The sequence below is a fragment of the Acomys minous genome (genome assembly GCF_964271855.1).
Source record: "Acomys minous genome assembly, chromosome: 10".
NCBI lineage: Eukaryota > Metazoa > Chordata > Mammalia > Rodentia > Muridae > Acomys > Acomys minous.
The window spans coordinates 47,546,572-47,831,948 of NC_140491.1; the positions used below are offsets into that span (position 1 = coordinate 47,546,572).

The following is a 285,377-nucleotide window of genomic DNA, read 5'->3' on the forward strand; positions in this document are numbered from 1 at the left end:
GAGGCAGAGGCAGGTGGATATCTGAGTTAGAGGTTAACCTGGTATACACATCGAGTTCTAGGTCAGCCAGGACTACAAAGAGACTCTGTCTCAGACAAAACAAAACAAAACAAGAACAAAAACAGAAACAATCATAGAATATTTTTTTTTTCGGGAACGGAAACCGACGAAAAGTAGCCATGCTATTATGTTAGCAAACAGTAACGAGTGGATTGGTGCTAAGGGAGAACAGAACTCGTTCTATTTATTTTTCTGCGACGCATTTACCAAATTCTAGGCTAATACAAGACTGTCTAGGGCTTTCGCTCACAGGGTGATATACTCCAGAGGCTCACCCTCACTTGCTGGACACCCAGAGACAAATCGCTACGGCTCCCTAAACTCCAGCTCGCAGCTGCGCGCCCAAGTGACACGCTCGCGGGACCCCGCCCCCGCGAGCCGCCCGCTCGGCACACGCACTCCCCTCCTAAATCTGCGCCGCCCCGGTTCCGCCTCGCGCGGGGCAGGTGTCGACGGGCGCCCACGCGCGTTTCTATTCGCTCCGGCTGCCCGCCCCGGAGTGGAAGGGCGGGAGGACCCCGTTTCCGCCTCCCTTGCCTTCTGGATCCGTTTCAGCGCCGTGCTCCCACCGATCGGGCCTGGCCGACCCCGCTGGGTTGCCTGAGGCTCCCGGAGCGGCGGTCTGCGCGTGCGCGCCGCCAGGGACTGTGGATCCGCGGTCGTGCGCGGGCGCGTGAGAAAGATCCCGGTTGCGCACGGTCAGTTACTGTGTTGTGGCTCTGATTTCTGCTAGGCGAGGGCCTGAGCACCGGGGACGTGCCTGACACTGCAGGTGTCACACACAATGCTCTCTGCCCTGCGGTGGGCTCCTCCCCAGACTGTCATATAACTCCCGAGCTTAGGGGTTGTCAGCTCTGTAAGTATATATCCGCTTTTATATGCTTTCTGGGCAAAAGTGTTATTAAATATATTTCCGAATACGCGTAGGCGCTGAGCACAAATACATCTACATGTCTGGAAAGCTGCATTTCTAGTAGTACTTAGGTGGTTTTGATGAGTGTCGCGGTGTAGACTCACCCTGAAAGTGCACACCCCAAGTTGAACTCTGTCTGCTTCCCTTCACCCAAGACATGGGCAGTCTCTACGACCAAGTAATGAGAAACTTATCAGAATGGCACAAAATCGGTGTAATTGAGCGTAGCCAACATCTTCAAAGTGAAATAGGATAAAATACACAGTATCAGCGTATCAGGCCGGTGGTGGCACATGCCTTTAATCCCAGCACTTGGGAGGCAGAGGCAGGCGGATCTCTGTGAGTTGGAAGCCAGCCTGGGCTACAGAGCAAGTTCCAGGACAGTCAGAGCTATTACACAGAGAAACTCTGTTCCAAAAAAACCAAACAAAAGCAAAAACAGAATCAGTGTTTCTCATACAGTAAAGAATCAGCATGGTTCTGTTACTGTGTATGTAAGTGATATATATGTATCTATTTTGCATATATATACATATATACACACATATACATATATGTATATTTCAGACTGATATACTTAACAGGGCATGCTAATGCAGTTATTCCAGGAGCAAAGGTGTTCCAACGTCAGACTGAGCGACATAGTGAGTTTGAGGCCAGCCTAAATTCCAGAGTAAGACTACGTCTTTAAAAGAAAATCCCCAAAAGGAAAATTTAAAACAAATTGGAGGAGTTGAGGAAATAGCTCAGTAAATAAGAATGCTTGGTCGGGTTTGGTGGTGTAGGCCTTTAATCCCAGCACTAGGGAGGCAGAGGCAGGCAGATCATTGTGAGTTCAAGGCTAGCCTGGTCTATAAAGTGAGTCCAGGATAGCCAAGGCTACACAGAGAAACCCTGTCTCAAAAAACAAACAAACAAACAAAAAAGAATGCTTGCTGTACAGGCATGAGAACCTGGGTTCGTGAGCATCCACGTAAAAAGTGGAGCTCGGAGAAACCGTGTCTTTGGGGGTAGAGTTGAGTGGAGCTTGGCTGTTGGTGTCTCTAACCCCAGCACTGGGGAGTGAGGGTGACCAGAACCCTGGAGCTGGCTTAACCTAGACAATGAACTCCCAGTTAAGTGAGAGAGCTTTTCTGAAAGGCAGTGAGATAGAAAGCAGTAGCCAGAGACATTCTCTGTCATGTTGTGCACCACATAAATACAAACCCTGCCCAAGACAAAAAAAAAAAAAAAAAAAGGGATACATTTAGGGCTCTCTGACCCCTGTGGTCTATAGGGGTACATTCAGCGCTCTCTAATCCCTCGGGATCTAGTGTCCGTGAGCTTTACTTCCTTCCCTTTAGCTCCACTATCAAGAATTTCTGGGGCTGGAGAGATGGCTCAGAGGTTAAGAGCACTGACTGCTTTCCCAAAGGTTCTGAGTTCTATACCCAACAACCACATGGTGGCTCACAACCATCTGTACTGTGATCTGATGCTCTCTTTTGCTGGTAAAGCACTCATACACAATAAATAAATCTTTAAAAAACAAACAAACAAACAACAAAAACGTAGAAGAGCCAGGCATGATGGTGCACACCTTTAGTCCTAGCACTTAGGAGGCAGAAGCAGGTATCTGAATTTGAGGCCAGCCTGGTCTATATAGCACCAACCAGTGCTATATTGTGAGATCTTGTTTCCAAAAACAAACAAACAAACAAACAGGCAAGCAAAAAACAACAATAGCTTACCCCACCCCCATCCCAGAGAGAGAGGGGGCATACATACACACATACACACACACATACATACACACACACACACACACACACACACACACACACACACACACACACCTTGGGTCACCTTGCAGAGAATAAGAGACTTTGGAACCTGCAGGCCATATCACACCCTTCTCCTCAAGAGATCTATATTGATGATGGGGCTGAAAGAGGGTTAGAATCTGTCAGAGCCAGAAGTAATAGATAACTTCAAGGAAAGAGCTTTTTCTAGACACATCAGGGCAAATGCATGTATGAACTCAGACTGTGACAGCATGCCGAAGATGCACACAAGTTCAAGTCAGATAGAATCTGAGTGCTGAGAAGAAGTACACAAACTCCCACCCACCCCCTAGCCAAGAAGCTATTTGGAAGTGAAGGCTGCTGGGAGAGGAAAAACCAGTTTCCTTCAGTGGAGTGACACTGGGCATTTCATCCATATTCCAGAGTAGGCATTCAATACAAACTGGACTTCATATATTTGTTTTGTTTTGTTTTGTTTTTAAAGAAAAAGACCATGGGGCTAGAGAGATGGGTCAATGGTTAAAAGCACAGTTTGCTCTTCCAGAGGTCCTGAGTTCAATTCCCAGCAACCACATGGTGGCTCACAACCATCTATAGTGTGATCTGATGCCCTCTTCTGGCATGCAGGTGTACATGCAGATAGCATACTCATACATAAAATAAATAATAAACCCTTTTATTTGTTTGTTTGTTTGTATGTTTTTGAGACAGGCTTTCTCACCACGCCCCCTCTTTTTCTTTCCTTTTTTCTTTTTTTTTAAAAAAGATTTATTTATTATTATGTATACAGTGCTCTGCCTGCATGTACACCTGCAGGCCAGAAGAAGGCATCAGATCACATTATAGATGGTTGTGAGCCACCATGTGGTTGCTGGGAATTGAACTCAGGACCTTTGGAAGAGCAGCCAGTGCTCTTAACCTCTGAGCCATCTCTCCAGCCCCCGTTTTTTCTTTTTTTATAAATAAATCTTTAAAGAAAAAGACCATCAAGTTGGATGTGTAGGGTGTAGGAAGGTAGGCTCTTGAGAGAAGGGAAAGAGTATGGTCAAAATACAGTGTATTCTCAAAGAATAAATAAAAACATTATTAAAAAAGATTAGCTCATTCTTTGTAATCTAAGGACTTGGGAGGTAGGGGCCAGAGGATAAGTGTGTTCAAGGGCAGTTAGAGCTACATAGTGAGACTCTACCTAATAAAACAAAACCCTGGAGTAAAAATAAATAAACAAATGTTAGTTCATGGGGCATGGTGGCACACACCTTTAATCCCAGCACTTGGGAGGCAGAGGCAGGGGCATCGCTGTGAAATTGAGACCAGCTTGGTCTACAAAGCAAGTCCAGGACAGCCAAGGCTAACACAGAGAGACCTTGTCTCGAAAACAAAAAAAAAAACCAAAAAAAAAAAAAAAAAAGAAAAGAAAAAAGAAAAAAGAAAGTTAGTTCATGGCCAGCCATCCTTTGTTATTTAACCCCCTGCACATGTCTTGGAACAAATGACTTCAAATTTTATGTAATTGTTCATATTTCTGTTTAAGAATATATCTCAGTGCAGCTGAGTGATAATGGTAATTACTCCTGGTGGTGGCTTTATTTTATTTTATTTCTTTATTTATTTTTGTTTTGTTTTTTTCAAGACAGGGTCTCTCTGTGTTAGGCTTGGCTGTCCATGACTCACTTTGTAGACCAGGCTGTAGACCTGGCTTTATTAATGACTGATTTTCTCTTTTTAATGATTATTTTTATTTTTATGTCCATCGGTGTTTTGCCTGCCTGTGTGTCTGTATGAGGATCTTTGATCCCCTGGGACTGGGGTTACAGACAGTTGTGAGCTGCCATGTAGGTGCTAGGATTTGAACCTGGGTCCTCTGGAAGAGCAGCTAGTGCTCTTACCTACGAAGCCGTTTCTTCAGTCCCTATTGACTGATTTTTCAAAATCTTCCACAGAGGCTTTTTTCTTTATTTTTCCCCCTTTTTTAGTTTTTAGTTTGTTCGTTTTGTTTTTCAAGACAGGGTCTCTCTGTGTAGCCTTGGCTGTCCTGGACTCACTTTGTAGACGAGGCTGGCCTCAATCTCACAATCCACCTGCCTCTGCCTCCCTAGTGCTGAGATTAAATGTGTGCGCCACCACGCCCAGCTCTCCTTTGTAGTTTTTTAATACAGTGTTTTTCTGTAGACCAGGCTAGCCTCGAACTCATAGAGATCTTCCCACCTTTGTCTCTCAAGTGCTGAAATTAAAGGTGAATGCTACAACTGCCCAGTCTGAGACTTTGATTTTTTTTTTCATAAGCCAGGAAAAAAAAACTTTGCACTGTGAAATAATATTAGATATATAGATACACTGCAGAAATAATACTTTTTAAAAAGGCTAGGCATAGGCTGGAGAGATAGCCTAGTGGTTAAGAGCACCTGTTACTCTTACAGAAGACCCAGGATCCATTCCCAGCACCTCCATGTGGCTCACAAAGTATATATAACTCCAATTCCAGGAGAAGAGACACAGTGACCAAGGCAGCTCTTATAAGAGAAAGCATTTAACTGGGACTTGCTTACAATTTCGGAGGTTTAGTCCATGTTCATCATGGTGGTGAGTGTGGCAGCATGCAGGCATGCATGGTTCTGAAGAAGCAGCTGAGCGTTCTAGATACACGTCTGCAGGCAGCAGGAAGAGAGAGACACGGACTGAGCCTGGCTTGGGTTTTTGAAACTTGAAAGCCCATCCCCCAGTGGCACACTTCCTCCAACAAGACTACACTGCCTAATCGGTAAAGTAGCGCCACTCCCTGATGACTAGCATCCAAATATATGAGCCTATGGGGGTCGTTCTTAGTCACCGTCACACCAGTGGTTGCTTTGTGTTCATTATGCTATCAATACAGATTCTACTTTATTTCTCACTTTCTCACTTTAGCTTAGTTATAGCCTCCTTGACTTATAGTCTTCCTGTAAATCGCATATATGTGGAATAAAGGGAGCCAGGTGTGGTGGCGCACTCCTTTATGCGCAGCACTCGGGAGGCAGAGGCAGGCAGAGCTCTGTGAGTTCAAGTCCAGCCTGGTCTACAGAGTGAGCTCCAGGTCAGCCAGGGCTACACAGAGAGACCCTGTCTCAACAAACAAAACAAAACAAACAAAAGATTGGAATAAAAGGGCGGAAGTGACGACTCAGTAGTTAGGTGCTTGATGTTGCTGGTTTGAGGACAGGAATTCAGATCCCAGGCCACATGCCAAGTGAGTATTGCAGGCTGGCCAAGGAGACGAGCCATACTGGCCCAAGCGCTGGCTTTGATTGAGAGACCATTTCCTTGAATAAAAGTAATTGATGATGATGATGATGATCATTTCCAACGTCAAGTTTACACACACACACACACACACACACACACACACTCACAAGCATGTACACATGTATATGCCCATCCATGCATACACGCAAGAAAAAATATTGTAAAGACAGGAGGTGCAATTGCGTTTGGCGAGATTACCAAGGTAAATAGGATGATCTGGCATATGTTACCACTGAAACTGAATCTTGTGAGTTTAGTGTTATTTGATAAATTCTGATACTGTAGAAAGATACGTGTTTGTGTTTCTGGCATAGAATGCTCACAACACTCATTATATAGTGGAAGATGATCTTGAACTATTCCTCTCGCCCCCAACAGGGTTTCTCTGTGTAGCCCTGGCTGTCTTGGACTCACATTGTAGACCAGGCTGGCCTTGAACTCAGAGATCCACCTGCCTCTGCCTCCCTGAGTGCTGCAATTACAGGTCTTTGCTATTATACCCAGTTTTCCCCATTTGTAAGCTTTTTGTATTTCTGTAAATGTTTTTGTATGTGTGTCTAATTGCCTTGTTAGAACTTTTAGTCCTGTTCTGTAGTACTAAACCACTATAGAAGTGATTAAAATAGGTTTCCTTCTCTTTCCCTCCCTCCCTCCCTCTCTCCCTCCCTCCCTCTCTCCCTCCCTCCCTTCCTTCGTTTTTGTTACTTTCCCTTTTCATTTCTCTTTTCTTCTTCCCCTTTCTCCCCACCCCCATTTCCTCTTTTGTTTTGAAGCTCAGACTTGCCTGAAATTCGCTAAGTATTGCCCTGGCTGCTCATGAACTCATAGTTTTCCTGCCTCCGCTTCCTGAGTGCTGGGATCACTGCTGGAAAACACCACTTAGTTCTGGAGACCTAACCCAGGCTCTCAAGCTAGGCAGGCAGCCTGCCAACCGAGTGTGTCCCCAGCATGGTATAGAATCCCTTTAATATGCTGTTGGATTCAATTTGCTAGATTTTCTTCTTTCTTCTTTTAAACGATTTTCACTGTGTCGCTCAGGCTGGCCTCAAATTTAGGATCCTCTGCCTTCTGACTGCTAAGATTACAAGCAAGCCACTATTGAAGAGAGGGTGGGAATGGGGAGAGAGAGATTGAGATTGAACCCAGAGACTCACATATGGTAGGTATTCCCAGCCCACATTGATTTATTTAGTTTAAAATATGTGTATGTCTCTGTGGGGATGTGCACAAATGCAGGTACCCATGTAGGCCAGAAGGTGGCAGCGATCCCCTAGATCTGTAGTTAGAGGTCTTTGCGGGCCCTGTAATATAGGTGTACTGGAAAAACCTGTTCTAGCTGTGGTGTGGCTCAGCCCTAGCAGACACCTTTAATCCAAGTGCTTTCTGTACCAGGATTAAATAAAGTCAACCACAGGTCAAGAGGTGGAGCAAGTAGCCAGTTGACAGGAAGTGGACCAAGGGGAAAACCAGAGTAAGTAAGAGGAAGCATGGAGGATGGCTAGAGAAATGCACAGAAGTGGAAAGGATGGGCATTCAGTTTGAAGGGGTTTTTGTTTTTGTTTTTTAATTTTATGTCCATTGGTGTTTTGCCTTCAAGTATGTCTGTATGAGGGTGTCAGATCCCCTGGAACTGGAGTTACAGACAGTTGTGAGCTGCCATGTGGGTGCTGGGAATTGAACCCAGGCCTCTGGGAGAGCAGCCAGTGATCTTAACTGCTCAGCCATCTCTCCAGCCCCCATTGAAGGCTTTGTTTTGTTTTGTTTTTAATACAGTGTGGAAAAGGAGAAGGGGCTTTTTCCTTCTGGGACATTGGCTGAGTATGAAGGTCAGCTGGGTGCTTTCTCTGCCTCTCTGAGCTAGTAGGCTTTTACTCTGCATGTGGCTCTTGAGTCTTTATTGGTAAAATCTAAGGTTTGAGGTTTTGTTTAAAAACAATAGTAGAGGCCGGGCGTGTTGGCGCATGCCTTTAATCCCAGCACTTGGGAGGCAGAGGCAGGCGGATCGATGTGAGTTCAAGGCCAGCCTGGTCCAGGACAGCCAAGGCTACACAGAGAAACCCTGTCTCAAAATAAATAAATAAATAAATAAATAAATAAATAAATAAATACAACAGTAGAAGCTGGGCGTGGTGGCGCATGCCTTTAATCCCAGCCCTCGGGAGGCAGAGGCAGAGGCAGGCAGGTTGCTGTGAGTTGCAGGTCAGCTTGGTCAACAAAGGGAGTCCAGAACAGCCAGGACTACACAGAGAGACCCTGTCCTGAAAACCAAAACCAAATCAAAACAAAACAAAACAAAACAAAAAACAGTAGGAGCCGGGTATGGTGGCTCATGATTTGGGGTGTCCAAAGAGGCCAGAGGCATTGGATCTTGAAAGAGCTGGTGTTGTTTGAGGCTGCTGCAAGCCGCCTGACATGGGTGCTGGAAACTGAACTCAGGTCCTCTGCTCTTAACTGAGCCATCTCCAGCCCTAGGAAACAACTCTGGGGGCTGGTAATGGAGTTCAGTTGGTAGAATCTTGAGCTAGCACACATAAGACCCTAATCAACCCCTAGCAACACATAAATCTGTTGTGGTGGCACATGCTTGTGACCCCAGCACTGGGGAAGTGGAGGCCGGAAGATCAGAAGTTCAGTCATTCTTGACTTAGAGCAAGTTGGTAGGACCAGATGATTAAACAAACAAACAAACAAACAAACCAAAAGGCCCTAAAGAGTTGGCTCTATGGTTAAGAGCATTGCTGCTCTTGCAGAGGACCCAGGTTCAAGTCCCCGCACCCACATGGCAGCTCACAGCTGTAATTCCAGCCCCAGGGGAATCCAATGTCCTCTTTTGATTTCTTTAGGTATAGAGCATGCATGTGGTGCACATACATACATGCAGGAATGCACTCATACACGTAAAACAATAAAAAAATTTGTTTTTGTTTTTGTTTTTCAAGACAGGGTTTCTCTGTGTAGCCTTGGCTGTCCTGGACTCGCATTGTAGATCAGGCTGTCCTCGAACTCATAGCTCCGCCTGCCTCTGCCTCCCGAGTGCTGGGATTAAAGGCATGTGCCACCACACCCGGCTGGTCCAATGCTTGTTTGACCCATCGGCTTAAAGATTTTACCTTAAAAACAAACAAACAAACAAACAAACCCCAAAAATAACATAGTTGAAACCCTAAAACAGCCGGGAGTGGTGGCGCACGCCTATAATCCCAGCACTTGGGAGGCGGAGACAGGTTGATTGCTATGAGTCTTGTTGTTGTTTTTGGTTTTTCAAGACAGGGTCTCTCTGTGTAGCCTTGGCTGTCCTGGACTCACTTTGTAGACCAGGCTGGCTTCGAACTCTGCCTGCCTCTGTCTCCCGAGTGCTGGGATTAAAGGCCTGTGCCACCACACCCAGTTTAGGTAATGGGTTTTTAATTGACAGGTGCTGGGATTAAAGGTGTGCGCCACCACGCCCGGCGTGAGAAACCCTGTCTTGAAATACCAAAACAAAAAACAAAAATTAAGAAAACAAAACAAAACAAAACACTCCAAAACCCCATTGCCTATGGCTGAGGCAGGAAATAAGTGGGACTTCCGGGAGGCAGAAGGGATTCTGGGAGAGAGCTTGGTGTGTGGGATTCACTGGCAAGATGTGAGGAGAATGAAAGCACATATCTGAGCTCAGGTAACCAACCTCACAGAATATAAAGTAGTATAAATGGATTGTTTTAAGTTATAAGCTAGTCAGAGAAAAGCCTAGCTGTTTTTTTGTTTGTGTTTTTGTTTTTTGAGACAAGGTTTCTCTGTGTAGCCTTGGCTGTCCTGGACTCACTTTATAGACCAGGCTGGCCTCGAACTCACAGCGATCCACCTGCCTCTGCCTCCCAAGTGCTGGGACTACAGGCGTGTGCGACCACGCCCAGCGAGAAACGCCTAGCTGTATGGTTTAGGAATTTGTATAATATTTAATGAGTCTCATGAGTTGTTATTTTGGGATCTAGGGTGGGAGAAAAAAAATCTCATTCTACAACAACAGTTAAAAGCTTTTAGTGGTTTGAATGAAAGCTGCCCTCATGGGCTCATGTTTTAGTTAAGCTTGGTCTCAATTGGTAGAACCAGTTGGGAAGGGGTGGGAAGTGTGGCCTTGTTGGAATACGTCTGTCACTGGGTGTGGCCTTTGAGGTTTCAATAGACCACACCATTCCCAGTCTCTGCCTCACTGCTGTAGAGGACCCAGCACTCATGTGGTACCGCACCCAGTTCCAGAGAATCAGATGCATTCTGACTTCCAACAGGTGTGATACAATTACATACATGCAGGCAAAACACCCATACACCCTTAAAAGACAAAAACAAAAACTTAAAAATAATGTGAGAAGCTTAAAAAAAAAAAAAGAAAAAGATAAGAAGACACCATAGAGAATGCCTGTTCCCTCCTCATCCTTCCATTCATAAGGGCAAAAGGCTCTATGAGGACACAAGAATCAACTTTCTTTTTTAAAAAAAGTATTCATTTATTTATTGCATATTATTTATACAGTATTTTGCCTGTATGTGTGCCTGCATGCCAGTAGAGGGCACCAGATCTCATGATCTCATTATAGATGGTTGTGAGCCACCATGTAGTTGCTGGGAATTGAACTTAGGACCTTTGGAAGAGCAATCAGTGCTCTTAACCGCTGAGCCATATCTCCAGCCCTCAAGAATCAACTTTCTAATCAGAAAACAATCACAACAGTTCAGTAGCCTGTGTTGGTTCAAACTTCAAGGGGCCGACAGCACAATTTGGTAAAAACTGTCATGATGATAATTCAATGCCACATGCACAACAGAGCAGACATAGATCTCTTTAAGGAATAGAGATGGGACTGCATCGAGACTCCTTGTAAAGTAAATAAAGACTGAGGAGGGACCCAATGCCGGGAAAGGCCTCTGCACACACAGTGCAGACAGTGTAAAAATCACCAGGCCAGGAAGCACATCCGATTCAGCCTGGCCTGGAACTCACAGAGATGTCTGCTGCTGCTTCCTGGGTGCTGGAACTAAAGGCATGCACTCCCTCCTGCCCCCAGTCCTCTAGTGGCCATCACTACAGCCTTGAATAAAGCCAATTATGACTTCCCACCCCTCAACTTCCTAGCCTCTTTCCCCTGGATTTGTACTTTGTGTCTTATACCTTGCCATTGCTGTACATATCAGCTTTCCTTTGTAGATCTTTAGATGCCTTCTGAACTAATTGATAGCTTTTGTTTTTTTTTTGAAGAGGACAAGAAGGCCCAGAAAGCATTGAGTGGTTTCTAGGCTGGAAAAGAGAACCTGCACCAAATGAACATTCATTTATTTAGTCCTCACAGAGAAGAAGGGAATGAGGACCCACGGCCCTGGAGAGATTCTGTCTTGTCTCTCCCCCCCCCCCCATAGCCTTGGCTGCCCTAGACTCACTTTGTAAACCAGGCTGGCCTCGAACTCACAGCGATCCAACAGCCTCTGCCTCCCGAGTGCTGGGATTAAAGGGAGAGGTTCTGTCTTATCTGCCAACTATAACTAGTAAATTGGTGAAGTTCAGGTTCCAGCCTAGATATTCTGGCAACTGAGCATAGGGTTTAATTATCTCTTTGGTATTTAATATTCTTAGTGGTGAAAATAATACTAATACTTAATTTTGGGTCCTGGGCCACATGGTGGCGCATACTTTTAATCTCAGCATTGTGGAGGCAGACACGAGCAGATGGAACTCCATAAATTCGAGGCCATCTTGGTCTACACAGTGAGTTCTTGGCAGTGGTACACACTGGGAACCTGTCTAAATAAGAATAAGAGAGAGAAAGAACATGAAGTGAGGAAGGAGGAGCGGAACTGGGAGGGGTAAGAATATGACTAAAATGTAAGAAAATTTAAAAATGTCGGGTGTGGTGGCGCACGCCTGGAATCCCAGCACTCTGGGAGGCAGAGGTGGGCGGATCGCTGATTTCGAGGCCAGTCTGGTCTACACAGTCAGTCCCGGACAGACGGAGCTATACAGAGGAACCCTGTCTCGAAAAACAAAATGAAAAACAACTTAATGTGATAACACAAAAATGCCACCAGGAGCGGTTTGCATTGCATAGTCCAAGAGTTTTTAATTAGGTATTTTCTCTTAAAAGAGACTGGAACCAAGGCTCAAAAGTTTACATGTCCACGTATTCATAGATTGTAGCTGATGCTAGGAAAGCCCACCACCGCACAAGTTCTAAACTCTTTATTTCTAGGTAAAACAATGTGAAGGGTAGCCAGCTCAGAGGCCAACCTTTCCACCCAGACACCGCAGCTAACTAGTAGCAGGAAAGACATGGCTTTCCTTTACCACAGCAATAACATTTTACACACCAGAGGTAGAGAAGGTGCTTTTCTTACTAAAATTAACATCAGAATGCGGCTGGTTAGGTCTTGCAGCCAAGTCAGTGACCCCAGGGCAGGTCTTGCTCTGCAGGTGAGTTCCAGCCTCCAGGCAGCGGGCTGGGCTCGCGGCAGCTGTGGCGAGTCCTCCTGGCCCGGGGTGTCCTCTCCCTCGCCCCAGGCGCCCGCCTGCCCTGCACCGGGAGCTCGGCCCACGGCGCCCGACGCCCTAGCGGAGCGGGCGGGGGCGGCCTGCAGGCCCCTCCCCGGCGCCCAGCGGCAGCCGCGCCGCGCAAGCAGCGGAGGAGGCGGGAGCGCCCAGGCCGCTGCGCTCATGGCGTCGCCGGGGTGAGTGAGGCGCTTCGGCTCCGCGGGGGGCGCCTGTTGGGCGAGGGGCTGGCTGAGCTAGCTGTGCGAGTCCGCAACCTGGTGCCCCCTCGGCTTCAGGCGACCCCGGGTGACTCTGTCCCGCCTGGTGCCTGGCCACGACCCGCAGCCTCCCCCGCCGACCTTGGGCGGTCGTGGCCGGGCCAGGGTCTCCCGGTAGGGCCGCGGGTAGGACCAGCCGGGACAGCGCGGATCGTGGCCAGGGAGCCGGGGAGCCAGATCCTGTAGCAGGGCAGGAGGACGCGGCGGGAGAGGACTCGGGGTCCTAGGTCTCAGGCTGAGGCCGCAGAGCGGCTTAGCAGGCCTGACGTGTGTTTCTGGCGTTTGGACTTGCTTGCGTTGGAAGTTGATGCTTGGGGTTCACTGCCGTTAGGGCAGCCCTAGGATGTCCCACAATGTCAGGCCAAGGGGGACTCAGCTGGACTGGACCCTTGTCCAGAGTCAGAAAGCGGATCCGGAATCCGAGGCCCTGCCAGTGTTTGGGTGGGGGGAGCTTCTGTGGGATGGCTACACTTGTTCTGGTGTTAGCTCTTTCCTAGCGTGTTCTCTCTCTCTTAAGTAATGTTCTTTCCCAGGAAAACATAGTGACACATATAGTTTGTATTTTTGCTCGTTTTCTCAGCAGTTTCTTACTTTCATTTGATTTGGTTTTTTACTACTTATGAGATCTGAAATGACATAATTAGACTAATGCTTTTATGTCACAGAGAGGAAAATGGGTCTCAAGGTCATAGCTTTAGTTGGTAAACGTCTTTTTTGACTGCGCTCCATCAGAGGATATTAGACCCAGCAGGACTGGGTCTGTCTTTGCGGTTAGAGGGCTTACAGGTGCAGGAGGACTTTTGGGGGGGGAGCAAGTAGAAGTTATGCTCCCGCAAAGGCGGTCTCCCCTGCGCTGTGCAGTGGCTTGCCTCTGGTCAGTGGTCTGAATGAAGGTGAATGAAGCAATCTGAACTTGATCCATGGCTGCAGGCAGCACCCAGGTCATGGCACTTTCCACCTGCCGAATGCCTGTCTAGGCTCGACGGTGAGCAGGCACTTCTGGAACCAGGCCTTTCGCACTGGCAGCTGGGTATCCAGTACTTTGATCTCATAAGGGGAATAAACAGGGACCCATCCTGGGAAGGCCAGGCTGATGGGCCCCGAGGTTCAAGGTCCCTCTGCATTCTTGCCCTGCCTGTTAGGGCCTCTTGGAAGCCGCCATGAAAGTGGTTGAGCCTTTTGGTGGCTGCTATTACGCTTGTAAGAAATCATAACACACTCTGTGTCTTAGCTTTGCAGGCACGGGTCAGAGGAGGGCCTCCTATTGGATTAACAGTTCTCTAGGCCAGTAATGCCTGAACCACGGTCTGTACAGTAGGTGAATTTAATATTTGTGGTTCTAGTTTGAGTGACCCAGTTAATTTGGGGTGTATAGTAATCTCCTAAGGGGTGTCTAATAACAAAACTGATAGGGAGAAAACTGTCTCACATGCTTGCTTACTTTGATACGCATGCACTTAGTGACTGCTGTTCGCATCCCTAGATATATTCCCAAGTATCCTGGCTTGTGGGCTTCTCTGGTAGGTGAGGGAAATGCCTCCTGGGATTCCTCCCCTGTCACTCAGCTAGCTGCCTCCTGCCTGGTTTTTATTTTATTTTATTTATTTTTCAAGCTAGGGCCTGGCTAATGTAGCCATGGCTGACCTGGGCCCTTAAACTAACAGAGATGGACCTGCCTCCAGCTGTTGTCATTAGGTGAGCTAGAGGACAAATGCAGAGCGATATATGGCCGAAGTGGAGCGAGCGAGGCTGGAGGGCGTGTCTCTAAACCCGATGCTAAGTGGCAGTCTCGGAGATAGGATGATAGAGCTAGGGAGGAAATAAAAACTCTTAACCTGTTCTGAGGACCTCACAGATGTGCGAAGCATGCTGTCAAAGAAAAGATGTGTTTGAGGAATGACCCATAGTCCACGGTGTCTTGAACTAAGTGGGATGCTGACCAGTAGAGGAGGCAGGGACTGTGGGCTCTTGGCCTGCCGCTGAAGGGCTCTGCCAGTCAGCTCACTACAGCTCTGGAAGAGCCCTGGTGACAGCCATGCGGAAGGGGAGGGGGAGGGGAGGGGAGACAGCACAGAGCTCACCTACCAGGTCTCACTGCTGTCCCGGCAGCCTAGTCAAACGCCCTTTCAGTTCAGGCGGCAGCACCACGTAAGCTAGGCCTGGTGGCTAAGGCCTGCAACTCTAGCACTCTAAAGTAGAGGCAGGAGGATCAGAAGGTCAAGTTCATCCTCTTAGAAGAGGTCAGCTTGGAATCCAGGAGAACCTGTCTTAAAATAAAGATGAACGTTGGACTTTTAACAGTGCATACGCGTGCCTCCTGCCCGAAGGAATGGTAGGTAGCTCTCTGCGGCCTTCCTCTCTCCAGGTCTTTCTTTACCCCTGTGGAGGTCCCACCCGCCTACATCTTGCTGCCTTGACAGGGGACGTCTCTTAGATGGGTGGGGTCTCCTCGGGCTCTGGAGTCCATCTCTGATCAACACACATCTTCTGCATTGTCATGCCTGCTTCTGTGGGCTTAGCTGGCGACTCGCTATTCACACACAGGTTTCTAGGGGTCTTTGTGTTCCTTGACGTTGTGTGCAGTGTGGTAGGTACTGTCCTGGAAGTGAAACCTTGCTGTTGTTGGGATCAAGACTAGGTATGACGATGCGGCCCAGGCAGACCTGGAGTTTATGATCCAGCTCAGCCTCTGGAATGCTGGGATTACTGCCCTTCACCCTGCACTCTACTCACTGTATTTTGGAAAGTAGTCTCACTCTTAACAATATTGCAGCCACCCAGTCTGAATTCCCTGATTCTCCCCCTCTTCCTCCTCCCCCTCTTCCTCCTCCTCCTCCTCTTCCTCCTCTTCCTCTTCCTCTTCCTCTTCCTCCTCCTCCTCCTCCTCCTCCTCCTCCTTCTTCTTCTCCTTTTGTTTTTTGAGACAGGGTTTCTCTTTGTAGCCTTGCCTGTCCTGGACTCACATTGTAGACCAGGCTGACCTCGAAATCACAGCGATCCACCTGCCTCTGCCTCTTGAGTGCTAGGATTAAAGGCGTGCGCCACCACGCCCGGCAACTCCCTGATTCATAAAAGCTTCCTTTTATAGATATTGTTTATTTGTGTGTGTGTGTGTGTGTGTGTGTGTGTGTGTGTGTGTGTGTGTGTTGGGGCAGGGTGTGTTCTTTTCTCCCACCTCTATATAAGTTCTGGAATTGAACAAGTTAGCACACAAACATCCTTTACAAGAGCGTCTCCCCTTAAAATACTAGTGTCAGCTTCCCTGTTATCTTGAGACGGTTTCTTTCAAGACAGCCAGCAAATGTCTGAAACTGTGGCTAATGTCAAGCTATTTGAAATAGGGCCTCGTGTAGGCTGGGCTGGCCTCAGACTCACTGTGTTACTGAGGATGGCCCTGAAGTCCTGATTCTCCTGCCTCTACCTCCCAAGTTCTAGGATTACAGACATGCACTACTGCAGCCAGCTAATACAGCAAGCCTTTGAAAAATGTTCTTTTTAGGTTCATTTATGTGTATAATGTTTTGCCTGCGTGTATGTACGTCTACCACATGCATGCCTAACAAGTCTGAAGAGAGCTTCAGATCCCCTACAACTAGAGTTACAGACAGTTGTGGTGCTGAGACTTGAATCCGGGTCTTCTGTAAGAGCAGTAAATGCTCTTAACTCGTAACCCCTGAGCCATCTCCCCAGCTCCTAGCAAATTTCTCGTATACAGTGTTTTACTATATATATACTCACTTGTATGATAATGTTTAATTTGTAAATTAACAACTAGTAATAAAAATAGAACATTCATAAAATTTACTGTAATAACAGTTTGTAATTGGGGCCATTAGTAAAATAAGAGTCACTTGAACACCAGCTGTTGATACTGTGACAGTTGACCTGGTAACCAGGAAGATTTTTAAGTGACTAACAGGTTGGTGACATACACCACAGATATGCTAGCAAAGGGGATGATTCATGTCCTGGGTGTGACTGGACTGGAAGCAGGAGACTTTTATACTGTTAAGAACAGTATGAACTTTGGAACTTAGCGTTTATTTATTTATTTATATTTTTAGTCTACAGTTAGCCACAAAAGTGAACTATAGGGGGTGTGTGTGTTGTATTTTGTGGAGTCTGTTACACTTAAACAGCCTTACAGATGAAATCAGATGTCTCCTTGTACCTCATTTGGGTTTGTGTTCGTTGCTGTTTTATTTTGTTTTGTTTTTTGGAGCGACGTTCTGGGGATCAAACCCAAGAAAGCTAAGTAAGCCCTCTATCTCTGAAGTATATCTTACTGAGGTGTCTTTTTACTTTTTTATTATTTACTTATTTATTTCTTTGTTTATTTATAATTTTTATTGAGACAGGGGCTCACAACTGGTCCAGGCTAGCCTTGAACTCACTCTGTAGCTTAGGCAGGCCTTGAACTTGTGATCTCCCTGTTATCAGCTCTGGATTATCTAGGAATGCAGGCCTTTGCTACCCAGGCCTTCCTTTCAGTCTGTACATAGAAGCCTAAGAGTGGTCGTATTGTCAGACTGTTCTGCACCTGCTTCATTTGGCCAACAATTCATCTTTTCCCCCTTTCTCTTCAAGAAAGGGTTTCTCTGTGTAGCTCTTGCTATCCTGGAGCTCACTCTACAGATCAAGCTATCCCTGAGCTCAGAAATTCTCCCCTGCCTCTTCTAGGACTAAAGGCACGAGCCATCACGCCTGGCTAACAATAGGTCTTGAAACTCTTTCTATGACCAAAAGAAATAGATACCTAAATTTTGATAGTTATGTCAAATTCTGTGTTATAGTATTCAGTTAATTTTGTCTGTGGTAATACTGCCCATCTGTTCCCCAGAGATGCAGATACAAAGAACTGGCCTTTCTGCCAAACTGTGGTGACACATCTCTAATCCCAGCACTCTGGATACAGAAGCAGGTGGATCTCTGAGAGTTTGAGGCCAGACTGGTCTACAACGTGAGTTCCAAGCTAATCAGGGCCACACATTGAGACCTTATTCCTCCCCCAAAAGGTTTGGCTTTCCTGCTTGGAGATCTTGGCCATTTTAAAATTGCTACCACCACAGTATTCTGTAGATGGCACTTTTTTCCTCTTGTTGTTGATTCCGAGTTCCTTATATACCTCCACAAATATGATAAGCCTCCCCAGGAAGTAGGAAGCCTCTTCCATGGCCCCTTGTGTTTCCTCAGTAATATCCAGACCCGGATTGTCCAATCTGGTTTGTAACCTTGAATCTAAGCACCCACGCCCCACAGTAACACTTGATTTGCATGAAAGGGAATTCCTACTCAGCGTTTGGTTTGGGATGAGACTGTCATACACGCTGGGAAGGAAACTGTTCAGGCTGAGGGAGAAGAAAAGGATGTACATGTCAGAGGTGGCAAGTTGGAGAGGATGAGGCGCCATGGCTGCGTGGGGCTGGGATGAGGAAACCTGGTACAGGCAGGAATGTGGCATCAGGGTCGGGGGAGTGAGCAGTAGATAGGACCCAAGGCTGGTGCCTGGGAAGGAGGGAACCTACTAACTAAGTAGGGGTTTTTTTCCCCACCCCCCCCCTTCCTAAAAGATGTATTTATTTATTTTACATATGAGTGCTCTGCATGCACACCTGTAGGCCAGAAGAGGGCATCAGATCCCAGTTTGGATGGTTGTGAGCCACCATGTGGTTGCTAGGATCGAACTCGGGACTTCTGGAAGAGCAGCCAGTGCTCTTAATGATGAGCCATCTCTCCAACTCTTCTCTGTCTGTTTTTTATTTTTAAATATTTATTGTATAAATGTTTGCCTGGCATTGCACCATAGGGAGGTCGGAAGAGAGCGTTAGATCCCCCGCAACTGGAGTTAAGTGGTTGCAGGCTGCCCCATGCTCTTAGCCAGCGAGCCGTCCCTTCAGCTCCCTCTGCCTCCCCTATTTCTCCCTTTTTCTTCCTCTCCCTTGTCATTTCTCTGCTCCTGCTGTCTTCCCTCCTCTCATCCTTACTGTCACCTCGGTTCTCGTCTTGCTCACTGAGGATTGCACCTCAACTGGAAAACTTGTGTCTACTTCCGCTCTCTCCCCCAGGACATCCCCACTCCTCAGAATTTTCAGCAGCAGAAAGCAGTTGCCCTAACATTTGCTGGACACTAAAAAGTACCTGAGGCTTTATTTTAGTCTTTTGCCCTTCCTGTCTAGAAAGCTAGTCAGCCCAGCCTCTGTGAGAGTGGAAGGGCTTGCTTTGCCTGCTGGGGTCTGGCCTGGTCTGACTGGGCCAGATACTGAGGATTGGGGAAAGAGGAGAGACACAAAGATTTACCATGCATTGGGGGGAAATCCAGCAGGGACACCTTGTTGCACAGGCGCTGCCATGACCTCTGACCTCTGCGTAAGGAGCGGGGTTGGTTGCACCTTCAGCACCTGGGCTTTGCACTGGCTCCATGAATCTGTCGAGGGTAGTGTAGGCTGGGGTGTTCTCGTCATCAGGCCTGCTGTTGACCTCTCTGTGCCTAGAAACAAACCAGACTGTCTGAGTCAGGGACTTTCCAGTCCAGGGAGTGTTCTTAAATTTAGATCCGGCCCACTTCCAACAGTGTTTCATCAGGCCCTGTTCTAGTCTTTTATTCATTCATTTATTTTTGGTTTTTTTTTGAGACAGGGTTTCTCAGTGTAGCCTTGGATGACCTGGACCTGCTTTGTAGACCAGGCTGGCCTCGAACTCACAGCGATCCGACTACCTCTGCCTCCCTGTGCCACCACGCCCAGCTGTTCTAGTCTTTTGACTGCCAACTAATCTTCATAGCAAGCTATGCAGTGCGTGCTATTACTGTTCCCTTCCCACAGATAAGGAAATCAGGCCTACCAAAGCGTTAAAGTAAAACTTGGTCCAAAATGTGTGTGTGTGTGTGTGTGTGTGTGTGTGTGTGTGTGTGGTCTGTTGCATGTGGAGGCCCATGGTTGATGATGACTGTCTTTCTTCAGTTGTTCTTTACTTTTATTTTTTGAGACAAGATCTTTCACTGAACCTTAACTTCATCCATTCATCTAGGCCGGGCAGTGGACTTCAGGATCTGCCTATTTCAGCCTCTCACTTCCCTCCAAGGCCAGAGTTTCAGGCATGCGCCTAGTGGACAGGCTAAAGAGACAGCTCCACTCAAGTTGATTGAGTTCATTCCAGGAACATGGGTGATTCAAAAGCAGCTGTGTCACTGAGAGACCCACCACAGCACGCGAGGCGATTCATGAAGCTGCACCCCTGCAGCACCCTGCACAGTTTGCATGCGGCTCCATGGCTACTGCTTTTATCTTTATTTATTTTGTGTTTCTGTATGTATATATGCATGTATGCATATGTGTATGTGTGTGGTGGTGGGAGGGTGCATGCCACAGGGCACAGGTAGAGGCCCGAGGACAACTTGTGGGAGTCACCTCTCTCCTTCTGCTATATGAGTCCGAGGGATGGAGCTCAGGCCACATCATGCTTGATAGCAAGCACCGTTATGTGCGGAGCCATCTCATTTGCCCTTTATCTTACTTACTTAGTATGTGTGTTCGTGTTTGTGTGGTGTGTACACGTGTGTGTGGAGACCAGCTGTCCATGTTGGATGTCTCTTTAATCACTTAATTTTTAATTTGTTAATTTTTTTTCTATTTTTAAAAGAGATTTATTTATTTATTATTATGTATACAGTGCTCTGCCTGCATGTACACCTGTAGGTCAGAAGAGGGCATCAGATCACATTATGGATGGTTGTGAGCCACCATGTGGTTGCTGGGAATTGAACTCAGGACCTCTGGAAGAGCGGTCAGTACTTATAACCACTGAGCCATCTCTCCAGCCCTTAATTTTTTGTTTTAGTTTTTAATCATGAGATATTATGTATGGTAGAGCATGGGTTTGTGCACGAGTACAGCGCCCAAAGAGGCTAGAAAAGCAGGGTCCCCTGGTTCTGAAGTTAGTTGTGAGCTACCCATGCTCTAGAAGAGTGTATAAGGTTTTCACTCGGAGCCATCTCTCCAGCCCTCTTACTCACTTTTTGCTGCCTCTTACTAAGTTGGGGTACCTATCTAACTGAGCCTGGTGCACTTGGATTGTGCTAGGCTGCTTAGCCAGTGCACCCAGGGACCTGCCCGTCTCTGCTCCCAAAGTGCAGCAGTTACAGATGTGTGTGCATCGCAGGTGTGCCTCATTTTCACCCCGATGCGGGGGCTCCTCATGCTTGCGTGGCAGGTACTTTACTGGCTGAGCCATCTTGGGGCTGCAGCTTAGTGCTTTTGTAGCTTGGGGAGAGCCCTTGGGCTTTCTGCGTCTTGTGAGCGTCCCGTCCCTCCAGGAGGGACTGTCTCAATCTAGAGGAAATAAGACACACGGATGACTGCACCAGCCCTAGCTTACTTAGATCCTGTCATACGCTGAGTAATATCCTCCCAATGCGCTGTGCTGAAGCCGGAGCCACTGTGAACCTGACTTTGGAAATGGAATCCTTGTAGCTGTGATTAGTTAAAATAAAGTCTTACACAGGGTTAGCGTGGGCTCCTGGGTAGTATGGCCAGTGTTTTTATATGAAGCGGAGAAAAATAAAACACATGGAGAGAAAGCTGTGAAGATTGAGGTGGATGAGGTGACCCAGCTGTGGAGCCACTCATACACTGTGCTAGTCCCCTGTGGCTGGTGTCACAGCGCGTTACTGTTATGTGATAGACTTTTCCTGGGGAGAGGCAACACACATGGGAGTCCCATTGGATGGCCCTGTGAGTTTTGTTGGGGTTACTTATAGAGTATAGGTGAGAGATTACTTCTAGGAGCAGAAATGACTCAGACAGCTGCATCACCAAAGTTCATCTAAGCATGGTGACAGCTCTGCACAGGGCCAGGAGGCTCAACAGGAAGCTGGGCTGCTCCCTCCTTCTTCCATGCTGCTGGACTTGTCTAGGAACCTTCTGCGCAGCTTGACTCCTCCAGAGTGACTCTCAGCAGTCGGCTGTTTGCTCTTGGGAGGGAGGAGCCAAGTGAATCCGGTCAGGTTCAGGGACATCTTGTAGCTATTTTGAGTTGTTTATTTTCTGTCTTAAGGGAGCTTTTCTGAAAGATGGGTCACCAGTCCACCTGGCCCCAGAGGATCCTCCTTTTATTTTCCTTTTACAACCAATGTCTTAAGAAGTTTACCTCCAATATGGGAGGTTTCAGTCTGGCAGGGAAACTGCTCTACAGCAACTACGGAGAGGTGCCTGGAAGATGTTTATTCTCACCGTTATGGAGGCTTTAAAGCTCTGATGGACGCTGACAGCTGACTTTTCTGTGTCACTGCAGTATCCACCCGGTTGGCATGTGCTGTCCTTCATGTGTGTCCAGTTTCCCTCTTTTCTTTTTTTGTTTATTGTTTTGTTTTTGCTGCTGCTGTTGTTGTTTGAGACAGGGTTTCTCTGTGTAGCCTTGGCTGTCCTGGACTCACTTTATACACCAGGATGGCCTTGAACTCACAGCGATCCACCTGCCTCTGCCTCCTGAGTGCTGGGATTAAAGGCGTGCACCACCACCGCCCAGCTGGTTTCCTTCTGTTCATAAGGAGACTTCTCCCTGTAGTAAAGCCCTACTGTACCCCATCATGACTTACTCATCTTCTGGCTTTTGTTTTTGTCTTTGAGTCAAAATCTTACTCTCTAGCTCAGACTGGCTTTGAACTCATTAGGTAGTTCAGTTTGGCATCAAACTTAGCCTTCTGCTTCAGCATCCCAGGAGCTTGGATTACAGGCGTGAACCACCTTACCTGGCCATGACCTCATCTTAATTTAGCTAATTAGACTTGTAAGGATCCTGTTTCCAAGTAGAATCACATAGTCCAACCCACAATATATCCAGAGGGTTTTAAAACATTTATGTCTCATAAAGTGAGGCTTTGAGGAGGGAGGAAATTTCTTGGCATATTGTTTTGGTTTAGGATAAGAGTCCTCAGTTAGCACCAAAGGAGAAGAGGAACCTTGGACTATCTTCCTTTTTTTTTTTTCTTTTCTTTTTTCATTTTTTGTTTCTTTAAGACAGGGTTTCTCTGTGTAGCCTTGGCTGTCCTGGACTCACTTTGTAGACCAGGCTGGTTTTGAACTCACAGTAATATACCTGCCTTTGCCACCACGCCCGGCCACCTTGGACTTTCTTATCACTTTCTGGAAATGTAGGACATAAGGGGAAGGGAACTTTAAAAAATGGAGGTGTTCTTTATTATCCATAGCAGTTAGTAAACTACGGTGATTACAGTTGTCAGTGGTTCACCTCTTTTGTGCCACTGCTGGTTGAATGGTACACGTCCTCACCTGTGCTCACTGTAGGTTGAGTGAGTGGTGTGTCTGTGCTCACTGTAGGTTGAGTGAGTGGTGTGCCTGTGCTCACTGTAGGTTGAGTGAGTGGTGTGTCTGTGCTCACTGTAGGTTGAGTGAGTGGTGTGCCTGTGCTCACTGTAGGTTGAGTGAGTGGTGTGCCTGTGCTCACTGTAGGTTGAGTGAGTGGTGTGCCTGTGCTCACTGTAGGTTGAGTGAGTGGTGTGTCTGTGCTCACTGTAGGTTGAGTGAGTGGTGTGTCTGTGCTCACTGTAGGTTGAGTGAGTGGTGTGTCTGTGCTCACTGTAGGTTGAGTGAGTGGTGTGCCTGTGCTCACTGTAGGTTGAGTGAGTGGTGTGCCTGTGCTCACTGTAGGTTGAGTGAGTGGTGTGTCTGTGCTCACTGTAGGTTGAGTGAGTGGTGTGTCTGTGCTCACTGTAGGTTGAGTGAGTGGTGTGTCTGTGCTCACTGTAGGTTGAGTGAGTGGTGTGCCTGTGCTCACTGTAGGTTGAGTGAGTGGTGTGCCTGTGCTCACTGTAGGTTGAGTGAGTGGTGTGTCTGTGCTCACTGTAGGTTGAGTGAGTGGTGTGCCTGTGCTCACTGTAGGTTGAGTGAGTGGTGTGTCTGTGCTCACTGTAGGTTGAGTGAGTGGTGTGCCTGTGCTCACTGTAGGTTGAGTGAGTGGTGTGCCTGTGCTCACTGTAGGTTGAGTGAGTGGTGTGCCTGTGCTCACTGTAGGTTGAGTGAGTGGTGTGCCTGTGCTCACTGTAGGTTGAGTGAGTGGTGTGTCTGTGCTCACTGTAGGTTGAGTGAGTGGTGTGTCTGTGCTCACTGTAGGTTGAGTGAGTGGTGTGTCTGTGCTCACTGTAGGTTGAGTGAGTGGTGTGCCTGTGGTCACTGTAGGCTGAGTGGTGTGTCTGTGCTCACTGTAGGTTGAGTGAGTGGTGTGCCTGTGCTCACTGCGCGTTGAGTGGTGTGTCTGTGATCACCTGTACTTGTCAACTCTCAGCACCACAAAGGAAAAAAAAAAGAAACAAAAAGCAAAAAAACTCTGCAAAATAATCACAAACAGAAAATGTGCTAGAAAGAAACTAACTCATGTGTGGGTCCAATCATGGCTGGTGCTATGAGCAGCTCTCCGCCCACCTCTCTGAGCACTGCTTTCCATCTTGTAGTGTGGATCCAGGAGCTACATAAGCACCAATCACAGCTGTTGACTTTCTCACAGATCCTGAGATAGCAGATTAGGCTCTAGAGATTTGGTTTCTGGTGGGGCTTTTCTGTCTACAGGGGGAGAGTGACCTCCTCTTAGAGGTCACTAGTCCCATCACTTGAAGGCCTCAGTTTACTTGTAGCCTTGTTTGATCTCAGGTCGAAATATACTTTGGGTGAGGACTTCAATGTAAGAGTTTGGAGTGACACCACCAGTCTGTTAAACTGTTAGAAGGCATCACGTGTTTAGTGAAGCCATGCATTAGAAGGTACTAACTACAAGCCTGGCTCTGCCTCCAGTTAAACCTGCTGTTTGAGGAGCAGTGATGGGCCATAAGCCTTGTTTTGACATCTCGTTTGACATGGTTTGCAAGCAAGAGTGAAGTACATAACTTGCCAACACACTTGCTTTTCTTTCTTTTTGTTTTTCGAGACAGGGTTTCTCTGTAAACAGCTCTGGCTGTCCTGGAACTCCCTCTGTAGTCCAGGCTGGCCTCGAACTCACAGAGATCCACCTGCCTCTGCCTCCCAAGTGCTGAGATAAAAAGCATGTGCCACCCCCGCCTGGCCATGATTGTGAGGCCATCCTTTGACTGCTGCTTGCTTACGGTTTCCTTATGTGGAATAGGAAGGGGTGGAGCCAGCCAGGCGTGGTGGCACACACCTTTAATCCCTGCACTCAATCACTGTGAGTTTGAAGCCAGCCTGGTCTACAAAGCGAGTCCAGGACAGCCAAGGCTATCACAGAGAAACCTTGTCTCAAAAAACAAAGCAAAACAAAAACAAAAACAAAAAGAAAGGGGTGGAGTAAAATTCCTGTCCTTTAAAAAAATATTTTTTATTAATTTATTCATATTCCATCTCAATTGTTATCCCATCCCTTGTATCCTCCCATTCCTCCCTCCCTCCCATTTTCCTCTTACTCCCTTCCCCTATGACTGTGAGGGGGACCTCCTCCCCCTGTATATGCTCATAGGGTATCAAGTCTCTTCTTGGTAGCCTGCTGTCCTTCCTCTGAGTGCCACCAGGCCTCCCCATCCAGGGGACATGGTCAAATATGGGACACTAGAGTTCCTGTGAAAGTCAGACCCCACTCTCCACTCAACTGTGAAGAATGTCCTGTCCATTGGGTAGATCTGGGTAGGGGCTCGAAGTTTACTGCATGTATTGTCCTTGGCTGGTGCCATAGTTTGAGCAGGACCCCTGGGCCCAGATCTGCCCGTCATAATGATCTACTTGTAGATTTCTAGGACCCTCTGGGTCCTTCTATTTACCCTTTTTTTCTTTTTTAAAAAAATATATTTATTATGTATATAAATTCTGCCTGTATGTGTGCCTTCCCACCAGAAGAGGGCAGTAGATCTTATTATAGATGGTTGTGAGCCACCATGTGGTTGCTGGGAATTGAACTCAGGACCTCTGGAAGAGCAGAAAGTGCTCCTAACCCCTGAGCCATCTTTCCAGCCCCCTTTTTTGGTTTTTCAAGACAGGGTTTCTGTGTGTAGCCTTGGCTGTCCTGGACTCCCTTTGTAGGCCAGGCTGGCCTCGAACTCACAGTGATCTGCCTGCCTCTGCCTCCCGAGTACTGGGTTAAAGGTGTGTGTCACCACGACCGGCCAAATTCCTGTCTTGAGTCCTAGCCAGAATATATGTTCTAGGGAGGAGTGTCCAGCCTTGGAACATGGCTGGACCAATGTCCTGAGCTGTAGAAACCTGTTGTCTGGCTTATTGTGGCCTGGGATCCCCTAGCAGTGTTCTTGGACCCCTGAGCCAAGGCTGTAGCTTCTGTTCTGAGGAACTATGTTCAGCCAGACACACTTCTTTTTTGTTTTATTTATTTAGTGTTTATATGTGTGTGTGTGTGTGTGTGTGCACATGAGTGCCTGTGTACTTGTGTGTACACCTGATTGCACACAGGCATGTGGAAGTCAGAGGGCAGGTTGGTTCTCCCTTCCATCATGTGGATGGCAGGCTCGGCAGCTGGTGCCTCCCCTTGCTGAGCCCCTCGATGACCTGATCACAGCATCACTGTACCCTATTCCTTTCCCTCTGAGGCAGGGCCTCTCTGTGTAGTCCTGCTCGCAAACCTTGCACACGCTGCACGCATGCTCTCCGCGGAGCTCCTGAGCTGCAGCCCCACCAGACTCTTCTGCCAGCTCAGGGCCTCTTTTGTAATTTAATAATCGCATTCTTGAGAGCTTTTCTAATACCTTCCAAAATTATATTGGTTTAAGGCTTTCAGCATAGTGAACGCTGAGCTACCACATATATTCAGTTTGCTGGGGAGAGCAAGTTTCTTGCTTCCTGCAGCTTCCCCTCAAGCGCCCTTTTTATCTGTTTCCTAAGAAATAAGACACTCTGTTACAGAACTACAGCACAGTTAGTGTGGATTGGGCCCACATTTCCTTTTTATTCCACCTCACAGTTTCTTCTTCAGGATATAATCTAGGGCCAGCTGTTGTGTTTGGGTTTCTGGAATGTTCCATTTGTCTGATGACGTGGACATCTGAAGTACTGAAGTACTTTATCTCTTGCCTTCTGGTATAATGTCATTCTTTTCGGTTTGTTATGATGGCCCAGTTTTACCTTTTTTTTTTTTTTTTTTTTTTTCAGACAGGGCTTCTCTGTGTAGCCTTGGCCATCCTGGACTCACTTTGTAGACCAGGCTGGTCTCGAACTCACAAGATCCTCCTGCCTCTGCCTCCTGAGCGCTAAGATTAAAGGCGTGCACCACCACTGCCCGGCCCTCAGTTTTGCCTTCTTGAACAAACAAAACACTGCAGGCTGTTAGGTCCTCACTAACAGGTGAGGTACACACTAAGGGATCAGCTCAGAAAGTGTCACCTGAGCTCTGGTGTAATTGATGGTTTTTCCTCCCTGGCACTTGGGGAGACTGAGCAAGTAGCTCATTAGCACTTGTTAACCTTTTACTTGACCCCACTTTGACTTCAATAGATGAAAGATGGTATTACTCTTTGTTGTTGGTTTGTTTTCGAGACAAGATTTCTCTGTGTAGTCCTGCCTGTCCTGGAACTCACTCTATAGACTAGGCTGGCTTTGAACTCAGAGCTCAGCCTGCCTCTTCCTGCCTCTGCCTCCAACGTTCAGGGCTTAAATAAGGTATGAGCCACCACGCCTGGCTTGGTGGCACTGTTCATGTTGTAACCCCTGCTCTTGTCGTATTCTTTTGTGAGCTATTTATTTATTTATTTATTTTATTTTATTTTTTGGTTTTTCGAGACAGGGTCTCTGTGTAGCCTTGGCTGTCCGAGACTCACTTTGTAGACCAGGCTGGCCTTGAACTCACAGCGATCCGCCTGCCTCTGCCTCCCAAGTGCTGGGATTAAAGGAGTGCGCCACCACTGCCCAGCCTTTGTGAGCTATTTATTACCTATATGGACAAATAATTTTTTTCAGCTTTTTTTTTTTTTTAAAGTTTTTCGAGACAGGGGTTTCTCTGTGTATGCTTGCCTGTCCTGGACTCTCTTTGTAGACCAGGCTGGCCTCGAACTCACAGCAATCCGCCTGCCTCTGCCTCCCGAGCGCTGGGATTAAAGGCGCACACCACTGTGCTAGCTCAGCTTTTTTCTTTCCTTTTCATTGTTGTTGGTTTTGAGACAGGTCTCACTATGAGGCCCCAGGTGAACTCACAATGATCTGCCTGCCTCTGCCTCCTGAGTGCTGGGATTGGAAGCATGTGCCACCACTCCTGGATTGTTTCTTTTCAATATTTATTTGTACATATCAGTGTTTTGCCTGCATGTGTGTGTTCTGGGCACCATGTGTGTCTGGTGTCAGAATAGAGCCCCTGGAGTTGGATCTGTGCATAATTGTGAATCGTCATGTGGGTGCTGGGACAGAACCTAATCCCTCTGCAAAAGCGTCAAGTGCTCCTCCCTACTGAGCCGCCTCTCCGGCCCTCAGTGGGTTTAATTTCCATATCTCATTTTCCCCCCTGCTTTTATTACCCCAGCTTTGGCCAGTGGGAGTCCCTTGTGCTGCCACACGAATCCAGAGACATTCCCCAGGACTTTGCAGAGAGCGTCCTCACTGTCTAAGCCCAGACGCTCACGTCTCTCTTCTCTCCCTCTCGGTCCTGGGGTTAGCCAGCATCTCCAAGGACCCTTAGCTCCCTTAACATGGGATGATATTAAAGGTGTTGGGTGTTCACATTGCTTACTGCTCTGTCTTTGCTTGCTGGCTCATTCAGTAAACACAGGAAATAGACATGTACACACATGTACACACACATGCATATGAATGCAGAGGTCACAGTTTACCGCAGTTGTGTGTTCATCTTCCAGTCATAGCCCTTACCCTCAGATTCGCTTACTTTCTTTAAAAAAAAAAAGTGTGTGTGTGTGTGTGTGTGTGTGCGTGCGTGTGTACACTCTTATCCCACAGTGCACTTGTAGAGGCCAAAAGCACAGCTTTTTAGGAGTTGTCTTTTGCAATGGGAGTCTCTTCTCTACTCTTGCTGTCCTCTTATCATAGACTGGCTGGCCTTAATTTCCCGTCTTTGCCTTCTCTCTCTCTCTCTCTCTCTCTCTCTCTCTCTCTCTCTCTCTCTCTCTCTCTCTCTCTCTCTCTCTCCAGGGTTTCTCTGTGTAGCCTTGGCTGTCCTGGACTCACTTTGTAGACAAGATCCCTTGAGTTTGTACCTCAACAACACACGCATGCAGTGAAAACAAACACACAAGAGTGCCTCTTTTTGCCGGCACTATTTGTTTTTTGGTTTTTTTGAGACGGGGTTTCTCTGTGTCCAGAACTTGCTCTGTAGATCAGGCTGTCCTCGAATTCACAGAGATCCACCTGCCTCTGCATCCTGAGTGCTGGGATTACAGGCGTGGACCACCACCGGCCTGCCCACTATTTGTTTTATACAGGGACTTATTATGTCCAGCAGGCTGGCCTAGAAATGGAGATATTCCTGCCTCAACCTCAGTGCTGGGGTTACAGGTGTGCGCTACCACACATAGTGAATGTGTTCTGTGTCCCCTCAGTCTATCTCTAAACATACACAATTTATCTTATTTACAATATATCACTCTGTAACTTACTCCCTACTGATTTGTGTACCTTTATGTCGGTCCATAATAGCTCACTGAAGAATGCTCTGCTCATAAAAAGAAGCCTGTAGAACATTTTGTGCTGGTTGTAGCATAGGACTGTAATTCCCTGTTACTGTACTTTGATTTTAGAAGGTATAGAGTTTTTGCTATTGAATATCAAGCTCACATCAACATCTTTGTAACTAAATCTTATTTTTTTTCCTTAGGATAGAAGTGGAATTACTGGTCAAAGGGTATGTATGTTGTTGTGTGTTTGTGAGTGGCCAGCAGCTGTGTGAATGGGGGTGTTTCCAGGCTAGGGTGTCTCCATAGGGCGGTACGTTGGAGCCATAGAGGGCACTTGAGGTGCACAGATGCCTGGGATTAGCCCCCCGAGGGTCTGGCTTCATGGATCCAGGATGAACCCAGAGTCTATAGCTTCTAAAGACTTTATTCTTTTAAGTGTGTGTGTGGGGGGGGGGGTGCTGAGAACTGACGCCAGGTCTTGTTGAAGAGCAGCGTGTGCTCCTTACCACCGAGCCACTTGAGCAGCCTGCGGTCATAGTTTTTAAAGCTCCCTGAGAGATTTTATAATGCAGCCAGTTGGATTGGGTAAAAATTGTAGTAAATTATTTTAATGATATTTCTTTTTTTTCTGAAATAATTTCAGGCATTCAGATCTGGGAGAAGTGGCCACAGAAGTAAAGCCTTCGGACAGCCGAGCATCCGTGGCGACCGCAGGTACAGTGGATGCGGGCCTTTCTGAAATAGATAGGTGTCTTCTGCCTGCTGGGATTCTGGATTCTATATTCTTTTCTGGATTCTGTATTTCTTTATATATTCTGGAGATTGTGGACTTTGAAACTAACTTAAGGCTTTTCTTTTTCTTTCTATAAAAAAGATTACTATTTCTTAGTTTCTTTTGTTAAAAAGCTGTAAGTTGTATAAATACTAGACCTTTATCAGAGATGTAGATGCATAATATGCAAAAATGTCGTCTCACCTCCCCCTGCCCTGTGTGTGCATATGTGTATGTGTGTGTGTGTATTTTGTTGTTGTTGTGGCAACTCAAACTCAGGGACTCAAAGCATAGTAGTAAGTACTGTACCATTGAGCTTCATCTCCAGGTCTGTGTTTTTGTTGTTTTTTGTTTGCTTTTGTTATTTTTTTTTTTTAATTATGTTATGAATACAGTGTTCTACCTGCATGCACACCTGCAGCCCAGAAGAGGACACTTGATCTCATTATTGATGGCTGTGAGCCACCATGTGGTTGCTGGGAATTGAACTCCGGACCTCGGCAACAGCAGTCAGTGCTCTTAACCGCTGAGCCATCTCTCCAGTCCTCTTGTTTGCTTTTGTTATTGTTTTTTTTATTTTTTTATTTTATTTATTTATTTATTTTTTTTTGAGAGAGGGTTTCTCGGTGTAGCCTTGGCCGTCTTGGACTCACTTTGTAGACCAGGCTGGCCTCGAACTCACAGTGATCCACCTGCCTCTGCCTCCCGAGTGCTGGGATTAAAGGCATGCGCCACCACACCCGGCTTTGTTATTTTTTTTTTTAAAGATAAGCTCTCAGTAAATAACTCTTGAGTGGCTTGGAACTTCCCCTGCTGGTCAGGCTTGCTGCAGACTCACAGAGTCTTCCCTGTTTTGCTTCTGAGTGCTGAGGTTAAAGGTCCGGGCCGTTGTGCTGCCTGATACCACCCTTTTGATACGGTCCTTTGATACACAGTGAAACTTCCTTCGCTTTTGTCAACTATGTTTTTAGTATCACATCTAAGAAAGGTTATGAAGATTTACTTACATGTCTTCTAAGAGTTTTGTGATTTTAGGCCTTACATTAGATTGCCTATTTTAAGTTAATTTGTCGGGTGTGGTGTGAGGCAGTGGACCACCTTTGGTCTGTACTCTCAGCAGTACTAACAGTCGCGAAGTGTAAGGTGATCGATGTTCATTACTGCTCAGTAACAAATGTCCTACATCTCGATGGCAAACTACTGAGTATTTGTTGGGTGCTTTAGTAATCGGAGGGAGAGGTCAATGGTTTCAGTGAAAATGCTTTAGTGCTCCACTTTGAGTCGTCGTCCCCAATCCCCGCCCTCCCCCCCACCCATGGGAACAATTCTTACAGCATGTGAGTTCCATGGTAGAGCCGGGGCCACACACAGCCCTTGTGCCCAGTAAGATCTGGTATGTAGGGCTTATCACTGAGTCACACTCATCCCCTCACCCCCATGCCCTCCCAGGCCTGCACCTTTTTTTTGGTCTGTCTTTTTTTTTTTTATTTAACTTTAATCTATGTACATTGGTGTGAGGATGTCAGATCTTGGAGTTACAGACAGTTGTGAGCTGCCATGTGGGTGCTGGGAATTGAACCCAGGTCCTTCGGAAGAGCAGGCAGTGAGTGCTCTTACTGAGTCTCCTCTCCAGCCCTTTTTTGTTTGTCTTAAAGACATGCTTGTTGAGTTGCCTGTACCTACTGGTCTGAAACTCCATGTAGCCCAGTCAGCCCTTTAACCTGTTCCCTTCCTGATGCGTTGCCTGGGATTGCAGACATGTTCCGTTATACCTTCCTCTGAAAAATTACCATCCCTGTGTAGTGTTACACATCTGTTACCCCAGCTCTCAGGAAGAAGAGGCAAATAGACTTAACCTTGAACTCTGTGAGATCAAGGCCAGCCTAACTTACATAGTAAATTCTAGGGCAACAAGAGCTACATAGACCGTGTCTTAAAAATAAACAAACAAAGGCCAGGCGTGGTGGCGCACGCCTTTAATCCCAGCACTCGGGAGGCAGAGGCAGGTGGATCGCTGTGAGTTCGAGGCCAGCCTGGTCTACAAAGTGAGTCCAGGACAGCCAAGGCTACACAGAGAGACCCTGTCTCGAAACACAAAACAAAATACAACAAACAAACAAAACCAAAAAGTTGTATGTATGAGTGTTTTGCCTGTTTGTATGTCTGTAAACTACACGTGTGCAGTGCCCACAGAAGCCACAGGAGGGCACTGGATCACCTGGAACTGGGGTGACAGATGGTTACGGGCCTCCATGTAGCTGTTGGAAATTGAACCTAGGTCCCCTGCAAGAGCATTAAGTGCTCTTAATCTCTGAGCCGTCTCTCCAGCTCCTGTACTTGGCTCTTATTTTCTTCTTTAGTTATTTTTTTTCTTTTCACACTACATTTTGAATTCTTAGGAAAAATTTCCCCCTAGTATCTTATTTTAACTGTAAGACCTTTAATTGCTGGGCATTGTGGTTTGATTGATGGATTCTTTTGTGTCATTGTCCACATTACCCTGTTTCCAAAGCCTCACCCTCTTGTTTTCTTACCTTCAGAAAACATCATCAGAAAAGACAGTTTAAAATGTTAGGTTAATCCTAGCACTTAGGAGGCAGAGGCAGAGGCAGGTGGATCTCTGTGAGTTCAAGGCCAGCCTGTTCTACAGAGTGAGTTCCAGGACAACCAGGGCTACACAGAGAAACCCTGTCTCAAACAAACAGACAGACAGACAGAGAAACAGGTTTATTTTATTACTTGTAAAGAAATTATAAGGTTGATAGAATAAAAAAATATTAGATCTGTAGCTATATTTCCAGCCTTTGGTTTTTTAAACTTGGTTCATTCCAGAGTCTGAGCTGGAGACATTTGTAGTCCTGAGTATTTGAGCAGTGCTCAGTCTGTAGTGCGGACAGTCACGAGCCGCGCTCAGACTTCTTCACAGAAAGCCTCGGCCTGCTGATGGGGTGAAACGCCGTGTTCTTTCTTTCCAGATTTGGAATGGAGAGAAATGGAAGGAGATGACTGCGGGTTCCACTGTGGAGGTAGAAACTATGGGATGTAGGACAAACCGGGCCGGGGAAGATGAGAGCGTAAATGAAAAGTGGAAAAAACTGGGATTAGATGGTTTTATGTTTTATATTGTTCTGATTGTAAGGAATTACAATTTTGACTTATGTCTTGTCAGTCAAGTGTACATTATTAGATTACTCCCCTTTATTTTTCCTTTGCTTTTTCTCGTAGATGGTACAAACGAGGCTCAGGACAATGACTTCCCAACAGGTACACGTCTTTTATTATTATCATCATTATTATTTTTATTATTATTATTTTGGTTTTTAGAGACAGGGTTTCTCTGGGTAGCCCTGGCTGTTGTAGATTCACTTTGCAGACCAGGCTGACCTTGAACTCACAGCGATCCTCCTGCCTCTGCCTCCTGAATGCTGGGATCAAAGGTGTGCGCCACCACGCTCAGCCACATTTCTCTTTCTTTTTCGGCCTTGTGTTCTATTGGAGGGAGAGTACCGTGTGGGCAGCTGGTTCTCAAGCCCGACTGTGCCAAGTCACACAGTCATTTGACCCTAGTTAGCCTCCTCTTGTCCATTGCCCCTTCATGAACTATTGTGTTCTAAAAACAAAGCTACCGGGCGCTTACTAACTGGAGTAACCAGTGCTTCCTTTAGCTTACCTGCACCGCCACCGTGAGTTAACCAGTTCCTGAAGTGACTCGAAGCCCAGCTATATAGATTAGAAAGTCTAGCAACAGCTTCCTTTGCACACTGGCAGACTTCCACCAGAGCTGCTGAATGGTCCCCAAGGGCCAAGGGCCTGGTAGGGGTACATGTATAGAATGGGGGTGTGCCGGTGCGTATTGCGGTGAGTGTGTGTGTGCGTACGTTTCCCAAGTTGCTTTGATGCTGCTGCTGCTTCAGCAGCAGTGGTTGTGGTATCTCTCTGGCTTTGTTTGGTCATACCAGGGAAACCCAAGTAACAGCTGTGTAGAACCTCTGCCACAGCACAGCCTTCCTGTGTACTTCTTCTCTTATTTATCCTTAGCATTACTTTTACTTGAGGATGGAGGGATGGCTCAGGGTTAAGCGCACTTGTTGCTCCTGCAGAGGACCTGGCTTTGGCTTCCAGCACTCACTTGGTGGCTAATAGCTCTGTTGGTACTCCAGTCCCAGAAGGATGTGGTGCCCTCTTCTGGCCTTTCTGGACACTGCACGTGCATGGGTACATGCGTGTGTGTGTGTGTGTGTGTGTGTGTGTGTGTGTGTGTGTGTGTGTGTGTGTGTACACACAGGCAAAATACCCATACAGTAACATAAAAACAAAACTTTAAAATTATATATATATGAACAGCTACTTCTGGCTATGAACAGAAGTAGTTGTTCAGTCTATGAGGCTGGATGTCCACTGGTCTTCAGCGTAAGTTGGAATTCCAAGAAAGTCAGCTCTAATGCCAGTGAAAAAAATGGGTTTAGCTGGGCTTGGTGGCACATGCCTTTAATCCCAGCAGAGGCTGGCGGATCGTTGTGAGTTCGAGACCAGCCTGGTCTACAAAGTGAGTCCAGGATAGCCAAGACTACACAGATAAACCCTGTTTCGGGAAGGAAAAAAAGAAAGAAAAAAAAAAAAAGAATGGGCTTGCTAGCAAGCAAGGTGAGAGCAAACAGCCATGCTGCAAAAAGATGCCTCCTCCCATGTCCGCATATAGGCGTCCAGCGAAGCTGTGGCCCAAATTGGAGGTGGGTCTTCCCGACTGATGAGTTCTGGATTAAAGGTGTGTCTTTCCACCTCAAAGATCTGGATTAGAAGTGGATCTTCCCATTTCAAATTAAGAAAAAACAAAAAACAAAAAACCAACAAAACCAACCAACCAAACAAACAAACAAAGCCCTTACAGACCTGCCCTCCATTTGTGTGTGTTAATTCCAGATGTCGTGAAGTTGAGAGCCGTCACAGCCACCAGAACCCAAGTAATTAGAGAGAGAGTGACGGTTTGCACATACAGTCTAACAATTCTGAGGCTAGCATGAGCTAAATAAAGAGGCTGTTTTAAAGTAGCAGAGCTTTGCGAGTGTGGCAGTGCACACCTGAGGCAGACGGGTCTGTAATTTTGAGGCCATCCTGGTGTGCATAGATTAAGGATAGCCAGGGCTACATAGTGAGGTCCAGGAGAGCTGGAGCTACAGAGAGCTACCCTGTCTCAACAACAGCAACAACAGAAGACAAAAATAAAACCTAAAATATTAATAATAATTTAAATATATATGTTAATGAATCTTGATATGTAAATAAAGTTGGAGGTGTGGCTTAGTGGTAGAACCTTTGCCTGGCATACAAAAGGCTCCCAGTCTCCGGCAACACAAAGTCCCAATTCACAGCACAACCCTGCATTACTGGTCTTGGATATGTAAAGTGGTGCTGAAATTGTGGTTGTTGCTTTCCTTTGAAAATAGTCTCCAAGAACAGAATCAGACAACCCCGAGTGTGGTTGTATACCCATGGGAATTTCCTGGTGACATTTTTTTCCTCTAGGTTTTGAGGCAGGCTTTTGCTGGGTATTTTATTCTGGTCTTGATTTTACAGCAATCCTCCTGTTTCAACATCCTCCCTCCCCCCCTGCCCCTTATCCCCCACAAGATAGTTTCTCTGTGTAGGCCTGGTTGTCCTGGACTCACTTTGTAGACCAGGCTGGCCTCGAACTCACAGTGATCTGATCTGCCTGCCTCTGCCTCCTCGAGTGCTGGGATTAAAGGTGTGCGCGACTGCACCCGGCTCTGCTTCAGCCCTTTGAGTGCTAGAATTACAGGCATGTTCCGCCTTGACCCTCAGAATCCTGACTGGGCTAGGGAATAAGGGGTGAGAACCTTGTGGCCTGGGCTGAGGCCTGAGAAGTGAGTTTGCGTTCAGCACCAGGTAATGTGTGCTGCTCGTGCTAATTAAAGTCCAGCTCAGACTCAGGTGTTGCAGAGCCTAGAAAAACTAAACATCACTGCATTTACATGAACTCTCTTGATTCTTAAATGTAAGTTTCCCTGTTTTTGCTCTTTCCTTTTTTCTTTTTTCAAGATTTATTTATTTATTTTGAATACAGCATTCTGCCTGCAAGTCAGAAGAGGGCACCAGATCTCATTATAGATGGTTGTGAGCCACCATGTGGTTGCTCACGCGAAAGAACCTCTAGGCCATCTCTCCAGCCCTCTTTTCTTTCTGCTTGGAGAGCGTCTTACAGTGTGATCCTGGGTGGCCAGAAATGCTCTGTAAAGACTCGGCTAATCTTGAATTCTTTTGTTTGTTTGTTTTTTCAGCCTTGGCTGTCCTGGACTCACTTTGTAGACCAGGCTGGCCTTGAACTCACATCGATCGGCCTGCCTCTACCTCCCGAGTGCTGGGATTAAAGGCGTGTGCCACTACTGCCCGGCCTAGTCTTGAATTCTTAAGAGATCTTCTTGCCTCTGCTTCCCTAGTACTGGGATTGAAGGGGTGCATCACCATGCCTGGCTGTAGATGTATTTTTAGTTTTACTTATGTGTATGGGTGTTTATCTCTGGTGGGCATGTGTATGTGAATGCTGCTGCCTGCGAAGGCTTTAGATTCCCTGGAGTTGGAGAGACAAGCAGCGTGAGCCACCTGACAAGGGCACTGAGAACTGGACTTTTGGAAGAGCAGTGTGTGCTTTTAACCACTGAGCCATCTTGCCAGCCCGTTTTCCTTTCTATGCTAATGTCTCATACAGTTTAGGTAGGTGGTGCGGTTGATCCAGCTTTTACCCTCTGCCCCATCGTAGGTCAGCCAGCTTATGATGCTGGGCCCTCAGACCTGCATGCTGCTCTCAGGGAGGTCCTCTCCAGCCCGCTAGGCGTGGCCTCTCCAGCCCTGCTTTGGCCCTGACTTGAGCATGGAGGCTAAACATTTATGTCTCCTTTTTTCCCCCCCTTCCCCCTACAGTGGAGAGAAGCAGGCTTCAGGAAATGCTGTCCTTGTTGGGACTGGAGACATACCAGGCACAGAAGCTCACCCTCCAGGACGCCCTGCAGATCAGCTTTGACAGCATGAAGAACTGGGCTCCTCGGGCTCCCAAGGACCTGCCCTGGCATTTCCTCAGGAAACTGCAGGCCCTCAATGGCGAAGCCAGGAACACCACCATGGTGCTGGACATGCCTGCGGACGCCTGGCCTGCGGAGAAGGGGAGCCAGGCGGAGGAGGAGATGATGTTCTGGGACCCCGCGGAGGACATCTCCGCTGAGGACATCTACTCCTTTTCTGAGCTGCCCATGCCCGACACTCCTGTGAATCCCCTCGACCTCCTCTGCGCCCTCCTCCTGTCATCAGACACCTTCCTGCAGCAGGAGGTCCTGCAGAAGATGTCCCTCTGTCAGTTTGCACTCCCACTTGTCTTGCCCGACTCTGAAAACCACTACCACACCTTTCTGCTCTGGGCCCTGCGGGGCGTTGTGCGGACGTGGTGGTTCCAGCCCCCACGGGGCCTTGGGAGTTTTCGAGAAGACAGTGCGGTCCTGTCCAGGGTGCCCACCTTTGCCTTCGTCCGCATGGACGTCAGCAGCAACTCCAAGTCCCAGCTGCTCAACGCCATCCTCAGCCCGGCTCGCCGGCAGTGGGACTGCTTCTGGCACCGGGACCTCAATTTAGGCACCAATCCTCGAGAGATTGCTGATGGGCTAGTAGAAATCTCCTGGGTTTTCCCCAGTGGTAAGGAGGGCCTGGATATTTTCCCAGAGCCCGTGGCCTTTCTGAACTTGAGAGGTGACATTGGGTCTCACTGGCTGCAGTTCAAGCTCCTGACGGAAGTGTCCTCTGCCGTGTTCATTCTGACCGACAACATCAGTAAGAAGGAGTACAAACTGCTGTGCTCCATGCAGGAGTCGAGCACCAAGTACTACTTCATCCTGAGCCCCTACCGAGGGAAACGGAACACCAACCTGCGCTTCCTGAACCGGCTCACCCCCGTGCTGAAGATCGACCACTCTCACGTCCTGGTGAAGGTCAGCAGCACCGACAGCGACAGCTTCGTGCGGAGGATCCGAGCGATTCTGTGCAGTGTGGCGCGCTCTCCCTGCAGGAGGGTGTCTGTGGAGGACATGGCACACGCAGCGCGCAAGTTAGGCCTCAGGGTCGACGAGGACTTAGAGGAGTGTCAGAAGGCGAAGGACCGGATGGAGAAGATCCTCAGGAAGGTCAAGGACGTGGACGCCTACAAGAGAGATGAGCTGCGTCTGCAGGGGGACCCCGCAAGGAAGGCCGCCCAAGTGGAAAGGGAGTTCTGCCAGCTCCAGGAGCCCCCGGAGAAGCACCGGGCTGAGCTGCGGCGCCGGGTCCTAGAGCTCCGGGTGCAGCAGAACGGCCAGGAGCCCACCCCGGGGGTGCAGGAGTTCATCCTGGGCATAAGCAGCCCCTCCCTGGGCGAGAGGCAGTACTTCCTGAGGTGGATGGAGTGGGGCTTGGCTCGCCTAGGCCAGCCGAGGCCAAGGCAGCCTCCAGAGACCCTTCTCACCCTGAGACCTAAACTGGGCGGGGCCTCAGACTTGACCGAGTCCCTCTGGCCTGAGCCCTTGGGTGTGGAGCACTTCCTTCGGGAGATGGGGCAGTTCTATGAGGCCGAGAGCTGCTTGGTGGAGGCAGGGAGGCTGCCTGCTGGCCAGAGGCGCTTTGCCCACTTCCCAGGCCTAGCTGTGGAACTGCTGCTGGGCGGGCTGCCGCTGGAGCTGGTCGATGGGGCCACTCTGAGCATCCCTGTTCGCTGGGTCACTGGCCTTCTCAAGGAGCTGCACGTCCGCCTAGACAGGAGATCCCGACTAGTGGTTCTCTCTGCCCTGGGAGTGCCGGGCACAGGGAAATCTACACTTCTTAACACCATGTTTGGCCTGAAGTTTGCCACAGGGAGGAGCTGTAGTCCCCGGGGGTCCTTCATGCAGCTCCTCCCTGTAGCTGAGGGCTTCAGCCAGGACCTGGGCTGTGACCAGATCCTGGTAATAGACTCTGGGGGTTTGATCAGCGGGGCCTTGGCCTCTGCTGGAGACAGGTTTGAACTGGAGGCTTCCTTAGCCACGCTGCTGATGGGGCTAAGCAATGTCACTGTGGTCAGTTTAGCGGAAACAAAGGACATTCCGCCAGCTATTCTTCATGCCTTTCTGAGGTTAGAAAAAACGGGGCACATGCCCAACTATCAGTTTGTATACCAGAACCTTCATGACCTGCCTGTCCCCAGCCCCAAGCCGAGAGACAGGAGGCAGCTCCTGGATCCGCCCACCGACCTGAGCAGGGCTTCTCCCCACATGGAGAAGCAGGGCGGGGGCTTCCGGACGCTGGCGGGCCTCGCAGAGAGGCAGCACATCTGGCACATCCCAGCCCTGTGGCACGGAGCGCCACCCATGGCCGCTGTGAGCCTGGCTTACAGCGAGGCCATTTTTGAGTTGAAGAGATGCCTGCTAGAAAACATCAGGAATGGCTTGTCCAACCAAAACAAAAACATCCAGCAGCTCATTGAGCTGCTGCGGAGGCTGTGAATGTTCTATGGGTCAGGCCTCCTGCTGTGGCCTCTTGTGACAGGCCCGCAAGGGCCGTGTCTGGCACCTGGGTGTTGGCTGGTGCTTGCTGTACACCGGAAGGAAGAGCAGTGACAGGCGGGAGTTGAGGGCCTCTTCACAGTGTTAAGAAGCAATCTCGGGCCAGCTCAGAATCCCTGAGACCAATCAGAGGCCCAGGGTGTAGTGACAGAAACAGTAAGTGATCTCTGTTCCTAACCCATGCCGGGGCTCCTGACAGGTGACCCGCGGTCAACTGCTGCTCCTTCATCGGCCCCTGGATTTAGGGAACAACTCCCTTGGTCACCAAAGGGGCTGGCAGACAGGGAGGAGACTTAGCTTCCATTCAATCCACAGGTCCTTTGTGGACCAGCCTTCAAGGTTTTGGTGATGTGGCACCGAAGGGCAAGGCACTGCCATGGCACCGAGCTCACTGCACTGCTGTAGGAAGCGCTCCCTGACCCTGGCCAGGAAGTGCTCCTCAGTTCCTCTTTTGTGCTTCAGCACTTTGTCATATTTCTTCCTCAATACTTCACGGCACATTGTCACTTGTGTGTTTGCTGTCTGCCCCTAGGCTGTGAGCTGCTTGAGGGCAGGGCCTAAGCACCGTACAGCTCTGGGTCCCTAGGACCTGGCACACATAGGCGCTTAATAAATGTTTGTTGAATTAATGAGTTGGATGAATACTCAAATGATAGTAGTGTGCAGGTTCTGCCACCCTCTGCCTTCGTTGTCCTTGTGCCCGAAGAGTGGTCTGGAATCAGGCTGTCACTGGGAAGCAGTGCCGTTATAGTGACTTCAGCACTTTAGTCATTACCGCATTTTGTGGTTGACAGAAGGAACACCCAGACTGTAGTACCTGCACGGCAGGACACGAGAGGACCTGCTGTGCACGCCAAAGTCTTCCCCAACGTGCTGCCATCTCGCTGTAGCAAACTAGCCACTGTTGGAGACAGGGACTTGGTCAGGAACCTTGGGCTCTTACTCTGCTGGTTCTGTAGCTGGGGTCACTCATCACTGAGTTTCAGAGCCCTGCTCCGCCTACATCTCAGGCCTGGGAGTGTCTTCTTAACTGTGCCTTGCTGCTGAGGCTTGGGGGATTCCCTTCATGTTACTAGACTCAGTGAGAGTGCCCTTGTCCCAGGGTGTGATGCCCACTCTGTGACGAACCAGAGGCCCTGTACACTCTTCTGCTGGCCTGGCTGCCTTGTTGTCCCCTGATGACCACTTGGTGATCTGGTGGTAGGTCTGGTCATGTGGCAAGAGGGAAGCAATCCTGAAACTTGGCACACCTGCTGTTTTACTTGGTTTAGGAAAGGAGGATTCTCTGATTCTCAGACCCAGAAACTCTGATCTGCCTAGAAGGTTAAAATAACTTGTAACATGCTGATGCAGTTGGAGATACCATGCCTTTCTTTTCACTTTTTAAAATTTTACTTTTGCCAGCCGGGCTTGGTGTGGTACACACTCAGGAGGCAGACAGGTGGATCTCTGTGTGTTCGAGGCAAGCCTGGTCTACATAGTGAGGACTAAGACAAGCCAGAGCTACATAATCCTGTCTCCAAAACAAAACAATAAAAACAACAAAAAGCAAAACTTTTTTTTTTTAAGCTTTTTCTCCCAGAGCGACAGAAGCTTTCCTGGCACCCTCTTGCACTGAAGGAATTTCACCCAGCGTATTCCTAGCTCCAAGGTCAAGCACAGGAAGTGCTTCTTAGAATTGTTACATGTAGTTCAGTGGGCACAAGCACCTGCAGCAAAGCATGGCCACTTGAGTTTGATGCCTGGAACCAGCTCCATAGACTTGTCCACTGACCTCTACACGTGCCACACATGCTAATAATAAAGCTAGGGTGTTCGCCTTCACGCTCCTTTACTTACAGATTGCTTCATGATCCTACAATCTGAGAAGGAGGCCATGGTCATGACAGCTTAGTGAAAGACCCTTTAGGCTGGGATGGCTGTGCACGGATGGCTGTGTTACCAGCGCTGGAGAGACAGGATCAGTCTGTGCTCTACAGCAGTACAGCCCGTTCCCAGCTCCAACAAGGTGAACGGTTCTTTACATGAGATCTGTCCACGGCCCAGAAAGAAAACTCGATTTGGATTCCTAAGATGAAGCTATAAGCAGAGAGTTTGTAATCTTACACATTTGTAATTTTTTTTTTCAAGGCAGGGTTTCTTTGTGTAGCCTTGAGTATCCTGGACTTGCTTTGTAGGCCACGCTAACCTTGAACTCACAGCGATCGGCCTGCCTCTACCTCCCAAATGCTGGGATTAAAGGTGTGCCCTACCACTGCCTGGCCTCATGTTTGTAATCTTGTAACTTTCATCAGAGCTCCAAAGGGACACTTTATAGGACAGGGTGTGGTGGCACATAACAGAGTGTGGTGGCACATATCTGTATCCTGAGCATTTGGGAAACTGAGGAAAGTGGATAGATAGTTCAAGGCCAGCTTGGGCTACACAGTAATACCCAATCTAAAAACATCTTAGCCACTCAGGAGGCAGAGGCAGGTGGATCCCTGTGAGCCCAACAGCCTGGTCTGCACAATAAGTTATTATATGTGTCCTCATCATCTGTATTACCCATCAAACCTGGACAACAGCAGAGGTTGGGGAGGCCCCTTTGGAAGTAGGAAGTAGGGCATTTTGGAAGGATTCTGTGACTTGAGAGTCAAGCTGAGACCATTGGCCCAGCAGAAGAGAGCAGCCTGAGCTGGGTAACTTCCTGGAAGTAACTTGCATGCTCTCCTGGCCCATTTGAGGGACCTAGGAAGGGGTCCCAGGTCTGCTCTTAGCAATCAGCCTTGTACAGCTGGACCCAGTGTGGTTTCCACTGCTCAGGCAATGGGCTCCTCAGCCCTTGTTTCTGATGCCAGGAGTAAGCATTCTCAGGGCCCCAGGACTGAGGCTAACTGTAGTGTGCCCAGTCTTAGTCCCCTTTTCCCTCCACAGGAGGCTGATTTCTGCCTTAAGCTGTGGGGTTCAGCGGTTGACCTCGCAGGAAATCACTGGGTTCTCGTGTACTGGCCGGATGAGAAGACCAGCAGGAAGCCGTGTACAAAGCGAGCGTCAGCCCTCCCGAGTTGATTTCAGTCAGTTGTAAAGAGATCCAAAGCTGGATTTGATGGTGCATTTGAGACCTCAGAAAAGACAACAGAAGCTGCTGTCTCTACTCAGCCTTCCTGGAGTCCAGTGGTTTTGGAAATACTTGGGTTCTCTGCTGGCTTGTTGCTGTTGGTCAAAGTCACTGCATAGCCCAGGTTTTTTGTTTGTTTGGTCGGGTTTTGTTTTGGTTTGTTTTGGTTTGGTTTTTCGAGACAGGGTTTCTCTGTGTAGCATTGGCTGTCCTAGATGCGCTTTTGTAGACCAGGCTGGCCTGGAACTCAAAGTGATCCGCCTGTCTCTGCCTCCCGAGTGCTGGGATATATAGCCCAGGTTTTTAATTTATTTTATTTTGGTTTTTTGAGACAAGGTTTCTCTATGTAGCCCTGGCTGTCCTGGAACTCACTTTGTAGACCAGGCTGGCCTCGAATTCACAGTGATCCGCCTGCCTCAGCCTCCCAAGTGCTGGGATTAAAGGTGTGCGCCACCACTGCCCGGCATAGCCCAGGTTTTAAACAGTCTTCTAGGTGAGACTTTTGGCTATGCTGGGATAAATAGACCATTTTAAAGACATGTAGACTGCAGCCAGGAGCTTCCTCCACCTGGAGGACCAAGGGCAGCAGGCCTGGGAAAGTGCCAGTCTTTCCCTCAGGAAGGTCTGCAGGTAGAGGGTTAGGGTACTGAGGTACAGTACCCAGGCTACTGAGGTAAGACACTAGCTAGTTGATGGGCTGGATAGACAACTCAGTGGTTAGGAGCACTTCCTGCTGCAGAGGACCTGGTTCTGATGTCCTCTCCTGGACACTAGGCACTAGGCACATATGTGGTACCTATGCCACACGTGCCAACGCGCGCGCACACACCGCCCCTGCTTTCTCACAGGCTGGCTGGGTTCTGAGATCCTAGGCTACTGGTTGTTGCATGGAGAACAAGGACTCACACCAGAGAAAGTTGTACATCCCCCAGCTTGGCACTGGGCCTGGAGGGGTGCCGCCACCGTTCCTGTGGGGCTCACTCCAGGCTGAAGCAGTCACTCAGCCACCCACAGAGGCTGGGCCACTCCCTCGTTATAACATGGGTCTGAACATTCACCCTACCAAAAGTGGCACAGGAACTCTAGACACAGAGCTCGTGCCCCGATCAAGGTCTGAGTTCAGGACTATGTAAATTTGGGGCCTCTGCTGTCCCAGCTGCAAAGCCTGGGAGATCGCACCTTAGTGTGGTGGACGGGAGGGACAGTGCATTAAAACAGGTGCATGCTGTGGAAAAGTTTCCCTTAAGAAGTTTCCACCTGGGGCTGCGGAAATGACCACTTGACTCTTCCAGAGGAAGAGTGCTTGTAACATCCAAACCAGATAGCTCCCTGGCTCCAGGGGATCTTACAGCCTCCTCCGGCCCCCACAGGCACCTGCGCACACCTGCCATACAATCTCAGACACAACCATAAATGTCAAAAATGAAATTGCTACCTGGGCGGGGTGGTGTACACCTTTAACCCGAGCACTCAGGAAGGCAGAGGCAGGTGGGTCCATGTGAGTTCAAAGGTAGCCTGGTCTACAAAGCGAGTCCAGGACCGAAGAAGGCTACACGAAAAACCCTGTCTCATGGGATGTAGTGCCACACGCCTTTAATCCCAGCACTCTGGAGGCAGATGCAGGTGGACCACTGTGAGTTTGAGGCTAGCCTGGTCTACAAAGTGAGTCCAGGACAACCAGGGCTACACAGACCCTGTCCAAAAAGAAGAAGAAGGAGGAGGAGGAGGAGGAGGAGGAGGAGGAGGAGGAGGAGGAAAAGAAAAGAAAAAAACTTGCTGTTTGGGCTGGGGAAATGGCTCCATACGTAATGTGTTGGCTGTGTGTAAAGGTCAGAATTGGGAGGCCTAAAATCTACATAAAGGCCTGTAATTCCATTGCTTGAGGGAGGGGGATGGGCCTGGGTTGATGATGCTCGCCTTTACTCTTAGCCCTTGGGAGGCAGAAGAAGATGGTTTCCGTAGCAAGTTCCAGGTCAGTCAGAGCTGCACTGTCTGTAAAACAACCAGAAAATGAAGACAGGATCCCTGAAGCAAACTGAAGAGCCAGACTAACTGAATTAGTGAGCTCTGCAGAGGCTCGGAGAGAGGCCATGCTTATGTAGATACAGTGGAGTGACCGAGGCAGACCCCCAACATCATGGCTTGAACAGAGAGAACACATCTGATTGTGCTAATGCCTGTCGCTTGGAGGGGAAACAAACTCCAAGCACAGTCTTCATGCCCCCACATGTAGCCAGCCCCACCTGCTGCCACCCGAGCCGAGTGTGTGACTTTGTCACTTCACCTTTATGAGACCCAAGAGTAGCCCAAGGATCTGTTCTTTTCTCTCTGCTTCGGAGGACCAACAAAAGAAAAATAAGCCAAAGAAACAGTAGGATGCCCACCAGCCAGCCAAACCAACCCAGAGGGCATTAAACGTCTCTGTGGGAATACGGTGGGATGGAGCCCACAGCCTCAAACATGTACGGATTCTACCACCAGGCTACACCCACAGCCCCATAGTAACCATTACTGATCCCACTTTACAGATGAGGGAAGCCTGGACACAGGGAGGCTGTCGTTGCTCACCTCACACTGCCAGGGAGTGGGTTCAAGTTTGGATCCAGGAACTTTAGATGTCGCATAACATCTCTCTCCACGTTAGGGAAATATATGTCATTTGTCAAACTATAAAAGTATCACACTTTGAGAAGTGAAGAACACAGCTTAAAAGGATTATTTAGGAAAAAGTAAATGACTTTACATTTGCAAGGGACTGTGGATTTTGAAGAAGGTCACACCCCTGTAAGTCCCTTTATTTACTATTTGGAACAGTTGGAGGCTGTAGTCTTAAAAAAAAAAAAAAGAAAAAAAAAAAGAAAACACTCCCAGCAAGGTCCAGATGAAGAACCCAGAGTCGAGTGGCCTGAAGAGTTTTGACCCTAGAAACAAGGATGGAAGCCAAGAGATGCAGTTGGCCTCCCTGCCTTCCTTCGTTCTATTCCAGCAGGTCTGATTTTTCTCCCTCTGGAAGCATTGGGTACAAACACTATTAGTGGCCATGCACATCCCAAATAGCCAAATGTGGGCACCTTCACAGTTTGGGCTAGCAGAACCAATACAGGCCACTGCACATTAAGTACTTTCTTCTGTTGGTTTTTGAGACAGGGTCCCTATAAGTCAGGATAGCCTGGCCTTGGCTGTCCTTGGACTCAAAGCACTCCTCCTGCCTCAGCCCCTCAAGTGCTAGGATTGTAGGTGTGAGCCACCATGTCTGACTATTAAATGCCTTCTTCCGAACAGCTCTAAGGAGTGGTTACTCTCTTTAAGTTTTGTTTTTGTGTGTAGGCTTCGGCTTTTTCCAAACGTACTTTGTTTGCGGCTCTTTAATGCTTATACCTCCCTTCCAACCCACCTGCCCTAGATAAGAGAGGAAGGAGGTTCATGGGAACAGGAGAAGTAGACCTTTTTGGACTCAGTTCCTGGGAGCGAGTCCCCTGGCATAGTCAGCAGGATTTCAGCAGACCAGCAATTCCACCAAAGTTGCTGCTGGAACCTGGAACAGCAGCTGGAACCTGGAGTCCCGAAGCATTCTCTGGAGCCGTTCTCTCTAGGGAGCATCTCAACGATGAACAGCCAAACAATACCAAAACCTGAAAACCCCCACCTCCACTTTTGGGTTCGTATACACACACACACACACACACACACACACACACACACACACACACACACAGCCTCTCTGAGTCTGCACTAGGATGTTTTTCAGTTGGCAAAAACCAAGCCCCAGCACGAGGTTGTCTTGTAGTGGATAAACATCCACCTGTTCTCTCACAATTCTGTTCCCCATCCCACACTGGGGATCAAAACAAAAACATGTTTATATTCACTACGTGTGTGTGGATGTGTGTCTGTCTGTCTGTCTGTGTGTCAGTGTGAGCTCAAGAATGCATGTGGAGGTCAGAGAACAGCTTTGTGGGAGATAGTATTTGCTACTGTTCTATTAGTACAAAGAGACTACGACCAAAGCAATATTTTTCCCCAGAGCTGAGGACCGAACCCAGGGCCTTGCGCTTGCTAGGCAAGTGCTCTACCATTGAGCTAAATCCCCAACCCCAGCAATTCTTATAAAAGAGAACAAAAGCACTTAATTGGGGGTGGCTTATAGTTTCAGAGGGCAAACAGGGAATGGCTGTGGAGCTTCTGGGGCTGCTATGGGACCCTCTCACTTGTTGAGCCCTTCCACCTGCCCCTCCTCACTTGTTGACGCCTTCACCCCCACCCCCCACCCCTCCACCCCCACCTCCTTTTAGAACAGGTTTCTGTTCTGTAGACCAAGCTGGCCTTGAAATCAGAAATTTGACTGCTTCTGCCTCCTGAGTACTGGGATTACAGGGAGTACAGGAATGCACCACCAAGCCTGGCCGGAAAGGATTCCTTTAAGGTGCTATTTAGAATGCGTTCGCTTTTGAACGTGTCTGTCACTCAATAGATTTTTGTTATAAGAGACAGACTGTAGAGTCCATGTGCTTTCTATAGTACAGTGAGTTCTAAAGTATCCACAGTACTATTAATAATTAATAGTCTTATTAATATTAATAATTCCTGGATATCAATTACATCGCCGTAGCTCTAGTTTGAGCATTCATTAACAGGCCCTACCATACCCTTATAAATTGCCATTTAAAAATTTCTTCCTTGGGGTCGGGCATGGTGGCACACGCCTTTAATCCCAGCATTCGGGAGGCAGAGGCAGGTGGATCGCTGTGAGTTTGAGGCCAGCCTGGACTACAAAGCAAGTCCAGGATAGCCAGGGCTACAGAGAAACCCTGTCTCAAAAAACAAAACAAACAAACAAAAAATTGTTTTTCTTCCTTTTCCTGCTCTACCGCTGAGAAACACTCTTGATATGCTGTCTTTCCCCTTATTTTAAAAGATTAGGAGTACGCCCAGCAACCTCTCTTTTGAGATCTGCTCAGCAGGAAGGCAAAGGATTTTATCCCTCACACAAAGGAGGCTGATGCAGGAATGTTAGCTATTCAAGGCAAGTAAGCTGGCTCAGGTGGGCACCTGAGCGCGGAATGGAAGGGTCTCAGGGCCTGCACGTTTTCTCTTCGATTCTCTGCAGGACACGAAGCCTCTCCTATCACCTGCTTTTTGAGGGTAAAATCCTCACTTTTTGCTTGTTTTGTTTTTCGAGACAGGGTTTCTCTGTGTAATCCTGGTTGTCCCGGAACTTGCTTTGCAGACCAGGCTGGCCTCAAACTCACAGAGATCTGGCTCCGAGTGCTGGGATTAAAGGAGTGCATCATGATGCCTAGCTAAACCTCATGTTTTATATCACCAAATGTTAGCATTTAAAACCCAACACCAGGCTGGGCGGTGGTGGCGCACGCCTTTAATCCCAGCACTCGGAAGGCAGAGGCAGGCGGATCACTGTGAGTTCGAGGCCAGCCTGGTCTACAAAGGGAGTCCAAGACAGCCAAGGCTACACAGAGAAACCCTGTCTCGAACCCCCCCCCCAAAAAAAACAAACAAAACAAAACAAAAACCCAACACCAAGCCTGGCGGTGGTGGTGCGCTCCTTTAATCCTAGTACTCAGGAGGCAGTGGCAGGTAGATTGCTGTGAGTTCGAGGCCAGCCTGGTCTACAAAGCGAGTCCAGGACAGCCAAGGCTACACGGGGAAACCCTGTCTCGCAAAACCAACCAATCAAACAAAAAACCAAAAGACAAAAACAAAACAAAATCCCAACACCATGTCTGACCAAGGAACCAAGGAAATTGCGGGGGACGCCATACACCACGCCCTCTCCCTCACCCTCGCTCCGCCCTCCCCCCCGCCCCGCCTGCTTCCCATTAGTTTCTGCACCTCCCTCTCGCGCCTGCGCATTGACGCGTCCCCGCGCTGCGCCGGCCCAAGATGGCGTCGTCCGTGTCCATCAGAGGGCTAGGGCTGCGGGTGAGTGCGCTGCGGGCGGGAGGGCTGGGCGCGCCGGCCCGGAGTCCGCTCACACCCGGTCTCTCCACAGGTGCTGGCCTGCAGCCTGGAGCTGCCTTGCGCCTGGCGCGCCCTGCACACCTCCGCGGTCTGCGCCAAGGTGAGTGCGGCGGGCGGGTCCGTGGGCTGGGGGCGCCGGGGCCGGGCTGACCCGTGACGGCCCCTTTGCTCCTAGAACCGGGCGGCGCGAGTCCGCGTGGCCAAGGGGGACAAGCCGGTGAGCTACGAGGAGGCGCACGCCCCGCACTACATCGCTCACCGGAAGGGCTGGCTGTCGCTGCACACAGGTGAGGGCGCCTGCGAAGGACCGCCACCCAGTGTGCCTGACACTTGGCACGGGTGACGCGTTTACCTGCTCGAAGAGCAGAACTTTGGGGGTAGGAGGCCGGGCATGATGGCGAACGCATTCGGGCGGCGGATCTCGAGTTTAAGGCCAGCCAAAAACAAATCAAAACAAAACAAAATGAAAAAAACAATAAAAGACATTTAGTTATGGGGCTGGAAAGATGAGTAAAGATGACAGAAGTGCGTGCGGTGCCACTTCAAGCGTGAGAATCCTCCCCAGATCACAGACGAGAACCTGGTGGGGCTGTAAGCACAGCTCCTGGGGTGTGAGGATGGAGGAGGCATGGGGGAGGGGGACGGGGGTCCTTGGGGCCACTGGGTACCCCAGTCTTGAAAGAGCAGCTGTTTGCCAAAAACAAAAAACAAAAAAACATCAGATAAATGGAGAGCGACAGAGAAACACATTGGCTGTTAACCCCCTGGTCTAATGCATATGTCCATCAGTGACATAATGTGTACCCACACACATTACAACGTGACGCCCAGCTTAGGATGGGAAGGAATTTGAATATCCCTCCTAGACCTGGGAGAGCGTGCCCTAAATAATGCAGTATTCGCCAACGCACAGAACGCTCTTCACGGACGAATGTGCTGCAGTCAACATTGCTTCCAGATCCCATACTTCAGGCTTCTGTTTTCCTCTCCTCCATGTATATATATTTTTTTACTTTCATTTCAGTATGAATGGTGTGAGCATGTGCACGCACACACACACACACACACACACAGTTTGAGTCAGTTGTCTGCTACCAGGGATCCCAGGGATCAAGCAAGCGCCCTTACCTGCCGAACCATCTTTAAGAGTCTGGCAGTGCGCCGGGCGTGGTGGCGCACGCCTTTAATCCCAGCACTCGGGAGGCAGAGGCCGGTGGGTCACTGTGAGTTGGAAGCCAGCCTGGTCTACAAAGCGAGTCCAGGAGAGCTAAGAATACACAGAGAAACCCTGTCTCGAAAAAAAAAAAAAAAAAGTCTGGCGGTGTACCACAGGCAGCTCTGGAACTCTCATACTTTGGCCTCATTTTTCTCACTGCTGGGGGTATAGGCACGCTCCATCTCACCAGCCTAGCTGTCTTTTTGTGATACTGGAGTTTCAACCCCCAATAAATAAATCGGCTGTACACGTGTTTGTATACGCATGTTGCTGTGTGAGTGCAGGCGTCCATGCGTAACACTGTTTGTAGAAGTCACGAAGGGCCAGTTGTTGCCTTGGTCTTGTTTGGGTCTCTGTTGTCACCTCTGTGTCACCTGTGTACGCCAGGCTAGTTGTTGTTATGCAAACTTCTGGAGATTTCCTGCTTCTGCTTCCCATCTCATAGGAGCATGGAATTACAGGTGCTCATAGCCCGTCATGACCACCTGTGTGTGAGTTCTGGGGAGCCAAGCTCAGGGCCTCACACCTGTACAGCAGAAGGAACAGCCACTGACCTATCTGCCCAGCCCCTCAGTCCTTGCATATTACAGTGATTAAAATTTGTCAGTAACCTCAAGGTCATTCAAGGTCATTTGGAGAGGTGGGCAGAGCATAGTTCACACCTGAGGTAGAACAAGGTTGTGTTGTAAAGTGTGCCCTTTTGGTAGTCTAGAGCCACATTTCAAACATTACTGTGCCTTGTGTTGGGGATGTGGCACTTTGGCCCTGAAATGCTGTCTAGTGTTTCCGTGAGCTTAAGAAGACTGACGTGCCTTATGGAGAAAACTTTGTTAGATAAACTTCACTTGGGGCGGGGAGGGGGCTGGAGAATGGCTCAGAGGTTAAGAACACTGTGATTCCAAAGGTCCTGAGTTCAATTCCCAGCAACTACATGGTGGCTCACAGCCATCTATAGTGAGATCTGGTGCCCTCTTCTGCCCTGCAGGGTCACATGTGGGCATAGTATTTACTGTACAAATAATAAATAAATCTTAAAAAAAAACAAAAGAAAAAAAAACCCAAAACCCAAGAAACTTCACTTGGGCCTTAATCATGGGAATTCACTGTTGGTGAGTCAACCATATTCATTAGTAGTGCCTTTAATGGTGCAGCTGTGGAGGTCAGAGGGCAGTTTTCAGGAGCCACTTGTCTCTTTGCACCTTGTCTCACCAAGGTGTCTCTCTTGTCTTCTATGGTTTGTACGCAGGCGTTTGACCTTCCTGGGCTGTCCTCCTGTCTCCACCTGTCATCCTACCTAAGCGTGCTGGCCTCACTGGTGTGCGCCAGCGCACCTGGCTTTGTTGGGGGGCAATATGGACTCGAGGGTTTAGTGGGATTACTTCATGGGTAAGAGCAGGGGCCCCCATAGGCAGCTGCAATGTTGGAAGTACATCTGGCTTTGTTTTTGTTTTTTTGAGACGGGGTTTCTCTGTAGCCCTAGCTGCCCTGGACTTGCTTTGTAGTCCAGGCTGGCCTCAAACCCACCGCAGTCTACCTACTTCTGCCTCCTTGAGTACTGGGATTGAAGGCGTACGCCACCATACCCAAACATCTGACTTCTTTTTTTATTTTTTATTTTCGTTGAGACAGGGTTTCTCTGTGTAGCCTTGTCTGTCCTGGACTCACTTTGTAGACCAGGCGAGCCTGGAACTCAGAGAGATCCACCTGCCTCCACCGCCTCCCTCACATCTGGCTTCTTAAGGTATGTTTTGGGGATTGGACTTGGGTCGTTAGATTTTCACAGCCAGCATTTCTCCCTGCTGAGCCATGTTACCATCCCTGTGCCTTGATTTTTAAGATGTTATTCTTACTCCATTAGAAGAGCGGGGTGGCTGGGGTTAAGGGGTAGAGTTGAACGTGCAGTCCTGCTGGGAGCCAGGCCTGGAGTCTGCACAGCTGCCCCTGATGACTCCTCTATGGTGTCCTCTTCAGGTAACCTGGACGGGGAAGATCATGCTGCAGAGAGAACGCTGGAGGATGTTTTCCTTCGGAAGTTTATGCAGGGCACCTTTCCAGGCTGCCTGGCTGACCAGATTGTTCTGAAGCGCCGGGCCAACCAAGTGGACATCTGTGCCCTGGTCCTGAGGCAGCTGCCAGCACACAAATTGTACTTTCTTGTGGGCTACAGTGAGACTCTGTTGTCACACTTTTACAAGTGTCCTGTGCGACTCCACCTTCAAACTGTGCCCTCCAAGGTCGTGTACAAGTACATATAAAGGGTGTTCCTTCTTCCAACAAGCTGTAGCCTTCAAAGGCCCAATAGTGGGAGTAGATCCAGTGCCTTCTCTCAGGATGGAGGCCTCAACCCCCAAGCTGCTGTTGAATAAAGGCCCTCTACTGTTTTGTGCTTCTATGTCTCTTCAAGATTTTATTTTTAATTATATGTGGGTGCGTGTGTCTGTGTGTATGGTGGAAGGCATTGGGTGTTCCTGAAACTGGAGTTAATGTGACTTTTGTAAGTTAATTAAAATATATTTGTGGGTTTCGTTTGTTTGTTTTCTAGACAGGTTTCTCTGTGTAACCCAGGCTGTCCTGGAACTCACAGAGATCCACCTGCCTCTGTCTCCTGAGTGCTGTGATTAAAGGCGTGTACTACCACCGCCTGGCTTAAAAAAGTACTTTCCAAGAAGGGAGTTTGAACATAAGTACCCTGTGTGTGGGCAATCCTGTTCCCAGAAGCCAGGAAGGCTTCAGAGACACCCCAAACAACATGGGGGGGTTTGCCATCACTATTTGTCGCTCCCATAACTAGATCGTAAGATTTTACTGCCTGAGGTGCCATTCAATTTAGATGGAGGGAGTAGAGAAATCCATCCCAAACTGAACAGGAAAGTCCCTCGTGGCCAGCTTACCTGCTACAAAGTGCTTCATGTGCTACTATGAGGAGAAAAGCCATCAATGGGACTAGCACAGGACTCTGTGCTTTAATAATGACCTGCTGGCAAGATGTGCCCCATGGTGCAATAGGATTCTACAGTTACTGAGGTAACCAAGTCCTTAATGGTTGGGTTTGGTGGTTGCTCCACAGGAGGTATTTTATATCTGTCACCATATATAATGCCCCCACCATGGGGGCAAAGACCCCATGACGAGGGAGATCATAGGCCCCGAGAGGGGAGTCTACTGCTCGCAAACTCTACACTTATGTATAAACATGAGATTTATATACTCATACACCTGCAGGTTTATGGTGCTCTCAATTTTAGTCAGAAAAGCATTGCAGTGGGTAGTGGTTAATGCTGAGACTTAACAACTGGCCAAAGTCCTCAGTGTGAATAATAGTGCTCAGCTGTGGGTGGGCCATGCAAGGTTCTGCATAGTTCATGGAAGAAAGGATGGAAAGAAATCAGTAGAAGTGACATCTAGAAAGGAGAGCTGTGAAATGTGACTTCTGGGCACATCAACTCAGCTATGGTTACCTAGACAAGCCCTGCATAAGATCAGGCTGGCACAGTTGCAGGATGGATGGGCGAGGGACCCCTGTTACCCAACTTTCCTAAGGAGTTATTGTTAGTTGATGGCTGCTGAGGGAGAAAAAGTCATGTTTCTTTGGGGACATGGCCAAGTGGATGGGCATACACATTCATGTGCATATGGACAGCTCTAATTGGACTGGGAGTTACTTACTAATCTGAAATAAAAAAAAGAGCCACAGGCTAGGTATGGTGGCACAGGCCTTTAATCCCAGCACTTGGGAGGCAGAGGCAGGTGGATCGCTGTGAGTTCGAGGCCAGCCTGGTCTACAAAGTGAGTCCAGGACAGCCAAGGCCACACAGAGAAACTCTGTCTCGGAAAAACAAAAAACAAAACACCAAATTGGGAGGGAGATGAACTAGGGGGCGTTAGAGTCCAACCTTGGATGACTACAATCAATATACATTATATAGTTATTCATTACACAGGATGTAAGCATCTACCCAGTCCCCTAGCTTTCGTGAGGGTCTTTTATATGGGTTACCAGGTACGTATGCAGATATATGCACATGTGTACATATGGCATGGCAGCTAGATGCCAACGACAGGTGTCATCAATTGCCCTCCATTAAAAAAAAAAAGATTTATTTTACACACATTGGTGTTTAGCCTGCATGTATGTCTGTGTGAGGGTGTCAGATCCCCTGGACCTGGAGTTACAGAGAGCTATGAGCTGCCATGTGGGTGCTGGAATCAAACCCCCGTCCCCTGGAAGAGCAGCTGTGCTCTTAACTGCTGAGCTGTCTCTTCAAACCCCTCTGTTTTCTGAGACAACGCCTCTTAACTGGAATTCAGTGATTTAAAAAAATACAGTATATAATCATACATTATATAATTCTTATATGAATGTGTGAAACTTTCAAATAATTAACAATATTATTTGGAGAGATTGCTCAGCAGTTAGGAGTACTGGCTGTTCTTATGTTCAGTTCCTAGCACCCACATGGTGGCTAACAACCATCTGTTGTATGTAACCTGCTTAAAACTGTAGCTCCTCTGTTAACACCTGCTTTGTCCTTAGCATAACAGGAACCATTTTGATCACAGGGTAAATTTAAGTTCCGGGCTTGAATAGCCTTTTACTTACAATTCATAACTTGTTGAAAGTTCTGCTAAAATTAATGATATATGCTCTACTTAAACAAAACCACAATACCCTGGAAAATCCTCAAGCCCATATCCTAGCTAATCAGCTTAAAATGCTTTGTCTAGCTAACTGGATACAATGTATTCAGATCAAAATTTAGCTAGTCAAAACGATGCAATGTTGTCTTCCTTGCTTCCCACCTGGTTACCTGGTTGTTACCTGGTCACAGTTTTTCTTATAAAAGCCCTGCCTTAGAAACAGTCCAGCTTCACCTGTAGTCCCAACACTCAGGAGGCAGAGGCAGGCAGGTCTTTGTGAGTTCGAGGCCAGTCTGGTCAAAAAGTGAGTCCAGGACAGACAAGGCTACACAGAGAAACCCTGTCTCGAAAAAACAAAACAAAAAAGCCAGGTGTGGTGGGGTGGCAGAGACAAGTGTATCTCTAGAGATAATTAGTCAGCCAACCTAGCCCAATTGATGAGTTCTGGGTGAGAGACTCTGTCTCAAAAAATAAGGTGGAGGGCAACTGAAGCCACTTGACATTGGCCTCTGGCTACCATATCATATGCGCACACGTGTGTATACCTGCACTCATAAAACACACACACACTCACACTGTTAAGGGATTGGGGGAGTTTAGTTATTAGAATTCTCCACTAACATGGCTGGGCTTGAACCGCAATACTACAAAACCAGACGTGGCCCCATACGCCTGTGATTCCAGCATTTGGAACGTGCAAGCAGGAGGATTAGGAGTTCAAGTCACCTCAGCTACACAGTGAGTTTGAAGCAAGCCTCAAAGACATGAGATCCTGTCTCAAAAGAAAACTTAATAATTAACATACAGAACATTATGAACTTACATGCTTTTAGTTAGCGTTTGTAGAACCACCTCTGGTAACAGATACAGTAGTTATGAACAATCATCTGAGTGTTTATCTTGAATCCTTTCTGGCTAAAACCGGGCTGCTTCTGTGATAAGATGTTGAACAATTATCTACAAAACCACTGTGTGGAGGAATGCCTTGAGTGGATGTAGCAGTTGTCAATAAGGCGCTGTTTAGCCAATCAGCTGGGCAGAAGGACAGGATGTGGAAGGCGGGATTTCCATAGGAAGTGAGAGGAGCCTGGAGGGGTTGACAGTTGCGAGTTGACGGTTGGCGGTTGACTGAGGGAGTTGGGGAAGAGAAGTGGCCCGAGGAGGATCAGATTGGCAAGTGCTTGGGATATATGTAGGTTATGAGGATTAAAGTAGTTTATTGTTAGATTAGTAGCAGTTCAGATTCTGCCCAGCATAGTGCTTGCAGCTTTGAATTACATTTCAGTCTCTTTGTGTCAGTTATTGGCTTCCTAGGTCAAACAGATACAATTTATTGTAACACTTGTAATCTGACCATGTTTTCTTGGAGTGCTTTGGAATACTTATTCTTTCTGGAGTAGTTTGTAAACACACACACAAAAGCAAGGTAGCCCACACTGGCTGCTCAATTGCTTTTCCAGCTGACTCACAATCCTGGGGATTAAGACCATGGTCCTAATGCTTAGTATTTGCTTTGTGATGGCTGACTTGGGCTGTCAACATGACTGAACCCGAAATCAACTAAAAGGCACACCTGTGAAGGATTTTCTTGGCCAGATTACTTGAAGCGGGAAGACCTCCCCTAAATGTGGGCAGTTCCTTCCTATGGCAACCCAGAGAGAAGACAGACAAGTAAAACTTCGCTATTTGCCTGTTTGCCTTCACTCTCACTGGCAAGTGCATCTACCATGTTGCTACTGCATTTCTTTACTGGTGTCAGAACCAGTTTCTTCAGGCTTCCAAGGTAGACTGAATACCAGTAGCTCCCAGCAAGTCTCCAGGCCTCTACCCCAGACTGGAACTACTGAGTTGGGTCCTCATGGACTGAGCAACTACTGGATTCTTGGCGTTTCTTGTGTGAGGCAGACATACTGAGCAAGTTAATCCAAGAATCTCCTTCTAACACAGATTTGTTCTATTGGTTCTGTTCCTCTAGAGAACCCTGACTAATAAACACAAGGATGTTTCTCTGAGACTCCTGAATGCTCTCTCGGATGTGTACAGCTAATACTGGTCAGGCACCAAAGCCTGTGGTGCCCCACTGAGCGTTTTCAGTGGAGGAAAACATGGATTTGGAGTCACAATAAACAGATGCAGGAATTCAGAATTCCTTCCTGCTCTCATTAGTTTTTAAACTAAAAGAGTACCCGGAAAGGACCTTAGTGGGCAGACCTTTCATCAGGAAGTTTTGCGATTCAGGACCGCCAATCCATGTGGGCGTCCAGTGCAGGAAGAAGTTCTGGAAGACAGAAGATGAATCACAGCGAGTTTACCTGGGAGGCTGCTGTACAGGCTTACAAGGGAACCACGGCCCTTTATTCTTGCTTTCCTACAAACGAGTCAACAGCTCAGCAGAAAGACAAGCTAAACTGAAAACTGTAAAACAGCTGGTAGTAATAAATAAGGAAGTCCTGATGGAGGGGATGACTTAGTTTCTTGTTGGTTGACTGATTTATTTAAGTGTATGGGTGTTTTGCCTCCATGTTCATCTGGGCACCATTCTACAACCTCTGCCCACAAAGCCAGAAGAGGGTGTTTCATCCCCTGGGACTGGAGTTACAAGTGGTCGCTAGCCATCATGTGGGTGCTGGGAATTAAATCCGGTTCCTCCCGAAGACAGTCAGCGCTCTTAGCCAGTCAGCCCTCTTTCCAGCCCAGAGTTTTTTGTGGTTTTTTTTCCCATAAGAACATAGATATCGCTGGGCATGGTGGCACACACCTTTCATCCCAGCACTCGGGAGGCAGAGGCAGGCGGATTGCTGTGAGTTCGAGGCCAGCCTGGTCTACAAAGCGAGTCCAGGACAGCCAAGGCTACACAGAGAAACCTTGTCTCGAAAAACCACATAAATAAATAAATAAATAAATAATATAGGTACGTATCAGTGTCCACAATACCAAAGATGTTTCCCCTTCCTGCCCCTTTATCAACTGTTGACAATGTATAAATCCCCAGGGTGGCATGGGTGCCCATGAGCCCCTCCCCTTAGGGTGATGACAGCCCCAATCATTGGTTTAAGAGTGTAGCAGCCATGCCAGATTCCACATCTCTCTCTCTCTCTCTCTCTCTCTCTCTCTCTCTCTCTCTCTCTCTCTCTCTCTCCAGGGTTTCTCTGTGTAGCCATGGCTCTTCTGGACTCACTTTGTAGACCAGGCTGGCTTTGAACTCACGGAGATCCATCTGCCTCTGCCTCCTGAGTGCTGGGATGAAAGGTGTGCGCCACCATGCCCGGATTTATTCCAGGACTTTGACAGGGTATAAGCCTCTGCCGACTGCTGCAAAAATCAGCTTCTCTGACCAGGCTGAGAATAGGCTGATCTCTGGGTACAGACAGAAATTTCTAGAAGGCTGCTTAACAATTTGTCCAATTCTGCAATAACTTCTCATACCTAGAAATCCCCCCAACTGCCTTTGATTTCTAATTGTATACTTGATTTTTTTTTTCTAGTTTCAGTCAGGAACCTCAAGAATTTCATGGCCTGTGGCATTGTCCCCAACCCATATACACAGTGGCTCAGGAGTCCCCACGAAGGGCTCTTCAGCTCTTTACAATGACTGACAGACTTAGGTCTTCTTCACAGATGCCGTAGATGCTCTTGTAGAAACCATTTACCATCAGGCCAGGACTTCGCACACTGTATGGATTTGTTGTGAAAATACTGTCAAGGCTTAGTGAGTTTTCGCTTTAAAAATAATTGTAAAATTCTATTTTTTAAATTATGTATATGTTTGTATATGGATAGGTCTTTGAGTGTGAAGGTGCCTACTAGGCCAGAGGTGGCGCGTCCCCTGGATCTGGAGTTGCAGGAAGCAGTTGGGCACCCCGCCCTGGGTCCTTCGCCACAGCGGTATGTGCTCCTGAGAGCTGGGCCCTCCTCACGGTTTGAAGCGTTTCTGAGTCACTAGGATCAGTAGACCCGTCTACGGCCTCCCTGTTTTGGGTTTTTAGCCACGACCTTCTCAAGCGAGGCCCTTAGACCCTCCCACTCTCCCTAGATCTTGTATCCTCCGCACCATCTCATCTGACTCCGCCCCTCCGTCCCTCTTCTCACAATCTCCAAATGAGCTGCCAGGTCGGTTCTGAGTAACCTATAGGTGGCGCTACTGCTCTTCTAGAAAAGCAAATACAGGGAGCTTTTGCAGATCCCTGTTAAGAGAGGTAGGTACTGGTCAATGAATGGGTCCAGAACAAGGCAGTGTTCTGAGTCAATACCTCCTCTCCTGAGCCTGGAGAGCCGGCTCAGGGCTTAAGGGCTCTGACTGCTCAATTTCCAGCACCCACACGGAGGCTCACAACCATCTGTAATTCGCGTTCCAGATCCAGGGGACGAGGTACCCTCTCCTGGCCCCCACCGGCACCAGGCACACAGTCAGTGCCCATACATCCGTGTGGGCCAAACACTCATACTCTAAATTAAAAAAAAACAACAACAACAACAACAACAGGAAACAAGTCATAAAGACAACAGCAACAACAGGGCAAGGTTAAGAACATCGTGTGCTCCTTAAAGGACCCCGGTTCAATTCCCAGCACCCACATGGCAGCTCACAACTGTCTGTAACTTTAGTTCCGGGTGCTCTGACACCCTCAAACCAATGCACATAAAATTAAATAAATTATTTAAAAAGAGAAGAACTGGGTGTGGTGGTGCACACCTTTAATCCCAGCACCCAGGAGGCAGAGGCTGGTGGATCTCTGTGAGTTCGAGGCCAGCCTGGTCTACAAAGTGAGTCCAGGACAGCCAAGGCTACACAGAGAAACCCTGTCTGGAAAAACCAGAAGAAAAAAAAAAGGGAGAAGGTAACATATGAAATTAAAAGCTAAGGAGAGACAAGGACAAGACCTACGTGACAGGTGGGGAGACAGCTTGGCTAATTCCTTGACCAGATAAGGAAGTATTACAAATGATTCCTGATTTATACAAGAAAAGCCATTGCAACTCACCCTCCTTCATTTATTCATTCACGGCTCTGCACATGCCGTCTCACCCTCTGCTCCTTCGTCTCATTGTTTTGCATGGGATGCCAGGATGTAGACCCTGGCAACAACTTCCCTCATGTAGACCTTATGATGTAATGATTGTAACTGTTCAATGGACACGTTGCATTCATTGTTTTGAACTTGCATGCGTATTGTGTAATATTTCAGTGCTCCTTAAAAAGAGAGAATTATATTACTGGTATGAAATATTTATTTTAGAATATGTGTGTGTTCATGGTGTGTGTATCTGTAGGTTTATGCATGTACAAGATGTGCAGTATGTACAAGCGTGTGTGGTGTGTTTATGTGTGTATGGTGTGTTTATCTGTACAGTATGTGTGCACGCATCTGTGTATCTGTGTATGCGTCTGTGTGTGGTATGTATCTATGTATGTGTGTATCTATGTATAGGTGTGAATGTAATGTGTATGTGGTTATCTTTGATCAGTCTCAAAAGGAGAATGCAGCCACATCTTTTTGTTTGTTTTTGAGACAGGGTTTCTCTGTGTAGTCCTGGCTCTCCTGAGACCAGATGGCCTCAGACTCAAAGACCTGGCTGCCTCTGGCTCCCTAGTGTTGTGACTAAAGGCATGTGCCACGCCTTTGCTATAGCCATATTTTCTAATCTATAATCTCTTCTATACTATTTCCATGTTGCTGCGCATGGGAACTCATGTTTGTACCCATCAGGTGTACTTGCTGTATTTGTTGGAGCGCTCTATGTCTCATTGCTGTGTCCGTTGCACCTCTCTTTCTAAACTCTTTCTTCACTTCTCTCCATCTTTCAAACGAAAGCTGCTTTGAAGAATTCACAGTGAGCATAAAAGTCAATAAGACACGTTTGTGTGAGTGCTGTGTGGTTATTCTCACTGGGCCATAGTGACCTCAGAATATGGGGAGCAGGCAGGTGGAGGCACCCACACTACTACACGGTAACTGTTAACTGAAGATGTAGCTAAGCGCATTAGGGTAGAGCTATCAGCCGGTTACACACCATTGTGAATGTAAGGAACAGAATACTGTGCCATGGCAGGGCTTCTTACTGCAGAGATGACAGCAAAGCCCAACTCATGGGCCGCATCTTCTGAAGGGAAGATGCAGAGCCGAGCCAGCACACTGACAACGCCCCATTCAGCCCCACCCTATGGCAAAAACCTCTTTCCGGGAGGAACAGAAGAGAGTGAGCACAGACCTTGAGGCCATGAAGAGAACACCTGCCTGTCGACCCTGCCAGAATTTAAGTTGTCACTGAAACTAGGCCAAGCTTTTGCAACTCCTGATTGATGGTGAGAATTTGGAAAGGATGCTGCATTGTCAGGAGAAATCTGTTTAGACTTTTTATTTTGTTCTAAATAAGCTACAAAGATCATTTCAGCCAATGCACTGTGGTTAGAGAAGTTTTATATAAATAATTTCCCCCGTCTTTCTTTTTAAAAAGATTTATGTATTTAATGTATATGAGTACTTTGTCTGCATGTACCTCTGCACACCAGAAGATGGCACCCAGCAGTTGAGAGCTGCCATGTAGGTGTTGGGAATTGAACTCAGGACCTTTAGAAGACAGTGCATACTCTTAACCACTGAGCCATCTCTCCAACCCTTCCTTCCTTTCTTTTTTCTTTTCTTTTTTTGCTTTTCTTGAGACAGGGTTTCTCAGTGTAGCCTTGGCTGTCCCGGACTCTTTTTGTAGACCAGGCTGGTCTCGAACTCACAGCGATCTACCAGCCTCTGCCTCCCGAGTGCTGGGATTAAAGGCGTGCACCCCATCCCCCCACCAGTGATCTCTCTCTCTCTCTCTCTCTCTCTCTCTCTCTCTCTCTCTCTCTCTCTCTCTCTCTCTCTGTGTGTGTGTGTGTGTGTGTGTGTGTGTGTGTGTAGAGAGCTTTCTTTTGAGACAAGGTTTCTAAAACATCCTTGGCTGGCTGTTCTAGAACTTGCTATATAGACCAGGTGACCTTGAATTTAGAGTTCCATCTGCCTCTGCCTCCCAAGTGCTGGGATTAAAGGCCACCACTACCTCATCTTCCCTTTTTCCTTTTTTAAAAAAGAGTTTATCTTTAATTATGTGTATGCGCTCTCTTGTATGAGCGTGGGTTTTCTGTGTGTTAGAAGACAAGGTTTGTCAGCTTTCAGCTTTCTCTTGTGTGGGATACACATGACCCTCCATGGGGTCTCCACTGTCTGCTGCTGGATACGCCATGATAACCGGCCTGTGTGGTTACAGACATGGCTACTGTGCCTGATTTCCCGTGAGGTCTGGGGACTTGAACTCAGGTCCTCACGCTTGCCAGATAAACACTTTCTCTTACAAGGCGCTATCATCAGTCAGCTGTGGGCACATATGCTTTCATTTCTGTAACAGAAGACGCAGAAGTTGTCTTCGATTACAACCAGGCTCCTCTGACCCGCAGGACTCAGGCCATCCATCCGCACCTTTACCTCACCCACCGCTATCCCTCTGCAGCCGCCTGTTTTTATGATCTACTCTGCTCCACAGATTCAACAAAGATGCCCAGTGTGTAAGAGGCTTGCTGCTCTCCAGAGGGCAGGAGTTTGGTTCCCAGCACCGACACTGAGTTTACACTTGCCTGCTGTTCTAGCTTCAGGGGATCCAATACCTTCTTCTGCCTTTCTGGGGCGCCTGGAGACATGTGGTTGCATTCACACAACACAGACACATAACTAAAGTGTACCGGTTTCCCCAGCAAACTAGTGGGTGGGTCCAGATGTGTCCGCCCTGCAGCTCACCCCCACATCAGCGAAAGACATGCATGCACCTCAACCTAAACAGCACACCTGCTCAAAATATTATGGTTTTTGTTGTTGTTTGTTTCTTCTAAGGTTTTTGTCTGTTTGTTTTGGAAGTTAATGGCAGATCAGGAGCATGAACTGTGTAGCTGACAACGGCTGTTGCACTGTCAATAGGTTGGACGTGCCTGAACTCTACAAAAGGCCAACACTGATATGCTTCAGGCACCTGGAGCTTCCTGGTGAGTGGATGTTCCTAAGGCGTGCCTGCACGGAATGAACTTTTTTCCACGTGGCCCAGTGACTATACTGTTTTAAAGCCACTCCATTATATTAAGGTAGAATTGGGTATTTTGACTGCCTATTTTGAGACATTATCTTATTATTATTATTCATCATTATGGCTCATGGGAAGTTGACTGAGAGCATGAGGGACAAGTCTGACTCCATTTTAGGATCAGAAGCCATCTTGTTTCTGTTTCCCTTACTGTGCTTTGACCTCTACCCTCACAAAACCAGAAGATATTCTACCAAGTAATCTGTTTGTTTGTTTTTTCAAGACAGGGTTTCTCTGTGTAGCCCTGGCTGTCCTGGACTTTCTTTGTAGACCAGGCTGGCCTTGAACTCACAATGATCCACCTGCCTCTGCCTCCTGAGTGCTGGGATTAAAGGCGTGCGCCATTATGTCTGGCTGGAGATGCTCTTTTGACACAGCTCAACAAGAGAGACGGGACCTCCCTAGTTCTCCTTATGCAGCCTTGCTCCCTGAAGAGAGCAAATTTCGGGTTAAAAAAAAAAATGCTCAGGTCCAGGTACGGTGGTACATGCCTTTAATCCCAGCCCTCTGAGACTTACTGCTGAATAAGCTCACCCTTTCTAGCTCTTTCTGAGCTCTGGCTGGCTGGTTCAACTCCTTTGTCTGGCTCAAATCCTCTCCAAGCTGACTGATTCGATCTGGTTTGCCTCACACTAACTTTGGCAATATGTTCTGATCTTCTCGCTCCTTCTCACTCTCCGGCTCGTTCTGTCTTCATCTGTGTCTAGCTGTCCTCTTTTTAACCTGTCTCAGTAAAACTCTCCCAGTAACACTGCCTTTGAATTCCACAAACTGAACGCCATGAACTTAACTCCACTGCACAGCCTCTCAACTCATGCTCAACTGGGCTCCTGAACAGAACTAACCGGAACTCAGAGATCTGCATGTCTCTGTTTCCTGAGTGCTGGGATTAAGGCATGTACCACCACCCACGCTTTTTTTTTTTTTAAACCTGAAACTTGTTCTTGCTTTATGCTGAGCTGGCCTTGAACTCAGAGACCTGCTTGCCTCTGTCTCCTGGGATTAACGGTGTGCCTGTATTCCAGCTGGCTCACACAGACCTAGTCGGTCTTTGGATGTGATCAGATCCAGAGGATCCAAGTTCAATCCCCACCATGCACATCAAATGTTCACAACCAATAGTAACTCTAGCTGAGGGGGATCTGACTTCTGTGGCCTCTGTGAGCATCTGCGCTCTTATGCACATACCCACACATGTGCACATAATGAACAAAATTAAATTTAAAGTCTTTTTTTTTCAAGACAGGGTCTCTCTGTGTAGCCTTGGCTGTCCTGGACTTGCTCTGTAGACCAGGCTGGCCTCAAACTAACAGCGATCCGCCTGTCTCTGCCTCCCGAGTGCTGGGATTAAAGGCATGCGCCACCACCGCCCAGCTAAATTTAAAGTCTTGATGATGCCATAAAATGTTCCTTTAATTTCGTACGTATGGGTTTTTGCTTGCCTTTCTGGCTATGTACTATGTGCAAATAGTGCCCTTGGAGACCAGAAGAGGGATTTGGATCCCTTGAGACTGTAGCTATTGACTGTTGTGAGCTGCCACGTGGATTCTGGGACTTGAACCTGGATCCTACAGAAGAGCAGTAAATGCTGTTGACCACTGAGCAGTCTCTCCATCCCTAATACCTGTATGCTATACATACATTCATCAATAATTACTGTGCTCTTAAGTGTATTTAATTAAAAATAAAACTGAAAACCAATCTAGAAATAGCTTGTATTTTGTAAGTTGCATTGGGACTTAAAAAAAAAAACAAAACCCTTCCTTGAAGTCATTTCAAGTATCTTCACGATTTACCTTAAAACTGGAATAGAGTAAGCATTTGATACCGAGGGATGATTCAGGGTAGCAGTCTCAGGGGGCGGGGGTGGGGGAGGAAATAAACTGGTTTGGTGATCAGAGATGGCCAGCGAAGCTCCTGGGTGCTCCACCCAGGGTGGGGCATGTTCTTTCTGCAGGCCTACGAACCCCTTCACGCTGTCCACGGAGCTATTTTGATAATTTTGTGAATTAGTTTTCCCTCCCCTTGTGTGCTTCTTTCCTGCGTCATATGTATGTCTGTATACAAACTAGAAAACCTGTTCATGACAGGTACCCTTCAATAGGTGACACCAAAGATCCCGATCCAGGACCGGCTGCCCCGTGTCAGAACAGGCTAGACAAAGAGATTGCCATTCCTGTCCCTTGCCATTCAAGGAAGAGTCCCCAAATAGCTACACACGTTAAAACTTCTATTTAATAGAATGGAGAAGAGCAGTTAGGTAAGAATATAAACGCCTTATTTAAGAAGCTTTAGAACACTAATCTAAAAGACTAATGGCCGCAGAGACCCAAACTGAAAAGGGGAAGAAACAAGAGCCTCCCTGAACATCACTTCAAGTGCACATTCATCTTCTGAGGTCTGGTACCCATCAACGCATGGCAGAGACGAAGCAACGAGCTTCGCTACTTCCTTGGGCTCGCTTTGGCTTGCTCCCCCAGCTCCGTTCTCAGCGGCTGCGTCATGCCTCTCTCTTCACCACAGCCGTGCTTGTATTTTGGCGCTCCCCCTTCGTGGAGACTTGGCCGAGACCCCCTCGGGGCTAGCTGAGATTCCATGTTTTTAATTCTGAGGTCCATCTGGCTTATCGAGGTAGCATCGTTGGCGTCTCTTAAATTCTCCCTGCTGTCTTGATCTCTCGCTTGGGTCTAAAGCAAAAAGCACAAGATCCCAAAATAATCAACCCTCAGACAATTACTTTGGTCTTCTAAGTATGTTAAATAAGATGCTGGGAATACAATTTTTTATTTCTAGTGCCGACTGTGTTACATTTAAACCATAAAGCCAGGCATGGTGGCACATGGAAGGCAGGTGATCTCCAAACTCAAGCCAGTCTGGTCTATATAATGAACTCCTGTCTCAAACAAAACAAAAACCTGATTAAAAACATTTTTTAAAAAGCACCACCTTTGAATGGTGCTGAAGGTTGAACCCAGGGCCCTGTGTTTGCCACCTCAGCTCTTAGCCACTCTCAACCTAGTCCCATGTAATTTTCTAACTCACAGAACAAAAGAACCAATTAAAAAATGTAACTGGGGGCTGGAGAAATGGCTCAGAGGTTAAGAGCACTGGCTGTTCTTCCAGAGGTCCTGAATTCAATTCCCAGCAACCACATGGTGGCTCACAACCATCTATGATAAGATCTGGTGCCCTCTTCTGGCCTGCTGGCCTGTGTAAACAATACTTTTTTTTCGTTTTTGTTTTTTTGAGACAGGGTTTCCCTGTGTAGCCTTGGCTGTCCTAGTCTTGCTTTGTAGACCAGGCTGGCCTCGAACTCACAGTGATCTGCCTGCCTCTGCCTCCCGAGTGCTAGGATTAAAGGCGAGAAGCACCACACCCGGCAAAAAAAAAATTTTTTTTTAAATGTAATTTAAGAAATAGTGAAGACACTCGGAAGGCAGAGAGGCAGGTGGATCGCTGTGAGTTCGAGACCAGCCTGGTATACAAAGCGAGTCCAGGACAGCTAAGGCTACACAGAGAGACCCTGCTTGAAAAACCAAAAACAAAAAACAAAAAAAAAAAAAGAAGAAGAATATATTTTAACTTTAATATAGAAATTTCTCTTCTCAATTGTCTTAAAATGCGAAAGATAGTCTAATTAAAATATTGCGGAAGTTCAGTCTGTTTGTGTGTGTCAACTTGATTGATACCAGCCTAGAACCTATCTGAGCTGAAGGAACCTCCCTGAGGAGTTAATTACCTCCACTAGATTAGCCTGTGGGCAAGTACATAAGGCATTCCCTTGGTTAGTGATGGATGTGGAGGACCCAGCCCACTGTGGGTGGTGCCGCCCCGCCCCCAGGCAGGTGGTCCTGTGCTGAGCGCACCACGAGGAATCCGAGGAATCCGAGGAATCCAGCCAGTAAGCACTGCTCCTTCCCTGCCTCTGCTTCACCACATTCCGCCCTGCTTGATTTGAGTTCCTGCTTCCGCATTTCTCAGTGATGGCCTGTGAGCAGGACGTGAAAGCCTTTTATAAACACTTCCCTCTTGTCCTAGGGTTGCTATTGCTATGGTGAAACGCCATGACCAAACACAAGCTGTGGAGGAAAGGATTTGTTGGGCTTGTCATAGTACATCACTGAAGGAAACCAGGATAGGAACTCAAGCAAGGCAGGAACCGGGAGGCAGGAGCTGATGCAGAGGCCATGTAGGGGTGCTGCTTACTGCCTTGCTCCTCATGGCTTGCTCAGCCTGCTTTTATTTTATTTTATTTTATTTTATTTTTTTTAGACAGTTTCACTGTGTTGCCGTGGCTGTCCTGGACTCAGTTCATAGATTAGGCTGGCCTCGAACTCACAGTGATTCGCCTGCCTCTGCCTCTGCCTCCTGAGTGCTGGGATTAAAGGTGTGCGCCACCATGCCCAGCTCAGCCTGCTTTCTTATAGAACCCAGGACCACCAGCCCAGGCATAGCACCACTCACCATGGGGTGGGCTCTCTCCCACCACTAATTAAAGCCAGATCTTATGGAAGCATTAAATGGAGGCTCCCTCCTGTCTCAGATCACTTTAGCTCCTTTCAAGGTGATCTAAAACTATCCAGCTCATCTCCCTTAGTTATTTTTGGTGTTTTATTTCAGCAATACAAGAGCAAACCAGAATAATATACACTGAGAACTTTAAAGAAACACACGACGCTCAGAAATCTACCAAGCCAACTGCTACTGGCAGAAGAGGAAATACAAGGGATGTTACCATTGTGCTGGAATGCATTTAAAGCACGTTACAGATTAACTTAAAAAGCTTTCTGCAAACTGCCTGCTCTCCTCGTCTCTCCCGCGTTTGGTCCATCCTCACGCCACGTACCGCGTTCTCTCGCACCCACGCCACGTACCGCGCTCTCGTGCACCCACGCCATGTACCGCGTTCTCGTGCACCCACGCCATGTACCGCGTTCTCTCGCACCCACGCCACGTACCGCGCTCTCGCGCACCCACGCCACGTGCCGTGTTCTCGCGCACCCACGCCACGTACCGCGTTCTCGCGCACCCAGCTTTTGAAGCGGAGCACTTCTTCCTCCAGGTTCCTCTGGTTCTCGAGGAGGCGTCCGCACTTTTTTTGTTCTGTTTTTATTGCTATTAGCTCCTGCTCGATAAACTGAAGTTTTACAACCATGTGTAGATATTTGTAATAGGTAGTTTCCCAGTTTTCCTTCAGACTGTGGAACTGTGTGAATAAATAATATGGTTTCACGGTGAAGGACAGAACAGGAGACTAGTCTAGCACAAAGCTGATAGACAAGTGACGCCGGTTCGGCTGTAAGAAGGTAGAGTTACGCTCTATAGCAGGCTACTAGACTATTAGAATTATGGCAAAGTCATGCTCCTTACACGCATCATCTTCGTCACTCACTGATACCGGAACCACAGCTGTCGTTTTCCAGTCCTACCCTCGTCTCTCCTTAGTAAATAACATGGCGGTAAGTCACACACGGCGGAAGTCTCTGGCTCTTCCTCCCCTCTTTCTTTCTTTCTTTCTTTCCTTCCTTCCTTCCTTCTTTCTTTCTTTCTTTCTTTCTTTCTTTCTTTCTTTCTTTCTTTCTTTCTTTCTTTCTTGGTTTCTCGAGACAGGGTTTCTCTGTGTAGCCTTGACTGCCCTGGACTCACTTTGTAGTCCAGGCTGGCCTCAAACTCCCAGCAATCTGCCTGCCTCTGCCTCCTGAGTGCTGGGATTCCTCCCCACTTTAAGTGCCTGTAATTCCTAAGCAAGCTTAGGTTTTCAGCTACTTTAACCTGCATTGATGAGTGGCCTTGCCCACAAAAGACCTTGAACATGGGTATCTAATGAACGGGTGTTATAAGCATGGATTCTGAAGTCATGTTTTCCTCTGAACTGCAAATATTTTAATTTGAACTGTATTCTAAAAAATGATTCCAGGCAACAAGCAGTGGAATATGGAAGTCAGTCTAGTGACTTTTTTTGTTTGTTTGTTTTGTTTTTTTGTTTTTGCTTTATTGAGACAGGGTTTCTCTGTGTAGCCTTGGCTGTCCTGGACTCACTTTGTAGTAGACCAGGCTGGCCTCGAACTCACAGAGATCTGTCTCCCTAAGTGCTGGGATTACAGGTGTGGGTCACCGTGCCCAGCTGACATAATGTTTTCTTTAAAAACAAAAATGTTCTGATTCAAGAGTATTGCCTTGTAATCTTTTAATTCATTCCACAAAATACACCAGCATATTAATCAATGATAACGATAAAATTTAGTTGGCTGAGTTAGAATGACTTCTCTTTAGTATAATGATGGTCTGTGATGGTGGTTTTAAAACACGGCCTACACATTCTACCATGAAGCACGCTCCTGAATGTGAGTATGTTTTGGTAACTAGCTTCTTGTTTTGATTTTTTTTTTTCGAGATAGGGTTTCTCTATGTATCCTAGGATGTCCTGGACTCACTTTTGTAGACCAGGCTGGCCTCGAACTCACAGCTATCCGCCTGCCTCTGCCTCCCGAGTGCTGGGTTAAAGGCGTGCACCACCACGCCCGGCTTGTTTTGATTTTTTAAAGACAGGTTCTCACTATGTATTTCTCACTGGCCTGGAACTCCTTATGTAGACCAGCCTGACCTCGAACTCAGAGATCCGTTTGCCTCTGCCTCCTGAGCAGTCTGATATGCTTGCACATGATTTCTCTAGGGGAGCAACACTTAGGCTATGGCAGTGCTCCTAACTCTCACTGATGTTGCCTGGACACTGCAGGATAGTTAGCGGCTGCACTCTGGCCATGAACTTCCTCTGCAGGGCTGACCTACTGCCCTGTGAGTCTTGGGTTATGCTGTGTATCTCCAGTGGTTTAGGTGCGGGGAGGTAAGTATGAGAGACTGCGGTATCTGAGAATGAGGCTCGGGCTGCGAAGAGGAGCAGCGTGGGTTCCAGCACCGGCACTGTGCGACCTCTTCCTCCAAGCTGACACTCCTTGCTGGAGGGAGAAAGAGGCCCACAGGGCCCAGGAAGCTGGGAACGCCCCCAGGCTTGGGAAAGTCATGGGGTTATATGGCTGGCGAGGCCTTTGCTGGGGTTTTGAAGGCAGCAGTCGCTGGGCACAGGGCTGCTGCTGTCAAGCTGCCGAGAACTCCTGGGATGCAGTTTTCGTCAGTCATCATTCATGCTGAGGATGGCCTTTGGGTGATGCTGCTGATTTGAGTTGCCCATGCTCCTGACAGTTACAACCGACTCATCAGGCTCGGGTGGACTCTTCTTCTTCCTCTTCCTCCTCCTCCTCCTTTTTCTCGTCTCTCTCTCTCTCTCTCTCTCTCTCTCTCTCTCTCTCTCTCTCTCTCTTTCTGGGATTTCTATTATGTAACTATGCCTGTCCTTGAACTCACTATGTAGATCAGGCTGATCTCAAACTCACAGAGAGCTGCCTGAGTCTGCTTCCTGAGAGCTGAGATTAAAGGCTTGCACCACCATGCCCAGCGCTGGTCAGTCACTGATACCCTATCCCCCCAGAAAAACCCACACACCACCACGTCAAAAGCTAACCTAACTGCTGACGGTAAGATGCCTACTAGTTTAATTTCCAGTGAGAAGCTGACGTTACGCCCCCTTTCTGAGTTGATTAAAAACACTGATGTGGTTGTATGTGAGCTTAAATGAACTGATAAAATTTAAATGCTGTCCATAGCGAACTAGGTCAGCAGTGCTATGACCAAGATTTGAGGACGCGAGAGCAAAGAGGGAAGGAGTAACAGGGAGAGGAGCTAGGTCAGACTCTGGACCTTTCAGTGGAGAAGAGAGAAAGAAACAGCTGTCTTTGAAGGCCAGCTCTTACCTCGCCATGGATTCAGCAAGACATAATCTGGCCACTTTAGCCCTCACTGCCTAAGGTGCTTCCCACGCCACGTGGGGCGCCCTGAGAGCAAGGGGACTGCAGGGCAGGGAGGGGGGGTAGGGGTAGGGGACAACCTCCCAGCTGCTGGAAGGCCCAAGCTTTTGACAATCATAGCCCCAAGTGGGATCACGTTGGGAAAAGTAACAGCTGCTGTCATAGCAACTGGAGCTGCTCATAGCATTTTGATTGGCCCCCGTTTCTAACCGTATTCGCCTGCCAATCAGGGCTCAGGGCCCGGAAATCCTGGGGCGGCTGGGACAGAGGGCTTGAGAGCTCCATGGTGAAGAGAGAACTGGCTCCCACTGCGTCCTGCACAGAGCTCTCTTGACCAAAGCCTTCCAGACTGCCCTGCTGCTGCTCTGGTGAACTGCAGGCTTGCTCTGCGAGAGACTGCTCCTGGCTGGCTAAGAGCCTTCTGGCTGTGTAGCACAGTCACTTGGATGGCACCCTGAAGCCTGCTGGGGGCTTAGAGCTGGCACACTACCAATCTCTCTCTCTTCAACATTTTTGGTTTGTTTTTGTTTTTGTTTTTCCGAGACAGGGTTTCTCTGTGTAGCCTTGACTGTCCTGGACTCCCTTTGTAGATCAGGATGGCCTCGAACTCACAGTGATCCACCTGCCTCTGCCTTCTGAGTGCTAGGATTAAAGGCGTGCACCACCACGCCTGGTTATTTTCCCATTCTAATTGTTATCCCCTCATGGCAAAAAAAAAAAAAAAAAAAAAAAGCTCCTTATTTTTCCTTGGCTGTCTTTTCAGCAGGGAAGGTGACAAGAGCCCAGGTGGGGAGACTGATGTTCCTTCAGGAAAGAGAAAGTCTATACAGGAATCCTACCACAGCAACTTGACACAGAAGACAACTGGCAATAAGCTGCATATTGCTGGAGAAAAAAAATCTCACTGGAGAAATCGATTTGATTTGGTCCTGGCTTACAGAACCTCCCAAAGCAAACGCCCATGTTTATGATCAGTTAGATCTCAACAAATGCTGCAAAATCATTCTTAAGAGTAATTTTTTTTTTTCAACCAGAAATGATTCTGGGGCTGGAGAGAGGGCTCAGGAGTTAAGAGCATTGGCTGCTCTTCAAGAGGCTCTGTGTTCAATTCCCAGCAACCACATGGTGGCTCACAACCATCTATAATGTGATCTAATGCCCTCTTCTGGCATGTAGGTGTACATGCAGGCAGAACATTGTATACATAATAAATAAAATCTTTTTTTTTTTTAAAAAGAGAGAAACAATTCTGGGGCAACTAGTTCTTCACATGTGAAAAAACAAGTGTGAGTGACCACCAAGCATCACAAATGAAATTCACACTAAAGTAGGAAATGAGACATGCAAATTCTAAGAAAAGACATGGGCAGATCTCATCATGACTGCATTAGGCAAAACTTTGTGTTGGAACATTAAAGCACAAATAGTTGAATTGACTCCATCTACAAAAAGTGCCAGCACTCTTCAGAGATCCCGTTAGGGAGTGCAAGGGTAAGCTGGGTAGAAGAAAGAAATGCTGGAAAGTTCTTGTGCCTGGTAAAGATTTCATGTCCACGATGCACAGAGGACTTCTACAAACACCAGGGAGAAGTTAACCCAATTCAAAACTGGAAAGACAATCTAGTTAGACCTTTCTCTAAAGGACGTATACTAACGACCAACAGGTCCGCGGAGACACTTGTGCTCCGTTAGGGGAACACAAACAGAAACTCGGGTGACCTACCCACCCCTTCATGAAAACTTGGTATTGTTAAAAAGATGGAAATGTGGGGGCTCACATCTTTAATCTTAGCCTCCCCCTGCCCCAGAGGCAGAGGCAGAGGCAGAGGCAGAGGCAGATGGATTTCTGCAAGTTTGAAACCCTGTCTCAAACAGACAAACAAAATATAAGATGGAGGAGCGTTGGCTCGGAAGTGGGGAAGTTATAGCGCCCCTTCAGGACTGGAGGACTGAAGACTGCGGCTGCTGGAGAAGGCGCACACACAGGTGCTGGCGGCTCCTGAGAACAGCAAAGTAAGTGCTGTCGTGTGACTCAGCCCCGCCACTGCTCAGAAACCAGCCAGGAGAAATAGAGGCTGCTTCGCGCAGAGCTTGGGCCTGCGCTGCCAGAGCAGCACCTGTCATCAAAGTTCAAAGTGGGAACAACCCAGAGGCCCAACGATTGGTGAGCGTATCAATAAAGCGTACGGCTTATCCATATACCAGGACACCAGGAGATGAAGTACTCACAGGTTTCAGAACAGGCTGAACCAGGGAAGAATTACACTCAGGAGCAGGAGCCAGACTCAGAGGCAGCGAGAACGCAGACTGAGAGTCCAGACAAACTGTTCAGACAGACATCTTGCCAGCCATTAAGTGTACCTGGTTCTTATGTCTCAGAATGAAAGAGCAATCACTAAGAGGTTTAGGACAGATTTAGATGATGAAAATACTTGAAAATTGCCGGGCGGTGGTGGCGCACGCCTTTAACCCCAGCCCTTGGGAGGCAGAGGCAGGTGGATCTCTGTGAGTTCGAGGGAGTCCAGGGTAGCCAAGGCTACACAGAGAGACCCTGTCTCAAAAACAAACAAATAAACTAACTAACAAACCTCAAAAATTGAGATGATATTTGCGCATGTGTAAATATAATCTGAGTTACTGAATTGCAATGTGTACTTCCACTGACTGGCTTTCGCAGTCTCTCAACTACATCCAGATGGCGCTGTTAGTGACACTTACGAGTTGGACATTCTGATGGTGCGGTGTTTGTTGTGGAGTCATCTGCCAGCATTAAGAGGAGCTAGAGAAGGGCCTCAGAGTCCTTGTTGCTCTCCCAGAGGCCCGAGTTTGGTACCAAACATCCACACGGCAGCTCACAACCATTTGTAACTCCAGGCCCGCGGGATCCCATGCCCTGTTCTGAGGGCATTAGGCATACGTGTGGTTCACAGGCATGCACATGGTACACAGACACGATGCAGGCAAAACACTCATACACATAAAGTAAAATAAATAAATCTAGAAAATAAGATGAAGATATAAAGAGAATCAGCATAACGCATTTTCATTAATATCAAGACAGTGAGGGTTTTTGGTTTCTTTTTGTTAATCTTCGCTTTACTGACCAATGAACACATAGCTATATTTTCTCAATGCAAAAAATATTGACTCTACAGATTACTCAACTTACCTCACGCCTTAGCGTGTTAATTGGAGTATGCATATCAAACTGGCTGGGTTTTAAATCTGCAGGACCAGTAAGATCTCTGCTTTCATGTTTATTTAACTTCTTTTTGGTCTCCTCAAAGAGTTTCTTAAATCTGTAAAAATGTACAGACTTGGCATGTGAATGTTTTCAGAGTCAATATTTAAAATTTTAAGTATAATATGCAATATCATACAAAAGGAAGAAAACTATAAAGTATGAAGGTCTCATTGTCTCAACCTAAAGTGAATTGAAAGCATTCTAATGAAATTATAACCTTTAAATACTATTTTGTGTGTATGAGAGTTTTGCCTGCATGCGTGTCTGTGTACCACATGCCTACTTCATGTTCTCGGAGGCCAAAAGAAGGTGTCAAACCTCCAGGACTGGAGTTACAGATGGCTGGGTGCTAGGAATTGAACATGGGTCCTTTAGAAGAGTAGCAAGTGCTCTTAACCGCTGAGCTATCCATCTAGCCTGACATTATAATCTTAATTTTCATATTTTGAAGTTAAAATACAATTACACAATTTCCTCCTTTTCTATCCCCCCCATCCTTCCTATGTACCCCTCCTTCTCAAAGTCATGGTCTCTACTTTTTAAATTGTTGCTTACACATACACACACATTTTGTTGTTGTTTTGAAACAGGGTTTCTCTATATTGCCCTGGCTGTCCTGGAACTAACTCTGTAGACCAGGCTGGCCAGAAACTTGCTGAGATCCACCTAACTCTGCCTCCTGAGTGAGGGGATTAAAGGTATGTGCTACCACCACCTGGCCACATATGTAGTTCTAAATATATAAATACAACTTGCTCAGTCCATATAATCCTATTTCTACTGGATAACCAATTGGAAGGCTCTTCCCTGGGAAAGACTATTTCTTCTATTCTTGGTATTTCTTAGTTGCCTGCATTTTTTTTTTTAAGATTTGTTTATTTATTATGTATACAGCACTCTGCCTGCATGTACACCTGCAGGCCAGAAGAGGGCGCAAGATCTCACCATAGATGGCTGTGAGCCACCACCTGGTTTCTGGGAGTTGAACTCATAACCTTTGGAAGGACAGCCAGTGCCCTTAACCTTTGAGCCATCTCTCCAGCCCCTGCCTGCAGTTTTTTTTTTCTGGAGTCGAAGGCCTCTGAGCTTTTCCCTTCCATGTTTAGTGTGTCTGTTGGTGTCATCCTTGTTCAAGTTTTGCTTAGAGACTTGTTGATGAGACTTCATGGTTGTAGGAGGCACAATCTCACAGCAAGCTTCATGTTCGTCTGTCTCTTACCATCTTTCCACCCCTGCCTTTCTGCCCTGATCTCTGAGCCTTAGGTGCAGGAGCTGCATTAGGATGTGTCAGTTGTCTAACCCTGGGGTTGGGTACCACAAGGTTACTTGTTCTTTGTATCTTGATCAGTTATGGTTTTGTGTGTGTGTGTGTGTGTGTGTGTGTGTGTGTGTGTGTGTGTGTGATTGTCTCTGTTGTTGCAAAGAGACATTTCTTTGAAGAGGTTTAGTAAGTGATGGTTGTAGGTTTTCCTCCAAGATCCATGACTTCACCAGCTCTGTGTGATTGCTTACATTTCCGTGGTGGGCATGGCGTCAGTGGGCCTTAGGAGAACTGTTGGTTACCTCCAACGCATGCATACCACAATTGCACCCTTACGGATCTTGTGCCATGCCGGTTGTTGTAGCTCATAGGCGTCACAGCTGGGTAGGGATACCACTTGTTTTCACCCTTGGAATCTTGCGTAGCACCTTCCGGTACCATAAAAGCCAGGGGGAGGCGTGCAGGCCGGTTGCAGCTCAGGGGCCCCTGGGCCCTGTGTCTGAAGTGCTTGGTGCTTTCAACAATAGGAATTTGCCTCCGACCTCTGGGAGGCAGCTAAGGGCAACATCAGTGGCTTATATTGTTTTTGGAGTGTCTTGGATAACTCTGACCAACAACTCAAAAAGTGGCTTCCCATCGGGGTTTTGTTAAATGGTTTATGGCTCTTGGGTAAAATTATAATCTTAAGTAAATAGTATAGAGAAAAATTTGATGACATATCACAAAAGGAATAAGTATTATAACCACATTTGGATATATCAGAATCATTATTATCCATTTTAGCATGAAACACTGACAAATTACTAAGGATTACTTGTAATTCATAGATTAGGCACCAGAGTGAAGCAGAAAAGAATACATGGATGTCACTGCAAGATCTAAATATACATGTTGACAAATTTACTTGTCTACTCTGGTGCACAAGAAGAAAAGGAAGTGCATGCAAGAAGCCCCCAGGGAGGGCGGGTGTTAGTGCAGATTTGCTTTTTTGGCCTAAAATGTTATTTATCATTGGGAATGCACCGTGGGCTTCTAGAAAGTGTACCCCAGAGTGGAGAGCTGGGACATTCTGAGGGCTTGTTACGGCCGTTCTCCTCTATCCTTCAATCTAGCATTACAGTGTCTTGGATTATTTAAAACCCTGAGTCTGGACATCAAGTGCATGTCTATTTACAAATGTAATACATTATTTTTTCTTTTCTTTTCTTTTTTTAGGTTTTTTGAGACAGGGTCTCTCTGTGTAGCCCTGGGTGTCCAGGCCTTCCTTTGTAGACCAGGGTGGCCTTGAACACAGGGATCCACCTGCCTCTGCCTCCCTGAGTGCTGGGATTAAAGGCATGCGCCACCATGCCCAGCAAGTGTAACACATTCTTGAAAGAACATTCCATTTGTTAACATGCAGGGGCCTCCACTATCTCTTCAAAATTTGTCTTAAATGCCACTCAGTCAGATGTGCCTCTAGGGACGCCTAATTGTTTTTCAGCTTCCGTTTGCTTGCTGCATTTTTTTTTCCATCCTCCCATTCTCAGTTGGCATGTGCATTTGATGAGTTGTGTTTCTTACAGATGATAACGCTGTTGTTTCTCTTACTAAGGCCACTCCGGCTTCAAAGCCATCACACACCTGTCTAGGCAAGATCCCCCACCCCCTCTATCTGTCATAGTGGTTGTTCCCCCAGGAACAACCTTGACAAAGAACCCACGAGCAGCTTGTAGAAGGGCACCCAAAGAGCCTGGCACAGATGTGCTCTGGTGCAGGACAGTGACTGAGCGAGGTGGCTGAGGAGGACCTGGGTTAGGTTCCCAGCCCCCACACAGCAGCTCCCAACCACCTGCAACCGCAATCAGAGTTCCAGGGGATCTGACACCCTCTTCTGGTGGGCACCAGGCATGTGTGTGGTGCACAGACACACATGCTGGCACAACACTCCTACACATAAAATAATCTAGAGAGGTTACAATGAACGTATATAATACCAAGAAGTCATCCCTAAAATACATGCATAGGAGCCATACGGAGTGAACTCAGTAGGTTGTGTTTATAGATACACACACATATATGTAACAATAAAAATTAAAGCACAGCCGGGCATGGTGGCGCACGCCTTTAATCCCAGCACTCCGGAGGCAGAGGCAGGTGGATCGCTGTGAGTTCGAGGCCAGCCTGGTCTACAAAGTGAGTCCAGGACAGCCAAGGCTCCACAGAGAAACCCTGTCTCGAAAAACCAAAAAAAAAAAAAAAAAAAAGGGTGGGGGGATGGATATGGGAGGGAAAATAAAGTAAATATGTCATTCATATATGAAATTCTGAAAAAAACCCCAAATAACAAAAAATTAGTGAAGCTAATTAATGAGTGAAAAGATTTGAAATATTAAAATCTTACCCAGTCAACTCTATCATCAATTCCTCATTTTTATTCATCTGTTTTTCCAAAGTACACTCTAGAGATTGTGTTTGCTGAATGAGATTCTTTGTTTCATCTCCAACCTTTAAGAGATTATAAAATATTTTAAATTATCAAGAGTCTTATTCTTCTTTTATAAAATCATGTCCTATAAGCTTGTGAGTAATATGTATTTGTATAAGTTTGTAACATTACATTTAGAATCATATTAAAAAACCAAAACAAAACTCCTTAGCCAGGTGGTGGCGCAAGCCTTTAATCCCAGCACTCCAGAGGGAGAGGCAGGCGGATCTCTGAGTTCGAGGCCAGCCTGGTCTACATCGAGTTCCAGGCCAGCTGGGAATACACAGAGAAAACCCTGTCTGGAATAAGCAAAAAACAAAAACCAAAACAAAACCAGCTCTCATATACTTATATACTTATCTTTAGTCTTTGAAGAAATTTATTATTTTTTTATTATTTGTTCCTCCCCTCCGTGTGTGTGTGTGTGTGTGTGTGTGTGTGTGTGTGTGTGTGTGAGTGTGTGTGTGCAGGTGCCTGCAGAGGCCAATAGAGGGCGCCAGATCTACCTACTGGAGCTGGAGTTGCAGATGGTGAAGGGCTGAATGGGTATAAAGTGCTGGGAACTGAACCTGGGTCCTCTGCAAGGGCAGCAAGTGCTTTCAACTGCGAAACCCCCTTTCTAGTCCCAAGTTTCTACTCTTAATTATAAATGGAACTTAAAAGCTATCCGTTCTCAAAACTTCACCGAAGGCTTCTGGTAATCAATGTAGAACTCTAGACCAAATAACCGTGGAATGCTCTTAGACTAGTAAGACCTTCCCAGTGATACAGACAGCTGTACACAGCAACTTTATTCACAGTAGGTTTGATGTACAAATAGTCCCTATGCCCATTCATCAGCTAACGGGGAAACAATGTTGTCTAACAAAGCATTATATTATATATCATAATCTATTAAAGGTATTAATAATAACAAAATATATAACATAAAATATTCATTTTATAAGAATCTTGTTTAGTAAACCCTTTTTCTTTTCGAGGCAAGGCTTCTCGGTGTATCCCTGGCTCTCCTAGAACTTGTTGTGTAGACCAGGCTAGCCTTAAAGTCAGATATCCACCTGCCTCTTGCCTCCTGAGTAGTTGGATTAAAGGTGTTCACCATCATGCCTGGTGAATCCTTAATTTTAAAAAATAATTTCTTTCAATTTATGTGCATGTGTGTATGTATGTCATGCATGCACAGGTGCTCACAGAAGTCAGGGGAGATCACCAGCTCCGCTGTGGCTGGATTTGGTGCTTGTGAGCCAGCTGACATAGGAGCTGGAAACAGGAGTCTGGTTCTAAGAACAGAGCGTGCTCTCAGACCCTGAGCCGTCTCTCCAGCTCCTTTTTCAGTTAAGTCTTGCTACCAAAATCCCTAATCTTATCATTTCAACGAGCTTCTATAAAACCAAGAGGATATCCGCTATTGGTTAAAAAAAAAAAGTAGTAGCATTATGAACAACAACAACAACAACAACAACAACAACAACAACACACACACACACACACACACACACACACACACACACCATGTACGCTCACATGTTTTCAGTGATGTAGCCCTGGCTGATCTGACTTGGCTTATTGAGTGCTGGGATTAAACGTGTGTACCTTGGGGGCTGGAGAGATGGCTCAGAGGTTAAGAGCACTGACTGCTCTTCCAGAGGTCCTGAGCTCAGTTCCCAGCACCCACATGGTGGCTCACAACCATCTATAACATGATCTGATGCCCTCTCCTGGCCTGCAGGGGTACATGCAGGCAGAGCACTGTATACATAATAAATAAATATTTAAAAAAAGGTGTGTGCCACCATGCCCAGACCCAGCAGATGTCTTTATCAATGGTACTTTTCATACATCCTAGAATATCCCCATACAACCCCCTTAGAGGGAGGAAGGTTATGAGGATGGCAGAGGAAAAGAGACTCACCAAACCACCACGTAGCAGTCGATTCTGCATCTGCTCAATTTTTGCTGATTGCGCTTTCAGTGTAATTTTTAACTTGGAAAGCTGAGCTTCAAGCCTGAAATGTATTTGGTAATGATTCACATATAGACTTAAAAAACCATTGTCACAATTTCTGAGCTAGCATCTGAAAGAACCATTTCATTTTTAACAATTGAAAAGCAGGTGGTTCGGAATTTTTCATTTTTTTTTTCCTGCCATGTTTTGCGGAAAATGTACACAATAGTGTAAAAAGTTATACATGTATTTTTTGGCTGGGTTTGGGACCACCAAACTTCACATCACACACACAGACCATGGCCTGTCTCACTGTCCCACATCCAAGACTGAAACGATGCATTTCAATGACCATAATGCTAAAGGGGTTTCCTGGCCTCCGGGAGGGGGTAGTCATTACCATAGCTGAGAAAAGTTCTATTCTTTTTACGAAACTCATGGTACTTTGTGTGCTGCTCTGTTTATACCTTCGCAGGATGGCTTGTGTCTTCTGAGAACTCTTGGTTGTCTGTGTGAGTTGATCCCCGGCTCCCTGCAACTAAAGTGAGCAAGGAAAATAAAGCAATGCCATTCAGTCTGCCCTTTACCCATCCTCAAGCCAGGATTCTGTTATAACACGGCTGTGCCCCTTCACCTGGGTGTTGTCTGCAGCCGCAGAGTTAACTGAGCTGCTACAGCAGGACGGCTGTCCCCACTATGCCTAGGATAATGCTGCCTGCCGTCGACAGAACCGTTGAGGTTTACTGTGCTTGGAAGCACATCCTGTTGGATACATGGTTGATAGAACTGGCAACGTGTGGAGATTTGTGTGTCTGAATTTCCTGAAACACCTCAAAACCCATCATTTAAAAAGCTGATTTTATTTATGCATATATAAATGATCACAGGGATATGCCTGTGATGGTAAACACGAACACGGTATTTTAGGTGAAAATTAGATGCTTTAAGAAATGATCTGAGAGACAGTATTTTTTAACTATACTTTGGGACAACTATTTGAATTTAATCTTCCTACTTTGTAGACACCTTTTAGGTATATAATCTCTCTTTTTAAACTCATTAAAATTGAGAAAATTTTTTTCATATAGTTTGATTGTTTTTCTTCTTCCAGATTCTCCCCACTTACCCTACTCACCCAACTTGATGTTCTTCCCCCCTTCCCCCCTCTCCTTAAAACAGACAAAAACAAAAAACCAAGAAACACCTTCTCACAAAAACAGAAATCAAACTAAACAAACTAAGACCAATAAGACACAAAGAAATCAGACAAAGCAAAATTAGATAAAAAGAGAGACTGGATTTTTCACAGCTGCCATGATGGTCTGGATCCCAGCTCAGTCACTTAGGAGTGATGTGAACTTGAGTCAATCAACTTTCCGTACCTTGGTGTCTTCACCCGTACGATGGAGTTAGTAATACAGTGCTCACCACACTGCAGTGTCAGGACCGTTGGACTGGGGAGTACCCAAAAGCAGTATACTAACGCATTGTGGCACATGAGAAACTGTATCCAATATTTGCTCTTAGCATTACTATTTTGAGTATATTTTATGGTCTAATGAAATCTGATACCTTGCACAGCCATTGGGCCAACGAAGGTGGTCCTTTATGTAAGACCAAGGGTGACTCAGGGCGTGTAGAGCTATACCAGACTCTATGGAGGAGAGGACCAGCCAGGTGTGTGTTGATGCTTGGATGGTGTCTGTTCAGGCAGACAGTACTAGATTTCTAAAAGAAAACTAGGAATGGAAACTGCAGTGCTCAACACGAGTCTTGAAAAACTAAACAAATAAAATAAAATAAAATAACAAAAACAAAAACAGAAGAGTGGATGGTGTAAGAACATGTGTCAACAAAGGTGCCGATCAACCACAGTGTCCCAAAAATGATACTGTCAAGTGATGAGGTGCCTGTCGCAAGTTTGCATAACTGCACTCTTTCATGTTTTCACGTGGTGAGTTGGCAAGTAATAACCTTTTGTGTTCTGATCACTTTCTGTTAGTCACATGCGTTTATCTGAAAACACATACAAAATTGACACGATCCGGCTAATATCTGTTAAGCGCTTAGAAATAGAAAACTTTACTCACAGCTGATTTACCTGTCTCAAATCATTCTCCACGGCCGTTACTTCTGTAATCACTGTCCTGATTTCTGGGTGTTGAGTCCGTTCCGCATTCTCATCATATTGCTCCTTTCCCCCTTTTAACTGCGTCTCCTTTTGCTGAGATGTAGGCTCAGCATCTTCTTGCTTCGCATTTTGCCTTAAGGGGAACCTGAAGTGTTAAAACACAGTAGAGCTCATTTTTAGGAAAAGCAGTCATTGTGCTTTCATTATACTAACAAATAATCTTCTTTTTATTTTTTCTCAAGACAGGTTTGTGTGTGTGTGTGTGTGTGTGTGTGTGTGTGTGTGTGTGTGTGTGTGTAGTATTGGCTGTCCTAGACTCACTACGCAGACCAGGCTGACCTCAAGCTCACAGAGCTCCACCTGCCTCTGACTCCTTGAGTGCTGGGAGTACTGTACCCTTGAGTGCATGCCTACTGTACCCACCCAATAATCTTCTTGATTTATTACCCTTCCAAACAATTGAATAAATTGACTTGAAAGAAAATGCCATCACTATTACATATGCCAGATGCGCCCCAAGATGATTCACATCACAGAGGATCACCTCCAGATGCTCACATAGGAGGGGCTGTCTGTAGCCATAATCAAGACCAGAAGGAGGGCTCTGGTGTCTGTTCTCTCTCACTCTCTTCATAACACTTTGATCATATCTCAACATTATTTATTACGTCAGAAACTTGATAGTCTTTTGTGAATAATATATAATCTGATCATTTATTTAATAGTAATGAATTGTTCTTTAACATAGAAATCTGAATTCTATCAGTGAATGAAGGAGACATAGAATAAACAGACCAATGAGCTCTAGCTGCTTTTTATTTCATTTGTGTTAACAAAAGTACAGATGGGGTCTAGCTCATCAGCGGAGGCTTGTCATTGGTGACTGCCTCTGCTGGGTCCCTGGCAATGCAGGGACATAAAGCTTTCTTTAGATCAGGTAAGATGTATTATTGATCCAAGCTTTAAAGAAGATTTCTATGCTTTGAACAAGTAATTGCATATGGATGATGTTTTCAAAATATTTAGAAATTCAGAAACCAAAGTCCCCATGCAGCATTAATTGTAACCAGAAATTATGAAAATGTTCACAAGCTCTCACTGCTAAGTGAGTAACAGGACTCAGCACAGCCACTCAGATTCCTGTGTGAAGGCTATGAATTTATTTATTTAAAATGCTCATCATACCCAAATGAGGTGGTTACACTTTCCCTCACAATTTCACACTCCAAAACCCCCCAAAAACATTCCCTTGAATACCAGACCATAAGTCAGCAATGGAAATATCCCACTGCCTATCTGTAACACAGTATGATGGATTCAAGTGTTTCTTCCAAACTCAACTGTCGTGGGGGCTGGGGACATGGCTCCATGCTCTTGCCAGGACCTGGTTTGGATTGCCAGCACCCATATGGTAGCTCACAGTCACCTGTAACTCTGGGTCCTCCAGGCAATCTGACATCCTCTTCTGGTCTCTGGGGCCTTGGATGCATGTGGCATATAGACATGCATATAGGCAGTTGCACATAAATATAAAACAAAAAAATACAAATACAAATAAAAAAAACCAACTAAAGTATCATGCCTCAAAGTGCAGAACTCGTCCCGTTCCATTTCTTTGTGCTGTTGCCAGGGTTTTATTTTTTTAATTTCTGTCTGTTCTCTCTGCACTCCACTAGCTTTATTTTCCACCTTTTCAAGCTTTCTTGAAAGTAGCTCATAGTAACTATTTTTAAGTTCTATTAGTCTTTCATATGACTGCGTCATATCCCAGAGGATCCACAGGCTACTAGAATCTGTAAGAGAGAAGAGAGCATGGAAAGAAATTATAGGTGAGCACATTTTGTACACAGGGACTACATTTTCAGACTCACCCATTCATACGCCGAACAATAAGCACCATGTGCCTGTAATAAAGAATGCACTGTTAAATTCCACTGGCTAATTGGTTGTCAACTTGACTACATCAGGAATTACTAAAACCCAAATGGCGGGGCACACCTGTGAGAGATTTTTAAAAATTAAATCATTTGAAGTGGGAAGCCCTACTTCTAATCCTAATCTAGACCCAGACGTGGGAAGATCCACCTTTAATCCAGATCTTTTATGAGGGGAAGATCCACCTTTAATCTGGGCTTCACCTTCCGCTGGAAGCCTTTATGAGGGGCATGCAAGGAGGAAGCTCTCCGGCTCATTGCCGCCTTGCTCTGGCTCTCACTGGCGAGTCCTTTCCTTCCCTGGCGTTAGGGCAGACTTCTCTGGCATTCTGGTGTGTACTGAAGACCAGCTCAGACATCCAGCCTCATGGACTGTACAGCTCCTGGATTCTTGCCCCTTTCGTTGGTAGACAGCCATTGTTGGACTAGCTGGGCCACAGCCAGTAAGCCACCCTAATCCATCCCCTTTATTATAAGTATGTTCAGTCTGTAAGTTCTGTTACTCTAGAGAACCCTGACTAAATACACCTTGCTTTTGTTTAGCTTCAAATCTAGGGGAGCAAAGACACAAAATGAGCATTACATGTTCAGATAGAACCATTCAAATATATGAGCCTGTGAGGGCCGTTCTCATCACATTCCATTCCCTGGGCCCCGTGGACTCATGGCAATATCACAGTGCAAAACTCTCCATTGTCTTTCAGAAAAACCCTACCCAACACTGCTGCGTGTGTGTGTGTGTGTGTGTGTGTGTGTGTGTGTGTGTGTGTGTGTGGTGGAAGAGCAGGGAGGAGGGAGAACTGGAGGCTGTCATAAGAACAGGAAGGAAGGGCCAAGCTTTTTATTGTGACTTAAATGTACCCATATTGAAATTCAAAGAGAGGCATATGCACAGAGAGCTAACTTTTTAAAGGTTAAATTTTGCTCAAACACATCCAAATCAACAGGAATTTAACAGCAAAATGGCGGACAAGTAAACTACAGCTTACCCTTGAACAAGGCTGAACAGTGTTGGTCTGTGTATACCTTGTGGTTTTTAAAAAAATTGTTCTGAGCTTTCATATAGTGTGAAAGATTCACAGAACCACATGCCATAGAAATATTGAAGGAACATAAGAAGGATGTCATGAGTGTATAAAATGTACATATAAAACAATGAACAACACACACACAAAACAATGTATAAGACATACATACAAAACAACGTATAAGATACACATACAAAGCAGTCTGTCTTCTAATCTAGTAACGGAGGGAACCACGGCATGCCACAGCAAGCGGTTTATCAGAGCGCTGAACATACTTCTGCTCCCAAGTGGTGAGACCTGAAGTCCAGACAAATAATAAACTAAGGTTATCAAAAGCCCCGTTCTTCCACTGCAATGCTGCGGCAGCCTTTAAATTGCCTCAGCGTTTCCTGCTAGAAGCCCCTGTGTGAGGGCCTCTGCTTAGCCATGCCATGGGATGCCAGCCACCTCAGGACAGCAGCTGTCTCCCAATTGGCGATTGCAATCCAAATGGCTTCTCACAGCTCTCACTCCCCACACAGAATCTGCACTCATTTGTGCTACCACTAAGAATTCCATTCGACAACCGTTCCCTAGGGGCTCCGTTTCAGAAGTCAAAGATGGGTGTAAAATTTGGATTATCAGGGGCTGTCACTCCTGTGCCCACTAAAATGTTATTGAAGAGTCAGTCAATAGCCTCTCAGTGACTGTATAAAATGGACATGAGTGAACAATTCAGGTGAAAGACAGATTGTTTGCCTGAATAAAAAGTAAGCTACAACAACACCCTGAAACAACAGCAGCAGCAATGACGACGACAACAACAACAACAACAACAACAACCACCACCACCACCACCACCACCACCACCACCACCACCACCACTACCACAAGTCTCAGGGCTGGCGAGGTGCTCAGAGGCTCAGTGCATGGCTGATCTTGCAGAAGACTGGACTTGGATTCCCAGCACCCACATGGAGGCTCACAGTCACTTGTAGCTCCAGTTTCGAGGGATCTGACATGCCCTCTTCTGACCTCTGCTGGTACTGCATGCACACGGTGCGCATGCATACTTCCACTCATCCACATATACACATAAAATACATTTTAGGCGTGCAGTTTAATTCCATTTGTGGCAGGGCATTGTGCCCACGAGCTTGCGGCAACTCTGGCTCTCAGCACATGATCACGTTCAGGGTGGCCAACAGCATCAGGGACTGGGGAGGGACACAATTTGTGCATCCAGTGACAGTTTACAAATACAGGACACAAAACTTGACCACAGTGCCCAACGGCATTCACAGACACCATCTGAAAACTCTAAACTCAGTAAGGAGTGGAACAGGCCGTCAGTGGGACACCGTGGAGGACAAGCGTGCTTCACCATATTAGTATACGTGCTAAGATCAGAAGTAAACCGTCATAGGATTATTAAGTCAAGCCAATTTAAACAGTGAGAAATGTGTTCCCTGAGTATAAGCTAAACCAAACTGGAATTTAATGATTAAATTTTAATAAATATTGGCAAAAGTATAAAAAAAAAAAGACAGTTTATTAAAGGAGGCCTAGTGTGTTGTTAGTTGCTATCGCCAGCTTTAGCAGCGAGGACTGACAGCTGGGTGACTGACTTTTCAGGATAGAGACAGAGTGAGTGGGTCAGGGTTGGAGGAGGCAGAGGTCTAAGGTTACAGCAAGAGGAAGCAGACCTCAAATGCCCCTCGCATGGGGCACAGCAGGGGTCCTCAAAGCTCTTTGGCTGGGAGTTTGAAGTGGTTCTCTGCCTAGTATGGTATAGGGGGCATCTCTGTGACCCCAGAACCCCAACACTTCAGCATTCTGTGACTCAGGACTGAGGGATGCAAAAAAGAGGATCCGAATGCAGCAGAGGCCTCCTGTTCACAGAGCCTTTGCACACGCCCCTTCAAGGTGCCTGCTTAGCAGCTGATGGACCCACGGCAAGGACGGGCCAACTCACCACTGCCTGAGGCTGTCACAGACGGCTGACTCCTGCCATTGGCTTCTTCTGTTTCATTTGCTTGGGTTTCTGTCTGTAAAATAGCACTATTTCAAAATCTCCCCCAAAGCTATATAGCCTGTAGCAAATGCACAGAAGTGGTGATTTAAACTTAAATACAATGTGTATGTAGAAATGTAATTCTAGGCCGGGCATGATGGCACATGCCTTTAATCCCAGCACTCGACTCGGGAGGCAGAGGCAGGCGGATCTCTGTGAGTTCAAGGCCAGCCCGTCTACAAAGCAAGTCTAGGACAGCCAAGGCTACACACAGAGAAACTCTGTCTTGAAAAACAAAAAACCAAAAACAAACAAAAAAAGAAGAAACGTAATTCTAGATAGAATTGATTTTGCCAATGAAACCCTGATTAAATCACCTGTTTATTAAAAGTTAATTTTGAGACAAGCTTTCCATATGGAGCCATAACTGGCCTAGAACTTGCTATGAGACCAAGCTGACCTTGAACAAGAGATCTGCCTGCCTCTGGGATTAAAGGTGTGTGCCCTTCTGTCACCTGTTTCTTAATTTCTTTTTCAAAACATATTCTTTTATGAAAGTCTTTTTGCCTTACCTCTATATTTCAGTTGATACTTCATATTGTTTTTGATAATATATCTTAATAAAGTAATGTCTTGTTACTTTCTATTTATCACTAAGGCTCATGTTAACAGTTGCTTGCAGTTCTTTTTTAATTAAAGTGTTTATTATTGTATATAATACACTAAAGCTGCCGTGTTGTGCATGTGGAGTCATTGGACAACTCTGTGGGGTGTGCGCTTTCCTTCCCCCTTTACATGGGTTCCAGCAATCTAACTTGGCCACCTGGAGTTTCGGCAGGCAAGCTTACTCACTGAGTCACCTCACCAGCCCCAGACAGGGGGGGGGAAAAAGTCAACTTAAGCATTCTTTTGGTTTGGTTTGGTTTTTCGAGACAGGGTTTCTCTGTGTAGCCTTGGCTGTCCTGGACTCACTTTGTAGACCATGCCTTTAATCCCAGGACTCAGGAGGCAGAGGCAGGTGGATTGCTATGAGTTCGAAGCCAGCCTGGTCTACAAAGTGAGTCCAGGACAGCCAAGGCTACACAGAGAAACCCTGTCTCAAAAACAAAAACAAAAACAAAACAAAACAAAACAAAACCAAAAAAAAAAAAGTGTGCCCCACACATCCCACTGATTTAAGTATTTATTATAAACATACAAACAAGGCGTGCCTCATCATGTCCTGCTGATGTACGTATTTTTTACAAGTTAGGATTAAGTATAAATTACCTAAACCTCACAGTCTATTGAGAAAGCAGTTATTTCTAGTTATCTGGGTAACAGGAAAAAGGCAGACACTGATGTTTTTCCTTTACTGCTGCTGGGGTGTCAAGTTCCTGTCTTGTTGATGCCAGACTGAAAGGGGAAGTGCGGAGAGGGTAAGCCTGCCAGCGGGGCCTGGAGCTGGTGCAGTGCGGAGAGGGTAAGCCTGCCAGCGGGGCCTGGAGCTGGTGCAGTGCGGAGAGGGTAAGCCTGCCAGCGGGGCCTGGAGCTGGTGCAGTACGGAGAGGGTAAGCCTGCCAGCGGGGCCCGGAGCGGAGAGGGTAAGCCTGCCAGCGGGGCCCGGAGCGGAGAGGGTAAGCCTGCCAGCGGGGCCCGGAGCGGAGAGGGTAAGCCTGCCAGCGGGGCCCGGAGCGGAGAGGGTAAGCCTGCCAGCGGGGCCCGGAGCGGAGAGGCTAAACGTGCCAGCGGGGCCCGGAGCGGAGAGGGTAAGCCTGCCAGCGGGGCCCGGAGCGGAGAGGGTAAACGTGCCAGCGGAGCCCGGAGCGGAGAGGGTAAGCGTGCCAGCGGGGCCCGGAGCGGAGAGGGTAAGCCTGCCAGCGGGGCCCGGAGCGGAGAGGGTAAACGTGCCAGCGGAGCCCGGAGCGGAGAGGGTAAGCCTGCCAGCAGGGCCCGGAGCTGGTGCAGTGCAGCGAGGGTAAACCTGCCAGCGGGGCCTGGAGCTGGTGCAGTGCGGAGAGGGTAAGCCTGCCAGCGGGGCCCAGAGCCGGAGAACGAGCTTTCTAACTGTTTGCCATCCCTGGCTGGTGAATCTCTGGGCATCTGTGTTGGCAGCTGAAGTTTCAACAGGATGGACTTTGGCGTGGGTGGCTACCAACTTTAGGTCTCTTTTGGTTTTCCTCATCCTCTTCATTGCCTTCCTCTCTGTCTCAGCCAATCATGGGCTACAGCCCGGCCACATCCTTGGTCTCGCTGCTTAGCTTGTCCTTCTGTACCCTGGATCCCAGCACCTCTTCATCACCAATCCCTACACCATGGCCCGGGACACTGTAGTGGATGCCCACAGGGTCACCAGATGTAGAAACTGGGTACCGGGCAACCCTTGCCTGACTTTGGGCCTTTGCCAGCCTCGTTCATCTGACTTTGGGAACATTCTCTGCGTCACTATCTCTTCCCCTCCCCGCCCCCCAACCCAGGCTCATGACTCTGCTCACTTTGCATGAGGGTTGTGGGAAGGAGTCTGGGTCATGGACAGCGTCTAGAACGGGTAAGATCTGCTATGTATTTCCTGTCGTGACCTGAAACCACCAGGACCTGAGAATCTGCATCCACTAAACCCCTTCCTCCCTCAGCATCAAACCCTACAGTCTCCGTGCCCTTCAGGGAGACGTGACTTCCTAGGGTTACTCTTTTTGACAGCCTGGCACATAGACTGTCCTTGGCCATTCCTCTGGGTGAAACCTCGTTTTCTCATAGTAAAACAGTGCTGTTTCCGAAGCCTTTCTTGCCACCGCTATCTTTGTCGGACAGACAATGCTCATGTGAGGACTCACAGACCGGACTCCCTACCGGTTACCCACGGCGCCAGGTTGGGGTGGGCAGTACTGGGGATGGGCAGTGGGAGGTTGCAGGTTCACGTCCCCGCTGCTCAGGGTTATGTTGATGCCGAGGGCAGTGTGGCGTCACTTGGCCTGCAGCCCAGGTTCCCCAGAGTTTGCTTTACTCCTACAACCAATCAAACTATGTTTCTGACTGTTCATTTACAGTACCTTGTGCTTTTCTTTAGCTTGCCTCTTTGTCAGCCTTAAAAAAATAAAATAAAATAACATCATTTCAGGCAAATGTTAAAGATATAAAATACAAACACTGTTTATATAAAACCTCCGCACTTGTAATTTACTTCACATGTCAATGATATTTAGAGCACAGTCATTTCCTATAAGGTGGATTTAACTATAAACAGAAGTTAAAGTTAAGGGACAAAGAATAATAGCACTCGTGATAGTTTAATTATGAACTTGACCCAACCTTTTAAATATTTACTTATTTAGTTAAAGTGTATGAGTGTTTTGCCTGCATACACGGCTCCACGTGAGTGTCTGGTGCCCTCAGAGCTGATACTCAACCCTGGGACCTCTTGCAAGAGAAGCCAGCTTTCTCATCTACTGAGCCGCATGTTCATCCCAGGGAAACCCCTCCTCATAGCTGAGCTAGCTTTCTCTGTCTACTGCGCAGCCGGCGCGCCATCCTGGGAGCCCGTTCTTACCCCTGCAGTCTGTGTGATGATGTACCAGACAGTCTGTAAAGGAAAGACGGAGGCAAAGGAAGGGCAAACCACTGCGTGAGTGCATACAGAGAGCCAGCCAAGGCAGAAGGAAACCCCAGAACTTCCGGGGGTTGGGCCACATTGTTTAAATCGTAAATGCCACGTTCCACAACACACTGTGAAAACAGTATTATTATCAAGTGCTGTAACGGGAAACGAATCCATGTTTGTATGCCAATTTGGTTATAATGACAAACGGTAACTTCAGAGTCTGCAGCTAAACAGAAGGCTGAACTCTGCGTGGCATCATAAGCTTGTAAATTCAGTTGTGCAGGAGTCAGTGCAAAGGTCACAGGTTCTAAACCCGGCTGCACTAAGGAGTGATTTCAAGGTTAGTCTGAGTGGCTTAGGCTGTCTGATGGGACGGAGCTCAGTGGCACAGTGCCTGCTTAGGCACGAGGCCCCGGGGCTCAATACCTCCCCCAAAACATGAAGCACATGGATAAATGTGCAGAATTTAGAGAAAAATTAGACTCACTATATAGGCAAACTTGTCATTATATGTCCAATGAAATGAAGTTACATTAAAATAATTCTTTAACATGTCTCTTAATCAGCTTAACTGACTGCCCATCACCCCTTACACACCCGCTCGGCTCTCAGTGCAGAGCAACAGTGCTGTTGGTACTGTGGTACTATGGAAGACCGTTCCGTGCACCGTGACTTTATGAAACAGCTATAATAGTCTCTGCCGTAGTTAACAGTTTACTCAGCTGCTGCGCTCAAAGAAACTGTTCATCTCCAGAATGCATACGACAACCTTTCAACCCAAAAACCTCACACTCACGGGCAACCAACACAGCCATAGCTACTCATGATGATCCTTGAAACACACAGAGGACAGTTAAGTTCTCACTATGCCTCAGCGTCTTAAAACCCTGCGTTATTTGATAACTTTACAAACTATGTATTACAGCCTCATTTTTTAAAAGCCAGTTATGGCATTTAAAAAAAAGATTTATTTATTTATTATTATATATACAGTGCTCTGCCTGTGTGTGCATCTGCAGGCCAGAAGAGGGCATCAGATCACATTATAGATGGTTGTGAGCCACCATGTGGTTGCTGGGACTTGAACTCAGGACCTCTGGAAGAGCAGGCAGTGTTCTTAACCTCTGAGCCATCTCTTCAGCCCCTACAGCCTCATTTTTAACATTTGAGTTTTAAACTGTGTGTGTGTGTATACAAGTGCAAATGACAGTCTACTATTTGTCTGATGTAATGTATCAAGATTGCAAATACGGGCTGGAGAGATGGCTCAGAGGTTAGGAGCACTGGCTGCTCTTCCAGAGGACCTGAGTTCAATTCCCAGCAACTACATGTCGTCTCACGACCATCTATAATGAGATCTGGTGCCCTCGTCTGGTGGGCAGGCACACATGCAGGCAGACCATTGTATACATAATAAATAAATAAATGCAAAATTTCACATACTTTGTCATACAAAAATTCCAATTGCATTCACTGTCTCCTACACTGGACCACTTTCATCCTCATGAAATATATTCTTAAAAAGCTTCATCTTAAAAGAAGAAGAAAAAGAAAAGCTCTGAAATTTCATATCCTTCTTTACTGGTTGTCACCCACTTCTCTGAGGGGGAAAACAATTCTCCAAGGACTTCTCTCTCCTGTGCACCATCCGGCTTCATCGATGGCCAATTACTAAAACTCTGCTTGCCACAGTCACCTGGGTCCGCCAGCAGCACCAGCAGGATACTTGTTATCTTGAACACAGAGGACTCTGTTCTGCTTTTTTTTTTTTCCAGAACAAGTAAGCCACGTTAGCATTCCTTCCCACAGCCAGGCATGGTGGCACACGCCTTTGATCCCAGCACTTGGGAGGCAGAGGCAGGTGGATCTCTGTGAGTTCGAGCCCAGCCTGGTCTACAAAGCAAGTCCAGGACAGGCAAGGTTACATAGAGAAACCCTGTCTCGAAAAACCAACAAAACAAAACAAAAAGGCATTCCTTCCCAGGAAATAGAGACTACGGGGTTTTTACCTTCTCTCAGCCTGATCCAGTTCTGCCAGACGGTGGCTGTCCTCCACCAGCAGGAGACCAGCAGCTTCTGGAGGGGACTTCTCAGGTACTGATGTGCCCACAGGCTCTGGAGGGGACTTCTCAGGTACTGGTGTGCCCACAGGCTCTGGAGGGGACTTCTCAGGTACTGATGTGCCCACAGGCTCTGGAGGGGACTTCTCAGGTACTGGTGTGCCCACAGGCTCTGGAGGGGACTTCTCAGGTGCTGGTGTGCCCACAGGCTCTGGAGGGGACTTCTCAGGTACTGGTGTGCCCACAGGCTCTCGGGGCGCCTGTGTTTCCCTTTCCCCTTTCTTTGCCTCTCTCACACACGAGTCAGGAACACTCCTTTGAAAAATTCAGAAATACCAACATTTACTAGTACATCTGCTGATAAAGGATGAGTAGCAGCTTGGTATGACGTCAGCTCTTCTCCATCCGAATCCATTTACTGGTTGTAAAAACACAGAGTACCAGGTAAGGACGAGGAAAGTCACAGGATTGGGAGTTTGTGGACCGAGAGTTGCATCTGAGCATATGCAAAGCTTTACAGGAGAGATGCAATGAAACAAAACGAGCTCACCAGGCAGCAAGGAGAGAAACTAGCTACGGAGCCTGGAGAGAGGGCTCAGCGCGCAGGAGTACTTGTTGGTTTTGCGCAGGACCCAAGTTTGATTCCCAGCACCAACATGGTGGCGCACAACCATGTGCAACTCCAATTCTCTCTTCCTTCCCACGGGCACTGCACACACGGGGCACACATAAATACACGCAGGAAGAACATCTATTTGTATAAAATGAAATAAACAAAATTTAAAAAACCAAGTCTAGTTATGGGACAGAATGCAATCCCTGAGTTGAGGTGCGAGCCAGCTGGGCATGTGCTCTAAACTTAAATGGGAAAACCTAAATCAAACAGACACACATACCCAGACAGGAGTGCCAACCTAACACGGAATGCTATGTAAAAAGTGGGTACTCACACAGAAATCATATACATGTTAACTTCAATTTAGTTTTAAAATATAATAATTTCAAATATCAAAGCACCTCAAGGCATACACAATGAAGTAAAAAAAAATTGAGATATCTCTGGGGCAAAACCTTAATTTGAAAATATATCAATACACACAGTTCAAATATCACAGTATACTGATTTGTTTTCTTCTTCCTTTTTTTTGGGGGGGGGAGTGTTTCGAGACATGGTCTCTCTGTGTTAGCCTTAGCTGTCCTGGACTTGCTTTGTAGACCAGGCTGGCATCAAACTCACAGCGATCTGCCTGCCTCTGTCTCCCAAGAGCTGGGATTAAAGTCATGCGCCACCACGCCTGGCTTGTTTTCATTTTTTAAATATAAAATAATGACTAATTTGGACCTCTACCTTTTAGGAGAACAGTATCAAAAACCCTAAACCAGCAGCTGAAGAAGAGTAATAAAGTTTAGGACATAAACTAATGAAATGGAGGTGCGAACACTACAAAGAACCAGTGAGACAGAATTGTTTCTTTGAAATGATGAACAATATTGAGAAGCCATTAGGCAAATGTTGTAGAAACAAAAGGAAAACCCAAATTCTTAAAACTAGAGGTGATAAAATGTAACATCACAATAGATACCAACAAAACACAAGACGATCAGCAAATACTTTGGAAAATGTCTGTTGCTGACAACCCAGAAGACACACAAAACCCTTACACATGACCCTACCAACAGCAAGTCGAGACCGTGAACACACCGCTAACCAGTGACGAGCCCCTCGGCAGGCGCTCACCCCAGTCAGCCCAGCTGAGGTGGGGGATATTTAGGGTGTGTCTGAGGTCTGTCCTGATTGCTCGGGAAGCAGTGGATCCAAGGATGAACCCAGGAGTCTCGAGGCTGAGGTCTGGGTTCAGATCTTGGGCCTCATGGCAAAGGAGTGAAACAAGTCAAGTGGGACATCGGCCTAAGGATGCCTGCATTGTGTTTCAGTGAATGGATGAGGGTGGAAGTTTTAGCGACAGCTCTGGCATGCGCTGTAAACATTGCACTTAAATACTGGGAAAAAATACTCGAATGAAAACAAAACAGTGCCTCAGCACTGGGAAGGACAAGGCTAGGCTGAATCCACCACACACAAGCTAACAAACATTCAAATAAGACAAGCACACAGGCCTCACACTCGTCCACAAAGACAAAGTGGAAACTGCTGATGACGCATGCCTGGTATTATTACCTTGAGATCAAGATCAGAAAAAATAAAAACAAGCAAATGAATAAACAATCAAAAGCATCAATTTTCCTGATGAACACAGACACAAAGAAATTCTGAATAAAATCCTTACAAAACAAAATCAACAACATATTAAAGTATCACACACTGTTATCAAGTTAGTTTCATTTCAGCTATGCAAGGATGGCTCAACATACACAAAGCAACAAATGTAACACATCCCAAGATGCCCAGAGGCAGAAAGCGTAGGATGGTCTTGAATAGATGTGGCCCTTTGCCAAAGTTCAACATCCCTGAAGAAACACACATCAATATAATAAAGACTGCATTTGAACAAGCCTATAGCCAACAGTATACAAAATGGGGACATCCATTTCCATTTCCCTATAACCAGCAACCATTTTATTTAACATAATGCTTGAATTTTAGGCAGAATAATGTAGTTAGCCAAAGTCATGCAGGACTACAGACAGGAGTGGGAGAGGTCAAATCATTTCACCTTGCAGAGCAGACCAAGTGATTGTCCACTTAAAAGATTCTTTTTACTCTACCAGAAATCTTTTAGCTAGGAGAACACTTTCAGAAAGTGTCAGGATACAAATCAATGTATAGCAACTAGCAGCTTTTCAATATACCAATAACTAAACATGCTGAAAAAGAAATCAGAAAAACAAAAACAAAAACAAAAAAACAAAAACCAACCAACCAACCAACCAACCAAGCAAACAAACAAACCCACTCTCAACTGTTTCAGAAGATACATATCCTTTCCATGAGGCGAATGACACAGCAAAAGGAAACCAAACACAACAGAAGATAGGGGTGATACAGGCAACAGCCTGCTTTTTATTTGATAGCCTATGATGTCTGTGAGGGACACTGTCCCCTGTCATAGGGTAGCTCTATTTAAGCTTTTAGATATGTGTCTGCGTTGTCAAAGGTCCTGAATGCACACTGCCCCTCCCCACAGCTCTCTTCCCCATTTCACCCTGTTCCACTATCTTAAGCTGTGGAGTGATTTCTCACTGGGAAGGCATATTAATGCCCTAATAGTATTTTGTAGGTCTCATTATTCCTGGGTCAACAATAATAAAATTGTAAAAGGGATGTATTACAACAATAAGATACACACATTTGATATAACCTCAATACAAGTTTTAAGATGCTCTTCGTGGAAAAAAAGGAAGTTGCTTTTTTTGTTTTTTGTTTTTAAGATAGGGAATCAGGAAAGACCCTGGAATAGTCGGAGCCTGGGCAGAAAAGGTGAAGCCAAAGGCATCACAGCAGTTCATTTCAAAGTGTACTAGAGAGCCACAGGAACAGAAAAAAAAAGCATCATACAGACACAACAATGAAGAAAGACAGATACATGGGATAGAATGAAGGACCCAGAATAACCCCTTAGCTACTGGCTCCTGAGTGTTGACAATGGTACCCAAAGCACACGCTGGGGAAGGAGGTGTCTTCAGTGAATAGTGCTGGGACAGTCGGATTTCAACATACAGAGGAAGGAAACTAGAGCCCCATGTTCACTCTCTACAACAGTGTAGTTAAAGTGAATCGGAGCCTTACTGTAAGGCCTGAGAGTCTTGACGAAGGTTTGGAGCAGCTTATGATGTTGCCAATAAGACAGGGGACCAGCAAACACTGTAGCTTCACTTTCTGGCTTAACAATTCATTTTATGCATATGAGGGTTTTGCCTGCATGTTTGTCTGTGAACCACTTGCAGGCCTGGTGAAGGCAAATGCTAGGGTGTTGGGCCCCCTGGAACGGACGTCACAGATAGTTGTGAACTGCTGTGTGGGAACTGAACCTCGGTCCACTGCAGGCGCAGCTTAGTTGCTGAGCTATCTCTTCAGCCCGCAGTTCGTTTCTTTAATGATTACACGCTACAGTATTTTGCAGACATAACACTACAGCTACATCCTTGTTATATACACTAGCTCTGAACTTATAACAATTATAGCATAAGTACCCACATATACTTACAGATATGTAAAATGTTTATTTACACATTTTAATACATGTCCTTTGTGTTCACATTACATATTGACTATGGCTTTATCTATTTGTGTTGTATATAATATGTAATAAATGTCCTTAACATATAGCTTTTATGCGTTTCCAAGCCATGCTCTCCTGTCTCAGAGGGACCCAGCTCTAGAAATGAAGATTTTAGCTTCAAAGAATGCCACCAGAGAAAACGCTGATACACACTGCTCAGTTCCCCTCAGCTGCCTTCTGCAGCTACGTCAGTAAACAGCAGTGCGCTATAATGATCAGCACCCTACACTAGTCAAGCCTTATTATTTTAAGATTTATTTATTATTATGTATACAGTGCTCCGCCTGCATGTACACCTGCAGGCCAGAGGAGGGCACCGGATTATATTACAGATGGTTGTGAGCCACCATGTGGTTGCTGGGAATTGAACTCAGGACCTCTGGAAGAGCAGACAGTGCTCTTAATCGCTGAGCCATCTCTCCAGACCCCCAAGCCTTATTATTTTAAAAGAGAACATTTACCAATTTAATTGAGAAAAAAAAAGTATCAAATTATTTATGTCCTTCTGGCAACCATGTGGAAACCTGACAGTCCCAGCAGAAGTGTAAAATTTGTTACCCAGGCATGTTAACCCAAATTAGGATTAGTGTTTAGAGCAGAGTGCTGACTGACTTTGAACTAGTTACGCAACCTTACTTAGCAAACTCATCTTTCTCTTCAGTAGGAAACAGCTTCCTAGTTCTTCCACCTTTTCTTTTGAAAAGCAAGCTGCTGTCGTTGGAGTCGGCGACCATAAGCTGTAGTTTCTCTAAGACTTCTAATTCCGGACTCCGCTGCGCCTCTCTCATGTCTTCAACCTTTAATGGAAGTTCGAGGAAAGGACAAATGTTACTGTTCGAGAAAACTAACTTTTATTGTTTTCACCACTTGACTCCTATTTTCGCTACATGATTTTTAGTGCATGAAAAGATTTTTGTAGGGGCTGGAGAGATGGCTCAGTGGTTAAGAGCCCTGGCTGCTCTTCCAGAGGTCTTAAGTTCAATTCCCAGCAACCACATGGTGGCTTACAACCATCTATAATGAGATCTGGTGCCTTCTGACATGCAGGCACACATGCAGGTAGAACACTGTATACATCATAAATAAATAAATCTTAAAAAAAAAAGACTTTTGTAGGGCTGGAGATGGCACAGGTGTTAAGAGCAGTTGCTTTTCTTGTCGACGTCCTAGGTTCAGTTCCCTGCACCCACCCTCATGGCAGCTCACAAAGTTTAAGCCTCTAGTTCCCAGGAGATCCAGCGCCCTCCTCTGTCCTAGGAGGGCATTACATACACACATGTGGTGCACATACATACACACAGGGAACATACTCATAAAAGTAAAAAAAGTGTTTGCTTTGTTAATTTTCACATTAGAGACTATTGAATATTTTTTGTAAGATCTGTTTTATTTTATTTGCTTGAGATTAAAAAAAAACCCTTAGAGTTTTATAAAACCTCAAAATTGGGCATTCTTAATTAACTGTGTCTTCTTTAATTCAGTGTTTGCCCTCTAGCGCTTTCCCTGTTTGATGGAAGAATTATAGGAGCGGGAGAAAACATATCACCTTCAGGATCGACTCCAGGACTGCACATATGGCAATCAGACTCCCAGAGTGCGCCATCACGGGCGGTAGGAGCGAAACTGAAGCATCTCTTCCCTGCCCGGCTGTTCTTTGACAATGTTTAAAATCACTTGGATACCAATGTATCAAAAAAAAAAAAAAAAGTCAAGAAGCCTACTGACATGGAGGTGCAGGGCTGAGCGGGTGAGCATACAGGAGGCTGCTGAACTTGTGCCGAATTCTGGCACTGAGATGCTTCCCAAGCAGGACGGGCACCAAATACGACGCTTCACGGACGGAAAAAGGATGACGTCATTCCTTCAACCATCCATTCAGCGTCTTAGGAGCCATTACATAGCGCTGCATGAAGCCACAAGGCACAGTGCAATCCCACAATGCCCCGTCAGATGAGTGACCCAGCAACTCCGTTTAGTCAGTCCGTAGAATTAGAGAGATGTGAATTTGTGTGAGGACTGGCGGAAGCCCTGAGAGAACGTGGGTTGTGGACTGCAGTGCCTCCGCCCCATGGGAGTGGCAAAGCTTCCTGGGACAGTCCCGGAAGGATGGCAAAGCCTTCGTCAGGGAACCTGAGTGTGTGCATAAAATGGGCACCATAGCTGTCTTTTCCTCCGCTAGCCTGAAGACTGCTCCCTACAGAGCCTGTTTCCCTGCTTACCTGAATGCACAGTCCTGTCTCCACTGTGTGCACTAGCCCTGCCTCAATGTATCTCAGAACTCAGATTTTTAATCTGGATAAGTATGTTTTTTTGGCTGATGGTATATGCTCTTGTATGATATAAGATCATATGCTCTGAAAACAGCTTTACCAAAGAACATGCTGTGTGGGATGCTTTTTGTTTTTGGTTTTTTGAGGCAGCTTTAACAAAGACTAGCCTAGTACATATATACCTGATGCCAAAGAGAGAATTTACCAAGAGAGAATTACAACTTCCAGTGGCTTGGACGGAGAATGCCAAATTTGTACACATTAAACCAACAATCACTATGTTGGTTTGAGTGGAAGTTTTTGTCAAACTTAGAGACATTTTCATTTCTTCTCGTTTATTGTTTCATTCCCATTGAGTAATTTTTCCTTAAGCTGACAGTGCCACCCTCCTCTGTGTTTATCTTAAGTCAAAAGATCACACAATGTGCGATAAATTGATTTTCTATGTCAAATGCTATTAGAAAGAAAGATTGGAGTTGAAAAAAATCAGTGAAAAAATCATTCTGAAAATATTTTTCTGAACGTTTATTATTTAGACAATAGAAAGCACATCTATCTAGACAACTTCATACGCGGATAATCCCACTGTACCCGGCAGCCTTTTGTCTTGTTGGTTTGAGACAATCTCTCTATGTAGCCCTGGCTGCCCAGACACACCTTTACTCATACGGGGCAGATTATTTGTAGCATTACAGGTAATTACCTTGAACTGAGCTCTTCCCCTATAGTTACCCGGAAGTGGTTCTTCTGCAGGACAAACGTTTTCAAACACATGCCTAGCTGCATGCTGTGACTCTAGGCTGTGTTTGCTTGCCTCCCTAGCATCCCCTATTCCGTCTCCAGAGAGGGACTCTTTCTTGTGCGCATTCACTGAATGGATTTCTGTCTGTTCAGGTGCCCGTTCTTCCTCACATGTCTTGTTTACTTTGGGGTCTTCAGACGTTTTGTCCAGATGCAAAGGTGGGGGGCGAATTTGTGTGCTTTCCTTCTCAGCCAGGGGCCAGACTAGCATGGATGGATCCGCAGGTGCGTTCTGTGTTTGGGGGTGAGCCTTCACGAGGACTTCATCCTTCAGGTGTCACAGGATGGAGAGGAGACAAATAGTTAGAAATGGATATATATTTTATATTTAAATTTCTTAATATATGTTTAGATGTCAGAAGTCACTGGGCAGTGATTTTTTTTTTTAGTAGAATCTTTTTTTCTTAATTTAGGGAAAACAAAGCAAAACAAAACAAAAAAACAACTCCCCAAACAAAAAATTTTTTTCCAAACATACACAGGAGGAGGTATAGGTAGGAAGAGGTATCTCTCTGTCCAGCCCCAGCCCCAGCCCATGTGGTTTTGGCAGCAATAAGGGAAATGGGGTAATGCCCCCCAAAAATAATGGCATGTGTGTGTTATATATAAAAATTAAAGTTTAAGGCAGATGATAAAATACAAGGTACCTCAGAGGGGGCACCAATGTTATATATATATATATATATATATATATATATATATATATATATATATGGATATAAGGTACCAGGCAGCAGGTATTATGTTATATAGTTTATTAGATGAGCATGGGGGGGAGAAGGAAATGGGGGAGGGGTACCCAAGAGAGAGAGAGAGAGAGAGAGAGAGAGAGAGAGAGAGAGAGAGGGGAGAGGTAAGTAGAGAGGTAAAGGGGTAAGAGCGGTAGAGAGTGTCACATGGAGGGTGTCTTTTACATGGCCCAGGGCAGGGCCACGCCCCCGTGGCAGGTAAGCAGTGACATCACAGGTAGGCAGGCTGAAGCAGATCCTAACAGTGTGTGGAAAGAAGGGGTGCAAAAGCGGAAGGGAGTGGTGGGGGAGGGGACAGATGAGGTCAGGACAGGGAACGCGGAAGGTGAGAGGCCATTTCCTAACACTTCCTGTTGATCAAACCACCGTGGACACCTTCTTTGACCATCAGCAGGACTAGCATCTTGGCAGTCATGGTGACCACGACGTTGAAGATGGGGGCTCCTCTGGGATAAGAAGATCCATTGTAAATTCCTCGTCCTGTAGCCGTGAGTCCCGGATCGCAGAACATTTCTGGCCCTCAAATGTCAGCCCATTCACAAAACTTGACCAGTCTTTGCCTACCAGGACACCAACCTCAGCTGTCGTGATGCTAATGGTGGCCCAGACGGCAGAGGGCGAGTCCTTGTAGCCTACGATGGCGGTGTCCTGACAGGTCCCGTCTGTCACGGCGGTCCACCCGGCCTTGGCGCTGCTGCTGGGGCTGCTCTGCGAGCTGCTGCTGGGGCCCCTGGCTGGGCTGCAGCTGGCGGGCGGGGCTGGAGCTTGGGTCACACGCTGCCATCCGGAACATAGCTGTGTTAACTGTGCCTGGGCAGTAAATTTTTAAAAAGAAAAATACTTAACTAACACGAGAAGAAAAGCAAACTGGAAAAGTTATTTTAGTCACTGTTATTTGGACAGAACACTTATGTGTTAAATTAATTACTAATTAATCCACTGTGTGTTAACTTACCAAAGAGGAATTACTTATTTTTAATATTCCAAATTTGTCCTTATATAAAAATATTCGACTTCACTAGGCCTCAAAATGTAACCCAAAGCTTTACGTTATGAACAGACAAAGCACAGACACCAATCACACAAAAAACTAAATGACGTAGCATCTATATGGGCCCTGGGCATTAGGGTGTTAATATACTCTTAACACCCACAAAAGACAGTAGGTAAAGGCATCAGCCTCACTCTAAATATCTGTGCTTTTACCCATAGACTAAAGCCACTTGGCCGTCCTCAGAAGAAAGGGGAGGTCATGGTTTCCCAAGACACTGAGAATAAGTGACTGTTGACTGCTCAGCCTTAAACAAGGAGTTCATAGCACCCCCGTGAAAGTTGAGGGTACCCTGAGAGAGAAGGCTGTGTGCAACGCCAGTCTGCACTCAACACAGCCACTATTATCGTTAACTCGGATCAGCTGTGGCCACCTGCCTTGGGCTCCCACGAGCCTGGCCTCTCAGCAGTCAGCCTGGAAGGGCTCAGGGGCCCTACCTTCTACTGCTGTCTACCAGCTATTGATGGGCCCTGAGAGAAGGGACCAGGCCGTCTTCAGTTGTGTGCCCACAGCTGAGCCCACTGGGTCCAAAACATGGTCACACAGACGCCACTGGTGACACTCAGTGGGTTACAAACCAAAATGAATAGATGTGAATGTGTGTGTGTGTGTGTGTGTGTGTGTGTGAGAGAGAGAGAGAGAGAGAGAGAGAGAGAGAGAGAGAGAGAGAGAGAGAGAGAGAGAGAGAGAGAGAACAGTGGATGGGGTGGCAGGGAGATGGGAAGAGCTGAGGCAGATGGGTTAGTATGCATTGTGAACACAAATAGCTTCCTAGCGTGTTTGTAAGTCACTTTATACAGTTTAATAGACACTGAAGACAATTAGAAAGCAAGAGATATTATGACTTCCTCCTGTTTCCCACTAGTCATTGCAGATATGACACAGTAATTTTAAGCCACAGGAAATGATTGTCCGACAGCCCCCATCACTGATAGGTGCGTGCACAGGTCTGTGGGGGTAGAGCTGTTCTCTAGTCCATCCTGTAAGGACGTTACACACACAGAAGCAGGGAAAATACTCAGAAAGACGTCTGCTCTCAGTCAACAAGGTGACTGACTATAGCTTCTAAGAGCACACTGCTTTATTACTAGTTAAAATATTTTTTTTAGTTAAAATATTTTAAAAACTGAATGTCAAATATGGTATCAAATTGCTTCTGGAAGGCGATTATGAAAGTGCTCTTTGGAATATGGATCATTATTAACCCAAACAAAACAGGCACAAGAAATTTACATCAGAATTGTGCATTACCGATAGCTGAGTATTTTCACTGCTGTCAAGACTCTTGTGTTCCGGCTGTGATGTCACCTCAGAGTCTGTTTCCACTGTAATACACATACATTTTTCTTAAAAAACTACTCACTTAGAGGTTATTGAAAAGCAGCACTTAAAAAAATAGATGAAAAGAATAAAACCCTAAGCCGGGCGTGGTGGCGCACGCCTTTAGTCCCAGCACTCAGGAGGCAGAGGCAGGTGGATCACTGTGAGTTCGAGGCCAGCCTGGTCTACAAAGTGAGTCCAGGGCAGCCAAGGCTCACAGAGAAACCCTGTCTCGAAAAACCAAAAAAAAAAAAAAAAGAATAAAACCCTAAAACCCTAAAAGAATAATGATTATTTTCAACTTATAAATAAAGATTTTAAATCAAGGTTAATTTGCAGGTGGCACCTTCATTACGAAATATTACTACAGGTAAGCTGCCACACACACACACACACAGAGAGAGAGAGAGAGAGAGAGAGAGAGAGAGAGAGAGAGAGAGAGAGAAAGAGAGAGAGAGAGGAGAGAGAGAGACAGACAGAGACAGAGGAGAGAGACAGAGAGACAGAGAGACAGAGAGACAAAGAGAGACATGCACACAAACACACACATGCACACACATACATATACCAATATACATACTCATATACACACAGACACACATGCACACACAGACACACACACTACAGGAACACACACATTCACATAGACAGAGACACACATACAACTTTTGCAAGATTGGGCTGAGTGTGGCTGCACGGATCTGAAGCCATACCTTAGTGGGTGGAAGAAGACACAGATCTCTGGAAGAGCCTGCTGCTCAGCCAGGGTAGGTAAGTGATGAACTCTAGGCTCAGAGAGGCATGGCAGCATCTCAAAAGATAAAGTGGGGAGCAGCAGGATTGCCCAGTGGTCAAGGTCCCTCCTGCCAGATGATCCCTGAGCCTCATATGATGCAAGCAGAGAACCAACTGCCACAAGGCCTTTGACCTCCACACATGTGTTATGACATATTTCTGTGTGGCCCTGCACCTACACAGACATGTGCCACATAGGTTATTAAATACATAGGTTATTAAAGAGAAAAAGAAGGTGAGGTGGAGAATGACATTGGAAGTTGTCACACACCAACGTCTGGCTTGCACACACATGTGCACAGACATCTAATATACTCAAGCACTGGCTACAAAAATGTGTACACACATTCATTTGTTTTAGTTCCTAGCCCATGAATTCTTTCCTTCTTTTTAAATGGTTGAGGTAGGGTCCCTCTGTGTAGCCCTGGCTGTCCTGGAACTCAAACTGTAGAACAGGCTGGCCTCGGACTCACAGGCCTCGAACTGCCCGCCTCTGCCTCCCGGAGCTCTGGGATCACAGGCGTGCACCGCTGTGGCTGGCTTATTGTGTGAACTCACACAAGCTGCAGGCACTGACCCTCAAGGATGAGCTTAGCTTTACAGATGGCTCGAGCTGTGATCTCAGGGTGGTGCATAAACAGTACAGAGATCAGCAGAGGGCGAGGCAGGAGCGAGACCAACAAGCCGCACGCTTGTCTAAAGACGAGGGTCCAAGTGGATGGCGCGCGGTCAGAAACCCCAGACAAGGGCCGAGCGTGGTGGCGCATGCCTTTAATCCCAGCACTCGGGAGGCAGAGGCTGGTGGATCGCTGTGAGTTCGAGGCCAGCCTGGTCTACAAATTGAGTTTAGGACAGCCAAGGCTACCCAGAGAGACCCTGTCTCGAAAAACCAAAAAAAAAAAAAAAAAAAAAAAAAAAAAAGAAACCCCAGACAACAGGGCAGAGGCAGAGAGGCCAGGCACAGAGTCAGAGAGAAGTGCAGGTGACAGGCTATATGGCCAATGTTCAGCCATCTTGTCAGAGCCGAGGTTCCTATTTCTCCAGCAGTCTGCCATTTACCAGACACCAGCTGACCCTGTCGTGGTTCGGCAGTTAGACTAAAGATGAGATTTAGACGGAGCCACCCTGTTGTAGTTTAGCAGTTAGATTAGATAAAGACAGCAAAATATTCCCTGTGGCAGAAGGTAGTGAGCTGCTTGGAATTCCTCGCATCTTGAGATAGCCTGCAGCTGGGTTGCCATAGCATTATGCTTCCCTGCCCCCTGCCTTATAAAAACTCTGTGTAATTTCTCAATAAACAGGGTTTGATCAGAATGCAGACTTGCCCCCTTCTTCGTGTCATGTGTTCTGTCCCTAGACAGGAAAATTTTCCTCCCAAGCGTTAGTCGAACCCCGGTGGACCGGGGCAGATAAGTCTGATTTTGAAAGCCTTACATCTGTCTGCCACTGGTGTAGAGACTCGTGTTTTAGAGTGCTAGGTGGCCATTTTCACAGAGATAGATCATAGCCAATGTGTTGAGAGGTGAGGCTGTGGGAAAAGCTGAGCCTTGGGTGACAACAGCCTATGCTAAGTGATGCCTGAATTGAAGGAAAATTCCCTGAAAGTTAAAAATATCTCAAGTGTGCAGTATAAAACCCATTTTATGAAACAACTATAAAAATCTATGCACTTGTAAAACTGGACAGAGTTCAATTCAGCACACACACACACACACACACACACACACACACACACACACATGCCCTAACACTTTGATATGCACTTCACAGCACTCACGAAAGGCAGAATTAACTGATACATGGATTACATGCAGTAGATAGACCCTGTGAGAAGAACCCGCACGGACTGACAGAGAACCCTCATATGCTGGTCAGAGTGTGCTCGAATAGTTCTTTCCGCCAGTGACTCCAGAGGCTGGCGTCTTGTCTCGCAACAGTCTAACAAAGTGTTCACTTTTCCATTTTAACTCTGGCCTTAAGTTGCCCCTTATCAGACAATTCACATTAGATTGGGAATATTTTTTAAAGGTCTGTGTCTTTTCTGATTTCTTTATAACCAATCCTATTCTTTCTTTTTAAAATCCTTTTCATTAATGTGAAAACAACATTTTCCACAGCATTCAACTGTATACCCATGTGGCCAAACACACACATTTAAATTTACTGAAGATGTGACACACCTGTGTATGACCGGGCATCTTCTGTCTCTGAGGGCATCTCAATGGTGAGGAAGACAGGAGCGAGAGAACTTGGTTTTATTTGAAACTGGAAGCTGGCTCCTGTTCGCCCCGCCCCCTCCAGGTTTCAAAACTCCTTTTCTTTCTTTCTTTCTTTTTCTTTTTTTCCTTTTTTTGGTTTTTTGAGACAGGGTCTCTCTGTGTTAGCCTTGGCTGTCCTGGACTCACTTTGTAGACCAGCTGGCCTCGAACTCACAGCAACCCACCTGCCTCTGACTCTCGAGTGCTGGGATTAAAAGTGTGCGCCACCACGCCCAGCCAACCCCTTTTCTTTTTGTCCTTGTGAAGAAAGCGTCGATTCCCTGCCCTTCGCTGGCAGAGTGGCCTCATGCCCTCCATCTGCACCTGCCCCATTGGCTGTTCCTTTCTTGCCCCTCTCTTCCTGCCCATTTCCAGGTCCAAACTTTTCCTTGGGTCTCAGAATAGCTGACACAGAACTACTCGTGAGCCTTCGGGGGCTCGGCCTTCGGGGGCTCTGCCCGCTGGTCCTAGAACGACAGACACCTGGTTGCCACTCTTGTCCTTTCCTTTCTATGTCTTTAGTTGGTACATTTCTTTAGCCGTAGGTCACGTTTCTACCACTCAGTGGTTGAACGCTATTTCCAGTGACTGTCAGGAACGGCTGCTCTTACCTCCTGCCTGGTTTGCTTCTAGATTTTGCCCTTGTTGATCTGTGGCATCAGATAAAATCCCCTCACACTTGTTCAGCAGATCCTCAGAGGCATTCTATAAAAAAATTAATAACTACAATCAGTCTCCAAACATTTCCCAGTCATTTCATAAGAAGGTGTCTGAAGTTTTACTCTCGATTTATTTTTTTTACTTTGTTATTAAAAAAGATTGCACACCAAAATTAATCAGGCCCAAAGACTATACACGTTAATAACTTCTTAATGAAGTTCCTATTTCAAAAGCCAACGTTTTGAAATGAAGTATACATCTATGGGGCATTTTTTGTCCAGTTTCTAGATCATGTAGCAGATGTAAACATGTTTTTGTTTTGATCCCAAGTGTGGGACGAGACAGTATTTTTTTCTTCATATGGTAACCAATCCTTGTATACAGATCGTGAGGCCAATGGCCATCGTACATATGAACCAAAACTGGATAGCATGTCGCAACAAGGAACCATACTTAGGATGTCTGCTCTGATTTGTATTTGCACTGAAATTAAATACCTATATAAACCATTTAAATACAATTATATATGTACATACACACACACACACACACACACACACACACACACACACACACATATATTCTGTAAAATAGATGAGGACAGAAAAATTCTATGTCCTTGAGGCAGTATCATTCTATGTAGTTGGGGATGACTTCCCCTAGGACATGTAGGGTTGGTGACCTCATCACACTGCGCACCTGCCTCACCCCTACCAAATGCTGGCCTTACTAGCCTGGGCAGCCATAACCAGAAGACACCAAAACTGCTTCTCATGACCCTGCTTTGGTAGTAAAGCTCCGTCTTTGCCGTGACGAGAAGTGCTAGTCACATCTTGGTGAACATAGGCACCGGATGGTAGAACCTTCAGATCAGTAAAGTAGAGTTTAGACCATCTAGATCTGTAGTGGAAAATTACTGATGGGAGGTGGTTGATTAAAATGTGAAAGCAGTAAGAAAACCTTTCATGTGTAATGATAAAAACACTGAGAGGGGCTGGAGAGATGGCTCGGTGGTTAAGAGCACTGGCTGTTCTTCCAGAGGACCCAGGTTCGATTCCCATGTGGCAGCTCTAACTTGTTACAGACATATGTGCAGGCAAAACGCACACTTAGAATACAAATAAATCTTAAAAAAAAAAAAAAAGAAAAAAGGACCACCATGCAAATATTAGACATGCCGTGGGAGTCTCTCTTTGTTACATGAAGACCACACAGCATTTCAAGTCTGGAGGAGAAGGAATGTTAAGGACTTATTAAATGTCTGCAAAGCGCCAGGTGCTTAATTCACACCCTTTCTTCCTAGTATCTCAAATGACACAAGGTGGTTTAAGAAGCCGATGCCTGGGCGTTATGTTCCACTGCTTAGGAAATAGAGCGTGCCACACGGCTACACACATCGGGCATACATAGCCCGCTTTTGTTAGTGCATCGTTTCCACTAACGGAAAGCAGGAATGCAACTCATGTCAGCAAAAAAGCAACTACCTCGCTTTCAAGGTGGACTTTCTCCCAGGCTAGGATCTCTTCCTCCATGATGCGGAACTCACTGTCCGACAGCCTGTCCTGCAGTTCTTCATCCTTAGAAGCGCTTGGGGGCCTGCCATCAGGGGCCGAGGCATGGACGACTCCCTCGCTGCACGCTGGGGCGTCGCTGTGGCCTCTGCTGCTCTTGCGGGGCAGCAGCTTCAGGGACAAGTCCCTCGCCCCTTTACTTTTCTTGTATGTGTCGCTTACAAGAAGGGTAGAATCACCCCAACTCTTTATTTCGCTCACATGATTCCTTTCTTTGGCGGCTGAAAGCCCTCTGCGCTCGCTGGACCTCAGCCTGGGTCCCGACTCGGAGTGCGAGTCCGTACGCTTTGGTTTCACAGTTCTTTGCTGCTGGTTCTTGAAATCCTGGCCCGCTTGCCTTTCGCCCCCACACACCTGTAGGCATTTGCCTTTTACCTTCCTACTTTCTGTATTCTTAGATTTCTTCTTGCTTTTATGAAGAGACTCTTTATTTTCACAGTCGAATCGATTTTTCTTTAAGGGAGACTTAGCAATTGACTGGCCACTGTATTCCACGACCTGGGAGGACGAGGGAGACGGAAAGGCGTTTCCAAGGCCACCTTCCTTCTGTCGGGGAAAGGTCCGCAGTGCTCCAGAGACCAGCGCGGCAGTTTCGGCTCTGTCCTCACAATCAAGCATCTTACAGGCCAGTGTAGGGGAGGCCGGCTTCGGTTGAGTTTTTCCTGGGGAGTCGTCAGGTAGTCCCTTTTCCTCATGGTAAACATTAGTTTTGACACCTTCGTAGACCTCACTCAGCTTCGCGGTTAGCTCGTTTACGGCAAGTCGTACAGTTTCTTCACACGCCAGTTTCCCTCCTTCCATCGACCCAGCCCCAAGCACTTGCCCCTCGGTGGGCTTTGAAGGTCCCCAAGAATCATCTTCATCAGAAGCCGCGTTCGTCTCCGGCTCCTGCGGTTGGACAGGTGGAAGGCTCATCTGTTTAGCTTGATGCTGGGTTGCTCTCGCCGCCAGGGGAGGTTTCTCTAACAGATCCTCGTCCTTTAGAGATCATATGACAGACACGAACAACAAGAGAGATTAATGTGCACCATGCAGCTTTTCATAATACATGTTTAGTTACACAAAAAACCATGCAAACAAAACCAGCAAATAAAACTAGTTTCGAGCTGGTGAGATGGCTCAGAGAGTAAATAAATACAGGTCTTGCCGCCCAAGGCCAACTGTCTGAGTTCAACCCCCAGAATCCATACGGTGGAGACAACCAGCTCCCCCAAATTACTCTCTGATCTTCACAGGGGTGCTGAGACACGAGCATGCTCCCACACATACAATAAATAAATGTAAAAAAAAAAAAATGCCCCATTTACCCTAGTCCTCCAAGGAGAGATCATGACCTGGAAGGCTTAACAATATCACCTGTTGATTAGATTGATCCTATTTGGTACTTGTCAAGTCATTTAAAATACTACAAGAAAATTCTCACGTAAAACGGTTTTATTTTGCCATTCGTTAAATACTGAGCCCTGGTGTTCACTGACGTTTAGTCTCTGAAAATTAGGAATGGAAGAATAGAAGGCGAACTAAGATGTTTATTTCCATAATGCTGACACCATGTGGGCAAAGAGAACATTAACGTTAGAAGAAAACAATTCCAATATAGTGTTTTAATAGCCTACAATCGTGATGGTTTTCTAAGCTTTCCCAGCTGAGATGCAGCTTCAAGCACAAGCCTTAAGAACAGAAGGGCTGGAGAGATGGCTCAGAGGCTAAGAGCACTTACTATTCTGCTATTCTTCCAAAGGTCCTGAGTTCAATTCCCAGTAACCACATGGTGGCTTACAACCATCTATAACGTGATCTAATGCCCTCTTCTGTCCTGCAGGCATACATGCAGGCAAAGCACTGTATACACAATAAATAAATAAATCTTTAAAAAAAAAAACAGAAACACACGCCCACTGATTTATCACATGTCTAAAACATGCCAGGTCCTGCTCTGGCTGAGGTGAACATGAATTTGGAAGGTGGTTGTCCCACTGCCTGCTTCCCTGTCATCTCAAGATAGTAAGAGGTAAACTGTGGAGGGCTGGAGGGATGGCTCAGTGGTTAAGAGCACTGGCTGCTCTTCCAGAGGGACCCAGGTTCAGTTCCCAGCACCCACATTGTGACACGTATAATCCCAGCTCCGGGGAACCCAGGGCTTTCTTCTGGCCTCCACGGGTACTTCATGCATGCGGTTGACAGATGTGCACACAGGCAAAACACCCGTATGCATAAAATACATAAAGCTCATAGCCCTAACTTTCTGTCTAACGACTCATAGGGGACATCGAGTGACCTAGAATGACTCTTCAGATTTTAGGTATTATCCACAAGCCCATGGTGTCCCTCATAGCGTCTACACCCCGCATCTCTGTCTTATACCCTAACAGTTTTATGAAAACGAATCAGAAGGTTGTACTGACCGTCAGTGTGAAGTACCAAGAACTGAGCACCAGCACTGAGGCACCAAGAACCGAGCACCAGCACTGAGGCACCAAGAGCATGACTGCCTTGCTAAGTCTGCATGAGAAATGTGAGCAGATGAATCTGGCTGGGCACATGCAGAAGCTTCCCTGTGTATCGGAGGCTGACTGCCTCGGCCCTGCATGGTGGGGTTCCAGGCGTGCACCGGCACACCCGCCTCCCCTCCTGTCGGAACATCCCTTGGGGCTTATTTAAAAAATAATAACATGAAAGAAAATCCCTCAGAACTCCAAGACAATTCTTCACCTGTCTCCTTGACTGGTCCTAACGTGCCTGTGATATCGCTAAGAGGCAGACACAGGTACATGAATTAGGGCGTTTATTACTGTGATTTGAAAGATGTGTACAAGCCTAGCTCCAGTTATCACGATGAAATGAAAGTAACAGTAGAAGAAAATCAGAGATTTGAAACTATTTCGGAAAGTGAAGAGAACAAATGAAACATGCAGAGAGATGGGTCATTCTTTCACTAGTTTGTCACTTCTTTGGGCATTTGGGCTCTCCTTCAACCAGGTCACTGTCACAAGCCTCCTCGTGTGCACATCAGCCTGCTCTATTCCTCTTCCTACTCAAAAAGAGAAGAGGACTTGACCACTCGTTCACTAAACTCAGTGTGTAAGACAAGAGACACCTGCCACGTCTGTGACATCATAGGCACAGTCCCGGGAGAAGCTGACAATAGGATTCTGGTGTTTATTCAGGCAGAATTAGAGAGTAAAAAAGAACCACTTGTGAGTTTTGTGCTTAAAGGTGACCATGGGTAGGGACATCGTTGCGGGGCAGAGGCAGGCAGGGCTGCTTCCTATCGGCTCAGGGAAGCTGTGAACACAGCCTCACATTTTGAAAGTCAAGAAAGCTGGGAAACACAGGAGAGGAACACAGAGCTGGGTGCAGAGGTCACGCAAGCCCTGACTTTTCAGGACAAAAGAATCACGTAAAGAAGTTAATAACTGTGAGCGTCCTGGTTGGGTGAAGCCGAGCGGCGCAGTTCAGGCACTGGGCTTTGGGTTAGGTCCTTTACAAATGGCGTTGGAAGCAAAGTCACCTGAGTTTTCTGAGGACAGTATGGATTGCCACCGCTTCTGGGGGTTACTGTAGAAAGTAAGCAATCGTTTTCCAGAGACGGTGCTTTTGTATACAGCACTTACAAGTCCATCTTTCCATATGATTCTGTGGTAACAGGTAACTCATTTTAGAAAAACGCCTGCGTTGTGATTTTGCTAATTGGATGTGTACCCACCACATGCTTATAATTATCAGCAAGAGGTAAATTAAAATAATTCCAAAAAATGTACATTTTAAAAATAATTTTTAATATTTTCTCATTTAATGTAAAGAAATGAAGGCTTTTCCGTTGTCTTTCTTGTGAGGCAATGGTAAGGGCTTGTTTGGCAGACACAAGGACCCGGGTTTGATTCTTCCAACACAGAAAATGAGGAAGGTGAGGAGAGGGGCAGATGAAAGACAAAAGCAGAAAATACAAACCTGTTTCTATAGCCAGAAACTTCAATGAAAACTTCAAATGAAATTTTAAAAAAATTTTATGGGTTGTCGATTTAGACATTTTATACTTTATTTTTTAATTAAAAATTTCATACAATATATTTTGACCATGTTCTCTCCTGCCCCAGCTCCTCCCTGACCTTCCCTCCCCACCTAACTTTATATTCTTTCTCTATCCCTTAAAAAAAAACAAACTAAAAACCAAAAGCAAGAATAGCCCCACAAAAAAGAAAAGACCAATAAGACAAAAAAAAAAAAAAAAAAAAAGAAAAAAAGAAAGAAAGAAAAAAGAAAAGAAAAGAAAAGCGCCAAATCAAAGAAAAATACTACAAAATGCCATCGAGTTCGTCTTGTGTTGGCCAGCTGCTCTGGGCATGTGACCTGCCCTGGAGTGTGGCTGGCACACCTAGTGACACTGCATTGGAGAAAGCTCATTCTTTCTTTACGGCTGGATATTAACTGCAGACAGCTCTTTGCTTGGTGGTGGGGCCTGTGTCCGCTTCTCCCTCTCAGAACTGGGACCCTGCCTGGCTTGCACTTGTGGCTTGTTCTTTGTCTGAAGGACGGTGTTCTCCGCCATACAGAGTTTTTCGGTTTCCTGAGGTTCCAGTTATTGTTGATCTTAGTGCTGGTGCTGTCCATGTCCTGTTCTGAAAGCCTTTTTCCACGTCAGTGAGTTCAGGTCTGTTCCTTATGTCCTCCTCTACCAGGTTAGGTGGATCTGGCCTTCCACCGAGGTCCACGATCCATTTGGAGTTGAGTATTGTGCAGGGTGATGAATGTGGATCTAGTTGCATTCTTCTGCATGCAGCCGCCCGGTGTGATGCGCACCATTTGTTGAAAACGTCTTTTCTCCTGTGCATATTTTTTTTTTTGGCTTTTTAAAATAAAAAAATTAGGTCCTATTGTGTCTGGTTCTTTGAGTCGATAGTTTTTAGGCCAATACCATGCTGTTTTTATTAATATAGCTCTGCAGTGCAATTTGAAATTGGATGATAATAGCTTCAACAGTTCTTTCATTAATCTGTGTGTGTGTGTGTCTGTGTGCGCGCATGCGCGTGTGCGTGCACGTGCATATGTGTGTTTCCATTTTAAGTTTAAGATTGTTTCTTCAATTTCTGTGAAGAACTGTATTGGAATTTTGATGAGAATTGCATTGAATCTGTAGTTTCCTTTTGGTAGGATGCCCACTTTAGTTATATTAATTGTAATGATTTATGAGGTGGTCTCCCAATCTTAGGACTCTTCAATTTCTTTGACATGATAAAAGTTTTTATTTGTTTTCATTTTCTCAGTATGAGAAAAGCTACTGACTTTTGTCTGTTAATTTCGTATCCTTCTATTTACTGGAAGTGTTTAATAGCTGCAGGCATTTCCTGGTACAGTTTTAATGCATAAAATCATCTCATCTGTAGATATATTTTGACTTTTTCTTTTCCAATTTGTAGTGCCTTGACTCCTTCAATTACCTATTGCTCTTAGCTAAGGCTTCAGGCACTAGATTGAACAGGTTGGAGGAAGTGGACCTCTTCTCTAGTCCCTGACTTTAGTGGAAGTGCTGTAAGTTTCTCTCCACTTGGATTGCTATTGGCTGTGGTATTGCTGCAACTTGGCTTTATTATGTTGAGGTATGCCTCTTGGCACTCTAGGACTTTTATTATGAAGAGATTTTGTCAAAGGCCTTGTCTACAAAGCTTGGCCTTGCAGGAGATGTGTCGCTGGGGGTGGCCTTTGAGGTTTCAAAAGCCTATGTAATGCCTGTCTTCTTTTTAATGCCTGAGATTCTCTCTTACATGTCTTTTAATCTGTTGGTGAGGCTTACCTCTGAGCTTTTGGATTGACATGCTGAGTTTCTTGTTTCCGGTTTTATTTAAGTTTGGGTTTACTTAGTGATAGTATTTGTTAAATTCTATTTTAATGTCTTGTATTTTGTTATTTCTTTCAACTGTTTGCATTTATTGGTCTTCATGGTTTTTATTAAGGCATTTGTTAATATCCTCTTTAAGGTCTGGAACATATTCACAATTGCTATTTTGAACTTTTTGTCTTATGCCTCAACTAAACTACTTTTCTCAGGGCCTAGGGCAATAGGGTGGCTGGCTTCTGGAGGAGGCGTAGTGTCATGATTGTTCATGCTTGTGCTGGGATCTAGGCATCTGGAGTTGTGATGTGTGGGAAAGATTAAGCTTTGTCACAGGTGGAAGCAATCTTGGCGGGCTTTACCCTTGGGGCACCCCATGAATACCTTGTGACAGACTGAGTGGAGCCATCCTGGGCTTGGAATTCAGGAAGCAGACCTGGGGACCCCACCGTGGCTATTGTTTTCCTAATTGACCCTCGAAGGGAGAAGGAGACCGCCCTTTGCATGTGACTGGGAAGGTGGGGAAAAGAAAAACAACAGGTGAAGGCGAGGAGAGCTTGCGGAGAGACCAACCGGACCATCTCACGGGACAGAGAGACACCTAAGGACCCGTCCCGTGGAACGGATACCGGAAGGTTCACTCTTCTGTCCCTTTAACCTTTTTTTCCTTCTTGTGTAAGCTAGTTGGGTTGTATAATAAAGTTTAATTGTTAATTAACAGAGCCAACAGTGATGTGTGAGGTGTTTCTTGGTGTAGATGTCTTGGTCTTTTTTTGTTTGTTGGATGTTTGGTTCCTTGGTTGCTGATGCTCACCCTGTATCCTAGGCAAGTAGGATGGCTGTAGGATTCTGGGTGGAGGATGATGTACAAAGCCATAGAGATGAGGGAGCAAGAAGGAAAAGCTGAGAGGGGCAGTGGGAGAGAGGGAGTTCCCCTGGGGACAGAGGTGGCAGGAAGGCTTCTGCTGAAGCGGGTCTGGGGAGAGGAGAGAGTGAAAGAGTTAGGGGGAGTCTGGGCTTGCCGATTCATGTACTTGAAAGTATCAGTATATTTTGGAAATGTAAAACGTAAACTGGTGTGGTGACACAGGCCTTTAATCCCAGAACTCAAGGAGGCAGAGGCAGGCAAATCTTTGTGTGAGGTTGAGGAATCTTTGTGTGAGTTGGAGGCCAGCCTGTTCCCAAAAAGCAAAAAAGGAAGAAGAAGAAGAAGAAGAAGAAGAAGAAGAAGAAGAAGAAGAAGAAGAAGAAGAAATGTAAATGTTTTTTTTTTTAAATAAACACTTGTCTTCCTACTTCTGTATCAACAGCAGACACAGAGGTCTTGCTTTCTAGCTTTTCCATAGCCTATGGAGTGTTATGAAAAAGCTAATAAAATCATAATTATAATTTATCACTAGTCAAATATCAGATTTATAAGTCTTCAAATACTATTCAGATACTGCTCAAATATTGGAAATTTGGACCCAGCACTGATGTTTTGCTACCCAGTTAGCACGCTCAGCTGTGACACTCACAGCTGCTAAGTCAGTCTTTACCTGTGGATTCTTTTGGGATGTTGAGCAGAGTATAATCCTGAGGGTTCCTGAGTTTCAAAGTTGAAGAAGCTCTATGTTAATATTTGACTGTCGACACTGAGGGAGGTGTTGTGTGGTGGAGCACTGCCACACACGCTTGGATCTGGGCTCACACAGTACAATTAGAAGGGGGAACAGGAGTAAGTTCTAACGCTAGTCAAGCCGAGAGTGCTGCCGAGCGACTTTATGAGAAAGGGTACTTGAAAACGCTGGCAGGTGTTTTCCAGCAAGAGGACTGTAGGCTCCGGTGCTCATCTTGCTTTTCCTTCTTTGATGACAAACACTGAGGCTTAGACCACACTACAATTGTTAAGTTGCTCATTGGGTGAGCCCACCACATGGCGACATTAGTATGAGAAAACAAATTCAAACTGAACACAGAAACACAACATCTACACATTAAAGTGTGCTTCCTTTTTGGAAGTGTCACAGATGAGGAATTCTCTCCAGTGCTGAGCGTGTGGCTCAGTGGCTGGACTTCCTACCAAACGCATGGCACTTGGTTTGATAACCCACACCCTGGCGATGGAATGCATGAATACACCTGACACCGTCATTACTACGCTGCAAATAATTTTTTAAAAATGATACAACTAATTTCCTAAAAATATCATAGTAAGGGATGGAGAGATGGCTGAGCAGTTAAGAGCACTGGCTGCTCTTTAAGAGGCTGGTTTTCCACTACCCACATGAGGCAGCTCATACAACCTACACACAACCAGCTCTAGAGGATGCAATACCCCTCTCACCTCCAGGGGCGAGAGCACACAGGTGCACATATGCACACTTACACACACACACACACACACACACACACACACACACACACACACACAATTCTAGAGGATCCAACACCCCTCCAGGGGCAAGAGCACACAGGTGCACATATGCATGCTTGTACACAGGTGTAAGTGCCCCCCCCCCCACAAATAATAACATAAACCTTTTTTAAAAACTCCACATGCTACTAATAAAGCAAAAGGCATTGAAGCGGTAACAATTTACACACCTCTGCTAGGTAGTTAGAACCAAGGGACAGAAAATTCCTTGATCACTATGATGAGTGGCTATATTAAAATTTTTACATTTATTTCATGTGTATGAGTGTTTTGCTTGTACGCATGCCTGTAGAACCAGAAAAGGGCATCTAATCCCCTGGAACTGGAGTCACAGGTGGTTGTGAGCTGCCATCTGGTGCTGGGATCCAAAGCTGTTTCCTCTGCAAGAGCAGAGAATGCCCCTAACCACTGAGCCACCCCTCAGCTCTGTGCTTAGATTTTTCTGTAGTCATGAGTATAATAAAAGTTGTAGCTGGGCGTGATGGCACACTCCTTTAATCCCAGCACTCAAGAGGCAGAGACAGGTGGATCGCTGTGAGTTTGAGGCCAGCCTGGTCTACACAGTGAGTCCAGAACAGCCAAGGCTACACAGAAAAACCCTGTCTGGAAAAAACAAAACAAAGCAAAACAAAACAAAAAGTTGTATTGATATCATCTAAAAATGACACAAAGGTATATTTGTCCCACAAATTCTCCCCCAAACTTTACTTTATTGTGGGGAAAGTTTCTTTAAGATTTACATCACTTTGTTTTTTCCTTACCATTTCTTTGTCCACCCTGCTGTCCAAGAATACTAACTATCTCTTTGTGAGGGGTGCAAAGTACAGACCAGTGGACTAAGTCTAACTATGTAGGCTGTTTTCTCTGATCAACTTTCAGTATAAAAGGATAATAACTGGATCATTGAATTTAAGAATAAATGCTAAAAAACCAACCCATACTTGCAATAAGAAAGACTAACCTCAAAGATTTTTACCTTTGTATCAAAATTACATCCGTCCTTTCTTGTTGTGGGCTCAGGGTCACTAAGATCAGGTTTGGTGGAGAACCTTCAGAATAAACATATATACCAATGGATGAGTTCTGGTTCTTTAAAAACCCTCTCACATCATCTGGGATTGTGTTGAGCACACTGAAACTGTATTATGTAGAAAATTGCTTCTGTATATCGAGGTTCAACAATTCATTTTAAGCTATTAATAGGGGAGACACTGAGAAAGCACACAGGCTAATTTACGGTCATCTTCCTGGCAGTGTGCGACTCTTGTGTGAACCCGAAAACTCTGTGTTCTGTTATTGCCCACCTGGTCCCCGTGTTCACTGGAGAACGGTTAATGCGAACAGAGACAGGGCACTCCACCTTCCTGTGCTCACTACACGTAAACTCTGAGACCTAAGTGGAGTCTGGTGATCACAGTCAACCAGAAATGCCATCAGGTAAGCATTCCTCAGACACAGCAATCTCAAGTATGGTCATCCAAACAAGAAAGTGACTTTCAAGTCCCATTGTGGTTAGCAATGTACTTTCATAAGACATGCATATTAGAAGCAGTGATGAAAATGGAAATAAGACATTAAGTTCAATATTGAGTAAAATATGCAAAAGCCCGTAGTTTACAAAATTGGTAAAACTAATGTGGAATCCTTTAGTATCCTGGGATGTAACGGGTACTATGCATCATTAAAGTGGGGTACCAATCCTCTTTAATCCTTCTGTTTGTGCCCGCACTGAATAGTTTATTTATAAATTACTTATGATAATTTATATCTCATAAACTATAAATGAAACTCGTTCCTCTCTGTTTACTCCTTCAGGTGGCAGCAGTGCTGACTGCATCCCCACAGAGCGCCTGGAAGGCTGTTACAGAGGAAACAAGCGCACCTCTCCAGCTTGACGCCTGCCTGTGACTGGGCCGCTTCAGTTACTAAAAACTCCTTCATCTGTGGTTTGTTTTCTTCCAGGGGATCTAAAAATGACACCACTTCATCCTGTACAAAACAAAACAAAAAAACAGTAACTCAGTAACTCATAAAATGGCATATTTAATGTAATTAAAAATCTCCTGACATACTCTGTGAATGTGATGGTGTAAGGCAGATAAGAAATAAATGGTTTAGAAACAAAAATAAAAACAAAAACAAAAAGGGCTGATTCAATCACCCATTAAGCTGGGTGGTACTGGCGCACGCCTTTAATCCCAGCACTCGGGAGGGAGGCAGAGGTAGGCGGATCGCTGTGAGTTTGAGGCCAGCCCTGTCTACAAAGTGAGTCCAGGACAGCCAAGGCTACACAGAGAAACCCTGTCTTGAAAAACAAACAGAAAAAAAAAAAAAAAAAAGAAAGAAAGAAAGAAAGAAAGAAAAGAGAGAGAAATAAATGGTGTCTCTCCTCTCCACCGAGCCTTCTCAGTGCTAGTCCTTTCCTGGGAAATGCTGTTCCCCGACTGGAGCCATTATACCAGCCACCCTCAAAACTCAGTTCATGGATGGGGCGGAGAAAAAGAGGAGAAAAACACAGGCTGTATCTCAGAGGCTTCACGAATCACCAAATGAAAGGAGAGAAAAACAAAACCGTCGGAGAAGCTGAACACCTTCCCTGTGGAGGGGAGGGAAGCAGGGGCCGCTTGCGAAAGAGATAAGCCACACCCTCACTAGCTGAGGACATTGGTGAAGGGGCGCTTCCACCACGGCAGATCAGTTAGTGGTGAAGAGACGCCTCACTCACCTGAGACTTTCAGTACCTGAAACTCACGCCTTCAACAGATCATAGCTCTTTACACCAAAATCAAAGATACCTGGAGGGGTAGAATGCCAGAAGCAGATTGTAACAGTTTCCTGGTAAAAATGACAGATGACCTTAAAAAGAATGAACCAAGCAGATGCGTTCTATTCGGAGCCCGCAGGCACTTGTCAGCAGCACTGAGGAGCAGTTAGCAAGATGGCTGACAGAGTCACCAACACGGAAGTACAACTCAGCAAGGAAACAGATTTATTTTTTCACCAGAAAACACATAGGATTGATAAACACTTTCAGCAAATTACCAATATACAAAGTCAACATGTAAAAATCAGTAGCTTTCCTACATGCCAAAACCAAACTAAGCGAGAAAGCGTTGAGTGGGAGGAAAATCCATTCACAACAGCTTAAAAGACAAAACGCCTAAAAATAAACCCAACACAGGAGGTTAAGACATCCATAAGGAAAAAAGGTACATAAAGGAATTGAAGAAGACACAGATCATGGGAAGACTTGCCATGCCTGTGACTGGCAGAGTTAACATTGTGAAGGCTGGTACATCACCAAAAAAGATCTACAGATTCAATGCACATCAAAATCCCAACACTGCTTATCAGTGCTAGGAAAATTCATATTTGAGGGCTCCCAATGACCAAAGCAATCCTTGCCAGGCCTGGTGGTGCATGCTGGATACAAAATCAACTCAAAAAAGTCACTAGCCCTCCTGTATACAAATGACAACTGTGCTGAGAAAGAAATTAGGGAAACTACGCCCTTCACAATAGCCACAAGTAATATAAAGTATCTAGGTATGCTAACCAAGCAAGAGAAAGACTTGTATTAAGAAAAAAAAAAACTTCAAATCTCTGAAGAAGGAGTTTGAAGATGACAGCAGAAGATGTTCGTGGATTGGGAGAATTAACATAGTAAAAATGGCCATCTTACCAAAAGCAATTTACGGATTCAATGCAATCCCTATCATTTTTTAAAGACCTTGAAAGTCAATTCTCAACTTCATATGGAAAAACAACAAAAACAACAACAACAACAACAAAAACCCAGAATAGCTAAAACAATCCTGTACAATAAAAGATCCTCTGGAGGAATCTCCATCCCTGATTTTAAGCTGTCCTAAAGAGCAACAGTAATTAAAACTGTATGCTACTGGCATAGCCATAGGCTAGTTGATCAATGGAATCGAATCAAAGACCCAGAAATAAATCCATACACCTACAGACACTTGATCTTTGACAAAGGAGCCAAATCTATTCAATGGAAGAAGGATAGCATCTTCAACAAATGGTGCTGGTCTAACTGGATGTCTACATGTAGAAAAATGCAAGTAGACCAATATATATCACCATGCACAAAACTCAAGTCCAAGTGGATTAAAGAAAGAGAAATCTTGAAGGTACTAAATGACAGTTTCTGTTACAAAATTGTATTTTTAAAAAAGGCAGCATTATACTGGCATAGAGACAGACACTTGGGACCTGGAGAGGTGACTCAACACTTAAGAACACGTACTGCTCTTGTTGAGAACCCAGGCTCAGGTCCCAGCAGCCACCTGGCGGCTCACAACTGTCTACAACTCACGGTCCACACAACCCAGTGTCCTCTTCTGGCCTCTGGGGGGCACTACATGCACACGGTACCCTTATATGCAGGCAGAACACCCATACACATAAAAATAAATCATTAAAACAGACAAACAATGGGATAGAATGCAGGGTGCAACGTAGCCCCAAGAACTTAAAGCCATTTTTTGGCGGGGGGATGAAGTTGTCAAAAACACACACTGGAGAAAAGACAGCTTCTGATTGATGGTGCTTAGACCACGGGGGCAGGGGCTCTCCACACTTAGAAGCCAGGAACATCTCTGTTGAATGATTATTAATATTTAATACTGAATTATTATTTTAGTGAAATCAGTGGTTACTCCTTAACCAGATTTATAACCAAATAACCACACAGAGAGACCAGGATCTATTTAATCAGACTATAGCACAATTCTGCACAATAATTACTCCATCCTAAACCTCCATGCTATTATAGTTTCTTCCCATTCAAATTTCCCACATTATACTTGCTCTTAAATCATCTCCTAGGCCTGGTTCATTTCTCTTGGTGTTTCTCAGTCTCTCCCTCTTGGCTCCATCCTCTCCTTCCTCCTCTTTTTCCTCCCCTCACAGGACCAGGATGTCCCACCCTATTCTCTGCTATTGCTCAGCATTGGCTAGTTGGTTTTTATTGACAACATAGGGAAAAAATGGTGACTAGTTCACATAAACTTGAAACAGGAGATACTTAGAATAAACATCACAATGCAATGTCTGGAATGTTCCAGAGAGTGGAGTGGAGAAATCAACATTTGAACAGACAAGAGCAAACTGTACACAGTCTACAAGGACACTATGCCAACACATCTCATTCAACACAGTCATCAGTTCAAAACAGATCAAAGACCCTAATGAAAAACTGTAAAATGTTTGAGGAAAACACTTCAAAGCCAGGTGAGTTATCATTTTTCCTTCCACAGAGGACTCCAGTACTGAAAATAACAGTGAAGAAAACAGTTACCAAAGTGAAGAGGTCAGCCATAGAATAAAAAACAAAAAACAAAAACAACAACAACAAAACTTTGCCAACCACATATTAGACATTGGCTTAATATCTAGGATCTAAAAAGAAGAGCAAAAATTAAACATCAACAAACCAATCATGTAGCCTATCGGCTGATGAACTGAACAGCTATCAAAAGAAGACACACAGGTGACCAATAGATGCTTGAAGATGTTCAGTACTTTTAGCTGAGGTGGCAGGTTTTTCATGTCAGCCCGACTTTCTTTAGGATGATCATGGGAACACAGCACTCCTGTCTATAATGGTGTCTCCAGAAGGGTTTAACTGAGGTGGGAAGACCAGCACTGGCGGTGGGTATCACCCTCCCTTGAGCTGCAGTTTCAGGATAGATGAATTGGAGACAGCAAGGGGAGGTCCAGCGAGCTGAGGTCCAGCGGGCTGAGGTCTCCCCTGCATCTCTGTGCTTCCTGGTGGCAGATGCAATGTGACCAGCTCACTCACATTCTTGCTGCCAGGATTTCACCGTGGTGAGCTAGCCCCAAAGTGGGAACTGATACTAACCCTTCCTCCATTTAGTGGCCGTGTTGGGCTGTTTGTCTGTAGCAATCAGCAGGATAGAAAAATTATTAAAGCTGCTTCTGAGACTGTGTCTCACCGTGTCAGAACAGCTGTCCTTGTGGATGGTCAGCAGTGGTGAGGATGTGGATGAGGAGGCCACTGCCCTGCTGACAGGGATAAAATCTGGGCGAGCCTCTATAGAAATCAGCACCAAAGATCCTTTAAAACTAAAGACAGACCTGCCATGGGATCCAGCTCTGAGCACTCCTGGGATTGCATCTCCAGGCTCTAGGAGAGAACCACTAACATGCTTGCACACCCACACTGATTTCCTCACTAGCCATGAAAGCCAGGAAACAGAACTAGCCTGGATCTCCACCAAGAGATTAATGTATAAAAATGTGCTAATATACCAATAGGAACTTGTATAGCCATAGAGAAAAGGGAAATAATGTTATTCACAGGAAATGGGATTAAACTGGAAATCGCTATGCTAAGGAAATAAGCCAGACCCAGACAAAAACTTCATGTTTTCTCTTACATATGAATTGTAGATTAAAGATTCATAACTATTCACATGTATATTTCTATCTACATAGAAAGGGAACTTGACGAAGATTGGCAATACCAGGGCAATGGGATGCAGGTGACGAGAGAGGGGACATGGTATAACAGAAGAGAGGAGTGAGGGAGAAGAAGAGATGAGCCATGTCACGTATGCATGAAGATACTATGATTATGGTGGTTTGAATAAAAATGGGTCCTACGGGCACATAGGGATGTGGGCCCTGGGAGGCTGCCCTGCTCCTACACCCCTGCATGCGCTGGCAGTGCTCAGTGAACTCCGTGGGCTCAAAATAGAGACACGAAGGGCAGGTGAGATTAGAAGAGTTGGGGGATGAGGAGTTGAGGTCATTAGGAGGAATTGGAGGAGGAGGAGGGAGGGTTGGCCTTGGTTAAAACATGGTATGTACATGGATGAAATTCTAAAAAAAAATATAAGACATTTCCCATTTTAAAAAAGAAATAATTTAGTTAGCTAACCATAGCTATAGCTATATGTGCCTACCTGAAAGTTTTAACATTTCAAATAGAAAACAAAAACAAACACACACACACACACACACACACACACACACAAAACAAAAAACCAGAAAGAGTCTCTTGATTTTTACTTAAGGAATTAGTAATCAGAAATCTAGGAAAAACATACAGCATGAAAAGATATAATTAACAACAAAATTTGGTCTTTTGTTTGTTTGTCTTTGAGACAGGGTTTCTCTGTGTAGCCCTGGACTTGCTTTATAGACCAGGCTGGCCTCGAACTCACTGAGATCTTTCTGTTTCTGCTTCACTGAGTGCTGCAATTATAGGCGTGCAAAAATGAGGTGTGCCTAAAGACTTCAAGAGGTGTTCTAGAATCTGTATCTACTTTCATGAGGAGATCAGTGGGGGATGCACTGTAAACTGCCCTCTCTATTTCTTACATTGTTCTCCTCCCCCCTCCTCCTTTTAAAAGCCCTGACAAACTCCTAGGGAAAAATCACCAAGAATTACAACTCCTAATAGATAATAAATCAATAGCATGTGTTTAAATTTTTAACATGTGAATTTAAAGCTAGCCTGTTCTACATAGATCATTCCAGGCCAGCCAGGGCTACATAGTGAGATCCTGTATCAAAAATTTATTTATTTTTAATATCAAATTTTAAACTACTGTTATTCTTGATGGTTTATTGCTTGTAAAATTACATCAAAGGTATCCATTTGCATGTTCATTTATTTATATTTAAAAACATTAAAATGTAATTAAAAATGCATTCTAGGTGTTCCAGGTTACAAAGAAGTAAGTTTTTGTTTGTTTTTGATATTGAGTCTCACTGTGTGGCCCTGGTTGTCCTGGACCTCGCTCTGCTGACCAGGCTCTCCTGGAACGCAGAGGTCCTCCTGCCTCTGCCTCCAGTGCTGGGATTAAAGTCATGAAGCACCATGCCAGGCATAAGTATGTTTCTTAACCTTTTGAAGCATAGACTGAAAAAGAAGCGCTAGGGAGTGTATTTAAATAAAGAGTAAAAGGCTTCAGATATGTGAAATACTGAAATGAAATACAAGAAATTTATCGAATACATTTTAAAAAACTAAAATAGAAATAAATTTAAAACCAGACATTTACCATCTAGTTATTACATCTCTGTTTCACAAACTTGTTATTAAGGCTAAAACATGCTATACATACTCATTTAAAATATTTTTATTAATTCTTTGAGAATTTCAGACAATGTATTTTGTTTATATCTATTTCCAACTCCTCCTCTGTCTCCTCTCCATCACAATGTTTTTGTTTTTGTTTTTAATCATAACTCTGATTTGTGCTGCCCATCTATTCCTGAGTATAAGGTAATCCGCTGGATCATGGATTTCCTCACCCTCTGCCAACATGGGAGGGGGCAGGAAGGTGGACCATGACCCCCTTCCTTCTCCATGCTAGAATGTGGACTGGCTGCTTCTTGTGCGAGTCTTATGGAAACAACCAGTGCTGCTTGAGTTCCTGAGGGCAACAGTCCTGTCATGTCCAGAGGCCACTGTTTCACTTGGGTCCTCTTAGACCCGTGGCTCTTAACCACCTCCTTTCTACAATAGCCCCTGAACCTTGGGGAGACGGTGCAGTGTAGGGGTCTCATCTGAGCATTCTACTGACACTTATTCTTTGCAGTGTCACCAGCTGTGAGTTTCTGCGTTAGCTACAATCAACTGCACAAAGAAACTCCTCTGATGGAGTCTGGCAGCTTCTCTCATTTATGGGTAGAGAGATATGTATCTGGAGGGCAACTGAACACTATGCTCTGTGGAGGAATGTTAACTCAGACCGTGGCTGTCTGTGTGATCCAGCTGGAATACAAACACGCCTTTAATCCAGGAGACAGAGGCAAACAGATCTGAGTTCAAGGCCAGCCTGGTATAAGAGCAAGTATGGGGTAAAGAAAAGCTTGGATTCAGGCATGGTGGCACATGCCTTTAATCCCAAATGAAGGTAAAGTTAGTTTGTAGAAGGAAGCACCCATGTTTGTAAGTGATGCGTAATTGAGTGTCGGAAAAGGGGATGAATCAGAGAAGATTTGACAGAATAGGATACATCCAACTCTCATGAGAAGAGAGAGGAGAGGGCAGCTACTTAAGAGGCAGTTTTTTACCAAGACAGTAATAGAGAGATGGGTTGCAGAGAGAGAGAACTCAGGTGAAGAGGCATTGAACCAGAAAATGAGAAGAAGCCAGAAGATTAGAGCAGATTGCTGAATTAGTTTGAGGCCAAGCAGAGCAATTCCAGGCTGAGAGAGAAAACAGATTAAATAAGTCAGCTGGGAGAAGAGTTTGAGCCAGAACAGCTGAGATGAACCAGCCGGCCCAGAGCTCAGAAAGGACAAGTAAGGGTGAGCTTATTAAGCAGTAAGTCTCAGAGGCTGAAAACATTCGACGCCTAGGTTAGACTGTACGGAGGCTAGAAGCTTCCAGGACTAGGCCTAGGTTAGCAGATGGAGGCAGTGAGCCTCCCAGCCAACAACTGAGCCTGGAGAATAAAGGTTGCTTTTACAAAGCTCACCTGGAATAACAACAAGAGGACCACCCCTGGGGCCTGTGAGCTCCTGCCTACGGATAGCCAAACTTACAGTACTAGGCATGTGCTTTCTTCAGAAAGGAGCTGGTTACCCCCTTGACATCTGTGCTGCTATTGCATCTTACCACACGGGTCATTATTGCAGTTCATGGGCCTCACAGGCGGGTAAGATGTCAAGCACACTTTTAATAGAAAAACTGACAGAACACAGTATGCTTTTTTTTGTAGTGCAAATACTGATAAGCTGTCTATACATGTCTATATTTCCACAATGTTCATATTAGCAATGAAAATAGCATAAAAAAAATAGAAATAGGAAACAAGCTCTCTTCAAACTAAAAAAAAAGTGCTAGAGGAAAATGCACCCACAGGCTCTCTGATGCATAGCTTTATATTGCAGACAAATGCTTATTCTTTGAATTATTATGATAACTGATTCGATACATACTTTAGGCATAAATACGGGATAAGTCCTGTCAGTATGATTTTAAAATCACAGTGTTTACTTATCCCAAAAATCTTGCTCAAATTTCACTTTTACTCTAGTGTGGTGTGGTGGCTGGAGTAAGAATTGGCCCCGATACAGCAGCTCATGTAAGGATCGGGAGGTGTGGCCAGAAGCTCATGTAAGGATCGGGAGGCGTGGCCAGAAGCTCATGTAAGGATCGGGAGGCGTGGCCAGAAGCTCATGTAAGGATCGGGAGGCGTGGCCTTGTTGGAGGAGTGTGTGTGTCACTGGGCTGGGCTCTGAGATTGCCGTTCCCAGTTAGCTCTCTCCGCCTTCTGCTCTGTGGACCAAGATGTGAGCCCTCAGCTACTGCTCCAGTTCCACGCCTGCCGGCCAGCTGCCTGCTGCCTGCTGCCATGTTTCCCGCCATGATTTTCGTGGACTCTGCCTTTCCGGAACCATGAGCTACAAATTAAACGCTTCCTTTTATTACGTTGCCTTGGCTGTGGTGTTTTGTCACCGCAGTTGAAAATGAAGTCAGACACGTCAGTGAATTGCTGGCAGGGTCTCCCTGCTATGCTGCAGATCTGGGCCACCGAGTCAACTCTCAGGGCCCCAATCTCTTCGGATTTCATCAAAGTTTTTTAAAAAATTTAACTACAAGCCGTGCATGGTTCACACACCTTTAACTCCAGCCTTCTGGAAGTAGAGGCAGGAGGATCTCTGCGAGTTTGAGGCCAGCCTGGTCTTTGTAGCAAGCTCTAGGACAGCCAGGACCACACAGATCTTCCTAATGCTGTGACCTTTTAGTGCAGTTCCTCATGCTGTGGTGACCCCAACCATGAAATTATTTTCATTGCTACTTTATAACTGTAATTTTGCTATTGTTATGACTCAAAAGTATAAATATCTCTATGCAGGATATCTGATATGTGACCCCTATGAAAGGGTCATCAACCCCAAAGGGGCCGTGCCCCAAAGGTTGAGAACCACCGTCATGGAGAGAGCCTGTTTCAAAAACAAAAATGAAACAAAACAAAACAAATTAAGCATGCAAAACTGTTTAGGAAGGTTTTCTCTGACAAACTTTCCATATAAAAATGATAATAGAGAAGGCACCGTATAGCTTATGAATAAATACTGGAAAAGCTGAATTCAGAACAAGAAAATTAATCTAATAAAGCAGCATTTTACCTTAGCGGTCTCTTTTGCTGTAGGGTCCAGATCATCAGAACCAGGTTCCTTAGAAATCCTTCAGAGTGAAACATACAATACGACATGAGTTAGGTTCTTTGAAAAATCCTGGAGCATGATCAACTCTGTATGCTAAATGTATATATGTATATATGTGTATGTGTGTGTTATTAGCCTTATATATAAAAATGTATATAAAAGTTAATCTTTGTTTAAAATAAAACAACAAAGCTTTTAGTTACCTTCTCTGCCTCCACTTTTCTCATCAAAGAGTGACAGACAGCCAAAATACTCTCAAGGATTAAGAATGACTGGCCCATCATATCATCCAGCTGCATATAAATTGCTTTTGGGGCCTCACCACATATTTTCCAAAGACACTGAAGCCAGGAGCTTCCTCATCTGCAGCCACAGCTCCGATCAGACTTCCCAGAGTCTGAACACGGATCCATACATAATTGCAGCTGAACAGTACTCAGAAAGAGAATTCCAAGAAGGCTAGCGTGGGGTGTAAAGGGAGGCCAAGTTTTATGCTCCGTATGTGGGCTCAAATTAAAGGGCGCATTTTGTCTCCAAACTAATGCAAATTATATTCAGATTTTTAAAGTACAGAAATCAGTGGGTGGGCAAAATTCCTCTTTCTAAAGCTGAACTGAAAAACCAGTTACTCGTTCTCATGAATTTTGCTATACTAAATGAGTGATACTAACATGATAATACAATTCAATTAAAAATGGCAATTTTGGTTCTCCAGCATAGAAACAACATATTTAAAAGACCCCATTGCTTATCTTCAACCCGAAACAACATAAAACATTCCTAAGATAGAAAAGACTGGAAAACTGCCCTGGTTAGTTTTTTTTAGGTGCTTGAGACAAGCTAGGGTCATCAAAGAGGAGGGAGTCTCAAGGGAGGAAAATGCCTCCATAAGATGAGGCTGTAGGCAGGCCTGTAGGGCATTTTTTGAAATTAGTGTGATTGGTGAGGGAGGGTCCAGCCCATTGTGGGTGGTACCACCCCTGGGCTGGTGGCCCTGGGTTCTGTAAGAAAGAAGGCCGAGCAAGCCATGAGGAGCAAGCCAGTCGGCAGCACCCCTCCATGGCCTCTGCACCAGCTCCTGCCTCCAGGTTCCTGCCCTGTTTGAGTTCCTGTCCTGGCTTCTCTCAATGGTGAACAATGATGTGGAAGTGCAAACATATCCTTCCTCAATTTTCTTCTGGTCAGGGTGTTTCATCACAGCAATGGCAGCCCTAAGGCAGCCATCATCTGTAGCTGTAACTTGAGTTTCTATTCCAGATGCCTTTCTGTTCTCACAACTGTCTGACGTGATCCAACCGAGCCTGCGTGTGATACACTGATCTCAGTACTTTTAAAATCAGAATATGGTTTGCATTGATTTGGAAATGGGATGCGCCCTTTAATTTGAGCCCACATACGGAGCATAGAACTTGGCCTCCCTTTACATCTTTCTTGGAATTCTCTTTCAAGTAACATTCGGCTGCCATTATGTATAGATCCGTGTTCAGACTCTGGGAAGTCTGATCGGGGCTGTGGCTGCAGATGAGCCAGCTCCTGGCTTCAGTGTCTTTGGAAAACATGTGGTGAGGCCCCCAGAGCAATTTATATGCAGCTTGGTTATATGATGGGCCAGAAACAAAGCCATGGCCTGCATGGCCTGAGGGGCAGAGGGAGCCCTGGGAGGCCGCTGGGCAGGGTGGGGAAGCTGAGCCCCAGACATTGCTCACAGTCAGATAGAGAGTGCAGACAGAAAGAGCCAAAAAGCTAGAGAAAAATCATTGGAAGCGCTTTCCCTGTGTTGTTCCAGGTCCAATAGGACCCTCTTGCTAGGGTGAGGAGGGGAAGGGAGGCAAACGATGAAGTATGCAGCTTTTTTGCCTGCTCCATGATGATCATGTACCACTTTCTAAAGAAAGATGGAGGAAAAAATATGTCTGCCAGGCTGCGGCAGGCCCCGGGTTAGTGTGAAGTGTTCCTGTGGTAGTTTGAATAAAAATGATCTCCCTAGGCCCATAGGGCGTGGCTCTATTCAGAGGTATGGCCTGGTTGGAGTGGGTGTGGCTTGTTAGAGGAAGTGTGTCACTAGTGGGTGGGCTTTGAGGTGTCAGATGCTCTAGCCCGGCTCAGTGGCTCAGTCTTTTCCCGCTGCCTGTGGACCAGTAGGTAGAAGAATTCTCATCTCCTCTCCAGCACACCACCGTGCTTCCTGCTGTGACAACCATGCACTAACCTCTGACCTGTAAGCCAGTGCCAAGTAAACGTTTCTCTTTATAAGAGGTGCTGTGGTCATGGTGTCTCTTCACAGAAATAAAACTGTAACTAAGGCAGTTTGGTTTTGGAACTGCAGTGTCCTCATTTTTTTTTTCTTCCTTTCTTCTTTCTCTCCCTCGTTCCTGCCTTCTTGCATTGTTGGGTGTAGACTATACGTGCTTTCTAATGCGAGGCCAAGGCACTATCAACAATCCACACTCCAGGCCTGGAGGTTTTTGAGACAGAATCTGGCTATGTCTCTCAGGCAGGAGGGCTCCTTAAATTCACGGTTGCCTCCACCTGCAGAGTGCTGGGGCCACAGGCTCGCATCACCATGCCTGCTGCTGTGCTTTCCTGGCATGGGGGAAATGAATCAAATAGGTGCGTAGGCCTTATGTGCTGTTAGAACGGGGCAGAACACTCACAAGCTAAAGGTGACGCCCACAGACTGCGGAGAACACAAAACCTAGGCCAACGTGGAATCCAACAGAAAACTGCAAACTCTTTACAAAGCAGAAAATTCATCTGAATAGTTACTTTTTCAATTGATTTGTCTTTCTTTTGATAATTAACACTATACTCTGATCACTGTGTGTTAAATTTAAATTTCTTCTCTCTCTCTCTCTCTCTCTCTCTCTCTCTCTCTCTCTCTCTCTCCACACACACACACACACACACACTCATGTATATAAATCTAATATGTCTGATGCACGTGGCTTTAACCCTTTTGATGATTGCTAAGCTGGTTTTACTCAGAGAAATGAAAGGCTGTACCTGTTCTGCTGCTCACGTGTCTGTTGTACCTTTGCCTCCTTTCCTGACAAGACTGTCACCTGCTGTTTACTCTCCTTTAGAGGAACTGACCGTGATTCCATGTCTTCCTGTATTTAAAAAAAAAAAAAAAGGAAAAAAAAAAGGTTTAAATGATCTTAAAGACACAATATTCCATCACCCAAGTTTGAAAATCTTGTTAAAGCCAGCCTTACCCTCCATTCGATCGGGTTGTAGACCGCTGGCTGCCTGGAGAACTTAACTGGTTCAGGCCAGTCTGCAGGGTAGTCGATCCAGAGGCTGGATTCAGTCAGCATGGGTGACTGGACCCCCAGAGGCTGCACAGAAAAGCAGAAGTGTGCTGGGTGAGTCTGAGGGAATCAACACCCTGACGCGCCCACTTGCCACCCTGCCTGGAGGAGCTGCACTGGATCCCAAGAAGTGCGCCCCACAGCCGGCTGCAGTGAGCACAGATCGGGGAGCCTTCCAGGGCACACACAATCGCAGTCTCAGGAAGCATCGTGCAGACAGACACCCGGTCAGACTGCTCATTTGCAGGTCTGCGCATTCAGACCTGGGACCCCCAGCAGAAAGGACATTTAGGTCACAGAGTTTTTTTTTCAACTGGGAGGGTGCACTGACTAGTGATCAGGCCGCATCCGAACCTGTGACTTCTGGAAACAAAGTCAGAAGAGGAGGAGGAGGAAGGAGGCCTTTCCTGGTATGAATAAACATGGGCTGTAGGCATAGCACCACCTTTCAGTTTGATTGCTTCTTTCTTTCTTTCTTTTTTTGTTTTTGTTTTTGGAGACAGGGTTTCTCTGTGCAGCCTTGGCTGTCCTTGACTCGCTTTGTAGACCAACCTGGCCTCAAACTCACAGTGATCCACCTGCCTCTGCCTCCTTCCCGGGTGCAGGGATTAAAGGTGTGTGCCACCATGCCCGGCCTTGATTGCTTATTTTCATTTTAATCTTAACTACTTTAATTTTTTAGAATTACTCCTTTGGACTTCGTTTCACTTTGTGTTTTAGTGATTTATTTTATTTATGTGTATGAGTGTTTTGCTTGTATGTATGTCTGTGTCCCTAGAACATGTCTGGCACCCTTGGAGGTCACAAGAGGGCATTGCATCCCCTAGGATTGGATTTACAGATGGTTCTGAGGCACCATGTGGGTGCTGGGAATGGAACTTGGATCCTCTGCAAAAGAAATACAGGGCTCTCGAACAGGCCTGAACACGGCAAACATGGGACCAGCAGGTTTTGCCCTCTTCCTTGCTAAAGCACTGGATTACATTCCTAAGGCTAACTCCCATGGCCTAGTCCCTTATTGGCCACTAACTCATTCCTGAGACTAAACACCAAGGTCCAGCAATCAAAACTCATTATTCGGCTACACTGGGTAACCTGTCCAATCAGGACTCACCAACCCATTCCAGCACAGACCCCCCCCCCTTTTCTGCTTATAAACTATTCCCACAGCCACCTCTGCTGCTGCTGCCTTTGTCCAATCCAGAGGTGGCCTCCTCCCACCCCCCAAAAAAACCTGCTTGTCCCTCTGGGGTAATATATCTCCTGTGTGCTGAGAACTTGGTGTTGGGGTGTGTTCTGTGCCATATCTGATGCCCCTGCATTGGTGCCATGACTCAGATTATGACTGGATTGGTCTACAGGACCCCCAACCCAGTTATTGCGCTTTCCAGACCATCTGGTTCCTGCTTCCTTCGTACAACATTGGCTAATTAGTGATTTTTTTTTCCTTTACTAGCCACCCCAAACATTCCCCAGGACATTGGGTGATGACTGAAATGACTCTGGGATTTCTCCCAAAGATTCCAACTCACACCCAGCATAATGTGTGTATCTTAGCACTCAAGGATGGTCCTCCTGCTCCCTAGATAGTAAACAGAGTAACCTTTACAGTTTTGTGGACACATGAACTGATACCCATGAAAGGAGATACCCCTCCCTCCCAGATGCCCCTCTCTGAAAAATTTCCTGTCTCCACCAGCATCTCTGCCTGCTCCTACCCCTACTCATGGCCATCAAAACCTCCCTCAGCTGCAGTGACTGGACGGGCCCACCCCCTTGGGCTGTCACTGCCCCTCCCATGTCTCCCCACCACCCACATGCAACGGAGCCTGCTACAGCCTTAGTGGCTACTGTTAGTTCACAAGCCAATCTGCTAGGCTGCTGCCTGATATGCTCTAATCTGATCTGATCTGCCTCCAGGTTGCTTAGCGACCTCTAACATCATCATCTGCTGCTGGCCACCAGGTGTGTGCCAGAGGCAGCAGATATGAAAAGGACCAATCTGCCCTCCCCCGCCCCCCCACCCCCGTGCCCCCCTCTCTCTCCCCTTCGAACTTGTGGTTCAAGAAGTGACCTGCCAGCTTCCTGCTGCCATGCCTGCTGCTTTTGTGCCTCGGCTCCACCGTCATGGACTCATCCCTCTGGAACTTTAAGGCAAAGTAAATTCTTTCTTCCTTATGTTATATTTGGCCATGGTGTTTTGTTTTGTTTGTTTTTAAGGTTTTGTTTATTTATTAATATACAGTGTCTTGTCTGCATGTATACCATAAGAGGGCACCAGATCTCATTACAGATGGTTGTGAGCCACCATGTGGTTGCTGGGACTTGAACTCAGGACCTTTGGAAGAGCAGGCAGTGCTCTTAACCTCTGAGCCATCTCTCCAACCTCAGCCATGGTGTTTTATTGCAGCAACAGAAAACTAATACAAACGTGTGCATTAATTTTCACTATCAAAGGTCCTGTGCCTATGAACCTCAAACGTACAGAGGGAATAATATACAGTTTGAATTTCCTCTTCCCTCGCTGTCCTTCCACCATGCTGCCTTTTGACTGTCCCCTCTTGGGATGCACCTCTCTCCCCAGACCTCCCTCTACATGTTCGCAGGTTCCGAGAACCCACGTTTCTGCCACGGTATTTGTCCTGTGGTTTTGGTGTCCTGCTTATTTTTCCATTTAACCGACGGCTTCATGGAGGCAAGGGTTGGCCGACCTCAGCACGTGAAGATGAAGGTTTTGAGTATTTTACTAAATCAATAAGCTTGGTCATCTCAACATATCATTCAAAGCACGATTGTGTCTCTTGAAGAGACATGTCCCGCAAAGAACATTCCACGTTCATCGGTTCTGAGAACTGCCACAAAACTCTGCAGTGTAGGTCCACTACTAAAGAGAGCCTCAGTACGCCAGTCCACATGACAAGGCACTTTCGTGGCAAGCGTTTATATTTGGGGGGGGGGGTAGTGTCTCAGGGACACGTGTACAAAGCTTCCCAATTACATGGTCATCCCTCTAGTTTGTGATAGTCACTCATTTGGTTTCTTCTGTCTGTGGGGTCTTCCCTCGGCCTCACTTCCCTTAGCTCACTGAGGAATTTTTTTTTTTTTTTGGTTTTTCGAGACAGGGTCTCTCTGTGTAGCCTTGACTGTCCTGGACTCACTTTGTAGACCAGGCTGGCCTCCAACTCACAGTGATCCGCCTGCCTCTGCCTCCCAAATGCTGGGATTAAAGGCATGCGCCACTGAGGAATTTAAGCTAAGCACCTGCCATGTGCGCATAAATGGCTTCCTGAGGGAGGGAAAGTGCATGCGTTTGCCTCTCAGTGGTGTTTGCCTCAGACTCACGGGGTTCTTCGTACGCATAAGATGTTGTTTCTCCATGTATTAAAGAGTTAAGACAAATGATCACAGGAACCCCTCTCCTTCTAAAAGAGATGGAAGGCAACAACACCACTGGGGCAAAGTCAGTGAAGACAAAGTCACCAGGGATGTGAACGCATCTTACAGGAGACCCGCAGGAAAGGCCGGGTGTGCTGCTGGAGGGGCGGGTGGGCTGGAGACCAGGGCTCCCCCAGCCCCAGTTTCTCAGTATAGTTTACCGAACCCTGTTGTTTTTTACTAGGATGGGAAAATGGACGGCAGAGAAAAATGACACAAAGTGAGGGAAGGGCAAGTTCAGTGTCCTCAGTCCCTGTCGCACGTTTGAAGCGCCCAGAGGACACATGCGGACACTTCTGTTTGGGAGAAGAAATGAAATTACCTGAAAAGCAGGAGGGGCTTATGAACAACAACTTGTAAAGTATGCTAAACTGAAAAAAAAATTAAATAACACAAACCTACATAAAACTAAATTTAAAAATGAAAATAAGAAGGTAGGAAGAGACAGGGCTTTCAATCATGTAATTATATATTACAACACATCCAGGCATCTGAGGAGAGAAAATATTTATTTATAACATATGCAAGTAATTCCCTCCTATGAATGTGCACTAGCACACATAATAAAATACCTCAATATAAAACAAGGATTGAAAATATTACAAAAACCACAAAAAGTTTTAAAAGAAAATGTTACAAGAAGGCTCCTTTTGAAAATAATTCCTAAAACCAAGTCAGGTGTGGTGGTGCATGCCTATAATCCCAGCACTCGGGGAGGCAGAGGCAGGCAGAGCTCTGTGAGTTTGAAGCCAGCCTGGTCTACAGAACAAGTCTAGGACAGCCAAGGGTTTCTACACAGAGAAACCCTGTCTTGAAAGAAAAAGAAAAAAAATGATAATTCCTAAATGTTCACATTTTAAGGCATGGCTGTCCCTCCTGTCCTCCTGTGGCTCAGGCCATTAGGTCACAAGCAGGAAAAAAGGTCACTTAAGCCAAATGGATTTGTTTGTTTGTTTTTATTTAAAAATTATATGAACAAGTGTTTTGCTTACATGTATATATGCACACTGCGTGTGTGTCTGGTGCCAAGAAAGGCCAGAAGAGGGCACTGGGTCTCCTGGTACTAGAGTTCCAGATGGTGTGAGTGGCCACATGGTGCTGGGAAATGAATAGCAAGTGTTCTTAACAGCTGAGCCATCTCTCCAGCCCTGAGCCACGCAGCCTAAATAAATATGGGCAACATATTGAGAGCCTACCTGAAGATAATTTTGAAATATAAGCATATGACCATACAATTAACTTTTTAAGTGTCATTATCATATCATTAAAAAAAAAACAAACAAGACCCTATTTTAAAATCAACCTGGTTTTCCTATGCCTAAGCAGATACTGATAGATCATATTTCCTAACCAGGCCACATGCAAGTGTTGTTTCAAACTGGACAATCTGGATGATCTAATAAATAGCATATATTTGTCACCATTAAGATGGCAGGCTTACTGGTTTCCACATAATTTCCAGATCCTTAGCAATTTGGATCCGGGAGCTGTACCAGGTGGGGGGTGGGGGGGGGGGAACAGTGTGAGGGAACTCTCATGAAGGGGAGTCAGTGCTCGAAAAATTGGGGGTCAGAGATGGAGGCGTGTTCAAGATCCACGTTACACGCTCTTGGCCCTGGATTCAAACGGTGCTTTTACAATATAAAACGAAAAAAAAAAATTAAGGCTAATAAAATTTCCCCAGAGTCATACAAAACTTCTTCACCGAAGGGGTTGAATCGGCGGAAAATCCTGTTGCAGAGAGTTTTGTAGATTCTGCAGCAATGTGTGTCCTTTTCGATCTTGAGTAACAAGCAGTGAGTTTCAGAAAACACCCAGCGCTGACCTTGCTCTTACGTGTTTCCCTCTGCGCCTCTATTTCACACTGACTTGGATGTAAAAAAAAATCTGAGTTGCTCCAGAGAAGATGGGGTCTACATTGTCAAGGGTGCTGTTTCTCATGACTGATTTCCTTGATTGTGTGGCATGGACCGGTACAATCTCCTCCAGGGCAAGGGCCATGACTGAGGTGGAGGGCCGGCCTGTGAGAAGCTTGCAGATACCTAAGTAAGACCGTGCCATGGGTACGACTGAGGCACGGATTAATACACTGGTGATGATACCGGCTTTTCTTAAGCTAAGATGACTTTTGTAAAAATACTGCAGGGGTAAAAGGTTTGTTTCATCATTTTGAAATGAGAAAGAGTCACATAGTCATAACCGTTGACTCGGGGTGAAAACTGGACTATTTCTAATGGGCAGAGACACAAGTTGGAAAAAGAAGTATCGCTTCAGCTTTTAAGCGGGAGAAACAATCTGTATTTAGGATGATAGACAGTAACGCACAATCTGAAAACACACGTTTAATGGCATGAGCTGAAATGTCCAAAAGCCCAATCTAAAGTCACAGTCAGACGACACTGTGTTGCTGTTCATCTTTGTTGCTGTGGTCCTTTTCTAAGTTCTTCCCTTTTCACTTACAACACAGGTCCTTAAAGCAAACCACCCCAGCGTACATGTCTTAAACATTAATAAGGATAATGAATTTAAGGTACATTTAAAATACTCAACACAGTTAATTGCTAGTATTTTGGTTTGTTTGTTTTTTCACATTGAAATGTGTTACACTTCCGTTTGCATGTGAACTAGAGGTGAGCCGCCAACGGGTTTCTTGCCCTCTGCCAGCTCTTAATGTGCAGAAGACTTGAGATGATTAGTTAAATGGGTATGTAAAGGCATTCTAGAACCTAAAACATTAGAATGTGAGCTAGGAATTTGAGCTGATATTGGAAACTAGGCACACACACACACAAATCAGAAATTGAATTTTTACTTGATGGTTATTGACTCTCTACTTGCACAGCTTGTGACTATTTGGGCAAAAAAAAAGTATTATTCAGTTCTATAGACTTTCTTTATTATTATTTTTAATTGAAAATAGATTCTTCTCTCACACAACACATCCTGACCACTGTTTCCCTGCCTCCATCCCTCCAAGAGCCCCTCCCTCCCCTCTCCCCTGCCTCCATCCCTCCCAGCGCCTCTCCCTCTCCTCTCCCCTGCCTCCATCCCTCCCAACGCCCCTCCCTCTCCTCTCCCCTGCCTCCATCCCTCCCAGCGCCCCTCCCTCTCCTCTCCCCTGCCTCCATCCCTCCCAGAGCCCCTCCCTCTCCTCTCCCCTGCCTCCATCCCTCCCAGCGCCCCTCCCTCCCCTCTCCCCTGCCTCCATCCCTCCCAGCGCCCCTCCCTCCCCTCTCCCCTGCCTCCATCCCTCCCAGAGCCCCTCCCTCCCCTCTCCCCTGCCTCCATCCCTCCCAGAGCCCCTCCCTCCCCTCTCCCCTGCCTCCATCCCTCCCAGAGCCCCTCCCTCCCCTCTCCCCTGCCTCCATCCCTCCCAGAGCCCCTCCCTCCCCTCTCCCCTGCCTCCATCCCTCCCAGAGCCCCTCCCTCTCCTCTCCCCTGCCTCCATCCCTCCCAGCGCCCCTCCCTCCCCTCTCCCCTGCCTCCATCCCTCCCAGCGCCCCTCCCTCCCCTCTCCCCTGCCTCCATCCCTCCCCTCCCTCCCCTCTCCCCTGCCTCCATCCCTCCCAGCGCCCCTCCCTCCCCTCTCCCCTGCCTCCATCCCTCCCAGCGCCCCTCCCTCCCCTCTCCCCTGCCTCCATCCCTCCCAGCGCCCCTCCCTCCCCTCTCCCCTGCCTCCATCCCTCCCAGCGCCCCTCCCTCCCCTCTCCCCTGCCTCCATCCCTCCCAGAGCCCCTCCCTCTCCTCTCCCCTGCCTCCATCCCTCCCAGCGCCCCTCCCTCCCCTCTCCCCTGCCTCCATCCCTCCCAGCGCCCCTCCCTCCCCTCTCCCCTGCCTCCATCCCTCCCAGAGCCCCTCCCTCCCCTCTCCCCTGCCTCCATCCCTCCCAGAGCCCCTCCCTCCCCTCTCCCCTGCCTCCATCCCTCCCAGAGCCCCTCCCTCCCCTCTCCCCTGCCTCCATCCCTCCCAGCGCCCCTCCCTCCCCTCTCCCCTGCCTCCATCCCTCCCAGAGCCCCTCCCTCCCCTCTCCCCTGCCTCCATCCCTCCCAGAGCCCCTCCCTCCCCTCTCCCCTGCCTCCATCCCTCCCAGAGCCCCTCCCTCTCCTCTCCCCTGCCTCCATCCCTCCCAGCGCCCCTCCCTCCCCTCTCCCCTGCCTCCATCCCTCCCAGCGCCCCTCCCTCCCCTCTCCCCTGCCTCCATCCCTCCCCTCCCTCCCCTCTCCCCTGCCTCCATCCCTCCCAGCGCCCCTCCCTCCCCTCTCCCCTGCCTCCATCCCTCCCAGCGCCCCTCCCTCCCCTCTCCCCTGCCTCCATCCCTCCCAGCGCCCCTCCCTCCCCTCTCCCCTGCCTCCATCCCTCCCAGCGCCCCTCCCTCCCCTCTCCCCTGCCTCCATCCCTCCCAGAGCCCCTCCCTCTCCTCTCCTCTACATCCACTTACCCTCCAATTCCCTTCAGAAAAGAGCAGGCCACCAAGAGACAACCACCAAACGTGATAAAAACATGATACAATAAAACTGGGCCAAAATCCTTAGAGTGAACAAGGCAGCCCAATAGGAGGAAAAGAGTCCCAGGGGCAGGCAAAGAGTCAGAGCCACACCTGCTCCCACTGGTAGGAGTCCCACCAGAACATCCCACCCATCTGTGTGATAAGCTTTCAGTTTCCTTACAACTCTGAAATATGAATATAATGAAAGTCACACAAGTAAACTACTTTGTAATCTTTTTACATTATTTTATTTTATGTGTGTGAGTGTTGGCCTGCACGTGTGTATGTGCACCCCGTGCGTGCACAGTGCCTGTAGAGGTCAGAAGAAGTCATCAGGTCCCGTAGTACTTGCGTTACAGATGGCTGTGAGCCACCATGTGGGTGCTGGGAACCGAGTCTAGGTCCTCTGCAAGGGCAACAAGCGCTCTTAACACTGAACCATGTCTGCAGCCCCCAGTAAACAATCTAAACCACAATAATGTACATTGATCCCAAAGGCCCTGGTTCAAATGTCAGGTTGGCTCTATTGTGAAAACTATGCCTTATAAAATTTCTTCTGTTACGAGTTTTCAATACCTGACAACCCCCATCACCTCAGATATTTACTGCCACTGTTGTTTCTCAAAGTGAAACAAGGAGAAAACAAAGAGCCCAACTGGCCGTACTTATATAAATGGTTTCCTCTGGCTGATTTTTGAGATGCATTGGTAGTAGAGCATTGCTCAGTTTGAGAATAAATAGTAAAGGATCCAAATTCAGAAAGAGGAAATTAATTTCACAGAGAGGCATTTACCTTGGTACTGAAGCTATGTTCATCATTTTCTCCTGTGGACTTGGCGTTACTAGGCTTGTCGGCAAGGCTTAGGAATAAAAACAAATAAGAACAGGGGGGTTTTGGTTAGTTGTCTGTGCCATTTCTTTATGAGATATTTAAAGTTGACCTTTGTTTTTTTAAAAAAAAAAAGTAAAAAGAAAAGAAGCATGCTTTGCTACCCCCTTTCTGTTTTAACTCTTTACCCATTATTTAGTGGTGACTACACATATAATGACAAAGAATGGTAGGTATCCCATATATTGTCAGAGCCCCAAAATAATTTGTCTTCACAAATTTCCTCTCTTGAAATGAAAACTCAACTATTGGCTCATGCATATTTTTGCTGCCTGAATTATGAAGGCAATAAATCAAAGCAAGGCTCAAATATATAGCGTTCCTTCTTCTCTGTCTCCCTCTGGTCACAACGGCAATTCATTCAGAAGTGGACATCTTGAAAGCACAGGCTGAAGGAGGCCAGGGCTTTGTTCTGCCTTACAGCAGCACAGAGTCTCCCCAGAACCCCAGAGATGCTGAGAGGTGCTGGACCACAGCTAAAGAGCACATGCCTACACCCTTGCTGACCATTTTCTCTTCAGAGAGATGAAAACGTATAAAAAAAAAACCAATTATTGTTCTTTATTTTCAGGTCTTCACACAAACCAGCAAACAATAAAAATCCCTCACAGGCTCATCCACAGCCCAGGGAGAGGGGGTGGGAAAGCAGGACCCTGGCAGTGGTCCTCCTAACTCCCGGCAACTCCCAGGAACGTCTCCTGTCCCAAGCACTCGCACTCTGAGGTCTCCTGTAAGGAGCCAGCCACGATTGTGCCAGCTGCAACCAATAATGGCGCTGGTCTGTGTGCTGCTATCTGTAAACAATTGCCAGTATGCATGCGTTTGCTAGAGCTATCTCTAGTGGCCCCTCCCGTCAGGGGGACTATGCTAATGATAACTACGCTTGTGTAAGCTGTTGACCTATCTGCACTCATATGTTAATTAGGCATTCTGCCTGAACCTGTGAGGTGTTAACACGCCACTTTAGATGGTATTTAAGTTCAAGCTCTAGGGGGGTTCGGGGTCCTTCGCTTCAACTTCAAGGGCGCTCCCAATAAAGCGTGATTGAGAAGGATCCTGGTGTTAAGCATCTTTCTGCAGGTGGGAGGTCGCGTCAGTCTCCCTTCTCTGGGGCTCAGTCACAGTCCCCTGTGGCAATGTTGGTGTGATAGCATCTCTCGCAGTCGCAAAGCAAAGACTGAATCTTTTGCTGGACCTCACAGCGAAAGTTAATAACACACCTTGTGGTCACTTCAGACTGCTCTCCTACTGTGGACTCAGCCTATTTGCTTAGCCTGCTTTTAAGAGAGCCATGTGGCTGCACCCTTACTGGGCTCAGACTTCCCAACTATACACTGTACTGGATCTTACATCGTATGCCCTTCCCTGCTCTGAGCCAGGACATACATGTGAATCGTTTGCTGAAAGCAGCAAATACAGAATTTGAAAGCAATCTTCAGAAGTGAACATTTACCACAAATGTTAAACTCAACATTTGGATGTTGGTTGATAAACAATGATTTTATACAAACATGTTATCTGGGTCAGTTGGGGTCAATGACCTAATCTCTTGTAAAACTCTGTTGAAAGATGTCTGCAAACGACCCCCTTCCTGGCCCATGGAGGCTTTCTGTGCTGTGCAATAAAGACAGAAAACATACCTTTGTCAGGGATGAAAGACATGGGGGGGGGGTGGAAATGAAGCAGAGAATTTGAATGTGGACTTGTTCCTGGTTAAATGACACTAAAGAGAAGAGCTTCGCGTCTCTTCCCCTCTCTGGGCCACCAGTGCATCATCATTGGTGACTCGGAGTCAATCACTCATGCACTCAGCCCACTGTTCTCAATCAAAGCTCAGCCCCGTGAAAGCACAGGCTCCTGACGTGAGATGACAGTCCCTGCTTCCTGAGCCGAGCAACCGCTCTCTGTGGCTCTCAGAAGCCTGGCCTCAGGTTGGCCTGATATGACTTCTCTCATCCATAGATTTAATTTGCACCTTCCTGCGTGACTGTGTGTGAATCAACACTGGCGTACATGAGAGAAAAATGCTACCTGGTATAGACGCTTTGGGTAGCTGAAGCTATTTAGCACAATTTATCAGAAAGATTGAATTTTGTCAGTTTTTACAGTCGAATAAAAAAAGACCCTTTCCCCCAGAGTTCTTTTGAATTCTTTATTTTTAAATTTTTACTTATTCTTCTCTCATAATTAATTACATCCTTACCACAGTTTCCCCTCTCTCCTTTCCTCCTCACACCTCCCTTCTGAATTATTTTCTTTCTCCAAGTTCTAAAATTTATTGGTATAAGCCCAATATATTTCAACAGTAAGGGAAGGAAGCATTTAACAGACAACATAGCAAGAAACAGCAATTTCGTAGTCACATATTTCCCCTGAGATTTTATATGCTTTACCCTTAGTGGAGACCCTCTGAATTCTTTATGCTCTCCTGCATTCAAGAAGTTCCAACTATCTTTATTCCATGTGCTACAATCCCCAAAGTGCTCATCTCTTTTCTACAACTATGAGCGCCACGCATAAGCTGTTCCCACACAGACCCCCGCTGTGAGCGCCACGCATAAGCTGTTCCCACACAGACCCCGCCCCTTCTGTTAGTTCTGTTCTCCTGGCCTGGAATGATGCGGCTCCTGCTGTGTCCATGTTTAACTTCTTCACCCACCATATTACTAAAACACTAATCTACTAGTGTGTGTGTGCGCGCGTGGGAGGGAGGGGCTCCTGGCCATGGACTGAAAGGTCACTAGTTTCATTACTGTCACTTAGTATAGCCGAGGATGCTAGTTCAGAATCTTTTAGTTTCAGGTTCTCCAACAGAGCAGCCATGCGGGGAGGATTCTAAACACAGGTCCAAGTAACCATGGGTAATTTGGTAAGCCCCCAGCATTCCCTAAAGTCATGAAACTGTACAAGTAAAGGAACACTTAGCAGACAGATATAAAAAAAAAAATGAAATAGAAGCCAAAGCGGCAATCATTCATAAAAGTAGCATATTTGTTGGAAAATAAAATAGGATAGAAAAAAAGAAAATGGTCAAGGCACTAGACTGATATGGCAGCTCATGTTGGTAAGCAGAAAAGTCCATGAAAATATCTTCTAATGAGATTTTTGAATGCTGTCATACAACATGTAAATATTCTTCGCTTTTGGTAGGATAATTATATATCAATGTTATATTCTGTGGCCACACGGTAGTGAACGCTTCCACAAAACGTTTAACTGCTAAAGAGAAGCCAAGGGACACCAACGCAGCATTATGATAAACTAATGGGCTATGCTGAAGCGTGGAAGAGAAACTCAACATTGTGACTAAATTTGACTGTCTGTATTGGTGTTCTATAGACCTGTATTTTGGTGCTTTTAATCTATGCAGAGAATGAAGAGACAGCCTCACAGAGGTTTGCTGGCAGCCAGGCAAATCATGGGTCAGGTTCCTATCAGTGGCAGGATTATGAGCCAGTAACATCTGCCTTCAAATGAAAGTAGCCAATTATGGGGAGAAGCATGTGGTTTTGTTGTTGTTGTTTGCTTTTTGGCTGCTTTGTGTTGTTGTTGTTTCTCTGTGTAGCTCTAGCTGTCCTGGATATCTCTGTAGACCAGGCTGGCCTTGAACTCACAGAGATCTGCCTGCCTCTGCCTCCTGAGTGATGGGATTAAGGCCTGCCGCCTGGCTTGAGAAGGGTGTTTTAACAGAACACTTTGCATGCCTTCTGTGATTGCTCTGAGATGCTAAGTGTTCTGTACATCATATTGAATCTAGCCCAGGGAATATGCACCAAATATTAGTTGGTTTTCTCTGCATTCACTGAACAATTACATGATCAAATCTTACCTTATTTTAGAGTAGCATTCAGGACTTATATCTGCTCCTAAAGATAAAGAAAAACTACATTTAATCAATAAAAATGAATAGAAAATGAAGAAAACTCTTTATATGATATGGCTGGGGCATCTTTCACAGCATGATTTTCCTTAGAACCACAACTGGTGTGCGTGGTTCTACCACAACTGGTGTGCGTGGTTCTACCAGGAAGATCTATTAGGCCAGGTGGCTGGTGGGCAATGCATTGAGAGCTCTTAATTTTTTTTCTGATTTTTTAAAAGATTTATTTATTTATTCATTATGTATACAGTGTTATACCTGCATGTAACACCTGCAGGCCAGAAGAGGGCACAAGATCTCGTTGTAGATGGTTGTGAGCCATCACGTAATTGCTGGGAGTTGAACTCAGGACCTTTGGAAGAGCAGGCAGTGCTCTTAATCGCTGAGCCATCTCTCCAGCCCGAGAGCTCTTAATTTAACTTGTTAGATATTTCAAATAAAAGTCAGTGTCATCTTGCATGAAGGTTGCGTGCCCCAGTGTCCTTCCCCCAGAAAAAAACGGCACAGGGCCAGGCTATGACCTCTCCGGGTGAAGAGCTTAGGGGAGAGTTGTGTATGCAGGCCTGATATTTTGCTTGGGGATTTGACCTCTGTCTCCACTCTCCCTATTGGGTGTCTTATTGCTTCTTAATAAAAAGAAAAGGGGGAGATGTGGGAAGCCGCGCCCACATTCGCCATTACAAGATGGCGCTGACACCCTGTGTCCCATGCTGACAAACAACTAATCTGCGCATGTGCGAAGGGATTTTCCACTCGTTGTGCTCTGCCTCTCCCGTGGCATCATCTCGCCCAATGAGCAACAGCCAATCAGGGACTGACACATCCTAAGCGGAGGACAGTTTCCTACATAAGGGAGGGGTTTCTGCTGTTTGCTCTCTCTGTCTCCGTTTTTCGTGTTGTAAGCTTATGCTCTTCCTCTCAAGAGGCATTAAAGCTTTACTGCAGAAGGATCCTGTTTGTGTGTGCAGCGTCGTTCTTGCTGACGAGACGGTAACGCTAGCCACAAGTCAGAAAGAAGAAATGTCTCAAAATGTAATCCATGAAAGTAGCTGCCATTGCACAACCTCACAGTCACAACTAGAACCTACCAGAATGACAGCCACCTCTGCTGTCAGCCAAAGCGGCATTGAAACTGGCTGTGTCCAGTGGCTCTGAGGTCTTCTGGACCAATGGCCCTAGAGACAATTCTGTTCTTATTTTGTTATTACAAAGCACAACTCTTCTAGATTTTCATTTAAAACTTTATCAAAAAAGATGAAGAGTGACGTCACAAGGAAGGTCAGTCTGTGGGCACAGTGTGGCACCACAGGGTAAGGTCTCTCTCTGGAATCTCTCTCTCCCTGTGGCTGTCCCAGGAAGATGATACTAGCCCCTTCCATTTTTCCTTCAATGGAAAGATGTCTCTGGAAAAAAACATCCTTTTATATGTCTATCCCAGTATTAACCAGAAACACCAGACGTCTAAAAAGGCAAGAGATACAAGAAAGTTGGCATTTGATAGGAAAAACTGTAGAAATAAAACTACTGGGGCTGGAAGGATAACTCAACAGTCGAGAGCGTTGAGGACCTGAGGTCAATTCCCGGAACCCACGTGGTAGCTCACAACCACTTGTGACTCCAATTTCGGGGAATCTGGTGGCCTCTCGTAGCCTCTGAAAGCACATGACGTGCACATGGTACACAGGTATATATGAAGACAATGCACCCACACACATTAAATTAAGTTTAAATTGAAAATATACCCATTAACTTGCTCACGCTTCCAGGATGTGGCAGTAACCGTGTGATGAACTTGGCACAGTCTAGAATCACCTAGGCAGGGTATCTCTGTGAGGGCTTTGTCTGGATTCGGTTTTCCTGTGGCCACATCACCAGGGACCACCTTTGCTTTGTCAACCAAGGCGGGAAGACCCTACCGCTGTGGGCAGCACCATTTCCAGTGCAACAGAATCCTGAACTCTGCAACGGTGAACCAGGGAACTAAACACGAGTGTATGTGCACCTGCTGCCCTCTTCCTCTGACCACAGACTTCACGTAACCACTTATCTCAAGCTCTGGCTGCTGCCAACTCCTTGCTAAAATTGACTTAGAAGCTGAAATAAGGACTTTCTCCTCTAAGATGCTTTTTTTCTGGGGGGCGGGGGGAGGAGGCATTTTAAACCATAGCAACAGGAAATGGAACAAAGACAAATGAGATCTCTATAATTAGAACTTTTCCTGCCCTAACTTTAACTTAGAGAAAACAAATATTGGAGTCTAGTAGGTAGGTATTTCCTCATATCATCTACTTATAAAAAGGAAGGTTAAGGATTCAGATCAACAATAGAGTCTCTCTGTCTCTCTGTCTCTCTCTCTTCTCTCTCTGTCTCTATGTCTCTATCTGTCTCTGTCTCTCTCTCTTTCTGTCTCTGTCTCTCTGTGTCTGTCTGTCTGCCTCTGTCTCTCTGTGTCTGTCTTTCTGTCTGTCTCTGTCTCTCTGCCTCCCTCCCTCCCTCCCTTCCTCTCTCTCTCTCTCTCTCTCTCTCTCTCTCTCTCTCTGTGTGTGTGTGTGTGTGTGTGTGTGTGTGTGTCTCTCTCTCTCTCCTTCTCCAAACAAATGCAAACTCAACATATACATTGCTTTCATAAATCTTACTTCTTTGGGCAGTCTTTCTTTACCCACTCCATCAAGGGCAAGCAGATCTGAGTTAATCAGAAAACTTACCTGGATTGTTATCTTCATAAATTTCATGTTCCTTCTCTTTGTGGTCTAAGGTAGTTTGGCTTTGCCATGTGTGGTAAAAGGTGATAAACAAAATTAATGCTTTATATTAAACAAGAACATCAAATAATTGAAGGTGTATTTTATAAATGATGGGAGTGAGCATTATGATGTTAGCACCAAAAGTTCCTTACTAAATTTTCAATCAAAGAAGAAAATGTAAAAATAGATGGAATGGTCGGGAATCAAATACAGCCAGGATCCGAAATTGGGCTAGCTTGACATCAAAGCGAGTACCTAAGACTGTTTTCCAAACAGACAAGTTTCTTCTCTTATACTCAAGTTCTGGTAAAAGATAAGGATTTTATTGGCTTACTTTACCATGGAGTGGTCAAGATTTGAAGATGCTAAAAAACAGGAGTGGAGAAATAGTAAGGTAACAATATACTGTGTTCTCTTAAGGTTGAACTTCTTTAAAATCCCAAAGATGTGTTGTATCACAGGTTCAAACAACAAATGGCTACACTTGCCAGAAATAATGTCTTTAGTTAGATTATGGCCTATTTTATTTTTGTGACATGTAATTCAGAAGAGACAATTATTTGTAACTATAAATTCTCATTATCTTAACGTGATTGTCAGCAATTACAGCATTACTGAATCACAGCCGTACAGGGAAAGATAATAAAGGCAAAGACCCGAGTTGGAAGGACTGCCACCATTCCTCATACTTAACCATATCACCCGTTTATTTGCCTGGTTGGTTATTTTGAGAAATGGTCTCACTTTGTAGCCCTGGGTGGCCTGGAACTTATAAATCTACCTACCTTTGCCTTCTTTGTGCTGGGATTAAAGGCATGCACTGCCATGCCAGGCCTCTAACCAAACTCTTGACACACACATATGCACGCATGGTGTATCATCCGCACAATGAGGCTTAATCTCCATGACAACTGGGAAAGAAAAGCAAGTACCCTGGGAGAGATCCGTCACTATATACAACAAAACTTGTCCACACAGCGGGAACTTAAGGTGTCATTTCACAAAAGAAAGGAGACTCTTGCGCAGCATCATCGGACCCTCTTGAGCACACAATGACAAAGCAAAGGAATGCCTCAAGACTGTCATTGGGGATGCCACATGGATATCTTACATCACCATCCATGGGGTGTGGAGAACAGTGAATTTATGTGGTGTGTGTGTGTGTGTGTGTGTGTGTGTGTGTGTGTGTGTGTGTGTAGATTTGGGAGACCTAGATAGTTGCTCAGAGTATGGCTCCTGGTCTTGCTTTTCTATTGCTGTGATAAATGCCATGACCAAGAAAACTTATGAAAGAATATGTTTAATAGGACTTACAGATTCAGAGAGTTAGAGTCCATGATGGCAAATAGAGGCATGGTAGCAACCACATCTGAGAGCTCACAATTTTTCTTTTTACTTTTTTTTTTTTAATTTTTGAGATTATAATTGCAGCATTCCTCCCTTCCCTTTACTCCCCCACCACCACCACCACAAACCTTTCCATATACCTCTCCCATTCTCCTTCAAATTCATGGCCTCCTGCATATAACCTGCTCCGTTCTGATGCTAATGTTACTTGTATCTATGTTTTCAGGGCTGACCCCTTTGGTCATTTGGCAGTGGACAATTAACTAATGTGCTGCTCTCCCCTGGGGAAGACTACCTTTCTTGTTCGATTACTTAGTAGCCTGTAGCTCCTTGTACCCATGAGGACTCATGGGCTTTTCCCCATCCACGTTGGCATGTCCATTGGTGCTGTCCTTGTTTAGCTCCTTTTGGGCACTCATGATGGTGGGACTTTATGGCTATGGTTCCTGACATTACTAGGAGACACACTCTCAAAGCAAACTCCTTCATTATCTGGCTCTTACAGTCTTTCCACTCCCTCTTCCACAATGATCCCAGAGCCTTGGGTGTGGAGCTTGTTTTTATAGCTGTATGCATTGGGACTGAGTCCCACGACTCAGCATTTTGATTGGTTGCAATTTACTGTATGGTCTCCATCAGAGTTGCAAAAGGACATTTCCTCAATGAGGGGTGAAAACTACATTTATCTATTGGGCAAATGCCTATAGATTGTTGTTAGGGATTGTGCTGGTTCAGTAAGTAGTGGTTATGGATTCTCTTCAAGATCCATGGCTTCACTAGTAGTTGGCTGTGTTTCCAGTGCCAGGCATGATTTCCCTCTCGTTGAGTGTGTCTTGAGTCCAATTAGAGATCTGCTGGCTACCACCAAGGTTCTCATGCCATGCTGGTAATTGATATGATCCACGGGCATCACGGCTGGGTAGGTCCGTCTGTTGTCTCCTTCCTTGCTTGCACGGTGCCTCCTAGTTTTGTAAAAGCTAGTGCTCAGGGAGGAGGCTTTTAGGTCAGTTCTAGCTCAGGAGTCTCTGGTCTCTGATTCTGAAGTGCATGGTGACTTCAGCAATCAGCACTTACCTTCCACCTCTGAGCAATAGCAATAGACTGTATGATTTGGGGTTTTTTTTGGGGCGGGTTGGGCGTCCCTGGCCAAAAACTCAAAAGAGGGCTGCTCTTGTCCACCACTGAGGTTTCTGATTGGTAGTCTTTGGTTCTTAGAAGATGTATCATCTGCCCAGATGAGAAAAGTTCATTAACTACATCTGAATATTTATACACTGCATTATGTGTATTATAGGGCCTTTTTTTTTCTTCAGGTAAATGGTTAATAGTGTGATTCCTCGCTACCTTTTCAGACATTTTTTTTGTTATTTTACCCTTTTCTTCCTCTGTATGTATTACCTCCCCCCCCAAAAGATGCTCCCCTTTCCCATCTCCCCCATTAAATCACTTGAATCCTGCTATTCCACATCTCTATTGTTTCCTAAGCCCCCTTCCTGGCAATGGCCCTGTTCTTCTTTCCCTGTTTCTGTAGCTACTACAGACTATGTATGCACATCTGAGGGTGTGGAGCCAATGTCTCCTGATGGGAGAGAACACTCAACCTCATCTTTCTTTGTCTGGGTTACCTCTCTCAATACCATCTTCCCTGGCTCCATCCATTTCCCTGCAAAGTTCACGACTTCATTTTTCTATACAGCTGAATAGTATTCCACATTTTTTATTGTCCATTCTTTGGTTGAAGGGTATCTGGGTTGTTTCCATTTCCTAGTTGTTTGAATATAACAGCATTGAACATGAATAAGCAAATATCCGTAGAGAAGGATGGTGTGTTTCTTGCATGCAGCAGAATGATGAGACATGTTTACTCATCCATTCTGTTAGTCTGTATCTTTTTATTGGAGACTGAGTCCACTGATGTTGAGAGATATTAATGACTAGTGACTGTTGGAACCTTTTATTTTGATGTTGGTTGTGGATGTGTGCTTGTCTACTTTTGATTTTGCTGTAGTGAAGTTATTTATATCCTGTGTTTTTTGGGGTGTAGCTAACCTCCTCAGGTGTGAGTTTTCCTTCTAGTATCTTCTATAGGTTGGGTTTGTGCATAGATATTGTTTAAATTTGGTTCTGTCATGGAATATCTTGTTTTCTCCATCTATAGTGATTGAAAGGTGTTTTGGGTTTTTTTTTTTTTTTTTTTTGGTTTGTTTGTTTCTTTTATTTTTTATTATAATTTATTCAGATTGGTGAATGAAAGTTTTGCTGGGTATAGTAGTCTGGACTGTCATCTGTGATCTCTTCGTGTTTGCAAGATATCTGCCCAGGTGCTTCTGGCTTTTATGGTCTCTGCTGAAGTGTCAGGTGTGAATCTGATAGATTTGCCATTATATGTTACCTGGCCTTTTCCCCTTGCAGCTTTTAATATTTTTTTCTTTGTTCTGTACAATTTGTGTTTTGATTATTATGTGGTGGGAGGATTTTCTTTTCTGCTTTAATCTATTTGGTATTCTTTAGGCCTCTTGTATGCTTATAAACTTCTCTTTCTTAAGATCAGGGAATGGTCAGGTGTGCACACCTTTAATCCCAGCACTCGAGAGGCAGAGGCAGGTGGATCTCTGTGAGTTTGAGGCCAGTCTGGTCTACAAAGCGAGTCTAGGACAGCCAAGGCTACGCAGAGAAACCCTGTCTCGAAAAACAAAAAACAAACAAACAAACAAACAAACAAACAAAGATCAGGGAAATTTTCTTCTATGATTTTCTTGAAAATATTTTCTGGGCCTTGGAGCAAGGAGTCATCTCCTTCTTTTATTTCTATTATTCTTAGGTTTTATCTTTTCACTGTGTCCCCGATTTCTTGGATGTTTTGTGTCCGGAAATTTTTAGATTTAACATTTTCTTTTAAGGGTGCATCAATTTCTTCCATTGTGTCTTCTTCAGTTGAGATTTTCTTTCCCATCTCTTGTATTCCATTGGTGATGAGTACCTCTGTGGTTCCTGTTTTCTTCCCTAAGTTCTCCCTCTCCAGGATTTCATAAGTTTGTGCCTTCTTTATTGTTTCTATTTCCATCTTCATATCTTGAACTGTTTTATTGATTTCTTTCACCTGTTTGTTTATATTTTCCTCCATTTCTTTAAATCATTTTTTCAATTCTTTCACCTGTTTGTATTTTCCTATAATTCTTTCAGTGATTTATTCATTTCTTTTCCAAATGCCTCAAACTGTTTGCCTATACATTCCTGTACTTCTTTAAGGATTTTCTTTCCTCCATTACCATTTTCATGAGCATAGATTTAATGTCATTTTCTTGAGTTTCAGTTGTGTTAGGTATCCAGGACTGCTTGCTTTAGGATAACTGGGTTCTAAAGATGCCATATTGCTCTGGCTTTTGTTGATTGTGTTTTTATACTGGCCTTTAGCCATCTGGTTGTCTATGGTGTTGGCTAGTAGATCTTGTTGCCCTGTTGGAGTTTTGGGGGTGGGGGTGGAGGGAGGTACAAGAAGAGTCCTGGACAGAAATCTGGATGTTCCTGTAGGTACCCTCCTCAGATTTATGGAAGTGGTCTTGAACTGGGGTGGTTCTCAGGGACTTGCCCATGGATCTCCTTAGATGTGTGATCTGGGGGACCAAGTGGGCTCCTCAGGAGCCCAGGAACCCTCCTCTTGCCCAGGGAAATCCTGGAGTCGGCTGTCCCACCACTTCTTTTCTTGCTCCAAGGTTGAGGTCCCACTTCCCAGACACTGAGCTCAGACATTGCTCACTGAGTCAGGAAGCCTGAGGCTGGAGCTACGCACCCCGCTATTGGAAAGGTATCCACTCCACAGGAAGGTTCAAGGCTGGAGCTGTAAACCACAGTACCTGGAAAGTATCCGCCATATTGCATTGAGAGTGGGTACCAGTGGTTGGAGCTGTGCAACCTCAGTACCCTGAAGGTATCCACAGACAGTGGGAGTGGGAGGCATGCGGCCTGAGGCTGAGGCCATGCTGACAGGAGCCTGGGCGTTGGACAGGAGAGTTTCCTTGATGGTGGGCTCTCATCTTACCTGGGAAACACAGACACTATGGTTTGGGAGTCCACAGCCACTCTGTTCTCACTGCTGTCCCGCTGCTCTGATGCCATGCACACGCAGCTGTGGAAGGAATGTGACCTTGCCTTAGGCTGGGCCCAAGGTGAAAGGAGTCTTAGATGGCTTGATCCCACTGAGATAAAGATCTTAGATAGAGAGAGATCTTAGAGGCGGGAGAGAGAGAGAGAGAGAGAGAGAGAGAGAGAGAGAGAGAGAGAGAGAGAGAGAGAGATGGGGGGAGGAGTGTGGTGACTTCTTCTGTTGGGTAGAGGAGAAACCTAGAGAATTACACCAGAGGATTCGCCCCAAGGAACTGATACCCAGAAGGTTTCATTTTTGTTCTCCTTAATCTTTTCTCCCTCCTGTTTAGGACAGTCAGGGTGTAAGAAAGATACCTTTGTTAACAAATTCACAATAAAGTTTAACTGTTGAGGAGCCAGAGCCAACACGCAGCACTGCCATCTTGAATCCAGTGCCAATCAGAAGGCTTCTCATGGATAGTCACTGCTAGTTAGTCTACAAGTGATGATCATCTGTGGGTTTGTGTATGTGTGCGTGCATATGCTTGTGTCTGTGTATGTGTATGCATGTGTGTGCATGTTTGTGTATATGTGTGTATGTGTGCATATGCTTGTGTGTGTGTGTGTTTGCACGTGTGTGTATGTGTTGTGTGTATGTGTGTGTACATGTGTTTGTATGTATGTATGTGTGTGTATAAGTAGACTAGGCAAGCCAGAAGCAGCTGTAGTGTCTGCTATACTTACAAGTTCTACCCACGGTTCATGAGTGTGAGAATACAGGCCAGTGCTGCCATGGAAACTTCTGCAGCTCCCTCTGAGAGCGAGGACATGTGCTTGGGCTCAGGTAAAGGTCAAAGAAGGAAAAAGCACTTTGTATAAAATCGCTAACAACAATCACAGAGTAGTTGAGGGAATGAATGGTACAGATAAGCCTGAAGTCAGTGCTGAAGGAAGCCAGGCCTTCTTGCAGCCCAGCTAGCATGAGCCACACTCCCTGGGTCAGGAAAGACAACGGATGTTTTTAATGGGTCCACATCGCAGCAAATGGAAAAGCAAAGAACTAAACCCTAATCCTATCTTTTATCACATACCCATGACTTTTATATACAATTAAAATATTTTCTTCTCATAAATACACTTCAGGGGAAAAGGAAAAACCTGATATAATTGGATGATCTCAATTAATAGCAACTCAGGAACAACATAGTATCAATATTCTTTAAAAAAAAAAAAGTAGCCAGGCACATTGGCGCATGCCTGTAATCTCAGCACTCGGGAGGCAGAGGCAGGCAGACTCTGTGAGTTTGAGGCCAGCCTGATCTATAAAGTGAGCCCAGGACATCCACGTCTACACAGAGAACCCTGTCTCAACTGCCCCCATCCCCCACCCCCAACCCCCACCCCCGCCACAAAAGGTGGGGGAAATGAAACACAAAGCTGAATCAGTCCGTGCAATCTGTTCTTTAACAGCCAGTGTAACTCCTGGAAACCCTTTCCATTGGTCTGTGCTCTTGTGAGGAAAAGTCAGGCTGCAAATTGCGAACACCAGCAGTTTTAAAGGGAAGCATGAATCATTGTAAATGGTTGTTTTATCTTTCCCACTCCAAGTAATTGCTGTTATCATTAACTCAAGCTTTGGTGATATGGTTTTCAGTAACTACCAATATTTGCAAATGAACTAATTTCTTATCAGTGTGATACAGGGCTACTGTAGCCATTTGTAACACCTCAGGCTTATTCTAACTAAAAGGACAGACAAGCAGGTATACCTCCCCAGCAGCTCAGCTGTGTCTACGCTTTCCTGGATTGTTGGCAACTCTGCCATCCTTTGCTTATTTTCCTGAATGCGGGGTGAACATGCTCTGCAGCCATCCTGTCAAAAAAAGAAAAGAATATATATATTTTTTTTTCTTTATTGTACCCATATAACTCAATTATAATACAAGGTTTACTTCCAATGCTTTGAAAGTGCTATCAAGTTGTTTAGGAGAAATAAGTTATACAAATTAAATGTTAGGGGGGCTGGAGAGATGGCTCAGCAGTTAAGAGCACTGACTGCTCTTCCAGAGGTCATGAGTTCAATTCCCAGGAACCACATGGTGGCTCACAACCATCTATAATGTGATCTGATGCCCTCCTCTGGCCTACAGATGTACATGTAGGCAGAACACTGTATACATAATAAATAAATAAATATTTTTTAAAAAATTAAATGTTAGTAGATTAAACCATGGTCATGTCAATTGTTAGTCTACTTTTATCACAAGAATATACATCTTAGGTACAGCATATAGATATGACTCTATAGAAAGATAAGGTCTTAAAAAAAAACCCAGAGACATGCAGAATATGGCATTTAAAATGTTTTTATTACTTTAAAGATTCATATTGGCAATGAGACAGATTAACTCCTGGCAACACCTAACCTACCTCAAAGAAGATGATGAGCATCAAAGAACCTCCTTATGGAAATGGCTTCAAATGTGGCAAGTAAGCCATTGGGCAAAAGATCCTCATTTCTACCACAGACAGAATTCTGCCCTAAAAAAGGGCAAGCTTGGATGCAGGCAGAGTTGACAGCCAAACTCTGCCAAGACAGGGTAAGCAAGTCCTCAATAGTTCCTGCCTCACAAATATGTCTGTCAGATATATTGGACCAGAAGGCTGAAGAAGATGCTCCAGTGTTATAGAGAGTTTTGGGTGACTATTCAGGTAGAAAACTGTCTCTGTCATCTTTTCATTTGGAAAGTTACTAACCTGCACTCCTGACATACTCAGATAATCATGTTTACTCCTTCTCAAGTCTCTGATGGAGTTGAAAATCAGGTAGCTTAATCTTACAATGAACCTTAATTGTTTGGAGGTTAAGAGGATTTTAGGTCTAGATAGGTGTTCTAAGTCGATAATGACAATATGTGATTGGTTTACATTCAGAAATTTAGATGCACCAAGATAGGAAAGATGTCTTCTTCAAGGCTGTCAAATACAAATAGCCAAAACACTAAGAATGTAACATTTATATAATTCCTGATTGTGTCATGGTTCTTCTTGCCATAGGTAATCTATTGTATTTATGTGTAATAATATAAATGTATATGTACAAAAATAAAATAATGTTTAAAAAGAAAATAAAGAAGTTTTCATATGCAAAATAAAATAAAAAATAAATAAATGTACCCACACACACACACACACAAAAAGAAAAAGCCAAGAGCTCATCAAATTACCCATTTCTCAATTGTCCTGGCATCTTATGAACGTCCTGTGACTACAAGCATGAGACACAGGGTAATAAACAGTGTCTCCCCCCTCCAGATGCTGTCCCTACTGGGAAAGGCTTTGTGCTGGCAGCCCACCCCACAGGGCTCTCCCACCCCACCTCATCCACTCCACCCTTGATTCTGAAAACTTTCATCATGGCGCATTTAGTTTCCATTTAGAACACGTGCTTGCTGATCTGGGGCTCTTTGCTTTACTGAAGTCATAAGCTAGCTCTTCACTCTTCACCATTAGGGTGGGTGTTCTCAATTTCTATCCCAAAATGTTTGCCTTTCAATAATCTCTTACCTTGGTTAGTGTACTATTAATAATACTTATCTTATGCCTTAATTAACCTTTTGTAATTACCACATGACAAAAACATTCATTTTATTAAGAAGTAACTCTGATGGCCGGCCCAAGCTAGCTATGATTACCTAAAAACTATAACATTTCGAATAGAGAGAAACACAAGTTGAAAAAAAAATTAGTACTTCTACACTCCACTTGGACAAAAACAAAAACAAAAACATGGCAACAGAATTCTGGAAAGAAATGTATAGTGTGAAAAGACGATTTACAAAACTTAAGAAATGTTAATCTAAATTCCTAGCCTAAGATCAGGATTGAAAGATAGTAGGAATAGTCTTTAAACTTTCTTTCCTATTCATGTTTTCCCCCCTTGGTTTGTTACCTATTTATTTATGATGTAGTAACTCAAAATAAATCAATTGAAATGACACATCTTTAACATTAAGATTATTTTGAACATTTGATGCATAATTACCAGAACAATCTACACTGCATTACTTATAAATCTACATTAGCAATTTAGTTGGCTAGTCGCTAATTCACATTCCAAAACTCTGAAATGATTCTAACACATAAAAGTATCCCATGAGGTCACACAAACGTGGGGACCTTAGACTCAAGCTGGCTGAAGCACACAGAAGCTTTGGGTGGAGTGACTAAGCCGCAAGGGAAGGCTTGTAGCATTTGTAATGTTAGCAGGCGATCCAGGGAGTCTGGGTGGGCACTACAAATTCTGCAATACCAAACATTTCAGAAATCAAACATTTATTACGCACCTATTTACTCTCTAGTTCTAGAACTGGGCTTTCTTAGGTAAACATGATTTAAAAAAAATTTTTTTTAATGATTTTTCATTTAGCTGAAGAGATTCAATCATGCTCTCAATGGGATGACCTAGAAAACACAATGCAATCCCACTGTGGTCATAAATGTCTAAGTTTCCAGTTTTTACTATCTGTCCCAATACAGGAGCAGGCACAGAATACCGATAACGCTCCTCTACAAACTTATGTAACACTACAATAAAGTGGCTTTTATTTACTTCATTTTTCTATTGTTTTAAAAATACAAAGCTGAGCCAGGCGTGGTGGCACACACCTTTAATCTCAGCACTCGGGAGGCAGAGGCAGGCGGATCGCTGTGTGTTTGAGGCCAGCCTGGTCTACAAAGTGAGTCCAGGACAGCCAAGACTACACAGAGAAACCCTGTCTAAAAAAAAAAAAAAAAAAAAAAAAAAAGGAAAACCTAACTAACTAACTAAATAAATAAATAAATAAAAATACAAAGTCAAGCATATAAATTGGTACGTTTGCCAGTGATTCCCAGTCTCCCCAGTCTATGGATAGCCAATAGTTCAGAAAGGCTGTGCCCTAAGAGCCCCATCCCAACTGCTGTCCTTGAAATGCTGCATGAATAGTGTCACATTCTCTCGTAAGGCCTTTGATGATCTGGCAGTGTGCTTTAATCTGTTTTAAGAACATGTCTGTCTTATACAGTTTACTATTGATGTTATGGCGTACACATGCGTAGACCCACTGGCATGGATACAATACACACACATCAAAGCAGACAAACAACACACAACTCTAGATTCAACTGCCAGTTTTCTCCAAGAAAAGCAGCTTACTGAAAGTCATTGTGTGGATGTAATTCAAGTGAACAGAGCAGAAGCCAAGCGCAGCTGTTCAGCTCCCTGACAGAGTATAAATAAAACCAAAGGCATGTGTTTGTGTGTCTATGTGTATTATGTACATGCGGCACATTTCCCAAGGCAAATAAGAATCTTCCCCTTCAAAGAAACCCTACAAAGAAGAGAGGACTGTCCGCAGCTTTGAAGACACAGGAACTAAAAACTGATTGCCCACAGCAAAGTTCGAAGAAGCCCAGCCCGGGCCCCTCAGCTAGAGGGAGGTCACTAAAAGGGGGCGCGTGTCACCCTGCAAGGGGAGAGGGCCTCTGCTCTCTGGGAACTGCTCTGAGGACTAGAGGCGGTGAAGACTCCCGTTCCTGAACGGGACCCTGCGAGGAGCCATCGAGGGTCCTTGGATGACTCTGGACACGGCAAGGGAAACGCCAGTTTTCTTTTTGCTGTGAGCACTTCATTCTCTGCTTCCGTCAGGAACCCAGGACTCCCTAGGAAGTGGACCTATGCAGAGACTTACGATGCTGAACCCCTTAAAGCTAAGGAATTATTGTCTTCAGCCCTGGCTTTGGGACTTGCGCTAGGTGTGGCCTGATTAAACATGTGGACTCCCTCCTAAGCCAGAGGGGGTGGGGGGGACACGACAGTCCCAGATGTGTAGAGGAAGCTACAGAAATGGCTCTGCCAGCTCTGCAAGAAGCACGCACGGGTAAGCATGCCTAATGCCGAAGCAGAGGTGAGTGGGCCGCTGGCGAGACACACGATCTGGACCTGACCGGCAGCGGGGCTCAAGAGAGACACAAGATCCTGCCGTCCCATGAAGATCAATGAAAAAGCAAGGTGTCCATGATTCATGCTGTCTGAATACCTTAGCAATTCCTCTCGTTCATGACTTTGGGGGAGAGAGGGGGTGGGGGCGTAGAGAGGGAGGGAGGGAGGGAGGAAGGGAGGGAGGGAGGGAGGAAGGGAGGGAGGGAGGGAGGGAGGAAGGGAGGGAGGGAGGGAGGGAGGGAGGGAAAAGACTCAACTCTACAACTCCCAAACCTGAGGTAAACATACTGCTCAGTCTCAGCTACAGCCCAGCGTGTGATACAAGCGCCCACACTCCAGCCAGTGTGGGAGAGATGGCCCGGAGAAGACCGCCATCAGAATTCACTCAGATATAACCACACCAAGAGTAGACATATCTGCGGGCACCTCACGGTTTCACATCGGCCTACTCTCCTCAGATTGAAAGAACTCAGGCAGTTAGTGTAGCCTTGTTCTAGAAGAAAGCCTGTTCCCTACGAGTCCCCAGAGCCTCAAGAACAGCCTAAGGCCAAAGTCAGTTACCAGCAAAAAAACGTGATGAGACTGAAAAGTCCTCTAAAAGCAAAGTAAAAGGCTCAAACACGAAGACAAGCCCAGCTATAACTCTGTCCATAGTTATGACCCCACATTAATTTCTACTGTTCAATAATTTTCTCTTAGGCTCTTGGAATATAATCAGATTACAACTCCACTATAGTTTCCCTTTAGTCTGTTCCAACACTAGACTATTTCCTGGAGTGTTTGGGTTTAGCCTTACTGTTAATATGTAAGCATTAATATTTAACAACCCAAGGGATCTCCTTCTTAAAATCCTAAGATGAAAAAGACGGCCACATTACAAATCCAGACGGTCCTTGACATGCTAACAGGGACACGGATGGAAGCTGGTGCCATTACGAGACTGTGCGGTGCACGACTGCACTGCACTGACAACTCGGGCAACTGGTCCCTGGCCCTCTGTGACTTACAAGCCCAAATTAGACCTAGGTTGAATTCTGCCTTATATTTTAATGATTTCCTTCCTGGAAAGCAGGCCTCTGATATAAAAAGGCCATGACCTTTAGTGTTGATCTTGGGAACAGGTGCGACATGCACTCATGCCCTGAGTGAGAACATTTTCCCTATCACAGTCCCAACTTTCATGGCTCCCGAGTCTCAGAAGGTGGTCCTCAGCCACCCAGGGCCGAGGCCCTTTGACACAGCTCCTCATGTTGTGGTGACCCTAACCATACAATTCTTTTCCTTGCTACTTCATAACTATATGTTATGGATAGAACTTAAGAAACGTGGGGAGAAAAGTTTATTTCCTCTGACAGCTTCCGGGGAAGCCAGGGCAGGGACCTGGAGGCAGGACTGACACAGAGCCCATGGAGGGATGCTGCCTACTGGCTTGCCCCACATGGCTTGCTCCATTCGCTTTCTTATATGCCTCAGGACCACTTGCTCAGGGGCGGCATCACCCACAATGGGCTGGGCCTTCCCAAATCAACACCAATAAAGGTGTTTCCTTCATAAGGGAGTGTTAAAAATTCCCTCTTCCCAGATGTGTCTAGGTTTGTGTCAAATTGACCAAAAACAAAAACAAAAAAACTCAGCACCATGAACCCCTGAATCATGCTATCTCAGAAGCCACCAGGGTTGCATGTAGGGCTTTTTATAAAACTGACAAGTGTGACGCACCATTGAGAAGCCCACCCATGTTTTCAGAATGTTGTCCCTTTTCCTAATTGAGCGCCCCTTTTCTTAACTTCAATATTTGATCTTAGAGTACAACAACATTAAATTTACAGCAAAGCTTCCCAACAGAACTGAGGACCCAACCTAGCCCTTGTACTAGCTAGGCAAGCACAGCAGCGCTTAGCCAAACCCCAAAACCTGCAGGGTCAAAGATCAGTATCACAAGTGAGCTTTTTACCTTGGTGTCCAAATTGTGTCCCTCCTCTTTTGTTGTAGGCTCAGGACAGCTGGGACCAGGGCCTTGGGAAAGCCTGCAGAGTGAAACAGCAGTGAGAGGCCAGTGTGGTTTTTTAAAAGTCCTAATGTTTAGCTGATATTGCAGGGGGATGTGCTCCTGTGAGTGTTAAGTGCCCATAGAGGCCAGAAGAGGGCACTGGGGCCCTGGAGCGCACATTACAGGCAGCTGTGAGCCGCTCACACTGTAGCTCACAAGTGCACCAAACTCTGCTCTTCCTTGAGAGCAGGATGCTCTTAACCACTAAGCCTCTTCAGACTCCATTCTCCATCCCTCCCTCCCTCCCTTTTTCTCTCTCTCTCTCTCCCCCTCCCTCCCTCTCTCTCCCTTTCTCTCTCTCCCTCTTCCCTCTCTCCCTCTCTACTTCATTTTTGTTTATGAGATAGAGTTTAACTATGTTGGCTGTCCTGAAACTCACTATGTGGACCAGGCTGGTCTCCAATTCACAGAGATCCACCTGCCTCTGCTCCCTGAGGGCTGGGAGATTAAATGTGTGTGATACCACGCCCACCTATATGGCATCTTTTATTTGCTTCTTTGTCAACTTCTGAAACAATCAAGCTTGCAGTTTCCTCTTTCTGCTTCTACTTCTCTCAACCTAAGAAATGTTTGAGGAACTCTCCCTCCGGATTCCACAGCAAAGAGGGACAACCGGTGCCCTATGGGGCCTGGGGATGATTTGTGTGCACAGAGTAAAGATCTCTTTAAGGATAAACCGAGGATGGGATGACTGGTTCTTTTATCTTTTGCTATATGAATTGACTCAGCTGAGAAAACCCTTGAAAATGTTAATTAGAAGTCTGGATGTAGAAAAGTCTACACATTGCTATTGGGCACCTCTTCCCAGAGAGAAAGATTCAAACATCTAAAACTCTGTGTGTGTGTGTGTGTGTGTGTGTGTGTGTGTGTGTGTGTGTGTGTGTGTGTGTGTACATGCATACATGCATACATACGTATATACAGGGGCTATAGAGCTGGCTCAGTGGTTAAGAGCACTGGTTTCTCTTGTGGAGGACACAGATCTGATTCCTAACACTCACATGGTATCCCACAACTCTTTGTAACTCCAGTTCCAGAAAATCAGACACCCTCTTCTGGCCTCTGCAGGCACCAGTCATGCAATCAAGTCATAAACATATATGCAGGCAAAATACCTATACATATAAAATAATAATTTTAAAAACTTGGCACTGTGGTACATGCCTATAATCCCAGCACTTGGGAGGCAGAGGCAGACAGATCTTTGAGTTTGAGGCCAGCCTGGTCTATAGAGCTAGTCCAGGACGCCAAGGCTACACAGAGAACCCCTGTCTTGGAAAACCACAAGTAAATAAATATAATAATTTTTTTAAATTAAAAAACATGCTGTTGAATGAGACAACTCACAAGATAAAATAACCACATTCTCACCTAAATTTGACAATAAAAGACCCAAACAACTAGGCAACTTAGGAGACGCGACACTATTTCTATTGCATGTGTGGGTCTTATCATAGAGTGAGACAGCAGTGCTCCGACCACAAGGACAGAGGACTTAGCATCCTGAGAGAGGGGTTGAGGGTACGTTTAGGGGCATATGTGAACCCCAGCTCAATCCCCAGCACTGCCAAGGTAAAGGTCCTGAGATCGGGAGCTCTGTACCCTCTGCTGCTCCAACCTGGTCTCGTATTTTGCTTGGTTTCTGGCAGATGAAGTCAACTAACTCACAGCCGTCTCCACGTTTCCCAGACTGGACTGTGGACTCTAACCACATATGGATGTATGGGTTGCTATAACTGTTAAAGACACCAATTCGAAGCTAATATAACAATAATGTAATACAAAAAACTTACGCTTGAAAGGTTTCGAAGACAGCGTAACTCTGTGCCGTCGCTCCGTAGGCGTCCACCAACGAGGCATCAGCACCTTGCTGGAGGAGAAGGCTGATCATCTTTTTAGACTGAGCTCTCACTGCGTGTATGAGGGCAGACCTAAAGGAGGAAACAGAACGACACCCTGACACACTTATTTGTTTTGTGATTGTTTTTGGTTTTGTTTTGTTTTTTGAGACGTTGTCTACATAGCCCTGCTTGTCCTGGTACTCAATAGGTAGAGGAGGTAAGTGTCACCACACCAGGCTCCCTGATGCACTTTAACAAAGTCCTGTACTGCTCAGGAGAGCTCCAAGCCGTGCAACAGACTCAACTAGGTCTGGTTCATTTCCTTGAAGTGGGTGAGCTGACTGGGTTTCTGTTACGTCCCTAGCCTGGTGTAATATGCCATAGTTTACAGTTAGCATCGGGCCAAATGAAAAAAAACATTTGTTATTTTAAAAGTTATTAATATAAATAGTAAGGGTGAAGCCAATAGCAGGATGGAGAAGTTGCTCAGCAGTTAAGAACACTTGTTCTTATAGAGAACCTGCCCGGGTTTGCTTCCCAACCCCACATCGTGGCTGCCAACCATCTATAGCTCCAGCTGCAGAGGCTCTGACACCCTCTTCTGACTTCCTGGGGTACCAGACATATATGTGGTGCACAGACATATATGCAGACAAAACATTCATATACATGCCAAATAAAGTAAATAAAATCTTTAAAATTAAAAGATAATAAGAATTCTAGTTACTAAGGCTGACTACCTTGTGTGAGGTGCTGCTGTAAATGCAATATACAGGGTCTGAAAACCACTCTCCAAGAATATTATCCTTATTTTGGCAGACTAGAGAGACAGCTCAGCGGTCAACAGCATTTACGACTCCCATTTCCTGTCACCATGTCAGGTGGCTCACCACTGCCTGTGAGTCCAGTTCCGGGGACTCTGATGCCCTATTTTTTTTTTTTTTTTTATCTCCATGAGCACCAGACAGAAAAATGGTGCACGTACATACGTGCAAGAAAGATAGTCATACATATAAATAAGATAAATATTTTAAGATAAAAGAAATATCCTTATTTTCATATCAGAAAATAAGGTCTTGCATTAATCAGAAAACACGACTTTGAGATGAGAGCCTCCTCTGGCTCTTGCCTGGCTCCTGTCCTGGTCACCCTTCCCCACGGCTCAAAGACAGCAGCCTAGCCCACCACGGGTTGGTGCCTGTGACTCTGTGAAGCAAAGTAAATCTTTCCTCCACCAAGTAGTTTCATTTATGTATTTGGTGAGACCAGTGAACAGCTGAACACAGCAGCAGGAGCCACAGAAGGATGGGGGGACTGAGCAACATCCAAGCACACAGTCACTTAGAGACAACTAACACCGGCATTCTTTAGACAAGGCAACCTACAGAGCCATCAAGGATGCAAAGTGATTCTCAAAATTATTTCTCACAATGTAGCATTCTAAAAGAAATGTATACAAGAGGCAGGGATGAGAAATACTGCAAAATTGTTCGGAATTTTATTGGACTCTACACTTCTAAAAATAAGACTAATATGAAACTGTTTTAGGTAATACAAAATCCTATGACTAAAAAAATTCAATTCGAAATAACAAAATCGGCCAATACTATGAGTAGACATGAGCCCTGTTAAATGTTGAGAGAGAGAGAGACTTAAGTGGAACAGTTAATTTCTACTACCTGTTCATTTGTTTTAACGTGTCTCCTATAAGCATAAGCTAAATTCTTATGAATTTAGTATTTCTGTTTTAAATGACCACGGCCACTCCAGAACATCACAGGGATTTTAAAGGGTTTTAAAAGATACCTCTTGCAGTTGTCCAGGGCGTTTACGTTGGCCTCAGCCTGTAGTAACAGTTCCACCATCTCCTGTTTGTTCTCAATCACTGCAAGTATGAGCGGGGTGTAGCCGTTCTGTGGAAACGAAAAGCAATTTACAGCTCACACAGTTTTTATTTCTCAGGCCTCTGCAAACCTACTAAGACCCTGCTAAGGTGACCACCCTCTCCGGAGCAGGCCAGGCCCATGCGTGCCTCAGACCAGTGTTTCCCAAACTCTGCCAAATCTCCAATTTATTTCATTATACAAAAAATGCAAGGTTATTGTTCATGTGCCATCAAGATTTGAGAGCAGCTTAAACTCTTATCTAAATAGTCTTGACAGAAAAGGGGAATATGCCCCCAAATTAGCTGGTCCCCTCCCCTGTTTGAGTCATCACCACCAAGGAGCCAGCTCCTTGCATTTTCCTGAGTCCAAATACTGACCATGCTCGGAGCTTAACCATTTCCTCCTCAGGTAAGAACAAAGGGCACAGTTTTCTAAACACATGAACAGGGCAGAATCAAACCACTGGCCTCTCCTCGCTCTTACCACTAAGGTCCTTAAATTCCAATTTGTCCTGCACATTTAAGATCATTTTCTACTCACCATTTTTGTTTCTTTTGTGTTTTGGTTGGTTTGGTTTGGTTTAGCCTCACCTCAGAGAGAAATCACTTAAAAATGTAAATAGCAGGCCGGGCGTGGTGGTGCACACCTTTACTCCCAGCACTCAGTAGGTAGAGGCAGGCAGATCGTTGTGAGTTCAAGGCCAGCCTGGTCTACAAAGTGAGTCCATGACAGCCAAGGCTATACAGAGAAACCCTGTGTGGAAAAACAAAAACAAAAAACCAAAACCAATAAAATGTCAATAGTAATATGATTTTTATTTTTTTAAAAAAAGGCTTTTGTTTGAGTTTTCAGTGAAGTCTGGTCCTAGACAGCTTTGTTTGTTTGTTTGTCTGTCTATTTTCAAGAGTGGGTCTCACCAGGCTTCTGTCTACCTGATAGAGACCAGCCTGCCTCAGCCTCCCAAGTGCCAGGATTAAAGGTGTGGGTCACCATGTCTGGCCAGATCCTAAGGAAATTTTGATATCATGTTTTGTTTTACTCTCATTAGGAAAAACTGGTGAAAATATTTAAATTATATTTTAAAAAGAAACCTTTGGTGACAAATGTGAAAAACACACTTTTTTTACAGTTAACATATATTAATACAGTTTTCTCAAATATTCTATGGATACATAAAATAAAATTGTGGGGGCAGGTGGTGGTGGCACATGCCTTTAATCCTAGCACTTGGGAGGCAGAGGCAGGTGGATCACTGTGAGTTCAAGGCCAGTCTGGATTACAGAGGGAGTTCCAGGACAGCCAGAGCTGTTATACAGAGAAACCTTGTCTCAAAAAACCAAAAAAAATTTTTTTAAAATAAAAATAAAATAAATCTGTGTGCTATAAGACTTTCTTTGTCAAAACTTATTCCAAACCATTTTTTTTTTTTCAAGCAATGAATTCTCACTTCAGCTTCTGCCTGTGGAAATGGGTCCACACACTGCTTAGGAAAATGCCTTCTCAGTATTTGGGGAATAAAGTTGGGTGTTACCTTTGTCTTGATTTCAGTGTTTGTGTTGGCCGTCAGAAGTCTGGCGGCTATGGAGGTGTTGTTGTTGTACACTGTGTAATGGAGGGCGGTGTTTTGATATGTATCGACGGCGTTTGAGTTAGCTCCGTTCTCCAGTAGAATTCTTACACACTCCTCATGCTGGCGCTGGGTGGCCTGCGGAGAGGGTCCCAAGAGAACAGACTGTCAACTCAAGAAGTCCATGATAGACTTTCCACAGGCTCCGCCAAGTAGTTACACTTAAGTGCCAGAAATTCCATTTTTATTCAAGCTTTTTTTTTCTTTAAGGCTTTGAAACTGTGTTTTCTTATGTATCCCAGACTATGATGGAGCTTGCTTGAAATCATAATCCTCCTGCCTCTGCCTCCACTAAGGTGGGGGTGCAGGCCCTGCGTCTGCCTCCCACATGATGGGGTACAAGGCTCTCACACCTGAATATCTGAGGGTCAATACTAACTCATCTTCTGTTGCGCCTGTTGGCTCCTAATTACCTTGATCAGAGCTGTGCATTCTTCACGGTCTCGGGCTTCCATGTTGCAATCGTACCATAGCAAGAGGGATACCATTTCTGACTGACCATGAGCACAGGCATAATGCAGAGCAGTCCTGAGAGAGAGAGAGAGAGAGAGAGAGAGAGAGAGAGAGAGAGAGAGAGAGAACGCCTGAGACCTGTTGTACAGCGTTACAAGGGGACAACCGTGTAGGGAGGGACTGTACACTTTTCTTCCGAAGCAGAAGAGCCTAGTGGGATTTCTTTATAGTTAGCAGTGCTAGGGATAGAGCAGTTAAACATGGAAGCTCCCAAAGAGGATGGCATCGCAGCAGAGACAACTGACGGTTTCGCAAAGTAAGGTTTGGAATGTCCTGTGGGCTGTGGGCTGTGGGCCGCCTGAAGCAGGGCCCGCATTGCCAGCACCATGGCTTTGATGGTCTCAAAGATGTGACAGGCTCCAGTGAGCCACCCACCTCGGCATCAAGGAAGCGGGTGAAGCACCCTCAAAGCTTCACATGTCATCATGTGACAAAAGACAGATGCTAATCAAACCGTCCCCTTCGGGGCCAGAAGAGCTAATGGCTGAATCAGCATGTGGGAAAGGAAAATGGCCACCCTGAACGGCCGAATGTGAAGCCAGCTTCACACTCCAGCTTCCGTGTAAGGTCCCTCAGGAAATAGCATGTATTCCTTGGTTACTGTGAAATAAAATGAATATGGATTTTATTGGATGATGATGATGATGATGATGATGATGATGATGATGATGATGATGATGATGATTTTGTCCTGGGACCCACAACACTGTGATTTTTTTTTTAATGTGCACATTTAAAGAAAATGCTCTCTGTCCTCGACTTTGTGGGTGAAATCACATCTAAATGGTCAATAAAGTGCTCCAAAAGCAGAATTAGATGGGAGTTGGAAACTAACAAAGGTTTAGTTTTTTGCTTTGCTTCTCATGAGCAATGCCTAGGCTCCAGACCCACGCAGGTGTGCAGGTTTCCGGTGCTGAGCAGCCTGTGGTGTCGAGAAAGGCTAGCACTCAGTGAAAGCAGGCCTCAGCCCGCCTTCGCCCACTCCTGAGGCCAAGATCAGGAAGGAGGTGTTTCTTCTCCTTAGGCCTTGCTCTCACTCAGTCATCCCTGTTCTAAGCCCCGCCTCCCCCCAACTCTGTGCCCTCTGACCTTTTCTTCCGGTCTGTAATGTTCACGTCAACATTCCCAAATTCGAGCATCCTCTGTACTTGCGTTATGTCCCCAATGCTTGCAGCTTTGTGGATCTTTTTCACCGGCGTGTACCCAGTGAGGTACCACGAAGGTTCTTGGTTCTCAGCATGCCCAAAGCCCAGGAAGCCCCAGGGCGAGTGGCCCTTGAAGATCTTCTTCATAGCTCAGGCTGTGGCCGGATCACCCCAGCTCTGTCCCTCCAGAACTCAAGTGTTTATACCGTCTCCCTCCCTCCCCGTAACAACCTCAGTGCTCACAGTAACCTAGTCCTTTCAGGTCCCAATCTTAGCCAAGGTTAATCCCAATACAGAGCCAACCAAGTCTCAGAATCTCGCCAGGATGCACCCACAGAGGACCCCCCCAAGGTTTAGCATCCCTTCGCCTCTTAGGCAGTTGGCAGGACTGCCGTTGCCTAGCAATACCGTATGCGCGTGCCCCAGACTGGACCTTAGGCACCAATCACACCTGGGGGGGCGGGGGGCGATCAACAGTGTTCAATGCGCATGCCAGGCTCCAGAGCGACTGTGTCTTTAAGTGTCACAAATAATCCATTAGGGGGAGAGTCCAGATGTTATGTCATGCTTACCCCTTCCTGGGTTTTAGGCACGCTGGGTACACGCCCATGAAAAAGATCCACAAGGCAGCCAGCAGGGGGAACGCAACCCAAGTACAGAGAGTGCTCAAACGCCATGCCACTCGCAGCGTGGGAACGTAAGTCCCTCGGGGCGGATCTTCAGGCGTCTGAAGGCTTAGTCTTCAAGAAAACCTTCCTCAGTCCTCGAACTTTGACGACGGCAGGATCTGAGTGCCCAGCTAGCCTGGGTGATGTAGGAGATCCTTTCCCAACAAGCAAGCAAGAGAATAATCTTCTAAGAATCTCCATATGGTCTGTTTATACACCCCCACCCCCACCCCCAAAGAATAGCAAGCGGCAATGACAGAAGGCTACTTTAGAGGTTCCATAGATGGTGACAGAAGGTGTCGTAGTGAGCAAGCTGGTGCTGAGGAAACCTCATGCTCTGCAGATAAAATGAAAGCAAACTTCAGCTGCTTCCCAGACTACTCATTTGGCCCTCGGGAGTGTGGTCTCTCTGCTCATCCTCCCCCCCCCACCCCCCACTTTGAAATCTGTAGTATCATAGTGTAATATTTAAGAACTTTACCTTTTAATTGACTGTTGTCCCAGAACTCTCTTTGCTAATTTTGTTAGAATACCACTTTAAGTAGCTGGGTCGCGGTGTCACAGCCTTGTTTCATTGCCCTGTTCCTCTTCTTTCTCCTTCCCCCTCCCTCCCCCTCCCCCTCCTCTTCCTCTACTTCTTCATCCCCTCATCTTCATCCTTTTCTTCCTCCTCCTCCTCCTCCTGTTTCTACACTTCTTCCATCTTTCTGGGAACCACACAGCACCCCCTGAAAGCCTACTAGTAGCAGTTTCTAGCTGCGATTTGACTGAACAGTTCTCTGAACTAGTTCTTTAACCAACGTCTTCTTCACAGTCTTCACGCCTCACCTTGTGTTAGCCGTCGTTTCCATGTCTCCCTGCAAGGTCCCATTGTCTGCTTGGGTCCTAGTCTCGCACTTCCTAGGTGCCATCAACCAAGGAGGCTAAACTCAAATTCACTGCTGCCCCTAACTCCACCCCTTGCTGATCCCAAAGTCAACAGTGCCCAGGAAGGTCATAGCAGAGGATGTAAAACACACACACACACACACACACACACACACACACACACACACACACTGTGTCCACCCTGCCACACAAAGAAATCCCCAAGAGATGGATGATGGTGACAGAGCCTGTACTAACACTGTGAAAGAGGCCCAGCCTCAGAGGAGGGGATCCAGACCTGCCATTAGTTCCCCATCCATGTAGGGAGCAAGTGTACCCCTGTATAAATGAGCATTCATAACATGAGCACCACGACCACGTCAAAGAGGTCAAAGGCCTCAGATTCCTGGGGCTGGCAAGGCCTTCCCCTCATTCAAATATGAATGTTGACACTGTGTACAGGAAATGCCAGCCACAGCTTCCTCCTTCCAGATGGCAGCAGTCAAGGTGGCTCCCTCCCACAGAAGACTCCCCAACCTAGATATCCCCCCCCCCGACCCTTGCTTAGCTACATATAGGAAATATTCAGAGTATCTTAGTTGCCATTATAGTGATGTCAAGAGGCACCATGGCCACGAAAATAATTTTTTATTTTTAGTTTTTTGGTTTCCAGCTGGGTCTAACACTTTTTGTTTCATCCACTTTACATCCCTGCTCTCCTCCTAGCTCCACCCTCCCTCTCTCTCACCCGCCCCATCTCCCCTGCCTAATGCTCAGAAAAGGGGACCCCCCTTCCCATGTATCCCAGCTTATCAAGTCATACCAGGACTTAGCATGTCCTCTTCCCCTGCGGCCTGGCAAGGCAGTCCCACCAGGGGTGAGTGATCAAAAAGCTGGCAATAGAGTCCATGTCAGAGACAGCCCTGCTGCCCTTACTAGAGGAGCCACAAGAAGCCTGGGCTGTCCACCGGCTGGCTGCATCTGTGTAGGCGGTCTAAGCCTAGTCCATGGTTCCTGGTTGGTGTTTCAGTCTCTCTTGTGGTAGCCCTGTTACCTCCAGGTCCTTTTCTACTCCCCTTTCCCCCACTTTTCCATAAGACTCTCTAAGCATCACCCAATGTTTGGCTATGTCAGCATCTGTTCTGAAGCACTGCTGAGTGGAGGCCCTCAGAGAGCAACTCTGCCAGGCTCCTGTCTGCACGCATAGCGGAGTATGGTTAATAGTGTCAGGGGTTGGCTCTCTCCCATGGGGTGGGTCTTGGGTTTGGGCCAGTCAGTGGTTGGACATTCCCTCCATCTCTGCTCTATCCACTCTGTCTTTATCCCTGCACATCTTGTAGGCAGGATAAATTTTGGGTCAAAGTATTTATGGGTGGGCTGGTGTTTCCTTCTATGAGACAACTTGTCTAGTTAGAGGATGTCCTCTTCAGTCCCTATGGCCGCAGCTAAGGAAGTTGTGGGGTTTTTTGTTTTTTGTTTTTAGCGCTTAACTGGGGAGATTGCTTACAATTTTAGAGGGTTGCTTCATGATCATCAAGGCCAGAAGCAGACAAGCATGGTGATGGATTGTGGCTCCCACACCACCGTGGTACCGAGTCGAGGGCGAGGATTTAACTCATGCACACACACACACACACACACACACACACACACACACACACACAATAACACAGCGGGTCCTTCATGTTAAGAGAGCAGCAGCCGCAGCAGCAGCCACGGCAGCGGTTTATTATTCTCCTCCGGCCCCTCCAGAGTTCCAAAGAGCCTTCTTATAGGCAGCAAAACAGGAATCCTCCCCTCAAGTGAAATCCCTCAAGAGGTGATTGCACACCGGAGGACAAGTCTCGAGGAAGGGAGGGGTGCGTTCTCAGAGCAGTAAACATGACTAGCTAACCAAGATAAACACAGACATGGAAGCTGCTAGAAACAGGACATGAAACAGCAAGACAGGCAGGCAGCCCAGTCGGGCCTGGTTCCTACAATGGATGCCACTGATCCAGAGGTAGCGGAAGTGAGAAAGAGGGGGCGGGGAGACTGGGTTTGGTGTGTACTTTTGAAGCCTTAAAGCCAATCCCCAGAGACCAATAAGGCCACACCTTCTACAACAAGGCCACACCTCCTAATCCCTCTCAAACAGTTCCACTCCCTGCTGACTTGGCAGTCAAATGTATGAGCTTTTGGGGCCACGCTCATTCTAACCACCAGGCTGAGTTTCTATGTTGCTAATGCATCTCTGTCAGAGACCCCAGAGAACCCAATCCCAGCTTGTCTGTTTTACGTCATTTCTTCATTCCCTGTCACCCGAGTCAGGTCAACCCCCAAACTGCAGGTCAAGGAGCCTTTGGGTATCATTGTTGGCTATTCACCCTGACTTGTGGTGAATAATTTGTATACTTTGTAAATTTTGTAAACCCTCAAGGCAAGAAAGCGGCCAGGCCACTGCCTGAGGAGCTCCAGCAGTCAGGCCCCTCCCCGAGACCTCTCTGTCATAACAAGATTTCTAGGCTCTGTAACCATCACAAAGGTCATCTCCAGCCCCTCAACAGGACCCTTCCCAGACTATGCTAGTTTTAGGTGAAAAGTCTAAACAAGATCTCACCTGAACAGGAAAACCCACCAATCCCTGAACAGGAAAATCTCACCAATCCTCACCCTGGAACTCTCTGCCTTGGAAATCTCCTTGCCCTAAGAAATCCTATGTAAAGGCTGTGTCTGCTCACTTCCCTGCTGCCTTCTCTTGGAAGCACAGGCAGCTAACCCTGGATTGGCCCCTCCCAGTAAATCTCTTTTATGAGATTTGTTTCCTGGTGTGACTGTCAGTCACCAGAAGAAGCCAAGAAGCAATGAAGAAAAGGGAAAAGGAGGAAGAAGCAGAGCAGGGCTTTTCAGCTCAGCTGGGAATACCCTCCCCGCCCCCACCTGGGAGCTGCCATGCCTGGGAGCTGCTGAGGAGCTCCCTCTCAGAGCTCTGTGGTTCCTAGGATCTCAAGTCCCAGGACATCTTTCCATCTGAGCAGGAAGGCTGACAAGCGTACAAGCGTATATCCAAAGCACAGTCTGCTTTCAGACTGAGGAAGGCTAGGGTTAGGGTTAGGATTAGGGTTAGGGGTTGGGGTTAGAGGCTAGGGGTTAGGGGTTAGGGTTAAAAGTTAGGGGCTAGTGGTTAGAGTTAAAGGTTAGGGTTAGGGGTTAGGTTTGGGACTAGGGTTAGGGGTTAGGGATTAGGGGTTAAAGTTAGTGTTAGTGTTAAGGTTACGGTTACATTTAAGGGTTATGGTTAGGGTTAGGGTTATTGGCCACTTTCTTGCCTTGAGGGTTAGGGTTAGGTGTTAGGGTTAATTTAGGGTTAGAGGTTAGTGGTTAGGGTTAAGGGTTAGGGGTTAGGCTTAGGCTTTGTATTAGAGTTAAGGTTAGGGTTAGGTTTAAGGGTTATGGTTAGGTTTAGGATTACTGGCCACTTTCTTGCCTTGAGGGTTTATAATGTTTACAAAGTACACAAAGTTTAAAAAGTATGCAGAGTTTACAGGGGAGCCCATGCAGGGAGCCTTGAGTCAGTTATTAGTAGCCAACACCTGCTCTTACCTCACATCAGGCAGTCTACAGCTGCTGAGTTAGGGCAGTAGCTCGGGGGCCAGGACTATGTCAAATGCTGTCAATTCTTTTACCCCATAATGAGTGAGGCTCAGCAAACACTGGGACATTTGCTAGGCAGAACAAGGAGAACATTTAGAACAAGGGAAGGCAGTAGATGTGACATCTATTGGGAGTAGGAAGGAGCCCAACAGGAGATATGTTACCTGAAGGAGAGAGAAACCTGTTTTTTAGGATCCCAAGTGAGGGTCTTGTGAGAGAACAGGTGAAGTTAATCCACTGGAAGACCGACCACCTCGTGCGGGAGCTTGATTGTTGTCAGCTGTAAAGATCCCATGAACAGACTCTGGGAGGAGATATATAAATGAGCCCAGAACTGGAGGCGGGTTTTTTTTGAGACTTGGGGTAGTTTTGGCTGTTCATCGCTGTACTTCGAGACGCTCCTAGAGCGAACCACTCGAGGCAAGGCTTCGGGGCTCCGGTTCCTGCTAAGGTTCTGGGTTCTGGTTACTCTAGGTTCCAGCAGAAGAAATCCTGCAGATTGTGCCAGGAGAATCGTTCCTTGGAACTGATATCCTTACAGTTTTGTTATTGTGTCCATTAATCCTCATTTCCTCTTGTTTTGGTTAGTCGGGTTATAAGTGACATGTGCTCTCAGTCACTAAGTTGTTAATAAAATATATTTGTTAAGAAAATTGAGCCTACAGTTACATATGTACGAATGCTTATAGTAAAACTCCATACTCTGAATAGTAACTACAAAAGCAATTAAAACTGGTAAGAACAGAGTAGCACAGCCTTCTAGCCCCAGCGCCAAGCCTTGGCTCTTTACCAGAGAGTCACGTGGGCGCTCAGCACCTTGACTTTATCCCCTTAGCCCTGAAATGTGGGCCCTGCACCCTCTACCACCGCGACATTGGGCATGTACTGTGACTCCTCCTGCCTCACCCCTTCATCCTGTGCAGCTGTAAAAAGCATCGTGTTGTAATTATGTATGAAGTAAACATCTGTAGAGGTTGAAGATATTTTTAAATTTATTTTAACACAAAGGAAGGATAGCAGGCTACCAAGAAGAGACTTGATACCCTTTGAGCATATACAGGGGGAGGAGGTCCCCTCCCCAAGTCACAGTCATAGGGGAGGGGAGTAGGTTGAAAGTGGGAGGGAGGGAAGAATGGGAGGATACAAGGGATGGGATAACAATTGAGATGTAATATGAATATAATCAATAAAAATAAATTATAAATTTAAAAATTCTATTTTAACAATAAGATCCAGAAAGTGATTATTTCCCTTCCACACATTTTTAAGTATGAAATCATGTATTATGATACATGCATATCACGTATCATGAGGACACACGGAAGGAAATCTGAAACCTCTAGAATGGCGTTTCTCAACTTGTGGGTCAAGACCTCTTAGGGGGGTGTCAAACAACTCTTTCAGAGTGGTCATCTAAGATCATCCTGCACATTATATTTGCATTATGATTCTTTCATAACAGCAGCAAAATTATAGTTATAAGGTAGCCATGAAGATAATTCTGCAGTTACAGTTTTACAAGTTCCTCACAACACGAGGAACTGCACTGAGGAGTCACAGCACTGGGAAGGCTGAGGACCACTGCTCTCGAATATAGTCTAAAACTCTAAAAATTGATAAGAGAGGGAGGTAGAGACAGAAGGCTGTACTCAACCGTCTTAGATGGGTCTGAAAACAACACTGGCCCAGACAAGGGCTGGGAAGGTGGCTCAGGGTACAGGGCTCGCTGCAGAAGCATGAGAATTGAGTTCGGTCCCTGGAAGCCAGGCAAAGAAAGTCAGGTACAGTGATGCGTGCTCTAATCTCAGCGCTGTGGAATGAGACAGTAAGATCCCTGGGGCCTCACTGGCCAGCCAGCCTCGCCTGATTAGGGAACCTAAGGACTCAGTGAGAAACACTGTCACAAAACACAAGGCAGGCAGCTCCCGAGGAACTGCAAGAACTAGGCTCCTAAAGAACTGTGCATGCAGCTGAGCATGGTGGCGCTCGCCTTTAATCCCAGCACTCAGGAGGCAGAGGCAGGTGGATCGCTGTGACTTCGAGGCCAGCCTGGTCTACAAAGCGAGTCCAGGACAGCCAAGACTACACAGAGAAACCCTGTCTCAAAAAACAAAAACAAACAAAAAAGAATTGTGCATGCATGGGCGTGAATGTACAACACACACAGACACACACACTGACCGTGTAATGGGGAAATGTCCACAGAGGTAATTAACCAAGGTTTTTATGGTTGCTTTGGTTTGGTTTCTCTGTATGTGACAGGATGGGGCAGGAAATGAAGGAATCGCAGCTTCCGGGAAAGCTGCGGAAATTTCCTTCTCAGCTTCATGGAGCGGGTAGTCGTCTCAGCTTGCAGATACACAACTGGGTAAAAGAGCTGTCCAACAGAAGTCAGCTGGGGACTTGGCCGTGCGTGCAGCTCAGTTGCTTGCTCGGGCATCTTTGTATTCAGAGGCAGGGGTACTCTCCAGTCTCCAGAAGAGACATGGGGGAGGTCAGCATAGCTGTCCACTTCTGCAGTTGTCACATAGGTAAAACTCGCAGTCACCAAGGTCCCATATTATCCCCATCACTACCCAGAAAAAAAACAAAAACAAACAAACCAACAAAAAGAAAAATAAAACCACACACAACGAAACAAAACAAAAACTGATGAAGATTTCATTCGGCACCTTCTAAACAGGAAACCTAAAAAAATCAACAAATACGGTCAACTACGCTCAAAGCCCACGGCACAGAGAGTGGTGAAAAAGAAAGAGACAAAGAGATATTAGACAAGCACAAAGTGCAACTCCACTGGCAGGGGTGGGCCAATCAAACGCCAGGAGGCATTTAATCCAGCAACATGGCTGCTCTGATCACATTCAAAGACCTTGTAGGTCCATGTGATCCATCTGGGATGCCGACACGCCCTTAGTTCATGCCTTTAATCCCAAACCATGAAGGTAAAGTTATTTGGTAGAGGAAGCACTCATGTTCTAAACTGATATCTAATTGAGAGACAGACAAAGGGACTAACCAGAGAAAGATTTGACAGAGTAGGATATTCCAAGTGATCACGAAAACAGAAAGAAAAGGGAGGGAGGCCACTGAAGAGAACAGCACAGAGAGATTGGGGAGCAGTTTTTACCAGGAGAGCTGTACAGAGACAGGTTGCAGAGAGAAAAAGCTAGACACAGGTGAAGGCAGAACCAGCCAGAGGATGAGAAAGAACCGGAAGACCAGAACGAACCAACTGCTAGTATTAGTTTAAGGTCAAGCAGAGCAATCCAGTCAGAAGCTGAGAGAAGCCACTTTGAATCAATCAGCTCTGAGAGGAGTTTTAGTCAGAACATCTGAGTTGAACCACGCAATCAGAGCTCAGGAAGGATAAGTAAGGGCCAGTTAGCCAGCATTAACTCTCAGAGGCTAAAAACATTCTAGGCCTATATTAGATTTTTTAGAGGCTAGGAGCTTCCAGGACTGTGCATGGGTTAGCAGACAGAGGCAATAAGCCTTAGAGAGAGAGAGAGAAATAAAAATAAATAAGTCTTTTTATTGAATAAACCTTTCCATACAATATATTATGATCCCACTTTCTTCCTTTCCCAAACTTCTCAGATCCTTCCCACCTGCCCACACACTCCAAACCCTTTCTAGCTCTTTAAAAAACAAACAAACAAGCAACATCAACAATAAAAAAACAAGAAACATACCCACACAAACAGAAATTAAAATATACAAGCAAATAGCCAAAAAAGACAAAAATAAAAATCCAGCAAAACAAAACCCAAAAAAACCCACCCAAGCCAAGCAATATGTGACAAGTCTACAAAAACATCATTGAATTCCTTTTGTGTTGGCCAACTACTCCTGGGCATGGGCTCTACCCTGAAGCATAGTTAACATACTACAACTCCCATCATACTTCTCTGCTGATGGCGGAGGAGGCTACTCTTGCAGAGGACAGGAATTCAATTCCCCGAACCCAGGTTGCACAACCCACAAGCACCTGTAGTTCCAGCTCCAGAGGATCCAATGCCCTCTTCTGGTTACACAGGAACCCATCCATGTGCACTTAAACACACACCAACACAGACCTACACAAACAAGAATTTAGAATAAATAAATAAAGCACGCTATGCAAATGAACACATAAAGGCTCGATTTCTGCTTTTGGACTAATTGTTGCCTTCAGATAGCTAGACGCCCCCATCTCTAGCCAAGCGCACCAACGGCCCGTGTGCAGCTCCTTCCAGCAGATTTATGGCTCTCTGAAATCCCACGATGAGACTGTGTCTGGAACTCTCCCGTGTTCTTTGCTCAGAATTATTATGTGGAAAAGGAAACTTCCCGCTTTGCCAAAAGTCAGCGCTCATAGGAAAATCCATTGCAAGCGTGCAGGTGGGATCTGTGCTTTAGGATTCCGTCTACCTGGGGACCGTACTTACTGTAGTAAAGTAATATTCCTTAGACAATAAGTAATAATTGATTTGTTCTACCCAGGTATTGAGGTTATTGTCCTAGTTTGCTTCCTACTGTTGTAGTAAATACCACGGCCGAAGCAGCTTGGGCACGGGAGGGTTTATTTTGGCTTATATGTCTTGATCACAATCTGTCACTCACAGACAGATCACAATCTGTCAAAGCAGAAACTCAAACAAGACAGCAACATGGAGACGGAAACTGAAGGCCTTCAGTGTGTGCTGGCCTGCCTAGTTCTCCTCTTTTTTTTTTTTTAATGTTTGGTTTTTTTTATAGAGTCTTTCTATGCAGTCCTGACTGTTCTAGAATTTGCTACGTAGAGCCCAGACAGGCCTCAAACTCACAGCGACTCACCTGTCTCTGCCTTCCCAGGTGACGGGAATAGAGGCGTGCACCACCACACCTGGCAGTTTGCTTTCTTATATAACCCAGGATCTCCTGCTCAGAGGTGTCAACACACACAGTGGGCTCTTTTATATCAATCGTAAAAAAATAAAAATAAATAAATAAACTTCCCAGGCTTGCCTTCACTCTTTTTTTTTCTTTCAGTTATTTTTTTTATTTGCTTTACAGCCTGATTGCAGCCCCCCCCTCTTCTCCTCCCAGTCCCCCCTACCTCCTCTTCCCCTCCCCCCTCCCCTATCCCCTGATCCTCAGAGAAGGGGAGTCTGCCCATGGGTACCAACCCACCCTGGCACCTCAAGTGGCAGCAGGACGCTCATATCTGAGTGAGTATAATATCTATTGCTGGGAAGAGACACTGTGACCAAGGGAAGCGTTTAACTGAGGGCTTGCTTACAGCTTCCAAATGTTTTCAGCCTCTGAGACTTACTGCTTAATGAGCTCACCCTTACTTGTTCTTTCTGAGCTCTGGACTGGCTGGTTCAACTCAGTTGATCTGACTCAAACTCTTCTTCTCCCAGCTGACTTACTTAATCTGGTTTCTTGGCCTGGAATTTCTCTGTTGGCCTTAAACCCCCCCCCACACACACACACACCTAATTCCAAAAGGGAGAACAGGATGGATAGTGAGAAAATATTGGACCAAAAATTACTCAGTTACCCTGCCTTAGAGAAGAAGGGCAAGACCATCCCCAGAGTCATCTTTGGGACAGGCCATGAACACCACAGTGACATACTTGGGCCTGTGCTGCTTCATGAACATGGCAGGCAAAATGAAAACTCCAAACAGTGTGCTGAACAGAGTGGGCATACTAGGTAGTTTGCAGTATAATCCTGTAAGACAGTGGAACCTTTGTATCCACGAGTGGTGAGAAAACAGTGCTACCTCTCAGGTAGATGTTTCTAAAGACACAAAGAGCCGTGATTGGACCTACCCTATGCTGTTGGGGACACACAAAGCTTTGGGAGCCCTAGGCTTCAGATAGGTGTCAGGCTACAGCAGTGGGGCCAACCCTAAGACTGAAGGCTCAGCCAGACATCCTCTGGACCAGGGAGGGTCACATGAGTAGCAGAATTCCTCCAAACCCTCAACTGAAATTATACTCTGTCCTCTTTGTGGGAGACTTAGAAACCAGGCTCAGGGAGTCTGTCCTGGAGAGGACCAGCATCTCTTAGGCAAACTCTGCTGTGCTCTGCAAAACCTTCCTGTCTCCAGTGGCCCTGGACACAAGGGGAGTAGCCTTCACCCCATACCTGGCTGTGGAGCCTGGAGGCAGGATGCATGTAGCCTTTCGAACAGTGACGTGCAATTGCATCCCAGATCCATCCCAGCATTCCAGATTCCTGTGGGCAGAGGATGCTGGCCGAACTCAAAAGGGCTCAGGCTTGTAGGCACCTCAGAGGTGACAGAGGCCACCCTGGGGCCTTGTGAGCACCTTGAACTTTGAGGGCCAGTCCCCTGGAGGGTATAGCTTATCCCAGTGTGTCTGTATGTAAGATGTCCTCAGCACACATGCTTTGGGAGATAGTCCCATGCAGCTTGTGCCCCTCAGCAGAGGTAGGAAGAGGTTATGAGGATTCCAGATTAATCTGTGTAATGGAGTTCCTGGTGGCCTTAGACTGGAGCTCAGGGCCACCCGTTTTCCTCTCAAGATTTCTTTGAGTCTGGAGAGATGATTCTGTGGTCTAAAATGACTGGATGCTCTTCCAGAGGCCCTGGATTTGATTTCCAGTACCTACATGGCAGTTAGCGTAAGGACAAAATTAATGCCATATTCTATATGTAATGTATATTCTGCAGTTAATGATGGTCCATATGAGAACTTGTCCCCTAGGCAACCGTTCTCCCTGCGTTCTGGGAATGACACCTGCCAGCAGTCCCCAGAAACTCCACGGGAGCGATTACATTCAATTAGCTCCCAGTGTTCCTCTGAGATAAAAAGACTTCCCCTCCAGACTCAGCCTCCACCCAACCTGCCTGAAGGTCTGTAGGAACCAGGCCCGATTGGGCTGCCTGCCTGTCTTGCTGTTTCATGTCCTGTTTCTAGCAGCTTCCGTGTCTGTGTTTATGTTGGTTAGCTAGTCACGTTTACTGCTCTGAGAACGCGCCCCTCCCCTTCTCGGGACTTTTCCTCCTGTGTGCAATCACCTCTTGAGGGATTTCACCTGCGAGTGGCATTTCTGTTTTGCTGCCTATAAAAAGTTTTTTTGGACACTGAATAAAAGCTGCTGTTGCTGCCGCTGCTGCCACTCTCTTAGCACAAAGGACCCACTGTTTTAGTGCGTGTGTGTGTGTGTGTGTGTGTGTGTGTGTGTGTGTGTGTGTGTGTTAAATCCACAGTCCCTCGCCCTTGACTCGGTACCGCGGTGGCCCGGGCGCCACAAAGGTGGACATTCCTGGGACCCACAACCCCTGCTTCCCTTTATAAGCCCATTGCCCTTGAAACTCGGGGTCACTGTCCCATCCTGCTGTGTCAGGAAGGATTGTGGTTCGAAGCTCTGACCCGGTAATACAGGACCCGGTGAATGTTGCATTGGTATCAAGTCCTGGTGGTCTTTTTTGGGGCTCTCGAGATCTGGGTGATCTTGGTACTAAATTAGCACATAGCTGATCTAGTGTGAAGGTGTGGCCAAGAAAGGGCAAAGCCAAGCCATCCCATGTGGCTTGCACCACCATTTTACCTTTTACGCTGTGGTGTTTTGAAGGCATAGCCATAGGGAGCTCCACTATTCGGAGGCGTGGCTTAGTTGGGGTAGGTGTGGCCTTGTTGGAGGAGGCGCATCACTGTGGGGACCAGCTTTGAGGTCTCCTGTGTTAAAGCTACACCTAGCCTTCAGCTGGCCCCTTCCAGCACCTTCCCAGGGGATGCAGAGCCTGCAGCGCCTCTAGGCACCATCCCCTTTCAAGGCAGCCTGAGCCTCTGACTTCCGGCAGTGGAAGCCAGGCCCAGACTGAGAAGATCTCTGAACCGGTAACGTATGCTTAAATGTATACATTCCAGAAATAAGAGTTTCAGATAAATAAATAGAAATGTTTTAAAAATGTGCTTAGGTGCTGCAGGCAGGAAAGGACCCGGGTATAGCATCGCTTGTACACTCTGTACTCTTCATGCGTGTGTCAGCGGTAGTATGTCTTTACATGCTAACCTCTGAAAGTTTCTGTATTCTCAGAGCAAGACCAGCTGTCTGGATGCCAGTGAGGCGGTCCAGACCATGGCAAGACTCACCTGTGATGATGCTGGCACAGAAGCTTGCTGGAGGAATATTGAAAAGAACCCAGCGGATGGTGGGCTTGACAATTGCTGTGGTCCTGAGAACCATCACATTAGCTGCTACCGCTACCGCAGCTGGAGTTGCTCTCCAGAAAGAAGTCCAAACTGCTGCATTTGTTGAGCACTGGCATGGGTTCTCAAGCCACTTTGGGCTCAACGAAGTAAAATAGAGAGGGAAACAGTTGATGAAATAGCTCAACTGATACAAACTGTGATACTCGTTTGAGATCAGTTAGAATTATTGCGAGGACAAATAAAATTGAAATGTGTTTGGAGTGTTCCTTCCTCCTGTGCTGTGCCTTTAAGATTCAATAACTGCACTCGGGAGGCAGAGGCAGGCGGATCGCTGTGAGTTCGAGGCCAGCCTGGTCTACAAAGTGAGTCCAGGACAGTCAAGGCTACTCAAAGAAACCTTGGCCCAAAAAACCCAAAACCAAAAAAACCAAAAGCAAAAACAAAAAACAAACAAACAAACAAACCAAAACACAAAACATGATGGGGGAAAGGTTAAAATGTATTTGTTGGGCCATCCAAATTCTTCTCAAATGATTTGTAGTTTACAGCAAGGAATCACAGAAACATTTTCGAGGAAGCTGCCTGATGCAACAGGGAGGGATGTTATAGGACGTCTTGCAGGTGTCAGAGCATCATCTAATCCTATAAATCATTTTGACTTTTTAAAAATAATTCTCATGCTGGTGATAGCTTTACTGGCTTTGCAGTGTATGCTGATGTATTTACACAAAACTGTTAGGCAACGAGATAGACAAAAGGCCATGTTTACTCCATACTCTCCAGCATAGCTGTTATCCCTAACAAATCTGCTTAAAACAGACGGTGGGGGGGGGGGGGGGGGAAGGGGACGGTTAGATGCAGTGAAACGTGCAGCAAAGCCTTTGTGTCTGGCTTTAAGTCAAATGTAGAGTAGATCCTTCGTGTCTGGCTTTGAGTGAAATGTCCCAGCAAAGCCTTTGCTCTGTTTGGTTCAATGAGTGGAGGCTGAGGAGCTGTTTTGAGGTTGAACCATGAAGAAGTGTTGTTTCTCTGGGGCATCTGCATTGGGTGCTATGTGAGAGCTCGCAGCTTCACCGCCCTTGGTCCCAAGATCCTCCTGACAAACCCGGGGTTCTTACTTTTGATTATGGTTAGCCATGGTCAAAAGGGACCGAGATTAGTGTGGGTTGTCTGCTCTCAGAGGCAGCAAGGGCAAGATAACTCTGCTCTCACAGGCAGCAAGGGCAAGATTATGTTAGCTGTTGGAACCTTTCCCAGCCCCAATTAACCTTGTATAACATTTGAATAAAGTAGCTAGGGTGAGCTAGCTGGGTATAAGTCTTTTCCAAGAAGGCTGAATCCCTCTGCTCCTTTGGGAAATGGAGGTTTAGTGTCTCGGTGAGCTTCTCTCTCTACTGCGGCACCTATGGCCAACGTCAAACAATAATGAAGAAGTCGTAAAATGAAACCTTAAGTGTAAACAATAATGTAAAGTCTCCAAAGGAAGGAGAGAGTTAGAGAGATTAAGAATAAAGTATTTTCTGTGTTAAAAAAATTGGAAAACACAGTGGCAGAGGGAAATTGGACCCCATCTAGTTTTGTTTTAATTATCAGCATATCAGCATTGAAGTAATTGTATGTTCAGCAATGATTCCAATTTTATAAATTTTATGAATCTGAATAAAGAATCTTCAAAAAAATAAAATCCAATCTGAAGCCTACGGTGCCACCTTATAATGAGATTATGGCAACCCATAGAAATGCTAGATATAAGGAAATTTAAAGAGGCTTCAGCTATGAAACAGTGTAATCAGACCAGATATATTTATACCGTCAATGATCAATTGCTAGATAAAGGTCAATACACAGAATTTAGAACACAGACTCTGTTTGATGATGCCACCTTAGAACAACGTTGTAAAACAGCTGATGTGCTTCGTTGTTCAGGGTCTGGAAGATTAAAGTATGTATTTGTGATGCTACATCATGTAACAGCCACCTACTCAGAATTTCAATGGGCCCTGAGTTCTGAAAAGGCTGATTCTGTAACTGCACATTTATTCGAAGTGATGGCTATCTTAGGGTTACCTTTACAGGGTAAAACTGATAATGGCTTATGTATCCAGTAGAATGCAACAAGTCCTTAAATGTTATAGCACAAAACATGTTATGGGTATACCTTACAATCCTAGAGGCAAGCAATTGTAGAAGATCTAACTGCACTTTAAAGGACATGCTCATAAAACAGAACGGGGTGAGGGAAAGATATGGGATCTCCCAGAGATTGATTAAATAATGCTTTATTGACTTTACATTTTTAAAAATGTCAATGAGACAGGAAGCACAGCTGCTGGAAAACACTAGATTTTAGAATGGACTGCTGAATTAAGTCAACCCATATGTTATAAAAATGTGGGCCAGGCGTGGTAGCGCACGCCTTTAATCCCAGCACTCAGGAGGCAGAGGCAGGTGGATCGCTGTGAGTTAAGGCCAGCCTGGTCTACAAAGCAAATCCAGGACAGCCAAGGCTAGACAGAGAAACCCTGTCTCCCTGTCTCAGAAAGAAAAAAAAATGATAATTTCAGAATAGAAGTCAGGAAATGTGTTGTGTTAGGGAAGAGGTTTTGCCTTTGGTTCAGCAGGAAATGAAAATCTATGGATTCCTTCCAAATTAATAAAGATTAGAGTTGACCAGGGAGGCATCCTGAGAATCTTTGCTGCAGACATGAAGGAAGGGACCCAGAAGAACAGCAGAGCAGGTGGCACCAACGCTGACCCCTTACGTGGGAACAGCTCTGAGACTGGCTGAGACATAAACGCCTCTGCAGGAGCCCCTGCATTTTGTTGGCTACAGACATGCCTTCCTTTCACACGCCATGGATGGAGATTTAGATAACAGTCGGCCTGTGCAGTCCAAGTTGACAGATGCCTTTGACCTGCTCAGACACAGAGCAGAAAGTCATCTTTAGCTGATTTGTGCACACATTTCACACTTGTGTTAACGCAGAAGTGTCCATTACCTTTAAAAAGTGTTTTCAGAGCAAAAGGACCAGACACCACAGAAGACAAAACAAGTATCTCAGATGATCCAGCCTCACGGACTGTCTCAGTTGCTGTTTCCTCAAACACTTGTACATCCAGGACAACTTGAAAGTGGCTAGCTCAGATGGTCCAGCCTCACAGACTGCTTCATCCAGTACTAGCGTTAAGCCCTGCACTTCACTCTTGCCCAAAGACTGAACAGCAAGGGAAGCAGCTCGCCCACCCGAAATCCCACTTCTCTTAGCTTCCCAACAAGATGCCTTCACCCCCAGACTGGAAGGATGCAATCTTAAGAACACGAAGCCCTCATTCTCCAGAGGTGGGGTGGGCGGCTTGTGGTTTTGTTTGTTTGTTTTTGGAGGCTATGGATGGTTGTTGTTGCTGTTCAGGGAGGTTGATTGTGAGTTGGTTTTTGTCTTGGTCAGGGAGGAAACAAAGGATTAGATTCAGGGATCTCTTTCTCTCTTTCTCTTTCTGCTCTCTCTCCTTCTTCCTCTCCTGTCTAGTGTTGGGGATGAAAGGGAATGAAAGGGAAATGCGGTGTATAGGGTTATAATAACAAAAAGGATAGATTATTGTGTATCACTGGGAAAGAAGAAGGAAGGGGGGATTATTGTGTCTCCTTTAGCTAAGAAAGCAACAAGTCTCAAATATTTTACATTGGTATGGATCACTGTATATTGGTAGAAATGTAAGGTTATATTTGCTACAACATACTGTATATGTGTTTCAACTCTTGTTTAAGGTATTGTACATATGCAATGCATTTTAAAATGTAATATAAAATTCTAGTCCTTGAAAGGTACTATTGTAAAATGTTTAGGATAATTAAGATATACAAGTTAATAGTCGTCAACTATACTTGTGGTCCTGTTAGGTACCAGTTTAGTTAATTACAGAAATAAGCTTTATTTAGCCTTCCATATATGTTTTCAAAGTTAAAGCAGAAAGTAGATAGCTAGAAATATACAATGTTTGTCCATTTAGTTATACTGAGATGAGCTAGGCATGGTGGCTCACTCCTTTAACCCCAGCACTCAGGAGGCAGAGGCAGGCGGATCACTGTAACGTCGAGGCCAGCCTGGTCTACAAAGCAAGTCCAGGACAGCCAGGGCCACACAGAGGAAACCCTGTCTCGAAAAACCAAATAAACAGCCGGGCGTGGTGGCGCAGGCCTGTAATCCCAGCACTCGGGAGGCAGAGGCAGGTGGAGTTAGGGGCTAGCCTGGTCTACAAAATAAGTCCCAGATGGTAAAGATAACATAGAGAAACCCTGTCTTGGAAAAACAAAAAAAAAAAACCAAACAAACGAAAATCCAAATAAATAAATAAATAGATATACTGAAATATATAGGTGTTCTTCAAACAGTTCAGAGATCTACAGGATATGGTATTTAAGATATTTGCATAATAAAAGGCTTTCCTGACAGAGAGACACACAGGATCCTGAAACCACCTCCAATCTACTTCAAGGAAGATGATGGGTATCAAAGAACCTCTGCACGCAGCTTGCCTCAAATGTGGCAAAGCTGAGAAAAAAAAACTGTCCCTTACCTCTACTGCTGTCCAAACTGTGTCCAAACTGGGAAGTGGACTGCCCAAATTTTCTGAGACAAGAAATGTCAGCCCTTCAAAATTCCTGCGTCACAGAAAAGCCTGTCAGATATTCTGGGCCAGTCAGCTGAAGATTAGATGCCTCTACCCCAATACAGAGGAACCTTGTGTGACTGTCCAGGTAGCCAGCAGACTCTGTTATTTCTATAGTTTTAGAAACTGCTTGCTTTGAACTTCCTGATTCCTCAAGTATTACTTATCCTTCTCAGGTCTCTGATGAGGTTGAAGACTAGATAGTTATAACCTTACAGTTTTCCTCATTAGAGATTGACTACATAAAAGCATAAGTTTTTGAGAATTTAAGAAAGCGTTTTAAGGTCTCAAAGATGTTTTTAGGTTGATAAATGGAAGTTATAAAGGTTAGGGGATATAAAAGCTTATATAAAGTGATTTAGGCACAGAACTTTGGACTCACCAAGATAGGATGGATAGTAAAATGCTTTCTCCAAGATTATCAAATACAAATGAACTGAACACTGTGATATAATTCTTATCTGATAGTTTTCATAAGTTTTTATTGTATATGTATATGAAAAATCCAGTTATTGGACTAAAAGGGGGATATGTTGGGGTGCACTCTATGACAGTGTGTCCCTGTATATTCAATTGTTTTGTACCAGCACAGAGCTATGGCCCATCACTGGCCTCAAATTTTATAAACATTCACCTTCTTCACTTGTTGATTGGCTTAAAAAAAAAAAAAAAGATCCTTCAGCCAATTGTCTGGATAGAAGGGAAAGGCAGAACTTCCAGACATAGATAAGGTCTCTGGGAGAGGAATTCAGATGTGGGGGATTCACCACCATGACACAAGAAGGAATAGGGATATCCCTATATTCCTGAGGGGAGGTAAAGAACTAGTCACATGGTAGGTCATGGGCTACAACAGTCAGGATGAGCTAGCTGAGCATCTGCCCAGCTAAGGCCTAAGATTTTAAAATATTAATAAGTCTCCACATCACTGGTGGGTCCAAAGAAGTCCTGTTACACAAGTTGCCTTTGGTCATGGTATTTATCACAGCCGTAGAAACCCTAACTTTTCAAGTCTCTAGAGCCTGTGCCATCTACAGCTGAAGCCCATAGCTTGTGATGTTGACTATTAGCCTTCCCAGCCTGCTTTGCCCACAGTGCCAGCCTTGCCAGGGCAACACATGTCCTAATGGTTCTTGTGCCACATGTAAGTCCCAGGGACCTACTGGGACATCACCTAATTTTTGCTAGTTGCCAGAAAGCATAAGGAGAATGGTAAATGTAGTGACAGGGCCAACCTTCTGGATTTAAAAGCTTATCATGACTTTAAAAATCAAACGGGGTAGGGGGGGAGTCGCTCAGTGGGTGAAGTGTTTGCTGCATGAGTCCAAGTGTAGATCACCAAGCATGGTGGCAAGTACCTGCCACCCCAGCTCTTGATGGGAGGATCCTGGGGGCCTCACTGGCCAACCAGTGCAGCCAAATGTTGAGCTACAGTCAATGAGATCTTGTCTCAAAAAGGATACGGTAGATAAAAATAGGCCAATGGAAGAAGGTATCTCAATGCATAAATCTCTGGCCTCCATATATGACTACATGGTTGAGTGCACCTGAACACACACACACACACACAGGGAGAATTGGAGATAAACACAGAGATAGCAAGGTAATAAAATATACAGGATGTATATGATGAAACGATTTTGAGAATGGTTGAAGACAAAGAAATAAGATGTAGACTTATATAGGGGATATGGGAAAAATATGCTTAAAAGACACATTTGAAGTTTTTGTTTTTAATTTTTAAAAAGATGTACCTTTAGGGACAGAGATGACAGTTCAAGACCGAATGTTAAATATTCAGATGCCATGACCCTCAAGCTGACAAGTGGATACATTTAAAAAAAAAAAAAAAAAGACCACTTTTTCATGGAAATTGAAATACTACTAGCTCTAGATGCTGTGCTCACCTCCCTGCAGCAGGCTGGGACTTTATCAGCCCCACCGAAAAGCCAGAAAAGAAGGGTACAGGACAAGCATCTCCATGGCCCTGCTGGCAGCTAGGAGGATAACGGAAAGGCTTGGGGTGGGCGTGACCTTGCTGAAAGCGCCTCACGGACACATGCAGGGCTGTGTCTCCTGGGTGGTTCCAAATCCCATCGAGTCTCGTTGGCAGCCAGGGTTAGCCACCACAGTTGCCTGGTGCTACTGATGGAAATACTTTTAAAATGGTGTAATATCATTTCTGAACTGCTGAGACACTGCGCGTCCGACTCGGGTACTCAGCCCAAAGCGCCTCACTGTAGCCTGTTACCGGGAAACGGTGCTTTTGTGCCGTTCTGCACCTGTCACTCGTGATACTGTCACAGCCACTCTTTTCTCCACGTTGTATGTGTGAAAGGTAATGAGACGGTGAAAGCAGAGTCCTGCTGGTTCTCACTGCCACAGTGGCAAGCCGTAGGGATCCCTGCGCAAACGGCTCCTGTGATAATCACGCCTAACTGTGCTGCTTCATGAAGCCTAGAAAAATATTCTGGTTTTTAGATGGAGCCTCACGTGGATTTGAGACTTTATTAGTGTGTTTGACTTAGTCCCAGGAAATCCTCCAAAAAGGCTTTCAGTCATAGTCAACTTAAAAAACATACCTACTCTTTTTTTTTTTCCACTTTATTTTGAATTAGTCCTTTCTTTTAGGAAAGTATCAAATGGTGACTGGGTAACTGAAGGAGACAGAAAGAAATTCTTTGTTAATTGTAGAATTGAACAAAATTGAAAACAAAAAATATCAAGGCCTGCAGGACTGAATGAAAGTCATCCTGGCCGGGCAGTGGTGGCGCACACCTTTAATCCCAGCACTCGGGAGGCAGAGACAGGTAGATTGCTGTGAGTTCAAGGCTAGCCTGGACAACAGAGCTAGTTCTGAGCAGCCAAGGCTACACAGGGAAACCCTGTCTTGAAAAGCCAAAAAAAAAAAAAAAAATCAGAGTAGAATCAGAGATGAGAGGGGAGCCACTATGACAAATACTCTGTATTTCTGCATCAAAAAATCAGAGATATAGTAAATAATAACTTAATGATATACTTTAGGGACTTGGGAAAACAATACAAAGCCAAAGCACTGAAAAGGAATGATTAAGATCAAGGTGGAAATTAATGAAATGAAATTTTAAATTAGAAGAAATAGAAACAATAATACTAAAAGTTGGTTCGTTGAAAAGATAAGTAACATTGGTAAATCCTTAGTCAAACCAACAAAAAGAGATAAGGGCTGGAGAGATGGCTTAGGAGGTAAAGCACCTGCCACCCAAACCTGTGTTTGAGTCCATACATGATAGGAATCAGTTAGTGTACACTGTCCTCTGGCCATGTCACTGCACAGCACACACACACACACACACACACACACACACACACACACACACACTTAAATAAAATAAAACCAGAAAAAACAAGCCAGAGAGGGAGAAAAACTATCAAAATTAGTAAAATCAGAGCTAAGAGGGGAGCCACTGTGACAAATACCAGTGCGCGCGCACACACACCCACACACGCACACACACACATACACGCACACACACATATACTCAAGAAAAGTGAACTCCATGTAGTTTTGTGGCTTTTCATTTTGTTCTCTCTCTTTCTCTCTCTCTCTCTCTCTCTCTCTCTCTCTCTCTCTCTCTCTCTCTCTCTCTCCCACCCGTGTGTGTGTGTGTGTGTGTGTGTGTGTGTGTGTGTGTGTGTGTGTCTTTGATTGTTTGGTTTCACTTTGAATGTTTGTTTTCTTTTAAGTGAGAAAAATGTGAAATGGGGTGAGTAGAGAAGAGGGGCCTGGAGAAGGCGCTATATGAGAAAGAATATGACCAAAATATATTGTACAGAAGATTTTAAAAATAAATTTAAATGGGCATTTAAGCTGGGTGTGGTGGTGCACGCCTTTAATCCCAGCACTCGGGAGGCAGAGGCAGGTGGATCGCTGTGAGTTCGAGGCCAGCCTGGTCTACAAAGCGAGTCCAGGACAGCCAAGGATCTGTGTAACAATAGAGAGGAAACTCTGTCTTTAAAACTAGGAAGAAGGAGAAGAAGAAGAAGAAGAAGAAGAAGAAGAAGAAGAAGAAGAAGAAGAAGAAGAAGAAGAAGGCGACGACATTGCTTTTCCTCTTTTGATGTAGACTTCTGTAGCTACAGAACATGTTCTGAAGTATCCTCATCTACAGTGGGTTTTGTTTGTTTGTTTGTTTTTTCAAGACAGGGTTTCCCTGTGTAGCCTTGACTGTCATGGACTCACTTTGTAGACCAGGCTGGCCTCAAACTCACAGCGATCCGCCTGCCTCTGCCTCCTGAGTGCTAGGATTAAAGGCGTGTGCCACCATGGCTGGGATCTGCGGTGTTTTTTGTTTTTTTTTTTACACCACCAGCAATGATCATATCTGTCTCTTTAGCATTAAAATCTTCCCTAATTTTTATTGTGTTTTGTGCCTGTAGTTTCCTGTTTGTTTTATTTAAAGCAAATGACAAATGGCCTATGTATCATGGAGTGTTTCCCACTTTGGAGCCAAAGGCTTCATTTTATAACTTTGTCTAGTCTTCCTTTAAAAGTTTTAGTGTCAAAACTGACAATTTAATACATAAACAACACTTTAAAATTATTTTAAAGTACATGCTCAGATAGATCACTGGTGAATTCTTCATAGAAGGATTAACACGAGTGTTTCTCTAACAATTCCATAAATAGGAAAAATCAGAATGCTACAAAAGTCTCTTTTATCAACCCTAATTATCTGATACTAAAATACAATAAAGACATACCGAAAAGAAAAATTACACACCAATCTTCCTGATGAACTCTGACAGGAATGTTCTCAATAAAACATTGAAAAATCTATACTCATGCCCCATAAAGGACAAAAGACAAACACCTGCTATCATTCACCCAAGAGCTTTGTCTCTCTGTTCTAACTATAGTCTAATAGAAAATAAATTAATCCTTGGAATCCTAATCTAAGAGAATCCTTGAGACGTGACAAGCAGAGGTGTCTCTGTATCGACAAGCACAACAAATGTGGAAACAAAGAGTGTAGAGGTGTGGCGCCTGCGCCACCACGGCACCAAGTCGAGGGCGGCTGAAACTACTCAAATACAGCCATACTGGTCGGCTCAGACCTACTGACATCAGGATGGGGGTGGCTCTTCACCAGAGCCCAAACAGTCTCTCCTTTAGGCTGGGCTGACTCTTGTGGAAGAATGCACAGGTTGAATCACTTGAAAGGCAGGTGCCTGCAATGCTCCGCACACCTGTCTTGACGGGGCCCAGAGCTGACCCCGGGGCCGTTTCCTTGCAATGGCCTCCCTTGCCTATTTGTCTTAGAGTGGCACTCATTCCTCCAATGATACCCTCGTTGGCAACAAGGACACAAACCTGGCTTGGTATGATCAACTCTGTCTCGAGCTTGTCCAGTCTCCCTTCGAGCACATTCTCTCTTAAGGTGTCCTATCTGGCCACATCTGAAACATGTTTTCGGCCGGACTCCCCCAGAAGGTGACCGTCCCTGAACAGCAGAAGCTAATACTTGTCCCATTATGTGACTAGTATCTATACTTCGGCAAATTTTCAGGCAGTCATTCACACTTTTGTATTTATAAGGCCAAAGGGCTTCCTGACAATACTTATTAGCATTTTCAAAGGCCCCTTTTAATAATAGGCATGGCTCCTTCCTGCCAATTGCATAAGGCAATCAACAAATTCCTGGAAAGGCTCCGAGGGTCCCTGGACCACTTTAAACAGCTGCTCTCCTGTCCCCTTATTAGGCAAGGACTTCCAAGCCCTCGTGGCGCAAGTTGCAATCTGCGCATACACAGCTGGGTCATATTGTATCTGGGCACTAAGCTCAGTATACAAACCCATGCCTGCTAGCATATCCACGCTTCTCTGTGGAACCCCAGCCACTGCATTACGTGCGGCGGTCTGAATACACTGTTCTTGATAATCACTGTCCCAGAGCAAATAGTCACTCCCACTGAGGACTGCTCTACACATTTGTTGCCAATCACTAGGTGTTAAAAATTGTCCTGTGAAGGATTCAAAAATGGCAATCGTAAAAGGGGCATGTGGACCATAGACCATAACTGCCTCCTTAAGCCGTTTTATGTCTTTAAACTGGAGGGCTTCATGCTGTCTCTGCATTTGCCCTGGGTTAGTTGGGTGAGGCACTTCAACTACTGGAAAGACTACTCCCCGAGAGGGAGCAGAAGGCTCTGCCAAAGATAATGGACTTTGCTAATCTGGCTTATACGGCGGGGGCCGCTCTCCTCTAGTTTCTTTTTCTTCAATCTTACACTCCTTCAACTTCTTTAGGGCCCGTATCTCAGCGGTTAAAGTTGCCTCTTCCTCCTCAGAATTAGAAGAAGATCTATCAGAGGCAATCTCAGACGGGGCCAAAGATTTTATAAATTGCTCCTCTTGCACTTCATTTAGGGCAAGTTCCAAACTTTCTAGCTGCTCTCTTTTTTTCTCATCTTCGCTCCTAAGCGCATCTCTAACAAAGACGCCATATCGAAAAGGTAGCGATAGGAACACTGTTGGACGCTTCATTTCGTAAAGTCCTCTGGAGATCAGACTTCACCTGATCCCAATCTTGGATATTTAGCTCTCCCGATACCATAAACCAAGGACTACTCAATTCTATTGTTTTAATAAAATCTTTAACACTCTCATGCTTAAACCCGGTGCCTTGATCCTCTAACAATCTCACTGCTTGATCCACCAGAACCGTGGACAAACCTGCGGCATCCATTTTCCCGGCGCCTTAATCACTAGTCCACCAGAAACGTGGACGAACCTGCGGCACCTATTTCCAACACGACCATTTCCTACCTCCCTGAGACGCTGGCCAGCTTCCCTGGGCGATCCGTCAGCTTCCTCCCTTCTTTCCCTGATCTCGTTGTGACCTCCACTTGTGACACCCACCGCACCCTGGTACCGAGTCGAGGGCGAGGGACTGCGGATTTAACTCATGTACACACACATATACACAATAATACAGCAGGTCCTTCGTGCTAAGAAAGCAGCAGCCACAGCAGCAACCGCCGCAGCAGTTTATTATTCTTTCATCTCCAGAGTTCCAAAGAGCCGCCTTATAGGCATCCAAACAGGAATCCTCCTCCCATGTGAAATCCCTCAAGAGCACACAGGAGGAAAAGTCTCGAGGAAGGGAGGGGCACGTTCTCAGAGCAGTAAACATGACTAGCTAACACAGACGTGGAAGCTGCTAGAAACAGGACATGAACCAGCCAGACAGGCAGGCAGCCCAGATCACCCATGCTCAGCTCCCTTGCCCCTCTTCATGAGGAAAGGTTCCCAAGCCAGATCTGGAGATGTCAGTATTTTCTCCAAGGAAAGGGCAACTTAATCTACAAGGAGAAGAGAGCTGGCAGAAATGGGAGCACACAGGAGAGAGGAAGGGGTGACTATGGGCTGTGGGGTTGTGCTCCACCCCTGCTGGGCATCTGCCCTCCTCACACTGCACAGGAAAGAAGGAGAGACACAGCATTTTCTGGTCAATCAAACTTTATTGGCCACACTCTGCACTACAAGTACACAAGGGACACACACACGTGAGCACGAGATCTAGACAGGAGAAGTGTGCAGTGTGCGTTCAGCACTGCAGTCCTAGATCCCAGGGAGACACAGTGCTGATCCTGAGTCAACTCTCACAGTCCTCTCCTCACCACTGTGCTTGTCCCATGTTTACACAGAGTGTGTGAGAGCTCCAGGCTGTGGCAGACACGGAGATGCAGTGGTCCTCTCCTGTTCCTCTGCTTCCGAGGATGTCCTGGCCATGGCTCAGGCCTTGTCTGATGGGCTGGCAGGACCTGTGAGCTTCTCTCCTCCATCCAAGGAAGGACTGTGAGGTTCCTTCTCAGGCAGCTCCCTGGGGGCAGCCATGGGGGCTGGGACAAGCCAGGGCTCAGCAGGGAAGACAAAGCCGGCCTGGGTGGCCAAGCTGTACAAGGTCTGCACCATGGCTCTCAGAGACGCTGAGAGCTGTGTGAGCTCAGAGACCTGCTCCTGGGTGAGCAGGGAGCCATGGAGCTGGGCCTGCAGCTGGACCGTGTCTCTATAAATGTCCTCAGACATGGCTCGCATAGAGGTCACCAGGCTCTTCCTCAGTGGTGGTGGGGCTGTGTGCCTGGGTTCCGGGAAGCAGGATGGCCCACCATGGTGGCCGTTGGCTTTCAGCTCAGACTTCTCTACTGAGGACTTTGGTCTCTTTTTCCTCTGCGAGTTGCACTCATTTCCTAGAAAAAAAATGTGAGAGTGAGAGAATGACCGGAAATGTCCCATCCACCCCATTCTAGAACCTTCTCTAGAACCTGCAGAACCCAGGGCCCGCTGCCTGGTCCTTCCCAGGCACCTCAGCCTCCTCCCTGAGCAGAGCTGAAGTCCTTCTCACAACACACAAGCTCTAAGAAGCCAGCCTCTCTGAGGGGCTCTGAGGCACACAGCCACATGCCTACCTTAGCTTTGGAGAAGCCACATGGTGCTGAGGCTTAGGGAATGCACTTACCTGACTTGTTGTGGCTGGAGTCCGGGGAACAGTGTTTCCTCTTCCTGGATTTCTTCATCATTTGTGCTGAAATGGGAAGATGAATGTGGGGATGAGGAGAGAGTCAGAGACACCTTCAGCTACACACCCCACTGACTTGTGCCTTCCTGGACACATAAGAAACTCAGCAAAGACCCAAACACTCACATCAGATTTACCCAGTGCTAGGATGGGTAGAGACCTGGTCACCTTGGAGCTCTTGGGGTCATGCCAAGGGAACCCTGACCTCCCCACATGGAAGCCATCCTCAGGGGACAGGAAAACCACCATCCCATTTTCTCCCCCTTGTCTCTCAGTTCTCGCTCCTCACCTGGTGACCTTCTGGCACAGGTCCTCTGTGGACTGCTAGATTTGCGCAGTGGTTGTGGGGATCGCTCTGGCTGGGGGGATCCTGGTTCCATGCTCTGGTTGAATCCACAAGCCTTCCCTCTTCCCACAGAAGGGCGAATGCCGCTGAGTGTATTGTCAGGGTTCTCTCTCTAGGTCCCAGAACTTGCAGGGTGACTCTCTCTCCACACACAGGAAGGAGATCTATTAGAAAGGCTTCCAGGCAAGGGGCCAGACAGTGGAGCAATGGCTCCTTGGGAGCAGAGGTCCACGAATGCAGGAGTTTTTTCCCCACAGGGCTGGCTGTCTCAGGTGCTCCTCAGTCTAGGCTGGATCCTGAACAAGCAGGCTCCAATGCCAAGGGAGAAAGAGACCTGCTGCTAACTGGGAGCCAGTAGGCAAGACAGAGACAGACTTCTCTCATGCCCTTATATAGGCTGCCACCAAAGGTGTGGCCAGAATTAGGGGTGTGTCTTCTCAAAGACCTGGGTTCAAGGTTTGTTCCACCCTGAGGGACCTGGAATGGAAGTGGGTCTACCATAAACAATTAAGCTAAATCCCTCCCAGGTGTGGCCCTACACTTTGGGGTTTAGTGGAGTGCAGACACAGTCACGTTGCTCACGCATGCAGCAACATCTCAGATCAGGAGGAGACATGGTGATGTCTTTCCATGATGACCTAAGGGCAATAACAATGCCAGGAACAAAAGCAGAGGGGACCAGAGTCAAGATCTCAGATTTAGCACTGACTGACTGAAGGTTGCAGATGGAATATCAAATATACTTGGATACTGTGATCTACACAGAGATGGATGTGTCCAATGTTCCCTCTCTTTATTGTACAGGAATGAATCAGAATTTAACTCTTTCCATTCACAAAGGAGAATGACTTCACCTATATGAAGGACAGAGTGTGGACATAGGGACAATCATATTATAGAAATTAATCCAGTCTCAAAAAGGAAAATATCCCGATTGGTTTCATTGTGACACTCATTCCCTAGTGTCTATTCTGGTCACATGGCATCATGCACACACATGAGAAATGAATGAATGAATTCTGTTGTTTTGCTACAAGGTGGTGTTTTTCAAGTCTTTCTAAACACTGATGTTTGTCTCCACTGACTCATCAAAGACTCACCCTTATTGCAGAGGATGCTGGTTAAGGAAGAGTCAGGGCTGCTCACATGCTGAGACAGTGAATGCTCAGCTGTGGATGGACCATCTCCACCAACCCTCCTCCCAGGAGGCTCAGGGAGCATCAAGGAAGAGAGGCTGGAAGGACTGTGGGAGCCAAGGATGGGGAAGCATGCTGTGGAAGGCTGGCTTCTGGACAGGACATGGCCATCACACTCAGACTCACAGCAGCTGTGCTTATGGGCCCAAGACCTCCCAAGGTCAAGAGACTGAATAATGCCTGCTTGGATGCCTTTTGGTTGGCTATACACCTTTAATCCAGCCCTTTGAGGCAGAGTGAGTTGGTGGCCAGCCTTGTCTACAGAGTGAGGCCCAAGAGGGCAAGAGCTAAACAGAAAAACTCCACACTCAAGGCACTTGCTGCACTGGGAGCATCTGCATTCTCCTCCCACAAGGCTTGTGGCAAACAAAAGCAGCTGTAACTCCAGCTTCAGGGATGAAACACTCTCTGCCACCTTATAAACAGATGGAATATGGGTGATTTACATTCACAAATACACAGAGAAATGGCAGGGGGGAGGAGTGGAAGGGGGAAGCGATTATTTTTAAATGGCCAGTGACCAAGCATGCCTTTTATCCATGCACTCAGAGTCAGAGGCAGGGGGATTTCTGTGAGTGTGAGGCCACCCTGATCTACAAACCAGGTTTCCGGAAAGCCAAGACTACACAGAGAGACCCTATTTCCAAAAGCCAAAGTTAAAAAAGGAAAATAGAATCTGTTTATAAAGATATGATGTTCATAGGGAGATGCAACATGTTTGTAGAAGCATCGAAAGTTGAAAGACAGGACTGTGTATGTGTAACCAAGATAAATTGTGTACTTGTAGGGAACTTAAAAAATATAAATTCCAATTGGACTCTTCATGAAATAAGGTAAACAAATTACAATGCAATTTGAAATAGAAGTAAGAAAATTAGGAGTGATTTGGACCAGGGGAGAGATAAGAACACACAGGAAGGGGCAACCCCAAGGGCCTGCTCTGTGTCTGCTACAAACCTGCACTCTCTCCATCTGAGGCAGCAGCAGCCATTCATTCCCTGCATCAGGGTGTGACAACCTGGCTGCTCTGAGTGTTAGGATGCTCAGCTGAGGCCACTGTCTGCCTGGAGCCCTGGGGGACCTTGGCCAGCTCCAGGCAGGGAGGATCAGAGAGAATGTAAACACCGTGGGAAAGCAGGTGTGGTGGCACAAGCCTTTAATCTCAGCACTCAGGAGGCAGAGGCAGGCGGATCTCTGTGAGTTCGAAGCCAGCTTTGTCTACAAAGGGAGTCCAGCACACTCAGAACTAAACAGAGAAACCCTGTCTCCAAATGAAAACAACAACAACAACAAACAAATATGGAAAACAGGTAGATGCTCAAAGTGCATTTTCTCAGTGGTCCTCTGTATGGACACGGGTACTGACCACATGGAGGAAGATGTTTGATACTCGTTTTCTCTTTCTTTCTTTCTTTCTTTCTTTCTTTGTTTTATTATGGATTTTATTTTGTTTTTTTCTTTTCTTTTCTTTTCTTTTTTTTTTTTGGTTGTTGTTGTTGTTATTTTGTTTTGTTTTGTTTTGTTTTTCTCCACAAGGTTTCTCTGTGTAGCCTTGGCTGTCCCAGATCGCCTTGTAGACCATTAAGCAGAAATACAATTATTCCAGATAAGAAATGGTAATTCTGATGGTAGGAGCAAACTTTTTTGTCTGTGGGATGGATGCCCCATGACTGGGTGTCAGTTGTGCCACTCTCCCAGGAAGAGCCCAGCACCTGATGTCACTAGAGCCTGGAATCTCAACTCCTTTTCATTGGTGCAAGGGAGGAAGTTTTATGAAAGAGACACTGCTGCCAAGAACTCATCTGAAGTGTACGAATGTGACATCATGATGCTTACCTGTCATTGTCATTAGTTTTAAAAGGATAAAAGAGTTGAAAGCAAACATTCAAACACTAAGCAGTGCTTATCCCAAAGACCTCTTTGTGTAGGAACCAGGCCTGACTGGGCTGCCTGCCTGTCTTGCTGTTTCATGTCCTGTTTCTAACAGCTTCCATGTCTGTGTTTATCTTGGTTAGCTAGTCATGTTTACTGCTCTGAGAATGCACCACTCCCTTCCCTGAGACTTGTCCTCCTGTGTGCAATCACCTCTTGAGGGATTTCACCTGGGAGGAGGATTCCTATTGTGCTGCCTATAAGAAGGCTCTTTGGAACTCTGGGAAAAAGAAGAATAAACCACTGCGCAGCTGCTGCAGCGGCGGCTGCTGCTGTGGCCGCAGCTGCTGCTGCTGCTGCTGCTGCTGCTGCTGCTGCTGCTGCTGCTCTCTTAGCACGAAGGACCTGGTCTGTTATTGTGTGTGTGTATGAGTTAAATCCAAAGTCCCTCGGCCTCGACTCGGTACCGCAGTGGTGTGGGTGCCACATCTTTGCTTTCCTTGGTCCTGGAATCTGATGAGATGTAGTGTGTCAATGAATGGCAGTGCCTTTGCCCAGGTGCCTACAGTTCCTGCAGGAAGCCAAGAGCGAGGCTCTTGATAACCACTGCACTGTCGCTCTGTGTCATGGTTGATCTTCCTTTGTCCTGGTCAGTTGTTTGTCCACCTCACAGGAGTTAGAGTCATTTGTGGAGAGTGACTCTCAACTGAGAAAATGCTTCTCCTAAGATCTTCCTGCAGGGGGCTGGAGAGGGGGCTCAGTGCCTAAGAGCAACAAGCACATGGTGTCTCACAACCACCTACAAGGGGAGCTATGCACCCTGGGTACAAAATAAATAAACTGATCTTTAAAAAAAAAAGATCTACCTTATACAAGCATGTGGTGCATTTTTCTGCTTAATGATTAGAGAGGGAGGGTTCACCCCACTGTGGCGGTGTCACTACAGAGCAGGAGATACTGGGTTCAGTGACAGAGCCAGTTGAACACGGCAGTAGGAGCCCCACTCCATGGCCTCTGCATCAACTCCCGCCTCCAGCATCCCGAATGCACATTCTTCAAGAATGACACACAATGAGGAATGGTGAGATGAAGGAACCCTTTCCTCACACTAAAGCTTCTGGTCCTGTGTCCTCACAGGCACAGGAACCCTCCTAAGCATGCACGTGTTAGTCCTTGCTTGTGAGTGTGATAGACTCCCAGACAAGAGCACCTTCAGGATGAGAGATGGCAAAGTGCATCCTGGGAGGAAGGCAAGAGGCAGATCCTGGGCAGCCAACAGGTCACATGACTAGGCCTCAGACCTCAGGGAAACCTAAGTGCCCATGCTCAGCTGCTTTACTCTTCTTCATGAGGAAAGGTTCCAAAGCCTGATCTGGAGATGTCAGTATTTTCTCCAAAGGAAGGGCAACTTAATCTACAAAGAGAAGAGAGCTGGCAGAAATGGGAGCACACAGGAGAGAGGAAGGGGTGACTATGGGCTGTGGGGGTTGTGCTCCACCCCTGCTGGGCATCTGCCCTCCTCACACTGCACAGGAAAGAAGGACGGACACAGCATTTTCCGGTCAATCAATCTTTATTGGCCATACTCTGCACTACAAGTACACAAGGGACACACACACGTGAGCACGAGATCTAGACAGGAGAAGTGTGCAGTGTGCGTTCAGCACTGCAGTCCTAGATCCCAGGGAGACACAGTGCTGATCCTGAGTCAACTCTCACAGTCCTCTCCTCACCATTGTGCTTGTCCCATGTTTACACAGAGTGTGTAAGAGCTCCAGGCTGTGGCAGACATGGAGATGCAGTGGTCCTCTCCTGTTCCTCTGCTTCCGAGGATGTCCTGGCCATGGCTCAGGCCTTGTCTGATGGGCTGGCAGGACCTGTGAGCTTCTCTCCTCCATCTAAGGAAGGACTGTGAGGTTCCTTCTCAGGCAGCTCCCTGGGGGCAGCCATGGGGGCTGGGACAAGCCAGGGCTCAGCAGGGAAGACAAAGCCTGCCTGGGTGGCCAAGCTGTACAAGGTCTGCACCATGGCTCTCAGAGACGCTGAGAGCTGTGTGAGCTCAGAGACCTGCTCCTGGGTGAGCAGGGAGCCATGGAGCTGGGCCTGCAGCTGGACCGTGTCTCTATAAATGTCCTCAGACATGGCTCGCATAGAGGTCACCAGGCTCTTCCTCAGTGGTGGTGGGGCTGTGTGCCTGGGTTCAGGGCAGCGGGATGGGCCACCATGGTGGCCGTTGGCTTTCAGCTCAGACTTCTCTAGTGAGGACTCTGGTCTCTTTTTCCTCTGTGAGTTGCACTCATTTCCTAGAAAAAAATGTGAGAGTGAGAGAATGACCGGAAATGTCCCATCCACCCCATTCTAGAACCTTCTCTAGAACCTGCAGAACCCAGGGCCCGCTGCCTGGTCCTTCCCAGGCACCTCAGCCTCCTCCCTGAGCAGAGCTGAAGTCCTTCTCACAACACACAAGCTCTAAGAAGCCAGCCTCTCTGAGGGGCTCTGAGGCACACAGCCACATGCCTACCTTAGCTTTGGAGAAGCCACATGTTGCTGAAGCTTAGAGAATGCACTTACCTGACTTGCTGTGGCTGGAGTCCGGGGAACAGTGTTTCCTCTTCCTGGATTTCTTCATCATTTGTGCTGAAATGGGAAGATGAATGTGGGGATGAGGAGAGAGTCAGAGACACCTTCAGCTACACACCCCACTGACTTGTGCCTTCCTGGACACATAAGAAACTCAGCAAAGCCCCAAACACTCACATCAAGATTTACCCAGTGCTAGGATGGGTAGAGACCTGGTCACCTTAGAGCTCTTGGGGTCATGCCAAGGGAACCCTGACCTCCCCACATGGAAGCCATCCTCAGGGGACAGGAAAACCACCATCCCATTTTCTCCCCCTTGTCTCTCAGTTCTCGCTCCTCACCTGGTGACCTTCTGGCACAGGTCCTCTGTGGACTGCTAGATTTGCACAGTGGTTGTGGGGATCGCTCTGGCTGGGGGGATCCTGGTTCCATGCTCTGGCTGAATCCACAAGCCTTCCCTCTTCCCACAGAAGGGCGAATGCTGCTGAGTGTATTGTCAGGGTTCTCTCTCTAGGTCCCAGAACTTGCAGGGTGACTCTCTCTCCACACACAGGAAGGAGATCTATTAGAAAGGCTTCCAGGCTGTGGGCCAGACAGTGGAGCAATGGCTCCTTGGGAGCAGAGGTCCAGGAATGCAGGAGTTGTTTCCCCACAGGGCTGGCTGTCTCAGGTGCTCCTCAGTCTAGGCTGGATCCTGAACAAGCAGGCTCCAATGTCAAGGGAGAAAGAGACCTGCTGCTAACTGGGAGCCAGTAGGCAAGACAGAGACAGACTTCTCTCATGCCCTTATATAGGCTGCCACCAAAGGTGTGGCCACGATTAGGGGTGTGTCTTCTCAAAGACCTGGGTTCAAGGTTTGTTCCACCCTGAGGGACCTGGAATGGAAGTGGGTCTACCATAAACAATTAAGCTAAATCCCTCCCAGGTGTGGCCCTACACTTTGGGGTTTAGTGCAGTGCAGACACAGTCAGGTTGCTCATGCATGCAGCAACATCTCAGATCAGGAGGAGACATGCTGATGTCTTTGCATGATGACCTAAGGGTGATAACAATGCCAGGACAAAAGCAGAGGGGACCAGAGTCAAGATCTCAGATTTAGCACTGACTAACTGAAGGTTGCAGATGGAATATCAAATATACTTGGATACTGTGATCTACACAGAGGTGGATGTGTCCAATGTTCCCTCTCTTTATTGTACAAAAATGAATCAGAATTTAACTCTTTCCATTCACAAAGGAGAATGACTTCACCTATATGAAGGACAGAGTGTGGACATAGGGACAATCATATTATAGAAATTTATCCAGTCTCAAAAGGAAAATATCACGATTGGTTTCATTGTGACACTCATTCCCTAGTGTCTATTCTGGTCACATGGCATCATGCACACACATGAGGAATGAATGAATGAATTCTGTTGTGTTGCTACAAGGTGGTGTTTTTCAAGTCTTTCTAAACACTGATGTTTGTCTCCACTGACCCATCAAAGACTCACCCTTATTGCAGAGGATGCTAGTTAAGGAAGAGTCAGGGCTGCTCACATGCTGAGACAGTGAATGCTAAGCTGTGGATGGAACATCTCCACCAACCATCCTCCCAGGAGGCTCAGGGAGCATCAAGGAAGAGAGGCTGGAAGGACTGTGGGAGCCAAGGATGGGGAAGCATGCTGTGGAAGGCTGGCTTCTGGACAGGACATGGCCATCACACTCAGACTCACAGCAGCTGTGCTTATGGGCACAAGACCTCCCAAGGTCAAGAGACTGAATAATGCCTGCTTGGATGCCTTTTGGTTGGCTATACACCTTTAATCCAGCCCTTTGAGGCAGAGTGAGTTGGTGGCCAGCCTTGTCTACAGAGTGAGGCCCAAGAGGGCAAGAGCTAAACAGAAAAACTCCACACTCAAGGCACTTGCTGCACTGGGAGCATCTGCATTCTCCTCCCACAAGGCTTGTGGCAAACAAAAGCAGCTGTAACTCCAGCTTCAGGGATGAAACACCCTCTGCCACCTGATAAACAGATGGAATATGGGTGACTTACAGTCACAAAGACACAGAGAAATGGGGGGTGGGGGAAGGTGGAAGCCATTATTTTTAAATGGCCAGTGACCAAGCATGCCTTTAATCCATGCACTCAGAGTCAGAGGCAGGGGGATTTCTGTGAGTGTGAGGCCACCCTGATCTACAAACCAGGTTTCAGGAAAGCCAAGACTACACAGAGAGACCCTATTTCCAAAAGCCAAAGTTAAAAAAGGAAAATAGAATCTGTTTATAAAGATATGATGTTCATAGGGAGATGCAACATGTTTGTAGAAGCATCGAAAGTTGAAAGAAACAGAAGTGTGTATGTGTAACCAAGATAAATTGTGTACTTGTAGGGAACTTAAAAAATATAAATTCCAGTTGGACTCTTCATGAAATAATGTAAACAAATTACAATGCAATTTGAAATAGAAGTAAGAAAATTAGGAGTGATTTGGACCAGTGGAGAGATAAGAACACACAGGAAGGGGCAACCCCAAGGGCCTGCTCTGTGTCTGCTACAAACCTGCACTCTCTCCATCTGAGGCAGCAGCAGCCATTCATTCCCTGCATCAGGGTGTGACAACCTGGCTGCTCTGAGTGTTAGGATGCTCAGCTGAGGCCACTGTCTGCCTGGAGCCCTGGGGGACCTTGGCCAGCTCCAGGCAGGGAGGATCAGAGAGAATGTAAACACCGTGGGAAAGCAGGTGTGGTGGCACAAGCCTTTAATCTCAGCACTCAGGAGGCAGAGACAGACGGATCTTAGTGAGTTCGAAGGCAGCCTTGTCTACAAAGAGAGTCCAGAAAACTCAGGACTAAACAGAGAAACCCTGTCTCCAAATGAAAACAAGAACAACAACAAACAAATATGGAAAACAGGTAGATGCTCAAAGTGCATTTTCTCAGTGGTCCTCTGTATGGACACGGGTACTGACCACATGGAGGAAGATGTTTGATACTCGTTTTCTCTTTCTTTCTTTCTTTGTTTTATTATGGATTTTATTTTTTTTTTCTTTTCTTTTCTTTTCTTTTTTTTTTTTTTGGTTGTTGTTGTTATTTTGTTTTGTTTTGTTTTTCTTGAGAGGGTTTCTCTGTGTAGCCTTGGCTGTCCCAGATCGCCTTGTAGACCATTAAGCAGAAATACAATTATTCCAGATAAGAAATGGTAATTCTTGTGGTAGGAGCAAAATTTTTTGTCTGTGGGATGGATGCCCCATGACTGGGTGTCAGTTGTGCCACTCTCCCAGGAAGAGCCCAGCACCTGATGTCACTAGAGCCTGGAATCTCAACTCCTTTTCATTGGTGCAAGGGAGGAAGTTTTATGAAAGAGACACTGCTTCCAAGAACTCATCTGAAGTGTACGAATGTGACATCATGATGCTTAACTGTCATTGTCATTAGTTTTAAAAGGATAGAAGAGTTGAAAGCAAACATTCAAACACTAAGCAGTGCTTATCCCAAAGACCTCTTTGTGTAGGAACCAGGCCTGACTGGGCTGCCTGCCTGTCTTGCTGTTTCATGTCCTGTTTCTAACAGCTTCCATGTCTGTGTTTATCTTGGTTAGCTAGTCATGTTTACTGCTCTGAGAATGCACCACTCCCTTCCCTGAGACTTGTCCTCCTGTGTGCAATCACCTCTTGAGGGATTTCACCTGGGAGGAGGATTCCTATTGTGCTGCCTATAAGAAGGCTCTTTGGAACTCTGGGAAAAAGAATAAACCACTGCACTGCTGCTGCTGCTGCTGCTGCTGCTGCTGCTGCTGCTGCTGCTGCTCTCTTAGCACGAAGGACCTGCTGTGTTATTGTGTGTGTGTATGAGTTAAATCCAAAGTCCCTCGGCCTCGACTCGGTACCGCAGTGGTGTGGGTGCCACATCTTTGCTTTCCTTGGTCCTGGAATCTGATGAGATGTAGTGTGTCAATGAATGGCAGTGCCTTTGCCCAGGTGCCTACAGTTCCTGCAGGAAGCCAAGAGCAAGGCTCTTGATATCCACTGCACTGTCGCTCTGTGTCATGGTTGATCTTCCTTTGTCCTGGTCAGTTGTTTGTCCACCTCACAGAAGTTAGAGTCATTTGGGGAGAGTGACTCTCAACTGAGAAAATGCTTCTCCTAAGATCTGCCTGCAGGGGGCTGGAGAGGGGGCTCAGTGCCTAAGAGCAACAAGCACATGGTGTCTCACAACCAGCTACAAGGGGAGCTATGCACCCTGTGTACAAAATAAATAAACTGATCTTTTAAAAAAAAGATCTACCTTATACAAGCATGTGGTGCATTTTTCTGCTTAATGATTAGAGGGGGAGGGTTCTCCCCACTGTGGCAGTGTCACTACAGAGCAGGAGGTACTGGGTTCAGTGACAGAGCCAGTTGAACACGGCAGTAGGAGCCCCACTCCATGGCCTCTGCATCAACTCCCGCCTCCAGCATCCCGAATGCACATTCTTCAAGAATGACGCACAATGAGGAATGGTGAGATGAAGGAACCCTTTCCTCACACAAAAGCTTCTGGTCCTGTGTCCTCACAGGCACAGGAACCCTCCTAAGCATGCACGTGTTAGTCCTTGTTTGTGAGTGTGATAAGACTCCCAGACAAGAGCACCTTCAGGATGAGAGATGGCAAAGTGCATCCTGGGAGGAAGGCAAGAGGCAGATCCTGGGCAGCCAACAGGTCACATGACTAGGCCTCAGACCTCAGGGAAACCTAAGTGCCCATGCTCAGCTCCTTTACTCTTCTTCATGAGGAAAGGTTCCAAAGCCTGATCTGGAGATGTCAGTATTTTCTCCAAGGAAAGGGCAACTTAATCTACAAAGAGAAGAGAGCTGGCAGAAATGGGAGCACACAGGAGAGAGGAAGGGGTGACTATGGGCTGTGGGGGTTGTGCTCCACCCCTGCTGGGCATCTGCCCTCCTGACACTGCACAGGAAAGAAGGAGGGACACAGCATTTTCTGGTCAATCAATCTTTATTGGCCACACTATGCACTACAAGTACACAAGGGACACACACACGTGAGCACGAGATCTAGACAGGAGAAGTGTGCAGTGTGCGTTCAGCACTGCAGTCCTAGATCCCAGGGAGACACAGTTCTGATCCTGAGTCAATCTCTCACAGTCCTCTCCTCACCACTGTGCTTGTCCCATGTTTACTCAGAGTGTGTGAGAGCTCCAGGCTGTGGCAGACATGGAGATGCAGTGGTCCTCTCCTGTCCCTCTGCTTCCGAGGATGTCCTGGCCATGGCTCAGGCCTTGTCTGATGGGCTGGCAGGACCTGTGAGCTTCTCTCCTCCATCCAAGGAAGGACTGTGAGGTTCCTTCTCAGGCAGCTCCCTGGGGGCAGCCATGGGGGCTGGGACAAGCCAGGGCTCAGCAGGGAAGACAAAGCCTGCCTGGGTGGCCAAGCTGTACAAGGTCTGCACCATGGCTCTCAGAGACGCTGAGAGCTGTGTGAGCTCAGAGACCTGCTCCTGGGTGAGCAGGGAGCCATGGAGCTGGGCCTGCAGCTGGACCGTGTCTCTATAAATGTCCTCAGACATGGCTCGCATAGAGGTCACCAGGCTCTTCCTCAGTGGTGGTGGGGCTGTGTGCCTGGGTTCAGGGCGGCGGGATGGTTCACCATGGTGGCTGTTGGCTTTCAGCTCAGACTTCTCTAGTGAGGACTCTGGTCTCTTTTTCCTCTGTGAGTTGCACTCATTTCCTAGAAAAAAATGTGAGAGTGAGAGAATGACCGGAAATGTCCCATCCACCCTACTCTAGAACCTTCTCTAGAACCTGCAGAACCCAGGGCCCGCTGCCTGGTCCTTCCCAGGCACCTCTACCTCCTCCCTGAGCAGAGCTAAAGTCCTTCTCACAACACACAAGCTCTAAAAAGCCAGCCTCTCTGAGGGGCTCTGAGGCACACAGCCACATGCCTACCTTAGCTTTGGAGAAGCCACATGGTGCTGAGGCTTAGGGAATGCACTTACCTGACTTGTTGTGGCTGGAGTCCGGGGAACAGTGTTTCCTCTTCCTGGATTTCTTCATCATTTGTGCTGAAATGGGAAGATGAATGTGGGGATGAGGAGAGAGTCAGAGACACCTTCAGCTACACACCCCACTGACTTGTGCCTTCCTGGACACATAAGAAACTCAGCAAAGCCCCAAACACTCACATCAAGATTTACCCAGTGCTAGGATGGGTAGAGACCTGGTCACCTTAGAGCTCTTGGGGTCATGCCAAGGGAACCCTGACCTCCCCACATGGAAGCCATCCTCAGGGGACAGGAAAACCACCATCCCATTTTCTCCCCCTTGCTTCTCAGTTCTCGCTCCTCACCTGGTGACCTTCTGGCACAGGTCCTCTGTGGACTGCTAGATTTGCGCAGTGGTTGTGGGGATCGCTCTGGCTGGGGGGATCCTGGTTCCATGCTCTGGTTGAATCCACAAGCCTTCCCTCTTCCCACAGAAGGGCAAATGCCAGTGAGTGTATTGTCAGGGTTCTCTCTCTAGGTCCCAGAACTTGCAGGGTGACTCTCTCTCCACACACAGGAAGGAGATCTATTAGAAAGGCTTCCAGGCTGTGGGCCAGACAGTGGAGCAATGGCTCCTTGGGAGCAGAGGTCCAGGAATGCAGGAGTTGTTTCCCCACAGGGCTGGCTGTCTCAGGTGCTCCTCAGTCTAGGCTGGATCCTGAACAAGCAGGCTCCAATGTCAAGGGAGAAAGAGACCTGCTGCTAACTGGGAGCCAGTAGGCAAGACAGAGACAGACTTCTCTCATGCCCTTATATAGGCTGCCACCAAAGGTGTGGCCACGATTAGGGGTGTGTCTTCTCAAAGACCTGGGTTCAAGGTTTGTTCCACCCTGAGGGACCTGGAATGGAAGTGGGTCTACCATAAACAATTAAGCTAAATCCCTCCCAGGTGTGGCCCTACACTTTGGGGTTTAGTGCAGTGCAGACACAGTCAGGTTGCTCATGCATGCAGCAACATCTCAGATCAGGAGGAGACATGCTGATGTCTTTGCATGATGACCTAAGGGTGATAACAATGCCAGGACAAAAGCAGAGGGGACCAGAGTCAAGATCTCAGATTTAGCACTGACTAACTGAAGGTTGCAGATGGAATATCAAATATACTTGGATACTGTGATCTACACAGAGGTGGATGTGTCCAATGTTCCCTCTCTTTATTGTACAAAAATGAATCAGAATTTAACTCTTTCCATTCACAAAGGAGAATGACTTCACCTATATGAAGGACAGAGTGTGGACATAGGGACAATCATATTATAGAAATTTATCCAGTCTCAAAAGGAAAATATCACGATTGGTTTCATTGTGACACTCATTCCCTAGTGTCTATTCTGGTCACATGGCATCATGCACACACATGAGGAATGAATGAATGAATTCTGTTGTGTTGCTACAAGGTGGTGTTTTTCAAGTCTTTCTAAACACTGATGTTTGTCTCCACTGACCCATCAAAGACTCACCCTTATTGCAGAGGATGCTAGTTAAGGAAGAGTCAGGGCTGCTCACATGCTGAGACAGTGAATGCTAAGCTGTGGATGGAACATCTCCACCAACCATCCTCCCAGGAGGCTCAGGGAGCATCAAGGAAGAGAGGCTGGAAGGACTGTGGGAGCCAAGGATGGGGAAGCATGCTGTGGAAGGCTGGCTTCTGGACAGGACATGGCCATCACACTCAGACTCACAGCAGCTGTGCTTATGGGCACAAGACCTCCCAAGGTCAAGAGACTGAATAATGCCTGCTTGGATGCCTTTTGGTTGGCTATACACCTTTAATCCAGCCCTTTGAGGCAGAGTGAGTTGGTGGCCAGCCTTGTCTACAGAGTGAGGCCCAAGAGGGCAAGAGCTAAACAGAAAAACTCCACACTCAAGGCACTTGCTGCACTGGGAGCATCTGCATTCTCCTCCCACAAGGCTTGTGGCAAACAAAAGCAGCTGTAACTCCAGCTTCAGGGATGAAACACCCTCTGCCACCTGATAAACAGATGGAATATGGGTGATTTACAGTCACAAATAAACAGAGAAATGGGGGGTGGGGGAAGGTGGAAGCGATTATTTTTAAATGGCCAGTGACCAAGCATGCCTTTAATCCATGCACTCAGAGTCAGAGGCAGGGGGATTTCTGTGAGTGTGAGGCCACCCTGATCTACAAACCAGGTTTCAGGAAAGCCAAGACTACACAGAGAGACCCTATTTCCAAAAGCCAAAGTTAAAAAAGGAAAATAGAATCTGTTTATAAAGATATGATGTTCATAGGGAGATGCAACATGTTTGTAGAAGCATCGAAAGTTGAAAGAAACAGAAGTGTGTATGTGTAACCAAGATAAATTGTGTACTTGTAGGGAACTTAAAAAATATAAATTCCAGTTGGACTCTTCATGAAATAATGTAAACAAATTACAATGCAATTTGAAATAGAAGTAAGAAAATTAGGAGTGATTTGGACCAGTGGAGAGATAAGAACACACAGGAAGGGGCAACCCCAAGGGCCTGCTCTGTGTCTGCTACAAACCTGCACTCTCTCCATCTGAGGCAGCAGCAGCCATTCATTCCCTGCATCAGGGTGTGACAACCTGGCTGCTCTGAGTGTTAGGATGCTCAGCTGAGGCCACTGTCTGCCTGGAGCCCTGGGGGACCTTGGCCAGCTCCAGGCAGGGAGGATCAGAGAGAATGTAAACACCGTGGGAAAGCAGGTGTGGTGGCACAAGCCTTTAATCTCAGCACTCAGGAGGCAGAGACAGACGGATCTTAGTGAGTTCGAAGGCAGCCTTGTCTACAAAGAGAGTCCAGAAAACTCAGGACTAAACAGAGAAACCCTGTCTCCAAATGAAAACAAGAACAACAACAAACAAATATGGAAAACAGGTAGATGCTCAAAGTGCATTTTCTCAGTGGTCCTCTGTATGGACACGGGTACTGACCACATGGAGGAAGATGTTTGATACTCGTTTTCTCTTTCTTTCTTTCTTTGTTTTATTATGGATTTTATTTTTTTTTTCTTTTCTTTTCTTTTCTTTTTTTTTTTTTTGGTTGTTGTTGTTATTTTGTTTTGTTTTGTTTTTCTTGAGAGGGTTTCTCTGTGTAGCCTTGGCTGTCCCAGATCGCCTTGTAGACCATTAAGCAGAAATACAATTATTCCAGATAAGAAATGGTAATTCTTGTGGTAGGAGCAAAATTTTTTGTCTGTGGGATGGATGCCCCATGACTGGGTGTCAGTTGTGCCACTCTCCCAGGAAGAGCCCAGCACCTGATGTCACTAGAGCCTGGAATCTCAACTCCTTTTCATTGGTGCAAGGGAGGAAGTTTTATGAAAGAGACACTGCTTCCAAGAACTCATCTGAAGTGTACGAATGTGACATCATGATGCTTAACTGTCATTGTCATTAGTTTTAAAAGGATAGAAGAGTTGAAAGCAAACATTCAAACACTAAGCAGTGCTTATCCCAAAGACCTCTTTGTGTAGGAACCAGGCCTGACTGGGCTGCCTGCCTGTCTTGCTGTTTCATGTCCTGTTTCTAACAGCTTCCATGTCTGTGTTTATCTTGGTTAGCTAGTCATGTTTACTGCTCTGAGAATGCACCACTCCCTTCCCTGAGACTTGTCCTCCTGTGTGCAATCACCTCTTGAGGGATTTCACCTGGGAGGAGGATTCCTATTGTGCTGCCTATAAGAAGGCTCTTTGGAACTCTGGGAAAAAGAATAAACCACTGCACTGCTGCTGCTGCTGCTGCTGCTGCTGCTGCTGCTGCTGCTGCTGCTGCTGCTGCTCTCTTAGCACGAAGGACCCGCTCTGTTATTGTGTGTGTGTATGAGTGAAATCCAAAGTCCCTCGGCCTCGACTCGGTACCGCAGTGGTGTGGGTGCCACATCTTTGCTTTCCTTGGTCCTGGAGTCTGATGAGATGTAGTGTGTCAATGAATGGCAGTGCCTTTGCCCAGGTGCCTACAGTTCCTGCAGGAAGCCAAGAGCGAGGCTCCTGATAACCACTGCACTGTTACTCTGTGTCATGGTTGATCTTCCTTTGTCCTGGTCAGTTGTTTGTCCACCTCACAGAAGTTAGAGTCATTTGGGGAGAGTGACTCTCAACTGAGAAAATGCTTCTCCTAAGATCTGCCTGCAGGGGGCTGGAGAGGAGGCTCAGTGCCTAAGAGCAACAAGCACATGGTGTCTCACAACCAGCTACAAGGGGAGCTATGCACCCTGTGTACAAAATAAATAAACTGATCTTTTAAAAAAAAAGATCTACCTTATACAAGCATGTGGTGCATTTTTCTGCTTAATGATTAGAGGGGGAGGGTTCACCCCACTGTGGCGGTGCCACTACAGAGCAGGAGGTACTGGGTTCAGTGACAGAGCCAGTTGAACACGGCAGTAGGAGCCCCACTCCATGGCCTCTGCATCAACTCCCGCCTCCAGCATCCGGAAAACACATTCTTCAAGAATGACGCACAATGAGGAATGGTGAGATGAAGGAACCCTTTCCTCACACAAAAGCTTCTGGTCCTGTGTCCTCACAGGCACAGGAACCCTCCTAAGCATGCACGTGTTAGTCCTTGTTTGTGAGTGTGATAGACTCCCAGACAAAAGCACCTTCAGGATGAGAGATGGCAAAGTGCATCCTGGGAGGAAGGCAAGAGGCAGATCCTGGGCAGCCAACAGGTCACATGACTAGGCCTCAGACCTCAGGGAAACCTAAGTGCCCATGCTCAGCTCCTTTACTCTTCTTCATGAGGAAAGGTTCCAAAGCCTGATCTGGAGATGTCAGTATTTTCTCCAAGGAAAGGGCAACTTAATCTACAAAGGGAAGAGAGCTGGGAGAAATGGGAGCACACAGGAGATGGGAAGGGGTGACTATGGGCTGTGGGGGTTGTGCTCCACCCCTGCTGGGCATCTGCCCTCCTCACACTGCACAGGAAAGAAGGAAGGACACAGCATTTTCCGGTCAATCAATCTTTATTGGCCACACTCTGCACTACAAGTACACAAGGGACACACACACGTGAGCATGAGATCTAGACAGGAGAAGTGTGCAGTGTGCGTTCAACACTGCAGTCCTAGATCCCAGGGAGACACAGTTCTGATCCTGAGTCAATCTCTCACAGTCCTCTCCTCACCACTGTGCTTGTCCCATGTTTACACAGAATGTGTGAGAGCTCCAGGCTGTGGCAGACATGGAGATGCAGTGGTCCTCTCCTGTCCCTCTGCTTCCGAGGATGTCCTGGCCATGGCTCAGGCCTTGTCTGATGGGCTGGCAGGACCTGTGAGCTTCTCTCCTCCATCCAAGGAAGGACTGTGAGGTTCCTTCTCAGGCAGCTCCCTGGGGGCAGCCATGGGGGCTGGGACAAGCCAGGGCTCAGCAGGGAAGACAAAGCCTGCCTGGGTGGCCAAGCTGTACAAGGTCTGCACCATGGCTCTCAGAGACGCTGAGAGCTGTGTGAGCTCAGAGACCTGCTCCTGGGTGAGCAGGGAGCCATGGAGCTGGGCCTGCAGCTGGACCATGTCTCTATAAATGTCCTCAGACATGGCTCACATAGAGGTCACCAGGCTCTTCCGCAGTGGTGGTGGGGCTGTGTGCCTGGGTTCAGGGTGGCGGGATGGCCCACCATGGTGGCCGTTGGCTTTCAGCTCAGACTTCTCTACCGAGGACTTTGGTCTCTTTTTCCTCGGGGAGTTGCACTCATTTCCTAGAAAAAAATGTGAGAGTGAGAGAATGACCGGAAATGTCCCATCCACCCCATTCCAGAACTTTCTCTAGAACCTGCAGAACCTAGGGCCCGCTTCCTGGTCCTTCCCAGGCACCTCAGCCTCCTCCCTGAGCAGAGCTGAAGTCCTTCTCACAACACACAAGCTCTAAGAAGCCAGCCTCTCTGAGGGGCTCTGAGGCACACAGCCACATGCCTACCTTAGCTTTGGAGAAGCCACATGGTGCTGAGGCTTAGGGAATGCACTTACCTGACTTGTTGTGGCTGGAGTCCGGGGAACAGTGTTTCCTCTTCCTGGATTTCTTCATCATTTGTGCTGAAATGGGAAGATGAATGTGGGGATGAGGAGAGAGTCAGAGACACCTTCAGCTACACACCCCACTGACTTGTGCCTTCCTGGACACATAAGAAACTCAGCAAAGCCCCAAACACTCACATCAAGATTTACCCAGTGCTAGGATGGGTAGAGACCTGGTCACCTTAGAGCTCTTGGGGTCATGCCAAGGGAACCCTGACCTCCCCACATGGAAGCCATCCTCAGGGGACAGGAAAACCACCATCCCATTTTCTCCCCCTTGTCTCTCAGTTCTCGCTCCTCACCTGGTGACCTTCTGGCACAGGTCCTCTGTGGACTGCTAGATTTGCGCAGTGGTTGTGGGGATCGCTCTGGCTGGGGGGATCCTGGTTCCATGCTCTGGTTGAATCCACAAGCCTTCCCTCTTCCCACAGAAGGGCGAATGCTGCTGAGTGTATTGTCAGGGTTCTCTCTCTAGGTCCCAGAACTTGCAGGGTGACTCTCTCTCCACACACAGGAAGGAGAGCTATTAGAAAGGCTTCCAGGCTGTGGGCCAGACAGTGGAGCAATGGCTCCTTGGGAGCAGAGGTCCACGAATGCAGGAGTTGTTCCCCCACAGGGCTGGCTGTCTCAGGTGTTCCTCAGTCTAGGCTGGATCCAGAACAAGCAGGCTCCAATGTCAAGCGAAAAAGAGACCTGCTGCTAACTGGGAGCCAGCTGGCAAGACGGAGACAGACTTCTCTCATGCCCTTATATAGGCTGCCACCAAAGGTGTGGCCACGATTAGGGGTGTGTCTTCTCAAAGACCTGGGTTCAAGGTTTGTTCCACCCTGAGGGACCTGGAATGGAAGTGGGTCTACCATAAACAATTAAGCTAAATCCCTCCCAGGTGTGGCCCTACACTTTGGCGTTTAGTGGAGTGCAGACACAGTCATGTTGCCCACAGCATGCTGCAACAACTCAGATCATGAAGAGACATGGTGATGTCTTTCCATGATGACCTAAGGGGATAACAATGCCAGGACAATAGCAGAGGGGACCTGGGACTTGTCCTCCTCTTTCCATCGAGAGAGACCTAAGGCAGAGACAATCCTGATGAAAGACACAATCATCCTCACTTTGACTTTCTATGAGCATCCTTGTCTGAGAGAGTCCTCTCCAGGACAAAAACTTTCTCATACCCAGATTTTAGGGCCAGAATCAAAATCTCAGAATTAGCACTTACTAACAGAAGGTTGCAGATGGATTATCACGTACACTTGGATACTGTGATCTTCACAGACAGAGGTGGGTGTGTCCAATGTTCCCTCTCTTTATTGTAACAGGAATGTACCCGGGTGGAATTCTGTCCATTCACAAAGAAATATGACTTTATATATGCGAAAGACCGAGGTTGGAGATGAGGGACAATCATATTGGAGAAATTAAGCCAGTCTCAGAAAGAAAAATATCAAGGTTGCTCCCATTGTGACACTCACTGGCTAGTGTGTATTTGTGTCTCGTGGCATCCTGCACACACAAGTGAAATGAGTGAATTCTGTTGCTTTGCTAAGTGGTGGTATTGGTCTACTCTTCCTAATCACTGATGTTTGTATCCTTCGACCCTCGTACTTCTCATCCTTTTCAGAGACCTTTCTTATTGCCGAGGATGATGGTCCATGTAGAGTTCTTCGTAATTCTTGCTTCACATACATGTCTGGCGAGAGGGTGGTGGCACATGTCTTCAATCCCTGCACTTGGGAGGTAGAGGCAGGCAGAGCTCCATGCCTTTGAGGCCAGTCTGGTCTACAGAGGCAGTTCCAGGACAGCTAGAGGAGTTACACAGATAAACTCTGTCTCGAAAAAAAAAAGAAAAAGAAAAGAAATGCCTGTCATGGACTGTGCCAGAGGCTGAAAATGATGCCCCAACATTGATGAGAATACTACAAGGCTGTCCAGTCAGCCAAGCCTTCTGTCATGTCTATATTTTTGAAGATCCTTGTTTTGCACTTCCTGCATACTCAGGTAAGATTTATTTTTTTTTCTCATGTCTCTGATGAGGTTGAAGACAGGTAGTTATGGTCTCACATTACCCTTAAGTCATTTAGCATTCAAGAAGAGTTTTTAGAAGATATTTTGGGTGTCTTGAGAGATGGCTAGGTCATTAAAGGCTAGACTCATAACCAAAACTATAAAAAAAATTTTTTTACATCTAAGCTGAATTTCAGGTTGATATATAACAAACTATTATAGAAAGTGATTTGGGGACAGGACTCTGAACTCATTAGGATAGGATAGATAGTAGAGTAGTTTCTCCTAAGTTTCTGAATACAGATGGACTTGACAGTGTGAATGCAATTCTTACATGATATTTTTCATAATTGTTTTATTGTATATAGTATATTACAGTAAGAAAAGAAGTCTTTTATTGGACTAAAAGGTGGAAATGTAGAATCTCTTGTGTACTGTATGGCAGCATTACCTGTCAATAAAATTGATGGCCTGTTAGCTGAGGCAGAAAATAAGAAGTGGGAGTTCCATCAGAGAGAGATGAGCTCTGGGATAGAATCAGAGGGACATTTGCTCCCGACTCTGAGGTCACCAGCCATGTGGCACACGTAGAATAAATGGATAAGATAAGGTATGAGCTAGCCAGGAAATGAACAAAAGTCTGTGGCCTAGCCATTTATTCATAAATAATAAAGTCTCAAAGTCGCTCTCTGGAGCTGGGTCATAGGAGGAATAGCTCATGGCTATAAGTGAGCTTCTAGACCCCAAGTCAGATAATGATGCTTCCCACCATGATGGCAATGGACTGAGCCTCTGAAACTGCAAGCCAGCCCCAATTACATGTTACCTTTAGAAGAGCTGCCTCGCTCCTGTGTCTCTTCACAGCGATGGAAACCCTGACGAAGACCATCAGTGATGAGGCAGACCAATTCTGCTACCCTGTTTGTCCAATCTCAACGAAGGCATCATTAACTATCTTTGGATGTGCCAGGCTGAACCTTTGATTTTCCCCTCCAGTTGCTCTCCCAGTCGCTGCTGCGGGTTATAATAATTATCCATGGGATCCAGTACATCAACAACTTCATTTATAATAAAACACAGCAAGAATTGAAAGATAGTACTAATTGTGTATGCATATGGAGTAGAAAGCTTTCTAAGCCGTGGCGTCTTGTTTTGTTGTTCAGGCTGACCGTCAAACAATTCTTCTGCCTCAGCCTTCCCTTTGCTGGGATGACAGATGTGTACTGTCACACGCATTCATATTTTTGTGGTATTGTACATATCCCCTACCACTGAGTCATATTCCATCTCTAAATTTTTTTATTAATTTTTAGCTTTCTGTTTATTATTATTGTATGCGTGCACGAGTGTGCATGTGTGTAGTCGGGAGTAGAGAACACACCAAGGCCCTCAGTTAGAAGTTAGAGAAAAGCTTTCCCAAGTTGATTTTCCTTCCACTGTAGGTTCTAGAATAATACTCCAATTTTCAGGTTGCATCCCTAGACATTTTTTGGTTTGGTTTGGTTTGGTTTGGTTTATTGAGACAAGATCTCTCCAGAGCTGACCTGGAACTCACTATATAGATAGAAGAAACAGGAACATAAATATAACTTTTTCTTTTCTTTTTTTTTTTTTTTTTCTTTTTTTTTTTTTTGGACAGGGTCTCGTGTAGACAAAGCTGGCCTAGACTATAGTACATAGTCAAAGGCCGGCCTCGAACGTCTGACCATCCTGTCTCTACATGTAAGAGCTGAGAAGATCGTCATGAGCCACCAGGCCCAGCTCAATGTTCAGTAGGCAGTAGTAGGCGCATTGAGACTCTGTCATCCTAGGCCAATGAGGGCGATCTAACCTCTGGCGATTCGCCTTAGTACCCCGTCAGCCATCTTGCTTGTAGTCCTGAGGACTACAAGCCCCAGCATGCCTCACGACAGCGGCCCTTTACACACAACAAATCCCGACGTGTCTCTGGGCGGTCCAGAGTGGAGGGTTCTAGAAGGCGTGACGTGAGGGGTCGAAGCGGGCTCGGAGGCGGGTTCTCGTGGGCAGCTTCGGTGCCTGCCACTAAGGGGCCAGGGGACACGAACGACTGGGGTCGCGGACTCAGCCTCGTCGGGGGAAGCCCATGGCGGCGCTCGGCCGGCCATTCAGCGGTCTCCCTCTGAGCGGCAGCGCCGACTTCCTGCAGCCGCCGGCGGCCTTCGCGGGCCGGGCCTTCCCGCCAGGAGCCGCCGGCCATGACCTGGCCCCTCGGCCGGGAATCCGCGCTGCGCCGAGCAGCCCGGGCGGGAGAACAGCGCGGGAACGGTGAGGAGCAGGCGGGACGGGCCCGTTAGCCCCGCGGGGACGTTAACCGGGAGTCCCCGGGTCGCAGGGCCGGCGACCTTCCGAGGGTCCTTCGGCCTGGCCGCTCCCTCCACTCGCGCGGCCGCCAGCCGGGACAACTTTGAGAGTCTCTGGGACCCTTGGGTCCCTCGTCGGCAGCATGGGGGCCAGAAAATGGGCTTTGGAGAGAGTGTTCAACTGTCACTACCCCGACATAAGTGACAACTTCAGATTTCCTTGTCTGTGGTTCTTTTGGAGTCCCCGGCAAGACGTAATCACTTGGGGATCTGTGTCGGTCCCTCTCGGCCAGGGAAGGGATATTCGATTTGTGGCGGGAGATCCTGATAAGTGAGGCGAGAAAGACAGGATGCAGAAATCTTAAATTTAAATTCACGTCTTGGTTGACTGATTTGTTTTTTTTTTGTTTGTTCCAACAGTGTTTCCATTCACTGTAGAACGAAACACAAGCGTTTGGCGGAGGAGGATGAGTAAGTTTCGGGACCATTTGTTCTCTTTGTGATCCCTGTTAGTTTAACACGTGTAGCCTATTTTAAGTGGAAAAAGTCGAAGCATACTTATCTATTTAAACTAGTTTGCCTTTCACGGGGCAGAAATTAGGTGGCGGGTAGGTGGAGGAGGAAAGCTCATTCGAACCAGTGTAATGTTTGAACACAGTTTAAAACAAAATACGAAAAGAAAACCAAAGGATATATATTGGAAGGGTTTGTGTTTTCCGTGGACGTTACACCTTGTAACCTGTTTCTTCTCCGTAGAGAGTCCATAAACCTTAACGTTTATGGCTGTGTGTGCTCTGGGGTTGTTTACTTTTGTAGCCAGATCCTGTTTGTGCTGCAGTGCATCGTAGGTCTTGTTTGTTTGTTTGTTTACTGTCTTACAGCTTGTTCCAAATGAGTAAGTATATATGAGGTCTACTGTTGGTTTTTGTTTTAAGACAGCTCTGTAGAGCAGGCTGGCCTCAAACTTAGAGATCTGCTTGCCTTTGCCTGCTGAGATGAAAGGCCCACTTGCCACCAGGCCTCTTGCCTGCTTGGTTTTCCTTTGGGGAGGTATGTGAAGGTGAAGAACAACATCTGGAAATTGGTTCACTTCCACCATGTAGGCTCCAGCTCAAATTCAAGCTGTCATTTTGGCATCAAGCGTCTTTACTCATTTAGTCATCTTGCTTTTGTTTTTTGTTTTGTTTTGTTTTGTTTTACGTGTGCTAAGGAGCAAACTTAGGGCCCGGCACATGCTACAAAACTGCCCTCCCATTGACCTGTCTGTGTGGCCCTGCCCCCTGCCCTCCCTTGTAGAAGCAGAACGGTGGCTTACTCAGGTTATCCAGCCCTCTGAGGCTGAGATGGCAGCACTGAGAATTGGAGGCTGGCCTTGGGCTACACAGGGAGACCTTGTCTCAAAGCACAAAACAAAACACACAAAACCCAGGAAGCTCAGCACTTGGAAGGAAGGTGGGGGCAGGAGGATCAGACATTCAAGGCCATACCCTGTAACGAACTGAACTGTGGCTGCCTCCGCACACATGAGACCCTGTCTTGTTGTTGTTGTTGTTGTTTCAGTTCTTGGTTGTTTGTTTTACTTTGTTTTTGTTGTTATTGTTTTTATTGTTTTGTTTTTTCTGAGACAGGATTTCTCTGTAATTGCTCTAGCTGTCTAGGATTCAGTTTGTAGACCAGGCTGGCCTCAAACTCACAGAGATCCACCTGCTTCTGCTTTCCTGAATGCTGGGATTAAAGGCATGCTCCACCATGCCCAATGAGACCCTATCTTTAAAAAAAAAAATTGAAATGTCTGGATTTGTTGATACTTAGACTCACTTTAAAAAAAAAACAACAACAGAAAACAAGCTGGTGGCCCATGCCTTTGATCCTGTCAGAGGTAGGTGGATCTCCAAATTCAAGGACAAGGGCTACACAGAGAAACCCTGGCTCAGAAAACAAAGCCAGGAGTAGCAGCATACACCTTTAATCCCAGTACTTGGGAGGTAGAGGCAGGCAGATCTCTGTGAGTTCAAGGACAGTTTGGTCTACAAAGCAAGTCCATGACTGCACAGAGAAACCCTGTCTCAGGAAAAAGGAAGAAAGAAAAAAACAAAACAAAAAAGTGATGCTTAAAAATTACCTTAGTTGTTGTGGATGAATAAGGAAAAGTAGATTTGGGGTGGGAGAGGCAATAAGTCCATTCTCCTCAGCTGTAATCCACCTTTTGTTTGATTGTTTTTGTGACTGGGCTTGAACTCCGAGATCAGCCAAGTGTTGAGATTAAATATGTGCATTGCCACTGCCCTACTCTTTTTGTTTGCTTTGAGGTAAGGTCTCACTATGTTGTCCTGGAATTTGCTGTGTAGACCCTGATGGCTTTGGCCACTTACCTTTGCTTCTGGAGTGCTGGGATTAGAGTGCCAACATTGTCAGCCTTGCCGAGGGGTTGTTTAAGTGCCTCCTGTGTGTTTGTAAGTGTGTATGTGTGGTATGTGCCTACACATGGAAGTCAAAGGTTGGCACCAGGTATCTTCTTCAGTTACTCTTCATGTTACAGTTTTGAAGCAGGGTATCTCACTTGAACCCAGAACTTGCATTTGGCTTGCTCTGTGATTTCTGTCTCCATCTCCTGAGCCTTATAATTGTAGGTGGGATACCATGCCTACCTGTTGTTTACAAGTATACTCTGGTCTTCTTGCTGGCACTTTTAATCACTGAGCCATTTCCCTAGCCCCTCACCTATTTTTTGAGACAAAGCCTCTCTTGGGATTGGAGCTAACTATATAAGTTATGGTGAGGGGGTCAAGCAGAGCCCAGATACTTTACTATTTCTGTCACCATGCTTGGCTTTTTTATGTTGGTCTTGGGGATTGAACCCAGGTCCTCCTACCTACATGACAAGCACCCTTCCCACTGAACTGTTGACTTAGATCCCAGCACTAAAAGAGACAGAGGCTGATCTCTGTGAGTTCCAGGCCAGCCTGGTCTACAGCCAGGACACCCAAGGCTATACAGAAAAACCCTGTCTTGGGGGGGGGGGGACCTACATCAGAGGTTTGTTGCCTTGGGATTGCTATAGATAGCCAAAGGCAGGAATCTTTTTTGTCTTTTTTAGTGCTCTAGTTATTGAATTACTGATTATAGAGCTGGGCATGGTGGCGCATGCCCTTAATCCCAGCACTTGGGAGGCAGAGGCAGGCAGACCTCTTGTGAGTTCAAGGCCAACCTGGTCTACAAAGTGAGGCCAGGACTACAAGTGAAACCCTGTTTGGAGGGGGGCGGGTGGAAATTACTGATTCTAGTATTCACTTAATGTGTAGAAGCTAAGCCAGGTACAGTGGCAAATCTCTTTAATCCCAGTGTGAGCCAACTGGCATGGGTGCTGGGAACTGAATTTGGGTCCTGCGAGAACAGTGCATGCTCTTAACTGATTAGCCATCTCTGTAGCTTCTAGAAGCCTTTTAACTCATCTTTTTAAAAGGGCTTAATCACTACTGATCTTCAGTTACTAATTAGCAAAGTAAGTCTCCAGGTATGAAATAACCTAAAGTCAAAGAACAGTTTGCCTATTCTCTCTCCTGATTTACTATGCTTTGCTTAGCTGGTGTTTCACAAGCATGCACCACCATGCCCAGCTTAAAGCCTTTTCCCCCTTCCTTTTGGACAGAATTTCATGTAACTCAGGCTGTCCTGAAACTTCTGTATAGCTGATGCTGGCCCTAAACTCCTGATCTTCCTGCCTCTTTTCTCCTAGATATTTCTAGTACTAAAATGCGATACAAATTCTAAACCAAGCGTATATGCTAGATTCTGACTTACTTTTAAATAGAGCTTAAAGAGGTATTATTGCCAGATTTCATATTTCAGAGACTTTACTATTGATTTTTCACAGTGTTAACATGGATTAAAACTTTTCCCTTGCCAAGCGTTGTGGCACACGCCTTTAATCCTAGCACTTGGGAGGCAGAGGCAAGTGAATTGCTGTGAGTTCGAGACCAGCCTGGTCTACAAAGTGAGTTCAGGACTGCCAGGGCTACACAGAGAAACCCTGTCTAGAAAAACCAAAACCAACCAACCAGACAAACTTTTGGCTTATAAATATGTTCATTCATTTTCTTTGAACGTCAGTTTAGTGGCTTAGGTGGGAGGGAATAATGAGCAGACATTTTGGTTATATGGCTGAGATCTAGTCCTGATGCTACGCGTGCTGCTGTCATGCAGTAGAAAGCGTGTGGTCTAAACACTTGTAAAAAAGAAAAGGAAAAACAAGGCTGTCTTTTGTGCTTCACACTGCTTTTCAATGTACACATCATAGTGCTGATAAGTAAAAGCTTAAAGTAACTTCCTTTCTAAAAAAGGCAAGGAATTTAGTGAAAGGCATAGCGATAGGATTCTTACTATGACACTTTCTAGGCCCTGGTGTCTGGATACCTCCGAAAGGAAGAAGCTGGTTCTAAGGGCTCTTAAGTGCTAAAATGGCTAGGACGCAGATGGAGAGTGCTACACTAGAGGAAAGATAGATCCCATTGTCCCATGGTCAGGGACAGATAGCCAAAGGCAAGGAACTTGTGCTAGTGGCCTATTCTTACAGAAATATGTGTTTGCTATAAGGAAATACGGGGTGGCAGCCACACACTTTTGAGGGTTGGAGATGACTCTGCGCAGCAATGACAAAATGTGGCTGAGGCAAAAATTGTTTTGTCTTTTGGGTTTTTTTGGGTTTTTTGTTGTTTTTTAAATATATATGGCTGTTTTGCTTGTGTTTATACCTGTGCACCAGGCATGTGCCTCATGCCCTTAGAGGCCAGGACAGAGTATAGATTTCCTGGAACTGGAATTATAGACATTTGTGAACCACCTTGTGGGTGTTGGAAATTGAACCTATGTCTGCTGGAAGAGCAGCCAGTTCTCTCTGGTCCTACTTAGTCTTTTTATTGCTTTGCTTCCTGTTTGAGCTTTCCTACAATTTTTCTCCTTTTAGTCTAAACGTTTAAAATCTTTGAGGTGCTGCATAAATTGGGATAATGATGATATGAAAGGGGAAAATATGGTGCTCTAACTAGAGAAAATAGAATTTTTTATATGTAATTATTTAAGAATAATAATAAGTTGGGACTGGAGAGCACAACAATTAAGAACACTTATTCTTGCCTAAGACCCCCAGCTTCCGTTCCAGCCACCTGCATGGTAGATCACAGGTGTCTGTAGCTTCCGTCCCAGCCACCTGCATGGTAGATCACAGGTGTCTGTAGCTTCCGTCCCAGCCACCTGCATGGTAGATCACTCACTGGTGTCTGTAGCTCCAGTTCCAGAGGATCTGAGACCTCTTCTGACCTCTGTAGGCTCACAGATGCTACAGATACATGCAGCAGAACACTCAAGCATAAATTAAGTAGATCTTTTTAAAAACTAAATAAAGTTTAGTCAAGCATGGTAGCATATATCTTTAATCCCAGAATTCTAGGCAGAAGCAGGCAGAACTCTGTGACTGAGGCCTGCCAAAGATACATAGTAAGACTTTGTCTCAAAAAAGAAAATAATTTTGTTGTTGGTTTGGTTTGGTTTTGGTTTTTTTCCAGGCAGGGCTTCTCTGTATAGCCCTGGGTGTTCTAGGCACTCCTTGTAGGCCAGGCTGGCCTCAAACTCAGAGATCTGCCCACCTCTGCCTCCCTGAGTGCTAGGATTACAGGCGTGCACCACCACCATGCCTAGCTAAGAATTTTTTTAATTGATTAGAAAAATTACTTACATTTCATCTGTAATGGGATTTTTTCTTCCTTCCCTCTTCCTGTTTTCCTCCTTCCTCCTTCTAGGTGTCCAATAAGAAAGAAGCGGTTGACTGAAGCTGAGCTCTGTGTAGTTGCTAATGAGTGGGTCCCCGGCACACACCAGGGTCTAGAAGGTCATGGGGTAAATACGTGTCCTAGTGGCCTTGCTGTGCCCAGCATGCTAGATGCTGTCTGTGAAGAAATGGATCAGACAACTGGAGAGCTGCAGTGTGAAGTTGCCCGAAGGAGGCTTCAGGAGATTGAGGACAGGTACTGACCGTGCATGCTGCTGCTCAGCTGCTCAGCTGCTCGGGGTCATGGCATGATGCTGGAGACAGGGGGTGGGAAACAGACAAGCTCTCATAAGCACTTTACTAAGCACGTCAGGGTCAAGCAGCTCTTCCCTCCTAGGAGAGGAGCAGCGGCCCCGGGCCACTTGTCGCTGAGGTATAGCCTACTTGAGCTCTCACTGTAGCGCCTGTGCTTTGTTCTTTTAGTTTAAAACTTTGTTCATTTCCTACAAGAACATACAATACATTGACTTTTTTTTTTTTAATTTCTCTGCTTCATTATTTAGGATAATTGACGAAGATGAAGAGGTTGAAAGTGACAGAAGTGTAAGCCACCTCCCAAGTCTTGTCCTCTCTGACACCATGAAAACAGGCTTAAAGAGGGAATTAGATGAAGTCTTCACAAAGAAGATAATTGAGTCTATGTACGTGAATATCGTTTCCACTTAACTGACCCTAACCTGGGAAAGGCTCAGTGCCAGAGGCCCACTCTCTTAGGTCCTTAAAGGAGGAGCAGGAGCCATGTTTTGAAACCCCAGTTTATCTGTTCTCATAATTCCTCAGACTCAGAATACAGACCTACTGAACAGAGGGTGATGTATCAGATTAGTAGCAGCTGCAACGCCCACAAACCATAGCGCAGCCTTTTGGAGTCATCTCGGAGTGTTCAGCTCTTGGCTTTGTTTGGTTTGGGCGGTGGATTGTTCCTGTGTACCCCAGGCTAGGTTCATATTCAGTCTCCCTCCCACAGCTTCTTTGCTCTTGATGTAAAACGTAACTTAAGCTAGACAGGGTGGCTTAAACAAGGAACCCCAGGGTACGCAAGAGGCAGAAGCATTAGTTTCCAGTCTAATCTACATAGTGAGATTTTTGGCTCAAAAAAGGGGAGTGGGCAGGAAAAGAGAAAAAATAATAATAATGACAAAACACAACATACTTTTTAAGATGGATATGATAGTATTGGACCAGACTAAGCTATATAATGAGATCTTTACCAAAAACACCAAGGACTGGAGAAGTGAGGGGACAGAGAATTTGCTGTGCACCTGTGAAAAGCCCTGGGCTCTGCTGTCAACCCCACAAAAAGAAAACAGAAAATAATAAGTCTGTAGTTTAATGAGCTCAGTCACCTGCTTTGCTATGTTTTGAGAGTAGAAGCAGCAGTGAGAAGGCAGGCAGGCTTAGGGAGGGAGTGCTGACTCAGGGGAAAGGGTAAGGGAGAGGACTGGGCAGCAGACACAAGCGCCTAACCAAGCCGAGAGCAGGCTGCAGAGTGGGAGGTCCAGGGTCCTCACTAGCTGCTGTGCTGGAAGGTGCATTGCAGTTCTGTCTAGGAAACCAGACTGAGAGGGAGTTTGGGGAACTGGAAAGTGCTTTAGGGACACAGGCCTCAGCAGTGCTGGCCCTGTTGCCTTTGGGTGGAGTGCAGGCTACTGCTTGTGGGGGATCCAGAGGGTTTCAGTTGGGCCCTAGCGGGAGTTTGTAATTAACTACTCAGCCCCGAGGGTGTGGAGGGTGTGTCGGTGTGTCCACTGTGTATGCAGGTCACACTGCCCTCCTGTTAACAATAGTGGCTTCTGTTCGCAGGACTTTTCCAGAACTGAGCCTTTGAGAGTATTCTTCATTGTATTACTTTTTTTCTTACTCAGTACTGGGTCCCAGAAGATTTTTCTTATAGCAAGGAAAGGAATTTTTCTCCACTTCGGAGATGGGTGCTCAGGTCGCCCAGGTTGGCCTAGAACTTCTGACCCTTCTGCCTGTAACTTCCAAGTGCTAGGAATATGGGCACTGCTCCCAGCTATGGTTGATCATGCATGTTTAGTGTAATTGTTTTGGTTTAACTGCAAACCGTTCTACTTCACAACTATATGAAGCAAAGGGCATCCAAAATTAATATGTTGGTCTAGGATTTCATTTTCATGTACAATGATTTAATATACAAAAGTCACCCATAGGGCTATGGAAATAATGTAGTACTAGAGTAGTTGCTCAGCATGCATTAGACTTAGTACCACAGAGCAAAACAAAAAATTGTGGTCTTGCAAATCTGCTTATTAAAAGCATGTCTCTGTGTGTATTATTAGAGCTAGTGACGAAGCTTAGTGGTCCTCAGCATATGCAAGGCCTTAGTTCCATTCCCAGCGCCCCTACTTCAAATACAGCACTAAGTTAAACCAAGAGCTTATATTACTGCTGTTGATGGCATCTGTAAGGCTGGTGGGTTGATTGGTTTAACATACACACAGGGTTGGGGATAGCACTAAGAAGTAGAGTGTGTACGTGTGTGAGGTCCTAGACTCAGGCTCTAGCATATGAAGTTTTATGTGTTTGAGGGGCTGGGGACAGCGCTCACCTGTTACAGGTCACACTGCTCTTGCACATCGGGTGCCTCACAGCTGCCTGTAGTTTCAGTTCCAGGGGAACTTCCTCAGGCACCTACTACACACATGTTCATAGCCCCATAGAGACTCAAACATACATTCACATACGTTTTAAAAATTTTTTCTAAATCCAGTTTGAGTTGTCCTAAATATCTCTAGCTATCTTAAAACAAAACAGAACATGGATAGCTTCACAAATCTGTAGCATCCTTATATCGAGGCCATGCTAATCAGTATCATTCCAAGTTTAATATATCTGCTGTGGACGTGAACACCTTTTTAATTAAGAGGTTTAAATTTAATGAGAACTGATGAAAGATATCAAGATGAAAATAAGTTGTGAAACTGGCAGTGTTTAAATGGGCAGAGCTACGCACACAACAGACCAGCACTTTGAGGACCACCAGCTCTTAACTAGCTGAAGGTGTTGGGTGGTGAATAGGAGCTGGTGACAGCCTTTATTTGCGTATCCTAAAGTTTTTCATAGAAATCTGCTTTACAGGAGCCGTCCATCTATGGAGCTTGTGCTCTGGAAACCCCTCCCTGAACTCCTTTCTGAGAAGCCAAAGCCATCGTCTAGCCCTAAGAACTACATGGGAGAGAGCCAAACGAAGCATGCAGCTGCGGGCACTGCTGTCCCACAGAGAACTGAACTGCTGCTGCAGCCTCAGCGCACAGACACGCCGCTTTACCAGAGTCTGGAGACAGCTGCTGGCACAGAGGAAGAGATGGAGCTCTAGAGGCCAGTTTCTGCTCCAGCCTGGCAAGTTCTAGAGGCTCCTGTGTTCAGTAATGTGCCTGCCTACGTAGTATAGGGACCTGTCATTGTGGGTAGCCATTTATTGAATTCAACTTTTTGCCAAGGAAGCTTATCTCAAGGGAAATGCAGTTTTCTAGCAGGCTTATCCAAGAAAGGTTACAGTCTCTTTAAAGACAGCTGTAGATGCTGATGTGTTACGGTGACTTAAGTCACCTGTCCCATTGTTGAAGCCATTCATTCTTGAGATGATTATATAGAGGAATGCTCCTAACTACCACTGCACCCTGACTGAGTCATGTATTGAGCTACTTGGGGTGACTACGCTTGGGGAGTGAGAGGGAAGATAGCAGATAGAGTCTCTTGGAATTGAACAAGCAAGCAAAGTTGGCGTCAGGTTGGTGTAGCTGTATTACTCAAGCAGTGGCCCTTGGTATCCTTTCATGAGGGATAGCTCAGTTGGTCAGTAATGTTTACACCTCAATTAACTATGTGATTGATTTAAAGAGTGTGGGGTAACCCTCTATGGATGCCTGTGAGAGAAGTGTCTTTTCATGAATCCTGAGGGCATGCTGTATCAGCTAAGCCCAGCAGTGATAGCTTAGAGAGTTTAAAAAGGGAAGGTTGTACTTGTATTCGCAAATTGAGCTTTTTAATGTTGGTTTTGATCACAGAATTAGCTGAGAAGAAATGGACAAGTGTCTGGGAGATTCTACTCGCCTACTTGGAGAAATAGCTCCTTGTCCAGTGCTTAAGCTGTTGTGCAGTAAGCCTAAAAGTTAGTGCAGATGGCCTCCTGCCAGCAGGACATCTTTACCCTTTAGTACCCGAACCAGGCTCAAGGTGTGCTTTGGGAATAACCAGGGTTAAAGTTTTTAATTTCTCAGGAAGAGCTCTTCCTCGTGGCAGGATGTTTAACGAAGGCTAGGCAACTCCTTCAGCGCTGTAGAGCAGTCTCTATAAGATAGCCAGTGAGTGCAGTGGCTCTTTGTCTACAGCAGAACACCTCGGTTCGGTTATCATTTTGTGGGTTTCTTCTCCCTTTGTAGGAAAAAAAAAGGTTTCTGCAGAGTAGAGGTAGATTTTTAGAAACTTAGCTTCCAGGCGTTTTTGCAATTCCTGCAGAAATCCCTCCTGTGGATGGCATAGGAGTCAAGTCTGCTCATGGGACTGTTTCTCCTCTTGCCTTTTCTTGTTCCTGCTCTCGCTCTCTCTCTCTTCTCTCTCTCTCTCTCTCTCTCTCTCTCTCTCTCTCTCTCTCTCTCTCTCTTTCTGTCTGGGTGTCAGGAAAAGGTTTAATGTTTAATATTTAAACAAAATATTTATGTCTACACAATAAAGTTACTCAAGCTTCAAACCAGTATTGAAACCAGTTGGAAACCAGCTAATTGTTTCTTCATCTCCGACTGAGAGGTGAATGAAACTGTCTTCTATTAAAGCGTCCAAGTGTTAGAGTCACATCATTTGGAAAACTGGCTTGTTTAATGGGACCAACTTGTAAAGTTCATAGCCTTAAAGAAATCTCTACTCTAAAAAGTTTAGTACAGTTTAGAAACGTGCAGGGACTGCAAGAACCTGGGCTAGCCCGGGGTTAGAGTGGGAAGGAAACGGCAGCCTTCCAAAGGGCCCCAACACCAGGGCTGCCTCTGAAAGGTTGGCAAGCCCTGGAGAGATGTTCTAACTTGTCAGGAGTCCTTCCCTGACCTGATCTACTTCTGCAGGAAAGTGGACGTCTCGTGCTCCTTTTTGGACTTTATCTTGTTGCACATTTGTACAAAAATCATCCTTTGTCCTCGTGGTGCTTACCCATCTGACTGTCCCGACAGCCCCGGCCTCTGCCTTCTGTTTCTAGCATAAGGCTTTTGCTTTCTCCTTAAAGTTTCCCTGAAGGGTCAACAGGTCTTTTCATCTTGTATAGCTCTTGCAGCACGGATCAAACATTGGCTCGGTATGCTAATGTGAAGGCAACAAGTATCCAAACAGGTGAGCGCTGATGAACAAATGTGTATTTTCTCTGAATTTGAGTCTGGTGTGTGTGGGTTTTTTGGTTCTTGGTTTGGGGTTTGTTTGGTTTTGTTTTGTTCTTAATATGAAGAGTAATATGAGAATCCCGTTCTCGTAATATAAATCAGTTAAAAAACTGTTCATTCTTGAAGAGATAAAAATGTAAAATTTAGAAATAAGTAGGACAGGACTGCAGGGGAGAATGTTAACTCAGGCAGGTAATTTGCTACTCCGCATCTGGAACCTGGTGTGTTTAATGGCGACAAGAGTGGTGCAGAACTAGGAATGTTCTGGAGCGTGTGTCAGTTAAGCTTCAAAGATGAGACTCTGGTGTTGTGTATTTTATTATTTTCAATAAAACTCAAGTGTTTTGAACTTTTTAAAGTATCTGTAATTCTGTATATATGTAAATGATAGACTGTTTTCTTTGCTTTCCTTTAAATTTTAATTAAGGCAGCATCCCTGTCAGCAAAAAACTTACATCTGTCCTAGAAGTTTGATACTGTTGGTTAAAGGTGAGCTGTTTCTAGACGAGGCAGGCTGCTTTGCCTTTGTAAATGTGCCTGTTTCCCCTGAGCAGGTCACTGCTGTGGGCCATTAGATGCTGGCCTCAGAAAAGAGCTGAAACATGGACTTGGAAATTCTAAAGGTAGAGGGCAAAGTCTATGATGCTGTGCATGTTGTGCCTCTGCAAAGAGCTGGCAGGACACTGGGTGGCGGTATTGCCTACGCGCTTAGTCGTTCTGATAGCTGGGTCCTTGACTCCTGAGGCACAGGGAGTTTTATCTTTGGGTTGCAGTTGCAGAAAACAAGATACTATTTTAATTTTAACCAAATTTTGAAAACCATGGGTAAAAGTTATCTAACCAAACAGGTTGGAAATAAGATTTATTGTTGTTGTGGGGTTTTTTGGTTGGTTGGGTTTTTGGTTTTGGTTTTGGTTTTTTTGGGGGGGGGCAGCTGGGGGTTTAGAGACAGGGTTGTTTCTCTGTGTAGCCTTGGCTGTCCTGGACTCGCATTTTAGACCAGGCTGGCCTCAAACTCACAGGGATCCACCTGCCTCTGCCTCCCGAGTGCTGGGATTAAAGGTGTGCACCACCACGCTGGGCGGAAACCCAAGATTTAGAATAGATAGTCACAGCTCAGTATCTACTAACCAGCTCATTGGGTCCAGGGTTCTTGCTTTTGACCAACTTTAGGCTTTATAGAAATTTTAGTAGCAATACCTGTGATATTGTTATCATAGAGACTTCATTGAAATAATGGAGTGTGGCTCAGAGAGTAATGCCAAATTTGAACCAGGCATGGTGGTATTTGCCTGTTATCCCATCAATGAAGAGGCAGAGGCAGGAGGATCACCAAAAGTTGAAGGCCAGCCTATTGCACAGTGAGTTCCAGGTTCCATGGCTTGTGAGTACAAAATGAGTAGATAGATATTCAAGGAAATATAACTTTGAGTGTATTGGTTTGGTTCGATTGGTCCCCTAGTTCTATATGAGCTAGTGGTATTTAGAGATGCATTTCCACAGTGCTGAAACGCATGCCCCTGCAAGACACTGATGTTGACTTTCAGCATTGGTTTGGTGGGTATGCCAGTCATTCTGCACCGTGCATGGTAGAAGTCAAGGGGGTTGTTGGAGAGTCGTTTTCTTTATCGGGTAGCCCCTGGTCAGTTGTCCATGCTCATACAAGCAACCATCATTAAACACAACAGGCACAGTCATACAAGATGGAAGTGGGTTTCCTGGGAAGAGAGGGCTCAGTGGAGTCATATAAGTGAAGGTGGAGCTTCTAGGCGTTAAGAACTAACACTTGAAACACTCCTGGAGTCGGCCTGTCCAGGTCCAGCAAGCAGTGAGGCAATGCCTAGCTGTCCTGTGAGGCCGGGGATGTTTGCCTGCAGCCGTTGCTTGCACCTTTAGTCTGGATTTTGGAACAACTGCACTTAATAGAGTACTTGGTTTCATGGGGGGAAATGTTAAGCCAAGTCAGTTTGGTGTTTCAATATGAAAATGTCCTTCAAAAACAGGTGTTTTTCTCAAAGTTGGCCAGCCTCTCATTTTTGGCCATCTATGCAGGAAATGAAACCCTGAAAATATCCACTGTCCTGTCCTGTTAGTGTAGCAGCCTGTTCTCGCATGTGCCGCTGTTAGATGTAAGTGACTACGTCCTAACCCACCCACAGTCACAACACTGGAACTTGGCCTACATGAGCCTGCATTGGACTGTGGACTTGTCCTTAACTTGGGTGTGTGTGGAAACTCCTATCACCGCAGTCAACACATGACCTTGTGTTTGTCTGCAACTGTAGTCTGTCTGACCCTGCTGGCTGGAATCTCAGAATTCTTCCATCTGTAGGTTTACTTTGATCACCCCAAAGTAATCCTAATAAATAGGGAAGATATATTTAAATGCTAAATGGGGGTGAAATGATTTCATCTATCTATAAAAATGAAGTTCTCTGTCAGGGCAGAATGCACAGAAGAGGATGATGTCATTGCCTCTGGGCTTTTTTCCCTGAATTTGCTTGTTTCAGTTCCAGGGGTAGAACCAAGCTTAATGCAAGCTAGGCAAGATACTCTCAACCGAGTCTTGTGAAGTAAGCCCCTACTAAGATTCAAGGAGGAGTTTACACCTTTCCAAAGTGGATCATGAGGTAAAACAAGGTCCCATAGGAGGACATCTGGCAGGTGTGAGGTACATAAAACTCAAGTCTTGTTCAGGCTTTCCCAGTCCTAATTGATCATCTGTTGCACGCACCCCACCCCACCCCCATCCCCGTTACTCAGCTCCAAAGAGGTCAAGAGTTGGAATCAGAGAGTCAAGCACTTCCTGATCGTGGCGAGTCTTGGTATTTGATGCCAAGACAGCAGCTGAAGCTATAGCTTAGTGGTATAGCATCTGCCTAGTATGCAGAGATCTTATTTTACCCAGCACTGTCCTCACCAACACACACACAATTAAAAATGATTGGGGCTCTACCTCTGCCACTTAGCAGCTGTGGCTGAACTAGCCTGAAGAAACTGTCTCAAAACAAGCCCTGAGGCACTTGTAGCAGGGCTGAAGCAGGTGGGATAGCTTCCAGTGGCTTTAAAGTAGTCGGCTCTCTTTAGTTGGGTAAATGACGCCCCTGATGACAGACAAAAGAGAAAATACAACAGCCCTAAAACCACACAAGGATGCTGCAGTTGCTTTTTTAATTGCAAGGGTAGTTTTAAATAAAAGGAGAAAGCACCTTCCAGAAGCTACACTAGCAAGAAGATTCCATCAAGCATTTACATAGTAAATTTCTATAATTGTGCAAAGAGTCTTGATCTTCACTTAAACTGTACATAAGGAAAAACACTTCTCAGGTTGGTGTTTCTCTGCTTGTAGAAGTAAACTAAAAGAAACCTGGGAAGCTGAGAGGGGAAATGAGAAAGGGCCATTCATAAATCCCATATCCACGTTAGGGCATGGCAAGAGGCAGGTGTGGCGGTGCACACCTGGGTAAGCCCAGCACTTGGGAGACGGAGGCAGGAGCATCAGGAGTTCCAGCCTAGCCTCAGCTACGTAGTTTGAAGGCAGCCTGGGCGATGACAACTGTCAAATGATGCTCCCTGGGTTGTAGAGCACACTACCACCTTTAAGATAAACCAGAATCTCAAAAGCTGTAGATCTGGAGTATCTTTGAATACCTACGTGCTGGGTATTGTGTCATCTATGAGGTTTGAAATACTTTAGAGGAATTCTTTAAAGGCCAGGCAGCCTCTACTTTGGCTTTTAATGAGACACAGAGGCCTCTGCTATCCTCTAGGCTGTGTAATGGTCAGGGAAAGTGGCCCAGTGTTGGGTGACTCTAAACACTAATCAGCTGGGGAAAGAGTTCATTGGCAAAAGTGTCTTCCCAAGAGTGGTCTGTACCAAGTGGAGAAGACATGTCACTGAAGGGAGAAGGGGAGCCCTCATATCCACAGTCACTGTGAGCATCCAGCAGGCAGGAGGGTGGTCTCATACAGTGGCTAGATGAAAGCAGATTTGAGATGCCCAGCTCTGGAATGAAGTCATCTTCCAAAGGTTCTTTCTTCACTGAGACAATGAATTCAGGGTGGTCCTCTTCTGAAGAGCTGAGAGGTGCTTCCTCGATTTTCACTACCACGTTAGCTTGGCTCTCTGTCTCAGAGGGGATCTCTAAGACTAGAGGCTTGGTATATACATGGTCAAAACGAATGAGTTCATTAATGGCTTCCAGCTTGGCTGATGAGGTCCCCACTGACAGAGAAAGGGAGGCTGGTAAGGAACTAGGTCCTTCTGGGTAGACCTCTGGGAGTTCCTCCAGATTGGCAGACTCTGGGGAAGGACATTTGAAAAACATGACAGGGTCCAGCTTGTCCAGAATACCCAAAAGGATATCAGACTGTAAGAAGGAAAACAAGAGAGTCACTATTAGAAGGAATGTGACAGTTTACCAGGGACACTCTTAGTACTGGGTCCTACAATGTCACTTCGCCCTTATGCTCTCAGGTCACAGGGCCCACCCACCAGAACAGCATCTCCCCACTTCATGACCTAAGCCAAGAGAGACTAGGAAAGGTTACCCCTCACGCCACCAACACTAACTTCTCCATTGGCCTGGGTAGGCATGTCACACATCATATAGATACTGCAGAATGAGCTCTACCTCAGAGTCTGAGGAATCAACAGCGTCAGAGTCCATGGGAAGATGTTCTGGGGAGGTGACAACTGGGCCTGCACCTGCTGCAGAGGTGCACATAGTCTGAGTGCTGCGGACTCAGCAGACCCGGCCACCAGCCTTACTCCATTACCCTGGAAGGAAAGATCAAAGTGAGTAAACAACCAAAAGTCTCCAGGAATATGTACACCAGGCAACTTTGAGTCTCTGCTCCTCAAGAAGCTAGAAAGGAGCTGGGGAGGTGTCTCAGAGCCTAAGTGTGCTTACTATGCAAGCATGGAGACCTGAGTTCAAATCCCCAGCACCAATGTACAAAGTGGAACATAACTATGCCTGTAACTCCAGCACCAAGGGATGCATAGACAAGAGGCTCACCAGGGGCTCACTGGCCACCAGCCTAGCTCCAGATTCGGTGAGACACTCAGCTTCAAAGATCTAAGGTGGACAGTCATAGGGCAAGACAACCAATATCCTCCTTTGACCTCTGCACATATGCATGGACATGCACACACAACCACATCAAGTAAAATAGCACTATACCTATAATCCTAACACTTGGGAGGTAGAGACCACAGCAAGCTGGAGGCCAGCCAGGGCTACTTGAGACCCTATCTCAAAAAAAAGAGCAAGAAAACAAGTCACTTGCAGTCGTTTGTGCCTTTAATCCCAGCACTGGGGAGGCTAGGACAAGAGGAGAGTGAGTTCAGTTCAAGGCCAACCTAGGTTACATACAGAGACCAAACCCTACCAGATCTGACTGATCCTTGCACTCTCATATTAGTTGATGTGCAAGGTAGCACTTGCTGGCTACTGGTGTCTGTTACCACTTGTTTTGAGAGAAGCATGTAAATTACCTAGGTTATTAGGATTTAGTTGTACTTCGTTAAACTCTTGAAAGATAAAAGTCACTGAAGAGAGAACATGCTGCCTAATGGGAATGTGGAGAAATAAATCAGTCTTTAGGCATGGTGGCACACGCCTGTAGTCCCACTACTTCAGAGGCAGGAGAAATGATACAATTTCAAGACCAGCCAAAATTAGAAATTAAGACCCTATCTCAAAAAAAGAAGGAAAAGAGGAAAAAGATTAGATCGGAGGTCCAGGACAGAAATATAATCTGGTCATGTCACCGGTTCTCACAAGATTTACCTTAGACTCTTCTGCCTCTGGAACCTCTGCAGTAGCCAGCGCATCCATTCCCAAGCGAGTTCTTAACTCCTGGTTTTCAATTGCAAGGCCATGAGTTTTCTCTCGTAAAAGCTGATTTTCTAGTAGGAGTTTTTGGTTCTGTGAAGAAAAAAAAACATATACAAGGGGCTATTAAAACATGTGGTTCTTGCCAGGCGGTGGTGGTGCACACCTTTAATCCCAGCACTTGGGAGGCAGGGGCAGGTGGATTGCTGTTTGAGGCCAGCCTGGTCTACAAAGTGAGTCCAGGACAGCCAAGGCTACACAGAGAAACCCTGTCTCGGGAAAAACAAAAAACAAAAACAAAAAACCATGTAGTTCTTTCAGTAAAGAGTCCACTTGAGGTTGTGCTATGGCTGGTTTTTTATTGAACCGGTAAATCCTATGCTTAGGCAGCTGCTCATAATTACAGTGTCACTGGTGGCTAATGATAGAATGTGTGCCCTACCGTGCACGAAGCCCTGGGTTTGACATGGGTGGGTGCATGCCTGGAGTCCCAGCACTTGGACAGTATCAGCAAAAGAAACAAAAATCCTGTGTAGCAAGGGGTCATCCCCAGCTACACAGCAAGTTAGAGCCCAGCCTGGGATACATCAAACTGTCTCCAAAACAAAGTGCAGTGAGCACTCAGCAGGTTGAGGCAGGAAGAACAAAAGTATTACCAATAGTGTCACAAACAGGGGGCTTGCAGCTTCAATTTACATATGTTAATACACTATCTTTAAAAAAACAAAAATAAGGTATGGCAAGGTGGTTCATGCCTTTAATATCAGCATGCTGAGACAGGAGGCCGCCTGCCGTAAGTTACAGGCCAACCTGAGGCCCTATCTCAAAATAACATTTACATAAATCTTGAACTAGCCAAGTGTTAATACAAGTGGTAGTAGTGGTCCAATAGCAAAGAAATGGAGGCAGCCTAGGTGCCCATCAACAGATGATCAATGAAACATGAAAAAATGGTACATACACACAGTGGAATAGTACTCAGCTGTAAAGAAAAAGGAAACTGGCAGGAAATGTATCGATTTGTAAAGTATATCCAGATGGCCCAAAGAATCAGGGGTTCTTGACATGTGCACATGTGACACGTGTGTGTGTGTGTGTGTGTGTGTGTGTGTGTGTGTGTGTAAATGGATGTAAATATGAGTCTAAAAACTAGAACTCCAAGAAAGGATAAAAGGATGCTGGGGTAGAGGGAGCACAAAAGGACACGTGTGTCCCGAGAGCAGAATAGTGCTGGGGGTAGGAGAAATGCCAGGGAAGAACAATCCACTGAAGCAGGCCGTTTGCAAATGTCTAATGCTACCTAATACTCTATATGCTGAGTATGAGGTAAGGTAGGGGTGGTGGGCTGTACCTATCAAAATAGCTTTTTTTTTTTTAAGCTGCTAGTGATATGATCCACATTTTGGAACCAGCTGATTAAAACTTTCAGACGTTCTTGCTGGGATTTGTTCCGTGAGCCTCAGAAGGAAGGGCAGCTTTAGTGAGCCTTTTGCAGAGCAGGAGGCGCTAAAGCTTAAGCAATCAGTGATCTGTCCAACCTGGCTAATCTCTGAGCTCTCTATCTGACAGAATCTAGCTGCCACGAGTGAGTCACGTCTGCCTTCAACGCCTATCTGCTAGGCTAGTTAAACTTTAAATGGCACTGTGAGTCGTAAAGAGCGGAAAAGCTCAGGATGGGCAGGCAACACCAGGGGCTGATATGAGGAAGAAAGCATGACCTGAAATCGCTTTACCTCTTCTTCCAAATCCACCACTTGCTGCTCCAGCTCGCTCATCCGTGCTTTCTTTCTATCACGAGCCGTCTGCGCTGCTACTCTGTTTTTCAGTTTCCTGAGGGGGAGACAAGGAACATAACGAACTGAGTCATCTACGGCTTTCCTGTATCTTAATTTGTAAACGTGGCCAGCTGGTGCTTTCGTTGACTACAATCAGCGAAAGAAGGCTAAGCAGTGGTAAACATATTTGAGGATCCTCTTCTCAAAAAAGACAAAAACCAAAACCACAGCTTTCTGTCCGTAGGCCTTGCTCGATACTCTCCCGTGTGGGTCCACCCGGCTCTCATTTTACCACGGAGCTGACACATTCCCGTTGCGTCATAAACTTCTCCTCCCCCGCGACTTTCTAGTTCCAATTCCGTCCTACAGGCTCTGTGCAGGAGCGACACCAGTGAAGGCGGCGGGGGTGCTACCAACCGCCCCTCCCTCAGCCCAACTCGGGCTGCGGGTGCTGAGTTCCAGTGATTCGGGTCCCAGAGGTCCCAAGCAGCTTGCATGCAATGACAGCCGGAGCAGTCCCTGCCCGGCGACCACCAACAGCAAACACTTGCAAAGGACTGCGTGTCGGGCATGTTCCGTACCAGGGTCAGACTCCCCCGACACAGTCTGAGCTGGAGGAGACCCTCCCAGGAGCTGCCACCTCAGCTTTCCAGGAATAGAGACACGAGGCCAATCTACTCCACTCCACCGAGTCCGCCCGACGGGCACACCCGAGGGGTCCCAGCCCCTCCCGCCAGGCTCACCTCCGCAGCGCCTTCTCCTCCGGGCTCAGGTGCGTGAGGCGCTGCCGCTTGCGAGCCTGCGGTGCCCCGCTCGCCTCGGACCCTGCTGTCCGCGGGCCCGGCACCATGAGCGGCAGCGCCCGGCCGCCCGGGGAGGGCTGACCAGATAGGAGCAACACTTTGGGGGCCGCCGTGGCCGTGCTCGGCGCCGCTGCCACCACCACCATGGCCAGGAAGCGTCTACGCCAGCACGGCCACCGCCCCGTGGCCGCTCGCCGCGCCCAGCCTTTCTAGGGTCGTGGCCGTCTGCGATTGGCCCGCGATGCGTGACGTATGGCCGTGCTGAGCGTCTATTGGCCCTGCAAGCCCTGGGGGCGGACTCAGCGCGGGCGGGGTGAGTGTCCAGCGTGGCTTCACAGCTGGCCCCCGCCGGGCGTGCTGGGCCTAAGGATGGATGGAGCACGGAGACCGGCTTGCTGGAGGCCAGAATCCTCGGCAAACGTGTCTCCACCCAGTTGAGGCTGTTTCCCCGGAATGCCAGGCTTTCCTCGCAGGCCAGATTTCCAGACCTAGTCTTACAGATCGCTACCGTAGCCCGAGTATGTTTTAATGTCCGGCGCCACGTCGGGCCCCTAGTTCAGCGGAAAATTGAGCCGGTGGCACATCCGGCGTGGAGTTAGCGGACACACTCACACACCTGGGTAAATGTCTCTAAATGAATCTTTAGGAAATGAGATAGTTTCAAAACTAAATGTAGTAGGGCGTAGTGGTGCTCGCCGATTACCGGCGCTCTGCTGCCAGTTTGAAGCCAGCCCACTAGGGAGGTCTAGGTAAGCTGGAGCTATAGATCAAAACCCGAGTTCATAAATAAATAAAATCTTTAAAAGAAAACACCAGAGCACTGTTTAGCACGTAGTAAGGGATTAGTAGTGTCTGAAGAGTGAAAATACATGTGGTTTCGTTTTTGCTGGGCTGGAGCCTGAACCCGGAACCTAGTGGTGTGCCCCTTAACTGTTGGTTCAGACCGCTTTATCTATAGAACTGGGTACCACTGAACTATGTCTGAGCTTTGACATTATTATTCCTTTCACTGGGAAATAGGTTTCGGGGGCAGGGGGCTAGGTGTCCTCCTCTGTTGCTCTCAGCTTTATTCTCTTGAGACAGTGGCGCTCCTGTACTTGAAGCTTGCTTGCCCCTGGGGCCTTGATCTGTCTTGCTCTCCACCACTGGGTTTACAAGCAGGCTCAACCATGCCAGACTTTTTCACCTGGGTTCTAGGATTCGAACCCCCTTTTCATGTTTGTGCAGTAAGCCTTCCTACCCACCGAGCCATCTGTTTAGCACCCACATTAGTGGTTTGTTTTGTTTTGTTTTGGGTTTTTAGAGACAGGGTTTCTCTGAATAGCCTTGGCTGTCCCAGACTCACTCTGTAGACCAGGCTGGCCTTGAACTCAGTGATCTGCCTGCCTCTGCCTCCCGAGTGCTGGGATTAAAGACGTGCGCCACCATGCCGGGCTCACATTGGTGTTTTGTTTTGTTTTTTTAATGAGGGAAAAGAAAATGTTCCATGTGAAAAGAGGGCTGCATTTTACTCTGTATCCCTTAGCCTGTAGGAAAGTCAGTCAGGTGGCTAGAGGTTGGTTTTGATTTTTGTTTGCTTGTTTGTTTTGTTTTGTTTCTTTTTCTTTCTTTTTTTTTTTTTTAACTTTTAGACCAGTAGTGTAGGTTTTACTACTGAACAATTTAGAGTCAAGCTATTAATCACAAGAAACCCCAGACAACTCTCAGAGACATGTGCGTTTTCTGGAAGCAACTACAGTGTTAAGTTCCCTAGATTACAAAATAAAACCTTTGCAGGTAGATACTGCTTCCTGCTCCGGGCCTGACATATCCCTGGCTCCTGGGGTGCAAAGATGGGCAAAACTGGTAGTTGGCGATTGGAAATTATACCAAACCTCAAAGAGTCCTAAGTAATGGTTCAGGGGGTGTGAGGTCAGATTAGCTGTTTCAAAACTGTTGTTTTGCTTCTGTTATGAATCGGATAATGTAGATATTTGATATGCAGGACGCCTGTGAGAGTGTCATTTGACCCCCCAAAGGGGTCGCTGCCCTCTTTTGAGAATCGATGCTTTAAAGAAACATGGTTTTTGTTATTCCCAAACTGGGCTGTGAGCCTTCTGGCATCCATTTTCTCTGCCCAGAGGGATGAGGAGAAATCAATAGCCATTCCTCTAAAACCGGCAGGCCCAGGGTAGGGTCTGAAGCACACGCTGTCTCTGTGGGTTTGTAACAGTGAGTAATCAAAGTTTTTGCAGGACAAGAAACCCACATCTTTGGGGCTGTGAGCTACTGGGTCCTAGAGAGCCTCCAGTAATTGGAAACTCACTGCTGCCTGTGGACTCTTTCCAGACAAGTCTCTGGGGTGTCTCCTGGTAGAGAGCCACGTGAAAGAGCTTTATAGATCTGTGAAAGGCTCTGGGGAAAGTCATGTGACTATGACATACCGTCTCACTTTATTAGGATTTATTAATGCCAAGAGAACATCTGGCTGTGCTGGAAATCCCAGAGAAACATCCAAACTGGAAGCATTTAGGCGCTGAAGAGGTGACTCAGCCAGTCAAGGCTCTTGCTCCTGAAAGACGAAGGTCTGAGTTGACCCCCGGAAGCCACATAAAGTTGGAAGGAGAGAAGCAATTCCACAAAGTTGTCCTCTGACCTCCAACACACAAGAATAACAACAACAACAATAATAATACCATTAGGCATAAAAAGAAAATGCAGGGTTGTGGGTGTAGTTCAGTGGCGAAACATTTGCTTAGCCGTCATGGAAGCCTGCATTCAATTTCTAACACTGCTGGGGGAAAAAAGATTAACTGAAAGAGAAGGAAAAGGAAGGAGAAAGAAATGAAAAAGAAATAAAAGGAATGTGACCGATTCCTGCAGGGCAAAGTGAGTAACTTCTGTGGGTGTACAGAGTGCAAGATGTGGGGCAGGGGAGAAGCACTCAGTGGCTTGTATTTTAGGCTTGGTTAATGGAGTAGAAGTGGGATATTGATTTGCACTCCTTCAGATATTTTTCACGGCTTTTTTTCTTCCTGGCAAACATTTCAAATGATACTGAAAGCAGTAACTTGACCCACTGCAGACGGCTGTTCATGAGCTCTCCAACAGCTAAGTGCAAGCACTCGAACGGTTTCATATCCTCTGTACAAGATTAACTAGACAACTCTTGCATCAGACGCCCTTAATGTTTTAAAACATCCACAAGACGAAATTGACATAAACTACTAAGTCCTCAGCTTCCATGCCATCCATGCAAGAAGCAATGACGAGCAAGTAAAACATGGAGTCAAGTGACAAATCAAAGAAAAGGGGGTGGGATGGGAGGGGTCAATGATCTAAAACCACAGTGGAGGAGCTGTGCCTTGTGGGAAATATTGGACAAGCCGCCGAGCACTTGAAATGTGGCTGCTCTGAGGGGACTTCCCTGCACAGCGGGACATAGCTAATGCCACCAAACTGTAGGCTCAGAGATGCTGAAAAAGCTACATTGTCTATATATCGTACTGCAACTAAGAAACCAAATCGCCTTTAATCCCAGCGCTCAGGAAGCAGAGGCAGGCGAATCTCTGTGAGTTTGAGGCCAGCCTGGTCTACAAATCAAGTCCAGGACAGCCAGGTTAATACACAGAGGAAACCCTGTCTCAAACAAACAAACAAACAAACAAAGCAAAAAACATTAAACAAAAAACAAATCAAAGCTGGGTGGTGGTGGCACATACCTTTAATCCCAGACCTCAGGAGGCAGAGAAATGTGGATCTGTGTGAGTCTGAGGCCAAGGCCAGCCTGGTCTACAGAGCAAGTTCTAGGACAGCCAGGGCTGTTACACCAACCGGTCACAAAGCCCTGGGCTCCTGCCACATTGGGGGGCGGGAGTTAATTCCAGACACTATTTACATAAGTTTATTTTGTGTTGCTTATAATTTTATATATCATAGCATGTATACCTTCAGAGAAACTCTTCCCAAGAGCCGCACGCCTGGGAGAACAGTGCCTCTGAAACAATTCTTTCACTCTTTCACAAAGCCAGCTCAAGCACCCTGCTGGGGGGAAGCCTCTGCTCGCCCCTGAGGAGCAGCACCCTCCCGCACCGAACCTTCCAGACAGAGTGTGTAGCTCCACGGAGTTGAGAAAGGAAGCCACCTTGCTGTTGAGACCATTCCTTCCCCGTCACGTGCACCCCGGTCATCTCAGTGAGCTAATGGAAGACAAAGCTGAGCTGTCGGTTTTCCTGAAGGAGCACCACAAGACTTCTAACTGGAAAGGCATTGTCAAAGGTCTTCAAAGCCTGACAAAGTTTGGATCTCCCAAGTGCTGGAAGCCCCTTCTTGACATTTAGGGATTATGATTATGATTATGATTATTATATGATCATCATCATTATTACTGAGTTTACAACCTTTTAAACTTATTTTTATTTTGTAAATTGTATTTATATGACACAAGGTCTGACTCTGTAGCCGAGGCTGTCCTGAAGGGGCTATGTAGACCAGCCTGGCCTTCAACTCACAGAAATCCCCCTGTCTCTGCCTCCCTAGGACTGAGATTAAAATCTGCACTCTCAGCTATAACTTTCATTTTATGTGTGTGAGTGTTCTGCCTGCTTGTATGCATGTGCACCATGTATGTGCAGTTCAGGGGAGGCCAGAAAAGGTCATCAGATTCCCTAGAGGGACAGGTGGTTGTGAGCAGTTGTGTACGTGTTGGGAATTGAACTTGAATCCTCTGGAAGACTCGGAAGTGCGCCTAACTACTGAGCCACCTTTCCAGACCCAGCTTCAAGCATTCTTTTTGACCTGTCCCTACAGCTCTCCCACCCCTGTGCTGAGGTGGAACCCGGGGTCTCACCCTCAGCAAGTGCTCTACTACTGAGCCTCAACTCCTGTTTCGCCTTCATTATTTTTTTGGACCATTTTTGATATTTTTAATTCTATTTTCTCAGGAAACCTTTGTAAAAAATATTTTTATTATTTATATATATGGGTTTTTAAAAAGATTTATTTATTTATTATTATGTATACATAATATACACTCACAGGGCAGAAGAGGGCATCAGATCACATTATAGATGGTTGTGAACCACCATGTGGTTGCTGGGAATTGAACTCAGGACCTCTGGAAGAGCAGACAGTGCTCTTAACCTCTGAGCCATCTCTCCAGCCATGTATGTGGGTGTTTTGCGTGCATGTATGTCTATGCACTACATGTGTACCTGCTGCCTTCCAAGGCCAGAAGCGTGCAACAGACTCCCTGAGCTATCTCTCCAACTGCCCCAGTCTGTCATGTTCTTAAACTCCGGTCTCTAACAGTGAGAACGTAGCCTTCAAGCCAGTTATTGTCACAGCTGGGTAGTCAAGGCAGCCTGAGGAAATCCTGTCAAGAAGGAGGAAGGGAAAAAGACAAAAGAAGAAGAAAGGAAGGAAGGAAGGGAATGTGTGAACCCTCAAACACAGATATGTGTGTGTGGGTGACAGTGTGTGTACCAGTTCATACATGTATGTATGGGTGGGTGCACATGTCCATAAATTCTCAGCTATTTAAAGTCTGTGATGATGAGGACTTTTTTTTTTTTGACCATCTGTGGTACTCATATTTCATTGAACAAGTTTAAAAGAGTAATGAAAGGAGTTTTATTTGTTTTAAATTTGTTATTACATTTTATTCATTTAAATTGGGATGGTGCTGAGCAGTGGTGGCGCACGCTTTTAGTCCTACCCAGGACTTGGGAGGCAGAAGCAGGTAGATGTCTGTGAGTTCGAGGCCAGCCTGTGTCTACAGAGGGGGTTCCAGGACAACCAGGGCTACATAGAGAAACCTTATCCCAAAAATAAATAAATAAATAAATAAATAAGGGATGGGTGAAGCATGCCACAACAACATGCAGAGGTCAGAGGACAACTTGTGGCCATCAGCTTCTCATTCTATGACATGGATTCCGGGGATCAAACTCGGTTCTTCAGAGTTGGAGGCAAGGGCCTTTACCCACTGAGCCACCGCCCCGGTGTAGGTCATTGCTAGAGTTTAAAGCCAGGACGTGGTACACACTGACCTCATGCTGTACTGTTGACTTATGCCTCCAACACCAAAGTTTTACATTAAGACATCCCCGTGGGGCCTACAGAGGTGGCTCACTTGAAGAGCACTTGCTGCTCTTACAGAGACTATCAAGTGGCTCACAACTCCCTAAAATGGTAGCTGTGGGAGGGGGGTGGGGTGGGAGGGGATGTCTGACACCTCTTCCAGCCTCCATGAGCATCTATGTGCACAGTCCCATACTGACATGCAGACACTCACATAAAGAACAGTACAAACAAATTTTCTTTGTTTTGGTTTAGTTTGGTTTTGGTTTTTCGAGACAGGGTTTCCCTGTGTAACCTTGACTGTCCTAGACTCGCTTTGTAGACCAAGCTGGCCGCGAACTCACAGCAATCCACCTGCCTCTGCTGGGGATTAAAGGCGTGCACCACCATGCCCAGCCCGAACAAATACTTTTGTACCATTTGTTTAGATGTTTTTATTCGTATGGCTCTTTGCATGCATGCCAAGCAGAGAGTGTGGGATCCCCTGGAAAGGGCATTATAGGTGGTTGTGAGCTGCCCTGGGGATGCTGGAACCAAATTCATGTTATCTGCAAGAGCTCAAGAGATCTTACCCCCATGAGCTGTCTCTCCAGCCCCTAAAAATAACTCTAAAAACAAACAAACAAACCAAATGGGTGTGGCGGTACTAGACTTTAACTTCAGCATTTAGGAGGCAGAGGCAGAGGCAGAGGCAGATGGATATTTGAGGCCGACCTAGTTGACATGTGCCATGCCAGCTACACCAGTCTGGCATGATGACACAGGCCTTTAGTCCAGTACTCTGAAGGCAGAGGCAGGTGGGTCTCTGTGAGTTCAAGTCCACCTGGTTTATATAGTTAGTTCAGGACAGCCAGAGCTACATGGCAAGATCCTGTCCCAAAACAAACTAACAAAAATCCAAATTATGGTTCATCCGTTATAGCTAAGAAAGCAATTGGCTGCCTAAGATTTAGTGGCCTCCTAGAAGTGGATGAAGTCCTTTTTGGGGTACTAGGGTTACAGGGTCTCACTTTTTGTTTCCTGCTATTAGTACATTTTTGTCGCCAGTAGCCAGCCAGCTTAGCGAGGCCCTCCAAGCCTGAGGGGATCCGCCCCACTTCGGGACCTCCTCTCAGGGAAATCCTCGGCAGTGCTGTGAAAAGAAATTCAAGGTGAACTGGAGCAAGGCAAAGCCAGTTAGTTTACTATGAAGGCCTGGGTGTGACCGCTCCAGAGAGCCTTTACAACACCGGCTACAGAGGCGATCGCTTCTCCGCTGGATTCCTTTAAGGATGCACTTCACCACGAGGTTTAAAGATTAAGTTTGCAATTAAGGTTTAAAGATAAGTAAAGCCAAGCTGGGTGTGGTGGGGTTTAAACCTGGGCTTAAAACTTAGTTATAGAAAACTGGTGTGACAATTTTGGGGCCCTGAATTGGATATTCAGCTACACAGACGGGGCAGGGGGGCGGGCAGAGGGAGAGGAGAAAATATCCTAGGAGTTCATTTGGTAGAGGACTGCCTTAGCGGTTTCACTTCTCAGGCCCACGCAGCTACCCCTGGCGGTATGTGCCCGTAAATCCCAGCACTAAGGGAGTGGGAGCTGGAAGATGAAAAGTTCAAGGTCATCCTCAGCAACATAGTGGAGCTTGAGGCTAGCCTACGCTACAGACAGAAGACTATGTCTTAAAACAAAAGAAAAAGGAGTGGGGGGGGGATGGGCAGCGGGGAGAAGGAAAATGGTGGCTAAACTGAGGAGGAAAACACCTGCTGTGTTGGGCCTGATCCTGTAACTCGGTGGTGAAGTATGCGTTTGTTATTGAAGCTCTAGCTTGGGTCTTACCACTGCCAATTTAAAAAATGAAACAGCCGGGCTTGGTGGCACACGCCTATATATAATCCCAGCACTCAAAAAACAAAACAAAACAAAACAAGAAAATAAAACAAAACAAAATAAACCCCACCAGAACACATGCCTGTCGCTTTATTGGCAACTGTCAACTTGGACATCTGCTCACCTTCAACCTGCCTTCGGCTTCTCTCCCTCCGCTGTGCCCAGGTCACCGCTGGCCTTCCTGCGGTTACACATCCTGTTAGGTCGGTTTAGCCAGGATCGCCTTAGCCTTTGAAGTTTCCTCTTAGTAATTTTCCACTCGCCGGCTTCCACCCTGCTCTTGAGCTAAAAAGCCCCACTTGGCCACGCTATGTTTGGAGTTGAACCCACTCTCTGCCCTCAATTTGAGAACCCATTTCGCGACTCCTACAGCTGCAGTGACTAAAGGCTGTCTGGGTGTCTTTAACAAAGAGCACGGAGCACGTTTTCTTCAAAGCCCCTTTAGATTTTTGATTGGATAACTAAAGTGTCTTGTCATAAATGTAAATATTTGCAAAGGATGTTGTTGTTTCATTTTTTGTTTGTTTGCTTATTGTTATTTTGTTGTTCTTGTTTTTCGAGACAGGGTTTCCCTGTGTAGCCTTGGCTGTCCTGGACTCACTTTGTAGACCAGGCTGGCCTCGCACTCACAGACATCCACCTGCCTCTGCCTCCCTGAGTGCTGGAATTGCAGGCGTGCTCTACCATACCTAGCTCGGACATGTGTTCTTAATGAAACTAGATTCCTTAAGAAAGTGCACACCCAGGCCTAGGGGAGGGGTTGGGCCCTGACTAAAATGTGGCCAAGCAAAGGATCCTTGTGAGGGACACATAGTGTTGCTCCATTATCTTAGTGACAATGAGAGGCAGAACATTTGAGACCACTGAGTAGAAAAGCAGAAGCCAACCACTGTGAGAAAGAAAGAGAACAGAGATGCGAGAGTGAAACACTGGGAGACACAGCACAACGAGGACCTCCACAGAGAACTGAGGCCACAGAGAAGACAGGGCAGAGGGTATCTCAGTGCAAGAGGGTTTACTTAACACACACACACACACACACACACACACACACACACACACACACACTGTTAAAGAAAAACACAAGGAATGAATAAATAGAAAATATGAAATAAACTAGTAAACAAACCCAAATATATAAATATTTAAAAATAAATGTGATGGCTGGAGCTATGGCTCTGTAGTTAAAAGCACTGGCTACTCTCCCAGAGGACCTGGGCTTGGATCCCAGCACCCACATGGCAGCTCACAACTGTCTGTAACGCCACTTCTAGGGGATCCGATGCTGTCTGCTGTCCTGGTGCACAGACATGAGGACAAAACACCCATACACATAAAAGAAAAATAAGATAAAACAGATAAATAAATAGATGTGCCAGGTGGTGGTGGGCCATGTGTTTAATCCTAGCACTCCGGAGGCAGACGCAGGCAGTTCTCTGAGTTCAAGGCCAGCCTGGTCTACGGAGTGAATTCCAGGACAGTCAAGGTTACACAGAGAAAAACCTAACTCAAAAACTCTAAATAGATAGATAGACAGACAGACAGACAGGAATAATCTGGGTGTGGTGGCACATGCCTGCAGTCCTAGCAGTCAGGAGGTGAAGGCAGGAAAATCAGGTGTTCAAAGCTATTCTTGCTAAAGTTATGGCTTCAAAGCTATTCTGGGCTATACCTATGTTTAAAAAAGCAAAAACAATTTTACATGAAACCACACACCTCAAAGAAGTAAATGAAGCCGGGTGTGGTGGCACACGCCTTTAATCCCAGCACTTGGGAGGCAGAGGCAGGCAGATCACTGTGAGTTCCAGGCCAGCCTGGTCTACAAAGTGAGTCCAGGACAGCCAAGATAACATAGAGGAAGCCCTGTCTCTGGGAAAAAAAAAAATCACAATCCTTTCACCTCTGTCTCCCAGAACCGAGCTGGCTCATCGTGGGCACAGAATGCAGGATGCGCTCACTTAAGCACTTCGACGGCATTTTCAGTAGCCTAAGGAGTGTCTGTACTTTTCTGCCCATTTTGTTCAAGAAGCCTGTTTGAACCCTCAGCTTTCAAGATTCTCGTTAAGGTAACTGTGTAGTACAGTTTGAACCAATGAGTCAGTGGAAGTTGGGAGGCAGGGAGGATTCCAAGAACTTTACTCAGTAGCAAGGACAGCACTGGAAGCCTTTGACCTTTTGCCTGTTGGCTTTACCTCCTTTCCTTTTCATCCTGCTGGGAACGGTGACCTAGTTCCAAAACCTGAGAGGGTTCAGGGGCCATTTGCAAGTATGAGGAAAGAAAAGCTAGCTCGTGCAGGCTAACGATGTGAGCGGGAGCCTGGATGCCTCATGGCTTCATGGTGCAGCCATCCACCCAGGCCGGAGCACTCCCACGTCCACAGTTACATAAGAAGTGTAAAGACAGGGGCCGCCAGGCACTCGTGACATGTCATAAGGCACAGTCCTTGCTTTTCACACTGCCCTCCCCCCCCCCCCCCCCCCCCCCCCCCCCCCCCCCCCCCGTGATGGCCTCTCTGAACACTGTGTCTTTGTTGTTTCAAGGATGAGTTGCCAGCGTGGGAGGAACTACACCTGAGCTGGGGGTGGGAAGGGGGAGGGGCATCTGGAAGTAGGTGGTCCTGAGGCAGTAGCCTGTTTCCTGATCCCAGGAAACCAGGTGAGTCACTTAGCAGGAGTCACTCTTGCGGGTGGGAAGAAAAAGAAGAGATAAGCAGCTTAGGACAGTTGATGACTTCTCTCACTCATCCCTGTCTCACCTGCAGCCCTGTGGTGTTCCAAGACGTGTGTGTGTGTGTGTGTGTGTGTGTGTGTGTGTGTGTGTGTGTGTGCAGTTTCACATGTATATGCACTCAACTGTGCGTACAGGAGCACATGTTCAAAGGCCAGAGGCTGGCATCTGGTCTGGTCTATCACTCTCCACCCTATCTTTGGATTCAGGGGCCCTCACCAGCAAATCAAGGGACCCCCCTGTCTCCTCCTCCCCGGGACACACTCACTTTTTAAACCAGTGCTGGAGATCTGAACAGGGGTGCCCATGCTTGTGAGCCAAACAGTGTAGTGGCTGAGCCATCTTTCCAGCCTGAGGCCTCCCTCCACCCCCCCACCCCCACCCTTCCTTTTTATTTTGCTCACAAATCCCATTTCCTCTTTCTGTTTTAAGTCAGTTTCTCTACCTTAGAATTATTGACATTTGGAGCTAGACAATTCTTTGTGCCCTGAGCACTGACCCAAACACACACCAATTAAAATGAAAAAGGCTCTATGTTGTGTTGCATACCTCTGAGCCCAGCACTTAGGAAACTGAGGCAGCAGGATTTAGTTCAAGGCTGGCTTGGGCTTCATAATGAGAGCCTATCCAAAACACAGAAATACTGAATGGAAATTGAATGTTCAGGATGGCATTTTATAGTCTCACACAGAAAAATTGAAACTTTTTAACACAAGTGTTTATTTTGTGTGTGTGTGAGTGTGACTGCACACACATGGGCACATAGCTACACCACTGCAGTCACGCGGAGGTCAGAGGACAAGTGCGGTAGTCAGTTCTCCCATTCCACACTGGGGGTCCCCAGGATCAACCAGAGATCATCAGGCTTGGGGGCAAGTATCTGCTAAACCATCTCACTGGCCCCAAAATTGAAACTCTTGAATAAAAAATGGGGAGCTGTAAACCCAGCACCCAGTCTGAAGCAGGAGGATTTCCTCAAGTTTGAAGGTAGCCTAAATTACATAGCAAGACCCTGTGGGGAAGGGTGGGAGGGAGGGAGGGAGGGAGGGAGGAGAAAAATGTCCAAACTCTCATAAATGACCCCGGAGAGGATAAAGAACAATTTCCTATATAAGATTTATTTCTGTTGTGAAATAAAATTTGAATGTTAATCTTGCAGAAAGTGGTAGCTAGGCACAAGGGAGAGGCGGGTGTAGTTGTATTTGCAATGGCCACATGTACAACCCTGTGGTTTTCTGAGCTATATTCCTCAAATGGTATAATTTACAAGGTTGAAAAAGTAAGAAAAAGCCAGGCATGGTGGCTGCACACCTTTAATCCCAGCACTTGGGCAGATCAATGTGAGTTGGAGGCCAGCCTGATCTACAAAGTGAGTCCAGGACAGCCAAGGCTACACAGAGAAACCCAGTCTCGAAAAACCAAAAAGAAAAAAAAAGTAAGAAAAACTTGAAATTAAGTAAGGTTTAAAAGATAAGTAAAGCCAGGCTCATGCCTTTAATACCAGCACTTCAGAGACAGAGACTGGCAGATCTCTGAGTTTGAGGCCAGTCTGGACTACATAATGAATTCCAGGACAGGCAGCGCCACAGAGTAAAACCTTGTCTCAGAAAAAAAAAAAAAAAGTAAAATGTATTAGCCTGGGTTTATTTTCTTATGTCCTCAAGGATGTTTTTCTTAGCTGGGCATAATGATGCACACCTGTAATCCCAGTACTCAGGGAGGCAGAAGCAGGCAGATGGCTATGAGTTCAAGGCCAGGCTGGTCTACAAAGTCCAGGACAGCCAAGGCTACACAGAGAAACCTTGTTCAAAAAACCAAAAACTAATTAATTAATTAATTAAATTTTTTAAAAAGAGCCGGGCGGTGGTGGCGCACGCCTTTAATCCCAGCACTCGGGAGGCAGAGGCAGGCGGATCGCTGTGAGTTCGAGGCCAGCCTGGTCTACAAAGTGAGTCCAGGACGGCCAAGGCTACACAGAGAAACCCTGTCTCGAAAAACCAAAAAAAAAAAAAAAAAAAATTTTTTTTAAAAGAGGGGCTGGAGAGATGGCTGAGATGTTAAGAGCACTGGCTGCTCTTCCAAAGGTCCTGAGTTCATTTCCCAGCACCCACATGGTGGCTCATCTGTAATGAGATCCGGTGCTGTCTTCTGGTGTGCAGGCACACACCCTGGAAGAATATTGTATCCATAATAAATAAATAAATAAAAATTTTAAAAGTTTTTAAAAGAATGATTTTCTTTTTAAAAACGTTTCACATTTATTTAGTTAATTAGTTGTTTGTGTGCTGGAGAACACGCTTCCGCACAGTCTGAGTGTGGCAGTCAAAAGAGACCTGGCTTCTTTCCTTCTGTCACCAGGCTTGGTGACAAAGCACCTTTAGTCACTGAACCATCTTGATAGTCCAAGATATTTTTTAAGTGAAATTATAAGGTAACTGGTTTTATGAGGTGAACTGTTCAGATCTGGGGTAAGAAAGGAATGCTAGTACGGTAGAACGTTCTGGTCCTGAGGTAGCACATTTGCGTTCATCTGTTCTTTACAGCACCCTTGTTTGGTATCTTTAGCAAAGCATGCTCTATCTCTGCAGGCAATCTCGGTTTGGGCACGGGGTTTCTTCGTCCCATACTCCTTTAATTCCCCTGTTTTTCTAGCCTGCTTCATTTTTGTTTCATTTGTCTAATTTTTTTTTTCTTTGCAGGGTTGTGATAGAAGCCAGGGCTTCTCACGGCGTAGGCAAGCACTCCACCACTGAGCTACACTCCCGGCATGTCAGCCGCATGGCCAGATGGCCGTTCCTGACCCGTTTGAACTTCTTTCAGTGTGTGGGCAGGAAGTCCCTGTCCCTGGGGCCACAGCGATAAGTGTTTGCTTCGGCTCTGTCACCGCTGGCCTCTTTCTGGAAAGGGTTGCGTTACTTCCTGAAGTCCACTGGTGTATTTAAGGGTTCCAAGAAGTTCAGCCCTTCTTTCGGAGGTTGGGTTTTCCAGAATGCTTCAGTTACTTTGCCCAGTCGCTCTTTGCCCAGGAAAAGAGCGATTTGGCTGGACAAAGGTGTCCCGTGACTGCCACTCACAGATACCTGCAGCAGAGACTAGTTCCAGATTTTGTTGTTGCTGTTGCTGTGGTGGTTTTTCCAGACAGGGTTTCTCTGTGTAGCCTTGGCTGTCCTGGAACTCACTTTGTAGTCCAGGCTGGCCTCAAACTCACAGTGATCCCCCTGCCTCTGCCTCCTGGCTACAGATTATATTTTATCTTCTTTTAAACCACAAGCTCTCCATTGTCCCTAAGCATTCTGGACTCTGGGGTTCAAAAGCATCAAGGGAAACCTGTTTTATCTTGCTTGAAAGAAGTTTCCCCATGATGGACATCCTTTATCACGGAGAAGAAATAAAATCACTCCACTGGCATTGAAACTTCTAAAACCTTTTATTTTGATATCATTTAAAATTTACCCAAAGGGCTAGCGTGATGGCTCGGTGGTTCAGAGCACTTGCTCTTGCAGAGAGCACAGGCTGGAGTCCCAGCCCACGCATGGTGGCTGACAACACTCACTCCCACCTGTGACTTCAGAATCAAGGATCTAGTGACTTCTTCAGACATTCTGTCCCTTTTGAGGGCACGAAGCACATACATGCCTGCAGGCAAAGTAATTTAATAAATAAATAAATCTAATTTAATCTTTTTTGGCAAAAAAACAAAAACAAAAACAAAAAAACTGTGAGCACTAGAACGGAGGGGAGGAGCCGGCTAACAGCAGAGGCCTGGGCCAGCGGGTGCCTCAGAGGAGTTCCCTGCCACACCTTATGGTGTGAGTTCCCCGCCTAAGACCCACATGGATATGGTGGAAGGACAGAACCAACCTCAGCAAGTTAGCTATCCTCTGACTTCTACATGGTCTGCAAGCACACACACACACACACACACAGAGAGAGAGAGAGAGAGAGAGAGAGAGAGAGAGAGAGAGAGAGAGAAAGAAAGAGAGAGAGAGAGAGATCTACACAAACAGACACACACAAACACACAAAACACCCAGACATATACATTAAAAAAAAAAAAGAAGTCATGCTGGGTGTGGTGGCACATGCCTTTAATCCCAGCACTCTGGAGGCAGAGGCAGGTGGATTGCTGTGAGTTTGAGGCCAGCCTGGTCTACAAAGTGAGTCCAAGACAGCCAACACTAAACAAAGAAACCCAGTCTCAAAAAACAAAAAACAAAACAAACAAACAAAAAAGTCAAATAAGTAAATAAATAAGTCCTGGTATGGTGATGCACGCCTTAATCCCAGCACCCAGGAAGCAGAGGTAGAAGGGTCTCTAAGTTCCAGGCCAGTCTGGTCTATATAGAGAGTTCCAGAAAACCTGGCTCTAGAGAAATCAAGTTGGTACTCATCTGGAAGTTTTGTCCCTATTGGCTAGCTTCTGTAGCACTGGAAGGCACTGCACATGCTGCTGGAGAAGACATCACCAATCTTTGTTTCAAAACAGGGTTCCTTTGTGTAATCACCCTGGTTATCCTGGACTCACTTTGTAGACCAGGCTGGCCTCGAACTCACAGTGATCCACTTGCCTCTGCCTCCTAAGTGCTGGGATTAAAGGTGTGTGCCACCACACCCAGCTTTTGACATCACCAATCTTATGTAGCTGGGAACCCTGCAAACTGCAATAAAGACCAGCCTGGCAAGCTGTGCTCGCTGATGAAATGTTATGGCAGTGACCAACCACTTTCTGATTGCATTTAAGAGCCACTGCACAAGAAGGAAGCCATGCCTGGCACTGATACTGGGACCAAGAGCCTGTGACTAGAGGACATAGGCCCTCTGGGAGAGCCCGCCATCATCACTCTGCTAAACGGACATAGTAGGACTTGCCCGTCAGCCAGGGCACATCTCAACCTTTGTCGCTGATACTCCTTACAATACCTATGGAGTAAGACCAAGACCCACAGCTGGTTCGGCGCAGAGGATAAGAGACTACAGAAGGGCTCTTCATGGACATCTGCAGCATGCCCTGTCCTCCCATCTCGGAAGAAGAGACGGAAGGACTGTAAGAGCCAGAGGCAGTGGATGACTACAAGGGTGCTACAGGGCAATGTACGGCGCGGGGGAGAGTTCATCCTCTCCAGGGATGCAGACCCTGGGTGGCTGCCCACACTCTAGCAGGCAGCCCTATACCATGACACTTAGTGGCAGCACTAAGTATACTCGGTATTAAGAAAGAAAGAGAAAGAGAGATAGGAAGAGAAAGAAAGAAAACATGAAACTGGAGCGGAGTAGTGGTGGTGCGTGCCTTCGTTACTTCCCCATGCCACGTCGAAACACCATGGCCAAGGCAGCTCATATAAGAAGAGCTTACAAGGGGCTGGCTTACCGTTTCAGAGGGTGAGAGGCCATGACTACCATGGTGGGGAGTGTGCCAGCAGGCCAGCAGGCATGAGTCTGGGACAGCGGCCGAGGGCCCCTATCATGACCCGTGAACATGAGGCAAAGAGAGAGATTTGGAGGCCCCAGCGTTTCTCTCTCTCTCTCTCTTCCCTGTTTTTCTGAGACAGGGTTTCTCTGTGTAGCCCTGGCTGTCCTGAAACACGCTCTGTAGACCAGGCTGGCCTCGAACTCAAGAGATCCGCCTGCCTCTGTCTCCCGAGTGCTGGGATTAAAAGTGTGCACCACCTGGCAGAATAATAACTTTTTTATATTTTGTAAATTTGTTTGGCTGATTTTTTTTGAGACAGGGTCTCACAGAGATCCTCCTGCCTTTACCTCCCGAGGCCTGGAATTGAAGGTATGTGGCAGCTTTTTACATTTTTGAGCCAGTGTCTCAGTGTGTTTCCTATACTAGTGTTAAACTCTTTTGTTTAGTTCCGTATTCAACCTCGGTTTCCTTTACCTTTATCAGCTTATATTGTTTTGATCCATTTGTGCTAAACTAAGAAACCATCAGGACACTGTTACGGAACTGGACCTGAGGTAGATTTGAGCTATTGTTCTCACTGGCCTGTAGGCTCAATTTTCTTATCCAATACACTTTATTAACAACTTATTAACCAAGCATACATCACTTATAACCCGACTAGCCAAAACCATAGGAAAAGAGGATTAAGGAACACAATAACAAAACCCTAAGGGTATCAGTTCCGATGAACGATTCTCATACCATAATCAGCAGAATTTCTTCTGCTGGAACCTAGAGTAACCGGAACCCGGAACCTCAGCAGGAGCTGGAGCCCTGAGGCCTTCCCTCAAGCAGTTCTCTCTAGGAGCATCTCGAAGTGCAGTGATGAACAGCCAAAACTACCCCAAGTCTCCAAAAAGCCCCTCTCCCGTTCTGGGTTCATTTATATATCTCCGCCCAGAGTCTGTTCACGGGATCTTTTCAGCTGGCAACAATCAAGCTCTCGCACAATGTGGATTAACATCACCTGTTCTCTCACAAGACCAGTCACCATCCCACTCTTGGGATCATTAAAAAAAAAAAAAGGTTTATCTCTCCTTCACTGTCTTCTTTTTGTTCTAGAGTCCGGCTGTCCCTTGGCCATCCAGCCTGTCCTCCCACCATCTCCAGAGGGCTGGCATCACAGTCACCAGCCACCGTCTCTGGCCTCAGCAGCGGTTCTGATGGCTTCGCTGCTAAGCAATATATGTATCTGCTGGGGTGTTTGACATTGATCCCAATAAACAGTATGTGGACAGCTAGACTGACTCAAGTTCACCTTCAAAAACAAAGATGCTGCAGCCTCTGTGTGGTGTCAGGGTCTCCCTGGAGTCTAGACCCCCTAGGGGTGTGCTAAGGGCTCCAAACTTTTTTTTCCTAAGATTTATTTATTATGTATACAGTATGCATCAGATCACATTATAGATGGTTGTGAGCCGCCATGTGGTTGCTGGGAATTGAACTCAGGACCTCTGGAAGCGCAGTCAGTGCTCTTAACCGCTGAGCCATCTCTCCAGCCCCAGGGCTCTAAACTTTGAAGGCAACAACCAGCTCTGGTTTGGTGAATAAAGGAGATGGAAAAAGAGAGAAAGGCTTCAGGCCTGCAAGAAGGAAGGAGGAAGAGGAATTGCATTTCCTGCAGAAGACACTGGGAGAGAAGCCACGTATCTTCCATTCCCAGGAACAGTCACCGCAGTGGCTAGGGCGTTGGCTTGTGAAATGGAGGCACGAGGCGGGCTGGGGCCTCCCACATACACTGGCTGAGTAAACTGGAGAAGTTGCTTCATCTCTCAGGGCCTGGGTTTCCTTGTCTCCAAAATGAGATTGCACAAGAGAATGCTTTTAGCCCAGTATGTCAGAGAGAGCAGGGAGCGATGTTAACTACTGTTATCAACAACTGTCCCTCACAGCTCTTCCCACCTCCTCTCAGCCTTTCTTCCCTCTTCTTTTTTTTTTTCTTTCTTTTTTCTTTTTTTTTCCAAGACAGGGTTTCTCTGTGTAGCCTTGACTGTCCTGGACTCACTTTGTAGACCAGGCTGGTCTAGAACTCACAGCAATCTGCCTGTCTCTGCCTCTCGAGTGCTAGGATTAAAGGTGTGCGCCACGACGCCCAGCTTTCTTCCCTCTTTCAGTATTTGCTTTCCTCCTTCTTTCTAGTCCTTGGGCAAAGGCCAAAGATGAGCTCAAGGCCTGGTAGTTGTAAGCTATTGCCTCCACTCCTCCAGATATTGTCCTGTAGATAGCAGGTGGCCAAGAAATACAGCACTTCCCAGAAGGCTTCCAGGGCAAAGGCTTTCAAAAAACGTATTCACTCGTTTATTTATATATGTGTTTTGTGGTTTTGTTTTTGTTTTTCGAGACAAGGTTTCTCTGTGTAGCCTTGGCTGACTCACTTTGTAGACCAGGCTGGCCTCGAACTCACAGCGATCCACCTGCCTCTGCCTCCCAAGTGCTGGGATTAAAGTTGGGCACCACCACCGCTGTTTTTGTCTGCATGTACATCTGTGTGCCATGTGCATGCAGCACCCATGAAGGCCAGAAGCACAGACAGTTCTCAGCTACCATGTCAGCAGTGGGAATCAAACCAGGTCCCCGGGAAGAGCAACTAGTGTTCCTGACCACTGAACCATCTCTCCAGGAAACCCCCCTACCCTCCAACCCCCAACCCCCAACCCCCAACCCCCAACCCCCAACCCCAACCCCTGCTTTTTGAGATAAGGGCTCTCTCTGGGACCTGGAGCTTGACAATTGGGCCAGGCTAGCTGGACAAGGAACCCCAGGGTTCTGCCTGTCTCAGCCTCCCCAACCATGAGATTACAAGTTTGTGCCAGCATGCCCAGTTTTTGCCCACCATGGGTACTTGTATGGCAATCACTTTATTGACTAAGCCATCTTCTTCCCGGTGCTTTTTGAGGTGGTCTCATGTAACTCAGGCTGGCCTTGAACGTAAATGTGTGCTGAAGATAATCGTGAGTTTCTGGTCCTCCTGTCCCAACCTCCTGGGTGCTGAAATTATAAGCTTGCTCTACCACCAGCAGCCATGTGGGATACACCCCCCAGGTCCAGACCCTGCCTCTTTGAGGTTTTCTTTGTGTTGTTGTTGTTTTTAACATTTACTTATAAAAAATTTTTACTTATTTATTGCATATGTGTGTGCACCTGAGTGTATGCATGTGCACCAAGGCCATGCAGGAGCCTGGGCTCAGAAAAATGTGTTACATCTCCTGAAACTGGAGTTAGAGATATTTGTGAGCCACCATGTAGGTGCTGGGGACCCGGGTCCTCTGCAAGAACAGTAAGTGCTCTTAACTGCTGAGCCATCTCTCCAGCCTGATTCCATCTCTTTAAAAAGGCAGCTGATCTAGCCAGTGGACAGGACATTCTCCACAGTTGAGTGGAGAGTGTGGTCTGACTTTCACACGAACTCTGATGCCCCATATTTGACCACATCCCCTGGGTGGGGAGGCCTGGTGGCACTCAGAGGAAGGATAGCAGGCTACCAAGAAGAGACTTGATACCCTATGAGCATATACAGGGGGAGGAGGTCCCCCTCAGTCACAGTCATAGGGGAGGGGAGTAGGGGGAAAGTGGGAGGGAGGGAGGAATGGGAGGATACAAGGGATGGGATAACAATTGAGATATAATATGAATAAATTAATAAACTATATTAAAAAAAGATTAAAAAGGCAGCTGGTGCCTCCCAATAGAACCTCATCTGTTGCCATGACATAACGATAAGATCTTTAAAACTTATTTTTATTTTATGTGTAGGTGTGTTTTGCCTGCATGCGTGCCTGTGTATCACTTGCATACCTGGTGCCCAAGGAGGCCAGGAGACTGGAGATGCAGACGTTTGTGAACTGCCGTGTGGGTGCTGAGAATGGGACCTAGGTCACCTAATAAGAGCAGCCAGTGCCCGTAATCACTGAACCATCTCTCCAGCTCCGTATCTGCCAAATGTGATCACTGGTCACGGCACAGATGAGGTCCTATTGGGAGGCACCGGCTGCCTTTTCTGTAGTTGCTTCCTCCCACAGTCTGGGACTCAAATGCCTGCTCACGCTTTGCGTGGGACATCCCTGCTCCAGGCTGTCACTTATTTGCCCCATTAGGGTGATCTGAAACAAAATGTGCACTTGGCGTGCACAGACCCTGGTCTATGAGAAGGCCCCAACTCTGGGATGGGATTGCAGGATGGTTTAGCATGCGTGGGCTTGGCTTCCGATAGCTGCTCTGCACCGGAAGACTGGAAGCAGGCAGTCTGGGAATGAAGAAGTTAGGGTCTATAATTTCTTTTCTTTTTTTTTTTTTTTGACTGAACACGAGTCTTTATTGGCCGCAGCTATTTGAGGGGGATGAAGCGGGAGGAGTGGGTGGCCCCGATACCAGGCCGGCCGTGCTTCACGGGCTTGTAGGTGATGGAGAACTCGCCCAGGTAGTGGCCGATCATCTCTGGTTTGATCTCCACCTGATTGAAGGTCTTGCCGTTGTACACGCCCACCATGCTGCCCATCATCTCGGGCAGGATGATCATGTCCCTCAGGTGGGTCTTCACCACCTCCGGCTTCTCCATGGGTGGAGCCTCCTTCTTGGCCTTCCTCAGGCGCTTGAGAAGCGAGTGTTGCTTGCGCCTCAGGCCGCGGTTCAGGCGCCGCCTCTGGCGGGCGTTGTACAGCTGCATTAGCTGCTCGTAGGACATGTCCAGCAGCTGGTCCAGGTCCACGCCTCGGTAGGTGAACTTGCGGAAGGTCCGCTTCTTCTTCCGCTCCACTTCAGCCATCTCGGCGACTGCTCGGAAAAAGCGGGTCTACAATTTCAATGTGTAACCTCCAGGTGGACAACCTGGTGCAGGCCTATGGGCCCAGCACTGGAATCTAAGTTAACAGAGGAAGCATGAAAATTGAAGGCTAGCCTCTGCTTCATAGTGAGGCTTCCATCTTAAAAAAAAAAAAAAATTAGGGGCTGGAGAGATGGCTCAGAGGTTAAGGGCACTGACTGCGCTTCCAGAGGTCCTGAGTTCAATTCCCAGCAACCACATGGTGGCTCACAACCATCTATAATGTGATCTGATGCATACTGTGTACATAATAAATAAGTCTTTTTTAAAAATTAAAATTAAAATTAGCCAGCATGGTGGCGCGCACCTTTAATCCTAGCACTCGGGAGGCAGAGGCAGGAGGATCTCTGTGAGTTCGAGTCCAGGACATCCAAGACTACACAGAGAAACCCTGTCTCAAAAAATAAATAGAATTAAAAAGTGACCTTGCCGGGCGATGGTGGCGCATTTAATCCCAGCACTTGCGAGGCAGAGGCAGTTGGATTGCTGTGAATTCGAGGCCAACCTGGTCTACAAAGCAAGTCCAGGACAGTCAAGGCTACACAGAGAAACCCTGGCGGGGGGGGGGGGGGGGGGAGTGACCTTATGCCTAGAATGCTTGAGACTGTGGGCATTAGCACTCCAAAATAAATAAGAATAAAAACAAGTAAAGTTGGCATGGTGCCTTATACCTATAAACTCAGCACTCAAGAGGCTGAGGCAGGAGAATTGCCATAACAGTCAGGCCAGCCTGGTCTCTGTCTCAAAAGGAAGGAAAGAAAGAAAGAACCACAAACAGGGACATAGTGGGGCACAATTCCTCTAGTCCCAGCTTGGGAGGTAAAGACAGACGGACCCTAACTGCCAAGTCACCCTTGTCAACATAGGAAGTTTAAAGGGAATCTAAGAGAGATAAGACCCTGCCTAAACAAACAAACAAACAACAAAACAAACAAAACAAATAAATGAAAATGGTGACAGCTACAGGAACAGACCTTTGTGAGGCTGCCCATCACAGACGGCCTCAGCATCCTCAGCACAGTCACTTTTGTGGCCAGGGGGCTGGAAATCCCTAACTCAAGGCCTTGACCTTGAGCCAAGGGCTGCACTGTACGGAAAGGGGCCAGGCAGCTCTCGAACAGATGAGTGGGAAATCCCGGTAGCTCTGTCGCTTGTTCAGAATCTTTCCTGTTGCCTGTGAGGAGGCCACATCCCGCAGCAGCAGTGAAGGTCTGCACCCTCTCCTCCCTCCAGCAGTAGGGAAACAGACGCAGACACACCTGGCTGGGTTTTTTTTTCCCCTTCCCCTGTACTGAGGATTTGTTCCGAGGCCTCATGCCTGCTAGACAAATGCGCTACCACTGAGAGACACACCTGCTCCCACACCCCAACACAGACACACACACACACACACACACACACACACACACACACAGCGTCCATCCACACCTCCACATTACTAACGCACACACACACCACCAACAGACACACACATACACACACCACATACCACCAATATATACTTTTCCAAAAAAGTATCTCAGAGAGGCTGCCTAGGGTAGCCTTGGACCCCTTTAAACTTGAGGTCGCTCCTGCCTCAGCCTCTAGAGTAACTGGGATCACAAGTGTGTGACACTGTGGCCTTACAGCAGAATTGTCAAAGCAAAGCCTAGGAACGAGGTCCAAATCCCCAGGCCCTGAGGGAAGGCTTCATAAAGAAGAACAATGCCCAAAGGGGCTTTGAAGGATGGGTAGGAGTTTGCATAGCACTCGGCTTTGCTTTTCCCCTGCTCTGCTTCTCCCGGCTAAGGAAGCCGGATGCCACTGGGCACCTGAGGCAATGTCTCAAGGAGGAAGTTATGCTCACTCGGTGCTAAAAGTGACTTGAAACTGACAAAAGAGTGAGAGATGCAAACCTCAACACCTGCCACTGACCCCGAGAGGGAGTAAGAAGATTCCTTTTCTGTACATTGTCACTCTTGTCTGTGAACCCTTTCCCAAGCTCACTCGTGGACCATTCAGGGTTCCAATTATGGATAGAGAGGTCAGAATATAGATAAATAGATAAAGAAGGGACAAGAATGGGGGCGGGGGGTGGGGGTGGGGTGGGGTTCTTGCTCCTCAGCCCAGGATGAACTTGAAATCACTGAGCAGCCTAGGCTTGCCTGGAACTCATAATCCTTCTGCCTCCATCTCAGCAGTACTAGGATTGCAAGGAAGGTATGGGCCACCACAGCCCAGCTTTCCTACTCCTCAGCAACTGTTTAAAGTAGCGGGTAAGCCGGGCATGGTGGCTTTAATCCCAGCACTCAGGAGGCAGAGGCAGGCAAGTCGCTGTGAGTTCGAGACCAGCCTGGTCTACAAAGCCAGTCCAGGACATCCAAGGCTAACACAGAGAGACCTTGTCCTCAAAGAATAAATAAATAAATAAATTTAAAAGCTAAAAAAATAAAGTAGCGGGTAAGCAGCCAACTGCAGGGCCCATGCCTGTAGTCAGCACTTGGGATGTGGAGTCGGTAGGATCGGAAGTTCAAGGGCAGCCTCCACTTACACAGAGAGTTTGAGGTTAGCCTGGACTACATGAGACCCTCTCTCAAAAAATAACTAGATTAGCCGGGCGTGGTGGCGCACGCCTTTAATCCCAGCACTCGGGAGGCAGAGGCAAGCAGATCGCTGTGAGTTCGAGGTCAGCCTGGTCTACAAAGTGAGTCCGGGACAGCCAAGGCTACACAGAGAAACCCTGTCTCGAAAAACCAAAAAAAAAAAATATAAAAATACAAATAAATAAATAAATAAATAAATAAATAGATTGACTGAATGAATAAAGAGAGGGGAGAGTATGAGAGGGTCTTCCCCACCTCTTCCTTTGGCCTCCAACCCCTCCCTTTCCCATCTCTCTGCTTTGAGTGTCTCTCTAAAACAGCAGACAGGCGCTCTGGCCTTTGGAGTTGGGCAAGGCCACTCTGCTCCCCAGATTCTGAGGGATGCCAGCCCCACCCTCCTCTCCAGCCTCCTCTCTCTGCACGTTGAGGCTGCTGCTGACCTTCAGTCTCCCTTTTTCCTTCTAAGCCCCCTTTGGCTTGGCGACAGTGCAGGTGCCTTTAAATGGGCGACACTTGAGTTGCCAACTCAAAAAGAAACTGCCCAGCGCACCCTGAAACGTGCAGCTTGCCCTCTGGACTCGGCTGTGGGCCTTGACAGGTGTCGCTGGCTCTCCTGAGAGAATGCACAGCTGACGAAATCCCAGAGGCTGGCCTGGCAGCCTGGCTTCCAGTAAGGAGGCTTTGTTTACCAGTTCAGAGCAGGAAGCTCGGGCTGTGCATTAATCAGTGGTAGAGTTACCAAAGAGTGGACTTGGTCCCAACTGCCCGAGAAGGAGGGAGCCTGTTTTATACAGATTAGAATCTCCCTTGTGTGCATGCTAGAAGTTCTTGGGAGCGGTTGTGTTTTTTGTTTTTTTTTCCAGGAAGAAGAGGAACAAAGAACACAAAGCCCCATGTCTGCTTGCTTTACTCTAAAGTGTCTTTATGTACGCAGAGAGGCTGTGTGAAATAAGTCAACACGACAAACAATGGCCTAGAAACAGGGCCGCAAGCCTTGCCCTGGGAACCCCTGGCACTCTGGTTTCCTGTTGTTCCTGCAAGGCCAAGCTGGGCACATGCTAGGCAAATGTCCTGTCCCCTGGGGGGAGGGGGGGTGCTTTGCCAGCCTTGGCTATGCCTTTCAAAGGAGAAAGATGGGCGCTGAGAGGTTAAACATCATCAAGTCACCCCATCGGTCCCCGAAGGAACGGGGATTCAAACCTGGAGCCCTGCAGCTGTAGATTTGTGCAGAGTCTGACAGCTTGCTTGGGCACTGAAGGAACTAGGGTCGGGCCCACGGCTCCCCAAGCAGGCTAGGCAGGCAGGCAGTCTAACTGAGCTACCTGGGCAGCCCCTGCTTTGCACACTGTTCGACAGAAACTGAAAACCAGGTGATGGTGTCTCCAACAAGCAGTGGAGTGTTCCTTTCGGTCTTTGTTCCCAGATATAGACTGGTGGGGCCCAGGTGACATTTGCAGAGTAAACAAAAGTCCAGGGCAGGCAGAGCCCACAGCCAGCTGAGCAAACAGCGTACGGAGGCCATGGTAGGGCTCTGCAGCTCTTGGGTGTGGCCTGGCTTGGAGAGCTGACCGAGAGAATTTGCCCAAGGTCTGGAAGCTCGTGAGGATCCAGAGCTGCTTTAAAAAAAAAAAAAGGAGGGTGGTGGGGTCCTCATGCCCCAGGTTGGCTTTGGACTCACTATGTAGCCGAGGATGTCTCTCCGCAGGGCTGGGATTCCACCATCACCCTGGTTGATGCAGTGTTAGGGATCAAACCCAGTGCTCTATGCATGCTGGACAAGCATTCTAGCCCCCTGAGCTCACCCCTAGTGCTGCTCTGCCTGACAAATATCCCTAAGTGATGCTCATCTCAAGGGTGGGTGGAACCAGCTGGGTACCAGGCGAGGTCTCAGGCTATGGAAGCTGCACGGAGCAGTGATCTTTCGGCACAGGGTAGGCGGAATCTCGCTGCTTGAGGCCCTACACAGTGTGACCCAAGGCTGCCTCAGCTTTCCACGGCCTCTGTTTTCTTGTCAGGGAGTGACAGAAGGACTCATCTGGGGGTAGCAAGTAGAGTTCAACGCACACATAAGATTCTAGAACATACTGTCCCCCCCCACACACACACTTTTTTTTCCTGAAGATGAAGTCGATAGTCAGCTAAAACAAATTACAAAGTAAAAAGTGCGGGGGGGGGGGTAGTAACATTTAAAAGTTAAGATTTATGCCAGGCGGTGATGGCGCACACTTCAGGACTCGGGAGACAGAGGCAGGTAGATCACTGTGAGTTCAAGGCCAGCCTGGTCTACAAAGCGAGTTCAGGATAGTCAAGGCTAGAAACCCTGTATCGAAAAACCAAAAAAAAACAACCAAGCAAACAAAACAACATAAAAGTTAAGATATAGAACCAGGTACACGATTTCAAGCCTGTAATCGTAGCACTTGGAAGGCTGAGGCAGGAGGATCACTATGAATTCAAGGCCATCCTGGGCTACATAGTGAGCTCTAGGCCAGGGTAGCCCTATCTCAAGGTCAAAACAAAACAAGCCAGGTGTTGATGGCACCTGCCTGTAATCCCCACACCTGGAAAGTAGAGGCAGGAGGATTATAAATTCCTTGACTGGTTGAGTTGAATACCAGCCTGGTTTCCTTGAGACCTGTTTCAAAACAACAGGGAAGGCCTTGAAGCCGCTCAGGAGTGGGACACAGAGGACTCTCAGGACACAGGGTTATCAGTGATTTGGAGGATGGGGTGTAGCTGCCCCCCCCCTGCTTAAAATATCTTCTAATTCCTCAAATGTTTGCTGAGCACCTGGCACGGGGTGCTAAGCTCTATGCTACGCTTGTGGACTTGTCTTAAAGAGGGTACAGTCTGAGCTAGAGAGATGACCTAGCAGTTAAGAGCACTGTCTGCTCTTCCAGAGGTCCTGAGTTCAGTTCCCAGCAACCACATGGTGACTCACAACCATCTGTAATGTGATCTAATGCCCTCTTTTGGCATACAAGTATACATGTAGCTAGAGCACTCATATACATAAAAATAAAGAAATAAATATTTTTAAAAGATTTATTTATTTAATATTTATACAATATTCTGCCTGCGTGTGTGCCTACATGCCAGGAGAGGGCACCAGATCTCATTATAGACGGTTATGAGCCACCATGTGATTGCTGGGAATTGAACTCAGGACCTTTAGAAGAACAGCCAGTGCTCTTAACCTCTGAGCCACCGCTCTAGCCCAGAAATAAATATTTTAAATTAAAAAAAAAAAACTTTTAAAAAAATGCACAGTCTGGCCTAGAAAGAGAGCTGCAGCGGTTAAGAGCACTGGCTGCCCTTCCTGAAGTCTCGGGTTCAGATTTGATTCCCAGCACTCCCATGGCTCTATTTGTAACTTCAGTCCCAAGATGTCAGGCGCCCTCTTCTGGTCTCCTCGGGTACTGCATACACATGGCACACAAACACGGTCCAGGAGGAGCCCCAAAGGATGGATGGTGACCCGAGAGTAAGAATCACACATCAGGAGCCTGCTGCAGAGACCCACTCAAAGCAAGACACAAGGAGGAGGCTGACTTCCGCGACACGGCGCGCATATTCAGGTAACGTGGGGTGGGGGATGGGGGGCGTTCACAACCTGGCCATGTGTAATGGCGTCCGCTGAACACTAACGTAGGTGAGTTGTGTTGTTATGAACTGTCTTGTGGATGTGGCCCCATCTCCAATCAGTCGACTAAAGTAAAGCAGGCCTAGCGTAGAACTGAAGAAAAGAAGAGGAAGAGGAGGAGGGAGGACGAAAAGGATGGGGCGGGCATGGGGGGTGTGGGGAGGGCGGAGGCTGCAGTGCTGACATCCACCCAGGGTCCGGCTCTAGTTTGCTGGCTCCCTTGCCCTCTTCAGACTCTCTGGCCCCATAAGAAACTGCCTAAACACATTCCCCTCGAATTAATCTCAGCTGGTCTAGGTATCCAGCCCACTGGCTCTGGTTCTGGCTCTGTGGTGGCAGGCAAGGAGACAGGCTAGTTCCTCCCCACCCGGTCTTCCACACACAGGAGAAGGCCAAGCAGTTTTCTTCCTGGTCCTAAAGACTGTATTATTGGTGGTAGCACCTTCAACCCTGCGTGACTTGGACAGGGTGAGGCACACAAGGTCAAACTTAAGTCACAATCAAAAAACAAAACAAAACCCTTCAATAACCAAAACAAACAAACAAACAAACAAACAAAACCCCAGTAACTTTCCTTTTAAAAAAATTCTCACGTGTGAGTGTGTAATTTCATGAGGTGTGTGAGCAGGTACCCATGTGTGGAGGTCAGAGGACAACTTTGGGTGTCCCTTCCTTCCTACTTCCCTTCCCTTCTTCTCTTTTAGATATGATGAGGGCTAAGGCTAGACACAGTTTTCAACCCGTAGGTCTCACCCTTTTTGGTCATTCCATATCAGATATCCTGCATATCAGTTATTTACATTATGATCCATAACAGTAGAAAAACTATAGTTAAGTAACAATGAAGCCAGGCACGGTGGCGCACACCTTTTATCCCGGCATCAGGGAGGCAGAGGCAGGCGGATCTTTGTGAGTTCAAGGCCAACCTGGTCTACAAAGTGAGTCTGGGACAGCCGAGGCTACACAGAGAAACCCTGTCTCGAAAAACTAAAACCAACCAACCAGCCAAACAAACAAACAAAAACAGTGAAATAATTTTATGGCTTGGCGGTTGGGGGTGGGGGGGACACAACAGGACGAACTGTATTCAAGGTCATCCCCTGCCACACAGCAAATCAGGGGTCAACTTGGGCTACCTGAGACCCTAGCTCCAAAACCAATACAGAACAAAAGGCCTAAAAAACGAGATGATGTCACACCTTACGATTGCTTAAGTAAATTCTGGGTAAGTGCTGTTTAGCACATGGCCACATTCTCCCTCCGCCTTTCCTGCATTTGAAACACCTGCCGATGTTTCCAGGATGTTTAACATTTACTTTGCTCTTTATGTCAATGCCAACCCTGGGGATTTCTCTCTTTCAACCTGCCCTCTGACTTTTACTTGGTTGATAAGAAAATAAACACGGCTGTCATCTGTCGTTGATAACACCAGAGCAGCCTTCAAGCCTGGAATGGGGAGGAACCTTGCACCCAAGATGAAGAGAGGCCTCCTGGAGTTGACTTTAGGAGTGTTTTCTTCTGGGCTGGACAGCCTGGCTGAGTTTTCCTCAACTTTAAGGGGTTTTTGGGTTTTGTTGTTGTTGTTTGGTTTGTTTTTCTTTCTTTCTTTCTTTTTTTTAGGGGGGGGGGTTCCAGACAGGATTTCTCTGTGTAGCCCTGGCTGTCCTGGATTTGCTTTGTAGCCCAGGCTAGCCTCAAATTCAGACATCCGCCTGCCTCTGCCTCCTGAGTGCTGGGATTAAAGGTGTGCACTACCACCCCGCTGACTTCAGGGTTGTTTGTTTGTTTGTTTGTTTGTTTGTTTTGTCTGACTTTAGTTCCGAGGAGCCCTGAAGCCCTAAATATTTCTTCTCTTCTCTTGTAGTTTTTATCAGATGGTAAAAAAAAAATGGATGGTCCATAAACAGGAAAGGGTTAGGCTGAAAGCAAAGTTGGGGTTGCCAGGTGCTGGGCAGGGGTGAGGGGGAGACCTGGTTAACAGGTAGGGTGTCTCCTGTGGGTGTGCCAAAGAGAAAAAAGTCTTTGCACCAGTTAAGGTCAGAAGAGTTTATCTGAGCAAAGCACAGAACAAAACAAAGGAATCGAGCAGTTCCTGGGATCCGAGTAGATTCTGAGAATTCCCGCCCACGGCCCTGTCAGGCAGCTTGTAGAGAAACAAGTGGAAGCAACTGGGCTGAAGGTGTGGCTCAGCGGGAGAGTTCACCTGAGTGCCCTGAAAGGGGCGGGGGGGGGGGGGGGGGGGGGGGGGCTCCACCCCTGAAACTGCAAAAGAAGGGAGGGAGGGATGAGACGGAGAGGAAGGAGAAAGCCAGCGTAGAAAACCAGCATGAGTTGGCTACCACACACCCAGTCGTCCGTTCACTTGGTTATTGCTCAACTAGCTAATTGTTTACAGCTTTATTAGCTAATTAGCTACCCAGCCTCTTGCAACCAATAAGAACCAACTACCCTGGTTAAAATCTGTACCAGTTGGACCCGTTGGACCCGTTGCGAGTGTCCAGTCCCAGCCTGGGGCCTCCTATGAAAATATTTCCCATCAGGGGCGTGTGGACATTTTCGAGCTAGACAGAGGTGCTGGGTACCCAGCATCATGAGCTAAACGCCACTAACTGCACACTTTACAATGTTTGCAATGTTTGTTTGGTTTTCTCAAACCCAGAGCCCGTGTGTGCTCAGTCTACCACGGAGCTACATCCTGGGCTCTGAGTTTCTTTGTGTTAGGCAGGATCTCACCACATAGGCCAGCCTTGAACTAGAGGTCGCCAGGCCTCTGCCGCACCAGGCTAATGATTGATTGCTTTTATGTCACATGGATTTCAGCTCAACTGAAAAGCAAGCATGACCTTTCAGGGAAAAGGGCAGATGTGAAAGCGCTTAGGCTGAGTCTGCGCACGTGCGGCTCAACAGTCAGCTGTGCCGCTCTAGACTGAGGGACAGTGGACAAGGGCCTCCTGGGGCCACAGCAATGTCCAGCGGCTTGGACAGTGATGACAGAGACTAACGGTGAAGATCTGAGGGTTCCGTTGCTATGTACCTCACTGTGGTGGCCTGAAGGAAAAAACACACCCATAGCTCATATCTTTGAAGACCTGATCCCCAGATGGTAAAACTCTCTGAGGAGGAACTGGAGGTGTGGCCTTGGAGGAGGTGTGTCAGTGGATTGGATGGTTCAAAAGTGGATGCCATTGCCAGTCTCTTTCTCTCCCTCCCTCTGTCCCTCTCCCCCTCTCTCCCCTCTCTCTCTTCTCTCTCCCTCCCTCCCTCTCTCTCCTCTGTCTCTCCCCCCTCTCTCCCTCCCTCTCTGCTTCTCTCTCCCCCTCCCTCTCCTCTGTCTCTCCTCTCTTCCTCCCTCCCTCTTTCCCTCCGTCCCTCCCTCTCTCTTCCTCTTTTTCTGCCTCATGTGTATGGATCAAGATGTGCACTCTCAGGGGCTGGGGTCCTCAGTTCAATTCTCAGCAACCACCTGGTGGCTCACAACCACCTGCACCCTCTAATGCCCTCTTCTGGCAAGCAGGTGTACACGCAGATAGAACACATAATACATACAGTAAATAAAATCTTTTTAAAAATAATAAAAGATGTGTGCTCTCAGCTACAGCATCAGCGCCATGCCTGCCTGCTGCCATGATGGCCATGGACTCACTTTCTAAAGCTTTTTCCTCTATGTTGGCTTGGCGGTGGTATCTCTTCACAGCAATAGAAAAATAACTAGGACTCTTACCCCCCCCCAAAAAAAATTTTTTTAAACAAAAAAGGAGCAAAATTCAGAGGCATTTGCCTGTTGTCTCAGCTATCTGGGAGGCTGAGGCAAGCAGGAGGAGTGCTTGAGTGTGAGTTCAAGGCCAGCCTGGGTAGTATAGTGAGACCCTGTCTCAAATAAATAGTCAATTTTAGAAAGTAAAGATAAAGAGTCAAGGTTCGAAATGCCTGAGTACCTGGGAGGTAGAAGCAGGAAGGTCAGGAGTTCAAAGTCAGCCTCAGCTTTCTGGCAAATTCAAGGCTAGCGCGCGCGCGCGCGCGCGCGCGTGTGTGTGTGTGTGTGTGTGTATGTGTGTGTGCATTCAATTGTATATATTATATATGTATAATTATGTATAATCCATGTGACATATATATGTGTGTGTATATGTATGTGTGTGTGTATATATTCACACATTCAATTGTGTGTATCTATCTGTGTGTAAGTAGCTTCACATGAGTGTGGGTACCCTCAGGGACCAGAGGCATCCAATCTCCTGGAGCTGAGGTTATGAGCAGCTGTGAACTGCCTATGTGGGTGCTGGGAACTCAGGTCCTCTATAGGAGCCATATGTGATCTTAACTGCTGACCTGTCTCTCCAGACCCAGGCTACCCTGTGGTAAATGAAAACAAACAAAACATATTGAAGGGACCCCAAAGCCCCCAAAGACCCCAGTTGCTTGACTAGACCAACTCCATGACAGACTTCAGATTTTCCCTCTGCCTAACTAGGCCAAGTTTCTAACAATTCCTTGGAAAACCACAAGTTATGGGCAGCTCATGGGCAGCTAATCAGCTTATAGAACAAAATGACCAGATGCCGTGTTTTTATTACTTCATGGCCTTGGTAATGAACACAGCTGGCCCCATCCAATCAAATTAAAGGCCAACTCCTGAGTAAGAGCCAAAACTCCAGTGTCTCAAAAGTTCCCAATAACCAAACAAACAGCCAATCCTAAATCCCCTCAGACACTCTGACTCACCACATGGGTGAAACTTGAGGGACATAAGGCTCAGTGGAACGGCAACTACTGTGTCGTTCCAAGTCCATGAAGTTCCCCAGATTTAGAGACAAAAAGTGGAGCAATGGGGCTGGGGTGCTCCTCCCAGAGTTCAGTTCTCAGCCCCCATAGGCAGCTCATTCCAGCTCCCGAGGATCCAACACCCTCTCCCGCACTCCGCTGGCCCTCAGACACCCATGGCATCCACACACACAAACACATAAACACTAATAAATCTTGAAAAAACAAAAGTAAAGGCAGAGGTTGGCAGACATCAGGAGAGGAGCTGGAGCAGGGAAAGGTACAAAGTACAAGTATCTCTGGGATGTACGTTGGGAGGAAATCAGATTAGTTTAGAGGGGTAAGAATAGAATAATATGCCTTTATGCTCGCCGGGCGTGGTGGTGCACGCCTTTAATCCCAGCACTCGGGAGGCAGAGGCAGACAGATCACTGTGAGTTCAAAGCCAGCCTGGTCTACAAAGCAAGTCCAGGACAGCTAATCTACACAGAGAGACCCTGCCTCAAAAACAGGGCGGGGGGGGGGGAGGGGGGAGGAGAAGAAGAAGAAGAAGAGGAAGAAGAAGAAGAAGAAGAAGAAGGAGGAGGAGGAGGAGGAGGAGGAGGAGGAGGAGGAGAACTGCTCAGTTCTTGTGCTGTGGAGCTCATTATTCAATAAATATAAAAGAGTCAATTATTTGTGTGATAGTTGAGTTAAGAGAAAAACGGAGAAATACACACAGTTTTATAAAAATAACTTTAGCCGGGCGTGGTGGTGCACGCCTTTAATCCCAGCACTCGGGAGGCAGAGGCAGGTGGATCGCTGTGAGTTTGAGGCCAGCCTGGTCTACAAAAGCAAGTCTAGGACAGCCAAGGCTACACAGAGAGACCCTGTCTGGAAAAAAAAAAAACAAGATAAGGGATATTATACTGATATGTATTGTGCTATAAATGCACCTGGTTCAATTCCCAGTGGGAATGGGGAGAAAAGTCCATGTGAGAGAAAGAGGCCATCAAAGAGAACCACATATTATGAGTCAGCTTGTGTGAGAATTCCGTAAGGAACCAATCAGTAGAGACAGAGATTAGTGATCACCAAGGGTGGGGTCAGGTGATGGCTGAAGGACATGGACATTCCTTTGTGGGCCACTAAAGTGTTCCAAAAGAGCCAGTTGTGGGCAGCTTCAAAACCTTGTGAGCTTTTAAAACGCTATAAAACAATGCTGTAAATGGATTAATTGGATAGCGTGTTGATTACATTTAAATAAAGCTGACCTGGAAAGTTGGCTTAGAGGCTAAGAGCACCACTTGCTCTTCCAAAGGTCCTGGGTTCAATTCCCAGCAACCACGTGGTAGCTCACAACCATTTGTAATGAGATCCGGTGCCCTCTTCTGGCGTGCAGGCTTACATGAAGGTGAAGGACTGTACACTTAAATAAACAAATATTTAAAATAAATAAATAAATAAAGCTGTTCTTAAACTGCATGTTTCAGGATAGAGCAATGGCTCAGTGGTTAGTTAAGAACCCTGGCTATTCTTGCAGAAGACCAGCATTCAATTCCCAACACCCACATGGCGGCTCACAACTGTCCACTCCAGTCCACACAATCTGATGCTGTCTTCTGCCTCCTCAGATACCAGACACATGTATACCAGCAAAACACTCATCCATATGAAGTAAATCTTTTTTTAAAGTATTTTATGTGCATGGGTGCTATGCCTGGATGTGTGTCTGTGCACCATGTGCACACCTGGTTGTTGCCTTTGGAAGTCAGACGATGGAGTCAGAGCCCCAGGAACTGGAGTTACAGTGCTGGGTGCTGGGTGCTGGGTGCTGTGAATCAAACCCTGGTCCTCTGCACGAGCAGCCAGTGCTCTTAGCCACTGAGCCATCTCTTCAGGCCCTAAATAAACATTTTTTAAAAAATAAAAATGACGTCAGGCAGTGGTGATGCACACCTTTAATCCCAGCACTCCAGAGGCAGGTGGATCGCTGTGAGTTCAAGGCCAGCCTGGTCTACAAAGAGAGTCCAGGACAGCCAAGGCTACACAGAGAAACCCTGCCTCAAAAAATGAAAATAAATAAATAAAATGATGTGAGACAGAGACATAACATCCAGGAAAATTATCGCAAGGAGGTTGGGCAACAGACCAGGAGAATTGGCCGTGTAGACTGGAGAAGGGGACTGTAATTATACAAACAGTAGTTAATTATGCAAACAACTGTACTTACTGGAAGTGTGCCGGGTGGGAAAGCATATGCTTAGCATTTGTGAGAATCTGGGCTCAACCCACAGTGACAACAAAAAAGATCCTCAGAAACACTGAGTAAAAAAAACAGCAATAGAAGACTGGGCACTTTAAAACTTTTTAAAGTTTTAAACTTTAAAAATTTTTTAAAGTTTTATAAAAATAACTTTAGCCGGGCGTGGTGGCGCACGCCTTTAATCCCAGCACTCGGGAGGCAGAGGCAGGCGGATCGCTGTGAGTTCGAGGCCAGCCTGGTCTACAAAAGCGAGTCTAGGACAGCCAGGGCTACACAGAGAAGCCCTGTCTTGAACACACACACACACACACACACACACACACACACACACACATACGGTAGTGTATAAGTCAGAGCTACTTGCTGCCAAGCCTGGCAACTTGAGTCCAAACCCCAAGATACACACCAGGGAAGGAGAGAAGCAACTCTTAAGGTTGTGCTCTGAGCACAAGTGTTTTGTAGCACACACACACACACACACACACACACACACACACACTTGTTAGTAAATAAATGCAATAAACACTTGTGTCACAAAATACATCGAGAGAACGAAAAGTAGTGGGAATAGCATCAATCAAACCCAAACTCGATACATCAGGATAAAGCAACAAAAGTTGGGTGTGATGTGGACACTTGTAGCCCTAAGCCTGAGACAGGAAGATTGCCACAAATTTTAGCTCAGCTTGGGTTATGGAATGAGATTCTGAACGAACGAATGAATGAATGAATGAATGAAAACTTCTTTAGTGAATGGATAGCAATGTATTATTTTACAGCATATAAACTCATTTAAATACATAAATTAACAGCAAGGAAGTTGCCCTTATGAATAAGGCTGAGGGGAGGGACGGGGCTGGAGAGAGGGCTCAGCAGTTAAGAGCACAGGCTGCTCGTGCACAGGACCCAGATTTTGTTCCCAGTACCCACACGATGAATCACAACTGTCTGTTAACTTCAGATCCAGGGACTCCAATGCCCGTCTCCCAGCCTCCGTGAACACCAGGAACACACATACGTGTAAGCAACACACACACACACACACACACTTTTTAAAAAGACTTATTTATTTACTATTTTGAACAGTGTTCTGCCTGCATGTACACCTGCCTGCCAGAAGAGGGCGTCAGATCTCATTATAGATGGTTGCGAGCCACCATGTGGTTGTTGGGAATTGAACTCAGGACCTCTGGAAGAGCAGACGGTGCTCTTAACCTCCAGTTCCACACACACTTTCGTTGTTGTTAATGTTGTTGTTGTTTTGTTTTGTTTTTGTTTTTGTTTTTAGTTTTTCGAGACAGGGTCTCTCTGTGTAGCCTTGGCTGTCCTGGACTCGCTTTGTAGACCAGGCTGGCCTCAGACTCACAGCTATCTGCCTGCTTCTGCCTCCTGAGTGCTGGGATTAAAGGCGTGCGCCACCACACCCAGCTACACACACACACACTTTTCTTTTTTTAACGTAAAGCCTGAGGGAAGGGAGGAGCAGGCAGACTGGGCTTGTCTGTAGTTCGGTGCTGTAGACTTTACCTAGGGCGCTATGTGCTCTTGTGCTTTCACCTTAGCACAGCAAGCTGGATTTTTGTTGTAAGCTTGGAAAATTACCTTGACGAATAAACAAATTAGAAGTATGTGTTTCTTTTCTTTTCCTTTTCTTTTTTTTTTTGGGGGGGGGATGTTTTTTGTTTGTTTCTTTGTTTCTTTTGGTTTTTTGTTGTTGTTGTTTTTTTCCTGGACTTGCTTTGTAGACCAGGCTGGCCTCGAACTCACATCGATGCACCTGCCTCTGCCTCCTGAGTGCTGGGATTAAAGGCGTGCGTGCCACCACACCCGGCTACAGGTATGTATTTCTTAAATAAAAAGAAAATACAGTTTGAAAATGCAAGCCTGGAATTAAAATAATCAAATTGCATGCCTGCTGACCTAGTTTGCATGCCTGTCTACCACTGAGGAAAAGTTCCTTTGATTTTAGGCCTTGGAGCACCCTGAGGGAGGGAGAAGTGAGGACATGAACACTGGGGGGCCATCTCTCTCCTCCCCGAAATCTCTAGCTCCTGGGCCTCCTGGTGGAGGCAGGATGCTGGTGCCAGGCGCTTTCCCTGATGTTCTTTGGAGTTTGAGATAATTGCCTCTCAGTACCTGACAGTGTAACTTACAAACTGTTCTTCCTCCTTGAACCCATTGCTGGCCTGTCCTTCACCTCCACTGTGGCTCTTGCTCAAAACCCACTGTCCCTAGATTCCTCCACTCAGCCTTCAGCCTTCAGTGCCTCTCTTCCCCACACCCCGCAGCTGCAGGCTGCCCCTGCCCAGCTGCCTGCGGCTGTTCCCCGACCAGCTCCCCCAGGTGGCAGAGTCCCAACTCTATGCAGTGCCCACCTCCTCTTCCTGGTTCATGTGGGAGAAAACACTTTATCAGTGGACAGCTTAAACCTCCTGGATCTCAGACTTTGAGAGTTCACAATTCATAAGGCTTGGAGACAGACAGTGGGGTGCAGAGGATGTGTGTGTCTAAGAGCAATTTTGCCAAGGAAGAATACTTGTAGTGAGAGTTTTGGTTTCTCTCAAAAACACAGTTATGGGGTCAGGCGCCTTTTTTTTTTTTTTTCTTTTTGGTTTTTCAAGACAGGGTTTCTCTGTGTAGCCTTGGCTGTCCTGGACTCACTTTGTAGACCAGGCTGGCCTCGAACTCACAGCGATACGCCCACCTCTGCCTCCCAAGTGCTGGGATTAAAAGCGTGCGCCACCACGCCCGGCAAGGGTCAGGCGCCTTTAATCCCAGTACTCGGGAGGCAGAGGCAGACAGATCCATGTGAGTTCGAGGACAGCCTGGTCTACAAAGTGAGTCCAGGACAGCCAAGGCTACACAGAGAAATCCTGTCTCAAAAAGAAAAAAAAGAAAAGAAAACAAAACAAAACTGGGTGGTGGTGGCGCACACCTTTAATCCCAGCACTTGGGAGGCAGAAGCAGGTGGATCGCCGTGAGTTCAGGGCCAGCCTGGTCTACAAAGCGACTCCAGGATAGTCAAGGCTACACAGAGAAACCCTGTCTGGAAAAACCATAACAAAAAACAAAACAAAAAGTTTTTAAAAATATTAATTTTATTTGTTTTTAAAATTTTATGTATGTGAGTGCTCTATATGCACGTACACCTGCGGGCCAGAAGAGAGCACCAGATCTTGTTATAGGTCATTGTGAGCCACCATGTCGTTGCTGGGAATTGAACTCAGGACCTCTGGAAGAGCAGACATTGCCCTTAACTGCTGAGCCATCTCTCCAGCCCCCAAAACCAGTTCTGTTGGGTGACTATGCTTTTGTTTTAATCCCGAGTGTGAGACGTGGACTGCTTCAGACTGTCCACAGCCGTTAGTTATGATTGTCTCGTGCTCTAGCAGGGGCGTGATCATTACCAGCTGCAGATAGTTCAATTCTGGGGACTCTGCCAGAGCTTCGGGGTGGGGGTAGATCCAAAGAAGAGGCACCAGCCGCCCCCACTGCTGCTCCTGGTTGCTGTGGTTACAGTCTGCCAAGAAGCCGGAGAAATCCTGACTGCAAAGATTGGACTTACCCCAAAGAGCCCGATGACCCTAATCAGCAGGAAGTAGTCCAAAGAGAGCTACACCATTCCCCCTCCAACCTTCTGCCTCTCCTACCTGGTATTGGGGTGTTGGAGGGGAGGTAGAGGTATAAGAGCCCAAATAAAGTAGAATTTAAACAACAACAACAACAACTCAACAAATATTTGCTGAAGATTGAGCATCTATGACCAGGGTCTATGGATGTAGGATTGCCTTTGTAATTCTGAGTCTTCAGGTTTTGGGGGACGGGGTGGGGGTGGTTTTGTTTTAAGTGTCCTAGCTGCTCTGAATTTCCTCACTTCTCATTTGCGGTTTGGCCCCCAGGACGTTGAGCCAAGGCAAGGTTGGCAAAGGTAACGCAAAGAGCTGCAGAGCCATCTAGTGGCCACTCCCCCTCACTGCAAATACAAGGGCTCCCAAGATGGTTTGTTCACACCCAGCCAGGAACTTGGGCCATTTTGTGAATTTTTAACTTATGTATATATGCATGTATAGGTATGTGTACATAAGTGTGGGTCCTCATGATGACCAGAGGCACTGACACTCTTGGAACTGGAGCTACAGCTGGTTGTGAACCGCCCAACCACGGGGACTGGAAACTGAACTTAGGTTCTTTGTAAAAAGCAGTAGGTGCTCTAGACCACTGAGCCACCTCTCCAGCCCAGGAATATTTCTAAATTTAGTATTTATTTACTTATTTATTTGTTTACATCTTAAACTGCAGGGCATGGATGACCCTTGGTGAGCTCATGCAGAGAATCGATATGATTTAAGCAAGGTGACGGAAAGAGCAAACAACCTTCCAGCCAGGAGATGGCGCTCCCACTCTGAGAAGCGTCCTGGAGCCACCAGTATGGTCCAGCTGAAACCGGTCTCCCTACCAGGACCGGCCAGCATCAAGAGTCTTCAGGATGTGCCAGGCGTGGTGGCGCAAGCCTTTAGTCCCAGCACTTGGGAGGCAGAGGCTGGTGGATCGATGTGAGTTCGAGGCCAGCCTGGTCTACAAAGTGAGTCCAGGATAGCCAAGGCTACACAGAGAAACCCTGTCTTGAAAAACCAAAAAAACAAACAAGCAAAAAAAACAAACCAAGAGTCTTCAGGATTTGCCATAGAAGACCAGCATGGCATGGTGGTAAGGTGGTCTCCATAAAATCGGGGGACCTTCTGGCATCTTCCAGGCCAGAAGCACAAAGCCAAGGTCCTCCCTCCTGAGACGAGGGTAGCGTCAGGTCTCTAGTTTACTGGGCATGTGTGAAACTGGACGCACATCCTGCACTACCATGGTCCTTTCACGCGCTCATCAGCCTTCCAGACAACGCAGACACCTTAGCACTCTCTACCACAGTTGAGGCAGCTATATAAGTTATTCTATGGCCATCGTGGGTAAGGGCACCTTAGTAGGTAAGGATGCTTGCCACCAAGCCGGCTGGCTGGAGTTTGATCTCTGGAAACCACATGAGTAAAAGCAGCACGTGGCATCACACCTGCAGTGTGAGGTGGAAAGTGGAGATAAGAGTTTCACCCAGAAGCTCACAGGCTAGCAAGTGCACACACACACACACACACACACACACACACACACACACACACACACACACAAACTCGCACACACTCACACAGAGAAATTTAAAAAAGAGAGAGAGAGACATCCATCTTTCTGGGTGTTAATTCTATGATTCTGGATGCAGAGGCAAGAGGATCTATGCAAGTTCAAACCCAGTCAGAGATAACGATGAGACCCAGTCTCCAAAAGACTAAGAAATGGCTGGGTATGGTGGGAGGCAGAGGCAGGGGGATCTCTGTGAGTCTGAGACCAGCATGGTCTACACAGAGAAACCCTGTCTTGGAAAAAAAAAAGCCACCTGAATAGGGAGCCACACCAAGTTGCCCATTTTGTTGTCCTGGCTTTAATGGATGTGGGAAGACCCACCAAATTGTGGGCGGCACCTTCTGGAAGCAGCTCAGGTTTTAAAAAAGGCATGGCTGCCACCAAAGCGTTCAACTGTGCTTTAAGCTTTCCCGCTTGCTGATATCAGAACCAGCGTTCCCAGGTTTTCACTATGGACTAAGAATTAGCTGCCCTATGTGAACTCTAGGTTTTTGGTGGCGGGTTGGGACTACTGAGGTCCCAGCCACGTGGACTAAGCAACTAGTGGATTCTTGGCCTCTCAGCAAGTTAGTTGTTATGTTTTAACATAAGCAGATTTGTTTTGTTTGTTTTCACTGTGTAGCCTTGGCTGTCCTGGACTCACTTTGTAGACCAGGCTGGCCTCAAACTCACAGCAATCCACCTGCCTCTGCCTCCCGAGTGCTGGGATTAAAGGTGTGCGCCACCACGCCTGGCTATAAGTGGATTTTTAAAATTATTAATTATATTGTATTCATCTTATGGTTCTGTACCGCTAGAGCAGTGATTCTCAACCTGTGGGTCACGACCACATAGCCCACTTATCAGATATTTACAATACGATTATAACAGCAGCAAAATTAGTTACAAAGCAGCAATAAAAAATGACTTTATGGTTGGAGGTCACCACGACCTAAGGAACTATATTAAAGGGTCACAGCATTAGGAAGTTTGAGAACCACTGCTCTAGATAGCAGGGGGCAGGCAATTCAGTTGGTCTGCCTTCAGGGTGCTAGCAATTACCGAGATATCATAACAACACTAGAGACCCCTTTACTAATGGTTGACACCTGTAATTGGTCAGGCTTTCAGCTGTTTCCGAAAGACATTGATTTAACTCCAAACAGCTGCCCAGCTCTTAGCTCTTCCTGATCGGGTGTACGAGACTTTAGAAGAGGGATATTTCCCCTACCACTGCACATGGAATTCTAATATCCATAAAGTTCAGTGAGCTGCTTCTTAGGTTAATATGTCTGTAGGTGTGCGCCATGCACGCGTGTATGTGTGTGTGTGTTATGAATCCATGAAGTTAGGAGCCTCGTGATCCAATCGCCTTCCAGAAGCCCCACCTCTGAACACGCCTGCCCCGAAGACCTCACCTTTGACATAAAGCTCCAAATCCTAAACAGTGTGGTGGACACTCATAACCTCCACATTCAGCAGGTGGATGAGGACGTCAAGTTCGTCCTCGGCTACAGAGCAAGTTCAAGGCCAACCTGGGCTATGTGAGACCTGTTTCAAAGAAAACAGAACCAAACTCCAAAGCATAAATCTCCCAGGAACAGGTAGGACCTGAGTCTCATAGAACCTGGCAAAGCATGTTTTGATACTAAGTGCCTTTGAAAAATGAAGTTGTTTGGGGCTGGAGAGATGGCTCAGAGGTTAAGAGCACTGTCTGTTCATCCAAAGGTCCTGAGTTCAATTCCCAGCAACCACACGGTGGCTCACAACCATCTATAATGAGATCTGGTGCCCTCTTCTGGCGGGCAGGCACAATGCAAGCAGAATATGTATAAATAAATAAATAAATATCTTCTTTTAAAAATGAAGTTGTAGGCCTGGTGAGATGGCTCAGAGGTTAAGAGCACTGACTGCTCTTCCAAAGGTCCTGAGTTCAATTCCCAGCAACCACATGGTGGCTCACGACCATCTATAACGTGATCTGATGCCCTCTTCTGGCCTGTAGGTGTACATGCAGACAGAGCACTGTATATATAATAAATCTTTAAGAAAGAAAGAAAGATGAAGTTGTAAGGATGCCTGCTCTTCCAAGTGCTGTCTTAAAGAGGTCACCATGTGAGTCCTCCCACGTGGCTTAGGGAGTCCAAGTAAGGACCCTGAATGCAGAACAACCAGGAGTAAAGAGATGAACAGCCAGACACCCCCCACCCCATCCTGCAGAGACCTTCTTTTTCAAGACAGGGTTTCTCTGTGTACCAGCTCTGGCTGTCCTGGAACTGGCCCTGTAGACCAAGCTGGCCTCGAACTCACAGAGATCCACCCGCCTCTGCCTCCTGAGTGCTAGGATTAAAAGCATATATATGCCTTCTCTGTTTTTTGTTTGTTTGTTTGTTTGTGATACAGGGTCTCTCTGTGCAGCCTTGGCTGGCCTTGAACTCACAGCGATCTGCCTGCCTCTGCCTGCCTCTGCCTCCCAACCCCCCTAACCCCCCCCCCCCCCGCCCCCGTGCTAGGACTACAGGCGCCATTCACCTGGCTCTCCTTCTCGGATTCTTAAGTCACAGACCTGTAAGGCACGGAGTTTGGCGAAAGGTTCTGCTGTTGTTGCTGCTGCTATTTTAATTGTGATTTTATGAGTATGAGTGTTTTGCCTCATGTCTGCCCATCTGCCCACCACACGCATAAGGTGCTCGAGGAGACCAGAAGAAGGCAGCAGCTACCCTGGAGCTGGAGTTATAGGTGTCTGTGAGCTGCTGTGTGGATGCTGGAAACTGAATCCAGGTCCTCTGCAAAGGCAGCCATCTTTCTGGCTGCGCTCCTGGTTTTTGGTGCCGAGATGGTACCCAGCGCTTCGCACATGCTCAGTGGGAGCTCCAGAGCTCTTTCCATGTTGCTGCCCAAACTACAGCTGTGCACCCTTACACCCACCTTGTTTTCCTTTTGTTTTGTTTTGTTGTAGTTTCAGCATAGATAACCAGAATAGACAGATTCTGATAACTTTCCCAACACCCTTTCTCAACAGTAATTTTACGTGAGGAGAGAGGTCCTTTACTGAGTGTTTCTAGTAAACCAATGACACTGCAGGTGATGTTTCACATTTGGATAGGATACTGTGTGTCTGTCATAGATCAGAGAATAGTTCTGTAATTAACAGTACTGGCATTAAAGGCATGTGCCACCAGGCCCCTTGCATGGTTTTGATTTTTCTTTCTTTCTTTCTCTTTTTTTTTTAAGTATTTATTTATTTATGGATACAGTATTCTGCCTGCATGTATACCTACAGCCCAGAAGAGGGCACCAGATCTCATTATAGATGGTTGGGAGCCACCGTGTGGTTGCTGGGAATTGAACTCAGGACCTTTGGAAGAGCAGGCAGTGCTCTTAACCTCTGAACCATCTCTTCAGCCCCTGGTTTTGCTTTTTCAAAACAGAGTTTCTCTGTGTAGCCTTGGCTGTCCTGGTATCAATTTGTAGACCAGGCTGGCTTTGAACTCACAGCGATCCGCCTGCCTTTGTCTCTCTGAGTCCTGGGATTAAAGGCATGCACCACTCTGGCTGATATATATTGTTTTAAATAGTTTTCATATCTGAAATATTTTTACATTTATTTTCAGTGTGTGTGTGTGTGTGTGTGTGTGTGTGTGTGTAGATCAGAGGACAACTTGCAGAAGCCATTCCAGAGAGCAAACTCAAACTCAACCCATCAAGCCTAGCAGCAGTCACCTTTCCCGCTGAGCCGTCTCCCCTAGCAAATCATTTGATATGCATCTCGCTCGCCCCAGGCCTGGAATGCAGCCTGGATCTCAGAGCTGGAGCAGCCATCTTGTGACCAGGAAGGGGTGAGTGGAGCATTAGCTGCAGGCACGCCACTGTGGTACAGAAGGATGGGTGCCAAGTGGTGTTCTGCTGGCAGCACACGGCCACGGCGCACGAGGCCTGGAACGCCCATTAGTGGGTTTTTATTGTATGGGGAGAGCCAGGCCGTTATTTGGCTGGGTTTTCAGTACAGAGCCAAACCAATCCATAACTGGTAGAAAGCCTGGGCAAGAGAGATATTTTAAGCTGGGGCACTACGCATGGCTCCGGGGCCTGGAAAGATGAGAATTAGAGGCAACCGCTGAATCGGCCCCAGGCCTGATCACAGAACCCTGGCAGAGCCTTCTGGAGAAACTGGGCCCTGGGCTTTCAGCAAGAGACTGCTGCTCTTCAAGAGAAACAATGTGTAAATGAATCTCTTTAAAGGAAAATTCTTCTCCTGGCTTTCTCCCCACATCCCATAGTATTCATTAAAAGCACTTAAAAAAAAAATCTTACCAGCACTCGCCAGCTTCAAATTCACTATGTAGTGGGGGGTAGGGCTGAGCTGTCAAGCCCCCTGCCTCCACCTTTGGAGTCCTGAGATTACAGGTGTGTGTTCAAATCGTGCTGGAGATTTAGCAATGGGGCACTACATGCCTATCGTGTATAAGCCTGTGTGTCCAGTATCTAGCAAGCATGCATGTGCATGTGCGCACACAAATGCACACACACATACATATATACATACAACACACACACACACTAAATTCAAGGTGTGGCTGGTGGTATACCCTTGTAATCCAGCCATAGTGCGACTCTGTCTCAAAACAAAGCAAATTTGGTCCCTCAACCCTGTCAGCGACTCTTCAGACACTCTGAAATCAATATTGACACATTTGCTAGTTTTACGAAACTTTTCTTTTCAGGCAGGGTTTTGGTATGTAGCCCAGGCTGGCTTCAAATTCAACATTCACCTCTGCTGCCACCTCTGCCACCCTAGGGTTACAGGCGTGTAGTCACACCCAGCTTGCTGAAGTCTCTTTATAGCCTGTTTTCCTTACAGAACGCCCTGCCTCAGGTTTGGTGCAAGACAGCAGAAGGCATTAGACTTAAACGTGAGTATACTCTGTGCACTGAAAGTCCACTCCTGGGCACAGAGCTGGCAGAGTGAGTGTTAGACCACAGACATGTTCAAGTGCACTTGGTGGCACACACCTTTAATGCTGGCTGAGATGGGAGAGGCAGGCAGATCTCTGAGTTTGAACCCAGCCTGACCTATATAAGTTCTAGGCCAGGAATAAATAGCTACATAGTGAGACACACACACACACACACACACACACACAGGGGGACAGACAGACAGAGAGAGAGAGAGAGAGAGAGAGAGAGATACAAACATAGACAGTGACTTAGAGCAAAAGGCATTTCTTTTCTTATCGCTCTAAATCAGTGGGTCACAGCCCCTTTGATGGTCAAATGACCCTTTCACAGGGGTCGTCTAAGACCATCAAAAAGCACAAACATTTACATTATGATTCATAAGCGTACCAAAATTACAGTTATGAAGTAAGGACAAAAATAATGTTACGATTGGAAGTCGCCACACCGCGAGGAACTGTACTAAAGCATGGAAGCATTAGAAAGGTCAAGGGCCGCAGCTCTAAATGATGTCAGGAGGTCCGAGGTTGGTTGGTGCCTGGTGAAGCCGCTTTTCATGGCTTCCCGGGGCCATCTTCTCTCTACTTAATCACACAGCCTCTTCAAGTTCACAGTGAGGATGGAGACTGAGGAGGACCGACTCCGAGTTCTCAGGCGTCTCTGTTTCTGTTTGTTTTGGTGTGCGCTGAGCTTAACAATAAATACAACCTGAGTCTGGTGCCCCGTCTGCTCATTCTGAGACACCTGGGTACAGGATTACGGGTGTGTTCCCTTTTTTGTTTGTTTTTTGTTTTGTTTTGTTTGTTTCTGTTTTTTGACACAGGGTTCCTCTGTGTAGCCTTGGCTGTCCCAAACTCACTTTGTAGACCAGGCTGGCCTGGAACTCACGGTGATCCGCCTGCCTCTGCCTCCCGGGTGCTGGGATTAAAGGTGTGCGCCACCACTGCCCAGCTTAAAGTCAATGTCTTTAAACACATTCTAAAAAAAAGAAGAGACGGGGGCTTTGGTGTCTGTTTGTTTACTGTAGAGACCGATTTTGGAGCCTCATTGTCAAGAACTCCACAGAGTCACATCTCCCAAACCCTGAAGAGACTGCTAATGTGCACTTTGCTGTATGTTTTAGAGCATGTGTGACTCGTTGCTTCTCTTAAGGGAAGTGGGGTGCAGTGGCACATGCACTGGGAGGCGGAGGCAGGAGAAGCAGGAGCTCAGTCATTCTGAAGCCACATAGAAAGTTCAAGACAGGCTCAGAGACACTCACTCGGTTTCTTCTGTTCCCTCTCTCCACAGCAAGCATCTTGGAAGCAAGAGTATCGTTTGGGTCTTGCTTCTAGTCTCACTCCCCTACTAAGCTGCCTGCGCCCTGATGGCTCCCCTTCTGCCTATGACCAAACTGCCATATGAAAGGACATGGTTGGTGGCTCAGAAAGAAGCCTCTGGGAAATGGTATCACCTGCTGTTCTTGATTCTAACACCAGGGGGCAGTAAACCAACACATTGGAAAACATTGGGTTTACCTGGTGCCTGCTATGTGGTGGAGGGACACAGGTACACAAAGAAGCTCTCTGGGTGTCCCACTTTCTTCTGAAACTTCAGCTCGTAAACTCGGGTTTCCCACCAGGACAGAGACACAAACTCCCACCAAAGAGCACAGTGCTGGCTTGCCCACAAAAAGCTTGGCTCTGTTGCTTTTGAACGACATGGGTCATAAATATGGCTGGAGGGGTGGCCTGCAGTTGGTAAACTGTCTGCTAGTGATAAATAGATACCCAAATAGAGGAAAGCCGAGGCAAAGACAGATTTTTCTCTGAAGAGAGATAGTGCTGATGAGACAGCCCACTGAACCCAGCAGGTGGTCGGAGGGTCCCAAAAGCCCGTCCCACCAGACAGCATGCTGTGTTGGGGACCTCCAGGGACATGTCTAATATCCAGAACTCAAGACTCCTGATCTGCTTTATTGCCAGAAAGGTAAAGTAAAGGATCAGGCCACCTCTCTGGGGTCTGTTGGACATATATACCAGAAGCAGACAGTATGTACATGTAAACCAGGGTTCTGCCCTTGAGAGTACACAGCAGATGTGTCCACACATAGTCAGCAAAGAACGTGTCCTAGGGCAGCAGCTCTCAGCCCCTCAGTGTGAGTCACAACCCCTTTGAGAGTCGCATATCAGATATTTAGATTACAATGCATGGCAGTAGTAAAATTACAGTTATGAAGTAGCAACAAAACACTTTTATGAAGCGGGGCGTGGTGGCGCACGCTTTTAATCCCAGCACTCGGGAGGCAGAGGCAGGCAGATCACTGTAAGTTCGAGGCCAGCCTGGTCTACAAAGTGAGTCCAGGACAGCCAAGGCTACACAGAGAAATTCTGTCTCAAAAAACCAAAAAACAAAACAAAACAAAACAAAAAAACACAACAACAACAAACACTTTTATGGCCTGGGGTCACCACACCATGAGGAACTATATTAAAGTGTCACAGCACTATGAAGGTTGAGAGCCACTGACCTAAAGAGTACAGCATACTCTTTAATTTTTTTTCCAGAGAGTGTCTCACTACATAACTTAGGATAGTCTGGAATCTTCTACGTAGCCAAGGCTAGCCTTAAACTCAAGAACCCCGTGCCTCCGCCCTTGTGCAGTCTGTGTTGTAGTGGCAACAGCTAAGGCGTAGCCACTCCTGATGGCGTTCGCCTGTAATCCCATCTGCTTAGGAGACTGAGGATCTCGTGTTCAAGACCAGCTTGGGTTTTATAACAAAACCCACTCATTTCCAAAATTAGCCCTGAAAGCTGCTTCAAGACCCATCAGCAATATAACGGACAATAAGCAAGAGTGTATTTATACTGTGGGGTTCTATCTAGCAGTAAGAATTAGATAATTAAAATGATTGCTACAATAGGGTGAATCCCATAATGTTAAATTAAAAATACAAACACAAAAGGGGCGGGGCGGGGCAGGGTGGGGTGGGGCGGGGCGGGGTGGGGCAGGGTGTCTCAGATGACTCAGCAGTTAAGCACCTGGCCTTCTTTTACAGAGGACTCTTCCGTGTATCTTCAGCTCCAGAGGATCCATTGCCCTCTTCTGGCTAATCCAGGTACTGCAATCACAGGTGCAAAGCCACACAGATACACAAATCAACCAATCAATAAATAAAGTACTTTAAAAGACAATACATGACCAAACACACACACACACACACACACACCAGGCATGTTGGTACATGCCTTTAAATCCAGCACTTGGGAAGGAGAAACAATCTCTGAGTTTGAGGCCAGCCAAGGCTACATGGCAAGACCTTGTCTCAAAATCAACAGGCAAATAAATAAATAAACACACACACTCAGAAGACTGCCTACCATTTAATTACATTTATATTAAGGTCGAAAGCAGGCCTAATTCATTCGTGCTGATTGAGCTGGTGCTATTGGCTCCTCTCTGGGGGAAGGCGGGGTTTGAGAGGGATCTCCAGGAGTTTCTCAGGGGGCGAGGGATAATCCCCTCACTTTGTTAAAAGTCTGTGCCAGCTAATTCACAGAGCCAGGGCTGGAGGGCTCAGCAATAAGGACACTTAATTGCTTTTGCCCAGGACCTAGATTTGATCCCCAGCACCCACAGGGCAGCCCACAACAATGTATAGTTCCAGCGCCAGGGAATTTGATGCTCTCTCCTTGGCCTTGTGGGCACCAGGCAAGAATGGCGTGTAGACATACGTGCAAACAAAACACCCACACACATAAAATAAAACCAACTTACGAAGCTACGTACAGGACTTGTGGACTTCTGTAGGACGCTCGGGAGTCAAAGGCGGAAGAGCCACTTCAGCCTAGCTGGGGGTCAGCCTGGGTGACATGGTCCCATTTCTAAACAGCAGTGACGGAGCCGCCAGCTCGCGCCATCTCTGTGTGCCCTTCCCACCCCATGTCCCCTTCCCCGGAGTGCACACTACCCGAGTCCGGTGCGTTACTCCACGGTAAGGCCTCTATAATGTTACGGTGTCTCTATGTACATCCTAGGAAGGAGAGCTATTGCTGTGTGTTTGCACAGTTTATTTAAATGAAACCAGTCATTTTGTGCTGTGAGGCTTTTCATGAGCTCATTCGCCTCCCTGGCCCTTCGCCATCCCATAATGAACGTACCTGCTAATGCCCATTCACTCTGATTTTCCTTTCTTTCTTTCTTTTTGGTTTTTTTTTTATTTGTTTGTTTTTTGTTTTGTTTTTTTCGAGACAGGATCTCTCTGTGTAGCCTTGGCTGTCCTGGACTCGCTTTGTAGACCAGGCTGGCCTCGAACTTACAGTGATCCGCCTGCCTCTGCCTCCCGAGTGCTGGGATTAAAGGCGTGCGCCACCACGCCCAGCTCTGATTTTCCTTTCTATTACAGCGTTCCTCTCACCACCGTCCACCTGCCTCCGTGTTTGCATAGACAAAGAGTTTCCCCCAGGCACACACAGGTAGAAGTACAACTGTGAGCTCTTGGGGTTCTGCCCATTGTTTGGGGGTACCAGATGCAACTTGAGCATCTCTTATAGGAAATTCTTAGGATTATAAGTGCTTTGCATTACAATTTTTTTTTTTAATTGGAACGTTCGCAGGCTAGCGGGGTGGCAGCTCTATTGTTAGAGTATGTTCCTAAGATGCTCGAGGCTCTGAACTGATCTCTGGCACCACATGCTCTAAGTGTGGTGGTAAACACTTGTAATGCCAGCCCTCAAGAGGTGGGAGCAGTTGGGTGTGGGGGCACGCCCCTTTAATTAAAGGCAGAGGCAGGCGGATCGCTGTGAGTTCGAGGCCAGCCTGGTCTTCAAAGCAAGTCCAGGACAGCCAAGGCTAACACAGAGAAACCCCATCTCAAAAAACAGACAAACAAACAAGCCATGCATGATGGCACATGCTTGTAACCCCAGTGTTGGGGCATGAAGACAGGCAGATCTCTGGGGTTCACTGGCCAGTCAGTCTGAACAAAGTCCCAGGTTTAGAGAAAGACCCTGTCCTAAAAAATAAGATGACAGCCGGGCTTGGTGGTGCACACCTTTAATCCCAGCACTCGGGAGGTAGAGGCAAGCGAGATTGCTGTGAGTTCGAGGCCAGCCTGGTCTACAAAGTGAGTCCAGGACAGCCAAGGCTACTACTCAGAGAAACCCTGTCTTGAAAAACAAAAACAAAAACAGAAAAGAAAAAAAAAAAAGATGGCAGAGGCTGGCTAGATGTCTCATTGGTTAGGAGCATGTACTGGTCTCTCAGAGGCCCTGGGTTTGACCCCAGAACCAATATGGAAAATCACAATAACTGTAACTCCAGGGAATTCATTGTCCTCTTCTTCCCTTTTTGGGCACCAGACATATTGTACCCTTGTATACTACACACACACACACACACACACACACACACACGTCATACACAGGTACCAGAGAGAGAGACCTTGATGACAAGACCTAGTTTTAAACATAAAAGCCCACTCATACTGCGGATATCACATCTGTGCATGTTTATAGCTTAATTACACAACCTGGAGGTAATTCTAGACAAGATGTGTTTTGACTGCAACCTGTCAAATGAGGCCGAGGATGGAATTTTCTGCCTGTGGCGTCAATTAAACCTTTATTTTTGAGCATTTCATATTTGTGGTCCAACCTGTACTATGAAATTGCTCTCCAAGTCCCACTTGCCAATCTGTCCACCGAAGCTCCACGTCATCAGCAGCAGCACTTGCCAACTTTTATTTTATTTTATTCATTTTTTTAATATTCGGAGACAGGGTTTCTCTATGTAGCCATGGAACTCGCTCTGTAGACCAGGCTGGCTTCGAACTCAGAGAACTCATAGATCCAACTACCTCTGCCTCCTGAGTGCTGGGATTAAAGGTGTGAGCGACCACTGCCTGGCTTCAGACTTTGTGATTCTTGCTTGTCTTATTGGCTGCTTCACTGGGTGTTACTATGGGGATTTTAATT

The 285,377-nt window shown here is 46.5% G+C and overlaps 8 protein-coding genes and 3 long non-coding RNA genes across 25 annotated transcripts; 4 read left to right on the forward strand and 7 right to left on the reverse strand.

The window, feature by feature from the left end:
• Nucleotides 1–353: 353 nt before the first annotated feature.
• LOC311606933 (up-regulator of cell proliferation) lies at nucleotides 354–41,559 on the forward strand. Of its 11 annotated transcripts, none has more exons than XM_084798348.1 (6): nucleotides 355–758; nucleotides 29,596–29,622; nucleotides 30,039–30,109; nucleotides 33,143–33,193; nucleotides 33,393–33,431; nucleotides 37,104–41,559. In XM_084798348.1, the coding sequence occupies exons 4-6, from the start codon at nucleotides 33,160–33,162 to the stop codon at nucleotides 39,677–39,679; spliced, it is 2,649 nt and encodes an 882-aa protein (XP_084654474.1). In that variant the 5' UTR covers nucleotides 355–758; nucleotides 29,596–29,622; nucleotides 30,039–30,109; nucleotides 33,143–33,159; the 3' UTR covers nucleotides 39,680–41,559. The 11 variants fall into 11 exon arrangements, with proteins under 11 accessions (XP_084654475.1, XP_084654474.1, XP_084654472.1 ...); XM_084798346.1 differs by lacking the exon at nucleotides 355–758 and adding an exon at nucleotides 784–916; XM_084798347.1 differs by lacking the exon at nucleotides 355–758 and adding an exon at nucleotides 9,679–9,697.
• Nucleotides 41,560–48,639: 7,080 nt separating this feature from the next.
• MRPS24 (mitochondrial ribosomal protein S24) lies at nucleotides 48,640–52,426 on the forward strand. Of its 2 annotated transcripts, none has more exons than XM_084798352.1 (4): nucleotides 48,640–48,779; nucleotides 48,850–48,918; nucleotides 48,994–49,105; nucleotides 51,664–51,946. In XM_084798352.1, the coding sequence occupies exons 1-4, from the start codon at nucleotides 48,741–48,743 to the stop codon at nucleotides 51,861–51,863; spliced, it is 420 nt and encodes a 139-aa protein (XP_084654478.1). In that variant the 5' UTR covers nucleotides 48,640–48,740; the 3' UTR covers nucleotides 51,864–51,946. The 2 variants fall into 2 exon arrangements, with proteins under 2 accessions (XP_084654478.1, XP_084654477.1); XM_084798351.1 differs by lacking the exon at nucleotides 51,664–51,946 and adding an exon at nucleotides 52,006–52,426 and having other exon boundaries at nucleotides 48,641–48,779.
• A 12,584-nt stretch (nucleotides 52,427–65,010) lies between these two features.
• On the reverse strand, nucleotides 65,011–167,019 carry LOC311607260 (uncharacterized protein). Its single transcript, XM_084798942.1, has 31 exons — nucleotides 166,576–167,019; nucleotides 165,387–165,501; nucleotides 164,878–165,051; nucleotides 163,267–163,373; nucleotides 161,413–161,550; nucleotides 159,524–159,596; nucleotides 153,356–153,459; nucleotides 151,543–151,629; nucleotides 146,118–146,176; nucleotides 143,362–143,398; nucleotides 139,437–139,503; nucleotides 130,627–130,749; nucleotides 130,415–130,521; nucleotides 127,373–127,430; nucleotides 118,122–118,228; nucleotides 117,216–117,288; nucleotides 107,907–108,971; nucleotides 106,374–106,467; nucleotides 102,641–102,714; nucleotides 100,915–101,148; nucleotides 99,492–99,857; nucleotides 97,155–97,315; nucleotides 92,394–92,592; nucleotides 83,112–83,215; nucleotides 81,656–81,830; nucleotides 80,022–80,092; nucleotides 79,522–79,615; nucleotides 77,526–77,629; nucleotides 73,807–73,936; nucleotides 67,790–67,981; nucleotides 65,011–65,462 (listed from the first exon to the last, which is right to left on the reverse strand). The coding sequence occupies exons 1-31, from the start codon at nucleotides 166,776–166,778 to the stop codon at nucleotides 65,220–65,222; spliced, it is 4,938 nt and encodes a 1,645-aa protein (XP_084655068.1). The 5' UTR covers nucleotides 166,779–167,019; the 3' UTR covers nucleotides 65,011–65,219.
• LOC311607157 lies at nucleotides 83,277–92,372 on the reverse strand. Of its 2 annotated transcripts, none has more exons than XR_014782542.1 (4): nucleotides 92,227–92,372; nucleotides 89,670–89,703; nucleotides 86,602–86,674; nucleotides 83,277–83,478 (listed from the first exon to the last, which is right to left on the reverse strand). It is a non-coding gene; the product is annotated as an uncharacterized lncRNA (long non-coding RNA). The 2 variants fall into 2 exon arrangements; XR_014782543.1 differs by lacking the exon at nucleotides 92,227–92,372 and adding an exon at nucleotides 90,167–90,252.
• Nucleotides 167,020–192,397: 25,378 nt separating the features above from the next.
• Nucleotides 192,398–193,638, reverse strand: LOC311607261 (protein FRG2-like-2; the record flags this gene model as incomplete). Its single annotated transcript, XM_084798943.1, has 3 exons — nucleotides 193,471–193,638; nucleotides 193,122–193,187; nucleotides 192,398–192,852 (listed from the first exon to the last, which is right to left on the reverse strand). The coding sequence occupies exons 1-3, from the start codon at nucleotides 193,559–193,561 to the stop codon at nucleotides 192,398–192,400; spliced, it is 612 nt and encodes a 203-aa protein (XP_084655069.1). The 5' UTR covers nucleotides 193,562–193,638.
• An 11,221-nt stretch (nucleotides 193,639–204,859) lies between these two features.
• On the reverse strand, nucleotides 204,860–206,086 carry LOC311606401. Its single transcript, XR_014782336.1, has 3 exons — nucleotides 205,502–206,086; nucleotides 205,152–205,217; nucleotides 204,860–204,883 (listed from the first exon to the last, which is right to left on the reverse strand). It is a non-coding gene; the product is annotated as an uncharacterized lncRNA (long non-coding RNA).
• A 4,633-nt stretch (nucleotides 206,087–210,719) lies between these two features.
• On the reverse strand, nucleotides 210,720–211,636 carry LOC311607262 (uncharacterized protein; the record flags this gene model as incomplete). The annotated part of the gene is made up of 3 exons (XM_084798944.1): nucleotides 211,496–211,636; nucleotides 211,146–211,211; nucleotides 210,720–210,877 (listed from the first exon to the last, which is right to left on the reverse strand). Exons 1-3 carry the CDS (start codon nucleotides 211,584–211,586, stop codon nucleotides 210,720–210,722), a joined length of 315 nt encoding a protein of 104 aa, XP_084655070.1. The 5' UTR covers nucleotides 211,587–211,636.
• Nucleotides 211,637–215,142: 3,506 nt separating this feature from the next.
• CCDC117 (coiled-coil domain containing 117) lies at nucleotides 215,143–227,087 on the forward strand. The gene is made up of 5 exons (XM_084798768.1): nucleotides 215,143–215,486; nucleotides 215,942–215,992; nucleotides 221,317–221,541; nucleotides 221,849–221,986; nucleotides 224,445–227,087. The coding sequence occupies exons 1-5, from the start codon at nucleotides 215,305–215,307 to the stop codon at nucleotides 224,680–224,682; spliced, it is 834 nt and encodes a 277-aa protein (XP_084654894.1). The 5' UTR covers nucleotides 215,143–215,304; the 3' UTR covers nucleotides 224,683–227,087.
• A 2,794-nt stretch (nucleotides 227,088–229,881) lies between these two features.
• Nucleotides 229,882–235,344, reverse strand: XBP1 (X-box binding protein 1). Its single transcript, XM_084798759.1, is given in 6 exon segments — nucleotides 229,882–231,099; nucleotides 231,364–231,447; nucleotides 231,450–231,509; nucleotides 232,525–232,662; nucleotides 234,303–234,399; nucleotides 235,088–235,344. Coding segments are annotated over 6 exon segments (1,143 nt in total). The 5' UTR covers nucleotides 235,294–235,344; the 3' UTR covers nucleotides 229,882–230,541.
• A 109-nt stretch (nucleotides 235,345–235,453) lies between these two features.
• Nucleotides 235,454–252,632, forward strand: LOC311607155. 3 transcript variants are annotated; one of them, XR_014782539.1, is made up of 6 exons: nucleotides 235,454–235,767; nucleotides 239,154–239,392; nucleotides 242,238–242,358; nucleotides 244,993–245,145; nucleotides 248,507–248,781; nucleotides 250,549–252,632. It is a non-coding gene; the product is annotated as an uncharacterized lncRNA (long non-coding RNA). The 3 variants fall into 3 exon arrangements; XR_014782540.1 differs by having other exon boundaries at nucleotides 252,319–252,632; XR_014782541.1 differs by lacking the exon at nucleotides 235,454–235,767 and adding an exon at nucleotides 237,640–238,015.
• A 2,892-nt stretch (nucleotides 252,633–255,524) lies between these two features.
• Nucleotides 255,525–256,035, reverse strand: LOC311606901 (small ribosomal subunit protein uS19-like). The gene has a single exon (XM_084798286.1). It carries the CDS (start codon nucleotides 256,013–256,015, stop codon nucleotides 255,578–255,580), a length of 438 nt encoding a protein of 145 aa, XP_084654412.1. The 5' UTR covers nucleotides 256,016–256,035; the 3' UTR covers nucleotides 255,525–255,577.
• Nucleotides 256,036–285,377: the final 29,342 nt, after the last annotated feature.

Excerpts from the sequence above, each read along its gene's own strand:
- LOC311607260 (XM_084798942.1), bottom strand. The coding sequence starts at position 166,778 with ATGAAGAAGATCTTCAAGGGCCACTCGCCCTGGGGCTTCCTGGGCTTT. Across the intron at positions 143,399-146,117 it reads TTATGAAGATAACAATCCAG|GAGCAGATATAAGTCCTGAA; the intron begins GTAAGTTTTCTG and ends CTTTATCTTTAG. Across the intron at positions 83,216-92,393 it reads CAGAGCCTGTGGGCACATCA|TATTTATGTGCAACTGCCTA; the intron begins GTACCTGAGAAG and ends TTTTTTGTTTTA.
- CCDC117 (XM_084798768.1), top strand. The coding sequence starts at position 215,305 with ATGGCGGCGCTCGGCCGGCCATTCAGCGGTCTCCCTCTGAGCGGCAGC. Across the intron at positions 221,542-221,848 it reads CTTCAGGAGATTGAGGACAG|GATAATTGACGAAGATGAAG; the intron begins GTACTGACCGTG and ends TTCATTATTTAG. Across the intron at positions 221,987-224,444 it reads AAGAAGATAATTGAGTCTAT|GAGCCGTCCATCTATGGAGC; the intron begins GTACGTGAATAT and ends TCTGCTTTACAG.
- LOC311606933 (XM_084798340.1), top strand. The coding sequence starts at position 12,422 with ATGCGGCTGGTTAGGTCTTGCAGCCAAGTCAGTGACCCCAGGGCAGGT. Across the intron at positions 29,623-30,038 it reads GTGGAATTACTGGTCAAAGG|GCATTCAGATCTGGGAGAAG; the intron begins GTATGTATGTTG and ends AAATAATTTCAG. Across the intron at positions 33,194-33,392 it reads CTGCGGGTTCCACTGTGGAG|ATGGTACAAACGAGGCTCAG; the intron begins GTAGAAACTATG and ends TTTTTCTCGTAG.
- LOC311606901 (XM_084798286.1), bottom strand. The coding sequence starts at position 256,015 with ATGGCTGAAGTGGAGCGGAAGAAGAAGCGGACCTTCCGCAAGTTCACC.
- MRPS24 (XM_084798351.1), top strand. The coding sequence starts at position 48,741 with ATGGCGTCGTCCGTGTCCATCAGAGGGCTAGGGCTGCGG. Across the intron at positions 48,919-48,993 it reads CCTCCGCGGTCTGCGCCAAG|AACCGGGCGGCGCGAGTCCG; the intron begins GTGAGTGCGGCG and ends CTTTGCTCCTAG. Across the intron at positions 49,106-52,005 it reads CTGGCTGTCGCTGCACACAG|GTAACCTGGACGGGGAAGAT; the intron begins GTGAGGGCGCCT and ends TGTCCTCTTCAG.